This window comes from Prunus mume, linkage group LG4 (genome assembly GCF_029339155.1).
Source record: "Prunus mume cultivar Tortuosa linkage group LG4, ASM2933915v1, whole genome shotgun sequence".
NCBI classification, from domain to species: Eukaryota; Viridiplantae; Streptophyta; class Magnoliopsida; order Rosales; family Rosaceae; genus Prunus; species Prunus mume.
Window position 1 is genome coordinate 22,703,977 of NC_142701.1, and position 219,853 is coordinate 22,923,829.

General features: G+C 36.8%; 37 protein-coding genes, 3 long non-coding RNA genes, 2 other non-coding genes and 4 pseudogenes across 48 annotated transcripts in view; 24 read left to right on the forward strand and 22 right to left on the reverse strand.

Moving 5' to 3' along the window:
• Nucleotides 1-3,865, reverse strand: part of LOC103329380 (Polynucleotidyl transferase, ribonuclease H fold protein with HRDC domain-containing protein) — a 5,902-nt gene extending 2,037 nt beyond the window's left edge. The window contains exons 1-10 of one of the 2 annotated variants that reach the window (XM_016793574.2): nucleotides 3,540-3,865; nucleotides 3,190-3,437; nucleotides 3,012-3,110; nucleotides 2,773-2,856; nucleotides 2,583-2,669; nucleotides 2,235-2,355; nucleotides 1,555-1,739; nucleotides 1,028-1,066; nucleotides 237-739; nucleotides 1-155 (exon numbers count right to left, since the gene is read on the reverse strand). The exon at nucleotides 1-155 is cut by the window's left edge and continues 344 nt beyond it. In XM_016793574.2, coding sequence (XP_016649060.2) covers nucleotides 1-155; nucleotides 237-739; nucleotides 1,028-1,066; nucleotides 1,555-1,739; nucleotides 2,235-2,355; nucleotides 2,583-2,669; nucleotides 2,773-2,856; nucleotides 3,012-3,110; nucleotides 3,190-3,437; nucleotides 3,540-3,774 — 1,756 coding nt within the window. In that variant the 5' untranslated portion in view covers nucleotides 3,775-3,865. The remainder of the gene's footprint in view (nucleotides 156-236; nucleotides 740-1,027; nucleotides 1,067-1,554; nucleotides 1,740-2,234; nucleotides 2,356-2,582; nucleotides 2,670-2,772; nucleotides 2,857-3,011; nucleotides 3,111-3,189; nucleotides 3,438-3,539) is intronic. The other variant, XM_008231838.3, reaches the window with a different exon arrangement.
• Nucleotides 3,866-19,045: 15,180 nt separating this feature from the next.
• On the forward strand, nucleotides 19,046-23,279 carry LOC103329287 (putative beta-1,3-galactosyltransferase 2). Its single transcript, XM_008231734.3, has 11 exons — nucleotides 19,046-19,539; nucleotides 19,872-19,968; nucleotides 20,122-20,195; nucleotides 20,292-20,503; nucleotides 20,631-20,694; nucleotides 21,083-21,155; nucleotides 21,292-21,412; nucleotides 21,688-21,775; nucleotides 21,891-22,016; nucleotides 22,127-22,236; nucleotides 22,703-23,279. The coding sequence occupies exons 1-11, from the start codon at nucleotides 19,430-19,432 to the stop codon at nucleotides 22,849-22,851; spliced, it is 1,224 nt and encodes a 407-aa protein (XP_008229956.1). The 5' UTR covers nucleotides 19,046-19,429; the 3' UTR covers nucleotides 22,852-23,279.
• Nucleotides 23,280-27,484: 4,205 nt separating this feature from the next.
• Nucleotides 27,485-30,180, forward strand: LOC103329288 (autophagy-related protein 8C-like). The gene is made up of 6 exons (XM_089050982.1): nucleotides 27,485-27,558; nucleotides 28,366-28,412; nucleotides 29,157-29,212; nucleotides 29,291-29,343; nucleotides 29,685-29,803; nucleotides 29,906-30,180. The coding sequence occupies exons 1-6, from the start codon at nucleotides 27,512-27,514 to the stop codon at nucleotides 29,998-30,000; spliced, it is 417 nt and encodes a 138-aa protein (XP_088907108.1). The 5' UTR covers nucleotides 27,485-27,511; the 3' UTR covers nucleotides 30,001-30,180.
• Nucleotides 30,181-30,862: 682 nt separating this feature from the next.
• LOC103329354 (uncharacterized) lies at nucleotides 30,863-31,990 on the reverse strand. The gene is made up of 2 exons (XR_016126331.1): nucleotides 31,832-31,990; nucleotides 30,863-31,484 (listed from the first exon to the last, which is right to left on the reverse strand). It is a non-coding gene; the product is annotated as an uncharacterized LOC103329354 (long non-coding RNA).
• Nucleotides 31,991-32,154: 164 nt separating this feature from the next.
• Nucleotides 32,155-32,228, forward strand: TRNAN-GUU (transfer RNA asparagine (anticodon GUU)). The gene has a single exon. It is a non-coding gene; the product is annotated as a tRNA-Asn (tRNA).
• A 1,186-nt stretch (nucleotides 32,229-33,414) lies between these two features.
• LOC103329289 (2-alkenal reductase (NADP(+)-dependent)-like) lies at nucleotides 33,415-36,438 on the forward strand. The gene is made up of 6 exons (XM_008231736.2): nucleotides 33,415-33,685; nucleotides 33,777-33,960; nucleotides 34,273-34,439; nucleotides 35,373-35,455; nucleotides 35,549-35,675; nucleotides 35,940-36,438. Exons 1-6 carry the CDS (start codon nucleotides 33,461-33,463, stop codon nucleotides 36,189-36,191), a joined length of 1,038 nt encoding a protein of 345 aa, XP_008229958.2. The 5' UTR covers nucleotides 33,415-33,460; the 3' UTR covers nucleotides 36,192-36,438.
• A 611-nt stretch (nucleotides 36,439-37,049) lies between these two features.
• Nucleotides 37,050-37,485, reverse strand: LOC148918211 (2-alkenal reductase (NADP(+)-dependent)-like). The gene is made up of 2 exons (XM_089050511.1): nucleotides 37,249-37,485; nucleotides 37,050-37,175 (listed from the first exon to the last, which is right to left on the reverse strand). Exons 1-2 carry the CDS (start codon nucleotides 37,483-37,485, stop codon nucleotides 37,050-37,052), a joined length of 363 nt encoding a protein of 120 aa, XP_088906637.1.
• Nucleotides 37,486-37,678: 193 nt separating this feature from the next.
• LOC103329290 (2-alkenal reductase (NADP(+)-dependent)-like) lies at nucleotides 37,679-39,984 on the reverse strand. The gene is made up of 6 exons (XM_008231737.2): nucleotides 39,692-39,984; nucleotides 39,420-39,603; nucleotides 38,936-39,102; nucleotides 38,652-38,734; nucleotides 38,430-38,556; nucleotides 37,679-38,165 (listed from the first exon to the last, which is right to left on the reverse strand). The coding sequence occupies exons 1-6, from the start codon at nucleotides 39,914-39,916 to the stop codon at nucleotides 37,914-37,916; spliced, it is 1,038 nt and encodes a 345-aa protein (XP_008229959.2). The 5' UTR covers nucleotides 39,917-39,984; the 3' UTR covers nucleotides 37,679-37,913.
• Nucleotides 39,985-48,851: 8,867 nt separating this feature from the next.
• On the forward strand, nucleotides 48,852-50,000 carry LOC148918212 (NADPH-dependent oxidoreductase 2-alkenal reductase pseudogene; annotated as a pseudogene).
• Nucleotides 50,001-51,980: 1,980 nt separating this feature from the next.
• Nucleotides 51,981-55,182, reverse strand: MYB101 (myb domain protein 101). Its single transcript, XM_008231816.3, has 3 exons — nucleotides 54,416-55,182; nucleotides 52,886-53,834; nucleotides 51,981-52,620 (listed from the first exon to the last, which is right to left on the reverse strand). Exons 1-3 carry the CDS (start codon nucleotides 54,758-54,760, stop codon nucleotides 52,346-52,348), a joined length of 1,569 nt encoding a protein of 522 aa, XP_008230038.2. The 5' UTR covers nucleotides 54,761-55,182; the 3' UTR covers nucleotides 51,981-52,345.
• Nucleotides 55,183-58,758: 3,576 nt separating this feature from the next.
• On the reverse strand, nucleotides 58,759-60,602 carry ARASP (chloroplastic membrane metalloprotease). Its single transcript, XM_008231738.3, has one exon. The coding sequence runs from the start codon at nucleotides 60,407-60,409 to the stop codon at nucleotides 59,057-59,059; it is 1,353 nt and encodes a 450-aa protein (XP_008229960.2). The 5' UTR covers nucleotides 60,410-60,602; the 3' UTR covers nucleotides 58,759-59,056.
• A 3,725-nt stretch (nucleotides 60,603-64,327) lies between these two features.
• On the reverse strand, nucleotides 64,328-66,954 carry LOC148918213 (uncharacterized). Its single transcript, XR_016125814.1, has 2 exons — nucleotides 66,160-66,954; nucleotides 64,328-65,702 (listed from the first exon to the last, which is right to left on the reverse strand). It is a non-coding gene; the product is annotated as an uncharacterized LOC148918213 (long non-coding RNA).
• Nucleotides 66,955-72,991: 6,037 nt separating this feature from the next.
• On the forward strand, nucleotides 72,992-74,681 carry LOC103329292 (5'-adenylylsulfate reductase 2, chloroplastic-like). Its single transcript, XM_089049719.1, has 4 exons — nucleotides 72,992-73,134; nucleotides 73,690-74,183; nucleotides 74,277-74,321; nucleotides 74,378-74,681. Exons 2-4 carry the CDS (start codon nucleotides 73,728-73,730, stop codon nucleotides 74,528-74,530), a joined length of 654 nt encoding a protein of 217 aa, XP_088905845.1. The 5' UTR covers nucleotides 72,992-73,134; nucleotides 73,690-73,727; the 3' UTR covers nucleotides 74,531-74,681.
• Nucleotides 74,682-76,155: 1,474 nt separating this feature from the next.
• On the reverse strand, nucleotides 76,156-77,149 carry LOC103329293 (aquaporin SIP1-1 pseudogene; annotated as a pseudogene). The gene has a single exon (XR_016125900.1). The product of XR_016125900.1 is annotated as an aquaporin SIP1-1 pseudogene (transcript).
• Nucleotides 77,150-79,220: 2,071 nt separating this feature from the next.
• On the forward strand, nucleotides 79,221-82,835 carry LOC103329294 (L-ascorbate oxidase homolog). The gene is made up of 8 exons (XM_008231742.2): nucleotides 79,221-79,694; nucleotides 79,849-79,958; nucleotides 80,357-80,627; nucleotides 80,892-80,994; nucleotides 81,088-81,433; nucleotides 81,713-82,078; nucleotides 82,183-82,261; nucleotides 82,357-82,835. Exons 1-8 carry the CDS (start codon nucleotides 79,554-79,556, stop codon nucleotides 82,567-82,569), a joined length of 1,629 nt encoding a protein of 542 aa, XP_008229964.2. The 5' UTR covers nucleotides 79,221-79,553; the 3' UTR covers nucleotides 82,570-82,835.
• Nucleotides 82,836-83,952: 1,117 nt separating this feature from the next.
• LOC103329356 (uncharacterized) lies at nucleotides 83,953-85,220 on the forward strand (annotated as a pseudogene).
• Nucleotides 85,221-86,435: 1,215 nt separating this feature from the next.
• On the forward strand, nucleotides 86,436-92,992 carry LOC103329295 (Helicase protein with RING/U-box domain-containing protein). Its single transcript, XM_008231743.3, has 16 exons — nucleotides 86,436-86,695; nucleotides 86,926-87,030; nucleotides 87,348-88,399; nucleotides 88,723-88,845; nucleotides 88,937-89,010; nucleotides 89,280-89,343; nucleotides 89,450-89,596; nucleotides 89,679-89,764; nucleotides 90,151-90,220; nucleotides 90,358-90,483; nucleotides 91,013-91,252; nucleotides 91,827-91,931; nucleotides 92,042-92,194; nucleotides 92,321-92,409; nucleotides 92,495-92,575; nucleotides 92,672-92,992. Exons 3-16 carry the CDS (start codon nucleotides 87,692-87,694, stop codon nucleotides 92,742-92,744), a joined length of 2,139 nt encoding a protein of 712 aa, XP_008229965.2. The 5' UTR covers nucleotides 86,436-86,695; nucleotides 86,926-87,030; nucleotides 87,348-87,691; the 3' UTR covers nucleotides 92,745-92,992.
• Nucleotides 92,993-94,005: 1,013 nt separating this feature from the next.
• On the reverse strand, nucleotides 94,006-98,138 carry LOC103329297 (dihydrolipoyllysine-residue succinyltransferase component of 2-oxoglutarate dehydrogenase complex 1, mitochondrial-like). Its single transcript, XM_008231744.2, has 15 exons — nucleotides 97,908-98,138; nucleotides 97,513-97,574; nucleotides 97,272-97,349; nucleotides 97,026-97,086; nucleotides 96,895-96,919; nucleotides 96,659-96,729; nucleotides 96,464-96,538; nucleotides 96,204-96,259; nucleotides 96,041-96,085; nucleotides 95,638-95,910; nucleotides 95,431-95,525; nucleotides 95,170-95,260; nucleotides 94,905-95,015; nucleotides 94,589-94,783; nucleotides 94,006-94,475 (listed from the first exon to the last, which is right to left on the reverse strand). The coding sequence occupies exons 2-15, from the start codon at nucleotides 97,546-97,548 to the stop codon at nucleotides 94,284-94,286; spliced, it is 1,404 nt and encodes a 467-aa protein (XP_008229966.2). The 5' UTR covers nucleotides 97,549-97,574; nucleotides 97,908-98,138; the 3' UTR covers nucleotides 94,006-94,283.
• A 2,066-nt stretch (nucleotides 98,139-100,204) lies between these two features.
• Nucleotides 100,205-102,508, forward strand: LOC103329298 (uncharacterized). The gene is made up of 3 exons (XM_008231745.3): nucleotides 100,205-100,345; nucleotides 100,994-101,304; nucleotides 101,969-102,508. The coding sequence occupies exons 2-3, from the start codon at nucleotides 101,022-101,024 to the stop codon at nucleotides 102,349-102,351; spliced, it is 666 nt and encodes a 221-aa protein (XP_008229967.1). The 5' UTR covers nucleotides 100,205-100,345; nucleotides 100,994-101,021; the 3' UTR covers nucleotides 102,352-102,508.
• A 1,705-nt stretch (nucleotides 102,509-104,213) lies between these two features.
• On the forward strand, nucleotides 104,214-105,089 carry LOC103329357 (dirigent protein 22-like). The gene has a single exon (XM_008231818.3). The coding sequence runs from the start codon at nucleotides 104,359-104,361 to the stop codon at nucleotides 104,890-104,892; it is 534 nt and encodes a 177-aa protein (XP_008230040.1). The 5' UTR covers nucleotides 104,214-104,358; the 3' UTR covers nucleotides 104,893-105,089.
• A 2,957-nt stretch (nucleotides 105,090-108,046) lies between these two features.
• On the forward strand, nucleotides 108,047-108,681 carry LOC103329299 (dirigent protein 22-like). Its single transcript, XM_008231746.2, has one exon. The coding sequence runs from the start codon at nucleotides 108,099-108,101 to the stop codon at nucleotides 108,618-108,620; it is 522 nt and encodes a 173-aa protein (XP_008229968.2). The 5' UTR covers nucleotides 108,047-108,098; the 3' UTR covers nucleotides 108,621-108,681.
• Nucleotides 108,682-109,386: 705 nt separating this feature from the next.
• LOC148918214 (uncharacterized) lies at nucleotides 109,387-110,850 on the forward strand. The gene is made up of 2 exons (XR_016126416.1): nucleotides 109,387-109,527; nucleotides 110,208-110,850. It is a non-coding gene; the product is annotated as an uncharacterized LOC148918214 (long non-coding RNA).
• Nucleotides 110,851-110,858: 8 nt separating this feature from the next.
• LOC103329300 (uncharacterized) lies at nucleotides 110,859-112,342 on the forward strand. The gene is made up of 2 exons (XM_008231748.3): nucleotides 110,859-111,331; nucleotides 111,770-112,342. Exons 1-2 carry the CDS (start codon nucleotides 111,004-111,006, stop codon nucleotides 112,165-112,167), a joined length of 726 nt encoding a protein of 241 aa, XP_008229970.2. The 5' UTR covers nucleotides 110,859-111,003; the 3' UTR covers nucleotides 112,168-112,342.
• An 839-nt stretch (nucleotides 112,343-113,181) lies between these two features.
• LOC103329301 (dirigent protein 22-like) lies at nucleotides 113,182-113,781 on the forward strand. The gene has a single exon (XM_008231749.2). The coding sequence runs from the start codon at nucleotides 113,227-113,229 to the stop codon at nucleotides 113,779-113,781; it is 555 nt and encodes a 184-aa protein (XP_008229971.2). The 5' UTR covers nucleotides 113,182-113,226.
• A 453-nt stretch (nucleotides 113,782-114,234) lies between these two features.
• On the forward strand, nucleotides 114,235-114,780 carry LOC103329359 (dirigent protein 2-like). Its single transcript, XM_008231821.2, has one exon. The coding sequence runs from the start codon at nucleotides 114,235-114,237 to the stop codon at nucleotides 114,778-114,780; it is 546 nt and encodes a 181-aa protein (XP_008230043.2).
• A 2,540-nt stretch (nucleotides 114,781-117,320) lies between these two features.
• On the reverse strand, nucleotides 117,321-118,763 carry LOC103329302 (mitogen-activated protein kinase kinase kinase 18). The gene has a single exon (XM_008231750.3). It carries the CDS (start codon nucleotides 118,674-118,676, stop codon nucleotides 117,348-117,350), a length of 1,329 nt encoding a protein of 442 aa, XP_008229972.2. The 5' UTR covers nucleotides 118,677-118,763; the 3' UTR covers nucleotides 117,321-117,347.
• A 3,611-nt stretch (nucleotides 118,764-122,374) lies between these two features.
• Nucleotides 122,375-126,910, reverse strand: LOC103329303 (aspartic proteinase A1-like). Its single transcript, XM_008231751.3, has 14 exons — nucleotides 126,771-126,910; nucleotides 125,780-126,162; nucleotides 125,609-125,669; nucleotides 125,273-125,367; nucleotides 125,083-125,195; nucleotides 124,685-124,853; nucleotides 124,520-124,559; nucleotides 124,367-124,431; nucleotides 124,039-124,152; nucleotides 123,792-123,856; nucleotides 123,529-123,685; nucleotides 123,334-123,453; nucleotides 122,787-122,875; nucleotides 122,375-122,668 (listed from the first exon to the last, which is right to left on the reverse strand). The coding sequence occupies exons 2-14, from the start codon at nucleotides 126,152-126,154 to the stop codon at nucleotides 122,584-122,586; spliced, it is 1,548 nt and encodes a 515-aa protein (XP_008229973.1). The 5' UTR covers nucleotides 126,155-126,162; nucleotides 126,771-126,910; the 3' UTR covers nucleotides 122,375-122,583.
• A 4,363-nt stretch (nucleotides 126,911-131,273) lies between these two features.
• On the reverse strand, nucleotides 131,274-134,246 carry LOC103329304 (putative WRKY transcription factor 31). Its single transcript, XM_008231752.2, has 5 exons — nucleotides 133,588-134,246; nucleotides 133,318-133,416; nucleotides 132,635-133,195; nucleotides 132,424-132,537; nucleotides 131,274-132,279 (listed from the first exon to the last, which is right to left on the reverse strand). The coding sequence occupies exons 1-5, from the start codon at nucleotides 134,044-134,046 to the stop codon at nucleotides 131,563-131,565; spliced, it is 1,950 nt and encodes a 649-aa protein (XP_008229974.2). The 5' UTR covers nucleotides 134,047-134,246; the 3' UTR covers nucleotides 131,274-131,562.
• Nucleotides 134,247-141,276: 7,030 nt separating this feature from the next.
• On the reverse strand, nucleotides 141,277-144,087 carry LOC103329306 (alpha/beta-Hydrolases superfamily protein). Its single transcript, XM_008231755.3, has 5 exons — nucleotides 143,881-144,087; nucleotides 142,998-143,140; nucleotides 142,763-142,892; nucleotides 141,894-142,085; nucleotides 141,277-141,656 (listed from the first exon to the last, which is right to left on the reverse strand). Exons 1-5 carry the CDS (start codon nucleotides 143,935-143,937, stop codon nucleotides 141,447-141,449), a joined length of 732 nt encoding a protein of 243 aa, XP_008229977.2. The 5' UTR covers nucleotides 143,938-144,087; the 3' UTR covers nucleotides 141,277-141,446.
• A 119-nt stretch (nucleotides 144,088-144,206) lies between these two features.
• Nucleotides 144,207-146,052, forward strand: LOC103329305 (putative pentatricopeptide repeat-containing protein At1g10330). The gene is given in 4 exon segments (XM_008231753.2): nucleotides 144,207-144,661; nucleotides 144,663-144,902; nucleotides 144,904-145,237; nucleotides 145,240-146,052. Coding segments are annotated over 4 exon segments (1,428 nt in total). The 5' UTR covers nucleotides 144,207-144,211; the 3' UTR covers nucleotides 145,644-146,052.
• Nucleotides 146,053-146,441: 389 nt separating this feature from the next.
• Nucleotides 146,442-150,402, forward strand: LOC103329307 (cellulose synthase-like protein B4). The gene is made up of 9 exons (XM_008231757.3): nucleotides 146,442-146,749; nucleotides 146,856-147,189; nucleotides 147,348-147,473; nucleotides 147,777-147,893; nucleotides 148,085-148,297; nucleotides 148,417-148,531; nucleotides 148,650-148,810; nucleotides 149,054-149,404; nucleotides 149,646-150,402. The coding sequence occupies exons 1-9, from the start codon at nucleotides 146,493-146,495 to the stop codon at nucleotides 150,213-150,215; spliced, it is 2,244 nt and encodes a 747-aa protein (XP_008229979.2). The 5' UTR covers nucleotides 146,442-146,492; the 3' UTR covers nucleotides 150,216-150,402.
• A 1,731-nt stretch (nucleotides 150,403-152,133) lies between these two features.
• On the forward strand, nucleotides 152,134-156,390 carry LOC103329308 (cellulose synthase-like protein B4). Of its 2 annotated transcripts, XM_008231758.3 has the most exons (9): nucleotides 152,138-152,475; nucleotides 152,657-152,987; nucleotides 153,235-153,360; nucleotides 154,092-154,208; nucleotides 154,315-154,530; nucleotides 154,645-154,744; nucleotides 154,832-155,013; nucleotides 155,148-155,498; nucleotides 155,696-156,390. In XM_008231758.3, the coding sequence occupies exons 1-9, from the start codon at nucleotides 152,219-152,221 to the stop codon at nucleotides 156,239-156,241; spliced, it is 2,226 nt and encodes a 741-aa protein (XP_008229980.2). In that variant the 5' UTR covers nucleotides 152,138-152,218; the 3' UTR covers nucleotides 156,242-156,390. The 2 variants fall into 2 exon arrangements, with proteins under 2 accessions (XP_088906200.1, XP_008229980.2); XM_089050074.1 differs by having other exon boundaries at nucleotides 152,134-152,475; nucleotides 154,645-155,013.
• A 1,086-nt stretch (nucleotides 156,391-157,476) lies between these two features.
• On the forward strand, nucleotides 157,477-159,545 carry LOC107880930 (cellulose synthase-like protein H2; annotated as a pseudogene).
• Nucleotides 159,546-159,834: 289 nt separating this feature from the next.
• Nucleotides 159,835-163,689, forward strand: LOC103329309 (cellulose synthase-like protein H1). Its single transcript, XM_089050075.1, has 9 exons — nucleotides 159,835-160,130; nucleotides 160,220-160,544; nucleotides 160,690-160,815; nucleotides 160,910-161,029; nucleotides 161,188-161,400; nucleotides 161,676-161,781; nucleotides 161,885-162,066; nucleotides 162,372-162,722; nucleotides 162,936-163,689. The coding sequence occupies exons 1-9, from the start codon at nucleotides 159,871-159,873 to the stop codon at nucleotides 163,512-163,514; spliced, it is 2,262 nt and encodes a 753-aa protein (XP_088906201.1). The 5' UTR covers nucleotides 159,835-159,870; the 3' UTR covers nucleotides 163,515-163,689.
• A 1,862-nt stretch (nucleotides 163,690-165,551) lies between these two features.
• Nucleotides 165,552-170,185, forward strand: LOC103329310 (uncharacterized). Its single transcript, XM_008231761.3, has 9 exons — nucleotides 165,552-165,905; nucleotides 166,324-166,395; nucleotides 166,614-166,706; nucleotides 167,770-167,812; nucleotides 168,271-168,377; nucleotides 168,480-168,575; nucleotides 168,949-169,139; nucleotides 169,234-169,306; nucleotides 169,459-170,185. The coding sequence occupies exons 1-9, from the start codon at nucleotides 165,711-165,713 to the stop codon at nucleotides 169,594-169,596; spliced, it is 1,008 nt and encodes a 335-aa protein (XP_008229983.2). The 5' UTR covers nucleotides 165,552-165,710; the 3' UTR covers nucleotides 169,597-170,185.
• LOC148918215 (small nucleolar RNA U3) lies at nucleotides 169,947-170,160 on the forward strand. Its single transcript, XR_016126539.1, has one exon. It is a non-coding gene; the product is annotated as a small nucleolar RNA U3 (small nucleolar RNA).
• Nucleotides 170,186-170,272: 87 nt separating the features above from the next.
• On the reverse strand, nucleotides 170,273-173,115 carry LOC103329360 (uncharacterized). Its single transcript, XM_008231822.2, has 3 exons — nucleotides 172,596-173,115; nucleotides 170,842-171,947; nucleotides 170,273-170,655 (listed from the first exon to the last, which is right to left on the reverse strand). Exons 1-3 carry the CDS (start codon nucleotides 172,914-172,916, stop codon nucleotides 170,454-170,456), a joined length of 1,629 nt encoding a protein of 542 aa, XP_008230044.2. The 5' UTR covers nucleotides 172,917-173,115; the 3' UTR covers nucleotides 170,273-170,453.
• Nucleotides 173,116-174,058: 943 nt separating this feature from the next.
• Nucleotides 174,059-176,251, forward strand: LOC103329312 (uncharacterized). The gene is made up of 3 exons (XM_089049668.1): nucleotides 174,059-174,457; nucleotides 174,787-174,810; nucleotides 175,578-176,251. Exons 1-3 carry the CDS (start codon nucleotides 174,253-174,255, stop codon nucleotides 175,922-175,924), a joined length of 576 nt encoding a protein of 191 aa, XP_088905794.1. The 5' UTR covers nucleotides 174,059-174,252; the 3' UTR covers nucleotides 175,925-176,251.
• An 863-nt stretch (nucleotides 176,252-177,114) lies between these two features.
• Nucleotides 177,115-180,363, reverse strand: HPL1 (hydroperoxide lyase 1). Its single transcript, XM_008231765.2, has 3 exons — nucleotides 179,737-180,363; nucleotides 178,393-178,774; nucleotides 177,115-178,069 (listed from the first exon to the last, which is right to left on the reverse strand). The coding sequence occupies exons 1-3, from the start codon at nucleotides 180,187-180,189 to the stop codon at nucleotides 177,429-177,431; spliced, it is 1,476 nt and encodes a 491-aa protein (XP_008229987.2). The 5' UTR covers nucleotides 180,190-180,363; the 3' UTR covers nucleotides 177,115-177,428.
• An 844-nt stretch (nucleotides 180,364-181,207) lies between these two features.
• Nucleotides 181,208-185,954, reverse strand: EMB2795 (condensin complex subunit). The gene is made up of 13 exons (XM_008231767.2): nucleotides 185,507-185,954; nucleotides 185,175-185,276; nucleotides 184,810-184,927; nucleotides 184,532-184,605; nucleotides 184,397-184,454; nucleotides 184,105-184,305; nucleotides 183,701-183,987; nucleotides 183,432-183,576; nucleotides 183,091-183,335; nucleotides 182,954-182,984; nucleotides 182,672-182,811; nucleotides 182,193-182,303; nucleotides 181,208-181,497 (listed from the first exon to the last, which is right to left on the reverse strand). The coding sequence occupies exons 1-13, from the start codon at nucleotides 185,774-185,776 to the stop codon at nucleotides 181,309-181,311; spliced, it is 1,971 nt and encodes a 656-aa protein (XP_008229989.2). The 5' UTR covers nucleotides 185,777-185,954; the 3' UTR covers nucleotides 181,208-181,308.
• Nucleotides 185,955-186,332: 378 nt separating this feature from the next.
• Nucleotides 186,333-188,853, reverse strand: LOC103329361 (glycosyltransferase BC10-like). 2 transcript variants are annotated; one of them, XM_089050624.1, is made up of 10 exons: nucleotides 188,567-188,853; nucleotides 188,356-188,472; nucleotides 188,149-188,249; nucleotides 187,979-188,050; nucleotides 187,776-187,857; nucleotides 187,554-187,634; nucleotides 187,429-187,470; nucleotides 187,222-187,314; nucleotides 186,939-187,085; nucleotides 186,333-186,736 (listed from the first exon to the last, which is right to left on the reverse strand). In XM_089050624.1, the coding sequence occupies exons 1-10, from the start codon at nucleotides 188,831-188,833 to the stop codon at nucleotides 186,563-186,565; spliced, it is 1,176 nt and encodes a 391-aa protein (XP_088906750.1). In that variant the 5' UTR covers nucleotides 188,834-188,853; the 3' UTR covers nucleotides 186,333-186,562. The 2 variants fall into 2 exon arrangements, with proteins under 2 accessions (XP_088906750.1, XP_088906751.1); XM_089050625.1 differs by lacking the exon at nucleotides 186,333-186,736 and having other exon boundaries at nucleotides 186,945-187,132.
• Nucleotides 188,854-189,362: 509 nt separating this feature from the next.
• LOC103329316 (uncharacterized) lies at nucleotides 189,363-191,324 on the reverse strand. The gene is made up of 5 exons (XM_089050512.1): nucleotides 191,070-191,324; nucleotides 190,786-190,942; nucleotides 190,582-190,698; nucleotides 190,289-190,381; nucleotides 189,363-189,685 (listed from the first exon to the last, which is right to left on the reverse strand). The coding sequence occupies exons 1-5, from the start codon at nucleotides 191,195-191,197 to the stop codon at nucleotides 189,626-189,628; spliced, it is 555 nt and encodes a 184-aa protein (XP_088906638.1). The 5' UTR covers nucleotides 191,198-191,324; the 3' UTR covers nucleotides 189,363-189,625.
• Nucleotides 191,325-191,707: 383 nt separating this feature from the next.
• LOC103329317 (ERD (early-responsive to dehydration stress) family protein) lies at nucleotides 191,708-198,608 on the reverse strand. Of its 3 annotated transcripts, none has more exons than XM_016793643.2 (12): nucleotides 198,138-198,608; nucleotides 196,695-197,043; nucleotides 195,993-196,139; nucleotides 195,384-195,519; nucleotides 194,803-194,904; nucleotides 194,559-194,678; nucleotides 194,395-194,475; nucleotides 193,644-193,984; nucleotides 193,325-193,570; nucleotides 192,746-193,070; nucleotides 192,419-192,652; nucleotides 191,708-192,260 (listed from the first exon to the last, which is right to left on the reverse strand). In XM_016793643.2, exons 2-12 carry the CDS (start codon nucleotides 197,006-197,008, stop codon nucleotides 191,997-191,999), a joined length of 2,310 nt encoding a protein of 769 aa, XP_016649129.2. In that variant the 5' UTR covers nucleotides 197,009-197,043; nucleotides 198,138-198,608; the 3' UTR covers nucleotides 191,708-191,996. The 3 variants fall into 3 exon arrangements, with proteins under 3 accessions (XP_016649129.2, XP_088906729.1, XP_088906728.1); XM_089050603.1 differs by having other exon boundaries at nucleotides 195,993-196,144; nucleotides 198,138-198,233; XM_089050602.1 differs by lacking the exon at nucleotides 198,138-198,608 and adding an exon at nucleotides 198,005-198,122.
• A 725-nt stretch (nucleotides 198,609-199,333) lies between these two features.
• Nucleotides 199,334-202,264, reverse strand: LOC103329318 (Ubiquitin fusion degradation UFD1 family protein). Its single transcript, XM_008231770.2, has 3 exons — nucleotides 201,919-202,264; nucleotides 200,033-201,334; nucleotides 199,334-199,906 (listed from the first exon to the last, which is right to left on the reverse strand). Exons 1-3 carry the CDS (start codon nucleotides 202,099-202,101, stop codon nucleotides 199,679-199,681), a joined length of 1,713 nt encoding a protein of 570 aa, XP_008229992.1. The 5' UTR covers nucleotides 202,102-202,264; the 3' UTR covers nucleotides 199,334-199,678.
• A 1,803-nt stretch (nucleotides 202,265-204,067) lies between these two features.
• On the reverse strand, nucleotides 204,068-206,229 carry LOC103329362 (RNAse II-like 1). The gene is made up of 3 exons (XM_008231824.2): nucleotides 205,330-206,229; nucleotides 204,673-204,816; nucleotides 204,068-204,582 (listed from the first exon to the last, which is right to left on the reverse strand). Exons 1-3 carry the CDS (start codon nucleotides 205,918-205,920, stop codon nucleotides 204,244-204,246), a joined length of 1,074 nt encoding a protein of 357 aa, XP_008230046.2. The 5' UTR covers nucleotides 205,921-206,229; the 3' UTR covers nucleotides 204,068-204,243.
• Nucleotides 206,230-207,995: 1,766 nt separating this feature from the next.
• LOC103329320 (lysM domain receptor-like kinase 3) lies at nucleotides 207,996-213,919 on the reverse strand. The gene is made up of 12 exons (XM_008231773.3): nucleotides 213,134-213,919; nucleotides 211,763-211,796; nucleotides 211,643-211,647; nucleotides 211,380-211,532; nucleotides 210,822-211,012; nucleotides 210,167-210,256; nucleotides 209,801-209,894; nucleotides 209,559-209,710; nucleotides 209,385-209,476; nucleotides 208,661-208,799; nucleotides 208,435-208,533; nucleotides 207,996-208,342 (listed from the first exon to the last, which is right to left on the reverse strand). Exons 1-12 carry the CDS (start codon nucleotides 213,747-213,749, stop codon nucleotides 208,178-208,180), a joined length of 1,830 nt encoding a protein of 609 aa, XP_008229995.2. The 5' UTR covers nucleotides 213,750-213,919; the 3' UTR covers nucleotides 207,996-208,177.
• Nucleotides 213,920-219,853: the final 5,934 nt, after the last annotated feature.

Below are 219,853 nucleotides of genomic sequence, written 5' to 3' on the forward strand. Positions count from 1 at the left end.
AATGATTTCTTTCGCCGCAGCCAACACATATATTTTTCTTACTTTGAATGTAAAAATCATTGCCTTCATCTTCTGGACGGCCTTTGGGCTCAAAAAGAAGCATAATGGCAGGTGGATTTTCATCAACAAGTTTCGCCAAATCCCGACGAAGATACCTGTAAGATACAACATTGGTCATGCCAAATGCAATCCATTTTGTGGTAAAAACGTATTAATTAAGAGATATGATTGCCAACCATTCAAGCTTCCTGCGGTCACAGTAACAAAGCAACCGCCCATCATCTGCATAGATCCTGCAATTATGATAAACTGGAGCTTTGCAGGAAAATTTTTGAACAAACAGCTGCCGAGAAGTTTTTCGAGCAACTTTCTTTGAGTATCTGACCCCATTTTGTCTAGAAACTTGTGTCATTTTCAGATTACACTTAATCAGCAAAGCATAATTGAAGATAGACAGTGGACAACTCCCATTTGTACCCAGGCAGTTTTGAAGAATCAGGGGAAAGAAATCATCAGCGTTGCCAATTTTGTTCTGGAGCAGATGATAAAGATCATCCAAATGGCTGCAAACAACTGGGGATGGAGATGAGAGGCCTGAACTCAAACTTGAATCCACAACAGAATCAGCTTGAGCAATGGTAGCTAATATTTCTGTAGGGGTCATTGGAGCTGTATCTGCAAGGGCAACAATAGCTTGATCTGATATTACATATCTCAAGCTCTCATCATGTACACGAGCCTGGAAAGGAAGTAAATGGCATGTGATTGCTTAAGTATCCAGAAGGCGATCTCAGTACACTAAGGTGCAACATTACAAGATGAAAAACATGAAAATAAGAATGTATGTGTCTAAGTTTCATGAGATTCGAGAGTAGGTACTCTTTGTCCATACTGTAAGTTGTAATGTCAATAATGAAAAAATTAAACAAATAACTGGACAACAGAGTTAAACTCTATGCATCCATCTTTCGAAAAAAAAAATCTATGTATCCATTGTAGCCAAACTTTGGGAAAATGTAATACTAACCATTAAATCTCTCCATGCGCATAATTTGCTCACAGCACCCTGAAACCAAAATACAAACTTTTGCATAATTATACTTGGTTTAATAAGTAACTTTGTTCATTAGAAATGTTACAAGAACCGTACAAGAATCTAGAAAGAAAGGCCAGGAAAAAGAAATTCTAACAAGAGCTGGCCTCTCAATTCCACGACTGAATGCTTGACTACGGAAAAGCCCTACAGTTCCTCTCATCAGCCCAAATGCAGCAAAAATACCCAATAGGACCACCATCCACAAAGCTTTCTTGGGTCTCTTAACAAAACTACAGTCCCAGTTTAATAAAGGGGAACTCACTGAATCCAAAATACCCAACTCGCTCCCTCCTCCCCCCAGCTAAGGAAAAATAAAGAAAGAAAAAGCTCCCAAGCTATGAACAATGCAAAAATTGGTGGAAAGCAGATTCAAATGCATTTTTGCATTGATGTGATTTATTGATTATATGCAATACTTTCAACTGCTTGAAGTGTCAAGAACATCAAAAGAAGCATACCTGGATTTCACAAGAAACTGATGAAATTCCTCTTCGTCCGTTCAAATGGCGGCTAAAAATTGATGATGCAGCAGACTCTCCAGGAGAAGCTTCTATCTCTTTAGTGTACAGTTGCAAACACATCAAGTTTGAACGCCGACTAGCCTCGAGAACAAAATGGAATTTGTCATTGGAACAGGAGTTTTCTGATAGAGTGAGATATTTAGAATTTCAATGCAGTGATTATGAGAAAGGTGTAGGCATAGTTTGAAAAAGGTTATCAACTTGAAATCAGGGCTAAGCAAGAGTTACCATATAACACATGCACTGTGTTTTAGCTTAGTTCATGCTTCATAAAAGATTAATAGATAAGTATCATCACAAATGGTTAACTTCATCATGTCAGAAAACATTCAGAGGTGTGCAGACACACACATACAATGTCAAAAATTGGAATTTACCGGTTTTACTTAATATGAAAACTTTCATCATTTCATCTTATTCAGGTTATGAACTCTCTGGAAACAAAAAGGATCACAGGAGTGCAGACATGCACATACAATGCCGAAGACTGAAGACTGGCATTCACTGGTTCTGGATTTCAATGCTTATAGTATGTTCATGATTCACATGCCATAATCCTTTCATTTTTCATTAAATAAATGTCAAGAAGAAGCTATGACACAAGAAGGAAGGTGTACCATTATCCAGTATTTCCAGCTCAGCAATTAAACAGCGTGAAATATACAGTAAATAGTGTGCATCTGTTCGAGCATATTGCACCATTTCTGTTGACAAGGGTCGTTGCCTCCAGTCTTCGCGCTACAAATCAATATGAGAATGGATAAGAAGCAATATGACATCTCTTATGAGCACAGTAGCTACATCTCAAATCCTTAAAACAAGATTTTCAAAATCTATGTATAATTGTTGGTTAGAAGGAACGGTTACTACTAACTAAAGTCAAGTTAACCAATTAGTAGAAAATTATAAATTTAAAGAAAGAAGCAAGCAAAAGGATCAACAATAAGACAGCGTCATGGCCAAACCTGTAACAATTTGTTTGTGACTACTCCACAGTAAGATTCAAGTAAATAAGCCAATGATTTCTGTGGTTTTGACAACACTTCGCAAGCCTGCAGTGTATTAAAAAGAACATGAATTGAGTTTTATGTTTATATAATTGAGTTTACATGTCATCTAACACTGATCCAACATAATACAAAAATGACATCTGACCTTTGCGGTATCGAAGAGATTAACAACATAAATATGGAAATCCCTTTGTAGCCAGAGAACATCACTATCTGCCCCATGGAACACCTACGTACGTCACATAAAATACCCACACAAAAAGGCAATACAATTAAAACTCCACCATCTTAACGCTAATACATTACAAATACAATTCATTCATAGTGTTACCACTTGCACCCAAATCAGTAACACACACACAAAAAGCATAAATAAATAATTACCTTACAGATACTAGCATCCGCAAAAACTGGCCGAAGAAGGCTCATGCAATCACGCAGAGCAATCGTGTCCACCAAATAATCTTCTTTCTCAGTAGAAATCTAATCAAAGTATCACCAAAATTAGAAATGTACACACAACATATAGACATACATTCATTTGTCAAATGATTTAGCTTACCTGCACTAAAGCTGTGAAACCCAAAAAGGATCTTAAGCTATGCTGCTCAGTATCAACGCCAAAAACCTTCTCTTTACTCAAAACCTCAACGAGTTCCTTCAACTGCGACTCAGTCTCAACCCAAACGTACAACTCACTCAGTTTTTTCAAATCCACATTCTTCACCGTAATGCACTGAAGCTCAAGCCGAGGACTTTCAATCAAGGCAGTGACTTCCGCCTCGTAAGGATGCGAATTCAAAGTCTTATCTATCCACCCAAATTTCAAACTTCCATCAACATTTCCAAGAAAATCAAATTAACGAAAAAAATTCAACGAAAGCAAACAATTTTCTGAGTGTTACTTAATACCTTCTTGAGGGTCGTTGAGGAGGTTTAAATGCTTGAACGGAGAGTATGTATTATCAGCTAAAACACGCTTGAATCCGCACTGTGGCTTGGTGTGGTCGGCTCGTAAATAACACCGACTTTGGGGGCACTTCTGCTTTCGGCGTCTTCGTTCTCGAGCGAGGAAGAAGACTGAAAGAGCTGTCAAAGAAGCGAGGGCAACTACTAGTATCTTCAGCTGTTTGGCTTTCTTCTCCATTTCTGTGATTCTGTTTGTCTTTGCTGCTCGGCAGCTTCAGCCTTCTGCTTCTGTTTCGCTCGATCGAAGCGGAACAGAGGGAAGTCGACGGTTTGCTTTCGCCGCGGGCTTACGTGGCACATTCAAAGCAGCACACGGCAGACCGTTTTTTTCTTTCAGTAATACGACAACTCGTTTTTGTGCCTCAGGCTCAGGCGGGCCAATTGCATCCAATCCGACATTGGTACATTGGATTGGGCTGTAGTTTCCAATTAGGATCCGTTCTATGGCCACCCAAAAGTAATCTTTGGGCACCCAATTTCTATATATTTTTTTTCCTTTTTCTAAAATCCGATATATGCCATTGTATTCTCTGTCAATCTAGCATAAATAATTGACAGCTCTTATAATGAACTTTGATCCTTGAGTTGAGTGTTTATTAAAGAATTATAAGAGATTAGCTGAAATTGCTCCTATGATTTTATTTATTTATTATTATTTGTTCACGGGGCACAATCATAATCAAATATGTATAAGCCTTTGATGCAATGAAATATTTATCGAAAGCCTGCAACTCAATACAAGCGATAATTTGAACTACTATAAAATATTCTAACTTAAATGAAGGGGGGACGGCATAATACCCTAACCAACTAGCCTAACGACATCTACAACAATTACGTTAGTTAAAGGCTTTCAATTAGCCACACATAGTACTTCAGGGATATTGGAAGGGTTGTAACAACAATTTGGAAGGTGATGCTATTAACACATCATCAATCTCAGAAGCACATAAATTTACTGATCGCAAGTTATATCCAGATGTTAATTAATACAACAAGTCAAGACATAATGATGGGAGAAACTCATTAAGCAGCTGGTGAAAACTCTCAAACTCTCTATTGGACAGCAGTAAAATAGTTATAAATAGTAAAACCTCCTCTTCAGTCAGGAGAGCATGATTGCCAAATTCCAATTCAACTTGAGAACATGATCTGGGTTTGCCCAAAATGAGGCCTTTCCTCAAACAGAGGCCCAAGGCTTTGCTAGACTTGCGCTTGCGTCTCTTTTTCGGTGGTCCCTCTGTGAAGTTATATTACCAGAAGTTATAACTCAAACACTTGCAGAATTTGATATTCATTCGTTCATGTTCATGGCATGTGTTACTTTCACCTCAGTTTCTTCTTCTTCTCCTTTGGGACTTTGGTAATCCTCGCAATCTCTGAGTACAAAATAATATCAAAAATCATATAAAGTAACTAAGTATATTGAATTTATAGGGCAAGAAGAAAGTTATGTTCTTATAATAAGAAGAATGGAATAGTATAAACAATGAATGGGAATTGGATCAACCGTTGAGGTGCATGATTAAGAATTTTTCAATAGGACCCTCGTATTGAGTGAAACTTCCGGAGTGAAGCTGAAATCGATATAGAAATTGTACTTGTCCTTGAGGTCCACCACCACATCATAAACAGCTAGATGCAAGGTCTTGATAGAGCTTTCTCCTTTTTCATTGTCGTCGATTCGGAACGTGGTGATCCAAATAGGCTGACGAGATCGCCACCACGGCGGTCGATGGCAGTGCAGACAAGACAAAACTTCAAGTTCCCCAGATGAACCATACACTCTGAGAGCGTTTCAAAACGGTCGCCTATCATATAAACCCTTCTGCCGTTGTCCAAACCCCAAAGCAACTGCATTTTGCTTATAGAATACATACTAGAATCAAATGAGAACTGTTAGAATATTATAATATTTATATTTAATTTTTTAATAATTGAATAGAAATTAAATTGTGGGACCTGTGACTTTAAGTACATAACTTTTACGAATTGGTATGTATCAATTGGGAATAGTCATGTTCTTAACCGAGGATAAATAAAATATTATTTATTTTGTTTGTGAATAAAATAATAATACTTTATGTGAAAAGTTGTATTATTTCATAGAAATTGAAACATTGCACTTCTTGGCTTAAGTTGCATTATTTCATATGTGAAAAGTTGATTTTGTTTCATAGAAATTGAAATATTGCACTTCTTGGCTTAAGTTGCATTATTTCATAGTAATTGAAACATTGCACTTCTTGGTATATGATTGTAACATGAAAAGACACATTTGTTGATGTTTTTCAATCACATCTTTTCTTAACAGAGGCCTATAAATAGAGAAGATCCAACAACATTTCATTCATGCAATTGTCATCCAACAATAGTAGTTTTTAGAGCATTCATAGCATTACATTTTTAAAAATATAGTGAGTTAATAAGAGAGAATTCATACACAAGTTTGAGTTCGCTTTTCTTGGGGATTGTAGTATTACTTCAACAAGAAGTCGATCGTTGTATCATGGGAGACGTTTACTAAAGCAAATCCTAAAAGCACCTGTGAGGATGCAATTTCGTCTTAAGGAGATAGAACCAAGTTCTAGACTCAGATCATTTGTAAAGCATTCTTAACATTTACCTTGTCGTTATTTTCTTGTATTTATTTCGAATTTATATTGAAATTTTATTTTCGAAATTCTGTAAATATAACAATTATCTTTATATTTTTACCAACAAGAACTTCTTAATTAATAAGCCTCCCAAATTTGGAGGATAAGGCATAGATATTATTGCATACAACCACAGCCCTCCCCTCGAAACAAAAGGAATGATAATGATCAGATAACACAGGATGCCATTTACTCTGCTGGCTTTGTTCCTGGTGCAATTGTGTATTTTTCATATGATATACCAAAAGGTTAGCACATGCTTTTTGGTCTCGGAACTTAAAATGAAATATTCACAATGGAGACACTCTTCTCTATGATTATGGGGTTGCCCGTCTGTGGTGACGGCAGAGGAATCAGAACTTTTACCTGATAATTATTTCACTGATGTAATCATATGTATCTTTTGATTGTAAATAGCAATGGCTAATGTGAAATGTTTGATTATTGTAATGTCATGTCCAGCACATGATGCTTCAGATGCCAAGTCAGGTCCCTTCCTTCAGGAGATCATGTCTTTGAAAGGTTTGGAACTCCTAACTAAGCATGCAGAGCCTCTTGAGTCTGCACCAGAAACGATATACCAGAGGCATCACCTCCTGTTGTTCAAGAGAAGAAGCCTGCAGAGAGAAAACCTGTTAAGCCAAAGTGGCTGAAACTGTGACATGAATCACATGAGTTCTGTAAATTGATGAGCGCAACTTCCTATCTTTAAGATTGTGCTGATTCTGACCGTTATTTGATGGCTGCAACTTGCCGTCGGATATTTGTTAGGAGTTTAAAGAGATAACTTTTGCATATGGCAACACTTGTGCTTTGCTAAGGTGGTTCATATTTTGAACACTCTACACTTTACAAAATTTAATCAAGCGGGGTTTCGAGTCGTGTATAAGGTCATGTCGGAAATTGCCACCAAATAGAAAATAAATGTTTTCAACTAGGAATATCATTTAAAGAAATTTTTTATTATCTACTACTGGGGGTTTTTTAAAAAAATTTAACCTAAGTTAGGAAATTAAAAATCTTTAAATAAATAAAAAACACCCATACCCGCCTAGGCCGCCTAGGCAGATTTATTTTTTTATTTTTTTATTTTTTTTCTTCTGATGATTCAATCGCCTTTAATTTGTGGTGATACACTGGAATTCGCATAATTGTTTATAGTTGGTGCTCTTTCTTTATGCACCAAGCTCTCAGAGCTTCACACCAAAGCTCCTGAACATAGCTTTTGCCTACACGAAGAAAACTATCGAACCAGTGTTTGGCCGCAAGCTCCCGGAGATTTTTGATAATTTTGAAGAGAAACCAGCAACATCTGGAAGTATTGCTCAAGTGCATGGAGCTGGTCAACAGGTGAAGCCCATAGTAGTTGCCGTAAAGGTTAGGCATCCTGGTGTTTGTGAATCGATTAGTAGACATTTTGTTATAATCAATCTGGTAGCAAAAATTTCAAACTTCATTCCTGCTTTAAAGTGGTGGAGATCGGATAAGAGTGTACGGCAGTTTGCAGTTTTTATCATGTCTCAAGTTGATCTTGCAAGGGAAGCTGCCCATTTGTGCATCCTGCTCTTTTGGTGGAAACTTATGAACAAGGGGAATGTGTCGATGATCTTCAAGGACATGATCTCGGATTAAATCTGCGCTTGCTCACATTAGGACACACGCACTTTTGAAGATGCTCCTGGACCTGGTAACATATATATACCTTCTGATGTTGCTTGCAGTTCATGCTTATGTGGTCTGAATACATAACAAATCCAGAAAAAAAAAAAATGAAAGTAGGAAAAAGCTACTATCGTTTTAATATCTTATCCCTACATGGTTGATATATATATATATATATATATATATTTCTCTCTATTGTTCTATTTTCCACCATCTTCTCTCTAAAAATGGGCGAGTAATTCACCTTCAAAGGTTTTGCCCTGTTAGTTTGTTCCTTAATAAGTTGCAAGTTTGCTACTTGCCCTTTAACAGTTCTGGAGATCCGTTGCTCTTGATTTTATAAATTTAATATTTAATTTAATTGTCTCAGAAAAACAAATATGATAGTTTTTTGTATTATATAATAGGTTAGCAGAAATAGACAATAACTGATATCTTATACAAATCTGAGAGGCAATTTGCTCCAATTTATATTATCATCTTGGTGTGGTCATCAATAACTGATCTTATACAAATCTCATTACTGATTATGTTTTGCAGGGATGGCAGCGGAAATTTGATCCCGAGTACAATGGGATGCAAACACTGCTTCTCAAAGCTGACTGAGGGGCCAATGGCTCCATAAGAAGGTCTTGTCAGTGCTAATGCTATGATTACTCAACAATTTTGACAGTTATAAAATCCAAAATATACCAATCCCAAGAAGTGGAAATGAACATTTAGATCTTTATTCATTTAATTTTTTTTTTTTTGGAAATTGCAATACGGTGTGAAGGTTCAATCCTTCTGTATTTAGTTTGTTTTTATAAAAATTCACATGTAAAAACAGTAGAGAGAGGTAAAAGACAGAAATAAAGTGGAATTCTGTTCTTTTTTTGGTAACCTTGATGTTCCTGAATCTTCCAGTTCTCCTCTATTCTAGATGTGTTCATTTGTTCTAGATGCTTGCAAAGATAGGGTATATTATTTGTTTCTGTTTTAAATTTTCTTGTATTTGTTGTTAGGCTATGTTCCTTCGTAAGCAATATGTTGGCCCATTTTGCATCTTTTGGGTTTTGGAAAAATGTCAGTAATCTGGTTGCTTATCTTTAGGTTTTCTTGGGATGTAACAGGATCTATGGAGATTTAAATTTTCCTGATAACTGTGCTCCATTTACGTTTTGTAATTTGTTTAGGATATATTAGTTTACTTAATGTTTTTTTTTTGTTCTGTAACTTGTTTCAAACATTTTTCCACTTATGTTGTTTCAGATTTCCTGAAGGCTTGCTTTCGAGTGGGCAAGGTGTCTACATTGCGGAGTCAGTCGCTGCTAAGAACATGAAACAAGCGAAGGGCCGTTTTCGGAGGCATGTGAGTTATTGTTGCATCTGTACTTTTTCCACTGGAAATCTCTCTTAGTTTTTTACTTCATGAATTTCTTAGTAGCATTACAATCATTTTGATGTGCTAGATAAAGGAAGGACTGCAAAGGAGGAGGCACGTGAGTTACAACTTAGGGAGGAGGCATCCATACGTGAGAGGGTCCGAGAAATACAGAAAAATCTATCTTCCATACTAACAACTTGCGGAAATGTCCATTGCTAATCCTATTTTCGCACAGAGTCAGCTTCTTTCCATGATATGCTCTGAATATCTTTTTATCATTTTTGGATTGTTTGTCTTTCTCCAGCTTGTCATCTCTTCCTTCCATTTTTCTTATTTACTAATTATTCATTAAAACATAATCACTAATGAAAGTAATTGAATAAGGCTAAGATTATTTAATTACTAAAATAAAAATTTATTGACCTAAAGATACTAAGTTTATATTAAATTTAAAAAAAAAATTTCTACAGACGCAATTTCGTTGGCACAAATCTATAGCGGCGAATATTTCCCGGATTAAACTTCTCCCTACGAAATTATGTTGGCAAAGTTAACTTTTGTTGGGAGAAGTCTAATCCGGCAAATATTTTCCGGCATAGGACTGTGCCAACGAATAAAATTGTTGGAAGAGGATTCTATAGAGTATAGCCGAGCGGCTATACTTTTTAAATATAATAACAGTATAGCCGTTCGGCTATACAATCTAAATAGAATATTTTCCGTCTATACTATACTCTGTAAATAGCCGAGGGGCTATACCCATTAAATAGAATATTTTCGTAGTATAGCCGAACGGCTATACCGTTTAAATATAATATTTTCAAAGTATAGCCTGTCGGCTATACGCTTATACGTTTAATTATCAGTTATGTTTTAATTATTGTTTACTTAGTGAATAATTAGTGTTTAAATATTTTATTAAAGAAAAAAATTAAAAAATTAATTTCTATTTATTAAGTAATATGATTTATGAAGTTAATTAAAATATTTAATACTAATATTTCAATAAGTAAATAATAATTACTAATGAAAGTAAATAAATCATAGAAACACCAAAAGTTCAGCACAGACAATCAAACTATTTCAAGAGCACCCAACTGACCTGTTGGGGATCAGGATCATTAAGGGATTCTCGCCAGTGTGCCAACCACCCAGCCATTCTAGGGATTGTGAACAAAACCGGGAAGAACTCCGTCGGAAATCCCATTGCCCGGATTAATATGAAGTTAATACATATTTAATAGTTACAAGCTTGGAGTAGAAAACTTCACAATCTCACGTCTAAAGAAAAGTAATGAAAATTAACCCGGAGTAGAAATCAACATTTGGATAAAGCTTTTTCTTAACAAAATACTCATCAGACAGTGCAGCCTTTTCCAAAGCAACAGCTACCTGAAAATGACATAAGATAAATGCACTCAAACTCAATAATTGCATCAAATGATACTTGCAAACGACATAAGTGTAGACAGGCATAAAAGTTGCATCTGCTTCACATCAATAGTTTGTTTGGGAGTGGGGATCATTTCACATGGAGATCAGAAATCAGAGGCTCCCTTCCAACAATGGAAAACACTTCATCTGCCAATTTCCTTATGACCTTAGCTCTCGGATCATAGTTTTTGTACACACGATGCCCAAAACCTGACATCTTTCGCAGTAAGAACCGGAAACAAATGATAAATAATTGTTTCAATATGAAGCCTCTTCAGCAGTTGGTGAACTACTAGATATAATACAAAATACCTGTTCTTCATACCCCCTATGAACTCTGGAATGTTCTCAACAGTTCCAATCTCATTAAGCATCTTAAGCACAGCCTGCAATAATCCAGGCAGAAAAAATAAGAAACTGTAGTGGCAAAATATAACACAAGGGAAATAATGAATAGAAAAACTTAAGTATACATTTCAACTTAGAAGTAATTTTCCAGTGCTGTGCTTAAGGAACTTAAATTCTAATACTATTATGAATAAATAATATTTAAAGAGTATAGCCGCTCGGCTATACTATTGAATAAAAAACAAAAGGAAAAAAGGACCCTCCTAGTTGCGTTACTTTATACTAGTTTCAACATATCCAAATCATATACTGAAGAGAGGGAAATTCACAGTAAATCAATCTGATAGTTCAATTTTTTTTTTTAATGTTGAAATTTCACAATAAATTAATAGAGACTCGGGTCATGGCCTAATAGTACTGGATAATGCTCTAAACTACTCTTATCGATAAACAAAAACTCGGGGAAAAAAATCTAAAAGAAAAAAAGGATCCCAATGTATATATGAAGAGTATAACCACTTGACTATACTATTTTTTTTTATAAATATACTATTTGTAAACACTAATAAAATAGAGTATAGCCCGCACATTTATACTATTTTTTAAAAAGAAAATCAAGAAAATACAGGCTATACTAGCCATTAGGCGCTCACATGTCAAAATAAGTATTGTCGCGCGGCTGTACTATTTTTAGGAAACATTAATAAAACCGAGTATACACATAATCTTTTACATTGTGTTCTTCCTCATCTTCATCTTCATCTCCTACTTGCACATCAACGTCTACAAACTCATCCACATTAATTGACTCACTATATTTGTTCACATCATCATCAAAGACATCATCTGCAAAACCTTCAAAACCTTCCCCAAATTGATCCTCTACAAAACCTTCACCAAACTGGTCATCATTGAAAAACTCATCATTGCCCCCATAACTATATTACTTAATAAATAGTAGCTAATTTTTAAATTTTTTTTCTTTAATAAAATATTTAAACACTAATTTTTCACTATGTAAACAATAATTGAAACATAACTGATAATTAAAGCGAATACCAAATGGCTATACTTTTGAAATATTCCATTTATAGGATATAGCGCGGCTATAATGTGAAAATATTATATTTAAAAGGTATAGCCAGCGGCTATACTTACAAAATTTTCTATTTGCAAAGTATAGCCAAGCGGCTATACTGTTAAAAGTTTCTATTTAAAGTTTCTATTTTATAATTGTGCGGCTATACGTTTAAATATTCTATTTATAGAGTATAGCCGTACGGCTAGACGTTTATAATATTCTATTCAAAGAGTAGCCGTGCAGTGATACTCTTTAAATATAACAATATAACAATTAAAATAAAGTATCGAATGAACAGTGATCTGGACAGAATGATGGCTAAATAGCCGAATGTTGCAGTTACCTTGTTTTGGGACTTGTGCTCCTATATATAGACTTTGGGAGGGGTGCATTTGAGTGAAATTTCGATGTTGGAGTGTGAGCATTGCCTGAGGAGGCCCCACATGTCTTTGTGAGAAATCTCTAATAAAGTATGGTCTTTTGCCACGATTGGCATCCCATGGTGTTGAAGGCTAAAAACTTGCCGATAGTACTTGGTGGACGAGATAGATTGTTGGACTTATTGGGTATTTCTTGTGAGTCCTCGTTCCACGTGTCGTTCTCTGATTGGCTAGTCAGATATGGTACAAACAACCACAAACCTATAGACTTTCGAAATTATGTAACCAAAGTCAAACCCTAATCAGTTTCTTGGCAAAAAAGAAAGCAATTGAATCTCTAATAAATTGGAGCAATGGGGAGAAACAAAAAGCCAAAATGAGGGTGCTATGAGATCGCTACCAGCACAATTCTTCTACTTTGTATTTAGTACCTTTACTTGGCTACTTGGAATCTCTAAAGATGAAAGGCGGAGTAGATGTTAGGACCAGAAACGGGTTCAATATTCACGGCTGCGGTTTTTTCTTTTCTTTTTTGGTCGAAAACGGTTGCCGTAGTCTTATGGTTGTTTGTGTTCGTAGCATAAGTTTGCTTTGCTATTATTTTGAGGCCTCAACGTTATTGGGCCCAATAATCTACTTCTCCAAGAATAAATTTCATAGAACCCAAAACTAATTTATGGACACCCAATTCCCTTTTTTTTTTTTTTTTTTTTACCAAATCAATTTTTTATTTTTTATACAAATGATATGCGGGGTGTGGGGGGGTTATAATTATATATATTTCTGAATCTCTGGTTGGTTGAAGTGGCTCCTTCAATATTGCCACAACTTGTCAATCAATGCTATGAAATAACTTCTTTTTTAAAGAAAAAAAAAAAGAAAAAAAAGAATCATTGGGGAATAAAACAAAAATGATGTTCTTTTCAATTTGTGTTGTTATAAATATAAGTGGTTGAAAGACTTAAGACTCCATGAATTGATTCCATTGCTTGAAAACGACATTGAAATAAATGGCTTCGGCTGCCCAGAGTCCTGCTCTGCTCCCCGTTTACTCTTTCTATTCCCAAAAGCATATAAACAGACGAGAGCATAGAAGTAATTATTCGCACATATGATTTTTATTTATTTTCTCTGCTTTATTTTCACTTTGCTTTACAGATTGAAATTATAATGCCTAAAGATACCAAAACCAAAAGCTTGGGAGGAATTGAGTGCATGCAGAATGCAGATGGCTTGACATGAAGAGCACATGTTCGTATGGGCCTGCAGACGGAAAACAATGGCTGGAAGATGATGGGCCCACTCTAATATGGGGCATTGATGCTGCCACTTAAGGAGTCCTAGCGCCATGAATGTAGGACATGCTGACCTTCCTGGGCCTGCATGATGGAGATTGGAGAGGGAAAAAATGAAGTTGGAAGAGCTGGAGGGGCATTGAAAATTTGAAATGGAGACAGAGCAATGAAAGCACATCTACTAAGCTTGTGACATTTTTCTATTTGCGGGAAGGTGGAAACTTCTGGAACTAAAACGTTCTTGTAAGGAGTTATTTTCCCTTTTTCCTAGACAAATTACAGTGTTGATATTTGAAACTTAGAAAGTATGAGATAGAGTGAAATCTAAAATTCCGGTTGAGGAGTGTGTTTGAAACAGACAGTCATTCATGCATGCGTTGGACACTCTCGACTATTGATGCAAGTGTGTATGAGCGACCGTCAAATCCAAATCCGATTTGATTAAGCTTGAGTAGTCAGCTCTTTTAGGTGGTAAGCACAATCTGATTTTCTTCATTCCATGTAAAAAGTTAAGATTTGATTAAAAAGCCGTAGACAATGGCAATCATACTCTTATCATAAGCACCTTCAATGACAAATCTTGAAGAGACCAAAAAATAGAATATAAGCACCTTGAATAAAGTGCCTTCAAGTGTACTTAAAAAGAATTATCATAATGATACATAGAGATAGACCATAATAAAATAATCGGATCCTCCTCTCTCCCACTCTCCCTCTCCCTGCTTGCAAATTGGGAAAATGGCAGAAAGTATTTTCTTCATCATGGTACAGAATTACAGAAACACCCTTCGGATTTGGCTTTGGCTTTGGCTTTGGCTTCAGGATAAAGACTCCCCTCTGGTTCTGTTGGGTTGATAAATGGCCTGCACCAACCAATAGATTGAACAGATGATCTCGTGGGAATGGCAGCTTTGGGTTGCTTAGAGTAGGAGAGAGTAGGGAAAATGTAAGAAGTGGAGCTGTAAAGCGACAGGGACTCATTTTACAAGCAAAGAGGCCCCCAACCAATTCCACCGCACCTTTTTATTTTTCTTTCTTTTTTCTTTGCAGAGTTTTATTAGTAGGGTTTCAAGTGGGTTCATACTTGTATATGATTTCTTGGGTTCAATTAATTGTATGAATAGTTTCAAAATTATTAGAATATATATAATTGAAAATATAGCTAACGGGGTGTAGCTCAGTTATAAAGGTTCTTGACATGCATACCAGAGTGATCTCAACTTCGAACTTCCATAACACTTTAGTAGAGTTTCTATGAAAACATGCCCCTTCAGTTTAGACTATTGTTTGAATTAAAAAATAAAAATAAAAATGAGAATATAGATTAAATGTACAAGTTTACCAACCTAACACAATAACCTTTTTAATTTAGAATTCTAACTACTACATGTTCAATGAGCTGGAATTGGTAGCCTTTTTTTTTATTTTTTTATTTTTTATATATGATATATATTAGTGTCTGATGAATAGGTCCATATGTCGTACTAACCTCTCAATTCACCCCCTCCACACCCCCCGCCCCCAACCCCCCCTCTCTTTTTTCTCTTCTGTTTTTTCTTTCTTATATCTCTAAAGACAAAAAAGTTCATCCTGTCGGAACTATGGAAAGTGAAAACCAACCAAGGAAACGCAAAAAAGAAAAGGAAAATCTATTCAACAAGGTGATAAACAAGTCACTACTTTCCATTGGGACAGCTTCACACTTTTAAAAGTAGTTGAAAGATATAATTCAACAAATAACCCACATTTACTTTGAAGATCCACATAACTTTATCATATCTCACTTTCATACTAATACCAGAAAGAAATTTGAGAACCAAATAGGTTCATTATCACAACAATAATTTCTTTTATTTTTGTTGGGTCAAGAAAGTGATATATTCTTACTACTAGTCTCTATGCACACGCTTCCGTGTTTGCGATAGGTTTTTTTTAAATTTTTTTAAATTTATTTTAAAATTATAAAAGATAATGGGTAGTTATGTTCCATAAAAATAGGATCCATTATTTTATTTTATTTTTCATTTTAATTTTTTTTAATATAAAAAAGTGTAAATTTACTATATTATCCTCATTTAATTAATAATTTTAACTCTTAATATTTGCATTAACGAATGACATTTTTTGGTATTTTGAAAGTTTTACCATTCTCTGCCTTTTGTTTTATATATAGATTTCATGAGCGACCAAATTGATTCACGACACACATAAAATTAATTGAAAGCCATATAGGACCATATGAGTCTTCAATATATTTTTCTTTCTCTCTTCTTCATTAACAAACTGCAAATCCTCAAGTCACTCGGTAGCCTACCTCTTTCTGTTGTTAACTCTTATGATTTGGATCTTCGGACATGCATGTCCTTGTGAATCTAAATTTTGTTAATTAACTTATTTTTGCATAAAAAAACATAGAACTTTTCATTAACATGATTGATTCACTGTTTATGGAAGTAATATATGAGTATTTCTTGAACTTAACATCTGTATAAAACTTAATAATAAACCTAATTAATTATGAAACAAATATCCAACTCCAAGATCTGATGAGCTTCTTAATACGTCCAAACCGACCAATATCGAGACTTCCCACAAAATTGAATCTTAAATCTGAAATTTTTTTTCCATTAAAAAAAAAAGGCTCAAGATTCAAATTATTTTGTGGGGTAAATCCGAGATACATGTTTCCAAGAACCTTTATCCCAACACATTAAATTAAATTAAAACTCATCTAATTAATCTTCCTCCTCTCCTGAAACGCGAAGAGGATGTCCCTGCGGCTGAGGAGTCGTAAAATCTAACGCGGGAATAATCAATAATAACACGTGATGCGTGGGCCCTACCACCATGCAGACTTTGCAGTTTCCACGTGAGTCAGAACATTACATGTCACATGATTAATGGACAGGATGGATGGGGACCAAGGAAGCGAGAGCTTGCCACGTAACATGCTGCTAGATCTGTTCACGTGCACGTGGCTACTTTTCCCGTAAGTGAGTAGTGATGAGAGGTCCAGTGGCCAGCCTAACTCGGTGCTTGGGCTTCTCTTTTTGTATAAACCAGGTTTCTTATCACGTCATCAGCTCATTAGAGAGTTCTTATAAATGTTAATTAATTGTCTCTTTCCTCTCAATTTGAATTTTTTTAATAATTAATTAAAATTTAAACTACTGATACAGTCACAAATCTCCGTTCATGATTCATGAACCACTCTTTTATTTTATTTTATTTTGAGTGTCTCTCAGCCACTATATAATATTTTAATATAATATATTTAAAATTTACAATATATATTATTTTTATTTAATAATATATAAATAATACGTGTATAATAAGGGAAATTTGTCTTTATTATTGAAAATTTTGTAAAAAAACACGTGTATTAAAGTGAAGAATATGTATATACTTGTATAATACATGTATTGCATGTTTGATTTTTTAAAAACATGTATTTTATTGAGTCTTTCATATGTGTATGGAAAACGGAAATATTTTTAAAAAATACGTACCTGCATATTATACGGGAAAATGCAAACTAGGTTTAAACTTTAAACCTTTTTAATAGAATATTGATTAGAGACTTAATTTAACCAAAATCCTGGCTCACTGGCAAAAACATAATGAGCTTAGAAGTATATATGTTTGAGGCGCCATGGGCATTTCTTGTTGAAAACCACATGCATCGGGAGAGTTTGAAATTGTCCAATTCGGCGGATTAATTATAGGATATATGCAGATGGAGATGATGCTAAACCTAAACCATGGTATGAAAAATTAGAAAGTCAATATAAAACCTTAAACGGCAATCATTTGTGTTTGCACGATGAGTTGTTCACACATAGTGTACATATTTATGATCACCACAAATACTTGAGATCTAGATGTGGGTTTATTAACTACTAATAGTTATTTAACAAACACTTGCTCATTGATCCAATTGTTTTATACGTTGTATTGGTCGTATGTTTATTGTTTAAGTCAACTAACACTACGTGGTTTAAAAACGAAGTAGGACAACATGCATTTACAGAAAAATGTCAACGTGTACGCTCCTACAAGTATGTCAACTGAGCATCTACAATTGTGCTTCCTAATTTTCAGTTAAAATGTAGCTAAAAATACATAAAAGTTATTTTATGAGTTTTTTTATAAAATTTGAATTCCAATCATGAATTCCAATCATACTCCCTAATTTAGGGGGTCATAAATACTATAATTATTTTAAATTCAATGTGATTGATCCATCTCTATAAAACAAAATTGTTAATATTGATTAAAAGTTTAGACTATATGTATGTATAAAACAAATAGTCATTTCTCTCTCCTCAGATTTAGGAGCTCCTAGATGTCTCCTTATTTTAGGAGGTGGATAGGGAGTCTGGTTGAAGTTGTATTTTTTCCAATTCCTCTCTAAAATTTGTCTAATAAAGTAGTTTAAGTAGCCCACTGGATGTTCTTATGTCAAGAAATGCATGTATATGTATTCTGTAATGAATAGCTAAGACCTTCGCAGGAGCATAATCTATTTTCTAGTTAAATACATTATGATATGTTTTTCTATATTTTCGGCATTTAATTTTAATTATTTCTGCGTAGATTCATCCAATTTTGTTAGTGCACTTAGCTCTTTGTTATAGATCACTTGTAACTAATATTTTTTTATGTCAAATATGCATAACACATTGCGAATCAAAACCACAGTCTCATACATTATTTCATCCATATATTTAGTTATCTTGATTCATAATTGTTTTTAGTACAAACGATAGTTTAAACTAAAAGGGAAAGAAGAGTTTCGCACACACAAACTATCAAGGTGCCAATGAGGTTCAAACCCAAAATTACTAGTATGAAAGTCAATATCGTTTTTCACTAAGCTAGACCTCATCGACTCAATTCACGGTTTAATAACATACTATACACTCACTGTTTACCGTTTAATAGATGTACAAGTTTGTTGAGATAGTATCATCTAAATCAAAAGAAACCATTATATATGTACATGTCACAATGCGAAACGTGAACCTAATACCACATTTTTCCATGTGATTACACAGTGAGGAGAACATGCCCGCTGTCTACGTGGTCCTACTACCCAATATATATTAGGGAGAGGAATAAGAACTGAAAATAAATTGAGAGAGAAAGAAGAAATGCTCAAGGCTAGTATTGTCATTTCAGGAGCTGTTACGGTGCTCATTTATAAAGGAAGGTCTGACAAGTACCGTTTGGTAATTTAGATTTAAGTACCGGGCAGTTAGTGAGTCTCATCTCACTTCTGTTCAACGTCCCTTGCCTGCGAAGAAGAGTTTCTGGAGAGAGAGAGAGAGAGAGAGAGAGCAAAGCAAAGCAAAAGGATAAAGAAAGGAACAATACAAATGACAAGTTAAAAGAAAACACAGCACTCTGTTCTGATTCTCTTCCCCTATTCTACCTTAAATCTTGTACCTAAAGCTCACTTTCAAACCTGGTTCCTCTTCCATTTTCCAAGCACTTGGCCTTTGTCTGCTTCTGGGTTCTCTTCCATTTTGTCAATTAAGCCCATATTCTTCATGGGTTTTTCTTCAATAAGCTACTAGCTTTGGAAGTAGGAAGAGAATTGGGAGCAACATGTCTTGGAAAAGCAGAGGAGAGCCATCTCCTAGAAGTGTTATTTCAAAAAAATGGACCCTTTTGCTTTGTTTAGGCTGCTTCTGTGCTGGAATGCTCTTCACCAATAGGTATTCTCTCCAATTTTTAGTTTCACTTTGTACAAATTGTTGTTTGCCTTTTCTGTTATGAATTTGAGCAAGTTTCCTAAAGCGGTAACTCAATTAAGACTGTTTATTGGTACCTTTCTATTTTGAGATCTATGATCGAATAGTCGTTTTTGGTTTTGATGCTAGATTTAGATATGTTCTACTTAGCTGGGTGTTTCTGAATTTTCAGGCCTTATGTATTTCTGGTTATTTTCAGCAACTTCTTAGAAAATATTTTGCTTAACTTTGACGCTGAAACATGTAGTTGTTGAGATTTCGTAACATTTTAATGAAAATTTATATACCGGTTGCAGGATGTGGACTGTTCCTGAAAATAAAGGTATCACACGGAGAACAGCTATGGAGGAAGAACAATTAAAATTAGTTTCAGAGGGTTGCAACCCAAAAGCTGTAATTGTCTCATCTCTTACTTGATTTCATATCCTTGCGAGATTTTTTAACAAGCTGTTCTATCAGAAATTCTTTCTTTACCTATATTGGATTGTTATACCATGTTCCTCATCTAAAACTTTCTTTTGTGTCAATCTGATTTGGTACATTTAGTTACATCAGAAGGAGGTAAAGCGCGAAAATAAGGACATTTTTGGGGAGGTTTCTAAGACTCATAATGCTATACAGTAAGTTGTGCTCTCACACAAACACATGATATTTTGTAAGCTTTGGTTTCTAAGTATCCTAATTGGAAACTATTCTTGGATGTTATGTTGAATTAGGACATTAGATAAGACTATATCAAATTTAGAGATGGAATTAGCCGCAGCAAGGGCAACACAGGAGTCTATACGTAGCGGCTCTCCATTATCAGGAGACTCGAAGACCACTGATTCATCCCGGAAGAGAAGGTATTTAATGGTTGTTGGAATTAATACTGCTTTTAGCAGCCGTAAAAGAAGAGATTCGGTTCGTGCTACATGGATGCCACAAGGTAATTCATAAATCAATTTCCTAATTTCTTCATTGCTGTTCTGTAATGGATTTTAGCTATGCTATTCTGGCTGCTTGTTTATAGTTGTTGTCTGATTATTTTTGCTTCTGAAAAACATGAAATATAGGCGAGAAAAGAAAAAGGCTAGAGGAAGAGAAGGGTATCATCATTCGTTTCGTCATTGGTCATGGGTGAGTGTTTAATCTTTTTTCTTGCTAGTTAATGTTGGATAGGAAGACATTATGCCATTAATCTGCTAGGCTGCAAGACAGTAGAATACTTATTCATCAATGCATCGGTTCCCATTCAGTTGTAGCTGATGTAAGCCAAGAATTCCATGGTTCCCTGTTTACAATCTCATGCAATTCCGTAACATTGACACTCTATTTTCATGAAAAGTGTGAACTTTTTTTGAGTAAGTCCTTTCGAGATGTAATCATAAACCAAAATATCGTTGTATATATTAAAATAAATTTCGAGACTCCATAGTAGGTTCAACTTAATAACCATCACAAAAGTCCTAGGTCATGGATTTATTTGGATGGTATAATTTTACAAGCTTTTCCCCTCCTTGTCTAGTGCCACGTCTGGAGGTATTCTAGACAGAGCTGTAGAAGCAGAGGACAGAAAGCATGGAGATCTCCTGAGGCTGGTAATGCGTCTTAGTTAATCTTGTTCTTGTCCCCTTGTTTCCACATGTATGCTTACAGCTTATTTGAACATAAAATTTTCATTATTTTGACTCTGAAAGAATAGATTGTGACTTCCTATCTATGTCTCTTGCACAGGACCATGTTGAAGGGTACCTTGAATTGTCTGCCAAGACAAAGATATATTTTGCTACTGCTGTTGCTACGTGGGATGCAGATTTTTATGTCAAAGTTGATGATGATGTCCATGTAAATATAGGTAATTTAAAATTGTGCTGAACATGACAAATAGATTTTCTAAGGTACCTTTGTGCGCAATGACATAAAAACTAAAAGAAATAAGAAACATATGGATACAAGGTTTACGGAATTGGTAGTTTATGCAAAATGACTCTGTTCTTTTAAGTGTGAAAGATATTATCGGAGAGCCAACTTCGGCGTATCTAGTCTTGTTAGAGCAATTCATGAACTTTCATGTCTATATTATCTAATCGTCTATCTCATTAAACCCATCTGTTTTCAATTTGCTTGCAGCGACACTAGGAGAAACTCTAGTCAGACACCGAAAGAAACAGCGCCTGTACATTGGATGCATGAAATCTGGTCCTGTTCTAGCACAAAAGTAAGCCAGCACCTGTAATTAGTTTATTCATTTTCTTTTGTTTCCTCTGATGTTCAGATATTTGTTAAGAAAGTAATTGACTTCTGACTCCTTGACTGGCTATTTGGTGATACAGGGGAGTGAGATACCATGAACCAGAGTATTGGAAATTTGGTGAACCTGGAAACAAGTATTTCCGTCATGCTACAGGACAGCTATATGCCATTTCAAAGGATTTGGCTACGTATATATCAATAAACCAGTAAGCTTCAAGCTTTATGCACTGATAGATGTTGAAATACATGTATCCGTTTGAAAGATTTTCTTCTATCTTCTTGCACTTGTGATGCTAATTTTGTATGCATTTTTCAGGCATGTCCTACACAGGTACGCTAACGAGGATGTCTCTTTGGGAGCTTGGTTTATTGGACTTGATGTGCAGCATATTGACGATAGGAGACTGTGTTGTGGCACCCCACCTGGTAAGTCTTGTCTAATTCAAAATTATTATGTTGGTAACTTAGGAATGATTTGAAAAGAAAATGGTCTTGTTTGGGCGCAATAACTTGTCTTGCTGAAGAATACTGTTTCAGATATTGCACAAGCAGAGTGAATTCCACTTTAAGTAATATTCTTTATGACAGATTTATTTGACAAAAAAATCAAAATTAGATATAATATTAACTGCTCACTTTCCAGAGGGTAAAAAACAGGTCAAGTACGGTAATGTATGTAATTTACTATAATACTGTGGAGGTACTGGAACCATAATAATGGGACCAAGACTGTGTTACCCCTTAGTGGACCCCATGGTCGGTGGTGAGGTTTCAGATTCTTCATAAGCAGAATAAGTTCACAAAAATCAATAAATTTGGGTGTAAAAATAAGGTCACAAATTTGTTTCATTGTACAGTTATTTAAAGTTTTAGTTCAACTTGTTTGCTGCAGATTGTGAGTGGAAGGCCCAGGCGGGCAACATCTGTGTTGCTTCATTTGATTGGAGTTGCAGCGGGATTTGTAGGTCAGCTGAGAGAATCAAGGAAGTCCATCGACGGTGCGGGGAAGGTGAGAACGCTTTGTGGAGTGCTTCTTTCTAAGAGGAAGAGGCAGCTTGGAGCTCTTCCAACCTCAGGAAGATTTTTCAGCTTCAGTATAAAGGCGGGTGTGCTAGCTTTTTTTTTTTCTTCCAGTTTCTGTACTAAGTATAGAGAGTTACAATATCAAAATAGAGAGATTAGAGAGAGAGAGAGAGAGAGAGAGAGAGAGAGAGAGAGCCTTGCTATGTGGACCATCTTCCATTTTAATAGAGGATATTGGCCACTGAAGCAGCCAAAATAGGGCCCCATACAAAATTCTTTGAGGCTTGAAGAGCCAACTTGTAAGTTACAGTTCTATGGCATCAAATGCACAATAAATGCATATCTTTGTGGGAGCTGTTTCTGCCTTTCTTGTACAATCTTGTTTCCTCTGTATGAAATTAAGAATTTGAATTATATGATATGATGAACATATTATTTTGAATTCATCTCTTTCCCAGTTTTCTTGTGACTCATCTGACAGTCTGGCTCCACCGCTCTTGTTTTGAGTTTGTAACTCCTGTTGTCAGTCAAACATTCAAATAAAACCAACAGGACACATCAAGGACTAATCTGACATTTTCCTTTTCTTTTCCAGTATGAAAAAGAATCTTAAGAAGTAACTGGGCGTAATTAACTTGTAAGTTGCTGCATGGATGAAACTTTGAAATGTTGCTTTCATGCTACTTTGAATCTTTGATATGCTCAAATTGATAGTTCCAAGTTATCTCTTTATAAAGACTAAAGAGATAAGATCAAACTTTCCTTGGATGCTAATTAAGAAAAGTCAGAGAAAAATGAAAATTACTTCATTTACATTATGAGATATGAGAATATTTGCCACGATTTTACAGTATGGGAACTCTCAGCTGTATCTTCCACCAAAAAAAAGAAAAAAAAAGGTACAACTCCATTAGCTTCATTAGATAGAAAATCCTTAGGACATTGTCCAAAATACAGAGAGTTTTTATCGGGACATTTTAACCCAAAAGGAAAAGCATAGAAACTTCACCACAGCAGGTTGTGCCTTTCTTTTACTTCTTCGGATGCAGAATAATATGAGTTGCAGTAATCTCAATATCTAGAAGTAGCACACAAGATCATTTTGATAAACCTTAGATATGAACATGAGAGGAGAAGGCCATTATGAAGAAAACAGCAAATGATTCAAAGTACCTAAACTTGTGTGGTTAAAGGTATGTGAGAAAACTCAACAAAATTTGTCTACATGCAATAAAGTGGTCAAAAGTTTGCTGTTAAAACCAGCAATCAGACGTCTAAAAATTACTGCAGGCCAGTGAGTGAGAGAAACTTTACCAAACAAAATGCAATAACCAGAAATGAAAATTCTAGGCTAGAAATGAGAAAGTGTATATATACCTTGAAATCCTGCATGATGGGGGCAGCAAGGTAGAATAATAAAGGAACAGTGGCACGTGATATTGGCACGGCTCAATCAAAAAGCAGAGCTCAAGCACTTAGAGCACTGCTTTCTTATTGAACCGGACCAATATCCCGTTAAACCGATCCATCTCTTACCTCTTTGGCTTCCTTGTATCTTTTCAGAAACTATGCTACAAAACAAACAAACCCTTTTCATCTTTACACAAACAAAGCAAAAGACAGAGAGAAAAAATAAAATGTTGTAAGCAGAAGTGAAATGAAGTCTATGGTTTTGGAAGGAAACAGAAGAAACGATCACTTCCAAACCATATCAAGCTTAGATTATATGCCATAAATCAAACAAAGTGTAGCAACAAGGTTCAATTGGATGGCAAAAAAAGAACAAAAAGCAAATATCTTTTCACAAAATAAGCTACAAAACAAACCCTTTTCGTTTTTATCCTAACAAAACAAAATACGGAGAGAAAAAGAAAAGACTGCAAGCAGAAATGAAATGAAATACATGGTTTGGAAGGAACAGAGCAAATGGTCACTTCCAAACCGTATCAGGCTAGATTATATATCACAAACAAAACTATCGAAGTAGACTCCAACAAGGTTTATTTGGGTTATCAAAAACAAATAAATGAGGGAAAAAAAGGAGAGAAAGAAGGCAATTTGGAAATGGGCATGGGGTGGTGGAGAACAACATGAACGTATTAATAATGCAGAGCAGCAGAGAGAGAGAGAGGTGAACGTCTCTTTAAGAAGGTAATGCCCAACAAAGAGAGATGGCTTGGCCACTAGTGGTGTGGTAGCATTGAAGAAGTTGCATTAAAATTTCCAACCACCTCACAACAAAGGAAGTTGAGAATATTAATTTAAAACCAGGTACAAGAATCGGGAAAAAAAAAAGTTCACGGACACAAATCTGGGGCTTTAAATGTGTGCATTTATGGATGATGGGGTAGGGGAAGAGAGATGTTCGTTCTGTTCAATCCGCATTTATGTTATGTTTTATCAAACGGAGAGAACCTTTGTTTTGTTTTGGAGCTTTTGGTTTGGTTTGGTTATGTGTTGTACCTTTTACCATTACATCTCCCATCCCATGAACCTCTCTATCTATTAGCAACACTTCGTAGGTAATAGGTTGTGTGATTCAATTCAAACTCTTTCCCTACAAATGCATATTTTTTTAGTGTTTTCAAATGTTATTTGCCTGCAATTCTTTAGGAAAAAGGTATCTCTCTCCCTCTCCCTCTCCCTCTCCCTCTCTGCAATGCAATGTGTGCATTAATGAACTTTGTAGGCCAAACAAGGCAGAGCTGCCTAGACGCCTACTAGTCCTATACATGTAAACGTGCCATACGTTTTGTTTAGCTGCAGACCTAATTCTAATTGTCAAATTGCCATCATTTGATCAAGGACTCTATTTCTATGGGCTTTGTAGTGAGACCCCAAAATTGTATAGGTGAGAGGTCAGAGATGGGAAAAAGTTGTCCACAATGTGGAAAGATTTATGGGCAACTTTGCAAGGAAAGGACTTGCCAAAAGATTGATGAAGATGAGTTGCCCCTGTCAACTTTTTAAGATCCAGAAGCGCCACCCCAAAAAAATAAAATAATAACAAATAAATATTGAGTGTAGACAAATTAGACAAAGTAATGATTTCTCTGACCTTGAAACTTCTTAATTAGCTTCGGGTTTGTTGCAATTTGCAAACGAGGATGAACAACATGAGTTGCAAACAAGGATTTCTTTTGAAAACAAACCTTATAAAAAGAAGCTGATTTTAATTAAAAATTAAAGGTGAAAAGATCAACATACCCTTTTAAGTAACTTTTGTAAATTCAATTCTATAACAATGTCTTTTGCGATCCACTTCTGCGATTCCGAAACCAGTCTACCACAAATTGTTTGCATACCAGTATGCATCTCAATCTCAGATGTCCATCCATCACTGCTTCTGTCTATGTTATGAAGATTTCTTGAGGCAGGGGGAGTTATATTTTGCATGTTTTATGTAACGAGTTGGTGACGTTTGGAGAGTGGATGACGTTGTGGAGTACTCTAGATGAGTATATGGGATTTGATAAGATACGATGGAGGTTTTGTTGTGATGCAGTTGAGAGATATCACCAATTCCATCTCAACGTGTTATTATATACTACATTCTATCTTAACGTGTTGGTATATGCCACATTCTATCTTAACATTCTCCATCTTAACGTGTTATTTCACACCACATTCCATCTTAACGTGTCATTACATACTGCATTCCACCTTAACGTGTCAGTATATATACCAAATCCTATCTTAACGTGTCTATATATATAACATTTCATCTTAACGTGTCATTACATACCGCATTCCACCTTAACGTGTCAGTATATATACCAAATCCTATCTTAACGTGTCTATATATATAACATTCCATCTTAACATGTATGTATATACCACATTCAATATTAACGTGTCACTTCACATCACATCCCCATCTTAATGTGTCATTAACTCCATGTTTGTACTTGACATAATAATAAGTTGGCTTTTTTAATTTTATTACATTTGATGACTGAGATTCAACTAATATTAAAATCTTAGTTAAATTTCATTCAAAATCGATGAAACGATTGACATAGTGATGAAGTTGGGTAGGTTGTCGATATATATACCACATCATAACTTAACGTGTCTATATATATACCACATCCTATCAAGTCAAGATGTGTCGATTGTGATGAGTTATGTTGCGGAATACCTAAGATTTTAATATTGAGATAGTGATGATACGATTGACAAACCTACCCAACTCCATCTTGACCTGTCATTGCAAATCCCATTCCACATCTACACCTATCATATATAATAAGTGGGTCTCCTTTAATGATCACAATTAACTCTCGATCCAATCTCAAATTTGCATGAATTTTGCATTGATAATTAATTAATTAATTTTAAGCATATTTGGTATGCTTCCCTCTAACGAGTTCATGCCATTTGAGTGTCAATGACGTTGTGGAGTATTCAAAATGAGTAGATGGGATTTGTTATGATGTGATCGAACATTAATACAAGAGTGAGATATATCATGTCATTTTAAAATTGAGATTGTGATGAGATGTATCATTGTGCATCACATTTCCTATCTATTCTTGACATAATAGATCATGTCTTTTATATATACCATGAGGGTTGGATGAGAATTGGTAAAGATGTCCTAGATTTTGTATAGATTTTATTTCTTGTAATGGGGCTATGCCATTTGAAGTGCGGAACAAGTTCTCGTGGAGTATATATGAGCTTTCATAAGATGCGGCCGATTACTGATCCAATTGTAATCAGGTACTGGACCTCAATGAGTCAGTTACTCACCATATCTGTATTGGCCCAATAGTTTCCCCTTTTCTTTTCTAGAAAAATCATTAAAATTCTTTTTTTCCTAGGACAATTTTCAAATATGTGAAGTTTTTCTAAAACGAAAGGGAGACGTTGGAAAAATCCAAAGGAGAGAGAAATTTTGTAAAAGAAGCCAAAATGGACAAATTTGCTCTTTATTTAGTTTTGAATTTTAAAAGAAAATCTAAATTTACTAAAATGCGGGAACGAATAATACTACCAAATAAATATGTGAAGTTGATTGAATGAATGATCACGTGTAGTATGTGAACTGGAGTAACATAGATATTAATACATATTATGCATACATGAGTTATGTGACTTGATTATATGTTATTTTGTCAGTGTTGTTCCTTTGCAACTGTTTTAAGTTGTTACTCTACGAGTGTTCGTTCCTTTGCAACTGTTTATAAGTCATGTTATTCTGTTACCAACAGTGTGTTGATTCATCTCATGTATATATATAGTAATACTATTTTTAACTCTTTCGTAACATTCTGATAAAACTAAAAAGTAATAAATAGAAAAAACTTACTGTTCTGTTCGTTGAAAGAAGATTATAAAAAAAAAAAAAAAAATCTTTGGTTTATAGTTATTGCACACGCTTTAGGTTGGGAGGCTTGCTCACCCATTGATCTCTCTCCAATTTGGTAACCAATAAATTTCAATTGATTATTAAATTTTTTATTTAATTGATCTCACCACTTATTAAAACCCTACTGCTCTTGTTCGTCGATATTTTGGGGATTGCAGAATCGTTCCCATGGCCAAAAGCGCGTTCAAGATGGAGCACCCTCTCGGTTCGTTTTCTATTTTAGAAGAAATTTTTCAAAAGAATTTCGTTCTATTATTTCGTTTTTCCTTTAGTTTCAGAATTGTTGTTGATGATTAGGGGCCCTATATTTGTAACATTGTGCTTCTGTGGAAATTCTGCCTAAATCACCCGAAAGTTTTTATCTTTCAATCCCTAATTTCTTGTGGTTGCAGGATAACTTAAATAATAAATTAGGTATAGAATTGTAGTGTTGAATTTTGTAGTGTTCGTATGAAGCTCTTGAAACCTGCAAGGCAAAATCCAAGTACCCTGGAATTTTCTATTTTCCCATCTGGGTTTTAATCGCAGCAGTTGATTTTTGTTCTTGAGCCTATTACGTTTGTTATATGCTTTGGCTGCCCATGAATATAAATAAATATAGGAAAGAGTTACAAGTTCTATGTAGAAATACATGGTCACTGAATTTTGGTGTATATGATTTGGTAGCTGAGAAATTGTCGAAAAAGCGAAATTAAACCGTCACAAGTTCTATTTAGAAATTGTTGATTATTATGTCTTATCATGCTTAGTCTTTTCTTTTGAATGTTGTTCTTTAAGGTATATGTAGTTTTACATAGTAATTAGGGAAAGAACCGTTGTATTGCCAATCGAGTAGATTGTTTATTTATGGTCAAGTTCCATTTCTTAAATACTTATTTAACTTCTTTTAAGAAACAATTATCTCTTAATCCGTATTGAAGTTTAAAGTTCGTCTCTTCGTACATGCCAGAAAGGAGACAAGCAGAAGCTGCTCGCATAAGAGAGAAGTATCCTGACAGAATTCCAGTATGATTGTTATTTGTTGTCATTGCAGTTGTGTGTGTTTCTCTTCTATTTTGGTCTGTAACTCATTGACTGCTGCAGGTGGTCGTGGAAAGGGCTGAGAAGAGTGACGTGCCAGAAATTGACAAGAAAAAGTGAGTCATTTCTTATTCATGTCGTATACATTTTAACAACAGCTTTCTTCTTTGCTTCTATCTGTGACATCTCTGGAGTCTGGATATCGTAGACATAGCGCTAATTTTGTCTGTTACATTGATGTTTTTGCGCTCTAATTAGTCCAAGTGATCATTTGCCATGTCCACCCTTCGTGGGTTCTTGTAGTCATAACTGTGTAGTAACTACAAGCTATTTAAAGTTTGAAGTATGAATTTGAAAATGGTTGCGGATCTATAGGGTCCTGTGTTACTCCCAGATGTTTTGAATTTTTGGCATAACAAGTAATAAAATTATTTGTTCCGGGTTTGCTTGAATGCAGATACCTGGTGCCTGCTGATCTGACTGTTGGCCAGTTCGTGTATGTGGTTCGGAAAAGGATCAAGCTCGGTCCTGAGAAGGCTATTTTCATTTTTGTTAAGAATATTTTACCACCCACAGGTGAGATAAAATCCTCTATTGTGGTTTTTTTTCTTCTTTTCCAATACTGATATATGATATTTTAAGACAGTATAATCAGGTAACTTTGTTGTTTTGTTGCAGCGGCTATGCTGTCTGCAATTTACGAGGAAAATAAGGATGAAGACGGTTTCCTTTACATGACCTACAGCGGGGAGAACACATTTGGGACATTCTGAAAACTCAGAACAATAAAACAAGTTCAAGGAGTTGTAAATTATCTTTCTGTCCAGTAGTTTGATGATGCACTTGCTGAGACATGTTCTTGGTTTTGGATTGATGACCCTTTATGTTCTGTAAGTAGATGACAATGTGTGCGTTTTTGTGTGTTCGTAATTAGATCCCCAATTCACTCGTAAGCTTTTTTTCTTTTCTTTGCAAAACTTGCCATCCAATTTAACTCTTCAACAAAAATGAAAATGAAATTTAGTTTGAAGAAAATAAAATTACTGCCCTAATTCTTCGTGAGGCTGCCCTTTTATGATCATTAATTCACTGTCCCCTGTTCCTTTCTTAATCTTGGGACAAATTCCCATTGAACGATAAAGATATTGTTTCTACCTTCACTAAAACCTGAAATTCACATCTAATCACCACCTTTTTATGTGCTTTTGATTATGCACCTGAGTTCGAATCCCCTTTCCGTAGTTTAGAATAGATTAAAGTAACTTTGAATCTCCCTTCCATGGTTTAGAATAGATTAAAGTAACTTGACTCTTTTGTAACATTGGGAATAAAAGCAGTATTGTGTTTATATGGATATTAGAGACATTCACATTAAAATTCGTAATTCAATAATTGAAAATCAAGGGATTAAATTGATTAGGGGAATAGTTGATTTCATACTCATTCATTCTCGTCCATATTTTCACTTTTCTGATTTATGATTGATAAAAATAGTAACAAATCAAATTTGGAAGTTTGTTTATGAGTATACATGTGAATCGTGAGATGTTGTGGAAAACAAGGCATTAGGAGTTATGAGTAAATCAAAATCGAGTGACGAATTTGTGTCCAAATTATAAAACATAGATGCAATGCTAAACTAACAATGACAGTTGAATTCGAATCAATTGAAATGTTAATGTAAACCAAGCTTGAATCAAACTTTCAATGAAAACGAGTTTCATCCATCTAATAATCATTATTTTTGGCAAAAAGGAAAACAAATTACTGCACTTGGAACCAGCTACACCCCACGCTCTTCATCAGCTTGTAAAGATGGACATATATATTAGGTCACTTGGAGACATTGTCATTGTGGTGGCACTTATCTTTGACCCAATTGATTTTACCCTTGATCTTTGCCTTGGCCTTCTCAGCACCCACCTTGGCTTTTCCAAGTCCTAATGCTGCTGCTGATGCTGCTGCTACTACACTTTTCACATGCTTCTTGCTATTGCTGCTTCTCCTCCCTTCTTCTTTCTCTCCCTCTCCCGCAGGCTGCTCTTCATTCTGTTCTGCTTCCTCTTCTGCAGCCTGCTCATCATTCTGTTCTTGTTCGGGTTCAGGTTCATGATAGGGTTCTGGTTCCTGATATTGTTGTGGTTCCTGATATGGTTCATACTCTTGATGGTATTCATATTGTTGTTCCGGAGCCGGTTCGTGATGGGCAATAGTTTCTTCAGCCCAGGTGGCAAGTTCATCAAAGAATTCCATAGTCCTTGCAATTTTTGTTAGTTGAGAGAAATCTCAGTTTAGACGTGTGAAAGTCAATGTGGTCACCACAACATTCGAAATTTTGTACATATAATCAGAAACTAAACTTCTATACAACATGTCATGTATGATGTATAGTACCAAATATGACAACTAGTTTTCTTTGACAGGAAAATAGGGATGGATTTGAAACATACAGAACTCCAAACAAGTATACCAGTTTTGACAGCATATAGGCCTCTATCTATCTGTCTATCTATCTATTTATGCTGCAACCCTCATCTTTTGGTTGCAATGGAGAAAACCCACAAAACACAACCACATACAGAGAGAGAGAGAGAGTGACAGTACCTTGATGATGTGAGAACAAAAGCGCAGAGAAGTTGTGTGACTTGTCAGGACTGGCAATGGCCCTTAAGCTACGAGTAATTGGTGTTGCTCACTCATATTTTCATACCTTTTATATACAGCAAGAAAGCTCGACTTGTTTCTGAGAAATTACGTTGCAGATTTTTGGGGATTATGGCACACATGTTAATTTTAATTAATTGATTCATATCTTCATATTAATTGTGGTGACACTTATGGTAAATTTTTTGAAAACGCTTCTATAACAGAGCTCGCTTTCTTTGGGTTTACCTTATAATTGATTTGAACAGTGATGTGAACAAGAAGCTGGAATAGCTCAGTTGGCTAGAGCGTGTGGCTGTTAACCACAAGGTCGGAGGTTCGAGCCCTCCTTCTAGCGCTTCTTATTTTTTTCGATTCATTTCTTTTTCGATCTTTGTTTGTTATGAGAAGAATTTTGATTCCTCCAGTTTGAAGTTTATTAAGCATCTTTTCTTAGGTCTTCTCCAACTTATGAGGGGCTAAATTCAAATTTTCCCCTTCCAAAAAGTAACTATTTGGAGTTTTGCTCGGACTCAAATAATTTTTTCTTCCAACCCTCTGGATTCAAATTTTAAGTCCGCAACTTTATTAAATTATTTAAAAATGTTTAAGTCTATTTTTTTTTAATGGATAACTTTTCTTCATTTAATCTTTTTAAATAACATCATAATTTAATTTTTTGAACAAATTGACCTTTAAAATTTGAAATTCCATAAATTTAATTTTATTTCAAAAGTAAACACACAACATATAAAAAAAAACACAACATAAATGAAACACAGCCAGCATGTTGGCCCAATCGATACTATTTGATTTTTTTTTTTTCCAAAAAGGAGACAGCCAAAGCCCAACGGCTCTCTCACCTAGTACCGACACGTGGCCCATGCCACAAACAAGCCCATCAAACCATGTAAGTAGCTCGGATCCCACCATTTTTCAGAAGCACATGGACTCTGCCACCTCAGCATGGGGTCCAGTGAATAGTATTGGGTTCATGTAATACTTTGACCCATATTTGGGTCCAAATTTGAGTTTTTCCAAATTTTGGATCCTTCATTTTCTTGAGTTGGGAGAGGTTTGAGGGGATATTTTGGATTTGAGTCTAAAGGTTGGAGATGGCCTTACGTCCAGAATACTAAAACAGAGTAAAAAGTTTCCCACATTCAAAACTTTAAAAAATTCAACCTCCCTCTTCCCTTTTAGCTCCATTTAATTTGTATTTCATCCGTACATAAAGGTAATGACAAACATTACCTACCACAGACCTATCTTGGCAATGCCAATGCATATACACCACAGAAGGTGATTCTGTACATTAAATTTAATTCGTTTCCACCTAATCGACATGTCTCTTCGACCAAAAAAAAAACAGACATGTCTCACTGTATATGATATATATTCAACTTCCAGGACTCTAGTGTATATAGTAAAATACGAGACGGGAAAAAAACAAATAAAATTATTCGAAAAAATATGTGTACATGTGTAACACACACACTAATAATATATATGAAAGGAAGAGGCCGGCAGGCATTTGTAAGACAAACACAACACAGTCCAGTACAGAGAGAGAGAGAGAGAGAGAGAGAGATGGCAGTAGTTGAAATCAGAGAATGGTACTTGGCCTCTTATGCACCTGAAGGTGTTCCAACTTCGGATCATCTCAAGCTCCGGACTGTCACGTTCTCACCGGATTCGATCCCCGAACGACATGTCGTTCTTGAGACCCTCTTCATCTCCGTAGAACCCTATTTGCGCAGCAGGATCACTGGCCGAGAAGACGGGCTATACGCTCCTCAGTTCAACCTTAATGAGGTTCAGTTCATATCACATATTTTACAAACACATACATACTTTCAACATTGATGTCAAAATTACATCTCAGGACTATAATCTATATGTGTAGGTACTTTCAACATTTGGAGTCGGAAGGGTAATTCGGTCAAAAGACAGTGACTATGTTGAAGGAGACATAGTGGTCAGCCCCTTCACACCCTTTGCTGAATATGGCGTGGTGCCATCCCACTTGTTAACAAGAAAGGTTGATCCAAACGATGGGATTCCATTGCCTGAATATATCAGTCTGCTAGGCAATTCTCTTTCTTTATCTCTGTTTCCTTTTTCTTTTTTCCTGTTTTCTGAGAAATACTTCCCAACCTACATTGCATTGCTCCGTTTTTTCTATCTCTCTCCTCATTTGAAGTGACATCAAGAGAGAGATTGGAAGAAAAGCGACAATGCAACGGGATTAGGTAAGTTTTTCTCCTCTTTTTTTATTATTATCTCCAATTCAAACCCCATTAATTGATTTTACTTAAATTAATTGATTCAGCAAAGACCAAATTAATTATGACGTGATTATATGTAAATTTGTGGTTAATGATGGTGTGTGTATACTATAGGGGTACCTGGGTTTGCAGCATGGGTAGGAATTGAGGTGATAGCAGACCCAAAACCAGGGTCGAATGTGTTCATATCAGCTGCAGCTGGGGCTGTTGGAATGTATGCAGGACAGTTGGCCAAGCGTAGGGGATGCAGGGTCATTGGAAGCACCGGATCAGATGAGAAAGTAAGTGTTTAGATTCCCCAGCAAACACGAAAATATATACTTTATTGATATTTTTCAGTCCTACTATAAATCTTTGGGAGTTTCACTAAAACGTCCAAAATGGGAGCTGAAATTATAAAAAAAACCCAACACCCAAAACACTTTATAAACACACCCAAAACCCATTATTACACACACTCAAAACCCATTTATAAACGGGACATTTTGGAAAAAGCAAAAAGAGAGAGAAAAATTTTAAAAGAAGCAAAAATGGACAAAAATGCCTTTATTTATTTTTAGATTTCCTAAGGAATCCAATACATTTGCATGTCTTTGATTTGAAAGTTGAGTGGTTTTTTTGTCTTTTTTGAAAAAGCTTTGGCTTTTTCCAAAAATGAAATTTTTTTTATGTCTAAAACCTAAAAAACCTTTTATAAACACACCAAAAAAATATACAATTGTTGATTTTGGGGTTGATTTTGGGTGTATTTCTATGTTTAAATAATGTTTGAGTTTTTTTTTTTATAAATACATGTCTAGGATTGGATTTATTTATAAATTTGTATAAATCTTTTCCTGCACCAATCATCAATGTTAAGAGGTTTAACTGAACAAAGTCTTTAACTAATCAAATGATAATGGAGAATTATTGACAACCTTTTTTGATCTTCTGACGCTTTATTCGGTTTTTCGCCATTTAACTAATCAAATGAAAGAGAAAGGTTGTAAAAAAGTCATTGCAGAACTCTCAATTATTAATTTGGTCACCTAACAATTAAACAGATGACTTGTGATGAATATAAAACAAATAAGAAAATATAAATTGACACCTCGTGATGAGGTCGCTTCCAAAGAGAGACATTGTTGGCCTTACAAAGAATCAAATCAAACTACAGTTTTATGGTACAATAATTTGTTGCTCTGATTGTTGATAATTTGTGGGTTCTTCATTAGGTGAGGCTCCTCAAGGAGGAATTCGGATACGATGACGCATTCAACTACCACACACAGACAGATTTTGATGCTGCTTTAAGCAAGTAATTATTGTTTGGCTAATAAATAAGTTAGCATTATATATGAGTTTGAGAAGCTAGCATGCATCATGGAATATTTGTTTGCAAATTATACAGCTACTTTCCCAATGGAATTGATGTGTACCTTGACAATGTTGGCGGTAAAATGCTTGAGGCAGTTCTCAACCATGTCAACAAGAATGCAAAGATCCCTCTTTGTGGCATGATATCTGACTACAATAAGGTAAATGGTATATACTACTATTTGTCTTCTTATCACTTATACATACACACGCAAAACCTTATTTAAGGGGCACTCTTGTAAGGCTCATCGTGCATTGTATTTTGATGATCAAAATCGTCTATTTTCTAAGTTTTCACATATTTATATAAGCATGACCTAAGTTCACATGCATAAAAAGACGCGTTGTATTGACAATTTTACATATCCACATATGTATTTGTCTGTTCCTCAAATGCTAATAAGCTCACATGTATTTTTGTGCAGGTTTGGACTGAGAGAGAGGGGGTGAGAAATCTGCTGAATTTGATCGGCAAGGAGGTGAATATGCAAGGGTTCATGGTGGGTTCATACTTGCATCGTTTTGGGGATTTTGCAAAGGAGATGGAGAGCCACCTAAAGCAAGGCAAGATTGGTTCTAAGCTCAAGATCTTCCATGGAATTGAAACATTCTTGGAGAGTTTAGGATCCCTCTTCACCAGCTCTAATGTTGGAAAAGTAATAGTCCAAGTCAAGTAAATAATATATAGGTAGGTTGAAGTGAATCTAATTATCTATGTCATGGGACTTCTATGCAATATGTTAAATGCTTCGTCAGAGCTCTCTTATTCAGACCTACCAGACCTAAATTTTCTTTTGAGTCATAATTAAGATGATTTCTTGTTGAGAGTGTTATGGTTCCATCAAATTGAAGTTTATTTAAAAATTTCTTATGAGTTATAAGAAGACATACGTTATGAATTAATAGAGAGCATTTATTCTCGTATTCAAAGCTAGATCTCAAATCTCTCCTCTTTTTTAGCCTCAATACTTGTACTAAAACTATAAGTAAGTTGTCTATCAAATTTTGTTCGACTAATTGACTCAGTCACTAAATTCTTATCGTACTGCCAAACTCAGTAAAAAGGTGATGCGAAGCTAGACATTTGAGAGAGATCAGACAATGGGTGGTGTGGGTGAAGAGATGAGAGTATTGGAAAGCAGAGAATGGTACATTGCGTCTTATGCACCTCAAGGTGTTCCAAATTCTGATCATCTCAAGATTCGTACTGCCAAACTCTCACTAGCTCTTAATTCGATCCCCGAATGGCATGCCGTTCTTGAGACCCTCTTCCTCTCCGTTGATCCATACTTACGCAGCAGAATGACTGGCCGAGAAGACGGCCTATACTTCCCCCAGTTCAACCTTAATGAGGTTCACATATTAACATATTTAAATTTAGTGATTTCTCCAATCTAGCTTATTCATTTCTATGCACCAAACGAGCTAGAATTTGGAATTGCGAAAAGAAACAGAGATAAATTAGGAGAGAAGTTTGCCTAACAAGCTGATATACTCAGGCGTTGAAATCCCATAATGTGGATCAATCTTTCTTACTATAGATTGGGATGATACCACGCAATATTCAGCCAAAGGTGTGGCAGGGCTGCTACTATGTCACCTTCACTGTAGTTGGTATTGTTTGACTTAATTACCCTTCCAACCCCAAATGCTATAATAACCTGTAATATCATGCAAAGACAATAACCATTTAATCTCAACAGTAATTTGATCTCAATGTTCAACACTGAATACGTGAACCTTGTAAAGGTTGAACTGGGGCAAGTATAGGCCATCTTCTAGGCCAGTCATTCTGCTGCGTAAGTATGGATCAACGGAGAGGAAGAGGGTCAAAAGAACGGCATGCCATTTGGGGATCGAATTAAGAGCTAGTGAGAGTTTGGCAGTACGAATCTTGAGATGATCAGAATTTGGAACACCTTGAGGTGCATAAGACGCGATGTACCATTCTTTGCTTTCCAATACTCTCATCTCTTCACCCACCCATTGTTTGATCTCTCTCAGATGTCTAGCTTCGCATCACCTTTTACTGAGTTTGGCAGTACGATAAGACTTGAGTGACTGAGTCAATTAGTCGAACAAAATTTGATAGACAACTTACTTATAGTTTTAGTACAAGTATTGAGGCTAAAAAAGAGGAGATTTGAGATCTGACTTTGAATATGAGAATAAATGCTCTCTACTAATTCGTAATGTATGTCGTCTTATAACTCATTAGAAATTTTTAAATAAACTTCAATTTGATGGAACCATAGCACTCTCAACAAGAAATCACCTTAATTATGACTGAAAAGAAAATTCAGGTATGGTAGGTCTGAATAAGAGAGCTCTGATGAAGCATTTAACATATTGCATAGAAGTCCCATGACATAGATTCACTTCAACCTACCTATATATTATTACTTGACTTGGACTATTACTTTTCCAACATTAGAGCTGGTGAAGAGGGATCCTAAGCTCTCCAAGAATGTTTCAATTCCATGGAAGATCTTGAGCTTAGAACCAATCTTGCCTTGCTTTAGGTGGCTCTCCATCTCCTTTGCAAAATCCCCAAAACGATGCAAGTATGAACCCACCATGAACCCTTGCATATTCACCTCCTTGCCGATCAAATTCAGCAGATTTCTCACCCCCTCTCTCTCAGTCCAAACCTGCACAAAAATACATGTGAGCTTATCAGCATTTGAGGAACAGACAAATACATATGTGGATATGTAAAATTGTCAATACAACACGTCTTTTTATGCATGTGAACTTAGGTCATGCTTATACAAATATGTGAAAACTTAGAAAATATACGATTATGATCATCAAAATACAATGCACGATGAGCCTTACAAGAGTGTCCCTTAAATAAGGTTTTGCGTGTGTATGTATAAGTGATAAGAAGACAAATAGTAGTATATACCATTTACCTTATTGTAGCCAGATATCATGCCACAAAGAGGGATCTTTGCATTCTTGTTGACATGGTTGAGAACTGCCTCAAGCATTTTACCGCCAACATTGTCAAGGTACACATCAATTCCATTGGGAAAGTAGCTGTATAATTTGCAAACAAATATTCCATGATGCATGCTAGCTTCTCAAACTCATATATAATGCTAACTTATTTATTAGCCAAACATAATAATTACTTGCTTAAAGCAACATCAAAATCTGTCTGTGTGTGGTAGTTGAATGCGTCATCGTATCCAAATTCCTCCTTGAGGAGCCTCACCTAATGAAGAACCCACAAATTATCAACAATCAGAGCAACAAATTATCATTTGATTAGTTAAAGACTGTGTAAATTAATGTTCAGTCATGGATCATAAACCTCTTAACATTGATGATTGGTGCAGGAAAAGATTTATAGTAGGACTAAAAAATATCAATAAAGTATATATTTTCTTGTTTGCTGGGGAACCTAAACACTTACTTTCTCATCTGATCCGGTGCTTCCAATGACCCTGCCTCCCCTAAGCTTGGCCAACTGTCCTGCATACATTCCAACAGCCCCAGCTGCAGCTGATATGAACACATTCGACCCTGGTTTTGGGTCTGCTATCACCTCAATTCCTACCCAAGCTGCAAATCCAGGTACCCCTATAATATACACACACCATCATTAACCACAAATTTACATATAATCCGTCATAATTAATTTGGTCTTTGCTGAATCAATTAATTTAAGTAAAATCAATTAATGGGATTTGAATTGGAGATAATAATAAATAAATAAAAAGAGGAGAAAAACTTACCTAATCCCGTTGCATTGTCGCTTTTCTTCTTATCTCTCTCTTGATGTCACTTCAAATGAGGAAAGAGATAGAAAGAATGGAGCAATGCAATGTAGGTTGGGAAGTATTTCTCAAAAAACAGGAAAAAAGAAAAAGGAAACAGAGATAAAGAAATAGAATTGCCTAGCAGACTGATATATTCAGGCAATGGAATCCCATCGTTTGGATCAACCTTTCTTGTTAACAAGTGGGATGTCACCACGCCATATTCAGCAAAGGGTGTGAAGGGGCTGATCACTATGTCTCCTTCAACATAGTCACTGTCTTTTGACCGAATTACCCTTCCGACTCCAAATGTTGAAAGTACCTACACATATAGATTATAGTCCTGAGATGTAATTTTGACATCAATGTTGAAAGTATGTATGTTGTAAAATATGTGATATGAACTGAACCTCATTAAGGTTGAACTGAGGAGCGTATAGCCCGTCTTCTCGGCCAGTGATCCTGCTGCGCAAATAGGGTTCTACGGAGATGAAGAGGGTCTCAAGAACGACATGTTGTTCGGGGATCGAATCCAGTGAGAGCTTGACAGTCCGGAGCTTGAGATGATCCGAAGTTGGAACACCTTCAGGTGCATAAGAGGCCAAGTACCATTCTCTGCTTTCAACTACTGCCATCTCTCTCTCTCTCTCTCTCTCTCTCTCTCTCTCACTGTGGACTGGACTGTGTTGTGTGTCTTAAAAATGCCTTCCGGCCTCTTCCTTTTATATATAGTGTATGTGTGTTATACATGTACATACACACAATAATTTTATAGTTTTATAGCCAATAATTTTATAGTTGCATTTTTTCCATATCGTATTTTACTATACACACTAAAGTCCTGGGAGTTGAATGTTTGATATATCATATACAGTGAGAGACTTGCCAATTAGTGGGGTACACAGTCACCTTTATGTACAAATGAAATGGAGCTAAAAGGTGATGGGTACAAGATTAATATTTTTCAGACCACAAAAAAAAAAAATACAAGATTAATATTTTTAGTAGTGGACACGGTTATGTGGAGTAATAATAGGTAAGAGAGAAACTACTTGTCCTTTGATCATTTTAGATAATGATGATGTTCCTAACTTGATACAAAATTAAGATAAAAGGTAGCTTTATATAATAGCCACTACCGAATTAACACACAACTAATACCAAACATAGTTAATCCAACTAATTCATGCCACATTATTATTTTAAGGGCTAATATCAAAACACACTTAAAGTTTGGGGGTTTAGGATTTAGGGGTCATTCTCTCAATATGAGTTCCTGAGTTTCAATTTCATTATTTTACACCTTATAATTTTCAAATTTGACCAATTTAAATTTTCCATTAAGTTAACCGTTTAATCAGACATTAAATGTTGACGTGTCTATTGTGGAACCCACTCACTAACCAACCTGTTCTTAATTTTTTTTATATATAAAATGATAAAATAACATAATTTTTTAAATAAAAAATAAACTCATACCTCATTTGAAGCCTCTCTAACTTCAATCTCACCATTCATGAATAAATACAAGATATTTTTTCACCAACATAAACGTATAAATCTCGTTAGAGTTGTAGGTACATCATGGTTTGGGAAAAAAGTCAAAATAGGGTTGTAGGAACATATGTGGGATGTAGTAAGCAATTTAAATTTTAAATTTTAAATTTTTTTGTCCTTAATTGTAATTATGTAAAGAGGTAAAATAGGTTATTCATATTTAAAATTAGTATAAGGTGCAAAAGCAAATAATGGGGTGCTAATAAAATCTCCTTAAAAAGAAACTTAAAAAAAACCCAACCTCTCCCGTCCAACAAACCCAGTGCCCCCTGTTCACCACCTCTCGTCCCACACCAACCCCAGCCCCAACCCTTCTTCTCTCTCTCTCTCTCTCTCTCTAGAGTCGGCTCGGTGGCGAAACACCAAAACCAGTTCTCTGGCTTCGGCTCGTGCCGATGACACCCCCTCCATCTCTTCGTCCCTCTCTCTCTCTCTCCGTCACACCTCATAATCCCTAATGCAAGACTTTATCATGTTTTCACATCAAGATATCTATAAGGATGAAGTGGGACTTAGCTTTTTCAGTGTGAATATTGAGCAGCACCGATTTAGCTTACTCTTTATATATGGATGCTATCTGTCAATTGACTTCTAGTTTCAAGCATAACATTTTATCATCACATCAATACCATGCAAGGGCGGAACCAGAAATTTTTCAACGGGTGGGCTAGCTAAAGTTATTAGCTTTAAAATTTAGTGATTATTTTTTTTTGGTACTTACAATTTCTATAGTCTTTCTAGAAATAAAAGTAAACATTAAATCATATAAACCAAGCTAGTTCATAGCTCCATAGACTAATTTTCAATAAGTTTTAACATAAACCAAATAGGGTTTAACACCATAGTGGATTGAACATCTAAGATTTTTTTACCTAGATTGATCTTAGGTTCTTTCATGCATTCATATTATAGATGAAAAGTTATTTTATGTAAAAATATTGACTAAGTATGAAAAATGGGTTTTCGAAATAATCATTTTCTTAAGATAATTTTTGGCGGCTTTTATTCCTTACACATCAAATAAGAAAACTTGATTTTATGGGATTTTAGTATGAAGTATATATTGACTTAATGAGCCATTATTTTTAGCCTAAATCGTATTTTGCACTAAAACCGATTTTTCATATTTTGATTTAGTGGGAATTTGATTTTCTAGTATTTTTATTTGAATCCAAATGAGGGATACTTCATTGTTTACATTGTAAACTTAAGTAAATGGAGTAATATAAAAATAAATAAAAGTAAAATGACAAAGACATTTACTTAAATGTTGAAAATGGAAATAAGGTAATCTGTACAGTCACTGACTGGGCTAATACTGAAAATAAGTTAAATATATATATAAGTTTTATATTTTTTTTTCTTAAAAAACCACACTGGACTACAATCCACTGTAGCCCTTAGTGTGGTTCCGCCCCTGATACCATGTATACTAATAATAATTCAGAACTCTTATAAAATGAATATCGATCAGACAAAAAAAAAAATCAACTGATAGGGATGGGGAGCTGGGAGGAGAAGGGGACAAAGAGAGGAAAGGGTGCCCGTCACTAGCCGACGCAAGAGAATTGGGTTGGGTTTTGGTGTTCACTGAGTCGATGCCATAGAGAGAGAGAGGGACATAAAGAAGGTTGGGACTGGGGTTGGTGTTGGGCTAGAAAGGGTGGTGAACAGTGTTAACTATGAGTTTAGTTAAGAAACTGTTAGTTAATCATGTGCAGCTCACGTGCTCTCTGTTAAGTTTGTTAGTGAGAGTTAGATGTATTTGTTGAAGTTTTTTTTTTTTTTTTTGTGTGTGTGTGTGTGTGTGTGTGTGGTTATATTAGGAGATGTAAGTACCGTACTAAAGCAGAGCTTCTGGTTATTCAATTTAGAAAATCAAAAATACATAATTACAAAGCTATATTCCTTTTTACATCCTCTCTTCCTTATTCTCTTGAAATCCCTAAACCTCGAACTCTTCTTCTTGTTCAGATGGTATCAGAGCCCTTCGTGGCTTGACACTTTCAATTTGCTTCCGATTTTCTGGTCTTTCTCTTCTCAGTGCGCTTCTCTCTCTGTCTATACTCTATATTGTCTTCTCTCTTTTTTTTTCTTTTTTTTTCTCTCTTCTGTGTCTTCCTCTATTTTATGGTCATCAATGACAATTTCTTCTTCTTCTTCGATCAAAATTGATGGTTTGTTTGGGATTATTACTCTTCGTCTCAAAGAAGATAACCCATTACATTGTCTCTTTTCTTCCTATCTCTCTCCTGATGTCACTTCAAATGAGGAGAGAGATAGAAAGAACAGAGCAATGCAACATTGGTAGGGAAGATGTTTGTACCAATTTTTGCCTAAAATGGAAGATAATGTCCTATGAACATAAAATGGCCAAAATATGGCTAAGTATGTTTTGCTGCAGTCAAATGGAGTGACCCGATTTGCATCTTCCAATCCTCAAATAAAGTTTCATCCATCATGAAACTTGTTCATTAGGATGTCTACTACAACATATCCAAAATTGGCATCATTTGGATAAATGTGGAATCCAGTGCTCAATTCTTTTGTCCAATGAACAGTGTCCGGGTAAAACATGTCCTGCCCGATTTGCATCTTCTAGTGCTCAAATCAAGTTTCTGTAACCCAAATATATTGCATATAAGAGAACACTACATTGTTCTATAGCCAGTGGAATGATCGAAAGAGCAACTTGACACACAACACTTCTCCTCAATATCGATTTCTGTATACTCTCTCACAGATGGGGTATGAGCTCTCTAGAGTGTAGGTGATTCGATTTGAGCATGGACTATGTCTTTATATGCATTAGTCGGAACTCCTTGCCCATCAAGGAGTCCTCAACCTCTCCTTATTGCATTAGAATTAGGAGTTCTAATCCACTATGAATTAGGAACCTTAGCAGTCTTGGACTCAAACTGAAACACTTCTCTCCAAGACTTATAAGTCCAGTTATAATCAAATTCCTAGTCTCCAGATCGGTTTGGAACTCTATGTTGATTAGCAGACCACTTGAGTAAGATTTAAGACATAAAAATCCTACATTCTCTCACTTAGTCAATAATAAACAAAACCATGTTTCGACTACTTTATAGCCATGGAAATCAATTAAATTGTATTCCTAAACAAGCTCTTGGTCAACTATGAAAACAAGCATCAGATCATTAAGGTGCCTTGAATATAAAACATCCAGGACCTTTATAATCACATATACCTATCTGCATAGCCACATAAAGCTTCCGTCAAGATTAGAACACAAGATGAACATGACTTTTCTTTATATACCAAAAAAAAAAAAAAAAGAGGTTTTATATGTCATTACCATATGTAGTTCACTTCTAATTGAGATTACAAGATCTCCCTTTCCAAAATAACTCTTTCATGAGTAATATCTAGTGTAGTTATTGAGGCTAGCTTGTCTACACTTGATACCAACTGAAATCACTTGTTTAAACAAAATTAAACACATAATCAAATAATAAGAAACTACACTTTAACTGGAACTCAAACAAGGTTTTTAAATAATAGAAATGTAAGCTACCAAATGAAGACTAGATTCTAAAACAGACTCCTACTAGTCCTCCCTATCAAAACTGGACACCAATCCCATGCTTCTAACATGTCCATGAAACACACCATTTGGCAGACCCTTAGTTAACGGATCAATAATCATGGAATGTGTACCAGTATGATCGAGCTTCACAAGACCATCCCTAACATTTTCTCTAATTGATAGATATTTAAACTTCAAATGTCTAGTGCATGATGATCTTTTGTTGCTTTTGGTGAAGAACATTGCAACACTATTATTATTCCAAATCTGAACTGGTCTTTCAATTGAGTCAACAACCCTCAAACTTGTGATAAGATTCTTGAGCCAAATAGCTGACTTGCAGCTTCATAACATGCAATGTATTCATACTACATAGTTGAGGTTGTAGTGTGTTTGCTTCACACTCTTCCACGAGACAGCTCCTCCTCAAAAAATGAATACATAACCAGAAGTAGACTTCAAAGAATCCACACATCCTCCCAAATCTGCATCTGCATAACCAACTAACTCCAGATTCTTGCCTATAAACCAAATTGTAACTTTTGGTTCTCTGTAAATATCTTAAAACTTTCTTTGCAGCCACCCAATGTGCTTGGCCTGGATTGGACTGAAATCTCCCCAAAACATTTACTGCAAAAGCTAAGTTTGGTCTAGTATAGACTTGAGCATACATCAAACTTCTTACAAGTGAGGCATAGGGCTTGTCAACCATTTCTAATTTTTCTTGTTCAGTTTTAGGTGATTGTTCCATACTCAGTTTGTCTCCTTTTGAGAAGGGCACATCTCTTCCTGCACAATTCTCCATATTAAATCTTCTCAACACCTTCTCTATGTAACCTTTTTGGGATAATCCAAGCAATCCTCTTTCCCTATCACGGCTGATTTCAATACCAAGTACATAAGAGGCTTCTCCAAGGTTTTTCATATCCAAAACTTTGGTATCATGTAGTAAAGTCAAATTTTTGCTTGCCAAGAGAATGTCATCCAAAAGTATGAGAAAAATAAAATTTCTCCCATTGGCTTTAATATATATACATTCATCCATAGGGCTTTCACTGAAACCATGAGACCTCACCACTTCATCAAATTTCAAATACCATTGTCTAGAACCTTGTCTCAATCCATAAATGGATTTCCTTAATTTGCAAACCTGATCTTCTCTCCGTTATTGAATGAAACCCTCAGGTTGCTACATGTAGATCTCTTCATAGAGGTCTCCATTCAAGAACGTAGTCTTTACATCCATTTGATAGAGGTAGAGATTGAAATGAACTACAAAAGCCATCATGACTCTAAAAGAGTCCTTTGTAGAGACTGGAGAAAATGTCTCATTGTAATCAACTCCTGCCTGCTGTGTGAATCCTTTTGCAACCAACCTAGCTTTGTATCTGTCAATGAGAACCTTAGAATCCCTTTTAGTTTTGTAAATCCATTTGCACCCTATAGGTCAACATCCGTGAGGCAGTTGAACCAATTCCTATAATTAATTAATCTACTCTCATAGATTAATTAATTACTCCTAAACCTATATATTATTATCACTTAACTACTTTTCCAATATTGCAGCTGGTGAATAGAGATCCTAAACTCTCCAAGAATTTATCAATTCCATGGAAGATTTTGAGCTTTTCTAGATTTTCTAATTCATACTTGGCCGAAGCGCCGATTCCAAACTTTGCATCACCTTCATATTTATTGGTTTGTCACGTTGATTACCAAAAATGCATGCGTTGCATCATTTTTTGTACTAAGATAATAAGTAATTTAATTGGTCATTCACAAAAGCAAACACAATTTGTTCGTCAATGCATCTCAAGCAATTTGATAGGAAACCAAGATGCCTATGGATAGTAATGCTTGGCCCATGAACTGACAAGTGAGCCCAAACTGGAGGCCCATAACATAGTAGCTTGGTTATGGACGATCAAACACTTCGGTACTTACTTTCTCATCTTATCCGGTGCTCCCTACCACCTGCAGCCTTTTAGATTGGCCAACTGCCCGCATACATGCCAACGCCCCTGCGGCTGAAATGAACACATTGGACCCTGCTTTTGGGTCGATATCACCTCAATTCCTACCCATGCTGCAAACCCAGGTACCCCTGCATTATACATATAAAATCATGTCAGAGTTGATTTTAAGTAAAATAACATATAAGCTCGTTTGGTGCTTATAATTGGCTTGGATTTGATCATATTTAAGGTACATTGAAAGAAGAAATGAAGAAATGTTGTCCAAGTTGAAGGTATCCTTAAGATGGATTACTAATATTCAAGAAAACTTATCCCATGCAATTCCCACAAAATGATAGGATTAAAAAGTAAAAAATACTTCACATCTACCTATATTTCCTCCTTCAACATATCTTAAATTTAGTAAATTATCCAATCTAATCCAATTCTAAACACCAAAATAGCTAGAATTTGGAATAGAGAGAAATTTGCCAAGCAAGCTGATATATTCAGGCGTTGAAATCCCAGAATTTGGATCAATCTTTCTTGCTATAGATTGAGATGATACCACACAATATTCCGCCAAAGGTGTGACAGGGCTGATCACTATGTCACCTTTGCTGTAGTTGGTATTGTTCGACTTAATTACCCTTCCAATCCCAAATGCTACAATAACCTGTAATATCATGCAAAAGCAATAACCATTTAATCTCAACAGTAATTTGATATCCTATCATTTTGTGGGAATTGCATGAGATAACTTTTCTTGGCTATTAGTAGTAATCCATCTTACGGTTACCTTCAACTTAGACAACATTTCTTCATTTCTTCTTTCAATATACCTTAAATATGATCAAATCCAAGCCAATTCTAAGCACCAAACGAGCTTATTTGTTATTTTACTTAAATTCAACTCTGACATGATTATATATGTATAATGTTGGGGTACTTGGGTTTGCAGCATGGGTGGGAATTGAGGTGATAGCATACCCAAAACCAGGGTCCAATGTGTTCATTTCATTGCATTTGGGGTGTTGGCATGTATGGGCGTTGGCCAAGCTAAAAGGCTGCAAGGTAATAGGAGCACCAGCTCGGATAAGAAAGTAAGGGCCGTCTGTAACGCGTTTTGGAGAATGTTTTCGAGAATGAAATCAAAAAACAAATTTGCATTTTCAGGAAATGAAAATGCGTCTGGTAGATAATTAGAAAACATTTTTAGAAAACAAAAACAATGAAAACGTGTTTGGTAGTACAATTGTTTTTCATGTGTATTTTTGCTAATTTCAATTCTATTTTTTTTTTTTAAATTCTGATATTTTTAGAGGCTAAAATTATTATAAACAATGAAAATATGTCTGGTAGTAAAAATTGAGAATAATATTATGTGAATTATTTTTCAAGGGTACTTTTGCTATAATTTCTGTTTTGAGAAAATATTTTTAAAAATGTATAATTTAACAAATGAAAAATTCTATTGTTTTTTAAAAGATAAAACTATCTTTATCTCCTTCCTTTTTTCCTTTTTCTTTTTCCTTTTCTTTCTTTCTTCCTCTTTCCTTCCCATATCGTTCCTTTTTCTTTCCTTCTTCCTCTTCTCTACTTTCTCTTTTCTTCCTTCCCTCTTTTTCACTTTCACTCCTCCTTCCTTCCATTACATGAATCCTATCAACCCACCTCTCCGGTTCCACTAATTAATGGTTGTGGTGGTTAGATTGGGTGGTGATGGTGGTTAAGCTAGGTATGTGGTGGCTGGTTTCTCTCATCTCTCCCTCTGCAACTCTCTCTCTCTCTCTCTCTCCCTTTCCCTTCTTCTCCCTCTTTTTGATTCTTTCTCTTCTTCTTCTTCCCCTTTTTTTTCTTTTCTTCTTCCTCTTTGTCTTTTTTTCTTAGTTGCAGATTTGTGTGATTATGAGTTTTTTTTTCCTTGAAATTTTAGGGCTAATTATGGTTGGAAGGAGGAGATTTGATTGTTTTTGATATAATTTGATTGGATTGTTTGCTCAAGTGACGGAGGAGAGTTGGCTTTGATCCGGAGAGACTGAAAACAAAAACGCCGAAAACGAAAACGACTTTTTGGCGTTTTCAACATTTATTCATACTTTCACTTTCATTCTTAGAAAACAATTTCAGCTTGTTTCTCAAAATAACTCACCGAACACGTTTTCACGTGAAAACAGAAAACAAAAACAGAAAATGGCCCTTGAAAATGATACCGAACGGCCCTAAGTACTTATAAATCCAAGTCATCACATGTACCAAAGTGTTTGATCGTCCACGACCAAGCTACTATGTTATAGGCCTCCAGTTTGGGCTCACTTGTCAGTTCATGGGCCAAACATAAGTATCTATGGGCATCTTGGTTTCCTATCAAATTGCTTGAGAAGATGCATTGACGAACAAATTGTGTTTGCTTTTGAGAATGACCAATTAAATTACTTATTATCTTGGTACAAAAAATGATGAAATGTATGCATTTTTGGTAATCAACGTGATAAACCAATAAATATGAAGGTGATGCAAAGTTTGGAATTCATCGGCCAAGTATGAATTAGAATCTAGAAAAGCTTGGCTGCATAATTCAATACCGCCGGACGTGAAAAATTATGCGAACGACAAAATATCAGTTGAGGTTGCGACAACATTTTGATCATGTATTGTTTTCATTGAAAATATTTCTATTAGGATTCACTTTTGGAGTCACTATGTTTTCATATGTATGCAAACATTTAAGTTTGGAGTTTCTTTAAACATTTACACTCCTATATTGTTTTTCAATTAGAAAGCTGAATATTTAATCACAAACTCCTTTAGATATTGGATAGAATGATGCATTCAATTGCAATCATGTAATCCTCCTTAACTTGCAATATATATATATATATATATATATATATATATATACTTGTTTAACTCTTACAGATTAACATTCTGTGTCAATTGTTGATAATTTATGGTTCTTAGGTAAGGCTCATAAAGGAGGAATTTGGATATGATGATGCATTCAACTATCACAAAGAGAGATTTTGATGCTGCTTTGAGCAAGTAATTACTGTATGATTTTGAGAATCATATCTAGGTATATAGGAGGACTCAAAAGTTTTTTCCTTTACAATTTACAGGTATTCCCAAATGGAATTGATGTATACCTTCACAATGTTGGCGGTAGATTGCTTGAGGCTGTTCTCAACCATGTCAACAAGCATGCAAAGATCCCTCTTTGTGGCATGATATCTGAGTTGAGTACAATAAGGTAAATGGTGTCATTTATTCATAATAAATTAATGATGATTGTGTAAGCATGACGGAAGTTGACATGCATAAAAAAACATATGTTACTGAATATTTTATATATGCATAATGTATGCATGTGCCTATGTTTGTCTGTTTTCTCAATTGCGAAGGTCATCAAATTTGTGCAGGTTTGGACTGAGAGAGGGGGTGAGGAATCTGCTGAATTTAGTCGGCAAGGAGGTGCATATGCAAGGGTTCATGCTGGGCTCATACATGGATCGTTTTGGGGATTTTGCAAAGGATATGGAGGGCCACCTAAAGCAAGGCAAGATTGGTTCTAAGCTCAAAATCTTCCATGGAATTGATAAATTCTTGGAGAGTTTAGAGGATCTCTATTCACCAGCTGCAACATTGGAAAAGTAGTAATCCAAGTTAAGTGATAATAATATATAGGTTTAGGAGTAATTAATTAATCTATGAGAGCAGATAAAAGAAGCCAGACTTGTAAGATGCATCATAGATTCATGCATAGGACAAGTAGAGATTATTTTAAGAAATTAGGCACACAAGGTTTGTAGGGGGAGGATTCAATGGCTAGAAACGGGGTCGTGTGGAAAATGCCTTACCTCTGTACATGAGCTACAAGGACAAGTATCAATGCCACCAATCTTTTGCTCATGCAATTTCTATGTCCCCAAAAATCCATCGGCACCTATCACAAATGTGCCAATGTTGTGTACATTAATTCATGCCTTACTTTCCATTCCCTCCTTTGACCCCAAAAAAAAAAATACCTTCCATTCCCTCAAGCCACTATTTTGCACCCTCAATCCCCGGCAAGTATATAACGCAGACCTCTCTATCTTAATTACGATGTTGTCGTGCTTAAATTAATGAGTTCGATGAGTCACAACTAAACTTTAGTGATAGAGTACTTATTTCAATCACGATAAGCTATAACTCAACCCTCCACTAAATGAATAGGAAAATGAAGAAAAAAAGAGTCAACTATGAAACGGACGCATATATCTTGGTACCTGGAACACTGAGCCTGCCCAGTGGTGAAGTATGTGTTTGTCCTTTTTGCAACTCAAGAGAGCAAGGACAAGATTTCGAACCAAAAAACTGAAAATGGTCAATTTAATTAATTACAATGTGTAACCGACACCAGATGTATTGGTAAAACATTGTTTACCATTTGGCAACTTTCTCATTTAAAAACTGGCTGATTTAAAGAGACCCACTGACCACTTTTCCTCCCCTCAGTACTCACCGACTGGTCTTGCAGACGGAAAAATGTTTTCTAGAATTTTAGTACAAATTCTGCAGAAATATATATTCATCATGAAGCAAGAAAAAGAAATTTGGATAGAACGAGAAAAATCTTTGCGTGCATTGTCACTCCTATGTTTCCTCGCATTTATCAGTACTTTTTTTATTACAAACATTTGTGAGGGAAGCGGGCGATGAATAGGGAAAGAGGGTATGCGTGAGCCCTTCCTTTTTCCCTTTGTTTTCTTTTTGCACTAAAATTATTAAAGACGTTTCACACAAATAACAATAGGCCAATCCAAGTTGGTCAATTTGCAGATTAATTTCTCATGGCACCGTGACAATGTGTGTGACAAAATTCCTCTGCCCCTTCTTAACTTTGGCAACAACGAAAAACAAGTTGAGATCAATGATGACACATTGTCACCACTGCCTCCCTGCCAAGCTCTCCCCAAGGCTGCAAAGCACAACTCTATATTTAGCTAATTTTCAGTGCTATATTTTTGGCGAGTTTCGTGATAAAGTGGTGCACTTGTCACTTGGATTTATTATATTTATTAAATCTGCCCTTAAATTTTGGCATGGTGTGTGCAAGAAAACTACTGGGAAAATTAGATTTTTGTGTGAACAAGGAACTGTCACAAATGAATGAAAATTCGTCATGAAAACGTGATTGTCATATTTCTTATATATGCCAAGGGCCGCAAAACCTTTTGGTGACGACATACTATTTGGCCAAAACTCAAAAAGTTTCTTTTTCTGTGTACAAGTTGGGATACAAGTTACAACTTATCCATTGGGAAAATGGGTGTGATCTCATCATTTCAAAGTAGCCAAAAGAGGTGCAAGTGTTCTTATGGCTCGTTTGGGAATGATTCTAAATAGGCAAAAATTACTTTTGGAGATAAACATCTCCCACGTGCTTCTTTTAAGTGATTCTCTATAAAATCACTTAAAACTATTTAAAGAATCATATAGAGAAACTTCTCTATAGAAGTGATTATTGGTGCATCCATAATCATTTCCAAACGAGCCCTAAGTTTTGTATTCACAAATTACTTCAACCCATAGATACTTATTAAGAAAGGAAAACTAACACATAAATATAAAAATTAAGATAACAAGAATCCATGAAACTAAAACTGAGTTCTACATTGATGATATATACAACAGATGCATGACATAAAACAAGTTTTTTTTGGGAGTTTTTGGGCTTACTCGACTTCAACATGAACACTGAACTAAAATAGAAGAGAAGGTTCATTAACCCTAAGACTTTTCAGTCTTCCTTTCTGCTAGAAAAGCTAGCCCTAATGAAACCTCTAGCTAACTAAAAAGATAAAACCCACATGATCCACATCCACTAGCTAGTAAAACTCTCTAGCATTAGTTAACCATATGCACACTAAGCTCTAGTCTTCATCAGTACTCATATGGACACTCACTATCCCTAGTATGTTTTAAGCAAATGTTCTTCCAGCTGGGAGCTTCAACGCTTAACATATGCCAGGCATGTTGTTCCAGTAGCAGGCTCCTAAGGTGCGCTGGACTTCTGGTGATGCTGCCGTGGTCTTCACCGACGTCAATGTCAACGGGGCATTTTGCCGAGTGTCTAGACCCACATTCTCACTTGCTGATGATCCGCTGTTGGACATGCATTCAGCCAGGTACCACGACGTCTCAGATACTGCTGGCACTGTAGAGGAGAAGTTGAGCAAGCTCAGCAAGTCATCGTCCATCTCATCTAGTGGATCCTCTCTTTGTTTCATGTCTGTGGATCATCAAAATCCCAAGTCATATATAGTAATATTTCTACCAAATGACATCGAAATTGTAGATGGAGCTTCAACATTCACTAAATGAGCTCACTTATAAGTCAGATATCAACATGCGTGTAACGCTCTGCCGTCAGATTGTCCGGCAATATAAAATACTTGTGTTGTCGATCGTTAATTTAAACTATTTATGAAATTGACTCTTGCATGAATTAATTAAAGTAAAACACAAGAGGCATGCAAGAGCTTGAAATATCTTACCAATTGATGACGGGGACGAGCTATCATCCATCTGGTTTTCAGCACTATTATCACCGCTATTCTTCAAAGTTGATTCGACCTGCACTGTGTCATCCTCCTCCTCCTCATTAGACTCTTCCTCCACCACCACCACACCTTTCTCTTTTCCAGACACCCCAGAACTGTCCTCACTCTTCAACCTCTTATTCGAAATGTTATGAGCCTCGGCCAACACATCATCCAAGAGACCACTATTGCCTTGAGATGGCACAGGTGCAATTTCATAGCGATCATCTTCATTGGTATTGCCAGAAGCCCCCATTGGAGCCTCGTCGCCATGAATACTTGGCGGTGTTTGGTTCGAAGGGAGCTCTGCATTGGACCCCGCAACCAAACCCGCAGTTGAGTCATAAGAAGGAGGCCCCATGATGATCGAGCTGAGGCTAAGATTGTTGTAGCCACCAAACCCTCCATGAGAATTGTACTGATGGTGAAGCGGTGGAGGAGTAGCAGATGAGGACCCAAAAGGGTTTGGGTTTGGGATGTTATGGCTCTGGTTGAAGAGAGCTGAAGAAGATGAGGACCCAAAAGGCATAGCGAAGCCACCGCCATTGCCATTGAATTGGGTGATGGGGTTGGAAAAGAGAGAAGCAGCATTGCGGTGGTAATTGTTGGTGTGGTTGTTGTGATGATCTGAGGAGGAGGAGAAGGTGGTGATGTGGTCATAAAGAGAAAGCTGGGCGGGGCTATAAGTGCTGGGCTTTCGAAGCTGGGAGTTGGAGAGGAGGGATGAGAATGAAGAAGCAGAGGAGGAGGAAGGAGAAGAGTGTCTCATTTGGTGGTGGTGGAAAGCAGCAGCTGCTGCTTCTGGCTGGAGGTCGTGAGGGTAAACTGGTAAACCGGCCCTCTGGCGTCGCTTTATTCTGGTGTTCCAGTAGTTCTTTATTTCATTGTCAGTCCTTCCGGGTAACTGATGATCAAAATCATCCAAAAGAAAGAAAAAAATGAAACAGACATACATGAGTATCAACAAAAGAAAGAAAGAGAAGGTCAAATAAATAAAAGAAAAAAGAAAAAGAAAAATAGCATAATTAAATATGTAGGTCCAAACGAAAATTAAGGGAAGGGGGGGTTGGGGAATCTGGTCAGAAAATGAGATCAGCGTCAGATAAAATAAGAACAATGGGATTCTTTATTAATCGAAAGAAAATTGAAAAAAAGGTATGAGCTAGCAAAACTTTTTACAAATTTATTGACGGAAAAAAAAAGAAAAGATTTTTGCAATTTCATAATCATATGAGTATGTAAAAAATAATGAAAGCCATGTAAATTGATCGAGACAGATAGTCCAAGAAGACCAAGAAAGAGGAAATGAAAGCAACTGCGGTCACAATCAGAATCAAAATGGCAGAGAAAAATCACATAAAAAGGTATAGTCCAAGGGACAAGGAAAAAGAAGAAGGAAAAAAATATTCCACAAAGAATAGATAGAACACAAACACACAGGTGAGAAGAAAAAAAAAAAAACCAAGAGAATGGAACAAAATTCACCTGAGAAGCCATGCGAGCCCACTTGTTGCCGAATTTAGCGTGAAGTTCGATGATGAGGCGCTCTTCGTCGGGGGAAAGCGAGCCTTTCTTCAGATTAGGCCTCAAATGGTTGGCCCACCTGAGCCTGCAGCTCTTGCCGCACCTTGCCAGACCTGAATTCTTCTGCACCGCGTTCCAGTTTCCCTCGCCGTGCTTCTTCACGTACTCCATCAAGATCCCGTCCTCCGCCGCCGTCCACGGGCCCTTCTTCAGGCCCCGCTGCTGGTGGTTGTGGTGGGACCCGCCTCTCTGAGCTGCCGCCTCCGCCTCATGAACTCCGTCCACTCCGCTGCTGTTGAGCATCATGATGATTTTAGGCCTATATAGCTATAGCTAGCTACCTACCTATATAAATATATATAGATATGTAGCTACCACCTATGTTTCTTGTCTGAATTCTTTGTTGAGTTTGTGTTTTGTTAACTCGTTTTCTTTGTTCGATGGGGTGTTTGGTTTGTGCTTTGAGAAATTGGATCAAAGAGAGGGAGAGAGAGAGGGAGATATGGAGGTTTGGAAGAGTTTCTCTCTCCTCTCCCAAGGTGTAAGAGAGAAATGCAAGAAAGAGAGGAGAGAATTAGAGAGAGAGAAAAAAAGAGACAGATACAAGAAACCAGCTCTAGACCTTGTCTCTATTCTAGCTTTGTTTGTTTTAGACAAGGGATTTCAGAGAGAGAGAGAGAGAGAGAGAGAGAGAGAGGGTCTCTAAAGTTTGGGGGCTTTGGGGTGAGAGTGAGAGGGGGGGTGGATTGAGGAGGGGGGGATTTATTTAGAGGTGCGAGCTTCCATTTCGGTCCGGGTTGCATGCTAAGTGGTACGTCCATGGACGCGTTTTCTATGTCCACCCTTCATTGCTATTACACCACACTCTTCCTCTCTTTCACTTCTAGAACACCATTTTAGACATTCCCTCACTTTCTTTTTATCAATTTTTGCAAGTTCAATTCATTGTATGAATTAATTATTTCTCTTGTTTTTCTTCCCAGGTCAATCTACAAAGGTACATATTAAGAAAAACAATTGACATTGTGTTATATACTATAAACATATTTGGACCATATTGAGTATTGACGGACCACGTTACTGACCGCAAATCTCTCAAAGGTATGGAATTTATGTGGGGTCCATCGAGAATTGATAACGAAGGAATTTCTCACCTTTTAAGGTTAAAACAACACGAGGAATGGATAGCCGAATGACTTTCCAAGCATTCTTATCCAATCAACTTTGAAAGTTATTACCAGGACGGCGTCAGTTGTGGACCCGTCAAATTATTATTACTTGTCGTACATTATTATGGAAAATGATTCTTTTCTTACTTATTATGGCAAAGCGTCTGCCTCGAGGTTCTCGGTTCATTCCTCGAGAAATTCGCTTTAAAAATTTAAATTTTTTTAAAATAAATTGAAAATAAAGATATCACTCATGTTTAGTTCAAAATTCTTTTACAACTATTTTCACTTCTTTAAAAAAAAAAAATTGTAAAAGAACATAATTTCACAACCAGTAAGCAGGAGAAGTAATGTGCTCTTGATGAAGTTTTTTATTCTTAAGTGTTTGTAAATATGATACAAATAGTTTTATTCATTAAATCTACTAGCCAAGTTTATTTGACTCACATCATTTCTCAAGAGAGTGATATGCCACTGATTGCTTAGGCTTAATAATGGAAGTTATTTATTACATTGGAAGGGATTAGCACACACTTAACTTAAATTTGCCCTCCTAACTCATTTCATCAATAAAAGGATATGCATTTTTAACTTATATCTATCAATAATTAATGCCTTTCCTTTAAATTGTATATGCATTTTGACTGTATCCATGATAGTTGAACTTCATGTTTGTAGACGTTTCTCAGTCCTCTCCGTAATTCTTCTTCCATACAAAGCTGAGTAGCTTAATTGCTCAATTAGGTCAACCACAATCATATAATTCTTCGAATTTCGCCCGAAATTAAAGATTAAGGAAATATAAACCTAGCTATACTTATGTTTAGTTGTGGTTATCGACTTCTCAAGTATGAAACTTTTTCTTCTTTCGTTGATGTTCACATTGGTGCAGATGATTTTGGCTTCTTGCTATTCAATAAATGTATTTCCTCTCAAATCCAGATTCATATATTGACCGTAATTATTTTAGTTTTACTAGATTTATTTAAATGACTTGCTCATACATAACATTAATAACATTGCTACACATAGAAGTTTGAATGAGTTGCGAGTTGTATAAGTGCAGCTGAAATTTGAGCATCTACAATCATCATCTCTATTTTTTAGTTAAAATTTAGCTAAAAATGCACAAAAGCTATTTTTGGAGCACTCTAGAAAAAAATAGGTAAGCATTAAGGTATCATTAAATTATAGGATGCCACTAAGAATCCATTATCTCTCATCGGATTTAGGAGCTCCTAGCGGTCTCCCTATTTTAGGAGCTGGATAGGGAGCATGGTTGGAGGTGGGTTTTCTCACCTCCTCCCTAAATTTTATCTAAATAGGTATTTTAGAGAGTCCATTATGAATGCTCTCGGTTAAAATTATAAAATGAGTAATGCTACACTTACTACATTATTATCCCACATTTCTATACCACATGATGTGGCATGTCCATATCATATGTCATATCAATTAAATGAATGAAGTGTATTTTAATAAATAAAATTAGAAAAACAGAAACTAGTATGTTACATGATGTGGTATGTACACATCAGCCGTCATATCATGTGGTATAAAAAATGTGGTAAGACTAGTATTATTCTTATAAAATAATGCAAGTAAATATTTAATAGAATTTCTGCAATAATATTCTTTATTGTTTAAACTATTGCCCTCTTAATTATAACAAAACTTGTGCGGAGAATTTCGAAATAAAAAAAATATATCCCATCGATTTTCTTGTTTTGGTTACCCGGATTTGAGCTGAGAATTTCAATCATCACTTTACTCATCTCATCAAACTCATCATTTGATTAAAGAATTGAATTCAATCAATATTTAACTAGATTTATATCGGTACTTATTGTTATACATAAAATTCACTTTACTACATCTACTAGTTTGCAATATTCAAACTTTAATTGGATTGAGAAAACGGAATATTGGACCGGTAGGGTGTTAGTTGGATTGGCTTAGGGCTTTATTGTGCTCCCAAATGGTCATAAGTTCAAGCTCTCATCGTACCTCTGTGTATGTGAGTTCCCCAAGCAAAAAAGAAGGAGAAAAAAAGGTATATTGGTCTCTCTCTCAGCATAAGAACTAAGAAGGCTTGGTTTTCTAATTTAAAAGTCAATTTTTGCATTCGATTTTCTTTTATTTTTGTTGGATCATTTGACCATAAAACCCAATCATACATAAATAAGGACATCACCACATCAATGTCATGCACTGTAGCCCAATAGGGATCTGAGAACTGAATGAACTTCCCTGCTGTATGTTTCATCCAGAGGACTTTAACACATGACCTAAGATAAAAGGTTAGGACCGAACTTCTGACTTCCGAAAACCAAAACCAAAACCAAAACCAAAACCGAAAAACAAAGGCGAAAGCAAAGATATTTTCACACATCTAGAGTCTCATGCATTCTGCATTATGACTTACAGCATATCAAGCTTCACCAATTTTGCAACACTAACTTCAAGATCCAAATGCCAACATGGTACCAGAATACAGTAGGATCTCCATTGGTGCCTTTTGCATTTCAATGAGGAAAAATGAATTTTTAAAGTCAGTGCTTATAGACACTCAGATAAAGTCTGATCTGAAAATACAACTATTGGTCTGTACAAAATCTCAATACCAGGACATTTCGCATTTCTTTCTAATCACTGTGTTGAAAACAGAAAATTTTACTATATTGATTTCTCCAAAAGAGGAGAAACCTCATCCACAGATCCCAGCCTCAAGCCATGTCCATTGTATTGTGAATTACAGTTGCAAGTCACTTTTAAAAGAATTCTATGACTCTCCTTCCTTCCTAGAAACATTTGAAAAGCTAAGTCTCCATAAAGGTCTCGAATCCATCAAACCTTAATCACATAAACCTCCAATGGACCTAAACATTAAACTAATGTTTGGATTTCATCCATAATCTCTAGTTTCAATAAGCACAGGACAGTAGCCCTAGCCCTCGCAAAAGAATGGAGAATCATTCATGATCTGGACTGATTTGCTTCAGTGTATTTCATTTCATACACAAAGAGCAATTTCCTAAAACTCAGAACACTTTTTCTACTGAATTACAGCGTTCAAACACATCAGTGATAACTCCTCTGTATAACATATAAATTTGCTGATACATTACCACAGGATTTGAGTATAACAGTTATATTCATGGACTTTCATATGTCAATGTTGCCAACAGGATTAATAAAAAATTATGATTTACAGAAGACAATAAAGAACCACATTTTGTGAAACAACTTGAAAAAGGAAGGCACCAAAAGTACCTCCAACGTATTGTCGTGGATCGAAGCAAACCATATATGTCAAGCGTCCCCAAATTTCTTGTTTTGTTTCCCCTCTAAGACATGAGATGATCCAACGCCAGCTTCACAGGGCTTTCCCAAAACCCAAGTTGCATTCAAATTTCTGAGATTTTGTAAACACTTACAACATGTCCTTGATAAAATCAAGATTAAGTGTGTCCCGAACAATAAGGAATAATCCTACAAAAATAACAACCGTTATCCCTGATGACATAATCCCCTGCTCCACTTCTAGAGGAAGCTTTCTCCCACCCCTAGCAGCCTCTATGAGGATGAAAGCCAAGGTACCTCCATCTAAAGCAGGTAGAGGGAGAAGGTTAATTATTGCAAGGTTAAGATTAAGCAAGGCTGCAAACTGATAGAGTCCATCGACATTCGACCTTGCAACTTCTGCACCAACAGCGATAATGGCAACTGGACCTGCAACTTTACCAGCTGTCTGAGAGAAGTTGAGAAAAGTCTGTTTTAAGCTATCCAAAACATTAGATGACAAGCCCCAAAACTCTCTCCCAGTATAATTAAAAGCATCCGGAATACTTTTGGGTTTTACTTTTGTGAACCTGACATTTGGTGACAATTGTACTCCAATTTTGCCTGTTCCATCATAATTCTCATCAGGGATGATCCCAATTTCAAAGTCCTGTTGTCCCCTCTCAACCTTAAGAACCACATTTCTTTTGGCATTCTGCTTAATTACATCAACAATCTCTGAAACACCATTAGGCCCTCCTTTTGGTAATTCAATTCCATTAACCTCAAGGATCACATCCCCCGGAAGCAACCCGTCTCGGGAAGCTGCTGAGAAGGGTCGAACCTCGGGCACAAGCACCCCTGGATAGGCCTCTTGTACAGGCAAACCAACTGACAAGACTTGAGTAAAGATTATAACGTATGCAAAAATGATATTGGCAACTACACCAGCTGAAACCACTATAGCTCTATCCAATATTGGCCTATTCTTAAGCAAATTTTTATCATCAACTGGAATATCACTGTCTGGATCATTATCGGGAAATCCCACAAATCCACCTAGAGGAAAAGCTCTAAGAGAATACTCTACATTGTTTGCATTGAATTTAACTAAAATTGGACCAAAACCAACAGCAAATTTACTCACATGGATGCCTTGAAGATAAGCAGCAAGGAAGTGACCACTCTCATGAACAACAATTATGGCCGTTAACACAGCAGCTGCCTCCAACACAGACTGGGCACTCTCAAAGTTGCCATAATCAAACCCGGGAATTGCACAAGACGTGAACTCGAACCTTCTTCCATGTGGGTACCTACCCTTTTGAAAGAAAAACGGTTCCTTGCATTGAAAACCAAGGTCTGATGAAGAAAACGAACAGCATACGGTGGAAGACAGAGATTTTGGGAGGTGGGTTTTGGGTTTTGATGGAAACTCAGAGATGGGTGACTTAGAATTGGTTAAGTTGATGAAAGACAAAGAAGAAGAGAGGCTAATGACCATGGTTTCTTGGTGTTTTTCTGATAGAGGGTATTAAGAAGGTGAGGCTTAGTTTTGTGATAGAAGAGGAGAAATTGGATTGGATAATGTTCATAGTTTCATGCCCTTTTTGGGGTTTGTGGAGGGGAACTCAAGTGGCGACTCACTTGTCTTGCTTTCCCTCTTATTTTTCAGCATTCGGGTGTGCCTTTTTTATTTTTATTTTTATTTTTTTTTTTTGGGGGATGTGGCCTTTGTTTCGACCAAAGATAAAAAAACACATGCTCTTTTGTGGAACGTTTGATCTACAGAAACAAGAGTCCTACTTGTCTCTGGGTCATCCGGTCGCGGTGGTAGGCTTCACCGGCGTCGGTAAATTCTGATCCAATGTGATCAAACACACGTGGGATTGGCTTGCTTGGGTTGTTCAGTTCAGGGAAATCCTAAAGGGTTTCAAGATAGATAAACTCTTTGACTTTTCTTATTAGGGGACAAATAAATCCTTGACACGTAGTGAGATGGATCATCCATCCATCCAGACAACTGCCACCTGTACTAACTGAAAGTTCTTTGCTTTATTTTATTTTTTATATATCTGAATAGTATTATAATATAAAACACTGGGCTTTGCGAATGTCCAGTTGTGTTTTAAATCAGCCGTACTGGCCTCTTTGGATTCCCTTAGCCTTACTTGGCCCACTTGAAGTTGGCTAGTAGTACAGTTCCAAAATTTCACATTAACTGTTCGTGAGTTGGCTATGGTGATGAGAAGGAATATGAGTTCTTGGATACTCTTTCCATACAAGCCAATGTTGTAGGGACAAGTTCTACACATAGGCTCGTATCAGTTGGTATTAGAACATAGTTTTCATTATGTAACTAGGTTAATTAGACTCCACGAAAGAGTGACTTATAAGTTGAATTAACGTCGGTATTTAGTAGGTGAATGAAAGCCACCTCAAATGAAGGAAAGAACTACCATTAGACTAATGTTGTGGAGTGTTAGGATTCAATATTTCACACTAGAACCATAGCCTATGTTGGGAAGATATTGAGATTTTGGGCATCCTTTCCTCACAACACCGTTTTTGCAAGGGCAATAAGTTCTACTTATTTAGGGAACAAGTTGTTGGTGATTACTTGAAAATGAAAACGGTTCTTTTGCTAAGAAATGAATAATTGTTCTAAATGTTTCTATAAATTCTTGTTCCCGTTATTGAACTATTTACATCTATATGCATTAGGATCCCGATTATATTATAATGCACGTAAAAGCACACATACATGTGTTAAAACTACATATAATCTTCAATTAACTATCTAGTGAAAACATCAATTAGTACTAATATGTTGACCAATTAGAAGGAAACGATTTCCCTCAAATCATATACAAATCTAGCAAAATATTAAAAGTAAAGGATCTTTTGTTTGGAATGAACAAGATGGCTCCAACAAAAGGTTTGCTTGCAAAAGTTAGCTTTTCGAAAGGAAGAAACGACTGTTGGTGTTTAGAAATGGTACTTTGAACCTTGTTAAACAAATTACTTGAAAAGAGTTTGAAGGGAAATGGAAAATAAAAAGGTTAAAAAAAGTGAAAGCTGGGCATGATTTTTGCCCAAATCCAAACATATCTGCTGAGTGGGTCTCAGATTTTGATTTTGTTAGGAGGCAAGACAAATGGAGCAGGGAAAAGTGGGATTCAATCAAATCATCAAAAATTCAAAATGGGCCATGGGTCCTTGTCAACAGCCACATAAATGATAAATCTAACAGCTATGGCCTGCATCTCCTTGACCCACCCACCACCTGCCCACACAACATTGAACGTTCACAAAGACCCCTCTTCTACCACCCAATGATGCAATTGATGATGCTTCTGTGACATTAATGCATGGCCCCTTTAATGTGATAAGTTTTATTATTTAGTCAGTGAAATCTATTTTATAAAAAAAAAAAAAAAATTACAAGTACAAGCGATAGTCTAAATTATAGGGGAGGGAGATCTCTCTCACACACTATTACGGTGTTATACCACTAGCTAGTATACAAGTCAAGGACACTTTCTACCGAAGTAGACTCCATTGATTTTTGTAAAGTTTTTAAATACATGTAAAGGGTTCACATTCACACCCTATTGTTTTATTTGGAGATAAGTTTGAAGTCATATATTAAGATATTATACATACACACTGGGGGTGTATTCAATTTAGATTTTATAGAAGTCTATACAATTCTGAGTGTATTCAATTATGACTTTTTAAACTTCATTCAAATTTGGATGTATTTAATCACGACTTTAAAAGGCTTTATAAAAGTTTGAATGTATTAAAAAACTCATTGATTTTAAAGGAACGTGGATTTCGTTTGATTATAGACTAATTTTAGGCCATTAAAAATCTTTGATTCTCCCCAAAGATTTTGATAGATATATTATTTTTATTCTTAAGATATGATTTCACCACTTCTACTACCACCATATTATCATGGCTATCACTACCGTCGCAACCACCACCACCACCACCGTAGTCATTGTCGTCACCGCCACCACCATCGACATCGCCGCTAGCCCCAACATCACCACCACCATTGCCACATTTACCACCACCCACTGACGCCCTTACTACCGCCCCACCACCACCCCCACCGTCACCACCACCACCACACCATTGCCAGCATCATCACCATCACTGCCACTATCGCCGCCGCCACTCCCACCACCACCTTTACCACCTCACTCTCATCGCCACCTTTACCACCTCACTCCCACCGCCACCACCACTACCACCAGCACCTCCTCCACCACTACCTCCCCACAATCACCCACAAACCACCATTGCCATCACCACTACCATCACCCCTAAACATTTTGTTTTTTGAGTGCTATAAACTCCATTAAAATCAATAATAAAACTCTAACAAACTCAGTTAAAATCTATATACGAATTCAGTCCGAATCTATGTGAAGTTTGTAGAATTTAGTTAAACTCAATTAAATTCAATTAAACTCCATCAACTTTGTAAGCCATGTATCCTCTTTGTATATTGTATAGCTTAGACTTGGATAAAGGTCAGGATTTATACCAGATCTTCGAGTTGAGGTGCTCTCTAGAAGATACCTGCACACTTTGAACAACAATCAGAACATGAGCGAATTAGGGTTTTCCCTAGTTGAACTTCCTCCAATGGTTAAGTCAAAAGTGGTTTGGAGATAGAGAAAATGGATGTAGGGTTTGCAAGGTGAGAATATTTATTACCTTTGTCCAGAGGTAGGTGAAGGGTATTTATAAGGGAGAATGAGAGATAAAGATACTTAAGGATGAGATATTTATCTTCCTTTCCCCTGGTAGGACTAGACCATATTAAATGACTTGTTCTGATCACCATACTATCTATCAGGGATTGTGTGACAAAGTGACATGTGGCTTTGGATAGGAGGTACATTAAATGATTCATCTCCATCACCAGCCTGTTTACTCGAGGATCAATGGGTAAGGCGACACCTGGCCTTGGATGGGAAGTACATTAACTGATCCATCCCAATTTCTACCATCACAATTTCTAGGATGCTTACCAAATGGGTGGAGTGATTGACCTAATAGGAGTCTGGTCATGCCTGTGGATCATTAATGCACCTCTGATCACACACGGCAATACAGTGGTCGGTAAGGTGCTTTAGTGTCCGAGCACTGGTTCGCCCCTTGTTCCGTCAAACTTTGGCTGGGAGGCCTTATACCAACACCTAGGGCATCACATCTAATTGGGTCGATAGAAGGGTAACCAAGCCATGGAATGGCCACATGGTGTTCTGTAATAGGCTCGGATCATAGTGATAGTATGACCCATTAACAAACTTTATAATTCTTTTAAAATCATTTAAAATCTAAATTGATACACCCTCCAACAAGTTTTACTATATAGCAAATTATAAACACACATAACAAATAGAACAACAAAATATTATTCCTTCCATTAAACATGAGCATCGAAAACATTTAATTACATGTATAAAGCTAAGAGTATGTACATACCCTCTTTCTTTTTCTAATTACAATGTCTTGAAGTAAAGATGAAAAACATAGAAAATTACTTGTATCACGAGTAAATTAATCTGATATACAATGGGATGTATACCCTTATTTCTATAACACTCATTCGTAACTATATAAAATGTGGGATAGAAATAAAAAGATATTCACCCATTATAAATAAGTTTTGGTTCTAAATTAACCACATGTTAACTTGTAAAAGAATCTACATGTTTTTACGCATGCGAGACACCTTGTGACAGGACCCATTTATTCCTAGACCAGCAGTTGGAGAAACTTGCTAGCTGGGGGTAGGCTAGGTAATGGACAGAGATGATGGAAATATTAAATGCGAAGTAAACTAACAGAAAGCAAAGGGTCGTAGGCCCCCGCCCCTACTCACATTGCAGTTATGGTTCCCGCGCTACCAGCTCGCTTCTCGATCTGAAGCTAGCCTTTGGACCATATCCAATTAAAACCAGATTCCTTCATTGACAGTCTTGCATGTCTGTTCTCTCTCTCTCTCTCTCTCTCTCCCTCCAAGTCTCTTTCGTTTTTAATGTTTTCTGTGTTTTCATCTGTTAACATTTCAAATCATTTCTGTAGTCAATGGTAATAGCAAAAGTTGGGTACAAATTTCCTATGCTGGTCCTGCATATATATATATAACCAAGCATAAGGATGATGCCTATTTGAGTTGACTAGATGATCATATATATGCAGTTTCATGTGGCGTCACACTCACAACCTAATGATGATATTAATAATTAATTAAAACATTATCAGAGCATGCAGTTGGTTTTCAAATTAAACAATTGGATTTTTTTTATTATTAGAAGGTTAACATATACAAAAGCTATTTAGAAATCTCGTTGTGTTAAAAGTTAATATGAACGTGCTTTTTTGTTTTGTTTTGTTATCTATTTTTCCAGTTTTAAATAGTTTGGAAGGATCTTTCAATTTCCTAGAGATAATTGAATATACAATTATAGTGGGAAAGGAAAGGAAAGGAGGGGATGGCCGACCTGAGAGCATCTGCCCTTAATTTTCTACCTACTCTCTTCAATGACAATCACCTGCATCGTCATGCTTTTCTCACCTTGACAATTGCCAAATAATAATCTCTCTCTCTCTCTCTCTCTCTCTCTCTCTGAATTAGCCTGGACTAAAACCCTAGCAGGGAGGAGCTGAGGTTACATCTGTAGGAGGACTATAATTTCTATTCCTAATTTTGATTCATTTTCTTGGCCCTTGGTTGATAGAAAAGACTTCCAAGTGTAAAGATTCCCCACCTGAAAAAAACTAGTCAAAATTAAGGGGACAGACTTGTGACTAAAACAAGATAATGTTGCAGCTATATATATATATATATATATATATATCAACAAGAAGAACATTCTTTGTCTTCTTACCCAAAATCTCAAATTCTCCAAAATTGGATGAAGGGTTTTCTCTATATATGTATATGGATCTAAATTCTAATAGGAAGCATGCATGCATGTATCTTAAATCCAGATATAAATATACATATATATATATATATGTATATATATATAGTATTTTCACTATATATGCAAATTATTGAAGAAATAGTAATAACTACAAAAAAAAAAAAAAAAAAAAAAGGAGAACTTTAATAATTCAAAGGTTGTAATAAAACCCAGAGAGGGCAGAAAAAGAAGAAGGGAGACATAAGAAAAAAGATTGACAGAAGTGGGGGGGATGGATGATCGATCAAGAACCACATACCATGAAATGAAGGATGAAAATATGGAGAGAGATGCAAAAGGAGATATTGACGCGGCTCAATCAGAATCACATGGCTAAGGTCTCCATATATTAACCATGCCTTCAAATTGAGGCGCGCCAATACCTTCATTATGTATATATTCACATCTTTCTCCATCAACCTTTGCAACAACAACCTTTCTGTACATGAGTGTGTGCCTCTTCTTTCTTCCTCACAACAGGTGCTCAAAAACTCATCTGCAGCTCTGTTGCTCTCTCTCTCTCTCTCTCTCAAAAGATGCTTTTATAGACAAAACCAAACCCAACCCAACCCATTTGATGCATTTCTTCTGATGATTTGACTTCTTAGCTAGCTTTTGGCAACCGCCCTACATCATCTGCTGCCTAAAGGGAAGCAAAAGCCGAGGGTCATCAAAACCACCAGTTGAAAAGTTGAAACAGTTTTTGTGTTTATGTACGTAGGCCAATTAACTCTTTGGAAATATACACACACACACACATATATATAGAAAGAGAGAGAGAGAGAGAGAGATTAATTTCTGGTTATCCCTTAAGCCACCAGGGCCTCCACGTAGGTCAATTCATTGGTGTCAGGTAGAGCTAGTTTGAAACTTTGAAGTTTCTCCTTCTGTCATTGACTCCCATTTTCTAATTTTGTCCAATTAATTTGCAGCACAATGTATCGGATTAATTAATCACCCTAATCCAAATTAAGCTGAAAAGCACCCTCAGAGATCATCTAAAATCATGTATACAACTAGAAGGCATTCACAATATTACAAATTAGTTTAATGAAAGGAGATTATAATTATGATTACCGACTACTCAACTTTTCCCATGACTTGGCTCCCACATACCCAATTAAGTCCTAAAGCTAAATCCAACTCTCCAAGTATGTATGTGAGGCTTTCTGAGGGTAGGTGAGTAGGTATAACTCCATGATTTATTATGCAAAAGGTTGTCTGAGAACAAATGATTCTCTGCACTTTGACTCATTGTAAGCCCAACTGGTTAGCTAGACGGACAGCTGCATGATCAATACATATATACCTAGGTATATGTGCAGTATTAAAGGAAATGAATTTGAAGAGAAATGGAGCCGTATCAAATTTTGACCACTTGGAACTTCATGAGCTTCAATTGCAACAAATAATTTGGTGCAGAAAAAGACCAAGTAAATCTAAGAAATTAAAACAGAGTCAAGTCAACTTTGGATATATATATATATATATATATAAGAGGTTATATGTTGTTATTTTGCAGCCCTCAAACCAAGCCGGCTTCTCTCCCAATCTAATTTTGCAGAAATGGGGTTTAACCTAGGGAAAAAGGGCATTAACTTGCAAATTACAGCTGCCTCACCTTTGGCAATTGGCATTGCAGACCGTAATAATTCAGGTATAATTAATCAATTATATAGGCACCACGCAACTGCCCCAACATAATTCATAAACTAGTTACTTTATATAAGTAGTACTTACTTATGCTCTTCTGTATGGCTTAGATTCTCTGTACTTGCTCTGTTTGGGTTTTACCAGCAACAAATACTTTAATTTTGCTTGAGTTCTTCTTGTGCAAGTAATTTTCTGTATGTCTTGGAAGTGGGAGTGAAAGTGACAGTGAGTCTGCAATGACCACATAATGGCTGGGTGAGGCTGATGACCTCTGGATTAGTGGGCTTCATATTTTAGCTGGCATGGCATCACACTGAGCTCTGTTGGGTCCAATGTCACAGCTGTCACTGTAGTCCAGCTTCAAGGCCTCAACTTTCTTGGCATCTCAGTGTTTGTGCAAATAATCTCACGGGAGAATATTCGCTTCTAGATCCTTCAACCTTCGATCTTCCTTCTCTCTCTTCCTCGATTCCTGTAAAACAGATTGGAGTAAATAGACCACACCCGGGGTGTTGGCCCTCCGATGCTAAGTTAGTAGTGTTTGTAGGAAAACAATAGCTAAGCAGTGTTTATGTAGGTGTGTGGTGGCCGGAGCCGTGTGGAGAAAATATGGAGAGTAGAGAGAGAGAAAGAGTTTCGGGTATTTTTCTCGGGTATAAGGAGTAGGTTTTTATGTACCTTGAATAATAAATGAAGTCATCTATTTATAGGAGCCTCGGGGCTAGGGTTTCGTAGAGAATATGTTGAGTTTATTCTCTACCCAAATTCGTAGGGATCGAGTCGGACTGAGATAATATCTGATTTAATGATATTATCTCTTTTTATGGAGATAATATCTGAATTAAATGATATTATCTCTTTTTATGAAGATAATATATGAGATAATGACATTATCTTCTCTTTATTAGGATAATATCTTAATTAATGATATTATCGTATTACATAAAGATAATATCATTTAATTAAAATATTTATCCTAATTAATTAATTGGCCAGATAAACTGGTTCAATTAATTAATTAAAAGAGATAATCTTCTTTTCCACGTGACGTGCTGTGATTGGAGATGAAAATATCTGCTCCCACACTCAGTATATAGTAAAACGTACAGTACCTAATCTGTCTTGTCAGACACATAAATTCCCCTGCTTTCCAAAACACCTTCCAACATTTGAGTGAAACATTTGGTTTCAGATGGTTCTGGCATTCGCAAAACATCAAAGTTTGTAACTTTCTAAAGGATGTCGAGTGAGCGGGTACTGTTTCTCAATTGGGTCTGGAAGATTTGCGGTCTGGGCCATCTGGGTTGGCTTTGAATCGGGTGGATTGTTTGGAGAAAGTGAACAAATGGGTTTGTTTTAATGGGCTCCTGGGCTCACCGGTTCTCTGGAGAATAAGGTCTGTGGAGAGGACAAGAAGCCTTCCATGCCAGCCAATGACCTGCAGGTAGAATTTTATAGTGAAGGCGTTATCTAAGGCCCTTAGATGAGGCCTATCTCTTAACCGTTCTGAATTGCAGAGGTTGCAAATCAGATGGAGGACAATGTTTCCAAGACATTGCATATGGATTTGAGCTGTTTCCCAAGTGGGTTTTCTTCTTGCAACATGTTTACACTTCTTTGTTAACTTTATAATCATACCATGGATTTTATATAGATATGAGCTTCTTTAATCAGCTTGTTTTGTGTGAGTGTGGAAATTCAGTATTGTATTTTACCTATTGTGTGCCTTGTTTGAGTTATTTCTCAAAACCTTCCTCTAATTTGACAAGTTTCACGATTGCAGGACCGTTTAACTGCATCTGATTTGTCTGCTACTCCTCATGATGGTTCAAAGTTCAGGATATCATTCAAGGTGTGATTGTGCCTTCCAGATAAAATAAAATAAAATAAAAGATCAATGGAATTGCTGCTGTCAAAACTTGGTTGTATTAGTAGTGATGCAGGGGATACCAGGTGCATTCACTGAGGAAGAATGCTGCAATCAAGGCCTACCGTAACTGCGAAACTGCGAAATTGTTCCATGTGATGAGTTTGAAGATGCTTTTTATGGAACTAGGATGCAATGTAGACATACAGTCAGTTTCTATAATTGTTTTATGCAATTCAGAGAACTGCTAATGAGTGATTCCAACTTTTTTGCTACTCCATGGCTTATACAGGATGACTCTGATAACATTTCGTCTCCTGGTACTTGCAAGAGATCCAATTATTCCAAGAACCAATAACCTCTTCTTCTTTTTTTATCGAAAGCAAATGAACTTCATTCAAATCAGATAAACATCTTGACAATCAGCCAGAATTACCTCTCAAACCCTTAGAATGATCAAACTTTGTTTAAAACTATAATTTAAGTATTTGTTAAGATAAACTTAACAATAAGAAAAGTAAGAAAAGTTTTGTTTTAAGATAAATGGATAGTATGGGACAGCAGCAGCATCACTCAAGGACTCAGAGATCTGGGCTTCTGCACAGAATCTTAGGGGGTACTTTTCTGGAGGCCTTGTTTATACACAACGAGGCACGCATGGCCTGCATATTATATTGATCAGTCACATTTTTTCCACGTGGATATTCAACTGAAATAATACAAAATAAGAAATAAGAAATCAGTGTGCTGAAACTTTTCCTTTGTACAAATCAACACAATTAATTAAAAAGTATTAAAAAGCTATAATAAAAAAGTAAGTAAGTTAAAATTAGGTCGCTTTTTTAAATAAATTTTTTAAAACAAAATTAAAAAAAGAAAAAAGAAAAAGAAGAGGTGGAGGAAGGTTTTTTTTTTTTTAATTACAAAAAAAGGTGACAGGAGTGTTCATCTCTCCGAGGGCACAGATTAGGGAAAAACTCCCTAAGAGTTCGTTACACATGCAGAGTATCGAATCGGGACCTCATTGAGGAGCCCGATTACATTCGCCCAATATGTGTGGCCTAACACGTTTAATTTTCCACTAGACCAAACCCATTTGGGTGGAGGAAGGTTATTTTTCAAAACTAAGAATGTCACATAAAAAAATAAAATGGCAAGAAGTGACGGAATAATGGTGTCTTCATCTTGGTAGATTCTCTTGAACTATAAAAAAAGCAAAAAGAAGGAAAAGTCTCTAGTGCCTTTTGCTTTTGCTGTTGGGTGCCAATGCCATAATTGATGATGCCGCTTTTCACAAAACCACACGCGATGGCCAATTGGGCTGCTTCACCTGGCCTTCACAGCTTAAGTCATCATTATTAAGATTCTCTTTCCACCTTGACTGTGTTATTTCATTATTATTTTATCTGTATTATTATGGGTGCTATTTGACTGTGTTACTTCTTTTTCATCATATTTCTCTTGAATCAAATTTAACAAAAAGCCTTTTTGAGTCACGTGGCTTTTCTTTACATCCATCCATTGTGTTGTTCATGTAATTAAGTGATTTTAATTAATAGCGAGTTGTCATGTCTCACCGAAAACTCTCTTTTAAAAACGAATGTGTAATTGGGTTCAATTTAGAAAGATAGGGAGCTAAGAATCCAAATTTTTCTAATAAAACTTCATTGTATCGCCTATGTCACTATGTGTCCTTTGTGTTCTTTCTGGCCTGGTAACTTCGCTGAAAGGGAGGAATTATCAAACAGTCAAAAGCAGCCGACGCCTCGTTGAATAGATTTTCAAGTTTGCGGGATCTATGAACAAGAAGCATGCTGGTTTTTGGGTCAAGCAAGCTTGAAAAGAATTTAAAATGTAAAGAAAAAGCAAAAATCCAACAAAAAGTTGAGAGAACAGAGAGAAGTATGAGGGCTGTTCAAAATCCATTCACAATAATTGAGGCAACCTTACATACACAATACAATACCAGGTGTCAATTTGGTTTCATAGGACTTCCTCAGTTTAAATTTGGGAGATTCATTATTATATACAATATAAGGGCTTAAATTATAAAAAAATTTTATATGAAATAGAACTTTAGAAACACACTCAAAGCTCATTCACAATATAAATAATAGGCTTTTAACTCTTTCTAAATTACAAAATTTATTGATTTCTTAAAACAAGCTCAACCCTAAAACTTCATAAAAAAACCCCAAAACACTCAATAGGTATCAAAATAATTTAATAATTAAAATTAAATTCAATAGAGTCAGTTGTCATTTTTTGAGTTTTTTATTGTTTTATTTATAAAAATTAAATAGTGTAGGATTCATCTATATCATTAGTGATAAATAGATGTATAATTAAATATCTCTTTAAATTATTGTTTGTCACTTTACTGAGGGGACCCCACGACCCACAAACATCCATACTATTTCTAACCCTAAATTAGATTCTGTGATGTGGTCTTGTCCCTTTCTTGAAAATAATGTTATGCTCAATTAAACAAATTTCATCCTATTCGAATAGAGACTATACTTCTGGGCAGATACAGTCCATCCCTTTCCAAACTTTCAAAATCGTCACAGAAAAAAACCAAAACAAAACAAAATATTCAACAATTTGTTAGGTTATTTGTACTGCTCACTTTTATAAAATAGGACCCATATGACTCCCTTTGAATTTTACATTTTAAAGGTTATGATGATGGGAATGAAATCATTATATTCCTCGTGTTTTAGTGTCATTTATATGGGTTTGTTTGGAAATGAATTTATAAGAAGTACATTTTTATGATTTATAATTACTTTAAATAATCTTTAAGTATAAGGAAGAGAATATTATATGCACTTGAGATCTTGTGTTCGATAATACCGATCCAATATGTAATAATCTTTTTTAGTATTTAAAACAAGAGACAATATAACATTACGAGACATGCATGGTTGGGATTATCAACGTGTCCATAAATATTCCTTCTACTTAAGGCTCCATTTGGTTTATGGGAAATGAGGTTTGAGGATGGAAAATCAATTGTTTTCCCATGTTGGTAAGTTCAGATATGGGAAATCGTTGTCTTGCACATGGGAAAGTATGGGAGAAAGTGAAGCCCTCCTTCCCCTTGAGTTTTGTTTTCCTCCTCATGAAAAAGTTTGGGAAAATGAGTCAACATTAAATACACTTTTTTCATGACCATATTGTCCTTATTAACAGTTTAGAATTACAATATAGCATTAAATGCATTCTTTTTTTATTTATTAGATTTCATATGGGTATAATTGAAAAATTAAATAAACTTCATTTTACATTCTTATACAAACCAAACATATGAAAGGAAATAAAGTCGTATTTCTCGGTTACTTTCACAGGATTACCAAACATGGAAAATGACATGGGAAATAATTTTCCCTCAAATCCGTTCCGTAAACCAAACAGAATCTCAAGTGTAAAGTAGCAAAGAGTCTCCACTGAAGAAGGCCAGGTTCAATGAACCTGAAAACGTTACCTACTTTCTTTTTTGGTGCTGATTATTATTTAAACCTTGTTCATGGTCGGATTACACGTCACAAACTGTTACTTTGCCCATGCTCTTCATATGCGAGAGGGTTTTAGAGCACTGTTCATGATCATGGCCTCGGCTGAAGCTTCTCGTTCTGGAACTGTTACTTTGCCTTATGCTCTTTATAACTCCCTCGCCGTCTTCATCTTCAACCTCTTTCCTTGAGCTCCATGGTACGTACGGACTGTTAATTTAATATTTTAATTTCCTTTCTCTTTCATTTGGTTTTCTTGCTGCAGATATAAATATTCATGCCAGTGGATTTTCTTGTTGGGTTTTGTCTTTAAGTGCACATTCCATCTGGGTTTTGTTGTTTTCTCTTGTGTTTTATGTGATCTCACATTCGGATTGCGCCAATGGAAGAGAAGATCTGTGTACGTGTTAGCCTATCAGTGGAATGTTACTTTGAAGATCTGTCTTAATAATGTTTATTTATTTACTCATTTTTTAGTTATAAAATGGAGTGTAAGTGGATAAAATTGGAGTGGGGAAATCACCTCTCTTATTTATTTATTTATTTATTTATATATTTATATATTAGAAGCCAACTAGTTCTGGTTTTAATAAACTGCAATATTTTGTTCCTTTGTTGTCATTTATTTTACATTTTGAGTTGTTTATTATGCCATGTTTTTTAAACATTGCCAAGAGGTAATTTGTAGAAATATTTGTCACAATGTGATCAGCAGTTTGATTGCAAATATATATACGCATCTTGTTTTGTTCAGTGGAGCTGAGGATGTCACTTTGATTGAGTTTGAACAAAATGGTTTCCCTGTCCGAGATCTCGTACCCGAATTCTGGTAGCCTTCTATTGGATGAGGACTTGAATGTAGCTTCATTTCAAGGCTTGGATGGGGCAATTGGCAGCCTAGTGATCATGGAATGGAACCGAAAAGCAAACATAGGTAGCCAAGAAATGCACCAATATTTGAACTTCCTTCAAGTAGTTCAAGCCATGGATGTGCCTGCAGTTAGCTTGCATTATTGTTCTGGGGAACTTCTCTCGACTGCAACATTCAAGCCATGCAATATTATGCTCCTCTTGTTCTGTCAGCGTGAATGGGAAGGGCGGTGGCAGCGGAGGTGGTGGTGGAGGTGGTGGTTGGAGGAGGTAATTAAGGTCAAGGAGGGTGGGCTAAAAACAGGATATGTCAAGTTGGAGAACCCATGTGCACCATGGTTTGTTGTGCGCTTTAATATTTGGTGCCACATTTGCCAGGTAAGATAGTTCTTGGCCAAATAATATCATATGTAGTACTTGGATCTCATGGATTAATCAAATATTTGGTTTTTCATTTTGATAATAAAATAGGCTTTGGCTGAAGGACAGAAGGCAGGCACTTCTGATGATGAGCACATGCGAAGCAAAAGTTGCAGCTTGGATTCTATTCTCAGCAGCTTTTCGTCGAACACCACACCTGCATACCCATCAAACATTCTTCCGAAAGGGCCCACACCGATAATGATCTGTACTTGATGGCTTCTGTTGATGTCCTCTATGATGATGATGAAGATCATGATCAAAGTCCCATGGATCTTCTGGTGTGGAACACAAGGATCTCTTAAAGAGTTACTATGTTCCACTGAAGAGTTCCCCTTTGCAACTTCAAGTCTTTGGCGATCATGTGTGTTTTGTTAATGCACCTGATCACACAGTCTGCCCCTAATTTGCCTGAAATATCAGGAGCAAATGTGGTGGCAGTCTTGTATATTTCCTATCATGTTTATGGCTTTTGTGAGCAAGATTGATCAGTTTGATTTCATGCTTTAATAATTTGCATAATATATTTGTCTACTTTTTAAATTCCAATGTTTAAGTCAGACAGCTTTCCTTTTGAGTTCTGAAAATCCTGCAGTTTGTACTCATAAATATTCTATCTATCTCAGTATATTGCTTCCACTAATCTCTTATTTGCAACATTCGAAATATATTTAGAGTGTTGATGATGATCTGGGAGTTTGATTCAAGGGTTTAACAGGGGATTTATGGTAGCTACTAGCATCACTAAACCCTTCTCACTCTGGGCGTGGCACTGGATTTTGAATTGATTAATGATGCTTCTTACACAAAAATGATTCACTACAAAACGATTTTTTTTTTTAGTGAATGTGTCACAATGAATTACTCTTATTTTTATTTATATTTATTTTTTGTAAAGACGAAGAAACAAATTCACCCTCGGGAGAAACTAGCGATGATTAATTTCTATATCTCGTTATCGTGGAATTCGTCATCAAGATGGATCGCCCTTACGCGAGCAACGAACTCATACTAGGGGTTTAACAGGTGTTTAGCATCACTAAACCCTCCTCACTCTGGGCGTGGCATTGGATTTTGAATTGATTAATTATGCTTCTTGCACAAAAATTTCAGGACCAGATTCATATTCTGGCCAACTTGCCCATAAACGAATATTGAACCATATTCTGGCCAACTTGCCCACCATGTAAACGAATATTGAACCATATTCTGGCAAGCTACCCCAAAAGAAAACCATCACAACAAGGGCTTCTGTAGAGAAATAGCACAAAACAAGGAAAAACTAAGTCCAAAACAACAAGTCCATTGCTTGTTCTGATTCTGCACTTTGACCTTGCTTAGGAGTCTTTTCTTTTTCTTATACAAGCAACATTTGGGAGGAGGGAATCGGAGACATCATGTACACAGGTGAATGCTTTTAACCGTTTAAGCTGCATAGAGGGGGGCTTGTTCAATGACGGTAAAGCAGGCAGAAGCTTATAAATCCGTGTTTGTATGTTCAACAAGTCCATTGCTTGTTCTGATTCTGAACTTTGACCTTGCTTAGGCCTTGAAAAAGTATCATTTTTCGCGGCGTAGACTAACACAAGAAAAAGACTTACACAAGCAAAATTTGGGAGAAGGGAATTAGAGACTTTATGTATATGGGTGAATACTTTTAACCGTTTGAGCTACATATGGAGGAGGGGGCGTGTTCGATGACGGTCAAGCAGGCAGAAGCTTATAAATCCGTGTTTGTATTGGCGATTTCTACTCAAGCAAGCCTTGGGCCTCTGTTTGAAGAGAGGCCTCATTTTGGGCAAACACTTTTAGCTCACATGGATGGAAAGAGAAAGGAAGCCAGATCACTTCTTCCTAAAGAAAACCCAGAACAAATTCATGCGGCTGCTTTAGATAGTGATAAAGCTGAAAGAAGACAATTAGCACTACATTGTTCCTAGAAAGTTCATTTTATTTTCTTTGCTTCCAAACAAAAGGCAAATGGTTTAAGATTTCTGCAGTGCTTAATTAGCAATATTGAAGCTGAGTCTTAAACTTCACCAATGAGAATCATTCATACACAAAGCTATCTATCTGCTATTGAATCTTAATTAGGCTTTCTTTTCCTTTGCTATTGGTGGGGGAAGCAAAGTCTTGAAAACCGAACCAGCCAAAGTTGCTCCTATGAAGGCGCCAATCCAATAAACCAAGAACAGCTCCCAAGTGTTGTGCCAATTATTCACATAAGCCCAGGCAAAAGCATTTGCTGGGTTCATGGAAGGCCCTGTGTACCCACCACCTGCAACAACCAATCCCACTGTAGCAATTGAAAGCAGCCATATCTTCAGTATTGGATTTCTAGGACCTCTGAGAATAATCACAAGCAGAGAAAAGCAGAGAACAAAAGTCAACAGCCCCTCAGCTATGACACCAGTGTACAAATCCACTTTCAAGAAAGGCCCTTTAAGCATATGCTTGTACTGCTTTGGCATCACCTGCAGAATTGCCTTGGCACCTCCTACTCCACCGGCCGCCTGAGCCGGGAACCGGACAGCCATGGAGACAAGAGATGTGCCGGGGGTGAGGCCTGCAGCGTAGAAACTTGCAGTGGTGGAGGGGTTGAAGCTGGCACCACCCAAAACCTTGCCTATCAAGCTGAAAGCTAGGACCAGAGTTGTGGCAACTATGGTGGTGATGAAGAGGCCTAGCAAAGACCTAGCTTGAATGCCAAGAAACGAGGCGATGATGACTGTGAAAACCCCCATACTTGGTGCGCTGAAAACCCACAGGGAAGTCAGAACTGCATCTCCTAGAGCTGCCTTGATCACCCCCATCTTATCTTCTTCTTTTGCTTTCTCTGCCTCACCTCTCCTAACTACACATGTAAAACCAGAGTTTTAGCTTAATGATCCCAACGGCCTTAGGTGCTGTTTGGTCTACTTTTTTTGGGGAATATATAAATGCGGTGTGGCCTACCAATGTTGGAGAACAACATGTAAGCTAAAATCCTAGAAACAAACAGACCACATACATAGGTAGATGGCACCTTTTGGCATCAGAAAACCATTTCCACCAATTATTCTTCCCCCACTTGCTACCTACCCAAAAAAGGCGAAGAACACGAGCTAAACGTAACATTTTTTTAGTAGTTAATGATTTGGATGACATACCTGCGTTCGTGTTCGGTAATTATGTAATTACTGTAATGCCATTTGCTTCAAGTCTTACTCATGAAAAATATAAAATTAAATCTTGTGTCTTTGAGGACTATAAAGGTTGTGAAAAATGTGTAATGCTTAACACTAAGGTCTCCATTATTAGTGACATTATAATGTAAAATTGTTTGTATGTCTTTTTGGCATACAAGCGATAATTTAAACTACAATAGGAGGGTTTCTCACACACACTATTACGGTGTCATGAGAGTTCGAACTTTAAACCACTAATCTGCAAGTCAATACTATTTTTTATTGAGCTAGACTTCGTTGGCATGCATGTCAAGATTTGGGTAAGAAAGAAATAAAAAAAACAAATGGATTTCTATTGATTCCTTACACGCAGTCATTTCAAATGTAATAAATTAAGTTTATTTCAAATACATTCAAACTAATATAATTTTTATTTTTATGTTAAATTTAGCTTTCTTGTCAAATTCAAAATTTTCTTTCAAATCCGTCCATCAAGACGGAATCTAATACTTTTCTCTTCATCATTATAATCACGTGATTATGATTGCTTATAACATATTTTCATAATCAAACACTCTTGATTACCTCAGTAGAATAGGATGTCGTTGTCGTTTTCCCAAAAGCGTTAAGAGTTGCGTAGTCGTAGACTCATGTGCAATTTCGTCGCCACGTTGAGCTCGGATGTATTCTACCAAACCCTCTTTATTAGCTTGGGCTTGTATATATTTCTTCCTCTACATAACTGCTTGGCCCGAAAACCCAAAACTAGAGAGAGGATAATTGAAAGCCCACCATCCCTAGTTATGAACTGCCTTTTTTTTTTGGGCGTGACCATAAATTGGTGTTATCAACCTACACATGATATAACATATAAATTTTAATACGTCACGAGTTATTTATTGATCATATATCTTAAAATATAAATTTATTGTTCGTCCACGTTATAATACGCAGATCTATAACACCATGTAACTATGTTACGGTGGCACCGGACAATCTTTCATTGACTGCTTTAGGTGGAGCTGGGTCGCAAAAGAGTGGCACTTGGTAGTCCCATCCCATCCCAATAGATGCCATCATGCCAATGACAGAAGAAAACGTGAAACTAATAATTGCCAATTCTTTTGTACTATAAGATCAATTATGATATCTGGATTTTGTGGGGGAGAAGGATCATCAAGATTCAGGAAGAGAAACCTCTGTAAAATTACGATTGATTCTCATCCAGCACTAATGAATCTTGGTATTCATATTCTGAGGTTTAAGCTTAACCCTTTGCTTCAATGACGTATCATTACCTTTGTCGGTGGGTTTTTTTAAAAGAAAAAACCAAAAACTAAGATATGGAAGGACTTAAGTAAATAAAATAATAAGATGAACCCAGCTGCTTGTTATAAATGTATGGAAGCAAAGTCTTCCATAGTCAGTAGGATTTGCTATCCATTTTTAATGCACATCAAAACCTAATCTCCTTGTTTAGCTCTGAATTCATTATCTCAAGTCAAAAGGAGCAACCAATCACTAATTTTATTGTCTGCCAATCACAGACAAAGGCATTAATCTAACATGAAACCATCACTACTTCAATCAAGATCTCCTTTTTGACTGCAACTGGACATGTTACTCATGCAGTGCAGATGAGCCTAAACTGAGAGAAAACAAACAAACACAGTAAATTTTATCTCTTTTTACTCCAATCATCTGCTTAAACAGTAAGCAATAAACCAAGCAAATGGCTTTTTTCTGCAGCTCATTCGTTTTTACCATTAAATAAATAAAATATTTTATTTTTATGCCACAAAATTGGGGACTTGGATTGGATTTCTTCACTTGACCCTAGGTACGTGGTGTGGACTGATCAGTGACAGTCAGAACTTATTTCTCTGCTTACAGACAGCTCATAGACACTCACTCAAGACTATTGGCCTACTACAAATAAAGAAGCAAATCTTCAAAGGAGATCCAGCAGAAAAGCACTTCTACTTAATCCTCTAAAAAGCATTCAAAGAAAAAGGAGAACAGAACAAATAGAAAAAGCAGAAGAAGTGAGGAGCTTTCCAGAGGGAAAGATAAAGACTGAATCTTTATCTTCTGGGAGGCTTTTATTTTGCACTTCAGCCCCATTTCTCCATTGTTTGCTCTCAAAGATCCAGAGAGGAACATGGGATTGTACACAAGTGTGTGTTGTGTCATATTGGTTGCTCTGCTTACTGTGACCTGCACTAGTGGGGAAGATCCTTACAGGTTCTACAACTGGAATGTCACCTATGGTGATATCTATCCCCTTGGGCTGAAACAAAGGGTACGTTTATCATTTCTCTCTCTCTCTCTCTCTCTCAGACACATAAACAAGCACTTCTTTTGTTTGTTCAGTTTCTCTGTTCTGGGCAGTTTTGTTGTTGATGAAAAATTGCAATGGCCGGTTGCTAAAAATGAGTTTTCAAACAAAAATGCAGGGGATATTGATAAATGGGCAATTTCCAGGGCCGCAGATCGAATCAGTCACCAATGATAACCTCATTATCAACGTTTTCAATAGCTTGGACGAACCTTTTCTCCTCTCTTGGTTAGTAATTCCTCTGTTCTTAAAAAAATAATAATAAGTTTTGTACTTGTAATTTTGGACTGCAACACTAATACTTAGAAATGAGATTCAATCATTACTGGGAAGTGATATTATCTTTTTTAACAGTTGTTATTACAAAAGCACCTATTTGAATAAGCACACGTTTTAGTCACTTTGTTCAAGTGGCAAAAAGTGAAAATCTTGAAAAATGATTGGTCTGTTCAAAATTGTACTGTAAAAAACTAAAATGAAAAAAAAATGGGTTTTCTCCTGTTGACTTTCTAATGGATGGATTGATAAGCAGAGGCCAAAGTAACCCTTTTATTAGCAGAATGCCATCACCAAGTTTATTGCCCTAGCAGTTAGACTAACCATCAAGTCCTGCAATTCTTGTTTAGGAATGGTGTGCAGCAGAGAAGGAACTCATGGCAGGATGGGGTCTTTGGCACAAATTGCCCCATTCCACCTGGACAGAACTTCACTTATGTTCTCCAAGTCAAAGATCAGATTGGCAGTTACTTCTACTTTCCTTCCCTTGGCTTCCACAAGGCTGCAGGAGGGTTTGGTGGCATCAAAATTGCAAGCCGCTCGGTTATCCCAGTACCTTTCCCTCCTCCTGCTGGAGACTTCACCATATTGGCCGGAGATTGGTTCAGTAAAAATCACACTGTAAGTAGCATGCTTAAAGACTATGCCAATTATCACACACCTACACACACACACACACACACACACACACACACACATTTGTTTTAATGTGCCAGAAAACTAGAGATGATTTATGAGTTAACAATTAGTATGTGCAGTTGTTCACTGAGAGGTCTAAAAATCTGATCACTCTAGCACTACTCAAGATTTATAATCGTTGTCAAATTCATAGCAGATGGCATGTGATATGAGTTCATTTTGATGGGATTGTTTTGAATCCTACAGGATTTGAAAGCAATTTTAGATAGTGGGAACAATCTTCCCCTCTCTGACGGGCTCCTTATCAATGGCCGTGGATCAAACGGATTCACATTTACAGTTGATCAAGGTAATTAATCAATTCAACAAGTGTTGTGAGCACCATTTCTGCGTGGTCATGGAATTGATGTAACTTGTTTCATGTGTCATACTTGCTTGGCAGGCAAGACTTACAGGTTGAGGATATCGAATGTGGGGCTTACGACTTCTATCAATTTCAGAATCCAGGGGCACAAGATGTTGCTGGTTGAGGTGGAAGGCACCCACAGCCTTCAGAACACTTATAGTTCCCTTGACATTCATTTGGGGCAGTCTTACTCTGTATTAGTTACAGCTGATCAACCAGCACAAGATTACTACATTGTTGTCTCTACGCGTTTCACTTCACAAGTGCTCAGCACAACCTCCATTCTTCACTACAGTAACTCAGCAGGAAGCGTTTCTGGTCCTCCCCCTGGTGGCCCAACAACTCAGATTGACTGGTCTCTTGAACAAGCCCGATCTCTCAGGTGCTTATTATTATCATTATTTTCTGTTCGTAAGCGGATGCGTTATACATGGTAGTGCCAGTTTTCATTGTTGACATAGATTCTGCTATATAGATAATCGTTTGGTGAGTGTCTATTGAGATGGCATACAAAATGATCATGTTGTTTGCACTAACATTTTCTTTTAAGAAATCATATCATTGAACATGATATGCACAAAAAGATGAACTATTTCAATATACTAGGCCTATTATACACCACTTCTCATATTATTTTGAATGAATGACATGTTAAAACCAGGCGGAATTTGACAGCAAGTGGTCCAAGACCTAACCCCCAAGGCTCATATCATTACGGATTGATCAACACCACACGTACAATCAGGCTAACAAGTTCTGCTCCAATTATTGATGGCAAGCAGAGATATGCTGTGAATAGCGTGTCCTTCATCCAACCCGACACACCACTTAAACTTGCCGACTACTTCAAGATCTCAGGGGTGTTCTCCATTGGAAGCATCCAAGACAACCCCACTGGAGGCGGTGCTTATCTTCAGACTTCTGTCATGAATGCTGATTTCCGAGGCTTCGCTGAACTAGTGTTCGAGAATCCTGAGGACACTGTGCAGTCATGGCACATTGATGGCCATAGTTTCTTTGTTGTGGGGTAAGTTCTCTGCCTCAGAAATTCAGACATTTTTCAACTGTTATGCAATTTGAGAAATTCAATAAGAACATATATCTTAACCATGGTAATTCTGATATGGGCAGGATGGATGGTGGACAGTGGGAACCTGCAAGCAGATTAAGATACAATTTGAGGGACACGATTTCTCGTTGCACCGTTCAGGTACATCGATAAATGCAGCTCCTTAAAAACTATATGTGACTTACAATTATGTTCTCGTGATTGTTTTTTAACATGGATGCCATTTCTTATCACAGGTGTATCCCAACTCATGGACTGCAATTTACATGCCATTGGACAATGTGGGGATGTGGAATGTGAGGTCCGAGAACTGGGCTCGCCAGTACTTAGGCCAGCAATTCTATCTTCGCGTCTACTCACCTGCAAATTCATGGAGGGATGAATATCCAATCCCAAGGAATGCTCTTCTTTGCGGTCGAGCATTAGGTCGTCAAACGCGGCCTCTATAAGCAAAACCAGAATCTTTGAAAGGTAAAACTGTGACCAAAGGCTGTCAGGGTCATTATATGTGAACTAGGAAAGGAGAGGATATATCTGCAAATTAAAGATGTAGTCAGGGCTTAACTCAAGCCATTTTCACGAGTGTGTGTTTGCTTCTCTTCTGTGTGATCCAAATCAAACTCATTGGATATAATTTGTATGGGTTTTGTATTCTTTGTTCACATTATTCTTAACAAAAAAAAAAAAAAAAGAAGCCCAACTCTGTTCCTATGAATATTTCCCCCGATTGTGTAACACGGCACGTTGTGATATTACTGGTAACAACAGTTCCATGGTTGCTGTCATGTCTTTTTAATATTGACAGAAGCAAAATGTCTTGCTATAGTTTCAAGCCAGAAGATTGAAAATAGAAGCTAATCTGAGAAGATGACACAAGGACATGCGACTTTAATGGATTTCAAGCAAATACTCAACTCAAAATCAATTGATAATAGATGAAATCACTCCGACCCAAAATCAATCAACAATGAATGGATACACTTTTTTTTTTTTTATTAAGCCGAAGAATGGATACACTTTCAGTGCCATGCGCTTTCCGACCCTACTTGTTCCCGAGAACTTAACTTGCTCTGCATGAACATTCATCTGAGTGTCGGAGATATACGGGGATAGAGAGAGAGATGATGAGATATCGGCCAGGCAGATCCACTTGTGCTTGCAAATTGCAAAGTGGAAGGTGGGTAATTTAATTTGGTTAAGAGTAATATTTATGGTCGAGCGTCGGTAGGGTTGACCAACTTCAATGTGCATGGCATGGAGAAGCCTCACATAACTGGTTAGGTCTATGTTTGGGCTCTGCTCTTTAAACTTTAAAGCATGCATACGGTGGAAGAAATATATAAATCAAATGTGAAAAGCCGAATAAGGGTCTAACCTAGTAGAAAATAATCTTGATTTGCATATTAATATTCTCATGTTTAAATCTTATGATACTTTGACATTATATGTGTGAGAAAATTCTCTCCCTCTTTTTAACTTTGACAACAACAAAAAAGTGATCAGATCGACCACACAGCCTTTTGGAGAAAGGGACCTTTTAAGATTAGCTCAAAGGTTTATAAATTATAGCCAGTCGAGTTTACTCATGCAATTGGGACTTGGATTCTCATGCTTTTAATTAAATTCATGTCATAATGAGAAGCTAAAAGAACTGTACATAAGTCAAACGGTCAACGCAAGCTGAACTTGATCTATATATCCAATCCAAGTCAGGTTTTGACTGAGTTGACTTCCTCCATTTGCCATTTAATTGTCCCCCAAATCTCCCAACGGTTCCAACGCGTGACATGAACATGCACCCATTAAAAGCTGTTCAGTAGTACTGTATTATTGGTTAGTGAGTGAAGCCTATAAAAGGATCGCCTTTTCAACAATGAAGAACACAACCTCAGCAATCTGAGAATTTAGTGAAGCCTTTTTTTTTAACGAAGCCATGGGCATCGCTCCAAAATGGCTTTTTTTGAGTCTTGTTGTCCTGTACATTGTCCTCCAGTTGAGTGCAATCAGCACTCTAGGTGATGACAAAGTTGACAAAACTAGATTTCGGGGTGATGATGATGATTGTCCATGGGGCCGGCGATCATGCGGTGGTCGGTTTGGTCGAGGGCCTCGTGGTAATGGCGGTAGGGGTGGCGGCATTGGCGGAGGAAGAGGTTTCGGTGGTGGCGGAGGTCATGGCGGAGGAAGAGGGGCTGGGGGTGGTCTAGGTGGTGGAGCAGGAGGGGGTGTTGGTGGAGGCGGTGGCTTTGGTGGTGGCGGAGGAGGTGGACTTGGAGGTGGTTCGGGTCATGGTGGAGGCTTTGGAGCTGGAGGAGGTGTAGGAGGTGGTGCTGGAGGTGGGGGTGGTCTTGGTGGTGGAGGAGGTTCTGGTGGTGGCGGAGGAGGTGGTGTTGGAGGTGGGTCAGGTCATGGTGGAGGTTTTGGAGCTGGAGGAGGTGTAGGTGGTGGAGCTGGAGGGGTTTGGGTGGTGGTGGTGGCGGTGGAGCTGGTGGAGGAGGTGGTGGTGGAGTTGGTGGTGGTTCAGGGCATGGTGGAGGTTTTGGAGCTGGAGGTGGTGTAGGTGGTGGCGTTGGAGGAGGTGGTGGTCTTGGAGGTGGCGGTGGTGGTGGTTCAGGAGGAGGAGGTGGTCTTGGTGGAGGCTCAGGGCACGGAGGTGGGTTTGGTGCTGGTGGTGGTGTAGGAGGTGGAGCTGGCGGAGGTGTTGGTGGTGGAGGAGGTGCAGGAGGAGGTGCTGGTGGCGGAGTTGGTGGAGGTTCAGGCCATGGAGGCGGATTTGGTGCAGGTGGTGGTGTAGGAGGTGGAGCTGGCGGAGGGATTGGAGGTGGAGGAGGTGCAGGAGGAGGAGGTGGTGGCGGTCACGGTGGAGGATTCGGAATTGGAATTGGGATTGGCGTTGGAGTGGGAGCTGGCGCGGGTAGCGGCCAAGGGTCTGGAAGTGGGTCTGGTGGAGGTGGTGGAAATTAAAACCATTTAACTTATAAGTAGCTTCTGCCTGGTGCATGGCTGAACTAAATATTATATGAGTTCTCAGATTGTAATTTCTGAAGATTGTAAGTCCAATTTTTATAAGCTACGCAATTAAGCTAATTTTCCCAGAAAACTATGGAATTAAGGGCGCATTGAGGTTCCTTAAGATGGTTTTGTTTTGAGTATTGAAATTCATTTCACATGTTAAACACAAAATACATGTTTTCAACATCCAAATTATCACTTTCATCCCCTTAACTCAACTCAACTGGTGAACAGGTCATAGTGGCCCCATGACATGCGAAATCCAGGGGACTAGTTACAAATCTCAAGCTTATTTCTTTCTCCACACCTATCACTCTGATTTTTTTTTGGATGGGAATTTAAAGCCCATCTACCCCTCTTTTTCGAACAGAAATAATGTGGCTACCACATGCTGGTTTTGTACTAGTCATATGTTCATACTAACCTCCATACTGTACCACATGCAATCATGACTGTGCCTTTCATCCATGGCCAAACCATCCTTTTTGTATACAATTTTTTTATTTATTGTATTCATCAATAAGGCCACCAACTTGTAGTACAAGTGTAACAACTTGAAGAAGTCAATGTTTCTTTTAATATTGTTTATACAAGTGATGCTTGGAGAGAGAGAATTTGAACACTAGACCTTAAGTGCATATGTAACTGCTCTAAATTACTTGAACAACAAACCTTTTTGCGAATAAAATGTTAGTTATAAGAAATGCGGGACAATTTAATGCTACATTCAAATTGGGAAAACAAGACAACACAATTAAGGAAGGTAACCTTTTTTATTTATTGAGTCATAAGAAAGGTAACTTTGGAAGTCAAAAATACAATCAAGGGATGAATTGAAGGAATTAACCAAACAAGACAATAAAAGTCAAATAAACCCTTAATGAGCATGAAGAGTGTTGAGGAAGATAGTTTGAAGACATTTAATAAACAAGAGCAATGAATATATTCCCAAATGAAGATGCTACATAATCCAATTTCAAGATATATTTTTCTTGCTGCACAATTTTTTAAAATTAATAATAATAAATAAATAAACAGAAGCCAAAGACACATTTACCCCCTCAAAGGAAGATTAGGCATAGAATAATTTCTCGGAGTTTTCTTTTTTTAATTTTCTCTTTTCTCTTCTCTCTTAAGCAACAAATAATTCCAAGAAACGAAGGCGTTTTCTCGTGTTTCAATAAAAACGCTTTGCCTGTCGAGTACCTGATGGAGTTCCTGCCGTCGATTCGAAGATAAAATCACATGGGTCCCACAAATCGACCGTCAGAAATAAAGACGCGTACGGTGCTGCCAAAGACGTAGCACACGTTTCGCAGTCCAGAGGCGACGCCAACGTGGATTCCCGCTGCTTCATCACTCTCCTATATAATAAGAGGCACTTTCCCGCCGCTCCCTTCTAGAGAGAGAGAGAGAGAGAGAGAGAGAAAGAGAGGCTTTGTCTTCGACTCGTATATCCTCACTCAATTAAACCTCGAAACTCGTGATCGCAAAACCCTAACTCGCTCTGCACCACCAATGGAGCTTCGTTCTCGCAAGAGAGTCGCCGGCCTTCTACCGATGGTAAAGCTTCACACTCGATTACCTTTTCCCTGTGTTGTTTCGTTTAGGATTTGTCATGTTTGGTTACTGAGAAAGTGTATAGGTACAGTGGGAAAATTATTTGAATTTTCTTCCTGGGGATTGAGAGGGATATGAATTTTGTTACAGATTGTTGTCTATCTATTCACGAGCATGATGCTATAACTTAAATACAACTGTCCATATTGGTTTGGCGTTTATTCTGAAAGCAGGAAATGAGAAACATCAGGAAGAGGAAGATATAATCCAGGGCACCGAAAGCTCTGATGAAGATACTTATTTACCGTCTGCGTCTTCTGCTTCTGATAGCGAAGAAGGTAAAATTAATCTTTCGTAACTACTAGAAATGCATCAGAAGTTTCGAAAAGGATTTACTTGAATTTGATTTTGGGGGTCTGAGGGATTTAGATTTTTGTTCTGTTTTCTATGACTACTTCTTTGGGTGAATAATTTTCCCAAATGTTATTTCCTTTAGCAGAATAGTACTTTTATTCTGGTTTTGCCCCCTCCCACACTTCTTTATTTTGATATTTTCCTTTGAAATGAGCAATGTCCGTTTAATGGAAGGCTGGAGTCTGTCTTCTTGCTGGCTTACATGTTTTACTGACATACATTGATATATTGATGCACGTAGGTGAAGAGCATCGATATAATGTTGACTTAAATGATAAACCAAGTGTTATAACCCCTATACCCAAAAATGGGAAGGTGGGGCGAAAGAAGGTCAGAGGAGAACCAATTTACGAAGAGAAAGCACACAAATTGACTCAGCAACCAGTCGAAATTGACTATTTTGGGTTGCACAAGAAAAAAAAGAAAAAGAGTTCTAAAGATAGGGAGGCAAAGCAGCGCTTGAAGTGGAATATCTGGGAAGAGGAGCATGATAAATGGATTGATGACAATGTAACTGAGGATTTTGATCTGGAAAATCAGAATAATGTGATAAGTGAAGTTTCTGAGGCACCATCTGATCTAATTATGCCTTTACTAAGGTACCAAAAGGAATGGTTGGCCTGGGCCCTCAAACAAGAAGAGTCTGAAACTAGAGGAGGAATCCTCGCAGATGAGATGGGAATGGGCAAGACTATACAAGCGATTGCTCTTGTCCTTGCTAGACGTGAAATTAATTGGACATTTAATGAACCAGGTTCCTCCACAAGCTTTCCTGGAATCAAAGGCACCCTCGTAGTCTGTCCTGTGGTTGCCGTGAGCCAATGGGTAAATGAGATAGAGAGGTTTACTTCAAAAGGAAGCACAAAGGTTCTGGTTTATCATGGGGCCAATAGAGAGAAGAGTTCTAAACAGTTCTCGGAATATGATTTTGTCATTACTACATACTCCATTGTTGAGGCCGATTACAGGAAGAACGTGATGCCTCCCAAACAGAAATGCCATTATTGCGGAAAGTTGTTTCATGAGAAGAGACTGTCCGTTCACTTGAAATATTTTTGTGGGCCTCATGCATTTAGAACTGAGAAGCAGTCTAAGCAACAAAGGAAAAAGCATCTACAATCAATACCACAGAAGACATTTGAGCCTGTTAAAGACAAGAAGCATGGAGGTTCCAGGAAGAGATCAAAGCTGCACAAGGATAATGATATGGATTCAGAAGATGTTGGACAAGGCTTCAGCAGAGCAAAGTCGGTTTTGCATGCTGTGAAGTGGAACCGCATTATTTTGGATGAGGTGCGTTGACTTAATTTAGTTGTAATAGGGTATTGGTGAAAAAATTGTTGCTATGATTATCTTGAAATAAAGAAATAACAATCAGTATCTTTCAGCTAATTATAGGTGAAAGTTGCTTTCACTAAAATTTATATTAATATCCTTTTTTTTTTTCTGATCTAGCTTGATTTATGTTCTGTGTTTTTCTTAGATCCTTTTTTGTTCAATTTATTGTCAGGAAGCCCTTTTTTTTTTTCTTTTTTTTTTCCAGCACTGATACTGTTCTTTACTTATTTACAGTGTTCTTTTGAAACAAATGTCTCTAACTTGTTGTTCAAACGTAGGCGCATTATATAAAATCTAGGCGTTGTAATACTGCAAGAGCTGTTCTTGCCTTAGAGTCTTCATACAAATGGGCTCTAAGTGGCACACCCCTTCAGAACCGTGTTGGAGAACTGTATTCTTTGGTAAGGTGTACTTTATTTTAGATATATTGACTATATAGTCAGGCTTTTTTCTGGCCATCTAGCTTATATATTTGCAATTGCATTTGCACAGGTGCGGTTCTTGCAATTAGTCCCCTACTCGTATTACTTGTGCAAAGACTGTGATTGCATAACTCTTGATCATAGGTATGATCTAAAGAATACATGTAGTTATAACTTGTGTTCCTACATTGTTGGATACATTTTTCCTTGTTAGGCATATATGACAAGGGACTTCTGTCAATAATTAGTGCTGGATCCTTGTAAATAAACAATTAACTTCTAGCTCTTGTCACTTATTTTATCCTTTTTCCCATTCCTCATAACCATTAAGTTTTTATTTGAGTTATTTTCTGTCTTAAGTGCTTAAATATTTCTACTGTAATACATATTACATACTTGTGACCCTGATGCAGTTCCTCAACACAATGTTCAAATTGCCCTCATAATTCAGTCAGACATTTTTGTTGGTGGAATAAAGTGAGTTTGCAATTTGTTATTCTTTTCTCTTGTTATTTCCTTATATGTTGATTTATTTACAGAAATAATTGTGCTTACTTGTGTTGTAACCCTTGAACCTTTCAAGTATGTGGCGACGCCAATACAGTTATATGGAAATCAATTCCGAGGAAAAAGGGCGATGCTATTGCTAAAACAGAAAATTTTAAAGAACATAGTCCTGCGACGAACTAAAAGGGGCAGGGCTGCTGATCTTGCTCTTCCTCCTAGAATTGTAAGTCTTGTTTCAACATGGCAATGTCTGCATTTCTGAAGTCTAGATTTCTTATGTTCCTTTTCCATTCTGCTGCCTATAGGTTTCATTGAGGAGGGACACCTTGGATATCAAAGAACAAGATTATTACGAGTCACTATATAATGATAGTCAGGCACTATTTAACACGTATGTCACCCTTTTTCTTCCTCTGCTTTCCTTCCCCATTTGATAAAATGAGATTTCTGCTTTAGTAATCATTTTGAACTTGCATGCGAATTGCAACTTGCAATTTTAAAGTGGTGACTAATTTTTTATCCTCCATGTTGTAAATATTTTTAGCTCCTCTCTTATTGTTTTTGGAATTCCTCATGTTTAAATATGTTCAATTTTCATGTCCTTGGAAATTCTAATTATGGTGACAACTTGTTTGTTGAATTGAACTGTGTTCTACTACTATGGCCTGTACGACGTCTCAGGACAATGCTTTGCCTATGTTGGCGTGCTAATATCCATTTATAGTTGTTGGATTTGCTACTGATTGCATTGGTGTATGATATGTTTCTTCCTTACAGATATGTCAATGATGGAACTGTGATGAACAATTATGCTCACATATTTGATCTTCTCACACGCTTGCGGCAGGTGTGTAATTATTGAATGTAAAGTATGCTTTCTCAGTTACAAACTTAACTCTGTCTCCTTCTGTTACATTTTTTTTTTACAGTTCTTTTTGGCCCATTAGTGCTGTACATGTCTCATTCTTGTTTTACTCTCTACAGTCTGTTGATCATCCTTACCTTGTGGTGTATTCTGCAACTGCTGCACTGAGAAACGAAGGCAGGGTTAATAATGATATCAATGAGCAAGTATGTGGCATTTGTCATGAACCAGCAGAAGATGCAGTGGTTAGTTGATCTTTTCTTCAAGACTAATGAATGGCTTTGTCTTGCTAAATTGCTTTTTCTTTCTTTCTTTTTGTTGTGCTTTGGACATTTTCGTGATTATAGGATATGTCAATCTGGTCACCATTCTTGTAGATTTGTCAGAATGTGTTTTTGCTCTTAGTGTCTATGTTCTGGATTTTTTACTTTTGCAGTGCTCCTAAGAGGAGAGTTTTCTTCATTTATTGTTAAATTGATTTTTGTATTACCTACAACTGCTAGGTATTAGGGAAATAAATAATCCAAAGTCTGTATTGTCCTAGATTTCAAGAGTTTAAATGCTTGATTAAGTGGGATAACAGCAAAACATACTTTTGATCTGAAATAGGGGATATGATACTTTAGTTTAATTCCTTGAATAAAGTTATTTATTATTTGTTACTTTTTGCTTTCAGTGGCCAGTTAAATGCTTAGTAGTGAGTATCCTGCGTGTATTTTAAATTCTTCTGCTTTGTTATTGATTTCCTTCTAAAAGTTTCTTTTGATGTTCCAGGTTACTGCTTGTCAACATGCCTTTTGCAAGGCTTGCTTGATTGATTTTTCTGCTTCTTTGGGACAAGGCTCATGCCCTACATGCCCTACATGCTCAAAAGTACTTACTGTTGATTTAATTACAAACCTAGGTGCTGCTAATCCGACTACCAAAACTACCATTAAGGGGTTTAGATCCTCAAGCATTATGAACAGAATTCAGCTTGACAACTTTCAGACTAGTACAAAAATTGAGGCTTTGGTACGTCATTTGATTCACATCATATATCACCATTTTCTTATTTTTCAATCATTGCTATGCTGGTGATAAGGCCACTGAAATAGGAATTATATGTGACCATGGGGTGCATCAATGCTGTTAGGGCCCTTATTGAGAGGTTGTTCCTGAGGCCTGCGAGGGTTTTACATGACTCATGTCTCAGGTTGGTCCGTGAGGATCCTCCTGTCTACTGATGATTATTTTGGTGGTATACTATGAATTTTGGGTCTGGCCGGTGGTGACTATTGTTGTGTCCACTAAGTCGCTTGTCAAGTCATGTGTTGGCAATTCACTGTTCTTTCCTATGCTAGTTCGCACATTTTTCACTTAGCCAAAAAATATGGAATCATTGGTTTACCATTTTTGTGCCATTGCTTTCAGCGTTTGTAGTATTGTTTGGGTTACTGGCTAAAAGAACAATAGAGTATAGATAATTCCCAGAGGCATCCTATTTATTTACTTTACACAAGCACACACACATATCCTAGTGTGCACATTATCTTTCTCAACTTGCTTATATGCTTTCTTCACTGCTGACTGCATTATATTGCTCTAGAGGGAAGAAATCAGATGCATGGTTGAAAAGGATGGCTCTGCAAAAGGTATTGTTTTCAGCCAGTTCACGGCATTCTTGGATCTCATTAACTACTCCTTGCAAAAGGTAAAACTATTATCATATATTTCCAGTATTTTCTTATTCTTCAATCTTGCATCAGTTTTCTGTTTGTGCTGTAAGAAAGTATTGGTACTAATTTCAAGAAACCGTTGCAGTCTGGTATCAAGTGTGTCCAGTTAGTTGGAAGCATGACAATGTCCGCAAGGGATAATGCTATAAAGACATTTACCGAGGATCCAGATTGCAGGATTTTCTTAATGAGCTTGAAGGCCGGAGGTGTTGCTCTTAATCTTACAGTTGCATCACATGTGAGTAATGTCTTCTTTCACGGTTTTTACATTCGGCTGTCATGTGTGATTTATTGGGAATTAAGCTAGACACATAAGAGGATCAAGTGATTCAAAGACATCACTGAAAGTTATGTTTTAAACTAGGTATTTTTGATGGACCCGTGGTGGAACCCGGCTGTTGAGCAGCAAGCGCAAGATAGAATCCACCGAATAGGCCAGTACAAACCCATCAGGTGCACATTTTACGGATGCAGTGTTCATAAAACCTGGGTTTCTCCCTTTCTTTTAAGAGGTTTAATATTTTCATCTACGTGACAGAATTGTGAGATTTGTAATCGAGAACACAATTGAGGAGAGGATTCTAAAGCTACAGGAGAAAAAGGAACTAGTGTTCGAGGGGTAAGCCTGATTTGTGCCTTTGTTTCTTCTTCTTTTGGATTGTCTAAGTTTACTGGTTTTACAAATAGTGTGATCTGTCTTCTGTGCCTTCTGTAGTACTATCGGTGGTTCTTCAGATGCCCTCGGAAAGCTGACGGAGGCTGACTTGAAATTCCTCTTTGTCACTTAAGCCGATGTACAATTAACTTGTAATTAATTGGAATAGAAATGTAACAGTTTTGGAAGAACTGATTTCGGAGTTTTAGCTATTATACATAGACCTGTCAATGGATCGGTTTTGATCCAAATCCGATCCGATCCGAATCTGGTGTAATTAATAGGAAATGAATTGGATTTCTCAATCCGATAATTCAATTACAATATGAATTCGGTATTTCAATTATAAATGGATCCGGATATGGATTATAGTTGATTTAATGCAACTTCATATGAAGTATAATTTAGTTTTTCTATGCTTTATTTATATTAATATTTTAGGGTGTTGATTTTTCCACTCCTAAGGAAATGTAAGTAAGACAAAAAGAGTAGGAACATACAATTTTCAACGAAGAGTGTAAATTGACAAAAAAAAAGAAAAAGAATCAGCTTGCATATTTTGTGTGAATGAGTAATTTTAATTTTATATGCACTGATTTTACTTAATGCTAATTTTTATGATAAAATATCAAAATTTGATATAAAAAAGAGATAAATCAAAATTTGATATAAAAAAGAGATAAATACCATAAAAGAAGGGAGGTGATTTTCCCACTCCTATTTTCTCCACTTAAACTCCCTTTTGTTTTTTAGTACTTTTTAATCAATTTTTGTTATTTCTTGTTCTCTCTTTCATATTCTACCCTTACCTTACAATTCCCTTTAATAAGAAAATATAGCATTATTTGGTTTTCGAAGTGTAAACATGTTAGCCCAAAAAATTTATTAACTATTAACTACAACAAAGATAAATAGTACTCACATACGTGGTAAAAAACACAAAGAATTTGGCTTACAAATACTTACATTTCTATCCATTTCTAAAATTTAATTTTGTTTTAGTTTTATTTTCTGTTAACTTTTCTTAATTTTAGTTATGAAAACCTTAATGTAGAGTAAAGGTATAATTAGAAAGAGAAAGAACAAAAAAGAACAATATTAATTAGAAAGTAAAAGGGAGTGTAAGTGGAGAAAAAAGAAGTGAGAAAATCAGCTCCCTAAAAGAATTTAGACTACTAATGAAATTTTGATATTTTGTACATCTCAAAATAAATCCAATCCAAATCCGCTTCCTAACATATATGAATTGATAGATGCAATCCGATAATCCAAATACGACATGAATTCGATAATCTAATTATACATAGATTCGAATTTAAGTTGAGGCATATCTGATCCGAATCCATTTACAGGTCTAATTATACATCAGTAAAATACGGACATACACCCTTGGGTTAATAAATGAACTTTTTATTAAAATCCCAGTCAACGAAGCCAAAGTAACTAACTGTGGCGCAAGAGAAATTATATTTTTGGATCATCGATCACCCTGTCCTGTAAAGTATTTCCAACTCTCCAATAATTAAAAAAACATGGGCAAACACACTTTGCCAACCTTATCGGCTTCGGAATGAACAGACACGGTGGATATATTGCGTTCTACCTTTAGTTCAAAAGGTGGATATATTGCGTTCTACATTTAGTTCAAAAACAGGATTCACCGGTCGCTCCTTTACACATCAAGGAGGAGTCTGCGAGGGTCTTCCACGACATCTTTTATACGGCGCAAGAAAAGAACAGCCTCTCTTCCATCAATGAGACGGTGATCGTATGTCAATGCAACGTACATCATTGGCCTTGGTACGACATTACCCCCAACGACCATGGGACGGTTCACTATTGAGTGCATACCCAAAATTGCCGACTGCGAAAGGAATAAGTAAATAAATAAATTATCTTGGCTGTAAGGTTCCGCTACGAAGGAAACTTGCCCTAAAAAAAAGAAAGAGAAAAAGAAAAGAAAGAGTAGGGCAATACCTGTGGAGGGTTGATGATTGGTGTGCTCAACAGGCTTCCATATACACCACCATTTGATATTGTGAATGTGCCTCCAGCCATTTCATCAATTGATATGGAACCATCAGCTGCCTTCTTAGCCAGAGTATTGATCTCCTTCTCTATCTCAGCAAAGTTCATACCACCTGCATTGCGGACAACTGGAACAACAAGGCCCTGGAATTAAAGAAATTTGACTGTGGTTAGTTCCCATGTGGTTATGCAATTCGTCTTGCCAAACAATGAATGGCAGAAAATTATCAACTGCAGTCTGTTAAAAAACAGAATACTAGCATACCTTTGGTGTCCCAACAGCAATGCTGATATCAATGTAATCTCTGTATATGATATCATCCCCATCAATGACAGCATTGACAATGGGTAAGTGCTCAAGTGCACTGACAGCAGCCTAAAACAAATTGGTAGAAAAGTTATGAATGAGACACGTGCACAGAAGGCTTAGTAATAAAAGATTTCCAATAATTTAATAGCACTTTGCACTTCTATTTTCATTTGGCAATTAATGACATTACTTTACACAACAACATGCTAAAGCAACATACTTTCACAAAGCCGGACATAAATCCCAATTTCACACCATGTTTTTCAACAAAAGCGTCTTTGTAGTCTGAACGGAGCTTCATCAAATTAGTCCTGCATTATACAGAATGTCAGTCGGCCAACAATGAGAGCAATTACATAATATTGTTATTTTATTAAAAAAAAAAAAAAAAAAACTCAACAGATGAGGGAGGGCTAACTCTGGCCACTTTGAAAGTAATGATACAGGGGGTAGCCACTATGGTTGAGGTATTTGAACTTACATGTCAACCTCGTTAAATGTGGTTAACAAAGCAAATGTATTCTGAGAATCTTTCAAGCGTGTTGCCACCCGCTTCCTAAGTCTTGTCATAGGAACCTATAGACGAGAAGACAAGTTTATACTTATTTAAATTCCTTTCTCATCCGATGAAGTTTAAAATTTAAAAAAAAAAACGTTTTCTTAGATAAACAAGGAAGTCTAAACTTACTCGTCTTTCCCTGTCCTTAGGAGGAAGCTGCGGTTCTGAAGCAACACGTTTAGGTGATGGTGGTGGAGAAGGTGCTCTAGGTTTGGGTTGTGCTGTTGTCCCCTTGACAGGGACAGGTTCTGCTTTGGGAACTTTCTTTTCTGCACTTTCCTTCTCTTTAGGAGGTTCTGGCTGAGCATCAGACGGGGCAACTTGTTCTATACCTTCACCTGATTTTGAAATGATTGCAATCTTGACGCCTGGCTCAACAGTCTCACCTTCCCTAGCCACAAACTACTAACAAGTACATGTTCAAGGTAAAAATTAAAGATCAGTATACTAAAACCAGAACAACTGATTGTAAGTAGTGATTATAGTGATAATCTTTCAAGGAATTTATAATGTGATGTTGCTAAAGTATTACCTTTTGAATGACACCAGCTTGAGGACTAACTACATCAATTGTCACCTAGTGGTAAATGAGAAATATACATATAAGTCAATACATCGATTTAGTGAAAACCCTTCTCAGTACTTAAGAATTTCTCTATTTACAAACAGGAAAAAAATTTGTTTTGAAAAACTACCTTATCAGTTTCAATTTGGGCTATAGGCTCGTCAATTGCAACTTTGTCACCGGGTTCTGCACAAGTATCATAAGCATGAGTCTCCAAGGAATTCAAATTATGTATACAGTATAATACACACACACACAAAGGTTCTCCACCTAAGGTATCATCAGAATGAGTCTCAAAAGTCGCTTCATGTGTATTAAATACACAGATAGAGATGAAAGAAAAAAGAACTCATGGGGTTAAAGTATCACAACACAGCTCCAGTAACATACTCTTTAGGAATGTTGCCAAAGTGCCATCGGTAATAGATTCACCCATGAAAGGAACAACAGCTTCTACCAAGTCTCCTGCATAATTTAACAGTTAAAAGTTAAAACATGTCTTATATATATAATATGGACTATACAGAACCAAAAAGCACGTAAAATGTTAAGACCATTAGATGATAATGGACAGTATCTATATACCACTGTCTGAGGAAAATGATCTATTTCTCAATCGGATAAAAGATTCTGTTTGATATAGTGAAGTAGCTTCCCTGCAACAAATAAATAATAGAACATCATTAGAAAAACAAAACTCAGAACAAAAATTGCACATGTAATTTGGTTCAGGCTAGGGCCAAAATTCTGATTCTCAATCTAGATTAAGGAAGTCAACTGCAGGAAGAGGGGGGAGTAAATTTAATATTAAAATAAAGAACCTGCTTGTCTTTGAAACATGATCGCCTGCAGAGTAGGAATTTGAACAAATCAATAACACCACCCCAAAGAAAAAATGAAAAGAAACACACAGGTAAAAGGAGCCCCAAAAACACAGGAATTTTACTCATACCTAAAAGAATGTGGTAGCTTGAGCTCTGAACACACTCAAATCCTTTCCCAATAAACAAAGCCTGTTGTAGGTTAAAAGCTATTAGGTGATTCTCCAAAAAAACTACATACGAATACTAATGTACAACGAAAATTTTCTACAAAATCAAGGAAATATGGTTATATGCAATGCCATCATTCAAATACCTTATCCCATTTTTATTTACAAAAATGAAAAAGAGCAACAGAAGCTCATTTTATTAAGTACCTCTTTTGGTACAGTCCGATAACAGCTCTGTGTGGACGCTCCATGCCTAACCTTCCACGCTTGTCCCAACACCTGAGACTGTGCATTGAAACATGCATAATCAAATACCAAACTAGAACATAACCTTCAAGTATTGAAACACAGAACAAAGAAAAAAGTGAAACTAGAACTACACAAAGCAAGCACATTTGGAGCAAAATATAGCAATTGATGGCAAAATGACGACAGTTCGATTGCATACCGAAGCTACTTTACGGCGAATAGTCCCCCAAATCATTGTTCTTCAATTCTTCAGAACCCGACCTGAAAGATTCCAATTTTTGACAAATCAGCACCAGGTAACTGAAATCGCAACTGTATTTCAATAAAATAAAATAAATGCTTGGATTAAGCTATGAGACTAAATCTTTGAGCAGGTAAATAATGGGTTGAAATGGAAGACTGAGATTGAGATTGAAATTCAACGATGTCATATGAACACGATCATCTAAACCTAAAAATCCAAACTTTTTGGAAGAATTATAACAAATTCATCGACATATTTGAAGAAAAGAAATGACATAAATAATACTCCGTCCAAAATCATACATCTTTTTTCATCTATATACAATGATTGAGGAGAAGAGTAACTGTTACCTGGTAGCTGAGAGCGAAGTAGGGATCCAAATGCTAAAAATACAGAGACAAAAAAGAAGAAGAAGAAGAAGAAGAATGGAGAGGAAGGAAAGTAAAAATTCCAAACGGAGAATGGTATGCGCTTCTAGCGGCTTTCACGCCGACCATCTAACGTGCGTTTCCATCCTTCTATTTTTCCTTTTTCTTTTTCTTTTTCTTTGGCTTATGCTTAACAACAATAAAATAAAATCCACTAATAAAATGTTACTATACTATTTGCTACTGACAGTAACACCACTATTCTTCTTGTTTATATATATATATATATATATATATTTATATAAGTTATAGTTTAAATGATTCTAAATTATAGGATTGAAGGGTTTACTAGTTGGCCTAACCCACTTGGTAAGGCTCGTTCAAAATTGCTTCTCTTGAAAGTACTTATGCTCATATCATATGCAATTATAGCAAAAGAATTTTTATTATAACAATGTTGAAATTTTTATATGAAATTCAAGTGCATCTTGAAAAAGTACTTAGGAATGGTTATTGAAAAAGCACATATTACAGGTGCTTCTCTAAAAATTGCTTCTATAACTTATAAACACTTCTAAATTTTTTTATCAAACGCTATAAGAAGAGTTTTTTCATATCAGAAATTGTTTTTATCTCTTCCATAAACACTCCCAAACATACTCTTAATCTTTATAAGATTTAATCCTTTATGTCCAAAAAATTTATCACTCATGAATTTAAAATATTTTAATAAATAAATAAACTTTTGAGTTAGTGGATGAATGGTAGCATAATAGGTCTAACCTATATTCAGATTTTATATAAAGAGAAATCCATATTCTTTTTATTCAAGGGAAGGGAAGGGAAGGCAAAAGTTGAACTTATGCTATGAATGTAGAATGTAGATGTTGAAGCCCTCACATATAATTTATACTAGCCCTTGGCACATGCTCATCCTTATGTGCCAATTAGTTTTATTTTTTATTTTTTATTTTATTTTTAGAATTAAGAAAAGATAACATTGGTAATTATGTTTCATAAAAGTAAGAACTATTATCTAATTTTGTTTTTTATTTTAATGGTTTTAATATGGAAAAAAGTGAATTTATCCATGTTAACATGGGTAGTTATCCTCATTTAATTAATAATTTCAATTATTAATGCTTGAATTAACCAATGCTATTTTTTAGTATTTGAATATTTCATCATTCTCTGCCTTTTGCTTTATCTATATTTATCTATATACTAGGTCACACATGTGCCAATTGATTTTCTTTTTTTCTTTTTATTTTATTTTTAAAATTAAGAAAAGATATAATGGGTAATTATATTCCATAAAAGTAGGCATTTTAACCTATTATATGATATTATTTTTAATATTAAAAAATGTGAATATACCATATTATCCTTATTTAATTAATAATTTCAACTTTTAATGTTTACATTCAAAATACCAGAAAATATCATTGGTTAATGCAAACATTAAGAATTGAAATGATTAATTAAATGAGGATAATATGGTAAATTCATATTTTTTTTAATATTTAAAAAAATTAAAATTAAAAACAAAATCAGATAATAGGTCATACTTTTATGGAATATAATTACCCATGATATTTTTTCTTAATTTTTAAAATAAAAAAAAAAGAAAAAAAGAAAACCAATTGGCATATGCGCCAAGGGGCTAGGATATATAGATAGATAATAAGGAAATATATTGTTAAAAAAAACAAATATACAAACAAATATTATGTATTTTAATAATAATAATAATAAAAAAGCTTATCATGCTTCGTATGGAAAATTTACAATAAAAATGTTAAGTATACAACCAACCAGCTAAAAATGGTATTAAGAAGTATTTCTCTTCATGATTTCTCAAATTTGAAGCTCACTCTCAAAATAAATTTTCAATTCAGAATTCAAGTACTATTATCTAAAAAGAAAACCTAGCTTTATTTATTTGGGAGATTTTATATTAAGGATTGGTGACATACTTCTAATTTTGGTCGTTAGATTGCATTCATTAAATGTGTTGGTAGTCTTGTAAATGCAATTCAACGGCTAAAATTAAAAGTATGTAATCAATCTTTAATTTAAATACTTATTGAAAAATATCCCTTATTTATTATGAACAATATACCTAGATTTTAAAAGAAAAAAGAAAACGAACATCGCCTATATTTTGAACCAAACAAAAAATAAAGGTTCATTGAATTGAATTGAACCAAACACCGCCACCTGTTCATTTCTTGATTGGGGCGGTTCATTTTCTTCTTTAAATGTCATTTGTTCTCTCTCTCTCTCTCTCTCTCTCTCCACTCTAGCTGCCCTTCAAGAAGACCTAGACTCCACCCCTGCTAACACTCTCACACCCACTCTCAACTGCACTGCCTCTTTGTTTCACATTTTCTCTCCCAAAGTTTGGGCTTCACTTCTTGGTAAGGGTTAGCAATTTTTATTTTATTTTATAAATGTTTCATATGTTGCTTTCCTTGATCTTGATTTATGATCTGTGATGTTTGATTGTGTTTTTCTTGATATTTGAATCCATTTATTTTGTTTAATTTTCTTTCTTGATCCATGCTGTTGTGTAAATTTTCTATTTTGATTTCATTTAAGTGATTATTTAGAAAAATTTATCCAAAGAGTTGAGAAACGCAACGTTCTTTGCTCGTATTTCGTGAAATTCTCTCTATATATAGCTCTCTGTTTCTATGCTTGAGTTGAAATCTGAAGACCGAAGGGTAAGATGCGATAAATTCATGTTATCAAAACCACAAATTTATGCAAAATGGTAGATCTTTCGGAATGACGTCATCTAGTTTGCAATCTGTTTATATTGAGATGCTTCAACTTTTGTACTAATATATTATGATATTTGGAAACAAACTTAATGAGTTGGTTCAATGCTTCGGTATTGTTATTTTTATTGAACAGAGTGCTTATCTAAGTTACCTTCTGTTCTCATTCTTACTCCTTGTTCGTATTATTACATTCGTGGCTTACTGATAACAAGCACTAAAGCACCTCAATCTGTTCAATGAAACAAACAGATTTTTTTACTAAAAGTACCTCAATTTGTTCAGTGTTTCAGCTCTAGAGTTTGGAGTGAAGATGTTGCAGCTGCTATACGGAGTCATTTTCGGGGAAATGTTCCTGATTTTGACCTTGTTGTTTAAGAGCCCTCTGAGGAAGCTAGTGATCCTGGCCTTGGATAAGATGAAGCGAGGGAAGGGCCCAGTGATGGTGAAGACAGTCGCTGGGACTGTATTTGTTGTTCTCCTGGCTGGCGTCTACACTCTGGTTGACATCAAGAACCGAACCATTGAGTCTGGTATGCTCAACCCTACGGACGAGGTTCTCATGTCCGTGAAAATGCTTGAAATTTCTCTCATGGGTATTTTTCTTAAACTTTTAAGATTAGTTTTCAAAAACTGGAATCTGGCTTATATATTGCGAATCTAGGTTTTCATCTTCTTCTTCTTCTGTTTTTTAGTTATTGGAATCAGGTGTACTTGTTATGAGTTCTTTAACTGTTAAGTGTATATCATGTGACGAGTTGGTGCTCTCTTGATGGTTGAGCTCGTATTTCATGAAACTGGGAAGAAATGGATTGATTATTCATATGCAGAGTTCATAGCTAGCATATGAAGCATCTGATCTGCTTTGCCCTTAGTGTTTGACTTTCATCAGCTTGAGCATGAAACATATTGGTTCAACCAGTTATGAAGTTGAGTTGGCTCTCAAACAGCAGAAGTTTTGGTTGCTTGTTTGCCAATATTGTTCAACATTATAGATTTGCTTCTTCTAACTTTATGAACTGTCTTCCCCTCCTTTTTGTTAGGCAAACTTTTGGTTATCTGACGCAATGGCTATTAAGATATCTTAATGGCCCCCACATCAGATTACCAAAGTTTTTGCTCATGTTATTTATAATCTGAGTGATTTCTGTTTAGGGTAATGGTATATTAGCTATCATACTGCTCATTGTATTTTATTTTATTATTTGTTTGATAGCCATTCATATCCTTCAAAACTGACTTCAATCTTATCAAATGCAGGGTTTTTTCTGTTTCTTTCACTGATGTTAGATAGATTGCACCATTACATAAGAGAACTTCGATTCCTCAGGAAGGCCATGGATGCTGCAAAAAAACAAAGCCAAAGTATTCAAGAGGAGAAAAATGGAAGTTCAGAGCAACTTAAGACCTTGGCACAAGAGAATGACACATTGAGGACAAAGATCAAGAATCTGGAATCTGAATATGAGACAAAAGCAAAGAAAGCAAAGGCGGCGGGAAGTGAGGTGGAGGCACTAAGAAAGCAATCTGAAGGACTCCTTATGGAATATGACCGCTTGCTGGCAGACAACCAAAACCTCCGGAGCCAGTTAACATCGATTGAGCAAAGCACATCCCACTCTGATGACAAAAAGAACACATAAGGGAGTGGTTACTTGGTAAAAATTCAGTTATCTTTGTCAATATCTAGCTCTATGAGGGTACTTTAGTTCTTGGATTGAAACTGAAAAGAATATGACTGCAGTTATGAAATGGGACCAATACTTATATATAGTGAAATGATGCAAGAATTTTGTTAAATTTTTGGTTCTCTTAGATAAAGATTGCCTTGTGATATGCGTTTTAAATAGGCGACATGCTATTATCATCCGCATAATCTTCCAGGTGGGTGACTGGATGGGGCAGAGCATAAACTCAAACTATATTTTCAGAACTCAACCTGTGAAACCGCTGAAGTAGGCGGATTCTATGGGCAAAATCCCAAAGTCCAGACCCACTGGCTGTATTGAAACCAACCCGGTAACTTCCCAAACCAATATGCAGTTACTTTTATTTTTCAGACTGTCTCCAGAAGCCTTGCCCTACATTATCTTTTTACAAATTTATAAATAAACCCAATCCTAGACATGTATTTATAAAAAAACTCAAGAACTATTTAAACATAGAAACACACCCAAAATCAACCCCAAAGTCAACAATTATATATTTTTTGGGTGTGTTTATAAATGAGTTTTGAGTGTGTGTAATGATGAGTTTTGGGTGTGTTTATAAAGTGTTTTGGGTATTAGGTTTTTTTATAATTTCAGCTCCCATTTTGGGTGTTTTAGTGAGACTCCCTTATCTTTTTGCCTCCGACATTTTTACAGACTTTCATCCCTCATTGTAGCGAGAAAAACTTGCATACACCTGGGTATATATAATATACCTCTCTCTTCCTCGGTATACACTCTCCGGGACAGCTTAAGTATTCCCCCATCCTAGCAGTCTGACTCGCTGAAGTGAGTTTCTGTCATGTTAGCTATTACTGCTAGCTAGACTCAAGGCCAGTTTGGCTACTGTGCTTCGCTGTCAGATTTGCAAACTTTTTCTTACAGTAATTTTTAACAATAAGTGATTTTATTATAGTTTACTAAACTGGTTGGGTTTCCTTTTTTTAAAAAAAAAAATCACTTATCACCCCAAATAAGCAATACCAAACGGGCACTGGGGGGTGGTGTTGGTGTGTATTCAATTGGGATTTTAAGTTCACTTCACCTGATTAATTTATGGGCCCTTAATTTATACATGCTTGCGTTGAATGAACAATGCATCCATGACTGACTACCTGTTAAATTATGCACTGTTGAACTTGAAAGTTGACTATGATGCAAGTGGGATTCATGATTCAAAAGTCAGGTAGGCGAAACTTACTTTAAAAACTCGACGGTACGAGTGAATTTCATTCATAAAAATAAAAAGATACACCTAGTAGGGGAGGACGTAATGAGCTTTACTCTCAAATATGCATCTCTATACAAATAAAAGCTTAACCAAAAAAAACTAAAAAAACAAATTAATGCAATGCAATACAAAACTAAACTATATATTTAAATCTAAAACTAAATTAAACTATTAAAAAACTTAAGATGCATATATTTATTTTAGGAAAAAGCCAATTGAAGAAGATAATTAAAGATGAGAGAAGAAGAATACTTGTTGTGCTAAGAGAGAATGTCTAGACTCAAGAAGAAGCTGCAAAGGAAAATGATTTGGGACTATCAGGAACTGGCTGCTTACTTATATTGCTTTTTTTTTTTTTTTAAGGTTTGACTGGGCCATATAACATATGTTTTTTTTTTTTTAATCAGGCATGAGTTCACACCATCAAATTGGTTGGGTAGGAATAACTTTGCTTACACATAGGTTCTTTTTTTTTCGGTGAAAAAATTTGGGGTTGGCAGCTGCCTACCCTGCCCTTACTGTAGGACAGCCATATGGGACTCAATTTGTCAATTAATCAGGCACCTACTTTTATCTTTTTGATCACATTATAACACATTATAAATAGAAGCCATAACCCCGACTGAGAAACTCACAAAGCAGTTCATCTTACAAGCTCTTCATCTCCCTAGCCTACTTCTTGGTTGCCCAACTAGCTGCCATATCCACCAATGACATTAAACTTCATACCAAAGCTACTTTTAGTTCTGGCATTTGCTGCTTTTTCAGCCGGAGCTAGAAGAAGTGAGCTCGAACTCAAAGAAACCCATCTGTCCTTGTTCTTCCATGACATAGCCGCCGGTTCAAATTTCACACTAATTCCAGTTGCCGGTATCGCGGGCAAGCTCTGGACCTTCGATCAGTTTGGAACAGCTTTTGTGACAGACGATCCTCTAACCGAGACCCCTGATCGAAACGCACCCATAGTTGGGAGAGGCCAAGGCATTTATGTGACGTCAGGGCTGGATGGACGTAACACCCATGTCTTGATATCCATTGTGTTCACCAACAAGAAGTACAATGGCAGCACACTGGAGATACAAGGAACCAGCAAGCAGTTCGAGAAAGTCAGAGAGGTTTCAGTGGTGTCCGGTACCGGACAGTTTCGGTTCGCCAGGGGATACGCGACGTTCGAGACGTATCTTTGGGATCCGGCAACTTTCTACTCCGTGGAGAGGTGCAACGTTACAGTGCAACACTACTAGAAGATGATGTTTGTTTGTAGGTTTAGAAAATGGGGTAAATAATCAACAGATATGGAGCTGTTCATGTTTGTATGGATGCTCTGGTGGTGATTTATAATTTGCAGATTGTAGGTCTCTGACTCTTTGTTTACCTGTAATCCCCCACATGAATTTGGATTCGAATAAAATTGCTTGAACTTGTGTTTTTTCCTGTCAAATGAGAAGGATATCATAGAGAGGGTGACGATTTTGACACTGACAGTGACATCTAGTTCCTCGTTTCCAATCCTTACGTGTTTTTGGTGAGGGTTAATAAGTCGAATAAACTAGTCGGTTCAAACCCTAGTTTGAAACTACTCGAGTCTTAAAAAAAATAAGTTTGGTCGTTTCGTTTACAAGAGAAAAATAGTTTGGTCAAATTAGTGTTACTTGAGAAAACCTGAAAAAATAGAGGCAGCCCTAAAGTTGTCTTTGAACTGTAGCATCAAGTAAGTACAAGGGGAGTAGTGCCAAAAGTTATAACTGCTGGTCTACACCGGAACTCAGCCACCGTTGACCGCAGCCAAGGCTTTTTCTTTGACAGCTAGGCTAGACGGTCGCAACATATCTGTGAAAGCAAAAATTACTCATCAAGATATTATTCATTAGCATCTTAAACTTGGAGAAGTGACAATCAAGAGACATGTTTTCCTATCATCTGTCCATCATCACAAACATGTACAAACTCAATATTTGAAAATAAGGTGGACTAGATTTACTTTACACATAAACCTATTGAAAGATAGAAAACTCTACGGTACAAGTGAATTTCATTGATAAGAAGTTCCAAATTTCTAATTAAAAAAAATTAAACTTATGTAAAACATAGAAAAATTGAAGTATGAATTTTAAGGTCAATTATAGCAATTACACATAAACTTCTCCTTAAATGAGAAAATTGAAAGTTTAATCCATTACAAAAGAAGAAGAAAAAATTTGAACCATTTTAGTGCATCCAGCCATTCAAGCCAACTTGGAAAATAAAATTGAAAAGAAGGTATTCAAGCCAAGGTAATGGATTTTCTGAGGGAATGAAATGGGTGTTTTCTGAAAAAGGGTATGTGTCACATGTGTGAGGTTAGTTTATGTTTTTCTTTCTATCAGACGTGTGGGGTTAGTTAACTAAAGAAAAAAATATGAGATTTTCTGTGGGTGGGATGGGGGTGGTGTGTGTCCGTGTGGGTTGTAAAAAATAAAGTCATCTAGGCTACCTATTAACTTTGGTTGGCTATAAAAAATCGAGTCACCTAGTACGTAGGACCATCCCTGATCACACATAAATGAAATCATGGGATTAGTGGGACTTGATGGCCAAGGCCTACCAAGGCAAACATGTCCTATGCTCAGATCAAGGGCTAGCATGTTCATGCCATATCGCAAAGCCCACATGATCACCCACATGGAACATGGAGCCCAAAACTCGAAGGGAAAAATCAGGTAACAATACTATTCTAACTCTCCTGCAATTATCTTAAACTCCTACGAACTCGAGCAAGTGTTTTCTTGCAGGTACCCTCTTCCTCCCTTATTGATAGCAATCAAAACGGTGTTCGACTTCTCAACATTAACTACAAGATTACTTGTTGGATGACCCGAAATTTTCCGCTCCAATAGTGGCCTTATCGATTGTGTGCACTAACAACAAGTGCAATTGCAGCACACTTGAGCTACAAGGAAACAGTAAGAGTTGGAGCCAGTTAGAGAGGGTTGCAGTGGTATCAGGTACTGAGAAATTTGCTACGCTTGAGAAGTATTTCTTAGACAATCCAATTGGCTACTCAGTTGTAGAATGGAACGTCACAGTGCAACATTATATTAGAAGATCATGTCTATGATCCTTGGTTGGAAAGATATGGCAAAATTAATAAATGATTAGTTGCAGTTCTTGTTCTTGTAATTTGCTGGTCAACCTTTGAGATACCAATATAGGGGCATAATTTAATTGATGCATTTTTGTGTCACTTGCTTGTGAGTTGGGAAGTATTCAAACTAGATGTATGCATTTGTCCAGCCTCGTAATTTATAGTTTTAGCAGGATGTGTAAACTGCAGTATGTGTGACTGTCATCAAATTTAGTTAGTCAAATTCCAACGTTGATATGCTCACCAAATATGAGACAGAATGCTCGATGTGGTAGCATCGACTTTTGTAACGACAAAGACTAATAAGCCTGTCAGTCCATATAGTTGTCCCTGCACCAGTAGAAGATTCAGCAGCATAGACTCCATTTTAGTTCATTAGTCATGTCCTGCCCATTATATATAGTTTCTTTTTATTTTGTTGACCAAAACATTCCTTTATTGCAACCCCCTTTGATTTCAGGGATTTTTCCCTGGAACCAACTCCTTTGGCTAATAAATCGGGCGACTTTTCAACAATTTTATGATGACTTTTGATTCTCCTCAGTTCTTTTGGACTGGCTTTTAAAATCCTTTATGTTAATGAGGTAGAGTTGCTAAATCTAGATGGATCTTTCACATTGAGTGTTGTGAGATCATGTGAGATACTGGAGGTGTTGTGGCCTTCGTTGCCCAAGTGGATGTTGAGCGGTAAGGCCCTTTCACTTTTGGTGCTTATGGTTGCTTGTTCATGCAGAATCAATTGTTCTCATGGTCTCTCTGGAGCACTGATGCTGTAAGGAGTCTTCTTGATCCTCTATCTGTCAACTCTGAGTGAGCAGAGCTTGAATTTGTAATAGTTATTACTCAAAATGTCTTGTTGTATTTATTTTTCCTAATTTATTGTATGCAAGAACCTCCATTTGGGATGTGTTCTTCTTTGTATTTACCCTTTTATTAATGAAATTTTGCTTGTTCTAAAAAAACAAAAAAAAAACCACCACACAATCCACACACACTACAAAGTCAATAGAGTGCAAGAGTTATATGTAGTCATAAACATATTATAAGCCCAAAAGGAAACATAATCTGAGAGGAGATTAAAGATTCTATACGGCACATGACTTAATTATGTTGATATCCAGTACAAACCTCAAAGCTAAAACTTGTAATTATGGTTTTAGTGCTCCATAGTCCATATGCATGGTTGACTAAGAATCAATTATTTCTCTGTGTTCATATTATAAATGGAAACCAATACCCTCTCTCAAAATCACAACCCTATCCCAAAAGCACCTTATCTTCCAATAGCCTAGTTCTTGGTTTCAGAAGCTTCTTGTTTATCTAGCAATGGCATCAAACTTCATACCAAACCTCAGCGACTTCTCCTTTTCACTACTATTGGTTCTAGCCATGGCGCCATTTTTAGGCCAATCCAGTGAGCTCAAAGAAACCCAATTGGTCTTGTACTTCCAAGACAATGTCTCTGCTGGTCCAAATGCCACAAGCTTACCAGTTGCAGGTATTGCAGGCAAGCTTTGGACCTTCACTCAATTTGGGGCAACCGCAGGCCCGGAACCAAACTCCGCCTCCATAGGCTGGGCCCAAGGCATAACTGTGGCAGGAGCCCTGAATGGACGCAATGCCCTTGTCTTGGCGTCACTTGTGTTCACAAACCAGGAGTACAATGGCAGCACACTAGAGCTACAAGGAAACAGCAAGCAATTTGATCAAGTTAGAGAGGTGGCAGTAGTATCTGGTACCGGAAAGTTTCGATTCGCTAGGGGATACGCTACGTTTGAAACATATTTGGTGGACCCTGCCACTTCCTACTCCGTCGAGCGATGCAACGTCACGGTGCAACATTACTAGAATATCAAAGTTTAAATAATATACAAATTTATAAATAATAAGCATGTTTTCCATTGTACGATGGCCTAATATTTATCAATAAAATACCCTAATTTTGTTGTGTACCAAAAAAATTGTACAATGTCTAAATGGCGGGTCCAAACATCCAAAAAGATATTCATGTTAATTGAAAATATGACAAGAGGTTATAAGTTAAGTGCATAAAAACAGTTAGCCTTGTATGCGAGATACTTTTTTTTGAATTCTCTTGCACTAATATGGCTGACATAAAAAGGAAAAAAGTTATTTACACTAACATACCCAGAGTTTTCAAGTGCTTTCACAAACTTCCCGAAATTTCAAAAATTACACGAACAATTTATGAAGTTTCAAATTGTTTTCACAAAATCACTTCATTGGAATTTTGTGAAAAAATGGAAAACCGCAAGAGGGTAAATAACTCAAAAAAAAAAAAAAAAAGTTAATTGAAAATACCAAGATATACAGAGTACCGAAACGAACCACCAAACGGCCCAAACGGGCGCCAACACACCACAGAGTCGGTGCGATTTAAATCTTTCCTAAATTGAATTTCGTATTTCTTTGTTTGGGTCGTCCTTTTAATTCTAGGGTTTTGGCCGTTTGGCGCTAAAAGTTAAAGGGATGTTCCAGCTGCTGCTTTGCGCGGCGATCTTGGTCGAAATAGCGCTGATTCTAGCGCTGCTGTTGGAGATCAAACTGGCGGAGCCGGTGATGATAGCGGTAGATCGCTTGAAACGAGGGAAGGGCCCACTCGTTGTGAGGATCATCGCTGGTTCGGGGTTGCTTGTGCTAGTGGCCAGGGTCTATGGTACGATCAACATCATCAAGCGAACCACCATGCTCAATCCGAGTGTTCTCATGAACATGCTCCAGATTTCTCTTACCGGTAACTTATTTTTCCTTTTTAATTAATTTTTTTTTTAAAAGATTAAATTTTCAGAAATTGATGATATGAAGCTTAGGAAATCAAATTATAGGGAAAGTCAAGAAATTGAAGCAGGCTCTCTAGTATTCTATAGAGAAATTGATAGCAGGATTTAGCTTAGGAAACATGATAGGGAACCCATTTCACTTGGAATGGGATTCTGTACGTGTAACTCTCTTAGCCTCTGACTAGAGCTGGGATTTGGGGCATTCGCAGAGGAGAGAGAAGGAAGAGAGAAATGAGAGAGAGAAGATATTTACAAAATTTCCCTTGAAAGGGGTATGTGCACATCGAATGTCAAAGTTTAACAGAAAAGTGGACAGTGCATTTCAATTTTTCCAAAGTTCAAAGGGGTATTGAGAGTATTTTATTTCCTTTCCAGGGACAAAGTGCAGCGTGCACTATAATTCAGAGGAATTTCTTCTAGTTTTATGAACTTTTCTCTCTCTCCTTCTCTAGGAAAAATGCCGTCTTGTGTGTGGGGCGATAAGATATCCTTCTGCATTTTCTATTTACAATCTTAGTTTGTTTTGTGCTTGTGTGCTATTGGTAATGGTATATCACAATGTATGCTTTCTTAATTTGATTGATTGTTTGCTTAGTTTGTTCCTTCAAATTGATTTCCACGTTATCGAATGCAGGATTCTTGCTGTTTCTTTCAGTTATTTTGGATAGATTGCATCATTACACGAGAGAAGTTTCTTTACTCAGGACTGAAATGGAGGCTGCACAAAGAGAGAACCAAACTTTTCAAGAGGAGGAAAACGGAAGAGCCATGGAGCTTAAGATCTTGGGACAAGAGATTGCTAAATTGAGAACAAACATCATGAATACGGAAACTGAATATGAGACGAAAGCAAAGGGGGCAAAGCTGGAAAAAACCAAGGCATATGCCTTGAGAAAGCAATATGAAGGACTCCTTGCGGAAATTGATCGCGTGCAGGAAGACAACCAAATTCTTCGAAGCCAGCTAGAATGGGTGGATCTAAGCTATGATGACAAAACGAAACACGCAAGGAAGCGATTACATTAGCAAATTTTATTCATACGCATATGCGAGGGCTTTTTAGATGTGGGATTGAGGCAGAGAAAAGAAGATAAGTGCACCCATGTGTATATAAAGTGCAGGAATTGACGCAAGGAATTTGTGTAGTTTCGAATTCTTTTAGTTCTGCTAATGTGAAGATTGCTCAAAGCATTGAACCCATTTCAAAATGTTACATGTGGAACCCCCTTATCACAAAGCTAAAATGAAATATGAGTTATCAAAAGGTTTTTTCTTTCTTTTTTGTTGAAGGGTAAAATTGCGATTTTGGGAAAATTCATAAAAGTCCTCTGCTTCTATAAAAACACGCAGATTCTCAATTTCGGTCTCCGACCTCTGGATCTCTCTTGCCCGAGATTTTAGATTTTGGGTGTAAGCGTGAAGGCAAAAGGATGGTGCAGCTGCTTTTGATTTTGGGGCAGGGGTTGGTTTATCTGCTCTACGCACTGATTTTCAGCGAAATGGTGCTGATTATGACGTTGCTGTTTGATACTCCTGTGACGAAAACAGCGATCTCGGAGTTGGATAGTTTGAAGCTAAACCAAGGAAAGGGTCTATTGCTTGTGAAGATTGTCACTGGAACTCTGTTTCTGGTTGTAATGGCTAACTTCTACAGTCTCCTCCGCATGAATATGAAGAACCGAACCAACGAGGGCAGTGGGCTAAACCCAACAGAGGAGGTTCTCAAGTCCATGAACATACTCCAAATTTCTCTAATTGGTAATTTTTCCTTTCGAATTTTACTGGGTCTCTTGTGAAATTCTGGATTTTGTTATTGTTCTTTTGAAGTTTCGATTTTGGTTCTGCTAATTTGGAATATTCAATCAAATGTTAATCAGTTTTTGACTGGGGACATTTGACAAACACCTTCTGATCATATGCAAGCTCTGTGTTTACTCAGCATGAGTTTGGTATTGTGCTACGTTATTAATCATCTACTTCTAGTTTTATGGAAGTCTCTGCCTCCTTTTTGCTAGACAAAACCTTTGGCCATCTCAGCTTTATAGATAAGTTTGTGCTTGTATGGTATTGGTCTATGTCACAATGCATTTTGCGTACAGTATATATGTGAATTTTGTTCTCTAATTTTTCTTAAATAACCATTTGTGAATTTTGTTTCCCTCAAAAAATTGATTTTCAACCTTGTTCAAAATGCAGGGATTGTGCTGTTTCTTGTACTGATGATAGATAGCTTGCACCATTACATAAAAGGACTTCCTTCACTCGTGATGGCCATGGAGGCTGCAAAAACACAAAACCAAAGTTTTCGAAAGGAGAAAACCGGAAGTGTACAGAAGCTTAACACCATGGTACAAGAGAAGGATACATTGAGGACAAAGCTCAAGTATCTGGAATCTGAATGCGAGAGCGAAGCAAACGAGGCAAACAAGGCAAGAGCCGAGGCAGAGGCCCTAAGACAGGAATCTGAAGGATTCTTAAAAGAATATGATCGATTGCTCGCGGACAACCAAAATTTTCGGAACCAGTCGAAATTGGTTGAACAGAGATTCACCAAGCAAAGCACATCACACCCTAATGACAAAAAGAACTTGTAAGGGAGTTGTTAGTTTTTTTTTTCTTCGTAACTTTTTGTATATACCTCTTTCAGGATGCTATAGTAGGCAGAGAAGAAAATGAGTCCACTTGTGCAATTGGACCAATATTTGTACGTAAAGGTACCCAAATGATGCAACAATTGAGTTGATAGAATTTGGGTTCTCTTAGTAGAAACATTGCTCTTTGTTCACATGACAAATACAAACCATAACCATAACTCAATGAACTTCACAATTCACAAAGCAATTTCAAAAGCTCCTATGTGTACATGGAACATTTGCATTTCTACATTGATACATTTTTTTAAAGAACTTACCTATTGAGAAAGGGGTGATAATATACTAAACTCACACACGCTACACTCGAACTCTTGTCTGGTGGAGCAATAACTCCAAACCACTACACTAGTGGGATTAGGTCTTTTGCTACATTGTTACTTATTTGTTTGTGCTTTTTTGGTAAATACATGTCATCTTTTCATTGATTTTGCCAATCCGACAATTCAAAGGAAAAAATAAATTCATGTTTGACATATTTTCATTAATTAACTATTTAATATTTTGTTTTTGTTTTAACAATAATAAGAACTTGAAAATAATTATTTAATTGGATTAGTAGTTTGCGTAAGTAGAAAAAGTTTTCTAAATAAGTAAACTAATCAAAGTATTTTATCAAGTCGAATTCGATTAACTCTAACCCTTAATCTTTGAGATCTATGATGGTCTCAGCTTTACCAATGAAATACTCAAAAGAATAAAACAGAGGAATCTAATCTCAGCAAATTATCTTGGATTGAATAATCAGAACAACCTCACATGAAACACCCATCATCACTTTATAACGTTCTCATTAACCAAACCCAGATAACAACATGAATCTTGTGTTCAAATTCAATCGTTGTTTTACTGTAACGTCGGTTTTCCAGCGGAAAATTGACAACTTTAACCGTCTCCTTCTCCTTCATAAATGAAGACCATTGCATGAACCAACCCAGTTGCACAAAGAAAATTTAATTCACTCAATTCTTTCTGCTTGCTCAATTTTGTTGTTCTTCACTCATGGCATTGAATCCATTTTCAAGACCCACCAAACTCATGTCCTTTTCATCAATATTGCTTCTACTAGCCATGCTCATGCCTCTGGCCAAGCCTCAAAGTCCTAGAGAAACCACCATAGTGTTATACTTGCAAGACTTGGCATCTGGGCCAGATGCCACTGTTGTCCCAATCACTGGCATCCAGGGCAAGCCTCAATCTTTCACCTCGTTTGGCACCATTTTTGCCGTTGACGATGTCATCACAGAAACCCCGGATAAAGTGTCGGCCCAAATCGGTCGAGCTCAAGGCATCCTAGTGGCCTCATCCTTGTCTGGCTCCAATGTGCACGTTTCAATGTCACTTGCATTCACCAATGTGGAGTACAACGGTAGCAGCCTTGAGATACAAGGCATCAGCCGCCAGTTTGAGAGGTATAAAGAGGTCTCAGTGGTTTCAGGCACTGGATCATTCAGATATGCAAGGGGATATGCTACTCTTGAGACAGTTTTCTATGACAATAAGACCTTCTACTCGATCATTCGATGCACCGTTAGGTTGCTTCCAAACAGTCAATAGTCACTTTGAGAAATGATTGTATTTTAGCTCTGAGCATGCAAGAAATTGATGAACATCTTTTATTGGTGTCTCATAGAAATAATATTGGACCTTCCTTTTTAGCCAAAGCAGAACTCAGTCTTCTTCTTCTTCTAGTCTCTTTGATTGAGCACATCCTACAATTGGCCCCAACAAAATCCATCTTGGAACTAATTTATTTTGGTCTTTACACAAATATATCTATGTTAGGGTCTGTTGCAGGCGTGGTGCATTATTGCTTAAACAATTCTCAACTAGAAAGGAAGTAGCAAGGAAGTAAAACAGAAGCTAAATGGTTGATATAGCATCAATGATTTCTCCTTTTTCATAATATAAATTGAAAACCACAACTCAACATCACAAAGCAATTTCAAAAGCTAGCTTCTTTTCTTCTTAAACTGTTTTCCTGGTTGCTCAGTTAGCTCCCATCAACCAATGGCGTTGGCCTTCATACCAAATCTCAATGCTCTATCCACAATGTTGTTAATGTTTCTAGCCGTGACTACATCTTTGGTCCTAGCCAGTCATGAGGTCAAAGAAACCCAACTTTCCTTCTACTTTCAAGACATCTTTGCCGGTCCGAATGCCACAGACATACCATTTGCACGTATTTCAGGCAAGGCTTGGACCTTCACTCAATTTGCCACACTTTATGCCATTGATGACCCTGTAGCGGAAGGCTCACACCCAAACTCAGCATCCGTTGGCCGGGTACAAGGCACGTCTATGACATCAGCATTGGATGGACTTAATGCTCATGTCTTGTTCTCCATTGTGTTCACAAACAAGAAGTACAATGGTAGCACTCTACAGATACAAGGGATTGATAAGCAATTCGAGCCAGTTAGAGAATTATCAGTGGTTTCAGGTACTGGAAAATTTCGATTTGTTAGAGGATATATTACTTTCGAAACGATTTCCGTGGACATTCCAAACTCATACGCAGTTATACGATGCAACGTTACGGTGAAACACTACTAGAACAACATGCTCCTCTTTGTATCAGAAACCCTTTGAGGCTTGAGATATATGCTGCTGGGCCATCTGTGTTCAGTTATCTGCAAAGCCTACCAATAAAGTACTCATAAGAATAAAAACAGAGTAGTTTAATTTCAACAATTATCTTGTATAAATGTTTTACTAGTTTTCTAGCAGAAAATTAATTGAGAACTTTAAAACCTTCTCTTTTTGCTGCTCAATTTTGTTGCTCTCCACTAATGGCATTGAACCCATTTTCAAGACCCATGTGTATTATACATCAATGTTGCCCGTAAGTAGCGGCGGACCCATGAATTTTTCAGCAGAGGGGCAATTTTTAAAAGCTAAGAGCTCAAAAAAAAAAAAAAAGAAAAGAAGAAGATAATTAAACATCCTTATAATTTAAACAATACTAATGTTATTCATAATTAATTAAAATAATAACATTACAATTAACCTACAATTGTTGCGACGAGCTTTCATATCATGAAAACGTCGCATTATATTTGCATTATTAATATAATTAACCTACAATTATTGTGACTTGCGATCGTTTTGGACTACCGAATTATTTAAGGGAGGATGTGAAGTAGGCAGATTATTTGAAGGTTGATTTGAATTAGCTGGATTATTTAAAGGAGGGTTGGAACTAGCTGGATTATTTGAGGGAGGATTTGAACTACTCGAATTATTTGAAGGAGGATTTAAACTCTTTCTTTGAAATTACCGTTCCATTACGGTACAATTAAAACAAAATAAGGGTTTTATATATATTACTATGACTAATTGACTATAATTTATCAATTAAAAAATAAACAAATCAATATCAAATTATCAATTAAATAAATAAATAAAAATTAATTATACATTGAATAGCGTGTCTAGTAGCCTCTTCCTTCTCAAGTTTGCTACTGATCTTACTAATAGCTAAATAAGAAAAAAGATAAATTTATTAAAAAAACAATAAACAAAATTGGCATTTGCTCAAAAAAAATAAAATGCATTTGACTTACTTTGGATTGGCGTACTCAAGAAGAAGAAAAAACGAAGGATTCTTGTGATGCATACACAATTGAATAAATTGGTCCTTTATATAGAGAATTCCAATCCCAATTAAGTAAGGAATAATATAAATTAAAAAGCCCAATGGAATGGCCAGCAGCACAGGAGTTTCCTTATATTTTTAAAGCCTCTTTAAAGCCTGGTCCAAAATGACGTTGTTTTGGCCATGATGTGTTAAAAAAAAACCAAGCGCGCATGATGCAACTCTCCCAGCCCATGTGGTTGGGGCATTTCGTCGAACAGGGTATGTGCATCTCATTTCGAAGCAGAGGTGCAATTCCAGCTGTGGTAATAGACTTTTTGACCGGAGGTGTAGGTGCACCTCTATGCGCATGCACAAGTCCGCCATTGCCTGTAACCTATAGCCATGCTCATACCTCTAGCCAGACAGAAAAATTTATTTGTAACGGATATAACACTATTTTGTTATTTCCAATCAATAATACAATGACATGTGAAAAAATTATGTTTCATTGCGTCAATAGCCAGGGATAACAAAAGTGCCCCGTTGAATAAAAGTCTTTCTCGTAAGCTCAAAGTCAAAAAAAATAGTAGACTTTCCTTTTGGCCCAAATAGAACCCACTCTACTTTTACAATTGGCCCAAACAAATCCATCTTGGACTTCTTGCTTGGAAGTGGCAATGAGGTAATGCAAGTGATGGGGATGTTTAATAATTTATTTGCAAATTTTTATAATCAGAAACTTTAAAGCATTAACAAATGGATAGTAGATTAGTATTGAATTCGAAAGTTCTGGTGCCTTCAGACTCTTTCTCTGGCCACATAGAAAACTTTAGGCCACTTCCACTTGGAAGAACTCAATCCACCCAAATATTTGTTATGTGTTATGCGAATCTTAATAGTATAAACGATCGATGTTGTTCCATGTTCTTTGAAGGAGAGTATTGTCAATAATATTTATTCCAACACAGAGAACAGAAATCTGGTTCGAGTTGTAAATGTTGGGTTCTTGCTTACCAAAACCGACTTAACTAGGAAATCTATTCTTCTGACAGTTGCTTCAACAGTAAAAAATGACTTGAAATCTCAGTTTCCTAGCCACTTGCATTTGAGGAACTACACCCAATTTAAGCAGCAGTTGGCGGAATGGAATTAAAAACACCAATGTTTGGCACCCTTCTTTACCTACCAAACAAAGAAACTAAGCAGAAAGGATTATGGGTTTTTATCTTTGATACCAAGAATTATGCCTTCACTATGTCATGACTCTTGGGAATTAAACCAAACTAACGCTAATAGGATCTAACCTAGTGGAAAATGATTTTGACTTGTAAACCAATGATTTCAGGTTCGAATCTAAATGACACTTTCGCGGTATGTGTAAGGGAACTCCCATTCTATTTCTAAATTTGGCAAATAAATAAAAAACACAAACAAAAACTGACCCACCAAACACATATGGGGCCTACTAGCAATTGAGAGGGCTCACCATCCACTTTATAACAGTAAAACAAAATAATAGAGGAAAATATGGAATTTATGATTACTAAAAACTTGATATTGAAGGAAATAACAGACTGTCTCTGTCTCTCTCAAAAATCAAATTGCTCAAACCTACACTCCTGTTATTCATGTTTTTTTTGCAGGCCCCTAAAATATCCAAATTAATTCTACAGCTATTATTGCTATCTAAGAAATTTAACTCCTCCTCCTCCTCACTACCTACAGCTTCAGGGCTTTCCAGTTGTTGTACATCACGATTAACTAAAACCCTTGCCAACCCACCGAACACATCAACATCATCTTCAGCCTCAGCATCATTGGCAATACCAATACTGTTGCTTTCCTCACAATCATTCCCTCTAACTGTGATCCAAGTCTCATCCAAAGCCCACCTGGGATTCCCTGAAGACAAGGACAACCGTCTGATCCTGTGATCAGAGGAGGAATTTTCAAAACTTGGGAACTGAACAAGATTGCCCAAAGTTTCTGATTCTTCTAAAGAGTTCCATATGCCTTGATCAAGAATACTTGTTGGAGAAAATGAAGTGGATTCTTGAGCCTGCTTTGCACTAGAAGTAATTATAAGTTCTTCCTTTTCCTCAAGAAATGAATGCTTTAGAAGTTGACTAGCCGTCCAACGCTCTGTTGGGTCCCTCCTCAAACACTTTCCCAAAAATTCCTTTGCTTGATCTGAGAGGAAGCTTGGAATCTCAGGCAGTTCACCAGAGTACGCAATTTGATAAAGAACACTTACTGGGTTAGCTGCATTAGGCCATGGCACTGATCCCCCAGTAGCCATTTCAATAATTGTGCACCCAAGAGCCCATACATCACAAGGAAACCCCTGCTCTTCCCCACGCGCCACCTCCGGCGCCATAAACATTGGTGTGCCGCCAATTGGCACCGCCACTTCCCCCGCCGGATTAGCCCACCTGGCACATCCAAAATCAGCAATTTTTGGACCATCGTCACCAACCAAGATGTTCCTGCCTTTGATGTCACAATGTACCAACCCATGTGAATGCAAGTACTCTAGCCCTTTCACAATGTCCCTTGTGTAATCTCTGATCAGTGACTCGTCAATTTGGCCTCCGTGGTTGCTAATTTCGTCGATGATCGTGCCGCGGGGCATGTACTCCATGAAGAGATTGTACATGAGCTTGTTGCTCTCACTAGTCATGTCATGCCCCATGTAGCTTACTATATGTGGACTGCTCAAAGCAGAGAGAATTTTCTGCTCCCTTTGCAAGAACTCGGACTGGGACATTTCGGCTGACTTGACGGCGAACAAGTCGCCGGAGAAGCAGGAGGTGGCTAGGGAGACGGTGGCTGATGAGCCATGGCCAATGGTGTGGCCTCTAGTCCAGTCCATTTGGTGATGAGCTAAGAATAGAATGTAGAAAACCTTTTTGTGTTGGTTAAGATGCCTATTGTGCCTCTGCCTTTATATATGGACTTCCTCACTTGCAAAATATAATAAGTGGGATAATTTAATTGGTTGGTTGGGTCTCTCTCTTTCTCTCTCCATCTACAACCAGAAGGGTTGACAATTCCTTTAAAACTAGTCGACCACGTGTCAAAATTCGGGCGGGGTTGACGGCGGTGGCCTCCTATACGGCTGTGATTTGGCAAAATGGCCCGTTGGCACGTGTCAAGGATTGAGGTTTAAGAGCGTGCAAACTGGTTTTGGTTTGGTGCAACCGTGCAAGTGATGGGGAGGGGTTGGGTTGGATGGATGGATAAAAATCCTAAATGGGATGCTCTAATTTGTAAGGACGTGGGGAGTTTGGAAATTAAAATTGGCAACTTATGGGTGAGGTGTTAGGGGGTGCGTTGAACCACCAAAACGGGGTTGATTTCTAGTATCACTTTCAATTTGGGTTTTGGTATATTGGTTGAATTCAAGCATGTGCTATTGGATAAAAATATCTGGTTGGTCAAGATTTCAAGTCTTTTTTTTGTTGAGAAAAGTACAAGTTTCTGGGTATTTACCAAAAGTAAAAGAAGAAAAAGGGGGTTAAGCTAATACTTGTTTTTTTCTTTTTGTCTGTGGGCTTTGACCAATTTACACTACACCATGCAACTTTATATATATATATATAAAAAATGATTTTGGGACCCTAGCTATATGATCAGTGGGAAGCTTTGCCATGAGGATGTTGATAGTTTTTGTTTTTTTTTTTCTGGTTAGGAATCAGCACCTAATATATCTTTTTGTCAATTTAAGCCATTGTTTTTTATTGACCAAAATTGATATTGCTTCACCACCATCTTTTGCTGAAAATTTGTGACTTGACTAGTCACAAACACATCCAAAATTCAAAGAATGTGCTTTACTTGAGCTCATTATAACTGTATGGCCAAACAATCCCTCCCCCCTTGATTCAGGTAAAAACAATGTCTCCTGATTCCATGTATTTGTCTTCATTGATTGAATGATGGCAAAAATTTGGCAAATACTTTGGATAAGTATTGACCAGCATAGTATCAAGCTAGAACTAGTATATTGTTGACGAATTTCGAAAACTTAAACGAGTACGGATGAACCATGTATATTAGGCTATTAGATTTTTTAACTTACTCCTAAAATATATTTTATCATGCACAATATGCAACCTATTAGAAAGTTTATTCGTTTGTTAATAAGAGGATTTGTGTCTCCTAAGTAAAGCAATCATCATTGATGATGCCGTCTTGGACGTGGCCCGTGGGCACTCCACTAAAATAATCACCCCCCAAATTTTCATGTCTAGATTGTATACAAAGGAAAAACGATTATCCACTATGTATGGTATGCAACAAACACACCTCAAAAGAAAACTACCATGATGAGTGTAAATATAATTAATCTACCATGCTAATCTTAAAAGGGTCATAATCTTATACCAAAAAGTGTCATTAATTGCATTGGAACCATGAAATTAAACACTAAAAAAAATATTTTTTTATTTGATGAATTCATGTGCTACGTTTTGTTGCTTGAAGCCTCATATTGTTGATGTGGTCTTTTAGATGTTTAATTTAGAAAATATTAAACTTCCTTCTCCAACTTCCTCATAATTAATAGCGCACAACATATGGTAGATAAGCTTTTGATGAACCAATAAAAGCTAAAAAGGGTGTGGTGGTTTGGAACTTTGCAAGAGAGTTAAAGAGAGGAATCAATTCAAAGAGGCAAAAAGGCACAAAAACAAATGGTAGGGGTTGTGACCGATTCCAATTGACCAAACAATACCACAGCAAATCGGCAGGTGGGGTTAGTTGTTGTTGGGTTATATAACTTATAAAAGTAAAATGCCAACAACAACCCTAATCAAGAATCTCCCAATGGCTGTCTCACTCAAAAGATTTATTTTTTTGGATAATATTACTATCTCGGGTGCTATAATATGGATGGATAACGAGTTTATATTCATAATATAATATTAATGAATACGAAACATATTATAACATAAGTGAGTTGTTAACATCACATGATAATGTTAAAGTCATATCGAAAAATTTCTCGCCTCACTGAGACACTCATACGCTTACCCACCCCACCATCTAATTTCTGTCAAACTTGTTCAGTTAATTGTTGGACCAAAGTGAGGGCAAAGGTAAACCAACGCTTTTCTCAAATCCCATGCGTGGCTTGTAAGATTCACACAATGCACATATAATATGATATTCTTGTTCATTTTTCATAAGCAATTCATTACTTACGAAACTGGGGCTAAACAAAAGAACCATAGGAAAGTGAACACGTTGGTGTGGAGGCACGTTTTAAATGTGTGCGCTTGTGGAAGTGACAAGGTTTACGTGCGTTTGGATGCCATTGAAATTGAAAAAAAGAGTTGGTGTGGTCCTTGGAACACTGTTGATAGGGTGGCTTCTTTTCATTTATGCCTGGCCTTCCCCTTCCGGCAGAGGATAAGGAAATTGCAGTATGCTTTTTGTTGTAAATTTAATGATATAGCTGTGTGAGCCTGCCATCAATTTGCTAGCTTTTGCTAATAATAAAACATTTGTACTGAATGTGAAGATGAATGCACGCCTTTGGTCCTACCTTGATTTTTTATTATTATACCATTATTGCCCTATAATGTAAAGATGAATGCTTGAGTTGGTATATTTTGGGGGAAAGAAAATTGCTTTTAATTTCTAAAGTTCCCAGCCCACTTATCTTAGCTAATTTTCAACGCAAAGCATTGAGATGAGCTGAAGTAAGGACTAACTGAGAGGTAAGAAGCAACAAGAGAGCTAGTCATGCAAATGGCATGGAGACATTTTGTGCTGAGTGTAATGATACACCAACATAAGTTCCCTAATTTCGGAATTTCATATTAAAATGATGAGTTGTGAGAGTGTTTTATTTGTTCATACACAAATCATTTAAATTTATCTAACAATTACCCCTGCATCCGAGGTCATGTGTTCAAATCCCTCTCCTCTAATATCGCTTATAACAAAGAAAACTTGGGAGTTTTGGTTTGTTTTTTTCTGGTTGCTTTCAGGATTTGAGTTTTAGATTGTTGTTTAGTTTTTGCGTAGTTGGAAAAATAAATGAGTGTTGCTTTGGTTTAGCATGATAGGGTTGTTAGCCGGCATTTCAATGAGTAGAGATGGATGGATTTTGCTTGCTTGGACGTGCCGTTATAGAAACTCTCTCTCTCTCTCTCTCTCTCTCTCTCTCTCTCTCTCTCTCTCTCTGTGGTGGCCATTTACAGATAGAAGAATCATAAAGAGCGCGGCAACACGTAACAAGTTTGTTTATGTGTCACTTTTTAATTTGTTAGTTAGAGACTTTGAGAGCTAAAAGTGCTTTCAATAGTGTGACTCTTTCTGCTTCAACCACGTACATGACGAAATCCACAACGAAAACGAAATTACATCTTTTATCGCTTCTAGAACATTATAAACATTATAGGTGTGATTTGTGAGCTCAAAGTTCAAACCAATGATATCAGTTTCTCGCAGAAATGATTTGTAGCGGCCACCTGTCCACAAGATTGTTGGTGGCTATGTCAGCTTGAAGTCATTGTGACACTCTTTTAAATTTGTGCCAAGAGAATTTAGGTATGGCAAATATACGTCAACTTCAAGCCCATGTATATAGAAACCAAGTTTTCTTGTGCAGATACAAACAATCTTGCCTTGATTTATTCACGGATACAAGATTGTAAAGGTTCATTATGTCCATGGTCCATCACATAAACAAGTTCTATTGTCACAACTCTTTTTCTGATGTCGGCAGAGATTATTTACATAAGCAGGGGAAACAGAAAATATATATAGAACTAAGCTGCTTCTGCAAATCCAACTGACGAGTTCCCATAGTCAAACACGGTGTGATACCGACCCATGAAAATATCCCCCAAAATCCTGCATCAGATTTTCACCATTTTTAGCAATCCAATGTAAACTGTTTGTGTGCGCCATTGCTGAAAAGAATGTACAAGTTCAAAAGATGCTATAAGCAATTATGGGAAGAGTTAAATACCAGAGTGGTCCTCGAGGAGGAGCAACATCTAAAGCGATAAACCCACTGATGCATTGAGCTGCAACTCCTTCCCCGACTTTGAGAACATACTGATCCAACAAACCAATGTTCAGAAGAATAAACAATATATGTGGGGTGATAAATAATACATAAAATGAACAATTAAATATTGGATAAAAGGAAAGAAAACTACTTTTATCAACAGTGGCAATAATGCCTACTAGAAATATAATTATCTAGATGTGAGAGAGAGAGAGAGAGAGAGAGAGAGTAGAACAACTTGCAGCTAATCTGGCTCTAACTAAATGCACTGCATAGTAATAAATGCTAAGATGTACTACAAACCAGTTTCATGCAGAGAACTGGTCATGAAAACTCGAAGTTGATAAGTCTTTCTTAAGTATATTAACGCTGTTCCATGAGTTCTTTCTTAAGTTGGAGATCTTTATTCACAATTGGGCATGTGAATACAATTGAGAAGTAGCCTACTCATGTACTCAGATGAAAGATGAAATGATTTAGGGTTTTAATGCCATGACGACCATACCTGCTCTGGAGCAAGGTCAAATACTTTACCACCAATGGTAAATGATACACTGGGTAAGGAGGATAGAGCGCCACACTGAACTACTGATTCTCCACTGGGACTGGGAAGTCGTTCACAGAGCTGCAAGTGAAAATTCCAGCATGAGCTTGCTGCAAGGAACGTTTCACAGACACATGAAAAGGAAGTTTAATTTACCTCATTGACATAATTCAAGATCTGATCCTCTGTCTCATTTAGCCTTAGCCGATTCTGCATCCATACCACTGCCATCTCACAAGCAGCACATGCAGCATCATGCACGCCGTCAGATGTCATTTCTAGTTTCTCATTCACCATACTTTCAATGCCCATACTGCAAAGATGTTAACACATTTAAATCAAAATGATCTAAGAAACTCATTATTACCACTATCCTTTCTAAAAAAACCTTTAAGAAAATAGATTGATCTGCATCTGACCTCACACCATGAGTTCCATCAAAAGTGCAGAAACCAATTTGGGAGCAAATTTTTTTGGGTTGTGCCTAGAAAACATGCCAGTAAAAGTAAAAAATCAATTCACTGCAGGGAGTTTTCCGGCAAATTGAATCAAAGAGAAAAGTACCAATATAAATATTGTCTTCATATATCATTAAAATGATGGAAGAACAGTAAACTTTAATTAAAATGCACTGGAAAAAAAAAAAAAAAACAAAAATATGTATACCTGAGCTAGCAACATTTCTATTATAGTTTTCCCATATTGTTCAACCACTGTCTTACATTCTTGGCTTACAACACCAGAGGCTCCAATGGCATGATTGATTTGAGTGATAACAGTCTGAAAAAGTGAGATTAGACAATAATATTAATTAGAAGTTGCTAAAACTATCAAATAAACCCTGATAGCAGATCACAGTGATGGGGGCTTTTTATATTCAACAGATATGCCTTGGATAGCATGATATGTGTATGTCTTGTCCAGCGCTTCTTGATATATTGATAACTGGATACAAAGAAATACAAATATGGAAATGGTTGGCTAGAATACATACCGTTGGCCCAGCCAATAGGGAGGTTCCTGAATCGGCAATTGCTGAACAGCCACTAGCACAGAATCCTGGAAAGTGACATGATAATCTTTCAATACCATAACAAACAAATTATAGAAAGTATCTACTGTCTCAACATAGGAATGTTATCATTACCAGATGATTCGCCACCAATTAAGACATCACCCATATCAAACTACAAATAAGAGAAACCAAAAAGAAGAATGAAACCCGAAAAAAAAAAAAAAAAATCAATCAATATCAACTATCAACTATCAAGTAGAAAATCTGCAAAAGATGGTAATATCTTGGATTGCCAACCTGCCAATAGCCTTTCTGAGTCACAGGAACATATGTATGCTCACCCTTGTAATGATTAGAATCAACCCCACCAAATACAATCTCACCCCCTTCTTCCCCTTCAGTATTGCGATTTAACCAAAATGAGAAAACTGGTTCTGTAACAAGACCTTGATTGACCAAATTATACCTGTTATAATGGTCAATGTAATGTCAAACAGATTAGCATTGAGGACTTACAACTTACAAGTGGGGGAATGGAAGTATAATGATAATCACAGCTGACACAATTTGGAGTGTTTTAAAAAACATTTAGCCCATTAATATGGAAGAAAGAAACTAGTACATTATTATGATATTAAGTGTACAAATTGAATCGAGTAATTAGTATACTTAAGAACTAAGTGGCATTGACATACCAGACAGGAACAGCATTTCCAACTGAGATCTCTTGAAATCCAAGTCCAAGTATACCATCAAACTTAGCTGCGACGAATGTGATGCCAGGCTCTTTGGTTGCCTCAATAAAGTCCTAATAACCAGTAGTCATAGTAAGGGTAAAGTCCACAACACTGAAATTCACCAAATCTAGGTTCTGTCAAAACTTACCTGATCCTTAACAACAAGATTGCCAACAGTGACATGGTCCTGGCTGAAGAAGCCTGCAATTGCACCGGTCCCATACTGGATTGCCGCAGATTTTCCTACATTGGAAAATGGAAACACACAGTTTTGACATTTAGTTTATACATTGTTCTTTAAAGAATGTCAGTGCTTTCCCCTTTCCATGAAGTTTAAAACAGTATCACTTAATGCTATGGTTAGCCCTGTATTGTGGAACATTTGGGACACCTTGATCAAGAATCAAGGGTTTGCTCATCCCAACCTAGGGCAGTCATAACTTATCAGGATGTGAATGCCTTGAACCAGTGAATAGGAACATACCGTTCTTTGTGTATGTACTTGATTGGCTAGACTTATACTTGGAGTGAAAAAAGCAAGCAACCTGCAACCAAATTCGGAAAGATACGAATTTTTAAGATAACTTCATTTGAATTAATAGTTTTGATATAAAAATAACTCAAAACAATGAAGGAAAAGACTTCATAAGCTTACCGAGAAATAACACTTGGCTGAGGGCACCCAAAGATTAGAACTTCCAGTGTCAAATATCACAGTGAACTTCTGAGCAGGACTTCCAATGCCAATCTCACCAAAATACTGAGCATCCATATAGTTCTTTAGTGCAACAATATCAGTGTCCTCAGAATCCCCAAGATTACCACGCAGATGATACTTCCTAATAGGACCTCCCGGTGTTTCTTCTTGCTCAATAGTATTACTTCTTCTATTCATATGACATTTTTGATCTATTTTCATCTTTTTCAGTCCAATTCTGACCAACCCATCATTTGTTGTGGAAAACACCACATGAGACAGAAGCAGAAAGAGAAAGGGAGTGACCAAACTGGCTCCAAATTTGGTACCCATTTTGAGAACTGCAAAACAAAGTGTGCAAACTTGTCGCTCAAAGATCACTCTTAGAAAGTACTGAAAAAGCTTTGACAAAACATACTAACACGGTCTATGTGTTTGGTTACTGAGAAACTACCAGGAATGCAAACAATTACATAATGGCAATTAAAATTTCGTTTCTTTTGACCTTTTAGTAATATTTTCTCAGGAACCAAACGGAGCTTAACAACCCTAGGGGTACTCAGCCAGCAATAAAGGTGTAAACTTTATAGTTTAAACGATCACAATCTAAAGCATGTACTGAAAAAGCTTTGACAAAACATACTAACACGGTCTATGTGTTTGGTTACTGAGAAACTACCAGGAAAACAAACAATTACATAATGGCAATTAAAATTTCGTTTCTTTTGACCTTTTAGTAATATTTTCTCAGGAACCAAACGGAGCTTAACAACCCTAGGGGTACTCAGCCAGCAATAAAGGTGTAAACTTTATAGTTTAAACGATCACAATCTAAAGCATGTACAAAAATAACCGATTCAAAAAGCATCTGGGTGAGAATCAAATTATCAGGAACTTAATGTTGAAACAGAAAATCAATTCTGAAAATAAAAATATATATATTACTTACATTTCTGAGTACGACTACGAACTATGAAGTAGCAGGTGAAAACTGAAAGAATGAGGAAACTCAAGTCAGACGATTTAAAAGAAGAGAGGCAAGTTCGTTTGCTTTGCGGAGTAGATTAGTTCATGTTACTAACCAGCGATGCAACCAAAGCAGCGTTATCGAACGGGTCGAAATTGGTTGCAATTGTTGTGGGTCCAAGATTTGCTTATGTGTCGTAGCATAATTGGTTGTCTGTAATTTGACAGTTAACTAGTCGAACCAGCCGAAAATTAGAGTTATTCTTTGCTCAACTACCAGTCTTGTTTTGAAACTTTAGATAGTGGCGCCTTTATGGGAGTCACAGTCACAAGGTTAAGGCCCATAAACAGGCCCAAAATAATCGTTCATCCTGGTGGAGTTTGATGAGCTTACACTTTTGGGTGGGCCATTTTGAATTAGAGCCTTTTAGTTTTGGGGCTGGCTTTGTAAAATGTTAGTATTCATCAAGTACGTTCCCAACTCAGGGAGCTTTTATAATGAGGAGTTAAAGTGAGGAGGTTATTTGAGGAGACCGATCCGACCGTCAAAACATTTAAAATATTTAAGTCTCATGATTTCTTTACATTTGTTGATGGTGAGATTTGACCTCCTCAAATAACCTCCTCACTTTAAGCCCTCATTATAGCCTTTCCGCCCAACTCAAATCTGGACCCTTTTAGCTAACTCAAGTTTTATCTTAACTCTCTTCGATAACAAAGAAAATCTCTAAGACTCACCCTACAATTGTGCACAAGTCTTAAGATGAATATCATATACATGAAATCATCTATAAGCCACACTTATCAAGTACATTCGCCTATATTTACACTCATGTAAAATGTCCGTGCTCATTTTATAACAGAGTTACAAAGGGTACGACGAGGGGTCAATCAATGTTGTACAAATAGCAACCTAAAAATTAAGCAACTATATGCGCGTTTTAACTCGCAAGTGCACAAGATCAAACAAATAGTATAGAAAGCAAATACGAGATCATTCCCACGATGATTGGATTAATATGTGTTTAAAATTAATTTCCTAGAACTACTAACTAAATGGCACTAAGAATGCAAGAGTGAAAGAAAACCCTAAAAAAAACTTATTTCAAAACCTTAAGATTTCTAATCAAAGTTAAGCAATACACAAAGGCACTCGGTGTTGACAAGGTGTTCAAAAGGATGATTTTAAGATGATTTTGAAAACTAAAAATTTCAAAACGAAATATTAAAAATAGCATTTGATTAAAAATATAATTTGATTGAGGTTAAAAAAACAATGAGAAAACTAGTTAGGGATTCAATGTTCACCACTAATCTTCTTCCTTAAGCAAACGACATGCACAATGCTACAAAACATATTTTAGATGCTCATGTTTGTCAACCTAAAGGCAAGATATCTACTCTTTAAATTATTAATTTTCCTAAGCAACAAGTTAGACATGGGTATCTACGCTAACTTTTCTCATTCTTAAAGTGTTTAGCATGATATCTACTAAGTTGCACTTTAAGAAAGCATAACACAATGGGAATTGACAAATGCACAACTCCTAGAACATCGTATCTATTCTAGTTATTCATGATGATTAATTTCAAGAACTTGTAACTAGTTCTTTTGTTACTCTCATAGGCACAAAACTCGGTCATCTAAATTTACCTACATAACAAACTCAATACACAACATGTGTATGGTGATCAAGCATAACATCACGCATGTAAAGAGTAAAATATAATATGAAATTAATCAATTAAGCATCACAAAAGTAATTTACAGCAAATCCATATCGAAATCCTTAAAGAAACATGATTAGGGCTTCAATCGAGTCCTAACTAAAGTAATTATGTTAGTATGAAAATTGTATTGTCATTTCCTAGACTCTAGCATAGGTTAGGAATTAGTGTGTGAATATATTTTACTGGAAGGTTTGGCGCAACACATTCAATCTCGGATTTTTGAATTATGACTTGATCGATATGAGAAACTTGATTTTAGGTAAATCATGACATAATCATACATTCATTATAGGATTATTAGTTGGAGTTATTTTCACTCAAGCACTTTTATGTCAGTCCTATTTTTAATAAGATTAGATTTTATCTATTGAGATTACTCTCCTAGTTGGACTCTATTTTGATTTAAGTTAAAATATTATCTTTTCCTATTATGACTTGCATGTTGAAATAAGCTCCTACTTGATTGGTCTAATTAATTTGTTTAGGTAGATATTGTTTCTCCCTTAAAAGATTGGTTATAGTGGAAGTCATTTAGGTTTCCTCACTTCTTGCATTAGTTGACGACTTCACTTAGAATCCAAAGTGATTAACAATCTAATATTCATGATAGGATATGATTGGTGTGTTCCTGTGCTTATCTTTGACTAGGAAGAACCAGCTTTGTATAAAAGATGTGCGTTTCTTTTCATACAGGTGGCTTTCGACATATTTGTTTTTGAGCATATAAAATTCCTATGAAAGCTTCTGTGCATATATTTGAGATAAATCATCAAGTGTTCCACGTTTACTTGGTGATTTATCCAACACTTTAATCATTCATATTGCATTCATTTGCATTGTTTGGTGACTCATACAGTTGAGGACACCAAGACCGTGGTGGCAGTTCTCCTCCGGAGAGCTTGAAGCAATCGTGACAGATTGCATTCAACATAAGGAGTGTTGAAGATCATCCAGTGATGAAGTTGAGTTTCGAAGAAGTCGGTAAACATTATCTAAAATGTGTCTAGGATAAGTGTGTGAGTACTTCTTGTAATCATCGTTCTATAGTGGATTTGAGTTGGACCTGAGAAGTCCCGTGGATTTTCCCCAGATGTGGGGTTTTACCACATAAAATAATTCTATGCGTATTTCTTTATTTTACGTTCAGCACGTTTCAAAATTGATAAGCCATATCAATCCTACTACCGAAGTTTATTTTTTGTTTATTGATTATAATCTTAAATTGGCCTATTCACCCCCTCTAAGCTTTTTTAGTCATCCTACAGGTATTTTTAACTTAGTTACCCATAATTTAAATGGACAGCAAGCACATACAAAACAGAAAATAAAAAGAGGAAGAAGATAACTCTTTGATGATGTGTTGGTTAGCCAGAGTGATTGGATGACACCTTGACGTTCCTTCTTGCTTCCTAAGCCTTTCAAATCTTGGAACCTTGAAGGATGGAGGAGAATGGGATGATGTGGCTGCCCTCTTCTTCTCCTTTCTTGTTTCTATTTTTTTTACTCAAAAATCAGCTCCCCTTTAACACAGAAGCTGCCTTTTCTTTTCTTCCCAAAAAAGTTTTGTTGCTCCTTGTATTCTCCACGTTTCTGAAACCCTACATATTTTTTATTATGACATATAAACCCCTGGGAAATAGGAATATTCCTCATTGGCCTAATTGATGTGATTTGGGCTTCAAAACTTGGACTTCATAAAAGATAGCAGGTTCCCGCGCAGACCGAACTACCTGTACTAAAACCACCATAACTTCCTCTAGAAAAATGATATTCATGAACCGTAAAATTCCCCAAAAAATATACATCCGTAGCTTTCCAAGCATATGTGGCTCAGCTTCTGGTTCTTCCTGAGTCAGCACAGTATAATCCGTGAACTTGACTGATCTGCATAGGCGTTTCAAACTCAACTTTCTCTTTTTAGCTCATTTTCCACCATTCGTTTGTGATTACCTAAAAAAGTAATAAAAGAACGTAAAACCTATATGAAAGAGTAAAACAAAGGTGTAAAAATGGAGAAATATCATAGATAAATGTCGAATTTATGAGCACATCAAGCAACCCCATTAACTTTTTCTCATCTTTCGCTAATCTTCATCTTAATGCAATAATGACGTTAAGATGTTTGATAAAATGTTTATGAGTGATTTTAAAAGTAAATGAAAATATCAAAATTGTGGAACACGTCGATTTGATGATTGTAAGATGAGAAGCCTTTTCTAACTTTGTTGCTGCCAAAAGGGTACTTATCTCAACTCTCATCTCAAACATTCTATCAACTTTCATCTTAATCTTCCACAACTCACATACAGTACTTCATCCGCCACACCCACAATCAAACAATTCAAATCAAAGCCATTGGTGCAATGCAAAAAGAATATAACCAAGAGAATGGGGACAGGAAATCGGGTAAAGTCCAAATGAATCCCAAAAGAAAAGAGTGGAGCAAAAACCGAAAAGTCTCTTTCTCCCTTTACTCTCTCTTTACGTGTCAAACTAATCTCCAGTCTTTTGAATAACTCCGAGACGGTTTTGTTGACTCCTTCCCTTGACTGCCAGTTGATACACATAACTCCAAGAAAAAACCAAATCCCATTATCCTCCTTCCCCACATTGTCATTTTGCTTTATCTTTTCCTTTGTTCTTTTCTTTTCCTTGTAACTTTTTGTTTGATGCATTGGAAAAACATGTAACATTGACATTAAAAAAAACCAAAAGAGGAGATGGATGACAAAACACCAACCCCTCCATTTCCGGATGCATCCAAAAAAGGAAAACCAATTTGCATTCTTTCCTCTTCCTTTCTTTGTTTTCTTCAATTTAATGGGACTTTGTACTGACATACAATTTGAACATATTGACGATGTTATTCGAATGACAAAGAATATAAAAATCTATGTTTAATTAATCCCTCTCCACCCAAAAAAAGAAAGAAGAAGAAAAAAAAACATGTATATTCTCACTTTGTTTTCTCCCAGCCCATATAAAGAAAAAGAAAAATCCTAAAAAGGACAACTAAAAAAGAAAAGAAGAAGAAGAAGCTTGCTTTAGTTGGCTGGAAAACTTGAATTGCTAAGTTTATTGTTGTTGCTGGTGGCGTTGCCGTTGCCATTGCCATTGTTGTTGTTTGAGTTGGTTGCGGGGTTGGTGCCGTTGTTACTATTGTTGTTTGGATGAGCATTGCCAATAATGGAGGTGATGGCTGCTGCCAGGGCTGCAGTGAAGTTTGGATCAGCTGCAATGGCGGCAGTGGCTGCAGTGACAGTGTCAGCCAATGAGTTCTGCTGCTGCCCTTGGTGCCCTGGTTGCTGTTGGTGACCCAGTTGGGCACCCTCCATGTCTTGTGACATTTGCAGGCCAGAGAATTTTGACTGGTTATAGAGTGCTTGACCAAAAATCTGAGGCAGCAATGAGACGGGTCCATTGGTGAAATTCTGAGATGGGTTTGGGAATGGGATGTTGAATTGGCCTGGTGGCCTTTGGAGCTGTAAAGGGTTTGGTGATTGTGTTAAGTCCAATGTAACAGTAGGGAATGGTGCTGAGGCTGAGATGGTGGCCATGCTAGAGGAGCATGGGAGGATTGTCCTGGTGAGGAAGTTTGAGTCCATTAGGCCATCTGCACTCGGCATGGACCCCGAGAGTAGCATTCGTGCCGCGGATGAAGTAGTTGATGCCATTGCCATGGCTGCTGGAGGCAATGGGTGGTTGTGATTGCCTTCATATGTAGTAATTAGGATTGTCCTATCTTCTGCACATCTTTGTACCTGTTTGATCATAGTAGCAATTAAAATTAGTACAAAGATCGAAGATTAACATGTTGTGAATCATAACCGAAAATGGAAACAATCTGACAAAATAACATGTCGCATATCTAATAAGAGAATGTTACCCTAAGCAAGCGAGCTTACTTGTTTACGAACTGGGCAACCAGCAGCCATGGTGCATCGATAATAAGCTCGAGGACACGGGTTTCCCTTTGCCATCTTTTGTCCATACTTTCGCCATTGACATCCATCAGTGATCTATAAACCCAACAAAATTTATCAAATTAGCAAACATGTTGGTACAAAATCTGATGCGTCATATATATAAAACTCCAACATAGTCCAAAACACATACCATAGGTGCCTCTGATCGAGCTCTGACCGAAACTCTTGCCTTCCTCATGGTAGCCTCAGTTTGATCAACCTCTTTGGGAGAATTGAGCCTTGGAACTTTGTTAGGGGCCCAACTCTGTGATGGCTGATCTGGGCTCTCCTCTCTCCCAATCCCTCTTCCAAATTCCTTCTTCTCCTGATCATCACTATGCCCAGCAACCTTCACATTCTCTCCAAGCGATCCAGACCGTTCGCGGCTTCTTTCTTCAGATGAAGACTGTGAAGGCTCATCAGCGTCAGCATTATTGGCAGCCAACCCGAGATCCATAAACTGCCTAGGGACCACTACTGGCGATCCATTGCCATTAATGAGCTTCTTTTCTTCCACCACCATTTTGTTGTTCCCATCAAACACTCCATGGCCTTCAGCAGCGCTACTGTTCTGCTCAGCCTTCTGGCTTTGCATCAAAGTCAGCAAATGCACCTGAAGAGCGTTGTAATTGGTAGTCACCTGATTAAGCATGCCTCTCAAACGTTGATTCTCCGCGTTCATTCGCTCAAGCTCAGCTTGAAGAACAGCCAGCTGAGAAAACAAAAAGTGATACCAACATATATTAAATATAGCAAATTAGCAATAACCCAAGAATCAGGTCCAAAATTCAGCACAAATTAAATAAATGCAAAAGCTAAATTTTGTATCTGTACCTCACTTTTAGCTCTTTTATCTTCTATGTTCGACGAAATGCCATCATCCACCACTGATTGGTCACTGCTAGTGTTTGTAAGGAGAAGATTCAAGCCAGTCTATAAACACATAAACAAAAACTAAAAACAATAAGAAAATGATGATGACTGTTTGTCGAAAAAGGTTCCGACTTCATTAAAATCTCATGTACGACAGTTGTTGAATTAAGAACGCCGAGAAATCAATAATAACAATGAAGATGAAGCAAAATGGTGAAAAGGGTCGCTTACATTTACGTTGAATTCCATATCCGTCGGGCCATGTAAGTCCATTTTATCAGCAGGGTCGGCGGAGGCAGACTTGTCTTGATCAACATGGCTCTTGTTATCGGCGAAGAAGTCCCTCTCGTCGATGACTTTACGTTTTTCATTGGAGGGTGGTTCAGGAGAGTGCTGATGGTGGTGATGATGATGTTGATTATCAACATCGTCATGGGTGCAGTTGAGGTTGACTGAGAATTGCAGAGTTGGAGGAGGAAGAGGAGGGGGAGGAGGAGACCTCGGGTGAATTGTGGAGGCGTCCATGTCCATGTTGAGTGAGGAGTGATGAAGCTGCTGCTGCTGCTTCTTGGTCCTGCAGGGTTGATGGTGGTTATATTGGTCTTGTTGAAAGGAGTTGAGGACTATGGGATTGTGGAGAGAGAACCCAAATGGATCTGAATCAATGGAGAGTCCACTTCCCTTGGCCATAAAAACCCAAGAAAACTGTGGAGAGAGAAGAGAAGAGAGAGAGTGTGTGTGTGTGTGTGTGTGTGCGTAGGTGGAAGTGTGTGTGTGAGCGGAGGGGGAGAAAGAGAGTGCAATGGACTCGGCAATAAAAGGGGGGCTTGGACTAGAGAAGAAGACCCAATACCAAATTTTGATCAGCAAGAGAGTAGCAGCAACAACTGGTGACTGGTGGTGGTGTTGTGTTCTCTGTTGAATATTAGGTTTGGGATTGTTGGATTTGGATTGGAGAGAAATGAGGGGGAGGGAGGAGGTTGTGAAAATGATAAGATAGGGATGAAGAGGATGATCAAATTGGAAGGTAAAAATAAAAATAAAGGAAGGGGAATTAATGCTCTTGGTAGCTACTTGGGATATTGCTTTAAATATCACATGAGGGATGACTAAATACACTTTATATATATGGTCACATGAGTAAAGCCTAGGTCATTAACAAGGATCTGACTTTTGGGTTCATCTTCATGGAAATTTTTTTATTTTTAAAGAATATGGAAAGTTTATTAGTAATAATAAAACTTTGAGCGTATTTACAAATTACACAACTAAAAGTCTTGGTGATTTTCGAAGAAGGTCATCATCTTTCAAAATTTCACGTCGCGACCCAGACTTTTAAAATATTATCGATTTCAACATTTCGTTTGTTTGACGGTACGTTCTTTTGTTAATTATTTACATGGGAAGCGTGGGCCCACTTCTACAAGACAATAAAACTAATTTTGAAGAAAAAAATTCACTGTCTAATTTTGATCTAAGATAGTGATTTGGGGTTATATCTTATTAAGGGTTAGGTTGCTTTATAAGGTGAGCTTTGTGTAACACCAAAACTGTATGGAGAAAGAATTTTTTCCAAAAATGCTCTTGACGAATAAACGTACTATCAGACAAGATGAATGTTGGAATTGATAATATTGTAAAACTTTAGGTAACAATATGAAAAGATTGAAAGATGGTGACTCTTTTTGAACTATTGGGTTTCAAATTCAAATCTAAATATGATGGAAATCAAGATTTTAGTTAACTAAATGCAATATCTTTTCTAAGAAGATAGGTTTGACCTCCATTTTGTACACAATAGAAGAAGAAGAAAGTGGAAAAAAAATTATACCCACCTAAACTCTTGTCTTGATTGAATTATTTATTTTATTTTGGAATGGAAAATTTCAAATGAACTTAAAAATAAATCAGTGATTGGGATGTGTCCATCGTCTTCATACGCCTAGAGCTTTTCTTAATCTCAATGGTGGTAATATTACTTAAATCACAGACTCGCAGTGTAGCAGTGTGAGGAAGCACAGATTTATGAGGGAGGAGGCAGTTAGCTGTGCCCCACATCATGTGGGTCCAACGCGCAAGGGCAGTCGTTCGATCTGGGTCTGATGTCGAGATAGATTGACGCGTTCGCGGCTCCCGATTGGCCCGGCGTCTTTCGCTCGTGGAAAGTCTAGTTTGAGTCAACGGTTCTTAATATGAACCTGGGGCGGGTCCCATATGGAGGTTGCCGATTGGCTTCTTTGGGGGGGAGGGGCCCACTAGGACTTAGGACACGTACCACCGTATGGTTGTATTCGGACCGAGGCTGACGGGTTGACCCCGTCCACTGGAATGGACCCAATCTTGTGTTTTATTATATATAGATACCAGATCCAGGAATAAAATGCTAAAGAAGAAAACAAAAATGATAATTAATATAAATACTAAAATTGAAATAATGGTCCATCCATCAGTCGTGCCCCTTGACTATGCTTTTTATCTTTAGTTATTTTTCCCTTATTAAAAGAGACAATGATATAATGGTTTTATGTGGTGCAAATCATGGGCGTCGCTTTAAAATTTGAAATCAAACGAGTGAAGATTATTGCAAAAGATTTCTTGCATGTCAAATACGCAAGTGTATGTTTGGCTTCTTGTATTAGACCGTCTAGTGTCTACACACGCATGTGCAATTCTTTGATAATTTTTTAGAGCTACCGTCATTACGTCACGTAGTGAGACTAATTCACACATTAAAATATAAATGAACGATATTCTTGATTGGTAAGTTATGAATCTAATGTATGTTACTAAGAAAATAAATAAGCGTGTCACAAGTGACACCGCGTGACGGTGTAATTATTATCTTGAAAATCACTCCAGTATTTAATAAAGGAAAATTAATATAACTGTATTAAATAAATAATAAAAATGAAGGCAAAGGTATCTCTTTCATGGTAGTTTTTATAAGAAAAGGAAAGCTACAATTATGGGTTAAGAGATAGATGATGATAGTAAAAGTAGTCTAAAAATAGAGGATCCAAGGAACCTATTGGAAGCAAAGTTAAAGAAGTGTAGTAGTAGGTAGAAAAATGGATAGATTTTTCCAGAAATTAGGGTTCTACTGGTATACAACAAAATTTAATTTGCCTTTTTTTGTTTCTTGTTAATTTTCTACTATTTGATAACAAACTAGACCAGGTTTGATACTAATCATGTTTAACTAACCCAAATCGATGATGGTGATTTTTTTTGTTCCCATTAATTTTGCCTTTTCTCTAGCATGATCACGATTCAAGCACATACATTGGCTTTCCAATTGTAGTCAATGAAAGGGGCCGCATTATTTGAAAGGGCAAATATAAAGTCGTCAAAAAAGAGCAAATGGGTCGTCTTCTTTCTTTTTCCTCTACCAGCTGCAATCCTCTTCATTTATTCAACTCTGCCTACTTGGACGTGAGTCATGTGACCTGCAAGCAATATAATGAAATCAAAGGTAGCTTTCTATAATTTCCTCAACTCAAAAGGAAACCGTGTCCTGTGCGCAGAACCAAATTGGAAACCAGACTCCTTTCGAATAAAGTTCCTTCCACATGTAGTAATTAAATTTGCATATGAATATTATTCTTTTCGTGCATACTTTTTGTGCAAGCTAAGGCAAAGGATGTGGGAAAGGACTGTGCAATATTTATTTAGTTTGAAAAATATAATAGAAAGGTGGCGGCATTAATATTATATGTGGTTCAAAAGGATGATTAAAAAAACAGTTGTATTTTTTTGCAAGGCATATTTCAGGAATAAAACGTGATTCAATTAATCGAGTCCTTTTTGTCACTCGGAAGTTGAAATAGTATATATCTCTATTTATTTCATGTTCAATTTATAGTTCATTTTGCAGTTCATAAGTCACTACTAGTGAATAGTTTTGATTATAAGAATAATTATGTAACATCTCGCATCGATCAACGGAGAAGGGGTGATGTGTCTTATATGTACATACCCGCTCCATCTAGCACGAGGCCTTTTGGGAGACTGGCTTGAGTCATGAGAACTCCGAAGTTAAGCGAGTTGGGGTTAAAGCAATCCAGGATGGGTGACTCACTGGGAAGTTGCTCTTGAGTTCCCAGAAACAAAACAATTAGGACAAAGAAGGAGACTCAAAGCAGACAATATCGTGCTACGGCGGAGCCAATTCAAGAATATGACAAATTATGTCATAGTCGGTCGTTCACACACATCACTCATATGCATCAACGGCTCACTATGCGTTGGACTCGTCTGGTATTTTCTTATGTAAGTTTGAAAAGAGTTGAGCTCATTGGTTTTTTGTTTATGGTCAAATGAGCTCATTGATTATGTTATGGAGCCTATTTTCTTTTCTTGTATACAATAAATGATTGACTACAATTTAGCTGGCAATAGGGAAAAACGTGAATGCTTATGAGTGGGGACAGATATGGGCAACAATTATGGAATTGAAGAAAACAAAGCAAGTGTGGAGGGCAATATCGGCCTACTACAGGCTGCTAGGGTTCTCAAAAGTTCATGCAATTGCTTTTATTAATGTCTCGTGTACATTTTTTGCCTTTGGGTTCAAAAGCGCAACTTCAGAATCGCTTTTTGAATAATTACTTCATGAACTGGTTTAGTTTAGTGCTAGGCTACTTTTGCTGTTATATGGTCGGTTAAACATATATTTGAAATCTCATGCATGCATATAGTGGATTAATCTTATAAACGACAATTGTTGAATACTACAATATTCAATTCTCAAACTTAGTGTAATTTCTAAAATTGTTTTCGAGTATTGTTGGTTTAACAACATATTATCTCTTATAACCACTCCGCAAACCCATTTAAATTACTCAAAAGATCAATACACCAACAAAGTTAGCGGAGTTAGCTCAAGATTAATTAACTAATTGGGTAGATTAATTAACTAGTTGGGTCTTTTTAAACGGCAAACTTAGGTAAGACAAAGTACTAAGTAATTGAGTGACGAATTGCTTTATAAACCCAAACCTACTTCATTTGAAGTTTTACATACATTTATAAACACATTTATTTGGCAAACGATACGATTATTTCAGTGATTGCGGCTCATTCTTGTTGTCTTGTACTTCAAGCAAAACTACCACTCCAAGAATTAGATTAATTAATTAATTAAATTATACACACAAAAAAAAACGTTTTGATAAAGATTTATATGACTGCCGACGTATGGTTTGTTCAAAATTAGCAGCCTCTAAAAGGTGTTGCTCAATTAAATTATTTGAGAAATTCTCAATAAAATAGGACTATATATATGTCAAAATGTGTGTGTTGGATCATAAATTTATTAATTAAGGAACATAATTTTATTATTTCAAGATCATAAATTATTGGGTTAGCTGGGCTGCCGGAGAAGACTTAGACCGATGATGAGGTTATGCGTGCATCTATCACTCTTTACAGAGATTTGACAAACCTGATAATGGTGCAGCGTGGATACTCCAAAATCAAAGATCATGTATTAAAATTAAATTAAACAAATATGAAATAATTATTTCATTTTCTTAAATATGATTAAAATAAATATTCATAATGGAGCTAGGTAAGCACTGCGGACCATAGAACCTAGAACTGTATATTAAAGTGATGGATATTTTCACACAGCTAGCAGATTTAATTTGATATTAATATCATGTTGCAAATGAGGGACAAACGTGTATGTATTTATGCCACAAAGTTATTTTTTTTTAATAGAAATTTCGGGATTGCATTTATAATTCAGCTGAAAAAGTCTTTAGCCACAAATGGACATTACAATAACGGAGCTCTAACATCAAAATTAAGATAATATGGGGCTCCTCCACTAATGATCACGCATAATTGAATAAACTTTGGCATAGTCATCCCAACTAAGAATGCAAACTCATAACAAAAAAAATAGATAAAACTTGAAAAAATCAAACCATAACAATAGTTATTAAGGCGCCGCTTTCATATTTTTCAAAACTTATTCCAAATGTGCAAATGGGAGTCTAGCCCAATGAAAAAAGATATTGACTTGTAAATCAGTGATCTCAAGTTCAAATCTCATAACACTGTAATAGTCTATTCCAAATGTAATTAAATTATCATGATAATTTAATCAATTTATTTAATTAATGTAGATAGTCAACAATGGTATAATATATGATATATCCATCAGTTTGGTCAAAGTTCCAACTTCAAATAAATGTCTCTCAAGATTCAAAGCCAATTTGATGACCAATGAAACAAGCAAAAAAAATGGATAAAAAAAAGCTGAAGAGAAGAAACAGAAAGTCAGTTCCCAAAGCATTATTGCTTCTTTTTGTATGTATATATACTATATATATATATATATATATATATATATATCTCTGCTGCTCTGTGACAGTGCATTTCTCATTAGAGTCAGTAGTTTTATATGAAAGAAGGCAAAACCCATAAGTTATTGTCAACCTAACAACAAACTTTGCCCCCAACCCCCCTTCCCCCTTTTTTTCCTCAACTTTGCCCTTTTAAATTGATGAGCTTTATGTGTACTCTGCGCAAAAACAAGCAAACCCCATGAATGGCTGGGTTTTTAGACTTTGATCCGTCCTTGACGAAGTGTCCAAAAAGTTAGGATATACAGAAAGATTTGTATCTTTAGTTTTAATTTGATGTTGAAAGGACGAGAAGAAGAAGAAAGAAATTAGATTGAACTTTAAAGTCATAGCCACAAGGTATGACCATAAATCCAACTAATTTTGTTAATAATATTGGAGAAAACAAGAGCTCACGGTACTCGGCTAGTCAAAATTAAACAAAAGGAAAATGTTCTAGATATGGTCCATGCCATGCCATAAAAAAAAGTCTTCATCTGCTCAATAATTTTGTCTTGCTTAAGCAACTGGACCACCGCCGTACCAGATTCACATTATACATTATAATTTTTTTTTAGAGATTTAATGTCCAAGCACTTGACGTCTAGAGATTCAAACTCCAAAATTGAACCCGTGAATGGGGCAAGCTAGGAATGCAAATGGAAGAGAAGAAGGGGGTGATTGTAGGGTTTCTTTTCTTTTTATCATGGGCGGAGATCTTTGAATTTTTGACATTTTCTAATATTGAGAAGAGAAGAAATACAATCAGGCCGGAAATTAGTTGATCAGTGAAGTTGGAAGTTGGTATGCAAAATGGAAGAAGTCAAGGCTCCATTGAAATGAGGCTAGAAATGGGTTGATTTCTCTGTGCATTTTAAGGTGCATATTTATTGGCCATAGGCCATAAGCTGAAGGTGATGTATCAGACAAAGAGGTGAGAAACCTCGCCAAATTTTCTTGTCATTTCTTTTTCAAGCATTCAAATGGAATTGACGTGAGAAACACGTGCGAAGGCCATTATTTTCCCTCTCTCTACAACTCATTTCCAATTGGTCATCTCAAATTCCAAGTTGCAAGGAAATTAAATTGAAAGGATGTGGTCCATTTCATTATGATTTGAATTTGCGAGAGGCCAAACCCAACTCAAAAGTTGGCATGCAGTACAACTGTACAAGGCTGGTTAAGATGTCCGGTTCTCCATAATTCAACATTCAACATTTTTCCTCGACTTGCTCACATCACATGCATTCTTTCTAAACCTAATTTAATCCACCCATGCGCACCCCCTTTCACATACAATCTATTCATTTTATAAAATAAAAATAAAAAATAAAAAGGCGATAGAAGTTTATTAGATCAAATGGACAAAAAGAGTACAGAGGAAAAAGACTATAAAGGTAACCATCCCAATAGCAATACGGTGGACAATCTATTCATTTCTATATATGTTTATTGAGGCATATTTAGAGATATTTAGACATAATTGACACAGAAAATCATCTGATGAGCATATCAGACTATTGAGGAAACCAGAAATCACCAAAATGTAAGTAGACATGGCGCATCCAAATTTCAAATATAAGGAGAAGATATATATATTAGACAAGAAGTTAAATATTAATTGCTAGTCAAACCAGGAAGTTGTCAAGTCTGGATAGGATATATCCTACTAGAGATAAGAGATAGTAGCAACCAGTAAGTAGAGCATATGTTGGATATATAAAACTAGACTAGTAAAACTTAAGCAGACAGATAACGAGTCATCCACGACTCGAAGCGAGACCAAGCCAGCTGAACTGCAGCTTCATCCTCATCAGGCAGGCCCATGTTCTTCCTCCTCTTCACACCTTCTTGAGATCTATTCATGAAGGCATGCCCATTGCCTGGATAAATGTGCACCTCATACAGGATTCCTGATGCTTTCAGCTTTTCTTCCAAAGACTTGGCAGCCTGAAAATCAAAATCCAATTTCAGCATGAGTAATTTTTTTTCATAAATTTGAAGGCTAAGGTCTAACAAGGATCCAATGGGGGTTCCAGAACATGAATGGGCCTAGAATTTTGCTACGTCAATTATACACAATCATAAGGCGTCAACAACTCAGTCCAGAAAAAGAAATTCAGAAAAAAATAAAGAAAGGTAACAAAAATAATCAAGACTGAAAGATAGAAAAAGAAAAATCAATACCCCCACATCTGAGAAGCCAACATAATTATCAAGCTCTCCAAAATGAGCCTGAACAGGAGCCTTAGCTTTGGCAGGGTCTGCAAGCTCTGATGACGGTACTCCGTAAAATGCAACAACAGCATCAACCTCAGGGACCAAAACAGAACTTGCAATTGAGAGAGCACCCCCCAAGCAAAATCCAGTAACACCAACCTATTTTGATTAAACAATTGGTTAATTTTGCAAATGATTTTACTTTCTAAACTTCTTCATATCATAACTGATTGATATAACCATAATTTTTAGTGATGCGAACTTCGAAGGAGGACTGGTTATCAGAACACAGCAGAATCTTACTATATTTTGTGGATCATGACATTTCAAAGCAGTTTCTAGTCATGCATTACATTGGTTATTCTCATCCTGAATATTTATAGAACTTAATAGAGAAAAAGAAAGATCAACTTCAAATTTTAGCACTGACTTACCTATCTGTTCAATATGACATAACAATCATCCAACTGTTCTGTGGCGATTTTTGTTGTATGATAAAGTTAGGCATCACAAGGCTTAAGATTGAATGTCTCAAAGAGATCATAAAAATATGGACAAACATATCAGAAGGAATAAGGCATCATTGGTGATTAAGATATAACTAAGCTTAGATATGTAATGTACTTTTTGCTGTTAGTTAGCTGGTTGGCAGTGTCCTGTTTAAAGTTTATTTATATTAGTCAACACCTTGTTTCGTGTATTTCCCTGGTTTTTTTTTTCATATTTCCATAACATATATACACCATAAGACAAACCAGACCTCCAGACCAGCCCCAAATTATAGCTACTTAAGACAATTATTATATAATTAAAGCAAGAAGTAAACTGCGTCACACCTTCTTTGAACCATTTGCTTTCAGCCAATTAGCAGAAGCTTGGATATCCTTTACAGCACCTTGCCAATCAAGACCATCCATCAAATGTTGTGCTTCTGCAACATCCAAACCAACCTTTCCCCGATACAAGCTAGAAAAATTAAGCAAGAAGATACTTAGCATTCAAATGCAACAAGTAATTAAATAAGCATACACATAATACTAATAGATATTAAAGTAAGCTTAATGAATTTACTCTGGGATAAGTGCTTTGAAACCAGAAGCCAGTTGAGAAATTTTCATAGCATGGTTCTTGATTTCAAAATCCACACCCCACCACTCTTGAAGTACAACAATCCCAGGAGCATCTTCTTTTCCAACAACATATGCATCAAATGCCTGGTCAATTAGATAAAAGAAGAAGAACAATCAGAAACAAGTTTTAGTGGCGGCTAGTAACCACAAAAACGTATTATCACGAACAATTCAATTAAAAAGTTCAGTTATTTGCAACGAAAGAATGAAATGGTTTCTAAATACAATCTGTCAAGACAATCCACTTCATAGTTGCAGTTCAGCAGTATGACTTAGTGTGCTTGAATGTGTCAATAGAATCAAAACTGAGAGACATAAGTGAAATCTAAGAACAAAGTTGGAGAGCATGAAGAGAAGGTAGCCGTGGATGTTACCCATTTGCCAACATCACCAACAAACCATAGATATGATAATGAACGCACAAGCCTCAAAAGAGTTGATGCACAACTTTCCGAGAGGCCACAACATGGGCAATTTTTTAAAATTTATTTTATAATCAATCCAGGCCCGATCATATTAGAAAAAACTAAAGTATGATTCTTTAAAATAAAATAAACAATTCCACCACAATCACATTAATTTCATAAATGGAAATAGTTCCAATTCACTCGAACATAGAAATCTAACAAAACGACACAAACCCCATCTCATTTCCTGCCTAATACATTCAAAAACATCAAATTCCCTTTTACCATCAGTCAAAATTGTCAAAAGAAAAAATCATACAGCCTCTATTGAAAGAAAAAAGAAACCCAATACCAGAATTTCGAAAAAAAGAAAGAAAAGAAAAGCAAAAGACTAAATGGGGCAGAAGCAAGACTCACAGTATCACCTCTGTGGATTTGGATTTTCTTGAATGGGGCAGCAGCAGAGTCGGCCATAGAGCGGACTGAGAAGCGAGAGAGAGTCCGTACGAGTGAGAAAGGAGCGGCGGTGGAGGTTGGAAGAGCTTTGGAGAAGGTTCTGGAAGCTGATGATGATCTCAGATTAAGAGCAGCCCGATGCCAACATTCTCCACTGAAATTTCACCCAACAAAAACGAAACAGCTGTAATTATTATAGAGACGAAGAAATGCCACCACGACGTCGTTTTGTACATTTGGGTTGCTTTTTGACACAGATGTAAAAGTATCATGCAACACACGAATTGGTCTTATGCCACGTTTGTCATCTCCCGAGTGTTTACTGCAACTCCTCCAACGCTTCCTCAAACACCCAAACCAAATCAACCAAATCCATTCCCGCCTTATCTCCCACGGTCATCTCCTCCACAGCCCAAACCCTAGGTCAGCTTCAAAATGGATGACGACCCTCCTTTACAACACTTTGATCAGAGCCCATCTCGGTTTCAGCCAAGCCCACAAGCCTTTCCTCCTCTTCACCCACATGCTTGCCCACCAAGCCCCGCCCAACAGCCACACCTTCCCTCCGCTTATCAAAGCCGCCTCTGCCTCCTCCTCCCCCAATTTGGGCGCGCCCCTTCATACCCAAGTTGTGAAACGGGGCGTTATGCATGACCCATTTATACAAACCTCGCTTGTTAGCTTCTATGCACAGTTTGGTATTTTGTGTGATGCTCGCAAGGTGTTTGAGGAAATTGCTGAACCCGTGTGTTGTATCGTACAATGCGATGATTGATGGGTTTGGGAAGAATGGGGATATGGGTTCGGCTGTTTCGCTCTTTCAAAGCATGCCCAAGAAGGACGTGGTTTCGTGGACAAGTGTTATTAATGGGTTCGGGAGAAATGGGAGTTTCAGTGAGGGGATTCAGTTTTTTAAGATGATGATGCATGAGGATTTGATGGGTTGTTTTGTAAAGCCAAATGAAGCTACTTATGTTACTGTTGCTTTCTTCATGTGCTAATTTGGATGGGTGGGGATCTCTTTATTGGGGAAAGCAAATACATGGGTATGTTATTAGAAAAGAGATTGAATTGACTGCATTTCTGGGGACTGCATTGATAGATCTTTATGGGAAGATGGGTTACGTGAGCAGTGCCGCAAATGTTTTCAAGAAGATGGTAGTCACAGAAGTTTGTACTTGGAATGCAATGATTTCAGCTCTGTCTTTGAATGGTAAGGTGCGGGAGGCTTTGGACCTGTTTGAAAAAATGAAGAGAGAAAGGTTGCAGCCTACTGCAGTTACATTTGTCGCAGTTCTTACAGCTTGTGGTCGTGGAAGCTGGTGAATTTTGGTCTGGAGTTGTTTAGATCAATGTCCAATGACTTTGGGGTTGAACCGATAATGGAACACTACGGGTGTGTGGTTGACCTCCTGGGCAGAGCAGGCCTATTTTTGGAGGCAACTGAGCTTATCAAGAGCATGCCTTTTGAGCCTGATGCTTCTGTATTGGGGGCTCTTTTGGGTTCTTGTAATATTCATGGGACCGCCGGGCTGGGAAATGAAGTTGGGCAGAAACTGCTTGAGTTGCAGCCACAACATTGTGGACGATACGTGGTTTTGTCAAGCATTAATGCTGGGACAGAGAGATGGGATCGTGCTGCTGCTGTGAGGCAAGCAATGGTGCATGCTGGAATTCGGAAAATTCCCGCCTACAGTGTCATTGATGTAAATTGGAATTCATAGCTACATAGCATAATCTTTATGATTTAGAAGTACACAAGAGTATACTTGGAATTTACATGAACTGGCTGATAAGAGGAGTTTTCATCCACACAATCCCCACAGAAAAGACATCCACTTTCAAGATTTCGTTTTATTTGTATTAGAAGTGTGAGAAATCAGTCATCTTCTGCAGTTGCCCAAAAGTTCAAAGGTAATTAAAATAAAAATTAGAATCAAATGGTCAAATGGTCCAAATGGTCCAAAAGGAGAGTGAAATTATATTTCGTTTTTCTGCTTCTTTCCTTTTCGTGATGGGTTTGTTTCATTTGGACTCTTAAGTCGTATGGTGGTCATCCACCCAAATAATTGGATACCATTGTTCTCTAGAATGATATATATGGCAACCTTGCCGTGTATCTTTCTGTTTGGATTCATGTGATCACGGAACATATTTGAAGCATGCCTCAAGAATATGCAAATGGTTAATTGCCAAAACGAATTTGTAGCCGGCACACCACATGCTATGGCAATGTGATATTGTTCAATCATAACTTGAAACATGTCACACAATTCAACATTTTGTTTATTTTTTCCTTTGGAAGAAAGGAAGGGAGAGACCAAAATGAAATTACTACGTGTTTGAGTTGGATTCTCACATTCTAATATAAACTCAAATTCTAATATAAACCAAAAGCTCCCGGTTTTTCATACAATATGTAATAGAAAATAGTCCTATGCCACGTGTACTCAAAAAACCAAGCAAACATGCAAAGCCAACTAGACCACACTATAAGTATATGTACGTGGCTACATATAAACACTGAGCTAGCTAGGCGGCCAAAACACCCTCACTTTCTTCTCATCTTTGCAATGGCTAACCCAAACTCTCTCCCTCTACATGAAAGATTCGAGCACAAAAACACTTTGCACAAAGTCATGGAGTTTATAATCCTCTTCCTCCTCCTCTCACTCCTTGTTTATCGTCTCCTCTCTTTCAACAACAATGGTTTCACTTGGCTTATTGCATTTCTATGTGAGCTCTCCTTTACCTTCAACTGGATCATCACCATCAGCAACAAATGGAATATTGTTGAATACAAAACATACCCAGACCGCCTCTTACAACGGTATGTAACACCGACCATGTATGCACATCCCTTTTTTTTTAGTGTCCATTTATTAGTTCAATAATTTCTTCACTTTGATGTTTAATCATGTGCTTTTAATGATTAGGGTGGCTGAGCATGAACTTCCCCCAGTGGACATGTTTGTGACCACAGCAGACCCAGAGCTGGAACCACCTATTATTACCATAAACACTGTGCTTTCTCTGTTGGCTTTGGATTACCCAGCAGACAAACTAGCTTGCTATGTGTCTGATGATGGTTGTTCCCCTCTCACCTTCTACTCGCTTGTGGAAGCATCAAAGTTTGCCAAGCTATGGGTTCCATTTTGCAAGAAGTACGATGTTCAAGTTAGAGCTCCTTTTAGATACTTCTCCAATAATAATACCATGTTTACTGGAAATAAATCAAACGAATTCAAGCGAGAATGGAAAACACTGAAGGTGGTTAATTATACTCCTTTAGCCAAATTTGATCATACTTATGTTGTCAGAAAAAGAAAAAAAAAACATCTTATATTGTCAGACTGTCTAACACGAGAACACAAATTTCCACCAGATGATGACAAATGAACTTGTTTGTCTTCATGTGTAATTTGCAGGATGAGTATGAGCAGCTTAGCCGCAAAGTTGAGTATGCGGTGGGCAAATCTATTCCATTTGATCTTAGCGGAGACTTTGCAGTTTTCTCAGATATAGAGGGCAATAATCATCCAACAATCATCAAGGTATACAGCTAAGAATTGCTGGATTGTCTGCTCCTTTTGCCTCTGTATATATGGTGGCTTTTCTCAAATGCAACTTTACAGAGACAGACACACACACAAATATCTTGGTTTTGTTGTCCTGAAATTTAACACAATTAGAGTCAGCTTAGTATAGTTTTGGTTTTGGTATTATTTTTTCGGCTAATAGGGTTTGGAGAGGTAGAGGAAACAGTAAGGAAGAGAAGCTAGACAGAAAAAAACAAGTCATTATTCACTTTATTAATCGATGACTGATTAGATTTTTTTTTTCCAATTGTTCTGAAGGTTGTATGGGAGAACAAGGTAGGTGCTTCAAATGGACTGCCACATTTGGTTTATATATCCAGAGAAAAGCGGCCAAAGCATCCACATCATTCCAAAGCCGGGGCCATGAATGTTTTGGTATAATCAATTTCATATATAGAAACCAAAATGTCAATATGCACATCAAATATTTATCGATAACATGTCAATATGTTTTGTTAGTGATAATGATTTCGAGACATCATCGTCTTATAAGTAATATATTCCATCTGTTTTGAGTAATCTTAACGAAATTAATTAATTTTTGATCAATTATACATGTTGTGTAGACTAGAGTGTCAGGGTTGATGAGAAATGCTCCCTTCATGCTGAACGTAGACTGTGACATGTTGGTCAACAACCCAAACATGATGTTTCATGCAATGTGCATGTTGCTGGGATCCAAGAACGAAACGGAAAATGCATTTGTTCAATTCCCACAAACCTTCTACGACGGACTCAAGGATGACCCGTTTGGCAATCAGATGACAGTTTTGTGGAAGGTGCATCTCATGCAAATTTAATTCATATCAAAAAGTATATGACGGTCCATAAATCAAAATTTATGAAGAGTATGATTTACATTGGGGAACTAATCAATATATTTGTTACTATATGGTAGTATGCCGGGCGTGGAATATCAGGAATTCAAGGCCCTTTTTATTTAGGAACAGGATGTGTTCATAGACGAAAAGTTATCTATGGTCTCTCTCCAAATGATGTCAAGATGACTAATGGTAAATCAAATCCCTCCCTCCATCCCCAGATGTCTCTTAATTTTGTTTTGTTAGTAAGAGTATAAGCTCGACGAATGCATGATCCTAATTTTTTAAGTTTTCTTGCGAGGAAAACTAGATTTGCTTAAAACTTTTGGAAATTCAAAAGAATTCACCAAATCAGTAGATGATGCTTTGCAAGGAAAGACAGAATATCCGGACATGCTTTCAAAATCCATGGAGGCTGCACACCAAGTTGGAGATTGTGGGTACGAGTATGGCACCAATTGGGGTAAAAAGGTATGTCTGCTTATATTTTTGTCATATTAGTTGGGATTTAAAAAGTCAAAATAAGTAAGAGATTTGTAACTCAAGTGATTAAAAGCAATTATCTGTACACTTAAGATCCTGCTTCGAATACCCCTCCCGATCTCGAGTGTGTTTTTAAGAGTTTCCCTAAGGTTAAGTGACAGTGTGTTTTCAAAGTTGCAAGTTCCTTTTTCTATTTTGTCTATGTTTTTGTTGATCTCTTTTCTTGTGTAGGTGGGGTGGATGTATGGATCAACAACAGAAGATATCCTCACCGGGCTTTCAATCCATAAGAGAGGTTGGAGATCTATTATTTGTTCACCAGACCCACCAGCTTTTCAAGGGTGTGCTCCAACTGGTGGGCCTGCTTCCATGACCCAACAGAAGAGGTGGGCCACAGGCCTGCTTGAAATCCTGCTCAGTAAAAATTGTCCCGTATTTCATACTATATTTGCAAACCTCAAATTTAGGATGTTCTTAGCGTACTTCTGGGTCTTTTCTTGGGCCCTACGCTCTGTTCCTGAGCTATGCTATGCTGCGCTGCCAGCTTACAGTATCATCACCAACACACATTTCTTGCCCAAGGTGAGAGCACACCCACATCCTTGGACTTTAGGGTTGATGCAAGTTAAGTATATGCTACATACTACATAGATCATCAAGTTTGTTCATCAAATAACTGAAATATGAGCCCACTTTGTGAATCAAGTAAAACGTTACTATCTGCGTTGTCACATTATTCGGGTACAAATTTACAAGATGTTAGTGTTATACTATTATTTTTAACACAGCTATTCTTTCTAACTGCTCCAAATGTGCAATGCAGGGCCAGGAACCAACCTACTATATACCAATAGCTCTGTTTGTGCTTTACCATGTGTACACTTTATCGGAGTATCTTCAAACCGGTCTATCAATCCCGGCATGGTGGAACAACCAAAGAATGGGAAGAATAACCCCAATGAGTGCTTGGTTATTTGGAGTTATTGGTGTCATACGCAAACTCTGCAAACTCTCAGGCAGATCAGAGACAGTGTTTGAAGTCACAAGAAAAGACCAATCTACTTCAACTGATGAAGGAACTGAAGCAGGCACATTCACATTTGACAAGTCCCCAATTTTTGTGCCTCCCACTACAATTTTGCTGGTGCAGTTAACAGCCCTGGCTACTGCTTTGTTTGGGCTGCAACCACCAGCTCATGATGGGCTCGGGTCAGGCCCGTTAGAGGTTGTGTGCAGTGTGTGGTTGGTGCTGTGCCTGTGGCCATTTTTGAAAGGGCTGTTTGGTGCTGGGAAATATGGGATTCCCTTATCCACCATACTCAAGTCTGCTGGTTTCACATTACTGTTCTACACTTTGTGCACAAATATGTGGCTACCATCTCATCCTTTCTAAGCCCTCTTTGAACCCCAAATTTTGCTAGGGTTTTTTAAAATCTCATTGTGTAAGTGAAGGGAAATGACACAGTTGAAGATGTTAATCGAAGTCACTGAGAGTGGTGTGGGCACTGAGAATCTCTGAGTTGAAAGAGAAACCAGTTGGAGATGGTGCTGTTTATTGGAAGTGTGTTAGATGTTCCTAATTGCTGCTCGGTTCATGATTCTTCCAGAAGTGTTTTTGGTGCACCAATTCTATGGTCCATCATGACACTCTTCCATCACATTTTCTGATGACAAAAAACGTGATAAATAAATTTAGGACACGAACAATAATGTCATTCTAAAAATACTCGGCTTATAAAATGGCAATACAAATTACCTGTATAGCATATTCAGTACGTTATATAATTGGATCAAAATGTAAGAGCACTTCCAGAAGGCTGTTGCCCGAGCAGGAGGGGCCCCAAGCCCCAGGCAGAGGTTCCAGCTCGCAAATGCCGTTCGGGCAACTGGTGGGCTCCAGAAGCCTGAGCAGGCACGAAGACAAGAATAATATGAGCTGTTGCCTGGGTTTGTTGACATCAGCAACGAAAAAAATTTGAAAAAATAGAAGAAAAAAAACTAAGAATTTCATAATTCTTTTTAATAAATACTTAGTCAAATTCTTCAATTTTCACACTAAAACTCTATACAAATTCTTTTCATCATATCTCATGTGAATAGTAGTTCTTTCTTAGGTCGTGTGATAGGTGAAAACACAACAAAGTCTTTTACAATGACTATTACTATTCACATGAATAATAATAGCCCTTACCCTTACATATCTCACACGCTACAATCATATACCAATAATTTCTTCATACCAATAATGTAATGATACGTACAGTTAGGCATTTGCAGAGCTCAAATCAAGTACGCTCTCTTCTTTCAAATGAAATAACATCATGACGTCAGGACTGACGTCGGGCTCTCCCTCTGGTCTGCTACACACTTTTATTATATAGTCTGAAATTAAAAAAAAGTAAATTTAAGTTTTAAAACAAAGAGAGTGGGAGTGGCAGAACAAAAATCTTATTGGATTTGCATAAAACTGTTGATCGCATTCGAAGGCTCCAACTCCATCTCTGCATTTCGCAGCAAAAGTTGAAAATGGAAGACAGATAATATTTATCTGTTAGTAAATTTATAATTTTATATATCTCATCTCCCCAATATCTGTATATATCTTCCCTTGTGATCAATCACTGCCATTCTCATCAGTCTCTATCTATTTTTCATGTCAGAAGTCAGAACATGAACACTGAGAATCCAGCCAACCTCACAGGTTGGCTAGAGTTATCCCAAGATGGGTAAAGACAAATTAATTAAGTAGATAATTAGGTAAAGGGCATGCTTAATTTCTCAGTTTATCGGGCCATTATCAGTCATCTTATTTATCTCTTGTTGCTCAGATGGATAAATATGGAAAGCATTCCTTTATTTATTTTTTTCATGGAAGGTCCATTTCAGACTTTAAATTAGGACATTGGTAGTGGTTATATATCTTTATCATTTTTTTAGGGCAATGATTTCTCCACTCCTATTTTATCCACTTACACTCCTTTTTTAGTTATAAAAAAAGAGTGTAAGTGGATAAAATAGGAGAAAAAGGAGTGGGGAAATCACCACTCTTTAGGCTGGCGCAGAGCCTCGTACTCAGAGTCAGCATATGCAGTCATCCATCATGACTTGAGAGAAAAGAGAAGGAAAAGACATGGCATCAAATTAATTAGTAATTATAAATCCTTTCTTCTGCAATTCTTATTTTATGATTGTTTTATGGGGAAGAAGTAGCAAAATGAAACTTTTCACCACATTAGAATATAATCAGGTGTTGAGACTGATTATATACATGTTTAGAATAAACAAGCAAGCACAAATTAGACCTACTGCACGACTATAAATACTCACCAGCAAAATAAGCGTTGAGGCTGCAGAAAACTCAAACACCCTCACCTCACTGCATTAGGTTACATTCCAATGGCCAACTCAAACTCTTCCCCTCTCTATGAAAGGTTGGAGCACAAAAACACCATGCACAAAGTCATGGAGTTTATAATCTTGTTCCTCCTCCTTTCACTCCTCGTTTATCGTCTCCTCTCTTTTAGCAACCATGGTTTTGCTTGGCTCGTTGCATTCCTGTGTGAGCTCTGGTTTACACTCTACTGGGTAATCACCATCAGCAACAAATGGAGTTTTGTGGAATATAAAACATACCCCGACCGTCTCTTACAACGGTAATACCATTTCACATCTCATTTTGTGGTTCAGATTCACAGTTTGACTGAGAACATAAACATCTTAAGTTGTGATCAGCCAATCTTGTAACATATATCTTATGTTATCAGACAGTCTAATAAAACAACATTTTTCGTAACTTGGATATCATAACTTTTGTTTTGTGTTATATATGTGTAGGGTGGCTGAGCATGAGCTTCCCCCAGTGGACATGTTTGTGACCACAGCAGACTCAGAGCTGGAACCACCTATCATTACCATAAACACTGTGCTTTCTCTGTTGGCTGTGGATTACCCAACAGACAAACTAGCTTGCTATGTGTCGGATGATGGTTGTTCCCCTCTCACCTTCTACTCGCTTGTGGAAGCATCAAAGTTTGCCAAGCTTTGGGTTCCATTTTGCAAAAAGTACAATGTTCAAGTTAGAGCTCCTTTCAGATACTTCAATAATGCTGCCATACCTTCCAGTAAGAACGCAGGGGAATTCAAGCAAGAATGGAAAACGATGAAGGTGATAGTGCAGTCTTTTATTTTTTATTTTGAAAAATATACCAAATATTTTGTTAAAAATATTCAAGTGCAAATGTTTGCAATGTAGACTGTAGCGCGTTTCAAACCCTCAGCAGCATTATGTACACAGTAGTTTTGAACATCCAATATCGAGGGTTTGAACATTTCTACATTGCAAACATATATATATAAACCGGTCTAATAGTGTAATCTGTGATGACAAATGTTCTTGTTTTCTTGTTTTGTAGGATGAATATATGCAGCTTAACCGCAAAATTGAGGATGCTGTTGGCAAATCTATTCCATTTGATCTTAGCGAAGACTTTTCACTTTTCTCAAATATAGAACGCAATAATCATCCAACAATATTTAAGGTAAGCACTGTAAACACTGACTCGTACAGACAGATTCGCAGTCTCAATTATTCACTTCTCAGCCTCTCTTAAAGTTGTCTTCTCAAACCTACCTTTTTAGTTGGAAGAAAGATTTCAATGAAACGGGATAATATTGTTTGACTGGTTATTTCAATGTGAATAGATTTCAATGAAACGGGATAAGATTTCAATGTGAATGTCCTAGAGCCAAAAAACCTGACCTGACCCCAGCCCATACAGTACGGTTTTGTCCTAGAGCAAAAAGACTTACATGAACCAATTTGACTGGTTATTTTTACTCTCCACCAAAAACAAGCATTAATTATAATTAGCCCATGAAAAATAATTAACAAATTAAGCACTCCACTTTTGGGGTGGAGTGCTTTCTGTCCATGATGTTTAAGAGATTGTTTTTTATCTTCATTTTCTTGAAATCCCGGTCATTGTAGGAATATGGGTCTTCCTCATTTGTAATTTCATGTGAACTGGGATTCAAGATGTATATTTGTTCTCACCGTCTTGTAATACTTGTGCATAGTTGGTTATGATTTTACAGTTTATGCATTGCAAGAACCTCGATATAGGGCTGAATTCTTACTGATGAATTCTGAGTTTTTCCCTTAATTTCAATTGGATCTCCACTGTTTCGCAAAAAAATTAAAAAATTAAGCGCTCTAAAACCAGCTTAATTAGAAGCTCATTAGCTAGATTTTTTAAATTTATTTTTGAAGGTGGTGCTGGACAAGGAGGAAGGTCATTCAAATGGACTGCCCCATTTGGTCTATATATCCAGAGAAAAGCGGCCAAAACATCCACATCATTCCAAAGCCGGGGCCATGAATGTTTTGGTATGAATTATTTCATATATTTCTCATCATCTTAATTAATTAATTAATTAATTATATTTTAACTAATTAATTGTTTATATATATATATATATATATGTTGGTGCAGACCAGAGTGTCTGGGTTAATGACAAATGCCCCCTTCATGCTGAACGTAGACTGTGACATGTTTGCAAACAACCCAAGCGTTGTTCTTCATGCAATGTGCATACTGCTTGGATCCAATGAGAACCAAAATGAAATTGCATTTGCTCAATTTCCACAAATCTTCTATGACGGGCTCAAGGACGACCCTTTTGGAAATCAGATGGCAGTCATTTGGAAGGTACAGCTTAAAGCAAAATGCTAATTAGTTTAGTATCTTAATCACTAATTAATTACTGGTTAATTCTAATGATTTACTAACGATGAACTACCTTTTTTTTTCTTTTTTTTATAGTACATGGGGCATGGGATTCAAGGAATCCAGGGAATATTTTATGCTGGAACAGGATGTTTTCACAGAAGACAAGTCATCTATGGTCTGTCCCCTAATAATGGTAACCAAATCAAATATCCAATCCTTCTTCCATTCCATGTGTGTGTGTGTGTGTATATATATCTCTTAGGTTGTTTATTTGTGGCAGGAAAATTAGGCAACCAAGAATTACTTAAAACCTTTGGAAATTCAAAGGAACTCACCAAATCAGCTGCTGATGCTTTGAGAGGGGAGACAAAATGTCCAAGCATGCTTTTGAAATCTATTGAGGCTGCTGCATACCAAGTTGCAAGTTGTGAATACGAATATGGCACCAATTGGGGTAGAAAGGTATGCCGGTGTGAAATTCGGATTCTCTGCTCATATTTTTTTCACTTTTAAATACCAACTAGCTTTTAATCTAATGAAATTTAAAACACAATGAGTCCAAAATGTTTTTTTTGTTTTTGTTTTTTTCTGTGTAGGTGGGGTGGATGTATGGATCAACAACTGAAGATATCCTCACTGGGCTTTCAATCCACAACAGAGGTTGGAAATCTATATTTTGTACACCAGACCAACCTGCCTTTCTGGGTTGCACCCCAACAGGTGGGCCTGCTTCCATGACCCAACAGAAAAGGTGGGCCACAGGCCTGCTTGAAGTGCTGCTCAGTAAAAATTGCCCCATATTTGGTACTGTATTTGCTCACCTCCAATTTAGGCAGTGCTTGGCCTACCTCTGGATATTTACGTGGGGCCTACGGTCACTTCCTGAGACATGCTATGCTGCTCTACCAGCTTATAGCATCATTACCAACACACATATCTTCCCCAAGGTGAGCATGAATTATGAATTCATAGAAAATCAATAAAATTTGATGAGGGTAAAAAAAATATAGGTTCTCAATCCCTCTACATAAACAAACTTTTTTCCTAAGTATAATATATTTGAGTTTACGTATCTCGTAATCTCATATATTTTATGTCATGTGTGATAGTTGAGATAATCAATAGCTCTTGAAAATTGATGCAGGACCAAGAATTGGCTTACTTTATACCAATAACTCTATTTGTCACGACCAATATGTACAATATATCACAGTATATTCAAAGCGGTCTATCAATCCGAGCATGGTGGAACAACCAAAAAATGGGAAGAATAACCACAATGAGTGCTTGGTTATTTGGAGTTTTTGGTATCGTCCTCAAACTCTCAGGCATATCAGAGACAGTGTTTGAAGTAACAAAAAAGGACCAATCTTCTTCAACTGAGAAAGGCACTGAAGAAGAAGAAGCAAGCAGATTCACCTTTGACAAGTCCCCAATGTTTGTGCCTCCCACTGCCGTTTTGCTGCTGCACTTAACCGCCTTGGCTTCTGCTCTGTTTGGGCTGCAGCCACCAGCTCATGATGGGGTCGGGTCAGGCCGATTAGAGGTTGCAGGCAGTGTGTGCTTGGTGCTCTGCCTCTGGCCATTTTTGAAAGGGTTGTTTGGTTCTGGGAAATATGGAATTCCCTTGTCCACCATTTTTAAGTCTGCTGGGCTCACACTCATGTTCTGCACCTTGTGCAGAAGTTAATTTTGCAAAGGGTACAATATGTTTTTCAACTTTATGCATTTGGACTAAAACTGGCAAGCATAAGTATAACGAGATCTGATTGTAAAACTGGCAAGCGTGTTCTGCATTTGATAACATCGATCTAAGTCATACAATTTCCTAGAGAAAAACTAAATCAGAAACATAAACAAAAGGGCCTACAATCTTATGCTATTTTTTTAAAATGGCATTATCATGTGTTAGGTCATCGTGAGCCTCAAAAACTCAAGCTGCTAGAGAATGAGTTGATAACGTGTATCAAGCTTGCACCATGCACGTGAAGAGGTAAACCAATAGGAGGAGAGAGACAAACATATAGGTGTAGCCCCATCATACATCTTGCAAGCCAACAAAGAAATAGGGAACATAAATTGAGCTGAGAGTCACTCATAAATTGAACTGAGGTTAGACAACTTCTAACCTCGAAAAACTTGAGCAGTGAGAGAGTGGCCCAACAATGGATATCAAACTTAGATGGTAAACTTGCACCAAGCACGTGTATATGCAATATGTCAATTGGGCTGCAGCTAGCCTTGATCTGTTTGAAGGTGCTGATACCTGATGTGATACCGTATGTCTATATATACTCACTCAGTTGGCACTGGCCACCATAGACTGAAAATCTCATCCGCACCACCTCTATCTGTCTCCAAATACCTAATTCTCAATCTCTTCCTCTATGTTAAAAAAAACCCCTTAAAATTAGCACACTACAAGAGCCCAGGAAATTGCAATTTTGTTCCTCTTCATCTGTCTCCTTGTTTATCGTCTCCTCTCCCTCACTGACCATGGTTTTGTCTGGCTTCTTGCCTTCCTGTGTGAGTCTTGGTTTGCCTTCAATTGGGTTCTCACCCTCAACACCCAATGGACCACTGTTGAATACAAAACTTACCCTCAAAACCTCCTGCAACAGTATGTCACTTATATCTTTTTATACTTGTACATATATATATATATATATATATATACAGAAATTCTCCTATGCGGACATCCGGAAGTTATTATCGTGCAGAGCCATGTATTTTGTATTACCTCTCTGCTTTTGTATGTTTACTGATAGCATCCGCACGATAATAACGTGCGGACATCCAGATAAGAGAATGGACAAAAATGAAGATAGAATTTGGCCTTATGCCTCCTGCAACAGTATGTCACTTATATCTTTTTATACTTGTACATATATTATATAGTGCTAATCCAATTGGGTTTCTACAAGAATGGACAAAAATGAAGGTAAAATTTGGCCTTATGCCTGTTTAAATTTGTATATATCCGAATTTAGTGAGCATCAGACAAAAGGTTCAAGATATCTGGCTAAGCTATCCTCATGCTCGTGGTACAATCTTTGTATGTCATCTTGGATTTTGTAGGAAGAGTATCAAAAGCTCTGCCAAAAAATTGAAGTTGCTGTCCAAAATTTGTCAACCCTTGATTTTTCTGCTCTCTCTCTCTCTCTCTCTCTCTGTTTGAGAGATTGTCTTTTCAATCACTAATTTGGATCAATTTTGCACAGGTAATATGGGAGAACAAAGAAAGGCTTTCTAATGCCAGTGCCAGATTTAGTTTATGTAGCCAGGGAGAAGCGTCCAAATCATTCACACCATTACAAAGCTGGCGCCATGAATGCTTTGGTGAGAATTTCCTTTCAGCCAAATAATACCATAGTATTTCATGTTGAATAAATTCTAGCAATAAGTTTATCAGAAATACCCTGATTTTACCAAGTGACCAACTTTTGAGTTTTATTATGTATAGACCAGGGTCTCTGGGGTGATGACAAATGCTCCATTTATGCCAACCAAACTGGACAAGCTGGGAGACAAGACTTGCTTGAACAAGCTAACAGCAACGTAATGTTAGCTTAAAAAACCTTAAATAAACCTTTTGTGCTCTCGTGACTGATGAAAATGAAAAAGATTTGTAGGGTTTACAGTCACACCGACAGACTCAAGATTTTGAGCATGTGAGTTTGGTGGACTGTGGTGGTCCAAAGACTTTGTCCATGATGGGACATAGTTGGATTATGAGACATTAATTGAGTTATGTGGGGGCAAAAGAGTACTAACATTGGTGGACCTAAGACTTTGTCCATGAGGGAGCATAATTGCATTATGTGAGTTTAATTGAGTTGTGTGGGGGCAAAGATTACTAACTAACAAGTTACTCATTAGTTGTATAAAATGAATCTAGACTATAATATTAGTAAGTAAATACATTTGTTACTATATGACTGTCACACCGAAACATTACTCGCCAAAATGGAATTTGAAGTAATTTTGACGTAGTTGGGCTGACTCATTTCAGGTAGGTTGGGTTTATGGGTCAGTCACAGAAGATACCCTAACTGGGATGAAGATCCATGCAAGAGGCTGGAAGTCTATCTTATGATTGCCAGACCCACCAGGCTTTATGGGCTCTGCACCCTCATCTTCTCATGTTATGTTGACCCAAAGGAAGAGATGGGTCACAGGCCTCCTAGAAATTTTGTTCAGCAAAAATAGTCCCGTCTTTGCTGCCCTCTAGGCTAAGTTGGAGTTTAGGCAGTGCTTGCCCTACACGACGGTGCTAATTCGGAGCCTAAATTCCGTTCCTGATCTATGCTATACTATACTGCTAGCCTACTGTATCATTACCAACTCACATTTCTTGCCCAATGTAAAACTAAGTCATCTAGTTTATGTCATTTCAATTTGGTCAAATTATGAAGTAGTAATATACCATTTTATGACACAAATCCGTACAATAATACTAGTGTCACAAAATATGTTGACAATCATTGTTGAAAAATCAATCAAATACTATCACATTATTTTGTGAATAAAATTTGGCCTCTCGTATTCAAGTTCGGATGCTATTTTTCATGTAGATTGAAGAACCGGCTCTCATAATCTTTGTTGCCGTGTTTCTAATGAAGATTTTGTACACCCTACGTTTTTACCTGGGATTTGGCCTATCAGTCAAGCTATGGTGGAAACATATGAGAATGGCAATGGGGCCATGCGGGGAAATACCCTGTGTAACTGCATTGCTACTTGGAGTTGTAACCGTGGTGTTCAAGCTTTTGGGTATATCTGAGGTGGCATTTGAAGTCACACAAAAGGAACAATATTACTATTCAAGTGATGACCAAGAAGATGATGTCAATGCTGGTAGGTTCACTTTTGATGAGTCTCCAATATTTGTGCCGGCCACAACCCTCTTGTTTCTGCACTTCACAGCCCTGGGCATCGGCTTGTTTGGCATGCAACCACCGTCTAAGTCATATAATTTCCTACATAAAAACTAAATAAAAAAGGCTACAATCTTTTGTTATTTTTGTTCATGGTATCATGTGTTAGGACATCGTTGGTGTCAAACAACGATTAATCTTAAAAAACCTAAGCGGTTATAGAGGGAGCCAACAATGTACATCAAACTTAGATGGTAAACTTACCCCAAGCACATATATGTCGACTAGCCTTCATCTGTTTGTCAAAAGTTTTATTAATGTTGAACTGATAACAATGATTGATGCTGACGCCTGTCTGATATCATATGTGTCTATATACCCACTCAGTTGGCACTGGCCGCCTTAGACTGAAAATCTCATCCACCCCTCTATCTGTTTCGAAATGGCTAATTCTCAATCTCTTCCTCTATGTGAAAAAACACCCCTTCAAATTAACACACTACAGAGAGCCCAGGAAATTGCAATTTTGTTCCTCTTCATCTGTCTCCTTGTTTATCGTCTCCTCACCCTCACTGACCATGGTTTTGTCTGGCTTCTTGCCTTCCTGTGTGAGTCTTGGTTTACCTTCAATTGGGTTCTCACCCTCATCATCCAATGGACCCCTGTTGAATACAAAACTTACCCTCAAAACCTCTTGCAACAGTATGTCACTTCTCAATTATATATATTGATCTCTTGACCAAATTGATAACATGTTTGATTAATTAATGTTAATAAATATGCTTAATTAGGGTGCCAGAGCTTCCTGCAGTGGACATGTTTGTGACAACAGCAGATGCAGAGCTAGAGCCGCCCATCATCACAGTGAACACAGTGCTCTCTCTTCTTGCTGTAGATTATCCATCTCACAAGCTAGCTTGCTATGTTTCTGATGATGGCTGCTCACCTCTCACCCTCTACTCTCTCACTGAAGCCTCTAAATTTGCTCAGTTTTGGGTACCCTTTTGCAAAAAGTATAATATTCAAGTTAGAGCTCCATTCAGATACTTCTCTGGCAATTCCAAATTGCCAAGTGATAATCCAATCGAGTTTCTACAAGAATGGACAAAAATGAAGGTAGAATTTGGCCTTATGCCTGTTTAAATTTGTATATATCCGAACATAGTAAGCACCAAACAGAAGACAAAAGGTTCAAGATATCTGGCTAAGCCATCCTCATGCTCATGGTACAAATCTTTGTATGTCATCTTGGATTTTGTAGGATGAGTATCAAAAGCTCTGCCAAAAAATTGAAGTTGCTGTCCAAAATTTGGCAACCCTTGATTTTTCTGGAGACTATGTGGATTTTGCTGACATGGACAAAAGAAACCATCCCACCATAATCAAGGTGCTCTCTCTCTCTGTCTCTCTCTGTCTCTCTGTCTCTCTCTGTGTTCGAAGGATTGTCTTTTCAATCACTAAAATGGATAAAGTTTGCACAGGTAATATGGGAGAACAAAGAAAGACTTTCAAATAATGGGGTGCCACATTTAGTTTATGTAGCCAGGGAGAAGCGTTCAGATCAATCAAATCACCACAAAGCTGGCGCCATGAATGTTTTGGTGAGAATTTCCTTTCAGCCAAAGAAAACCAAAGTATTTCGCTTTTTAAATGTTTTAAATACACGTTGCATAAATTCTATTCTAGTAATTGCAACATAATTTTATCAGAAATACCCTGATTTTCCAAGTGACCAATTTTTGAGTTTTATTATGTATAGACCAGGGTCTCTGGTGTGATGACAAATGCTCCATTTATGTTGAACGTCGACTGCGATATGTATGCCAACAATTCAAAGATCGTTCTGTATGCGGTGTGCCTATTGCTTGGCTTCAAGCATGAAAAAGAAGGTGCATTTGTTCAGTACCCACAAATGTACTACGACACTTTGAAAGATGATCCATTTGGAAACCAACTCGTTCTCGCTCTAAAAGTGCGTATATTTACAATCACACTCGCACATTATTATATGTTTTAATTATTTGCTAAATAGGATTTCATTTATGAGTCGGATTTCACTTATGTGTCGGTTTTAACAGGACCACATTGTAGCGCTAGAATTTATACTTGTATTGATGTTGGCTTTTGTTTGAATGAAAGTCTTTCTTTGATAAAAACAAAAAATATTTTTGGATCGTTTGACCTAGACATGCATCATTGATTTAGTTAGGGACCTACCGTAATTGACTTTTGGGCTATCTTTTGTAGACATCTTGGCCAGGGTTCGCTGGGATGCAAGGACCTGTCTATGCAGGGACCGGATGTTTTCAAAGACGTAAAGTCATCTACGGCTTTTCCTTGATAGATAGAGAAGGTACCTAAAATTCCTTATAAGTAGACTCATTAATCAAAGATATAGCTTTAATTATGTGGAGTAGTTTCATATCTATACTTTGATTAATTTTCTAACTTCCAAGGAAATCTGAGGGATGTGGCATTGGATCAAGAACGGTTTGGAAATTCCACGGAGTTAATCAAATCTGCAACTCATACTTTATCAGAGAAAATTGATCATCCTCATGACCTTTCCGGTGCTGTTGAGGCAGCCAACCAAGTTGCTGGTTCTTCGTACGAGCACAATACATTGTGGGGGACAAAGGTTTGAGCAATTAAATATGTTTTCTGTTCTTATTATTATTATTGTTTTAATTTAACTATATGACTCTTGATTAGTTTAAGGGCTCGTTTGGAATTGATTATGGAGATGTCAATAATCCTCTCACTAGAATCACTTAAAATCACTAAAAGTGATTATATGGATAAGTATGTGGGAGGTACTTCTCCTCAAAAATGATTTTATGGAGAAGCATGTGACCAGAATCACTCATAAACGAGTCCTAAGTGGTTCTCTCTCTCTCTCTCTCTCTGAAGTAATTTTTACATAGTTGGGCTCATCCATTTCAGGTAGGCTGGGTTTATGGGTCAGTCACAGAAGATATCCTAACTGGGATGAAGATCCATGCAAGGGGCTGGAAGTCCATCTTATGCATGCCAGACCCACCAGGCTTTATGGGCTCTGCACCCTCATCTTCTCATGTTATGTTGACCCAAAGGAAGAGATGGGTCGCAGGCCTCCTAGAAATTTTGTTCAGCAAAAATAGTCCCATCTTTGCTACCCTCTATGCTAAGTTGGAGTTTAGGCAGTGCTTGGCCTACACGACCGTGCTAATTTGGGGCCTAAAATCCATTCCTGATCTATGCTATACTATACTGCCAGCGTACTGTATCATTACCAACTCACGTTTCTTGCCCAAGGTAAAACTAAGTCATCTATTCATGTCATTTTAATTTTGTCAAATTATGAAGTACTAATATACTAATTTATAATAACACAAATCCGTACAATAATGCTGACGTCACAAAATACGTTCACAATCATTGTTGAAAAATCAATCAAATACTATCACCTCATTTTGTGAATAAAAATTGGTATCTCATTTTCAAGTTCGAATTCTATTTTTTATGTAGGTCAAAGAACCGGCTCTCATAATCTTTGTTGCCGTGTTTCTAATGAAGATTTTGTACACCCTACGTTTTTACCTGGGATTTGGCCTATCAATCAAGCAATGGTGGAACCATGTGAGAATGGGGCCATCGGGGAAAATACCCTATCTAACTGCATCGCTATTTGGAGTTGTAACCGTGGTATTCAAGCTTTTGGGTATATCTGAGGTGGCATTTGAAGTCACACAAAAGGACCAATATTCCTCTTCAAGTGATGACCAAAAAGATGATGCCAATGCTGGTAGGTTCACTTTTGATGAGTCTCCAATATATGTGCCGGCCACAACCCTCTTGTTTGTGCACTTCACAGCCCTAGCCATGGGCTTGTTTGGGATGCAACCACGAGCTCATGGTGCGGATGGGGCGGGGCTAGGTGAGATGATGTGCTGTGTTTGGGTGGTGCTATGTTTTTGGCCATTTCTCAAAGGGTTGTTTGGGAAGGGCAAATATGGAATTCCAATGCCTACTATATTCAAATCAGCTGCCTTGGCCTTGCTTTTCATGCACTTCTGTGGAAGGATCCCTCTGCCACTGCGCCGCTGATGGACTATAGTTCCTCTTGGTTGGGCTATATGATAAAATTTCCATGTTGTTATTGTTTTTCCTAATTGTATTTTGTTTGAATAAGGAAAATACTTTCCTCCTTATCCTGTAAATAGCAGCTTCTACATTACTATCAATAGGAGTATGACGTGTGTGAATAAGTTTTTTTTTATTTTTTATAATGTTTTTGATGAATTATTTTTGTATATTTGTCAAATTGTGATTCGTAAGAAGAAGAAGTATCTCCTTAGAGGGAAGGAGGTAAGCAGTAACTTTTGAATAATTATGAAGATTAACATGAACAATAGAATTGACATCAACCCTTTTCCTTAATTATTCACTATTTCTATGATGTTTTCAGATTTTGTTAAATTTAAGTTATTTTGTATCATTCAAATATTATATACAAAATTTAAGTTATTTTGTATAATCCAAACAGCTTATTGGGTTTATTAAATGTTTGGTTTAGCCTAGTTTGCATGGCAGCATATGGAACTAGGGCAATTAACCTAACTAATGTACTATTTTCTTTCATCCTTTTCTTGTCAGCTTATGTAATAAATAAGTAGTGTTGCTAGACAAACTCTAAAATTGACTAAATACATCATATAATCTAAGTACATCTTAATATTTAAATCAAAATATAAACACCCTATTTAATTACTAAAAATACCCCTATACCCTATCAAATAACACCAAACCCAATGCCTCCTCCGCAGCTGGAGACGATTTTGTTGAAGATGTTACAGCCATTGTAAGTTGTTTTAGATTTGTTTTCCAATCTCTAGTTATTACTGGATGAATTTAAAATTAACCTACTAGAAATTCTACATTGCTCATATTCATAGTCATCTAAATCTGCTTTAGGTCCCATTACTCTTCCTTCTTCCTCCAGAACCAAATAATAAATAGAAAAACAAATAAAAAAGAAACCAAGAGAATGTTCTATGTTTGACTCAACTTTCATCCAATAAATTATTTATTTATATGAATCATCCACAACCCTTAAAGAACCCAACATGGAGCATGTATCCGCTAGATTGTTATCTCAACGATTCTGTATCAAACAAATAATTCCATGGCATTTCTTACATTTGATTAGGGTTGAATATAGGGAATAGTGTACTTATTAAAATAATTTGTCAATATAATGCATTTTATATTAAAGTAAATTAGTAATTCAATAAATAGTTTGTTAATAGGGTGTACAATTAATTTTAAAGTTTGTTTAACACCAGTGATCGTTTGGCACTGGGGCTATAAGTGATTATTTTGAAAATTTTGAAAGCCCAACATGTTTGGTAAAAGATTTCACAACAAATTCGACTGAGTTTAATGAAACTTTAATTATTTTTACAGCACAACAACACCAAACTGGCCCTAAATAAATGTTCAGATTTTACTTATAAATAATAATCTACTCTTGTACAAGGCAAATTCATTATTCATATAGTGAAGTTCTTTTTTGTAGTTATAATATTTGGGAAACGAGAATTATAGAAACTTCCATTATGCCTTAATTAACCAATAAAATGGTTACTATAATACAAAACTACGACTATCCACACATGTTATAAAAAAACCTTAAACCCTAAAAGAGCTGTAAAATAACAATACGCATTTATGACTAATTCCAACCAAAATTGACTAAATACAACAAAAATTAAGAATTTTGACTCCCACTAATTACAATTAGATTCTAGATTACGGACGAGAGACCAATGAATGACACATGTAAATGTGCTGCATCATAATTAAGTAGCATTCAAGCTATGAGATTTAAGGAATTCTCTTTCAATCCAACGCGCTTTCTCACCCACAGTTAAGAAAACTCAGGAAAAACATTGGGGCCCCATGTATTTTACGAGTGAAAGTCCAGCGGAGTATGCAAGTCGCACACAATAAATATTCTGAAAATTACCGAATTTAAATTAAATTTTTTTTAAAAAAACCTATATCCAAAAACAAGGAAAGAAAGTAAAATAAATACCAAAAGGCCTACTTTTGCCAGGCTATAAAAACTCAATAAGAGGCCTTCTTGAAGGAGTCCAAGTCCCAACCAAACGCCTCCATACCAATCCTCTCACTCTCCTCCCTCACTACGCACACTAGACAAGAAAATGGAGATCTGAAGAGACCAAGGCATTTTCGTCTCTTTTATTGTTTGGCATTGTTAATTCATTTCTCCAATAATTAATGGCTATCATCACTGAGTCTTTGCTCGGCGATCAATCATCATCACCGCCACATGAAGCTACATCGGGTCAAAACAACTCAGAGTCGACCCGGCCTAATGATGCTGACCCGTTCAAAAAGGTGAATGTGGAGCAGTGGATTATTGAGCTTCGCGATAGACGTACCCGAGAAAACGCACTGCAACGCCTCTCTAAGGTGATCATGATCATTATATACATTATCATTTTCTTATCTAATTTCATATGCATATATTTCTTGGTATACTTTTGTATATGATTCATGTCGCTCAAAACGATTTCACAGTGTTAGCTCTATAATTTTTCAAGATAAAAAATGTATTTGCATGTCATGTTCCCTAGTCTATATCTGCCACGTGCTTTGTACGAGCAAATCTCTGTGGTTAGTTTAGTCACATATGCATACATGAGATTAGTCAAGTTAGTTAGAGGGATGTGCTCCGACTCTTTCAATCCCCTTTCTTGTAGTTTAGAATATTACTTGTATAAAAAATGAAAAAATAAAAGTTTAGCCACATGCATATATATTACTGGGTACTTTTTTTGTTTCTCTTTATTTGAATTTTTATTAATTGTTTGTGTTCCTCAATATACAGATCAGGGAAATTCGTGAGGACTTGGCTCCATTGCTGTGGCATTCCTTTGGCACCACATATACATTGTTAAAGGTATGGCGCGTAACTTGGAATCTTTTTTTGTATCGGTGAAACGGAGTGGGATTAACCCCTAAACGCAGAAAAATTAAACGACAGATAACTTGGATAATTGAGTTAGCTATATAAGATTTTGTTCCCTATATATATATATTATGATGTTTCTCATTGCAAATTTCTTAATTTTCGAGATTGATATTCATGATGATTTATTTATATTCTCATGATTTTAGGAAATACTTGAGGTGTACCCAATGGTCACATCTCCACATCTTCTTACCCAGGAGGCATCAAATCGAGCATGCAACACACTCTCTCTATATCAGGTTATATCTACCTACCTATATGTACTCGCTCTATCATTTTTGTTTTCTCTTTAATTCTCATGTCAGTCTCTTCATACTTTAATTCAAGAGAACTTTTGATCACATACATTTTAGGAATTAATGATAATGATGGTTTTTATGAATTCTTTATTCTTGTAAGAGCATTTCCAGCAATACAACTGTAGGCGTTTCCAGCAACAAAATGGAGCCCGGGCAAGAGGTGGGGGCCAGCAGCCTGGGCTGGCCCGAGGTGGGGTTCGGCCTGCATGCTTGCCTGCGGGTTGAGATGATGTCATGATGACTTCCTTTGTTCCCAATAAAAAAAAGAAAAAAATCGAAAAAAATGTAAAAAAAATACTGAAATTGTTTTCTATAAATAACAACCAATACTCTTCACTTTTAACACCAACAACCAATATTTTTGTAATAAAAAATACCAAAAAATTATCTATACCTTATTTCCATTTTCAACATTTAAGTAAATGTCTTTGTCCTTTTACTTTTATTTATTTTTATATTACTCCATTTACTTAAGTTTACAATGTAAATAAGGAAGTACCCCCCATTTGGATTCAAATAAAAATACTAGAAAATCAAATTCCCACCAAATCAAAATATGAAAAATCGGTTTTAGTGCAAAATACGATTTAGGCTAAAAATGATGGCTCATTAAGTCAATATATATTTCATATTAAAATCCCATAAAATCAAGTTTTCTTATTTGATGTGTTAAAAGCCGCCAAAAATTTTCTTGAGAAAATGATTATTTGAAAAATCATTTTTCATACTTAGTCAATATTGCACCTCCGCTAAAAATCTTTGATTTTTCATAGGTAGGAACCCAAAAATCTTATCCGAAAATGTTATCCAAATTAATTGTTTAAGTAAACAAAGTTGTGAAAAAAACAAAAAAAATGAATAGTATTTGCCATGGTTTTTAAGGAGGTGACTATTCTTTATTCTTGCTCTAATGAATTATTACCTACGAAAGTAAGCTTAAATTGTCATGTTGCTTTTGTACGAGTAAATGGCATTTAATATGTTTATTATTTTGTTTTTACAGTGCGTAGCTGCTCATCCAGAGACAAGAAATCTATTTGTCAAAGGTAAGTTTGTTAAAATAATGGGCTCGTTTAGTTCCTACAATTGGAATGGATTGGATAAGTCACTAAATTTAAGGTATGTTGAAGGAGGAAATGAAAGTAGAGGTGAATAATTTTTCATTTTTGGGGGATTCAAACGGATATAAGTTATAAAATGTTATTATCCTATTATTTACTGGGTATTAGATGAGACAAGTTTTTTCATGAATAATCCATCTTCTACGCCTTCAAATTGGTCAAAAAATATTTTGTTTCTTAGTCAAAACATGCTTTAAATATAGCGAGTTATCCTATCAAACCAGTACTAGACACCAGACGAGCCCCAGGTATGAGGACTTAATTTACTTTTGGGACGTATCTTACTAGAAGAGGGCTTCCTATAAAGTAACAAGAGGAAGTTATAGTTTGAGTTTTGCAGTCATGCAATGCATATAATTGAATTGTATGCATGCTGTGTGCAGCCAACATTCCAATGTATATCTACCCTTTCCTCGGCACTAAGAGCAAGGAAAAACCTTATGAATATCTGAGGCTGTCCAGCTTGGGTGTTATTGGTGCCCTTGTGAAGGTATATGTGTGAAATTATGTTTATTTCTATTTTTGAACAATTTAATCTTTTTTAACTTAATGAAATAATGATAATTTGGACCCCCTTTTCCTCCTTGTTCAGGATAATGATGAAGACATCATCACTTTCCTTCTCCAAACTCAAGTGTTCTGCTACTGCATCCGCTGCATTGAAGTCGGCACTATACTGTCAAGAACTGTAAGTAACAAGGAAGTTTATACATATAATTGTTCCAAAACTCATGGCTGTAATATGGGAATTTCTGTATGGTAATTTATGTAGCAATTGTCACTTGAATTTAGTAAATTGGAAACAAAACACACAGATAACAGGAATTTTCTGCCTGGAATAGGGAAATCACATTTTTTTATACAAGTGATACTAGGGGATAAATCAAACCTAGGACCTCGGATGATGTAGGATCAAATGCTTTTAACCACTTGAGATACAAGTCCCTCGCTTTTTTTTGAATTTTTAAAAGGGAAATCACAAGTTGAATTGCACCCTTTTTGTATCTCTGTCTCCTTGTTTGATCATAAGGCTTAAGATTGATGTGCCTTTGAATGTACAGGTGGCCACATTCATAATTGAAAGAATTCTGATCAGTGATCAGGGAATGAAGTACTGCATCACTTTCGCGGATAGATTCTATGTCATCACTCAAGTTCTTAGCAGGATGCTCGATAAGCTTCCCGAAGAACCCTCCCACCGGCTGCTCAAGCTCATCATTCACTGCTTTCTCAGGCTCTCAGATGGTCTAACGTTAGTAATTAAGTTATTCTTAAGGGTCCAGAGATATTGGCATTACTTTCATTTGTTTGATTATAAGCAACTTTGGTGTTTGAAATTTTCACAGCGGGGACGTTGACAGCTTAAGCCTATGTCTCCCTAGGAGCTTGAGGGATTCTAGAGTCATTAACCTCGTCTCTGTAAGTTCTTGACATACTTTGAACACTTCTATAATGGTGGATTAATTAAACCCGGTTCATAATTTTTTTTTCCCCATTGCCGAGAGGTATTTAAGATATCTGAGTTTCAATCAAAACCCCAGGATTCATACTGAGACACTTCTATTTTCCAGGAAGACCCAGTAGCCATGTCGTATCTGAAGCGCCTGTATTGCAACGTTGCAGCAGGGAGGAAGCCTAATGGAGCAGCTGGGAAGCAGCCTAATGGAGGATCAGGTGCCGAGTCCAATGGTCGCGTGGCTAAAGGCTGAATGGCAAACCATGGCATCCATCCATGATGATCAGGCACCACCACCACAGAAGAAATACCATCCACACAGAATGAAGAATATAGTCGTACTTTCTTTCTCGTTGTAATTCTCGTGTATCAAGTTTTAGACTAAATGCAACTGTAGACTGTTAGTTTTTAATGTTAATTGCTTTGTTTCTGAATGCTTTTAGCATGAATTAGAATCAGTGTTTGATTTTAAGAAAGGTGCAATGGGATTTAGTCATTGTCTTTGTGAATCACATGTATGCAGGGATAAGCGCAACATTGTCCCACATCGCCGCTGGACAGAGATAAGTGCTGTTCATAATGCTCACTCGTGCTTGATAGTGCACGACCTTACTTGGACAGGATCTGTTCTATAGGTTGTACATCTGTATCCTTGATTACTAAGGAGACAGGAACCAAAGTCTGGTGGATGAACCATGACCGTTGTGATCAGAGCGTGATTAGCAGCTTCGTGGTCTCCGATCATTGTGGCAGTAGATGATCGTTCTCGGCCGCTGATCAAGCTGGCTGGGGTGGTCACATGGTTGTCTGACAGACACCCCCCAAAACCCCAAATCACTTTTTTTCTTCCATACTTATTCTATAAATTCACTTTCTTCCTCAACAAAATTGCTATGGCAAATTAGTATTTTGAACCATAAAAAATATAATTGAGGGGTAAGTGGGCATTCAACCAATTCTCATTTCTTTCTAATCTGGCTTACCATTTCTACATAAGATTATAAAACAAAAAATAATAAATACAAAATTGTGAATAAATGGAACAAATAGATCTAGAATACAGAATGAACAGCAAACATTGCATTGATAGAAACTCAAACAAATTGGGTCTCAATCTTGGGAATGCGAATCTAATTCATCTCGCTTGGGAGGAATTGAAAGACTGCTTTCAAGCATAAAAGAGAGATCATGCATCTGTGACATTATTCTCTCCGCATCTTCAGATTTTGACCCTGCTCTTGCACCAGAAACATCTCCACCCTCCTCAACATCTTCAGATTTTTTTTCAACTTTTGTGCTCAGATCAGCCAAACTAAACATGCAACAGAAAATATGGTTAAGTTAGGTTGTTCAAAGTACGGATCAAAGCCTTTTCCATCAAGTTTCATGTACTACATTCACAAATGCAAACATTAAACATTCAAATAAGTTTCACGGTAGTTCAAACCAGGATTCTGAAGCTATAATAACAACCAAATAGGTAGGCTCAAGCACGCACCTGTCCAAAACAGAAGAGTCTGCCTGCTTCATATCCACTACAGTTGAACCATTGGAACTGTTAAATGCTCCTGCTGAGAAATCCGGTTGCGATATGCTACCAAAATTCAAGTCCCCGGAGTTGCTAGCTGTGCCGAACAAATCCACTACAGAAGTCTGGTCAACAGGTGTCGTCTGATTAATACTTTGTTTTAAAGAACTATCAGCAAGATTTGGTGCACTATTTGAGCTCGCAAAATCATTCCAAGCATCAAATGAATCCTCATCCTCATCAGTAGTCTTATTATCAGGGGCCTTGTTGCTAGTGGTCTGTAATTGATTGTCTTGAACAAAATCAACATCAGCAGGAAAAGAGTTATTCACATTCTCAGTTATACCCTTCACCTCAGCAAGAGTTTCAAACTGTTCAGGACCTCCAGCAAACCCAGAGTTGGAAACACCCAATAGATCATCTTGAAACCAGTCAGTAGTCAAGGGTGCAGACCCAGTCATACTATGGTTTGATTTTTCATCAGTTGAGTCTACTGCAGATCTGAATACTGTGTCTATGTGGGCTGAAAGATCCACTGTGGAACCCACAAAGGGGTCAATTACTTTTGATTCTTGGGGAATGTTTTCAGAAGCTTGATGAAGGTTTTCAGAGGCATGAGGAAGAGTTTCAGAAGCATGAGGAAGGGTTTCAGAAGCAGCAGACTGAAAATTTGCCGCCCAACCAGAAAAGGAATCACCACTCTCTCCTTCAGTAGACTGCACAACTGTCTCGAAAGGCTGTACATTCTCAAACAAACTAAGAGTTTCACGAACTTCGAAAGCATTAATTTCTTCACCGGAAGTCTGTGTGCTAGACTCAAACAGCTGCTCGTCAGAAATATTAGCTGCAGCATCTCTTTTTCCTTCAGAAAAAAAGTTGTCGAGATTGACTCCAGCCAAATCTGGTAAGCTTTTGGGCTGAGTAGGTGTCTTATTTGAGAAATCAGTCTCAACTTTCTCTGGCTTAGAGGTCCATTTTATTTCAAGATTCAAAAGATCAGACAGACTTAAATCATCCTTCCGTGCAGTCTGTCCTCTGTTGAACTCATCTGCTCCAGTGGGTAATTCTACTATCTCCTGCATACCAAAGTCTCAAACTTCACTAAGTCTTCTCTATTTAAAGTATACAGCCTACGTTGATGACAGAACAATACTCCTCATATTTAGCAAACAAAACTATAATTTCTGACATATGTGATATGAGTTCAGAATAAATGGACAAAAATCTGTGGCACCTAAGAAAGTTCTGAGTGTGATCTGTTCATAATCTTTAGTGCCAAGTAGACTGTGATACAAAAATCATATACAACGTACTATCCTAAATTTCTGCATAATCCCAAAATTGGCTACAAGCTTTTAGTTTTTTTATACACTACATGATAACACAAATAGCTTCAAATAGGAAATGTGAAATCAACTTCATCACTCCGCCGGGCTTCTAAAAAGAGCTCGTAAAACAAATTAGTAAACGAAAACATTCAAAGCTTCAATCTTTTTCATCATCTAGAAGCGAGATAATATAATTTCTTAAATTTCCTGTTTTTTTTTTCCTTCTAATTTTCCCTGAAATAAAAATAACTTCATTCCAGAAAAGCAATTAGGGAATCTAAATTTCATTTCTTTCTCGTTTTCCCTTCAACCAAACACAACAAGAACCCCTTTTTTTCTCTCTTAACCTCAATTTTCTCATCAACCAAACAAAACATACAAAATTAAGTCGCATACCGATCCATCCAAGCTCAGGGACTTGAGCAACCACCGGTAGCCAAAAGTGTCGCGAAAATTGATGGGGTCAGGAGGGAGGTCCTTGTAATGTTCTCTGCCACAGAAGACGCAAATAACTGACTGAACGCCCCTCAGCAATCTGCCCTTGCAATGCTTGCACCGTAGATACGGCGGGGATGGATCCAAATCCGCTATGGTTTCTTCGACGGATGGTAGATTTGGCAACGGCATGTCGTCTGGGTCATACGACGACATCTTCGCTTCTCTCCGAAGCGAGATCTGCACCTCCTTTATCATATCCGTCGGGATTTCCATCGCCATTTTCAGGCTTGCTGGTCTCTCCCTCTCTCTGTCTCTGGGTTTGGGATAGGGCGGTGGTTCAGTGACTGAGGGGGCACAGAGTTACTAGATCGCATAGTATTACTTCCCACCAGTTTCTGTTGAATTCTCTCTCTGTTCACTCGGGATACGGATAATTCTGAAAATTAAAAAATAAATAAAATTTAAATTCAGCTCTGTATTCTTATTTTGCTTTTTTTGATATTAACCTCTGCGCACATGCTTTCATATCTGCGAGAAAGGTTTTTTTTTCAATTATATTTTTTTTATAAATAAAATTTTTTTAATTTTTTTTATGAATTTTAAATTTTAAATTATTTTAGAATTAAAAAATATAATTGGTAGTTGTATTCTATAAAAATAAGATCCATTATCAGATTTTTTTTTAATTTAAATTTTTTTAAATATGAAAAAGTATGAATTTATGAATTTACCATATTATTCTCATTTAATTACTGTTTTCTATCTTTGGATTTATATATATAGGTAAGTGATATTCCGTCAAAGTTTTTTTTCACACACACTACAAGATTTCATAAGATTCGAACTTGAGACTTTGATATGCAAATCAAAATCTTTTTTATTTTTCTTTTTAAATATACGAAATTGCATCTATAATCCACCTACAAAGAGTCAATATAACTTTAAAATGCTACATCAACAACAGCATCTAAAAAAAAGTCTTTCTACGAAGGGCCAATATAAATATGTGTTAACATGCTTTATTAAACTAAAATAGAGACTATAAACTCGTAACAAACTTAAATTAGTTTATTATAACTTATTTCAAACTAAAAGGCTAAAAAATTATTAAAACAACATTACTTTTGTGTGAAACAAATGTATATTTTAACTAATCAAGTCAAATAACTCAACATTAACTTATGTTACACTGGTTAAAAAATAACAAAAATAATTAACAAATCAAATAATAATAAAGGTTGAAAATGTCTGAATTAATTTTTACCAAAAAAAATATGTAAGAGTAAATTATTAGTGATAACACAAAACCAAAAAATGAATTTGACTATTAACACAAAATAATAAACTGGGAAATGAAAATGGAAATGGACCAACTGGCAAAAGTGTTTCACTCTCAAATTAATAAAAAAAAGGATAAAAACACGGTCACAGTCTCACAGGCTTTCGCAGATGTAAAGAAGCCATCTTTGATCTTCACAAGTCCCAACTAAAACTATACGGCAGTCGGGCCGTGAAAAACCGTTAAGAATCGACGTTGCCTGCTCCAAAGCTCTGGACTTTCGATTCGATTTCACAAGCTGAGGAAGAACCCAGATTGAGAGAGAGAGAGAGAGAGATGGCGATGAGTCCGGCAGTGTTGAAGGCGGGGCTGGTGATAGTTGGGGTCTGCATAGCCGGGTACATAGTGGGCCCACCTCTCTACTGGCACTTCATGGAGGGTTTAGCTGCCGTCTCCCACTCTTCATCTTCTTCTTCCTTATCTTCTTGCCCTCCTTGCACCTGTGATTGCTCTTCTCAGCCTCTCCTCTCCATCCCCATTGGTAATTTGCTCTTGTTTGTTCTTCTTTCACTTGCCCATGATCCATTTTGGCTAGATCTGATTGGATCCCTTTTATTTTTACGTTTTTTATTTTGTTGAGTTTAGCACATTTTGTACTGATTTGATGCCAATGAGCTCAAAATCCCATTTGGGTTCACTGATTCATTCCATTATTTTTCATATCTAAAGTTGGTAGCTTTTATTGGTTGTGATCAATTTGGGATTTTTTTAATCAATTGCGTTACTTCATTCAGCTGATTTTACTTTATTATTAGTTGATTGTCATCACTATCAGATGTGTACTCAGCTTGCTTTGTTCTTGTTCTGCAGGACTCAGCAACATTTCATTTGCAGGTTAGTCTCTTCACCGCAAATTAACTTGTTCTGCATGTATGATGTTCTAGATTGATTGCTTTGTGATATAACTGACTACTTAGTATCTTCTCCTTGCCATAAAGCAAGTAATTGTCCCCTGTTTATGTTAGATAATTCATTTTCCCTGAGGTGTTACCTTTTAAGGACTGATATTGTAGCAAGTATCATTCAATCCAGTATCATTGTCGCGAAGTTTTCACTTTCAGATCCCACTCTCCAATAGACAAATTTTTCTGGAAGAAATGTGAAGTCTTGCAGTATTGCAAACTTTCCTGCTCACTTTTATTTTCTCAAATTCTGTCTCAACATCATCTAGATGATTCTGTAGAATGTGTGTGGTTTCTCCACACTACACGTTTTACTGTTGAGACTGCATCAAGAGCTCCCAGCCTAGTAGATTTCGTTCATTGGACCATAACTGAATTCTGGCCTTTTCTTTTTCCTGTGCCCTATCTCTTTTTGTCAATCTTAACTCGCTCTTTAAAATTGCTGATTTTACTTGAAGGATGGATTTGCGTCTTTGATGCTTATCCGTTTCATTCTTATTTTGGTTGAACGATCATCTAAATAATTCAAATACTTATTACCTTGAATTATGGAGGTTAAGTTGCATCTCAAATTACAAGGTTGTGGTTTTCAAAAGTTTGGTTTTTAGAATTTAGGTAGGGCTGCACGAAGGTTTCAGATTTCATTCAATCCTTAGAAGCTTCCACTGTGTATTTATGTCTTTGGCACATATTATGCAGATTGTGCAAAGCATGATCCAGAGGTGAGTGAGGACACCGAGAAAAATTTTGTGGATCTTTTGACTGAAGAGTTGAAGCTTCGGGAAGCTGAAGCTTTAGAAAATCAACAACGAGCTGATATGGCTCTGCTGGAGGCTAAGAAGATTGCATCCCAGTATCAGAAGGAAGCAGACAAGTGCAATTCAGGGATGGAAACATGTGAAGAAGCAAGGGAGAAAGCTGAAGCAACATTAGAGGCACAGAGGAAACTGACAGCAACATGGGAGCTTAGGGCTCGTCAAAGAGGATGGAAAGAAGGGGTTACAAAGTCTAATACTCAGACGCAAGGAAACGTTCAGACTGTGTAGAAACCCTTTGTGGCAATTATGGAACAGCCAAAGGCTAATCTTCTTCAACATGGTACTTCCTCTCTTGGTTAGTGATAAACTCTTATTAGGACACTTTCAACTTAAATGGGGCATGATATGCAATCAATTATATTTACCAGGCTGAATTATTTGTATTTACAGTTAAAAGTATAGAGAACATAGTTGTTATCTAGCATTTCAAAAGCAATGAATGTTGTCAAGAACCCTGATCATCTCAATTCTCCACCCAATTATAGTTGAATGTTCCACACGTAAGACTGAAAGCAGGAATTCTTCATTAAATATCAGTATGGATGGTTGTCTAAATCCTGGCTTCATTGTTTAAGGAATGTTGAATTCTTTTTGTATTTGGTCTAAAAATCTCCATAGATCTGATAAGAGGTGGTGGAGGCTGCTAGCTGCTATTGATCCAAACTAACAATATTGGGCATGAGTGGTGGGAAAACATGTAGGAAAGCTTCACTTCTTGAGAGGATTCTAAGTACACTTACATAGGCTGAAATTATTGTTTTGGCATATACAAAACTGGGCTGTCCCAATACCTAGGCTGGCCAGCCATCCATGATGTCCTTGAGTTAATTAGGGAAGCAAAGCCCAGCTTGTGGGCAAGTGGGACTTATGCTAGTCCAAAGACCAGCAACAGGTGAGATGGGATTCAATATGGGAAGAAACCTTTTCTTCTTTTTTTTCTTTTTTTTTTGGGGGTTGCAAGGAAGAACTCTTAAACTAGAGAAGTGGAAAGATTATCAAACCACTACGCGTTACTTTTTCAGTTTAGTGGTACTGCGCTTCTTAGAAGCAATTTCAAGTTCGAATTGTTCCTCCTTTCCTTGATAAAAAATGAAAAGTTGTCACACCGAGACTGTAGTATACAATGCAACTTCTCAATCCTTAGAATGTGATAGTTTTGCTAATCATGTTCTGTGAGTGAAAAGTTGCATACAAAGATTGCAAGTATACAAAAATTTCTTATGAAAAAGCTACAAGATCCATAGACAATATATTGCGAAAAATGAGGGGCAAGATCATGTTGGCCATCCTAATAATCTTGGTTTGGGAGGAACCTAATCATTCAATGCTTTTAAAGCTCATCCAACAGTGTATACTACCTATGTACCTAGCACATAGGTGTACGAAAGGAAATTTTGCTATCAAGAGGGCATGAATGCTTTTTGAAAGGAATGTGAACTCATTCGTGTCAATTTGTCAAATCATACCAAACAGAGCCAAAGAAGTTCAAGTGGAGTGGGGCTACCCTTGATCCACCCCACCACAATAAAGTATAAACCCTTCTTCACATTCTGCTCACTTTTATTTAATTAATCTGGGCACACCCAACTTGTCCTCTTCCCTCAAGTATCTGTCCGCTTTAATCGACTACAAACCCTAAACGACACCAAATTTACAAAAACAGCCAAAAATACATTATTTCATCATCCATCACATCCCCATTTCAGCGACGGTGATCACTCACATTGCTCTCTTACTTGGCCTTTTCAAGGGCTGTGATTGAAGTTGCGGTCCCAGTGATTGAATCATATCTTTGAAACACATAAGCAACAAACAAGCAAGCCGTGAGGATCACAGTGTCCCTTCCAGGACACTGTTTGTTGTACTGGCTTGGTGAGCCGGTCTGCGGTCCATTGGACCAGTACAAGTAGTTCAGTAACTCCTTATTTTTCAAGAACCGGTCCGGTTGAAAAGTCTCTGGTTCATCAAAAACTTTCTCATCCCTCATCACCTGCGGTTGATACCCACAAAGCAACTCACCCTTCTTGATGTCAAAAACCGAGTCATGTGAACTCAGTTGAAAGTCCTTCCTGGCCCGGGCGTATTGGAGAGGAACCGGCGGGTTGCACCGGAGTGTTTCATATACTACAGACTGAACCAGTGGCAAATTTTTAACTGAGTCGAAAGTCAAAGTTGAACCGGCCTTTTCTCTGACTTCTTTGACTATTTTGTCTTGCAAGCCGGTGGTGTCACTAGCTATTGTGCTTATTAACGTTGGTAGAAAGACAGAGAACCCACCAAACGCGTTGAAACCAAGCACAAACAGAAGGTTGTGAATTACTTCTTCTTGGCTCAGTCCAAACTCGGTTTCACCTCTCTTCACTACTTCTTTACCTGTAAACAATTCCATAATTTGTGTTCATGCACATGTACAAGCTTAAACTTGTTGAGGAATGTCATTTGTACCGGATTTATCGACCACGTTATAGAACATATCTCTAATAGCCTATATTATATCTGTGTAAGATGTACGGTAATATTCTCTTGTCAAACTTATGTCAGCAGATAAATGTTTATGTTAAATCTGGACAATATATTCACATAATAATCAACTCGATTGGTGGTCCATAAACAATATGTCAAGAGAACGTTTCCCTAAAGATGTAATCTACAATATGCTACTAAATGTAAGTAGAAACAGTTTGTTGGTAACATACCTTGTTCCTTAACAAATTGGTAAAGCTTGTTGTAGTCTCCACTCACAAGAAAAGATGGGTATGCAAAAGAATGGAGGAGAATCTCCTCCAGAGGCTGAAGCAAACCAATCTTGACAGTGGGGAGGAGCTGGAGGGCGAGCCACCGGTCGAGCATGGCGTAACCGGACTCAGCTATCTTGGGTGAGCTTGCTGTGTCAGCACCAACTACGCATTTCGTGAGGAAATTGAAAATGAATTTCTGGAGTGGGATCAAGTAGCTGGCACTCCCATCCTTGGACACTTCTGCTTCTATTGTGTCAAACATGGTGGAGAGGTTAGCAGTGAGCTCAGGCACCCAAACCTTGGAGCTTCTTTTCAAGATGTCCATGGCAAAGTTCTTGATCTGTGAAGAAGATATTAAGATTGTAATTAGCTTAACAAGAAATAAGCATATAACAACAAGATGATACTTTAATCACCATGGTAACTTTAGATGAAAAGGTAGTAGTTCATTTTATACATATAAAAAAAAGAGAGTACTGAGAAATAGCAGAAAAACTTGTATGAAACAGGAATTGCACTGTTTTGCTATCCTCAACAAATCACATGCTGTCACGTGAAAAGTTATCACGTGTGGCATGCCGTGATTGGCCGAAGATAACAAAAAAGTGCACTCCTATTTCACACAAGTGTTTTAAACGGAGAGAGACCATTGACCAAACCCGTGGAAAATTAATCCCAATTTACTGAGCAATCTGTTAATCTCAGTCCACTCAAAATTTAAGATTATCTATCTCACATTCAACTGGACGTTAGGACCACCAACAATTGTTGTAATGGTCCCAGGAGTAGGGGTCCTGTAGAACTCACAATTTTCTTGGTACAAATTTTGGATTAGCTTGACTCACAGCCTAAACATATGCCAAAAGATAAACCAGTGTGTTGACACATTTGGACCATTTTGGGACTTTTCAGCAACCTCATTCTCCAGGAAAACATATCCAACAAGTCTCTCATCCATTACTCTGATGAAAGAATCTACTTCTGGTTCAGCAACAGACATAAACAAGCCACAGTATCTTCAATTGCTCGACACAATTGTTCTCTTCTTCTTAAAATATGGCAATTAATAAACCGGTAAACCAACGGACCAGTAAATGAACCCGAATCTATAAGTGCGATCGAGTAATGTTTCTTGCCAGATTTTATGTTGTTAGATAAATGCTTATGTCGTTAGATATAATAATATAAAATATTTGTGTTGCTAGACACTATATTTGGGAAAGAACATTTCCGGATCTGAACATTTTCAAAAACAAAAACAAAAACAAAAAAGTATCCACATGAGTTCATGTAAGAGCATACCTTAGCGTGTTGTGGTTCAGTGGTATCAAGGTAAGCACAGGTCCTCAAGCCCCCTGTAAAGTTAACACTGGGCATGAAGTCACCAACAAGAGTATTCTTCTTCTCGACCAAGTCCATGTCGAAGAGGTACGAGAAGGACTTGCAGTCCAGAACAGCCACAACGTTGGGGTTGACGTTGAGAAACAGAGGAAAGCTCGGAGGGACATTTGTACGGAACACAGTGCTCTTGTACTTGTCAGTGCGTTTTTTGAAGAAGGTTTCAGGGCCTTGGAACCAGAAGTAGTCCAGGCGGTCAGAGATGGGCCCCAGAAGCGGCCAGCCGTAGGTTCCGGGGATCGTACTGACCGGAAGTGATACTGGCGGTGAAGAGAGCGGTGGTGATGATGGTGGTGAGGGTGCTGAGGATGAGGATGATGATGGGATGCCAGGCGTCATGCTCATCATGAAAGACATGGGTTTTTTTATATAAATTTTTAATTTTGTTTTGGGTTTTGAGATTTTGAGATTTTGTGTTGTGAAGTGGAGAGATGTTTGTGGTTTTGCTACAGCTGTAGTTGTGAGGTTAAAGGTAAGAGCTTTAGTTATAAATGCTCTGTAGTCTTTCTCGGCTACTTTTGACACACAAAAAACGTGAAAAATTCATCTGAAAATCTGTATCCCCAAAAAAGGGACAAATAAAAGATGTTTGTCGCTTTAAAAAAAACCTCACATATGTATGGTTCAGGTATATTAATAACTTCGCATTTTTTATAACGATTGAAATACGAGTTTTAAGTTTCTTTTTTATGTTCAGGAACAGGGACATGGATATTTCAATCTAAACACGAAGAAAGGAAATTTGAAATCGGAATGCAGAGTGAGGAGCACATTCATTCTAACGAAGTTGGCTAAGCCACATGTCTACAGAGTTGATTAAGGCCACAATGATTATCTGTCTCTTGCAAACTTAAAACTCTAAATAATTAGCACATGATATGCGTCCAACGCAAAAATAAATGAGCAGCATGCAACTCGTTGAGAATCTTGCCACAAACAAATGCATCACAGCTCATTGAAGTCATTGTTTATTTATCTTGTAATTGAATGAGAAGATTTTATTGTGATCAGGATTGATTGTGATCAGGATAGGGCTGTGTGTGCCCATGTCCTACCTTTCTGAACGAAACGTGGGGTTTGTTTCAATTGATATTTTCGGTGGTACTTTTCAAGGGCCACATTTGCCTGCCTTGTCATTTGATTGAATTTTTTTAAAATTTTTTTTTTTTTTTTTTTTTGGGAGGAGTCATTTGATTGATTGAGTAAATAGTCTACGGTTTTGTTATTTTTGAATAATATTTCTTGCTTTTGATTAAAAAATAACATTGCTTTTAATGGGACACATTATATTTTTAGTTTGATTTGCTGAAGACCAAGAAATTAAAATCCAATATCAACTTCATCCTTGTCATCAAGACCAATTTAAAATAAAATATTGAAAGGAACAGCAGGATATTATTATAAATAAATATGAGTTGTAAAGTACACGTTTAAACACACTTTTCATTCATTTCCTTTTCAATCATAAACAGAGAGCTAAGGAAGGCGTATGCTGAGATCATCCAAATTGGTGTTGCCAAGGATGCTCAAGCCATGCTCATTGGCTAAATGTAAAAGGCATATGAAACACAGATGAGGGGAGATTTCATTGATAGTTCCAGCAGCTCTGCAGTCACTTGGGAAGCTGGCCAAGATTTGCTTGAAGGATGCCAGTTGTTCTTGACCCTTTCCAAAATCAGAAATATCAACAATCAGAATTTACCTTCTCAAAATAATATATATCATAAATGAAACAGTTGGATGGTAAACATAAATTTTCTGGCTTTCCCTTTTGTAAAACAAATGAAGGACGGCAACTAAAGAAGACATGTGGAGTAATAGCAGTTCCTATTCCTAAATATGGTTCAGTGTTGATCTTCTGTTCTGTTAATATAATTGTATCCAATACAAGACTAGAAAAACTTTTATGAAACTGGAATAGTATTGCTTTGTTATTTTCGGTCAATCAAGCTATACAAGTGAAAAAGTTATCACACATAGTATAGCTTAATTGATTAGGAATAGCAAAACAATGTTATCCTCATTGCATACAAATGTTTCTCATGCAAGACATAGGCACTTATGCATTTCTGTTGGCCGATCACATCAAAGGCCATTACTGGTAACCAGTACGTTCCAACAGACAGATTGATTGCCAGCATGAATATAAAAAGGAAAATAGTCTTCAATCAATTGGAATAATACATCAATAATCGATAGCTCGTAATAGTATAGAAATAAAATCCAGAATCAAGCTTTCATATGTCTTCTAACTTTTTTTTATGTAAAAACTCATTCCATATGCTATATACTATATATCCTAAGGAAAACTGCACAAAAAATTATACGCAGAAAGAAATGAAAAAGAAAACTTAGCGCACCTGTGTCGACATGTGAACAGATTCTTGTACATGGCCCCAAAGGGTTTCTTTCAGAACCTGGACATCAACTTGTTTGGAAGTCTTGTCATAGTGGACTTCAATTTTGTTTACCTGTATTGTTTAGATGTAGGAAGAAAGCATGAGCAAAAACTACAGATTTGTTTTAATGAGCTTTGAATTACAGACTAAAACTATTCCCAAGATTGCAGCCCTTATCATCTCCATGATGAATATCTATAAAACTAGACATAATCGAATTATAAACTTGTAAAATACTTGGAAGACAAAGGGAGAAATAAAATACAAAGTTCTTCCTACTTCATAAAATAAAAAATAAGAAACCTTGTAAAATACTTGAGATGAAATCAGGTTTGTAAACCATAACTCTCCAAGTCATAGGCTAACTAACACTCCTCTCAGACTTGTGGGCAACTGCAAGGGGTCTCAAATTATATCAAGCTGAAAAGTTAGAAACCAACCTGGCGAGGCTGAGAAACAAGTGTGCTAAAGTCCTCCACATCACTATGGCTAATTCCGTCATCATATTGGCCACCAAATACATTACCATCATCGTAGAATGGCGATTGCCCATAATCATCAGACTGTTGCCTCGATTCATCTAATGTCACAACAAGTACTCTATATATTAATTGCACATTTCATCATTAATAAAAATTAAAAATTTTAAAAAGGATCCAGAAAAAATGTTAATTATTGGTTATCCCTATTTATTACCAACCAACGAGAAAGAACTTTCTTACCTGAGGACTTCTTGCCTCTCCTTCCAAGGAACTGCAGCACAAAAAAGAAAAGAAAAGAAAAGCATTTCATGAAAAAGAAAGAGCGTACACCATTTCGATGGAAATACATATATAGTATGATTGTTGCAACACATTACCTTTACATTAGGTATCAGAAATAGCTTGATAAGATCCTCTGGTTGATAGTGGCAATCCTCAGGAAGCTTTGTATTACAGGGTGCTCTATTTGCTGGCAGCAGTAAGGATTTCGGATTTTTTGGAGGAGCAAAAATATCTGGCATTTCTTCTTCCAAGGCTTTCGTGAAATCAAGATCAGGCTGTACTTTTTTCCTGTGTCGTTTAACCGCTACTGGTTGTTCTCCAGAAGGATCAATCTCGGAAACTGAAAAAACATATTGTTGCACTATGTTACCATACTACTGGAGCACAAGAAATACACATACACATACTGGTTGATGATATAACCACTGAACCAGACCTTTAGTTTTTTGATACTTCCAATGATCAGGACCTGCCCATGCATTTTGTTTTGAAGTTAATCCAAGACTTAAGAACAAATACTCGTCAACGTCCTTAAGTCTCTCCTCGCTATCACGCTCATCGAAAGCACCCGGTTCATTTTCCTACAAATTTAAGAGATTATCAGGGAATAAAGTGATTCTTCACTCATACACACAACTAGAGAGAAAACAACTGAACAAATATATACAATCAAGACCAATTATAGGGATAGTTTGTTCAAAAAACCTCGTCATAACTAGGAAAAGTTGAATTTTCACAGTTAAGGCCCTCCTCTACTATGCTTGTTTGGTCATCATGTTCATAATCCCAGTTCCCAAAGTTCTCAGGTACATCACCATCAAATTCAACTTCATTATTATGGGCTGCGTCTACTTGTTCTGCTGATTCCTGAGAACAGGAATATATATCTGCTGGCCTTCTGTTATCTTCATCAAATCGATTGACTATATTCCTGAGAGTTGGTGAAATTTCATCTTTCATTCGCATGTTCAATACCATTTGTTCAACATACTCTATAACAAGAAAACGTGACTGTTATTAAAACTGAATATTCTCATTTGAAAAAAAAAAAATTTATGGGAAGACAAGAGTTACCAAGAAAACAATACATTACCAAAAATGCAACTCACCACTAGCAAAAGAAAGATCGATGGTATCTGATTTATCATGTTGATTATCGCATGACATGCACTTCGCTGGTACTTCCGACGAGTCAAAGAGAACTCTGCATCTACCAAATACTCCAAGATTATTCATTAAAAGACCCCTAGCCCCACCTTCATCAAATTGTGCAGATGTCTGATGATAGAGTGGATCAACTGCAAATGCAACTGAAAAATACAGACAAATTAATATTACAAATTTGACCTCGTATTTCACACTTTAAAACTATTTATACGGATAGCAAGGATGTGTGCTCACCATCAAACTTTTTTACATTTAGAGCCTCAAAAGACGACTCCAGCGTTGATAAAGGTGACTGCATTTATGGATTTACGTCAGTACTTGGCATACAGAGTTTATTAAATCATTCGAGTGAGCCAGAGAACTATCAACCTTTTTCTCCATCTCTTTCTTGGAATGCGCCACATCTTGTCCATTGTCAACAGCGGCATCATCCGGACTAGTATCTAACATTGCAACACAGCATCAAGAGAACTATACAACTTTACAAATTGACAGTTAAATTTCAAACTATAGATGAGCTGATTAAAGATAACTATATAACATAGTAATCAGTCCTACAAACCGTTAACAATTAAATTGTTCCAGCCAAGAATTTCAAGTAAAAGACTTGAACAAGAAACGAAAGAACAAAATATAGTGAACCAAACCTTGTTCGTCTTCTTGGCCTGCTCTATTCATTCCACCAAGGACCTTATATGCCTCAGAGTGTACTGAATCCACCCTTAATGAGTAAATTTTGACTCCAGCTTCAAGAGTGCAGCTTGCCTGCACAGGTAGAAAAGTGATACAAACTTAATTGAACACAGCATATTCCATTGAAAGAATGAACTTCGGGCCACACTTCAAAAACAAAAAAAAATTACCAAATTTCTGTCTTGATAGATTTCAAGTTCCAAAACTAATCCGAAATATCCACAAACGACGAACAATACTTAAAAACAAACCCTTTATATATATATATATATATATATATATATATATATATATCATACCATCAAAAGGCACAGCTTACCTTTTGAAAATTCGTCTCAGCGTCATTTTCCTCTTCAACCTTAATAATTTCCGTCAAATGGTCTATCAGATTGAGCTCCCATGTGTTCTTTTGATTAATTTTCTGCACCCAATAGATAAAACTCAAAATCTAATACAGTACAAAGGGTTATCAAAATTCAACCACAGAAGACCCTTTTGTTTCAATCATCATTAAGTCTTAAAAAATGAAATACTTCAAAATTCACACTCATATTGACAAACAGATTGCTATAAACTTCTAACTTTTTGTTAAATCAAATTCATTTCAAAACTTTGAATGCTAAACTAACAGAGAGAGAGACAAGTGCTGACATTTTCGCTAGCCAGTTTGATGCAATTCTGGAACAGCTCGAGAATCTGCTCCTTGCCGAGGCAGGGATCAGTATCCGCATCCAGTGGCGGTAAATTGAGCGCAATGGACTTTCTGCGAATCGCGGCTGCTCGTGCCGCACGTGCTTGTGCACGCTCGAGGTGGTCGTCGTTGGAGCCGAGGAAGAAGGGGCTGGTTGGAGACTGGAGGCGAGCGGCCATCGGGAGCCTCTGCTTCTGGGCCGTTGGGTTAGGGCTTAGGGTATCGGCCATTGTAATCGAAAAATTGAATTGGGGAAAGTATGAGAATGGGAGAGTTGAGATGGGAACTGATGGGACGACGAGGTTTTCCCTCCACTTTGTGTTTGAAATTTTTGTGGGGTTTTGACGTTAGAGATTTGTTATGGTGCTTATCATACATACAATACTACGACCATCCATTTTGTGCATCAATCTTTGTTTCCTGAATATTACCCAACAAAAACAAAAAAGTAAAATTTTTTTAATAAAAAAAATCACTTTGCAAAAACTATTAATTTACACATTTTTCCAACATTTTATCGTGGATGTTACAATAATAAAATTAGACGGTTCTCATACGCGATGCATGTGCAATGTGATGACTGTTTATTAGTCCTAAAAGTAAAATTGTGTAAAACTTTCATTTCTTTACATTTTGCTCTAACTACTTCAGTAGCTGAAGGTTTTAAGTGATGAGAGAGCTTCATCTAGTAGCCAAAAGGGTTCTTTAAAGGAATTTTAGGTGAGCAACTACAACCTTTTTTTATGTGTTTTGCTTTGTACAATTGCATTCTGGCCACTACTTGATGGTTTTATTGAATCTAGTAGCCAAAACTGACTTTTGGTTTTCTACTATTCAAAATCAAAATAAAGGAATTTCAAATGGGAAAAGTAGTGAGCAACTACAACCTTTTAAATAGTTAATGTGTTTTGCTTTGTACAATTGCATTCTATTGGCCACTACTTGTGATGCAAGAGTTGTGTCCATCTCTTTTTCCTTTCATAGAGGCCTCCTTATATCTGGTATTGCAGTAACGGTCACATGTTTGGTATTGCAGTAACATCATAAGGACCAATCAAACCTTCTCTCAGAATGCGCATGGCAGCTCCGACAGTGAATTTTCTTGCAAACAAGTAACATGAAGCGATTTTGGATCCGGTATGGCAGAACTCGGTGTGTTGTTCGTACTCATAGTATGCATGGTCGATATCCTGTAAAAAACAAATATGATCAAAAAGTAAAAACAAGCAGACTGATATATCTTAGGCCACATGAAGTTTGGTTTTTGGATCCAATCCACAGAAGGAAAACAAGATAGCCTAGGCCATTTAAATTGATCAAGTTATGTATGCAACGCAAGCAGGACAAGTTTTATAGACTTTGTTTCTTATGTGGGACATAAGAACTACTCACCTTAATTTCTCTCATCTTCCAAGGGCTTGCATCTGCATAATCAAACGTTATAGGATGCCAAGACCTTCTTTTCCTTAGTATCGTTGTCTGATTCCATGATGTGTAGGTTAATGTTCTTCGTTCAAGTTCGTCCTCAAGTCCACTTATCTTATCACAACACACAAATGCAGAATTTGAATGAAATTCCCTATGAACTTTCCAAAACAAAGCACATCTTAAAAGATTATTACTATAGAAAACATTTGTTTATTAATATAGGAAAGAACAGAAAGCATCTGCTTACTATAAGTAGTGTCTGCACGTAATGTTCATCTGGGATACAATTCCGATACTTCAGAACTGTCTGCATTAAAAACTTGAAATCGAAATCATGTTCCTGTGGACAAGAACGAGCACATCACATGTATTTATATACTCTTTGAAGGCCAGGGGCAAACCCTTTTTTCTTCCTTCTTTTTCATGTAAAGTTTAAAAGACAGTATTTCCTTACAAGAAGTTGCCTCCTCAAACTCAGGTCTATGGGTGGCCGCCGCTGAAAATTGAGCAACATTTCAAGATGTCAAAAGAAACTTTCAGGCAGATGGAAATGGGACCAGATAAAGCCTCCCTGTATACCTTACAGAATTTCCTGAAGACGGGGAAAACCGTATGGTCGTCCACAACAATTTCTGCATGTCTTCTAACCAAAGTTATCCACTGAGAATGAGATCAACATGACGTTACATCAATAGGAGGAATCAATATCTTGAAAAAGAAAAGAAAAGAAAGGCAGAATTGTGTTCAGTTGAACTATTTATTCCATCTCAATGCAGCAAATATACATGGAAGATATAAAACCTGGGATCCTTTTCGCCATCTCTCCTCAGGTATAGTAGGTGACATCTTCGGATCATAACGAAATCCTTTAACATCAATGAAGCTATAATGCAGAGACTACAAAAAGTTCAGCTTCACTGTTTCTTCCATATGTGTAGGAAACACAAAAATTTAACCAGCACTTCTAAAAAACATTCATTCTGGTTATTGCTGATATCAAATACCTGTCCACAAAGCTTCTTGGAGAAGACATTACATAGTTGTAAATGTAACTGAAGTTGTACAGAGGCACACAGCTGCAGAATGAAGAAATAGACACAAAAAGTGCAAATTAGTTTGTTTTTGATACAGTTGGAAGAGGTCACTTGCATATATAAGAGGTGACGAGACCTACCTATCTGAGAGGAGGACAAATATTTGATTGGCTGGATCATACAGAGCTTCTTCAAGTAGTAAGCGCTCTGCTTCTATCATACTTGATTCTCCCCATACTACCTGCAGCATAATTGCCAGTCAATCTTACTAAGAAACGAAGCAAGCGGAACCAAGTAAAATATGAACAAATTGAAGCTGTTCTTGTTCAAAGAAGCTAAAAGAACACCTGAATGCTGTTGTTCAGCTGTCGACCGTAAAAGAAAGCAGACCTTGTGGTTGATTCATCAAATGCAAAACCAGGCTCTGAATGAATATAAATCGAGAACTTTGCCACATCCCCATTCTGCAAAGCTCACAACAAAGCATATCAAAACCTCTCTCCATGTTATGGTTCTGTTCACAACCGATTTCACTTTTATTTTGGCTAGCAAGCAAACCTTGAAGAAGGTGTCCCAGAGAAAATCAAGAGGAAGATCCTGACGAACGAGGAAGAGGAAGGCAACTTTCGGAGGGCCTTTAAACTGATCTTCATGAATGAAAGCATGAGACCTCCGAGACTTGAAGAATGATGGTGGGAGTTTGGACTGAGAATGGAGCACTCTAAGAAAAGCCAATAGACATAGAAAGATACTGACAATGATGATGAGACCTGAAACCAACCTCAAAAGTTGGCGCATGGGTGATGAAGCTCTCTTCTTTGTCATGGTTAGTTTTGTTCTCACTATTTCTTTGCAAGTGCCTCTGTGTATATGAGAGAGAGAGAGAGAGAGAGAGAGAGAGAGAGAGTTGAAGGAACCGTTTTCAACTTCGATGTTTGAAGGTGCTTGTGGATTGAAGAGTTAATTAATAAGGAAAGCTGAAACTGCACTTTGCATTTCTGTTTCTCCAAGTCTGTTATTTGTTAAGAACCCAGTGACAATGAAACACGTCCCCTCCTCATTTAAGAACCATTTTTCAATCTTAAAGCCTCTTCTTTTTATTTTATTATTTCTTTCTTTGATTTAGTTTTTGGCAAACTCTAGCAGCATGAATTAGGCTTAAATAACCAAATTAATATCCGTTACAATTATCATAATCAGAAACTCAGCAACTGTACAGACTTGAAGATGCACTTCTGGCTTTATTCTTGTAGCTTAAAAATCATATTAAAGCCGAGTAATCATGTCAGCAAATTACAGAAAAACTGACAGTGTGCGCGAGTAAAAAGAAGAATACAATCTAGAACATCGAGAGTTTCACAAAGGGTTGTCTTTTATTAAGTGAAGGTAACTTCTGTATACACAGCAACAATGTTCAAATCCATCAAAAAAATAGTCCCCCACCCCAGCATCTAGGTGGAGGCCCCTATTCTGTAAACACCTTTACATGCTTTCAACAATTAGGAACTCATCCTACATCAGCTCTTTCGCTGCCCTTGCCCATGCCAAAACTACGGCCTCTAGTCAACGGCTAATCAGTATGAAGCTCAAAGAATCAGGTATCGGTCATAAGATATCTTATTTGCTGTTACTCATTAGATATGCCACTATGCATCCCAACACGGCACCAGCAACAACCTGATGCCAAACCAAATAAAAAATGTCACTGATACTTGAAGATTAAGATTATGAATATCTTACTCAAAAAGTTCCCCTTCAACAAAGCTATAATAATGGTTACCGTACAAGATAACTAAGTTACAATGCATGTATGTCTAAACCTGTATTTCTCTGAAGCTGAACCTTGTAATTACTTCATGATGATAACAATGAAGTGGTCGATCCATAATAACAATGGTCGATGAATAACATTCTAGCTTTGTCCAGTGGAGCCAGCATGACAGAGTAAGAGTATTGCATTTGCTAACTATACAAGCAAACAAGAAGCATCACCGGCCAGCTACTTTGCAACAAAATGTCACTGGTTAATGAACATGTTCACACGATTTACTACTCTGGCTAGGAAATGAATTATGGGGACAAAGAAAATTTCCTTTTCTAGTTTAATTAGCTAAGGACCATCTGCAGAATGGGATTACTAATTGCCCTGCTTCACGGCAACCACAATGAGCTTAAAATCAAAACATGAATATTAAGACAACATAATTTTCTAATAACATGGTGAGCTAATTTTCCGATTTACTCAAGTGATGTGCAGCAAGCAAGAGTAGTGCAACAAACCTGCAAGGGAGTATGTCCAAGTGAATCGCGCAGAGGTCTAACACTGGACAAAGGATGCTCCGGAGGAAGCTCGTACACAATTTGGTTCAGCAACTGCAACACCCATCAATGTGATAAATTAATCATATCAAAAAACACACACGATAATCTTCTCTTACCAAACACCCAATATGTTGTCAAATTTCAAACTAGATCATCTAAAATTGAAATTCTATCAACATAACATGTACACAAAAACAGATTCCCATTTCTATATAAAACAAGCTCATAATTTTAAACATCTAAGCTCATACAAGGGATGATCGGTTACCTCGGCTTGAAAATACAACATGTAAATACACGGTATCGTTTTGACTAAACATATATGAAGGGAAAAAAAAAAGTCTCACTCCGGAGGCATCATACATCACCTGGAAAATACAATATGTAAATACACGGTATCGTTTTGACTAAACATGATATGAAGGGGAAAAAAAAAGGTAAATTTTTCTACATACAATGCATGCTAAGACCAGAGCAATGGCGAAAGCGGGTCCTCCGACGCCATCTTGAAGGCCAATGGCGACCGCCAGAGCCGTCACTGTGGCCGAATGCGACGACGGCATTCCGCCGGAATCGAGCATTCGCTTCGAATCCCATCTCCTTTCTTTGTACCTGAAGCAGCAACCCAAACACTCAATTTTCACGCCCTTTTGACTCTAAAATTTCAAATTTATTTTTCAAAATGAAAAGTTCAGCTGCGGAAAAAATTGAAATTGGAGGAATGAGAAACTGTACGGACCAGGAGGTGAAGAGCTTGAGGAACTGAGCGAGAGCGCAGGCGAGGAACGCAGCGATGAGAGGGAGGTTCGACGGGATCGTTGCAGTCATCGACGGTGAAGACGACGTCGTCGCATCCGCGGCCGTCATCACCTCGTCCGTTTTTCACTTCCAATTAATTAATTGCTGTTCTCTTTAGACTTAAAGACTGTAGAACCAGGAAAGGAGAGAGAGAAGGGAGGAGTATGAGTCGCCTGGGCCCACCAGCTGAGTTCAACGCACCAATCATAGATGAGTTGGAATGGAATTGTCTGTTTTGATTTTTACCTTCCTTGAAATATTAAAATATGCACCACCCAATTGAGAAAGGAGTAGGGCGCACACGTGGGCCTATGTCATCTTGTCGTATCGTATTTGGTATATCATTTTGTATACCACCCGTTTAATAAAAGGTGGAATTTATATACAAATGTGACCACCTCACTGTACAGAATTTTGCACACAAGGTCATATACAAATGTGCCTAACCATTGTTTTTGTTTTTTCAAACAAGAAAAAAAAAAAAAAATTGGGCTCAAAATGCGGTGGATTTGGTAAGAAGCAAGAAATAAAGTAATTTGGAATTTGGGTTTCTCTAAGGAAGAAGCAAAGTTATTTGCATGACCAAGAAATTCTACTCAACATGCAAGAGGACAAAGTGTAAAAGTACAAGGACCTATTAAGAAATTGTTCTCCTATAATAAGAACAAGAAAACAAATCTCCTAATTGCAGCAACTACAAAATCTTCCAAGAATCATATACCTATTTGTTTTGCTCCACACAGTGAAACATCTTATAGCACTTTCTCTCTCTCTACAATTCCTTTTTCCATTTACAATGCCCTTGAACTTCAGAAATGTCAACCTCCTAAGCCAAAAATGTACAGAAAACGAAGAGTAGTACAGACTCTTAAGGCCGGAGCATCTTCTGAGTGTCATCGGGTAGGGATGATGATGAAGAACCACTATATTTGCTGGGCAATGGTGTATTCCTTCGAGACTGGCGTTTCGTTGGCACAACTGGGGGCTCCTTCTCGCATTCTTCGGCGCCTGCTTCATTCTCACTGTCATCTTCACCCTTGAAAACTGGGTGGATGTATGCATTTTGAAGGAAGCTTTTCAAGTTCAGATTTGGCTCTGTTGCACGTTCTAATGTATCTTTCATCATTGCTTCCTGCAATTCACCGTAGAAAAACATCAGCATTAGCATAATACAAACTCAAATGCCTTAAAAGAAAACTGAATTAAACGAATTCATCAGAACACAGCAGATGTTTAAGCACCAGAAACCAATACGAAGAACCGGGTCTCCCAATAGCGAATCTAACAAACCTGTAATGGATATCTGATGAAGGCAGGTTCGTAACAGCCTTTGCAAAATCTATGGAACCATATGGTCAACACTGGGAGTGTGATAAGCAGTGGCGTTGACTGAGCAGCTTCTTTAGTGCTTAACAACCCCATCAGTAGCAGTTGTGAGATGATAAGTGCCGTTATGATGCGCCCATGGACATCAGGCCAGAATGCTGCAGCGCTTTCGTACTCTTGATTATAGACATTTATAATCTAGAAATATTGGAAAACAACTTCATTATAATTTAGCAGAATTACTAAGGGATTGCATAAATGAATTCTTATTATTTGACCAACAAAACTTACCTGATGACGATAAACAACATATGCCAGGCCAAAGAATACTATTATGAATGGAAGTAGGATTGGCGACACCACAGCATAAACAAGGCCAAGTAAGAAATAGAGTTGTATTTGAGGTTCACCGGTGTTGAAACCAAGGGTTCCTGGATCCATGGCGTCTTCCCTATCCTTTTCAGTCTTCACCAAGAAGAAATTTTTCAAGTGATAAATAATCAAAGGTTTCAACCTTAGAATCTCCCCAGCAACTCCGGCCCACCCATCGACCATTATATAAGTTATAAAGAAAGTTGCCTTCATTGGAATTGAAACACCAATTGTCTTTGGGATCCTGCACAAAGAGCCAATTAATCATATATCAGAACTTTTTGTATCAAAGCAGCAATCTCAACATCGGATACAGAGCAGATGAAGGTTTTATTCATTGTAGACCCAATAAGCTGGATCAATATGTCAAAAATTGTATAGCTTCTTATAGGACTTTGTATTGTATGAAAAGAAAAAAAAGCTTTCTTATATTATAAGTAAGTATCCCTCATAGTACATCAAACTAAAATAAGTAAAGATGCAGATACAAGAACATACTCATTAGCAGATTGGTGGATGAATTTATCTAGTTGTTGAAACGCAGTTCCAGTGATTATGCTCCCAAGAAATACGTTGACAAATTGGAAAATATAATATCTAGTAGCCGATCTCCTCTCTAGAGCTGATATGCTATTAAATCCTTCAAATTTGGACATTATCATCAAAATAGTAGGAAGGAATATGAGAAAAATCTTCAAAGCAATTCCAGGTAGGAAACCTTGGATAAATGATTTTATAAATTTCCTGCGTGACAAACAGGATGCTGTTAGTGCATGCTGATGGTAGGAAAAGTAATTAAGTGTTGAGCAATACTTACACTTCAATAACGGGCTTTAGAAAGGGGACTGCTTTCTCAATACCCTCAATGTTTGCAAGGGATTGTACAAATGCAATGGGTATCATAAAAAAGAAGGTGAGGAAGAAGAAAGCAACGGCAACTACAAGCCTCCTGATTGTCAATGAAACATAGGGGATTGCCAGGTTATCCCAACAAATATCACGGGGTTCCGGAGCCCACTCAGTCAACCATAGAGTTGGGTTTCTGGATTGTTGAGTTTGTGCACAAACAGCAGCATTCCATCGAGTTCTGAAGGACACAAATGCTGCTGGCATGATAGATTTAGGGTTGCTTGTAATCGTATCTCTCTCTGAAGATATCTGTCAAAAGTAAATTTGAGAAAGAAAGAACGTGAGTAATCACATGCTTCAGTAAATTCACAATTCAACCCCCGCATTCCACTAAAAATGCTAGAAGCAAGCACTATGTGGGCTGAAAAGCCTCTCTAGTCTGATATTTGTGCAATAAAATGGTTTTTAAAATAATTGATCTATTAAAGAAATGGCTTTAAAGTACAAGGGAATATGCTAGAGGAACAAAATTACAATCGAAAATCTAATAAAAAAGCCTCCGAAGAAGACCAAAGGAATAACCGAAGTATGCACAATGACAGAAAGAACAATAAGTAGCAAATCAGGAGTTGAGCTCACTCCGGAGCTTTCCTTGTCTTCAGTACAACATAGAGCAAGTGAGGTGCAATCATTTTCAAAATAGTTTAAGTGCTACTTACTTCTTTTAATAGCCTCTCAATCTCAGATGTATAGAAATCAATAGCATCCACCCGATTACCCCAAAGACCAAGAAATCCAGTCTGCTCACAAGACATTGTTAATGGACATGAGAAATAGCATGATGAAAAGAAAAGGAAAGGAAAGAAAAAGAAGAATGCATTACCTTCTTAGATGGTCTTTTGGATGGATTTCTAGACAATTTAAGTTGATAGTAGTCAAGCCAATTCTGTAACTTCTTCTTCTCATTGACTAATTTAGAAAGTTTGTTTGCATTGTAAACAACCTGCATGCAAATACAAAAAATTAAAAACAAAACCAGAAACATGGAAGAAGAGAAGGTTGTGTAAGTGGCTAGTGTAATGTAAGTATAGTATTTATGGATGTAAGGGAAAGCAATAGGATCAAACCTGATGAGTGAGATAGTGGTCTGGATGGTTGACCAGAAAAAAATGTTCCACAAGCTGACTAACTGTTTCATCAGGATCTGGTGGCACGTTTCTAACCAGTACCTACCAAATTTATATATTTCACAACATTTAAGATCAAGAAAAGTAAAAAGAAATGTTTAAAGCACACCAATTTGATAGAATTCCCACTCAAAATAGTCTAACTGGATAGTACATAGCAGTAAGGATGTATATCATGTAGTGATGACATGGGTAGACAAAAGTAAAGATCATAGTCTGTACAAATACAGAGGAAATGTTGGTCTAAATTGATGAGTAAAAAGGGAAAACAAGACTTTTGTATGCAAATATACCAAATACTTAACTCCTGGTAATATCAACTCATAATTTATGTCTTGAAACTGCATAAAGAAATTAAGTTCAAGTAGAAACTTACATGATAAGACTGACTTCAAGTTCAATTTAACATATAAATTTAACCCCTTGACCCCAGCCCGCCCTGGTAGGTCCTCAATATTAGGCTTCAATGTCAATTTATTTATCATATAAGTAAGCTTAAGAATACATCAAGTTGATCTTACTGTGAACTGATCAGCGCGCCTCTGGTCTGATGCAAGAAAATGCAACCTCATTGATGCAACCTTCTCATACTCCCTTTTCAATACATAGCATGTCCACAATGTAAAAGCATAAGCCATTACTAAATGAGTCCAAAATCTGCATCAAAAGTTAAATAATCATCAGAAGGTGAAATCCTTGGATTTTAAACATGTTTCCGTGCACAGTAACATCTGAGTCCCAAGTCTGCATCAAATGTAAATAATCATCTGAAGTTGGATTTTCATACTCAATTCATGAAAATGTACACAGATCAATATTTTAATAATTATTTTACATAGTTTCTTTGTATAATCCATTTCTGAAATTCAGGGGAAAAACAATAATTCCTTTGGGAGAGCTTCATTATTTTTATCTTATTTTGATTGGCAGAAACTAGGCAGGTTCACATTAATATTTGCATATTAGTTTAAAAGCTAATTCTTCTCAATCAAGACAAACTAAGAAGTTCATAACTAAAAGTTGAACACACACATACACTTCCTGAGCACACTTGAGGAAAAAATAGCGAAACTTATAAATAAATAAAAAGTTGTGCAATATTAGAGATTAGTGAAGAATGTATTGCATACCTACTTGATCCAACAGGAACGTTTGAAATAGAGAGCTCATCTATGTTGCTGAAAACTACATTTGAATTCTTTAGGGTGCTATTGGTCCAATTGACCGGGACCATGACTGCAAATGCTATGAATGCGATGGGAACAAATATTTTTAGCCTGCACTTTAATGGGCCAAAATCTCACAATCAGTCAAAGAAGACAAACATTGAAAATCAGAGCCAGAAAGAAGAGATAATATATACAGCCAATGCAGAAGAAAACAATTTATGCAAAGACAGATATGGGTTGACAAGATACTTGAAACACTTGCCATATGCTATTCAAATTATCTGTACTGATTTAGGATATAACGGGACATGGTAATTAGAAAAATGTAAAACAACTATCAGTTTCAAAATTTAATATTGATATCATATGAGTTCTCCATTTAGAGATCTGAACAACCTTAACCTGTCTGTAGTATATAGTATACTTTGTATTCAAGTCCTTCAAATTATTGGAAGTTGCACACACATCATATATATAGCAGCTAATTAGTTACAGAATATAATTTTTACATAACATTCTTATATACCTGCATCTTTATTCTCATCAAAGTATATAATTGCATTAAAAAAGAAAAGAAAAAGAAAACTGTAATTAAGAGTCCAACCCTTAAAGTAAATATAGCTGCTAATGAACTGAAGCAAAAGATGATCTACCAAAGCATACCCTATCAAGTAAATCCTCAAGTAAGCAGCAGAGTCCAACCCTGCATGGTCAATTAGCTCAGGTTCTGGCATTTGTAATGCAGCAGGCATCCAATTCAGGAATCTGACATATGACCTGAAGTCCAGATTCACAAACTTGCTTACAAGTGCTCCTCCACTCGATGGACTGCTCCTTAACCCTTTAATATACCATTTCGGAAAGTAGACCCTATCATTGACGGGTTGAATACGAAGTATGGCAAATGCCACAAAGAAAGCACATGCAGTGAGAATATTGATAGCTGCTGCAACTGCTATATCATTCAATGTAGCCATATCTCACTTCAAAGAAATATATGTGAATGATCCTTCTGTAATATGGAGAAAAAAAGAGGGTAAGCTTTAATATTCTCAATTAAATAAGATAAAATAGAAAGAGACATAGGGATACTGGTTTGCACACAGCCTCGTTCTAATAGTACTAAGAGAAGAGAAGAAGAGAGCCTTGGAGTCAGCAAAATCCTCTATTGCAGAGTAAAAGGAAAGAAGGGTCTAAATTAAAAACTTGGACTTCTCTTTGGACGTCAGTGGTTCACTGAAAAAGAACGTCTCCTTTATGAGAATACCAGTCCCTCAAAACAAATAAGGGAAGGACTCGCCTTTGTGGTTAGGCCTCTATTTTTATTTGTACGGAAACCTTGTGGTTTTAAGGTATAGAAAAAGGCAAGATTGTAATTTCATAAATATTATGGTTAGCACGTATGAAATTTTAAAAAATAAATGAAAATACATGCCCCGCCGAAAGAACAAGAAGACATGGGGTTCCATGTAGCCGAAAGAACAAGAAGACATGGGGTTCCATGTAAATAGGCCTAAACAAGGGAACTGATCTGAACTTGACCCGATAAAGCAACCAGAAGCAAAGGTGATCCCTGTAGTGCATGCCTTTCAAAGCAAGCTTTTTCGCATCATCTCAAAATAAAAACGCAGAATTAAGTTTCTAAACAATTTCCAATATCTCAGATACTAAAAGTGATAATTTTGTAAACAATATTGCAGCATTAAAACGAATACATAAAAAACAACAACAATCAGCAGATTCTGTTGAATAACTTTCAATTCCTTTGCATTGGGACTTAGAAAAAAGAACACAAATTTGTCATAAAAAAAACAGAGATCGGACTGAAAAAAAGAGTGATAATTGATCAAGTGAACGATCCAAAACTTAGATATCCGTCAGAAAATCATAAACGGAAGAGTGCATTTTCTCGTTCTGTTATCTCATTTCTCAGTAAACAAACAAACAACAAAATTCAAAGATTTTACACTTACAGAAAACCAAATCAAGTAAAGAAAAAAGTCACAATCTTTTGAAGTCTGTACGTATTGGATCCTTCCCCTCCGAACTTTCTCGGCAACCAAACACGCATTAAGCTTTAAGATTCAGAAGCACAAGCAGTCTTACCTCTATTACGCCGGACGAACTGAATTCACTCCTTCTCTCCTTGGCAAGCCAAACACAACAACCTCAAGTCCTCATCAGGACCAAAACGCAGCGTCTGAGTTCAACCGGAAAGCACGAAAAGCAATATAAAAAGGCTCTCCAGACAAAGCAGGGGCCTTGAAAGTCGCAGGCCAGTGAAGACAGTGGCCGGTGCTAAAATGCGCCTGCTGTCTAGAGAAAGCGACGGAAAATGTTGGTTAAAAGACGCGAGTCGCTGTCAGTCGGCTAGGGAAACGAATCAAACGAAGCAACGTTAGTGATGACGATGTTACTAACAGTCGCTTCGGTTATGGTTTTCGATTTAATGGATAATTAAAATATGTAATTTTGGAATTAATGAGGAAATTAAAAGTTGAATCTGTGTTAGAAACGGAAAAGAGAAGGAGAGTTTTGTTGTAATCGCTGGGGGCCAATGGGATTTTGGTTGTCGGTATGTGGGAAGGTGAATCGAGTGTCTCTTTATGTTGGCAGCCGAAAAGGTAGGGGCCCCGTCCGTATATTTCAAACGGCTACTTATTTCTCTGCTTTCTGACCGTTGGGATGTGGACACGGGGGCCATGAATGGGATCTGAGTTCTAAAGCGAAGCACTAATATTGGACTTATTTGCTCTTGCTAGGTTTACTGGCATGAAAAGGAAAGAAGAAGAAAACAGTGTCCAAAAGTAGGAAGGAAAGAAGGAAGAAAAGTAGGTTCTTTGTTTGAAGGTATTTCTTTCTTTTCATGGCTCTTCCAAGGATATGTTACTATTTCAAGGCTCTTCCAAAGAAGGTAGAGAGTTGTAGCACTGCACTCAAATACAACTCACATTGAGAACGTGGGACCTCTAGGTGTAAAGCTTGGCACTCCCACAATTTAAGGACTATGAACTTCAATTGTAAAGTTGTATTTCTAGTGGCATTCATTTTGCATTGTCAACTTCCGCATTTCAACGTGTTTAATACTAGCCGCGCAAAAAAATAAAAAAAATAAAAAAAAAATTAGTGTGACAGTAATGTGGTATGCTGATTGTGAGCATTGATATATTGAATTGGTAGCTTGTAGGTTAAAAAATTACTCATGCTTGTATGGATATTGTTGACTTGTACTTGAAACATTAGCTTGTAGGTGAAACGTATTGGTAAAGTTATGTAAACAGGAACATGGGGGCACGTTAATGTAAAGTTAACAGCATTGTCGCATTAGCCAACATGTCACGATTCACAACCTTTATTAACGCAAATGATACACTCACAGTGAATGGCAGACATCTTTCTCATTAAATAAATTTTTTTTTTCTCAATTCTTTGCTTCATTCTATGTCCAACATAAACATTAGATCCATTTTCATATGCATAAAAGATACAGTTGAATAATCATATAATACAATCAGATCTTGGCTCTCCTTCCTTTTATTCCTTTATCTCAGGTCAATACATAGCAGCAATTATATTTTACAAGGGCACAATTCAAACACACAAGCAGGCTTTGACAATGCAGGGAAACTGGGAACTCATGCCTGGCTTTAATTCTTCTGATGCACAGCAACCCGATGGATGTCCATGTCCTTCAACATGACAGAACGCCCACATGAATCACACGGGGCAGTTCTCGACCCGCATGCACTCTCGTGCTCAGACAATCCTCTCAATCTGTCCCGCACATCTAAAGCAGAACTTCCAGCGTGAACCATGTCCCCACAGAACCGACACGCAATAAGGCGCAGGGGGCAAACTGAGGCTTGGTGTTGCACCTGCAAACATGGAGAGAAAATTTCAGCCTTTTCAAGTTCATAGCCTAATGATTCGATTTAAAATTTTACTAAAGAAATGAAAATGTAATGATGCAGAAAGGAAAGGGGCAGAAAAATATAGCCTACCATCTCTTCCTTCTCAAGCACAATTCCACAGGGGCAGTGAAGCGGCTCATGGAAAACTGTCATGTGCTTTTCCATTTCTCCCTGGTGAAAAGCTTGCCCACATTTCTGACAATGCACATGATTCTTGGCCTCCTCAACCCTAAGAACAACTCCACAACCAGCGTGCTGACAAACAACATTATGCCTGCTACAATAGGCTTCATGAAGTCCTATAGTCCGACTGGGTATATAACGTTTACAATTCTTACACTCTACAGTATCCATCTCCATTGATGACGAGGAAGACACAGCCTGCTGACCTACCTTCCGATTACTGTCATCTTGAACATTCACAGATACTTGGTACTTAGTTGTTCCCTTAAAACCATAAATACCAACACTGTAAGTTCCTGCTTCCAAGCTCTTATCTTTAGAGCTAAGGATCAATACCTTCGAACCAATGTCATGAGATGACCATTCATGCTGGTGCCTTGTTGGGAATATGAGAGGATGCTTGGAAATATAAATATCAGTATCCCCAGAATTTGGCTCTGCGTCTATTCTCACCTCAACTTTCGCATCTACCGAAGCAATTTTCTCCCAAGTATTATTATCTATTGAGAACTTGTAATACGTGTAGTTCCCTTCATCAACCATTCCAGATTCTGATGTTCCAAATGTAAGTGGTTTTAGGACATTCTCATGAGTCTTTTCTGAAGCTGTATCAGCACCAACTATGTCAACTTCAATATCTGTTTCTAGAACAGATACACTTGAGGAGGGTTTTAATTCAAGGACCTGTAACTTATATACCAGCTCCCCATAGTTGACTATAAATATATCATCTTCAGAAAGGGTTGCATGCTGACGAAGGCTTGTTTCAAGGATGGCCTTGTGATTGGGCAAGTCTGAAAAACCTGCCCGAAGAGGTTGAAGTTTTGCATAAGTCCCTTTAGACAGCCAGACATAGCGAACTTCTATCAGAGGAATACTTGGTGTCTCTGCTGGAAATAAATTCTGCCATACATGAGGAGGGAGGCCAACAAAACCCTCCTCTGCAGTGAACTCCAAAACACCTGAATGGGTGCTCCTACCCTTCTCCTTATCAGCATCAATCATTTCTGAAGAAGCCTCTTGATGAACTGACGACAATTTAAAGTATAAAGGTCCCTGATCAAAAGCACCTTGTTCTTGCAATTCATTGAAGCAGGAAGATGGCAGCTTGATCTTATCTCCACTACCCTGAAAAGGTACTGCTTCCAATACACGGTAAAACATGATTCCTCGTCCGACCAGTAGACTTTCTTGCATTTGTTCATCAACCTGAGGAAATAGGCGTTAGGAAATAGGCATTTCTTGCAACTAATCAACTGAAAGAACTTGAACTTTCCCTTAAATTGATTGCATATCACATTAAGTCCCAAAGGTTGGCAAGCCCAAATTACCAAGATAAAGCAAGGTTTTTTTATATTTTTCATGAAAGTATATATTAAGGGGAGCATGTCAATATCGATATGGAGACTAAAATATAAATTTACTATGCGATACAAATTTGGGTAAGTTTAGGCCATACCTAGGAATAAATCAATAATCATTGTGATTTTCCCAGGCACATTGTAAGCATAGCTATTCAATTCCAATGACATTGATTGCCAAGGCATTATATGTTTGAAAGTTTCCAGGGATTAATGAAAAAAAAAAGGACTTTCTATGAATAAAGTTATAAACTTTCAAAGAGCTACGCAGTTTTCTATGAATAAAGTCATCAACTTTCAAAGAACTGAGCAATCTCAGATACTCTTTCCAATCATTGAAACAATCAAACATATAAAACAAGCTTAAGATCAAGCAAATACCAATTCAACAATCAAAGTGATCGGAAGAATAATGGGGTTTTAGAAACGAACCTTAAGCTGGGCTTGGGCGGCATCGAAGAGGCGTCTGGATCTCTCAGCATCAATGGCTTCTCTTTGCTTCTTAGCTTCTTCTTTACCCTTTCTCTCCCTTTCCAATTTCTTCCTCGCCGTCTCTTTCCTCTCCTTCTGCTCCTTGTCCAGCTTCTCTCTCGCTCTCCTCAGCTCAAAATCCATCTCTCTCTCTCTCTCTTTGCTTTTCTGGTTTGTGTGGCTTTGCTCGTATTCGGAAGGTTTTTGTTCTCAAAAATCAGAGTCCCAGTTCGTGTTGGTTAAGAAGAACACACAGAATAGGAAAAGAAATTGGTTTTCCTCTTATGTTGGAATTGTGTATTTTGTTGGTTCCACGAATTTTCTTTCACATGGATTTATTCCAGAAGGATCTGGGCCCTTCCTTTTGGAAGGCCATTTGACTACTTCATGGGCCACCAAGCCCAAAGCATAATATTTATATATATAAAAAAACCCAAAACCAATTTCAATTGCTCTTATGTTCTTTTATTTTACTTTTTATTTTAGGCTTTTTCAGGTGGTGATGGTAAGGTTCGTTTAGGCTCGTGGGTTATTTTAGGTTTTTTGTTATGTTAGGTTTGTAGGTTTTATTTGAGCTTATGATTAATTGTGATTAGAGAAAATTAATTTCAATTTCTGATTTTCATCACTGCATTTACAATTGTTAGCAAATCAAGACAAATGTTTCAATTTCGTAAGTTTCATTAATTTAAAAATATTAAATATTAAATTAAATATAATTACTCTAAACCCTTGAAAAAAACACAAACGCTCGCGACAGAGAACAACCCCAATCTCCTTGGCGTCATCTGCACAAGTCCAAGGTTCATGAGAATTGGGGGTTTCGAATTTGTTTACTAAAATATACAAAGATTTAGGATTTTCAACTCTGATTTTGGTGAAAAATCGATTGATTCTGAGGTTTTCAATTTATATATTGGTGAGGGATCAAGAGAAGATGGCATGGAGACGAAGAGAACTTGGTAGACGAAGAGAACTTGTTGTAATAGTGTAGTTAAGTTTATGTCAAATAGGTCTTGAAACATTTTGGACAGAAACTTGTCATGTCTTTGGTTGTATTAATGCTACTTTATTTTGTTAGGCTTAGATGAAGCCACATAGTCACTCTTATATGTGTGGCGTTCCTAGTTTTGGCTGTGTGATATAATCAGCCTTGACTTCTCATATAGCAAGTGTGCTCAAGAAGCTAGAGAGAACAAATTTTCTCCCATATCACATTTCTGGATTTTCTAGCTTGAGATTGATCTCACAGATCACATGAAGATATCTCAAAATCCAACAACTCCAACAATCAAGCCTACAAGAATTTAGGCTGTGTTTGGTACGCATCACTAGACTGAATTGACTTAAATAACACTAAAAACCCATATTTAGTAAGAAAGGGGGGACTAACTTAAACGAGATTATATAGTCCATCAATGAAAAAGACATTTCACTCTATCCTTTTAACATAGCGACATTGAAAAGTGGTTCGCAAAATAGCGAACTCGCTAAATAGAACATGCAAGTCCGAACTACACCAATTTCTTCTTCTTCTTCACCTAGAACTGGATTTTCTGGATTTGTGTTTTCAGTAAACCATATTGACAACAAAAACCATACCTAATTAAACACCCATCACCACCCAACTCACTGCATAACCCAGAAACTTGACGTCTCCACCTCCCCTGCACAACCACAACATCCCCTGCACAACTGACTATGAGCAATCCAATAGAACCCCATCATCATCATAATCATCCCCATCTTGTTCGTTTTGTTGATGTGGGCCAGAATCTAATGGCCTTAATTAGGGGCAAAGTGGGGTGATAGGGAGGAGAAGAGGCATGATTGTGTGTGTGGAAAGCATGGCTTGAGCTGTGTGGTTTGGGGAGGTAGGCAAATGGTTTTGAGGAGGATCCTAGGTGGTGAGGTGACGGGGAGGGGAAGAGGAGAAGATATTTGTGGTTTTCTCAAATATTTTATTATTTTATAATTAATTAATTAATTAAGCTTAAATTTTATTTATTAATTGTTTATTTCTACCATGATGTTATTTTCTAGTTATTTTTAATAGAATTCCATTATTGTTTCAATTATTTTTTTAGAACATAAATTAACAAAAATACACTTAAAAATAACTTACATATTATTATTTTAAAAAATATATCAGTTCTAAAAATGTAAGAATCCTTAATTAAATTTAAATATTACAATATTTATTTTTTAATCCGACGCATCACAAAATGTAGGTCGGTACTTAATTCAACTTAATCCAAATGAAGACAGTTCCAAGACAATTGGAGGCTACACATTAAGATTTTTCATTTCAGGTAGTTCCTCAGATTGACAATTTGCCTCTTGGTCTTGGTCTTGGGCATTTTCTTTTTCCTCACCTAATACTTTCCAAATGTTGTCCAATGCATCTTTTGCTGCTCTGTTTTGTGCAACTTCCTTTTTAAGGCTGTAAGTACCTCTTCCAACAATCTCATTGTTTATGAAAACCTCAACCGTGTGGCTTTCCTCCCACAAATCTACAAACCGAAGTTTTAGATTGTTCTTTTGGCATATTTCATAAAGCTGTGTAACAGGATGCGTCTTTATGGTCCCCGGATTTATTATCGGCTCCAACAAATCCTTAAACGCCTAGTTTTTTGAAAAAAAAGACAAACATTCTGGTGAGAATGGTTTAACAACAAACATTTGAAACAAATATGAGGACATGAGAATGCAGACCTCCCACACAGTGTCAATTGAGTTACAGTCCATGAAAACTGCTCCTATTGTTGATTCAACAATGTCTGCAAGGTTCTTTGGAGCATCTATGAGACCATTGGAATGCAGTGGATAATGCGAAATCGCTCGGGTGAATTCTCGAATCTGAAAAATTTCAACACAACTGTTGATGATAACAAATCCAAAATTTTGAAGTTTTGTTCCTTTGAAAGAAAACAATTAGGTTCACATCAAACAATGTGCAGGGTTGGCAATAGCCATCAAATTAACAAGCACAAAATTTCAAAGTATCTAGCAAATTCTAGAACCCAAAAACATATAGATACATATAAGATTGTGGCTTGTGGTTTTTTGAGACTCCCATGCCTTAAAGTCATGCCGTATAAGCCAACATAATGCAGATTAAGACAAGAAACCTAATCGTTGAAGATATTAAATATACTAATCACGGCAATTAAATTGACTAAACAAACACATCATAATCCAAATGAATATTGTCAACAACTAAATGTAATCTAATTCAACTTTCCTGATTGATACCTACAAATGCACCATTAGCACTTATCAAAATTGACGTTGATTATCATCAAAATCCATGCCCAATAGAAAATATAATATCAAATAGTTTTATGCTTTTACTGCCCTATCATCACTTACTTGTTCTTCAAGCAAGGGTTTCTTGTGCCGCAGGTAGCGGTGCAACCCGTGTTTGATAGCCACACGTGCAAGCTTCTCGGTATCAACATTGGCCGCCCGGAGCCGGGTCAGCCTGCCGGGTGGCAAGTCCGGGTACAAATTGTATTGTTCTCTGCTGAACAACAAATTGAGCACAGCGTCCCCAACGTACTCCAAACGCTCATAAGAAGAGGCAGAGCGCTCTGTGGACAGAAAAGAAGAATGTGTAAAAGCTTCTTTTAACAAAACCTTGTTGTTGAAGCTATAGCCTATGATCTTCTCCACTTCTTCAAGATTTGGCTGAGCCTCCTCATCAGTCAACGTCGTTGACTTTTCAGCCTCTGAAGACAAGACTTCGCTCATATGAAGTGTTTGATATTCTTCTGATTGTGCTCCCATGGCTGGCATGAACAACGGGTCATGAGAGGAGATATATATACAGATTAGATTATGAAGCGTGGAGATTTGCTGCAAAGCACTTGGTTTATATACATAAATGGTCGGCACGCCTTTGTTTTTGTGATATAATTTGGAATTAATTAACAAAATTTGGCAATTAGATTTGGAATACATTAATACTAGGATTAGGAGGCTGGGAGCTAACAAGGAAATATCATAGGCGGCTTTGGCAATATATGTCGGTTATTGGTGATAAAGATATGCGGCCGCTTGTTTGCTTCTGATTTTTGGAAAGTATTGATGTGAGAATAAGATGGAAGAAGAAAAAGGGTTTTGCTGGACGGCAGAAGAGGAAACTGAATTTTGACTCATTTGGTTACAATGGATTATCTTCTCACAAAGGAGATATCGATTACTTAAGGATATCCAACGTCTTAAAAGTTGTGATTTCTCTTTAAGGGAAAAACGTTTCTCTATCGATGTTGTTATCTCGTTTTCTTAAAGTCATCTCGTAAGTTGAAATAAATTCCAGTGCTTAGTTACGTTAGTTATATTTATATATAATCGGCACATACACTATTTTTTTATTCTCCTTCCATATACAAATGTGTGATCGCATGAAGTTTGTTGCTGAAGCGGTTAACATTATTTATTCCTCTAAATATCGCTTGTATAAAATAAAAACATTACATGAGACCTACATTTATGATAGGAGGGAGAAGACAATCTTGAATTATGAAAATCATTTTTGTCTTAACTAATAGTATCTTAGATAACATGATTCTCGAATATAATGCCTCCCTTAGTGTATGAGACTTTATTTTTGGAGTAGGTGAATCGCATTAATTGTTTTTGGTCACCAAACCTTGAATTATGACATTATCACAAGCTGGAATTTGTATATTGCCAAGTTGCCAAGCTGGGATATTTTTCTTTTCTTCTCCAAATGGATTTGGGATTTAGGATCTTAGATTTTTGTCTGGTTTTGGATACCATGCCAGCAAGTCAGCTTACCAATTCTAGTAGAGCACATCACGGTTGGAAATTAAATGGCTAAATCATACAAAATGGCCCTGAACTATATTCATTGGTCACCGGGAAAGAGTTTGAGCAGTGAAAGTATACAGAAGGGGCATCTAGAATGGCCATTTGGCTAAGGCCATGGGTCAAAAAATCAAAGTGCAGTCTTGTATGGCTCAAGAAATAGATTGAATAAAGAAAACGAAGAATCTAGAAATGACATCACATACTTTTCAAACTCTCTAGTCAAGTCATAACCATCATGATTCATGTTGCTTCTAGTAAATAAAAGATTTCGATAATGAAAATCAATCATCTTTTGCTCTCAACTTTTGCATCGAGCATCATTAATAGTTTCTTTAATAACTTTGAAATGCTAAAATAGGGGAGTCACATCATCAAAAATCTCTTCAACAGCCTTGTCAAACTCAGTCAATTAAAAGTGCAACATATTTCTCTCTTTTTAGGACATTTTTAAAAAAATTTATTTTGAAAATATTAAAAACTTATATAAATAAATAGACATTTTTCACATGTTTTCATATTTTTTATTCTTTTTCATAACATTACATTAATTGAATTGAAAAATCTGTTCTGGCATAAATTATCAAAGTAACAAATAAACCTTTTCAAATTACCCCGTAGGACAACAAACTATAATTTGAAGATTAGTTTACTACAATCATTGGAGAAAACCAATCGCCAATCACTAACCCAGTCCCAATCAAATCATTATCGGAGGCTTAGCATTTCAAGATGCACAGACATTTTCTTCGAACCCCCAAAAAAGAAGAGGGAATCAAACCCTGAAGAACCAAGCTTTGGGAGGCAGGGCTGCCTCTAAACTGTTCGATCCCTTTCTTTTTTGACATGTTGGGGCCTGCGTGTCCTTGTGGTTTTTGTTTGTAGTTGTACTCTTTTCGCATCCAAAGAAAAAAAAAAAAACACCTGAAGAACAGCAATTAACAAGTAGAAGACTTCCCACCATCTGATGGCTTTCATATTTTTCTTTTGCACGCAAACCATTTTCACAAGGAAAACCTGTAAATCCATATGCTCTGTTTTTCTTTTTGGTTTTATTACCACCATAATACGCTTCCTTTTTTGGAATTAATGCAAAGAATTCATGTTTTCGCATGAGAATGGACAGATTTGTATATGAAAAAATAAGATGGTTTTCTTCTTGCTCTTGCCACTTGCACTAAAAACTTAACTTCCCGAGGGCAAGATTTGAAGGAACTTTTATCTCTTCATTTGATACATTAAGTGACATATATACAATTTACAAAAGAATCCCACGATGCTCAATTACATATGCATGTACAATGTCTATGATATCTCATATTCGGTGTGTTCACAACAAAAGAAACTTCCTAATCCTAAACACAAGCAACATTGCACTTCTAGATTTCTACCTTCCCGACATCAGATTGACCAGAGCTTGATTTTCATAGAAGGATCCAACATCCCAATCCTCAGTTGAGGATGAGAGCGTCATCAACGCAACCACGATAGATCGCATACTTGGACGCAGGTCTCTATTCTCATGCGTGCATGCTTTGGCAAGTTGGGCCATCTGTACCAGAAAATCACCATAAGTCATTTTCACACTGATATCTAGAGATAAATTATAATGTTTTTTTTTCCCCTTCTGAGAAATTATTTCACCTTGCGAACTGAGTCAAGTGGATAGTTGTCTCCAAGACGAGGGTCAACCAATTTCCGGAGGTCTTCTTTAGGATCGGGTTGATTAAGAACCTCCTCAAACTGTAAAAAGTAAAATTACAATAAAAATATGCTCATGTGCTTCGTGCAATGCCAGATAGAAACCCAGCATAAACTTGGTAAGAGCTAGATTGAATTATTTAAGTAAAGAGATGGCAAGAAAACTAACCAAACCAACAAGGCCTCTTGATTCAGAGCCAGAACTATCTACCCTCACAACAGCTTCCTTGGCGGAGATCAATTCGTAAATGACAACTCCAAATGCATAAACATCTACTTTGGGAGAAACTTCGCCATACTGAGCGTATCTGTACGCAAAAATATTAGGAGTTAACCCACATTTGCAGAGACTGTAGCATACTTAAATTTGCCTTTTTCCCCCATCTTAGAAGGAATTTATTGCATCAACATACAGCCCAACATCAGACACGAAACACATCAAAATACCGACTTTCAAGGGAAACAAATTGGGCTGGAAGAACAGAACCATTCTCGCTATTCCAGCAGGATTCTATATTCCCAGATATAAATGAATATCTCAGCACCTAAAGACCTCTTGCATCTCTGACAGAAGCTGGAGGGGCAAACTAAAGACCTCTAATGACATTTGACAAAGTAGCAATCAGCCACTCTGGATATTTATCTTACAATTACATATGTCCACTAAAGAGTGCACAATCTTCAGGCCCCTTCAGCCATCGGCTTACAGGTCAGGGGATGATGGCAGGAAAAAAAAAAAAGGACAATCAGAATAGCCACTCATTGAGCTTACGATAGGTCATTCCAGCAGATTTGGTCCCCCCAAATTTCAACAAAGGCAATCTGTTCAGGATAAAAATTTGCTAGAGATGTAGCAGATAAAAAGTTAAAAGAACATAGAAAAAATATCTCACTCTGGCGGCATATATCCAAATGTTCCCACAAGACGTGTGGGGAGTGATGCACTTCCAACCTCAGTCAGTTTAGTTAATCCAAAATCTGCAACCTGCAATAAAAGAGAAATTTCATTGCAACAATGTGAACAAGCTTTCAAAAGTTCATAGTGGAAATATAGGCACTAAAGTAACCTTGGCATGGAAATTCTTGTCTATCAGTATATTGGCTGATTTTATATCCCGGTGGATATAAACAGGAACAGTATGCTCATGAATGTATTCAAGACCTCTTGCTGAATCTAGGGCAATCTGCACTCTATTAGACCACGGTAGCGGGTCCCTCCCTGGAAAAAAAAATTAAACGGTATTATTACCATTGTCCTGCATACAGAAGCACTAAGAAGCACTTAAATCCCCATCATGCACAGCCTAACCTGAACCACGTAGATGTTGGCTTAAGTTTCCGTTCTCAATGTATTCATAGACTAGGAAAAGAGAGCCCTCAACGCAATAACCAATCAAGCGCACCTGCATTTATTGTCTAGAAGATTAGAGATAATCACACATCTTCGAGATCCATTATGCAACGGCTACAAGTACTGTAGTACTAGTATAACCTCACAACTAGATTAAATGGACAACTAACTAAAAATTCTTCTCAGAGAACATTAAATTTATTCATAATAGTATTTCTATAAATGCAAAATCAGAGTTAAGTATAAGTATAAGTTCATAATTCTTCATAATTCTTCTGCAAGATTCATGTACATTGTCATTGTTTGGAAAGATAAGTTCATTACCAGATTCAAATGATGTACACGAGTCAAAACATTTAATTCGGCAAGAAATTCTTTTGATGCTTGCATATCCATCTTCTTGATTGCAGCTTTCTGCAAAGAGAGAGTTATAGGGATTGGACTTCTAGGAGAAGAAATAAACAATTACAGCTAATGCTCGCACATTAGCTCATAAATAGTACTAGCGAATTAGCAAAGTAAAATAGATGCTAATGTGCATTAAGGCACAGTTTCACAACTCCCTGGATCAGGAAATTGGAGTAGGAATGTTGTAAAGGGCAACACTTTCATCTTTAATCTAAGCAAATGAAAAAACATTGTCTGACACTTTGAGCTAGTTTTCACTCATTTGATAAATCTCTCTTCCAACTTACGTGTTCAATTCCCTTCGACTAGAAAATTCAGAGCAAAGTAGATTATAGTCACAGGAAAGTAGTTTTATGTATTCAGCTATGTCCTTTATGAAGTAGCTCTCAAAAACATGCTAGTTATTTGATTATCTATCAAAACTTTCACTTTCTTCAACCTAAAAGAATTACATAATGGTCCTAGTCCCCATAAGATTTCCATCCAACTAAAGGATAAAAACACCATGAAACTTGAGAAAATTTTCTTTTACAGTCCACTATGATACTTTAGAATATTAAGGGAAACAAACCTCGCCTCTCAGCTCTGCATAGTAAACGGCTCCGAAACCTCCTTGTCCAATCTTATTAGCCAGACTGAAGTTATCAGTAGCCCTGGAAAGTTCTTCGTATGAGAACTCCACTGATTTGTCCACGGAAATGCCTGTTGGGCCTCGACCAGCACCATTTGATTCTTCAGGCTTGTCTGTGATAATCCCAAGGGCTAGACCAAGAAGCAAAAATCAATGAAGTCATGTCAAATATCCATTTGGTGCCAAAACCATGGAGTGTATGAGGGCAAGAACTAGTAAAATAAAATAAGTTATATGCAATTACATGCACAAAAATGATGCTAGACAAAGAAAAGTTTCCAGTTTGTTTAACAAAAATGAACCACTAATAAGACTAAATGAATGCCAAATGAGAAGGATGACATCATAAATTATGGGGCTTAGTCAGCTACTCTAACTGGTGTTTCTGCAAAGAGTCAGAGTTAAAAGATACTTGATCAATCCAAAAAGATATTTGAAGAACTCTTCCATTCACAAGTATCTACAAATTAAGGTACAAGGAGAGGAGTAGGTATATACAAAGCCCATTCTGAGAAGACTGATCATCAGATCCGGCTAAGAGCAATCTTGCATCCACCTTTTTCTTTCGGTAATAATATGCACCACCACCCAATATCAGCGCTCCAACAATTACTGCCACAATTATGCCAGCAATGGCTACACCTGCTAGTCCTGCTTATACAAAAGAAAAATATGAGATCCAGGTAGCATTGAGTTTCTAACCAAACCCTCTCACATTTTCATATGAACATGAAACCAATTTTTGGAGAAGATCATAACACCTGGGCTGCAAAATGGACAGAAAGAAATAAAACTCAGAAATCTTAACAATTTTCGGGAGACAGAGAGGAAAACAAGATGTAATAATAATTCAGTTAACATGTTGAAATAGTTGAAGTTACCCTGACTTCAGAGGCCGATAGCTTCCGTTTTCATCTGCAAGATAAAAAAGAAACAAGAACTTGATATTTTAGCCCTCTACAAAACTATATTGAAATTGGAGTAATGCTTCATAGTTCCCCAAAAACTTGATATCCAATTAACTATTCATATTGATTACATATGGGCCACCCTGAAACAACTCAATGTTTTCACTAGCATTTTGACACATGCATCAATGAATCATGGACAATGGATTAATAATACAAAGAGCATGATAATTAAGCTAAAAACCTTATCATTAACAATTATCTTACAACAAGACAGTTATTGTTTTATTGTTCTCTTGACCAGTTCAAAATATCAGCCAAGATGCCCACCCAGTCCATAGCCACAGGAAAGGCATTACATCACCTAGCAATTTACGAAACATTATTGACAGAGGGAAACAAACTTACGAATAACAATTTAGGATGTTTCTTTGACATTACAAAGAACTGATTATCTGGTCTGTACCTGTAACCTGAAAAACTCTGTAAAAATCACACTCTCTTTCTCAAGTCCACCCCAAATTTTTTCCTGTTGGATTTCAATAAAGGAGACTCTTCTAATCAATTCAATTGTATGCAACCTTTCCTTCTGATGGCATCATTCTACTGCACTCATTAACGTTGTTATATGAATCAAGGCATCCTAATTTAGTAATAAAATTCAAACACACGCATTCCTAAAGCTTCTACCAAATTTTATAACACGATATTCAATTTTTAAACAACCAAATGCCTTTCATTTTAACAACTTCGGAAATTCAGTTAGATACTTCATGTGTCTGCATCAAAACACAAAAAAGCTCGATACATTAGTTCCAATTAGGGCATCCTATTAAAATTCTTAGAATTATAAAACATTTCTTTTTCAATTTTTAATTTTTTTTTTTAGTTCTTTAAAAATGGGTTCAAAAAATGAAAAATCTCTATTTGACAGGGCTTCTTCCTATACCTATGAATTTCGTTGGACCCAGAAATGATACATTGGAAGAATCTTTTGTGTCTTCCAATATCAATAGGTTGATTGTTTCGCTCCTATATCTTCCAAAAGCACCCATAACCCCATAGCATGTTGCCGACGGAAGCAGAACCCCGTATTTCTTCTAGAGAATCTCCTAATTGTTCCTAGTTATATCGCGAATAGCTTTGTATTGGCTAAATTCGCAAGTTGGGGATAAGCGGACTCGAACCGCTGACATCCGCCACAGGATAGAAAAAGTTGCATTTGTGATAAATTCATACCAATCCACAATGGTTTCTATTTTTATGTAAAAGGTTTATAGACGAACTTAAGAATTTGGATAGTACATCCAAATCCATTCCTTCATCGAGAACAAAAACTCGTACCTTTGCCCGGAATATACACGAGACCACTCCCTTGGCTAAAATTCACACCAGGGTTGTACCTCTGCAGCAAAGTCTGATCCAGTTGCTCAGCCTGCGCAATCGAAGCCAAAGTGTCCCCTGGCCGAAGTGGGTACGTGATAAACAGACCATAGTCCTTAGAAACCGCTTTATTCCCACATGAACAATTCACAGACACATTTAACTTGGCATTCGTATTGGGTATATTAGTTGGAGGATAGCTATTGAACCATGTCATGGCCTCCACCGTCGTCAGATTCGCATAGTAAGTCTGCGCAACCTTCTCGTACGTGTCCCCGGAAACGACATCGTACTCGAACATATGGCCAAGAAATTTTCCATTTACGCATTCACATTTGAAAGGAATATTGATCTTTGTACCAGCTATAACACTGTCTGTGTTGGGCACCGTGCCTTTGTTGTAGTTAACGATTGTCATTGCGTCCGTCTCCATTAAATCACTGATTAATGTGAGATTGGAGCCCGACCATACGAAGTAATTAGCTAAAGCCAAACCGCAGCTTTTGCTACACTGGGATTTCACTGTAAAACAAAGCGAGAGGAGCACCAAGAACCCCAACCCAATTCGAAATCTCATCTGGTCGATCCAAAAATAAAAACCCAAGTCACAGAAAACCAAATTCGAGAACTGGGTTTCTGGTTTCAGACGAAAAAGAACAGGAACAGAGAGAAAGATGAATGCTTTGGGGGGGTTTTGGACCGTTGACTGATACTTGGATTATTTTTCTGTGTCTATGATGATGCCTTGCTGGGCTTTTAGTACTTTTGATTGGATTAGCAGCTGGGAATGATTAGGCATATTTTTTTGTAAATAAATTAATAATTAGTGTTTCGTTGTCGTACTTAGCGTCTGTGACCGCCTAACAGTAAAAAAGAAAACCTGCCCGCGGTTTTGAGTTGATTGCTTCTGGAGAGAGTGACTCAGTCAGTGAAGGTAGGGGGGGAACAGTCTCCACCGAGTTTACTGCGACGGCTGTCCAATAGGAGCTTCCTACGACATTCTGGGCCTTGTCGTTTACTAAAGAATCCTCAATAACATTGTCGCACAATTCTAGATCTTTCAGTTTTCATTTCAAGGTTAACTTTTTATATTATTAGATTTCAAAAACCGGCCATGTTTTTCCCTTTACCATATAAAACATTCACTCACTCGTCGAAAGTGCGTAGAAGCTAGGTAAGTGGTGAATCTATGAATTTAAACTATTTGATTAATTGGATTCTTATTTATACGTGTGTACAGTATATTTTGTATATGTCGATTACATTACATATAATATTCCTCTTATAGTAAGGTCATTTTGTAGGTTATGACAGTTTTTTGTTTCTATTTTTATACGAGTGATACTGGGGAAACGGAAATCGAATTTATAAATGCTCTTAATTATTTGAACTAAGCTAATCAAATTTAGTCATATCAACCCTTTTCGCTATTGAAAAAGTTGAAGTCTTTCATAGAAAGAAACAGTTAGTTAATCTAAGATGCCAATGAATATTCAAAATTATCAATCTATCCACCAAAGTTAATACATCTTTTGATGACTCCCTCGACATATCTAAAGCATTCATGTGACTTGTTTGCATCAATCAATTACTAAATAAAGATGAAACAAATTGTTGAAGTTGATACTAAGGTTTTTAGAAGTATGATTTTTTGCTTAAATTTAATTAGGGTTGAATATGACGAGTGAAGTGTACTTATTAAAATTATATTTGTTTCAAAATACAATATATTTTTTTGTTCATTTAACAGCACTTTAAAATAACTACATTATACAACTTTCAGCCACAAATTGTATTTAAATATACATAGTTAAATTGCGTACGCAACTCAAATACCGAAATGGGTCCTAAGAGTGACCTTTGGTTAAAGTTTTGAGCACCTTATTTGTTGGGGTTTATGCCGTATTGTCAAACTTGAGAGGCGCTCTGTGGCTGGAGGTCAATTTTAGGAGCCCACCGGTGAAGACTAGGCTTCAAACTTAATAATAATTTGTGGCAAAACTAGACCCGCAACCAGGTGGTGAGACAGGTGTACCAGAAAAGGTCCAGCCTACCAATCAACTCCGCCTGCACAATTTGTTCATTTGCTACCAATCTTCAAGTAACAAATTTGGTATTTACCAAGTAATAATGCACATAAATATTACACTACATAAAAAAAAGATAATATTATTTTAAAAAATGTTTGAGAGTTTTTCTAAACGTGCTAGAAATTACAGTTTGTCACACTGTTATTGACTGGAATGTAAAGGTCCGTACTTACAGTTTTTGGTAAGTGAAATACCAGCGGAACAGTTAGATTTCCTCTCTACTGGATATATTATGGTCTTTCTTATGGAAAGACCGTTGGTAGTTGAACTAGTTGTACAGCAGCAGTGTAGTCCAATTTGGCTCGGCTCGGCTCAAGTGAGCCAAACGCAAATAGCCTTTCCAAGACCGGCGTTGACCGTTGACCGTTGACCCATACTGATAAATTGATAACGAAACGAAACGAAAATTAGAATTTCAATCAAGTCAAATAGGCCGCTCATTTGTTATGTCCAAAGGGACTGCTTATGGGCCCGGATCGGAAAAGCAACATGGGCTCGGCGTCTCGGACCCAATAGTGAGTTTGAAAATTTGGTGGATTTTTTCCCACCAAATTCAAATTGTGCCTCAATGAGATTTCTTATTTTTTCTTCTTTTGTCTGTCTGTATGATACTTTCTCAATGAAACTTGCATTTGACTCATTATTTCCATGCAAACTGATTCGAAGAGAAATTATTGAATATATATAATCGATGCGTTATGATGCAATGGGTTGGATCAATACTAGAACCGAATATAACATATTGAGAATATCTCACATCGAATAATGGAAGCGCTCGTTCTAATATGATATCATAATAAATTATCCATGTAGCAGCAGCTCGGAAAGTTATTCTTTCACTTAAGATATGCTAGCACCCATTGAGAAACTATGAAATAGATGTTGGTAATGCAGTGGCTAGTAGTGTCTGCCATTATATGAAAATAAGATTGACCTTATTTTATATATGGGAACTAAGGGCCCATTCGGTAATGTTTTTAGATCATGTTTTCTGTTTTTCACAAATACATGTTTGGTGCATTGTTTTCGTTTTCCCTCACAAAATGTTTTTTGAAAACAAGTCTGACTTTGTGAACAAAAGTTAAAAATGAAAAAAAGTTGTTTTCAATGATTTCGTTTTCAGTGTTTTCTGAAGACACAAGAATGCATCCCATCAACAACTCTAGCTCTCTCTTGACAACTAATAAACCTACCAACATGAACAACACCCATCTTCTCCAATCCAAAATAACACAAATATGCAAACTAAGAAAAAAAAAATACAGACGAAGAAGAAAAGAAAAGAAAAACAGAGACAGGAAGAAGAACCACCGCATACCCAGCTCAACCAGCATCATCACCCAATCAAACCACCACAACCATTAATTAGTAGAGAGAGAGAGAGAGAGAGAGAGAGAGAGAGAGAGATGGGTGGGTGTATGAGATTCATGTCATGGAAGAAAGGAGGAGTGGGTACAGCCTAGGAAGGAAATGAAGAAGAAAAGGGGAAGAAAAAGAGAAACTGACTTGCGAAGGGAAAGAAGAAAAAGAGGAGGAAAAAGAGAAAAAGAGAAAAAGAAAGAAAAAAGAAAGGAGATAAGATAGTTTTTGTGCATTAATTTTTTTCATTGTTTATAATAATTTTAGCCTCTAAAAATATCATAATTAAAAAAAAATTAGAACTGAAATTAGCAATACACCTGAAAAACAATTGTACTATCAGACACGTTTTCATTGTTTTTGTTTTCTAAATATGTTTCTAATTAATCTACCAGACACATTTTCATTTCCTGAAAATGCAAATTTGTTTTTTTGTTTTCATTCTCTGAAAATACTCTCAGAAAACATTCTTTGAAAACGTTACTAGACGGGCCCTAAATGTTTTACCCTTTCTCACCATTTTTATGAAACGAAAAATTCCCTGGATCCAGCTAGTGTCCTAAACCTATAGTAGAGGATTTGTAAACTGGTTGACTACTAATTAACAAACCCTCAACCTGAGCTATATTATTATTATAAGAGCCATTCCATGAGAAGCCCAAGTCTTGGGCTTGGGAGGGGCATTGCTTGAAAATCCAGTTCTAGCGAGGAGCCCAAGCCTTAGTGGGAGTGGGTCATTGCGATTTTAAATTTTTTTACCATTAGCGCGTAAAAATTTAAACTCGCATGCACGTCGACCCTACGCAAGCTCCAATGGGTAGAAGACAGTGTCAATGCACAGGCGCTCGATCTACTTCTCCTCCTCCAATCCAATGGTGACCTTTTTTTGGCAATAAAATTACGAAAAAAAAATGAGCTTTTTAAAAAAAATATCAAAAAATTCTGATTTTTTTCTTTTATAAATACCTATCAATACCCTTCACTTTCAACACCAATCCTCATACATTTTCTTCTACTTCTACTATTGTTCACTCTTTACTCAACATTTTCCTCTCTTTCAAATTGTATTTTTATTTCTTATCTTTATGGCTTCTTCTATTGAAACCGGAGGGGCGTGGAGCACCATGGAAGATGTTTCCTTGTCTGAGGCTTGGCTCCAAGTTTGTCATTGTCCCATGTCAGGCAATGAGATGAAATTTTTTCATATGTGGAAAAAAATTCATGCCGAATTTTGTGAAAAAATTCCGGGGTTGACTCGTACGGAAATGGCATTGTCTAGTAGCTGGAAAATTCTCAATAAATAGTTGGCAAAATAGAGAGATGTCTTGGCAAAAGCGATGGACGGCCATAGAAGCGGGGAAAATCTTAGTAACGAGGTAAGTATTTTGTAATTTTCATTTTATTAAGTTTAATGTCCTAATATATATATATATATTAATGTTTATTGCATTTTCAATATTTTGTTAATATTTCTTGTATTTTTAATATTTTGTTAATATTTCTTGCATTTTCAATATTTTGTTAAGCTATGGTGTGAGAACTATAAGCTGAGCATCTGGTTTTATAGAAAATTTTGGCTAGATAGAGATGCCACGTGGCTTGATTTGATTGGATTAAAATCTTATTTGAAATTTGAAATTCATCCGAAATTTGAAATTTGAAATTTATCTTAAATTTGAATTTTGAAATTCATCCAAAATTTGAACCCAAATTTATCTGAATTTTGAAATTTGAAATTCATCCGAAATTTGAACCCAAAAATCTTATCCGGAAATTTTATCAGATTATGAATAGTCTTGACACGTAGGACCCGAAAATATTATCCAAATTAATTATTGAGGTAAAAAAAGCTGTGAAAAAAACAAAAAAATGAATAGTAATTGCCCTTTGTCATAGCAACGGATAGAAACACACAATACTATTTGCAAAGTGTTTCTATTCAAGTGAATAGTTGCTGCCCTAGCTCCTCCTTGTCATGTCAAATGGCAAATTGGTAGAGTTGCTCTAAGGGAGGGACAAAGTCACTCAAGTGAATTTGACTTTGAGACAAAATTAGTAAAAGATGCCTTTATAGTCTCTTGGATTTGATGCCAGACCCAACCTTATTACACAACAACATCTCAACTTTTTCCATATTTTCTCAGTGCTAAATTTGATGCCACAACACCCCCATAAAAACCTCACTTAAAATAACATATAAACACTACATTTCCTTTTGTTCTTCCTATTTTCGGTCAAGAAATTCCTTTTGTTCTGTGCTGATGCAACCAAACCCTAATTACATATATTGTTGAGTTTGAAGGCCACAAACATGTGTCAGTGCCATATATATATATAAGAAGGGGTTAATTACATAAAAGTACTTAATCTTTGAAAGTCGTTTCAAATGTGTGATTTCTGCTGAAATAATGTGCAATTTGCAACTTCTTTGCTGAAATGTGTGATCCATATGTCAGCCTAAGGATCACATATTTCCACAAAAGCTACTTCGTTTTGCTGAATTTTCTTCCCTAGACTTTTTGACACTTGAAGATCAACTCGATATTTATATTCATCATATGAGTACAAGGAGCAATTTTTCTTAATTGCAAAATATTAGTAGCCTTGCAAGAAAAATGGTGGAGAACATGTTGCATAGAATATTTAATTATATGTCTATTTGCTTGTGACATTAGCCTTAACTTTACTGGTTGCAACTGCTTCAATGAAGAGAGCATTTTCTGTTATGAATATTGTGAAATGTCTACTTCGCAATCGAATGGGAGATCAATGGTTGAGTCATAGCTTACTTGTTTATATTGAGAAAGATTTGTTTGTTTGTATTGATAATAAAACTATAATGCTACGTTTTCAGAATATGAAAACTATTGTGGACAATTGTAGTTTGTAATGTGGTTTTTTCTATTAATTATAAATTATAATATTATCATTTCATTTTTATGGGTCTATTTTGTATAAACTTTTACACATTGACCCCCGAAAGGAAATTCCTATATCCGCCACCGATCCCATGTTATTTTGTCTTAGAGGCAATTATAAATGCTCTTGACATTTCATATTTTAAGGAAGAGAGTTAAGAACATGACAAGTAGACAACATGCATTGCTTACCTGTTGGGGTGGGCTCAATTCAGTTCAGTCCGATTTTCCCCTTGAATTAGAACTGAAATCGAAACTCACACACGGTCTGATGTTGTTCCGTTTTTATAGTGTCTAGAATTCTCACTAAGAGC

Coding starts and splice junctions, on each gene's coding strand:
- LOC103329320 (XM_008231773.3), bottom strand. CDS start 213,749: ATGAGATTTCGAATTGGGTTGGGGTTCTTGGTGCTCCTCTCGCTTTGT. Junction 209,895..210,166: donor GTGTACATCATTTGAATCTG/GTAATGAACTTA, acceptor CAATAAATGCAG/GTGCGCTTGATTGGTTATTG. Junction 208,534..208,660: donor CAAGAGGCCTTGTTGGTTTG/GTTAGTTTTCTT, acceptor TACTTTTTACAG/TTTGAGGAGGTTCTTAATCA.
- LOC103329292 (XM_089049719.1), top strand. CDS start 73,728: ATGGTTTCCCTGTCCGAGATCTCGTACCCGAATTCTGGTAGCCTTCTA. Junction 74,184..74,276: donor TTTGGTGCCACATTTGCCAG/GTAAGATAGTTC, acceptor ATAATAAAATAG/GCTTTGGCTGAAGGACAGAA. Junction 74,322..74,377: donor GCACTTCTGATGATGAGCAC/ATGCGAAGCAAA, acceptor TTCGTCGAACAC/CACACCTGCATACCCATCAA.
- LOC103329310 (XM_008231761.3), top strand. CDS start 165,711: ATGGCTATCATCACTGAGTCTTTGCTCGGCGATCAATCATCATCACCG. Junction 166,396..166,613: donor CCACATATACATTGTTAAAG/GTATGGCGCGTA, acceptor TCATGATTTTAG/GAAATACTTGAGGTGTACCC. Junction 167,813..168,270: donor AAGAAATCTATTTGTCAAAG/GTAAGTTTGTTA, acceptor TGCTGTGTGCAG/CCAACATTCCAATGTATATC.
- LOC103329302 (XM_008231750.3), bottom strand. CDS start 118,676: ATGGACTGGACTAGAGGCCACACCATTGGCCATGGCTCATCAGCCACC.
- LOC103329362 (XM_008231824.2), bottom strand. CDS start 205,920: ATGTATTCCAAATCTAATTGCCAAATTTTGTTAATTAATTCCAAATTA. Junction 204,817..205,329: donor AACCCTTGCTTGAAGAACAA/GTAAGTGATGAT, acceptor GAAATTTTTCAG/ATTCGAGAATTCACCCGAGC. Junction 204,583..204,672: donor CAATTGACACTGTGTGGGAG/GTCTGCATTCTC, acceptor TCAAAAAACTAG/GCGTTTAAGGATTTGTTGGA.
- LOC103329317 (XM_016793643.2), bottom strand. CDS start 197,008: ATGGCTACATTGAATGATATAGCAGTTGCAGCAGCTATCAATATTCTC. Junction 194,905..195,383: donor GGCGCGCTGATCAGTTCACA/GTAAGATCAACT, acceptor TAAATTTGGTAG/GTACTGGTTAGAAACGTGCC. Junction 194,476..194,558: donor CCAAAAGACCATCTAAGAAG/GTAATGCATTCT, acceptor TCTTGTGAGCAG/ACTGGATTTCTTGGTCTTTG.
- LOC103329298 (XM_008231745.3), top strand. CDS start 101,022: ATGTTGCAGCTGCTATACGGAGTCATTTTCGGGGAAATGTTCCTGATT. Junction 101,305..101,968: donor GCTTGAAATTTCTCTCATGG/GTATTTTTCTTA, acceptor TATCAAATGCAG/GGTTTTTTCTGTTTCTTTCA.
- LOC103329288 (XM_089050982.1), top strand. CDS start 27,512: ATGAGCTTTCATAAGATGCGGCCGATTACTGATCCAATTGTAATCAG. Junction 27,559..28,365: donor ACTGATCCAATTGTAATCAG/GTACTGGACCTC, acceptor TGGGGATTGCAG/AATCGTTCCCATGGCCAAAA. Junction 29,213..29,290: donor AGTATCCTGACAGAATTCCA/GTATGATTGTTA, acceptor TGACTGCTGCAG/GTGGTCGTGGAAAGGGCTGA.
- LOC103329309 (XM_089050075.1), top strand. CDS start 159,871: ATGGCTAATTCTCAATCTCTTCCTCTATGTGAAAAAACACCCCTTCAA. Junction 160,545..160,689: donor AAGAATGGACAAAAATGAAG/GTAGAATTTGGC, acceptor TGGATTTTGTAG/GATGAGTATCAAAAGCTCTG. Junction 161,401..161,675: donor AACTCGTTCTCGCTCTAAAA/GTGCGTATATTT, acceptor TATCTTTTGTAG/ACATCTTGGCCAGGGTTCGC.
- LOC103329306 (XM_008231755.3), bottom strand. CDS start 143,937: ATGGCCGACTCTGCTGCTGCCCCATTCAAGAAAATCCAAATCCACAGA. Junction 143,141..143,880: donor AAATCCACAGAGGTGATACT/GTGAGTCTTGCT, acceptor CTAATTGACCAG/GCATTTGATGCATATGTTGT. Junction 142,893..142,997: donor TTCAAAGCACTTATCCCAGA/GTAAATTCATTA, acceptor TAATTTTTCTAG/CTTGTATCGGGGAAAGGTTG.
- LOC103329297 (XM_008231744.2), bottom strand. CDS start 97,548: ATGATTTGGGGGACTATTCGCCGTAAAGTAGCTTCG. Junction 96,920..97,025: donor AAGCTACCACATTCTTTTAG/GTATGAGTAAAA, acceptor CCTACTCTGCAG/GCGATCATGTTTCAAAGACA. Junction 94,784..94,904: donor TTGCTGTTGGGACACCAAAG/GTATGCTAGTAT, acceptor CTTTAATTCCAG/GGCCTTGTTGTTCCAGTTGT.
- LOC103329294 (XM_008231742.2), top strand. CDS start 79,554: ATGGGATTGTACACAAGTGTGTGTTGTGTCATATTGGTTGCTCTGCTT. Junction 80,628..80,891: donor GGTTCAGTAAAAATCACACT/GTAAGTAGCATG, acceptor TGAATCCTACAG/GATTTGAAAGCAATTTTAGA. Junction 82,262..82,356: donor TTTCTCGTTGCACCGTTCAG/GTACATCGATAA, acceptor TTCTTATCACAG/GTGTATCCCAACTCATGGAC.
- LOC103329307 (XM_008231757.3), top strand. CDS start 146,493: ATGGCTAACCCAAACTCTCTCCCTCTACATGAAAGATTCGAGCACAAA. Junction 148,298..148,416: donor AGATGACAGTTTTGTGGAAG/GTGCATCTCATG, acceptor ACTATATGGTAG/TATGCCGGGCGTGGAATATC. Junction 148,811..149,053: donor GCACCAATTGGGGTAAAAAG/GTATGTCTGCTT, acceptor TTTCTTGTGTAG/GTGGGGTGGATGTATGGATC.
- LOC103329304 (XM_008231752.2), bottom strand. CDS start 134,046: ATGGCCAAGGGAAGTGGACTCTCCATTGATTCAGATCCATTTGGGTTC. Junction 132,538..132,634: donor CTCGATCAGAGGCACCTATG/GTATGTGTTTTG, acceptor TTGGGTTTATAG/ATCACTGATGGATGTCAATG. Junction 132,280..132,423: donor GTTGCCCAGTTCGTAAACAA/GTAAGCTCGCTT, acceptor ATGATCAAACAG/GTACAAAGATGTGCAGAAGA.
- LOC103329303 (XM_008231751.3), bottom strand. CDS start 126,154: ATGGGTACCAAATTTGGAGCCAGTTTGGTCACTCCCTTTCTCTTTCTG. Junction 125,670..125,779: donor CAGCCAAGTGTTATTTCTCG/GTAAGCTTATGA, acceptor ATTTGGTTGCAG/GTTGCTTGCTTTTTTCACTC. Junction 123,454..123,528: donor TCTTGAATTATGTCAATGAG/GTAAATTAAACT, acceptor TTTCACTTGCAG/CTCTGTGAACGACTTCCCAG.
- LOC103329301 (XM_008231749.2), top strand. CDS start 113,227: ATGGCATTGAATCCATTTTCAAGACCCACCAAACTCATGTCCTTTTCA.
- LOC103329290 (XM_008231737.2), bottom strand. CDS start 39,916: ATGGCAGTAGTTGAAAGCAGAGAATGGTACTTGGCCTCTTATGCACCT. Junction 39,604..39,691: donor CTCAGTTCAACCTTAATGAG/GTTCAGTTCATA, acceptor CTATATGTGTAG/GTACTTTCAACATTTGGAGT. Junction 39,103..39,419: donor TGAATATATCAGTCTGCTAG/GCAATTCTATTT, acceptor TGTATATTATAG/GGGTACCTGGATTTGCAGCT.
- LOC148918211 (XM_089050511.1), bottom strand. CDS start 37,485: ATGAGAGTATTGGAAAGCAAAGAATGGTACATCGCGTCTTATGCACCT. Junction 37,176..37,248: donor TCAACCTTTACAAGGTTCAC/GTATTCAGTGTT, acceptor ATGATATTACAG/GTTATTATAGCATTTGGGGT.
- LOC103329316 (XM_089050512.1), bottom strand. CDS start 191,197: ATGACGGCCGCGGATGCGACGACGTCGTCTTCACCGTCGATGACTGCA. Junction 190,699..190,785: donor CTCTGGTCTTAGCATGCATT/GTATGTAGAAAA, acceptor TGTATTTTCCAG/GTGATGTATGATGCCTCCGG. Junction 190,382..190,581: donor GAGGTAACCGATCATCCCTT/GTATGAGCTTAG, acceptor TGGGTGTTGCAG/TTGCTGAACCAAATTGTGTA.
- MYB101 (XM_008231816.3), bottom strand. CDS start 54,760: ATGATGCTCAACAGCAGCGGAGTGGACGGAGTTCATGAGGCGGAGGCG. Junction 53,835..54,415: donor GGGCTCGCATGGCTTCTCAG/GTGAATTTTGTT, acceptor TTTGATCATCAG/TTACCCGGAAGGACTGACAA. Junction 52,621..52,885: donor CTCGTCCCCGTCATCAATTG/GTAAGATATTTC, acceptor GATGATCCACAG/ACATGAAACAAAGAGAGGAT.
- ARASP (XM_008231738.3), bottom strand. CDS start 60,409: ATGGTCATTAGCCTCTCTTCTTCTTTGTCTTTCATCAACTTAACCAAT.
- LOC103329359 (XM_008231821.2), top strand. CDS start 114,235: ATGGCGTTGGCCTTCATACCAAATCTCAATGCTCTATCCACAATGTTG.
- LOC103329360 (XM_008231822.2), bottom strand. CDS start 172,916: ATGGCGATGGAAATCCCGACGGATATGATAAAGGAGGTGCAGATCTCG. Junction 171,948..172,595: donor CCCTGAGCTTGGATGGATCG/GTATGCGACTTA, acceptor TTTGGTATGCAG/GAGATAGTAGAATTACCCAC. Junction 170,656..170,841: donor GACTCTTCTGTTTTGGACAG/GTGCGTGCTTGA, acceptor TTGCATGTTTAG/TTTGGCTGATCTGAGCACAA.
- LOC103329318 (XM_008231770.2), bottom strand. CDS start 202,101: ATGGATTTTGAGCTGAGGAGAGCGAGAGAGAAGCTGGACAAGGAGCAG. Junction 201,335..201,918: donor CCGCCCAAGCCCAGCTTAAG/GTTCGTTTCTAA, acceptor CTATTTCCTCAG/GTTGATGAACAAATGCAAGA. Junction 199,907..200,032: donor TGCTTGAGAAGGAAGAGATG/GTAGGCTATATT, acceptor CCATGTTTGCAG/GTGCAACACCAAGCCTCAGT.
- LOC103329289 (XM_008231736.2), top strand. CDS start 33,461: ATGGCAGTAGTTGAAATCAGAGAATGGTACTTGGCCTCTTATGCACCT. Junction 35,456..35,548: donor TTTGATGCTGCTTTAAGCAA/GTAATTATTGTT, acceptor CAAATTATACAG/CTACTTTCCCAATGGAATTG. Junction 35,676..35,939: donor TGATATCTGACTACAATAAG/GTAAATGGTATA, acceptor ATTTTTGTGCAG/GTTTGGACTGAGAGAGAGGG.
- LOC103329295 (XM_008231743.3), top strand. CDS start 87,692: ATGCCTTTACTAAGGTACCAAAAGGAATGGTTGGCCTGGGCCCTCAAA. Junction 89,597..89,678: donor TTGCTCTTCCTCCTAGAATT/GTAAGTCTTGTT, acceptor TGCTGCCTATAG/GTTTCATTGAGGAGGGACAC. Junction 92,576..92,671: donor AAGGAACTAGTGTTCGAGGG/GTAAGCCTGATT, acceptor TGCCTTCTGTAG/TACTATCGGTGGTTCTTCAG.
- LOC103329299 (XM_008231746.2), top strand. CDS start 108,099: ATGGCATCAAACTTCATACCAAACCTCAGCGACTTCTCCTTTTCACTA.
- LOC103329361 (XM_089050624.1), bottom strand. CDS start 188,833: ATGACAAAGAAGAGAGCTTCATCACCCATGCGCCAACTTTTGAGGTTG. Junction 188,250..188,355: donor AGCTGAACAACAGCATTCAG/GTGTTCTTTTAG, acceptor ATTATGCTGCAG/GTAGTATGGGGAGAATCAAG. Junction 187,086..187,221: donor ACGTGCAGACACTACTTATA/GTAAGCAGATGC, acceptor TGTTGTGATAAG/ATAAGTGGACTTGAGGACGA.
- LOC103329300 (XM_008231748.3), top strand. CDS start 111,004: ATGGTGCAGCTGCTTTTGATTTTGGGGCAGGGGTTGGTTTATCTGCTC. Junction 111,332..111,769: donor ACTCCAAATTTCTCTAATTG/GTAATTTTTCCT, acceptor TTCAAAATGCAG/GGATTGTGCTGTTTCTTGTA.
- LOC103329312 (XM_089049668.1), top strand. CDS start 174,253: ATGGCGATGAGTCCGGCAGTGTTGAAGGCGGGGCTGGTGATAGTTGGG. Junction 174,458..174,786: donor TCTCCTCTCCATCCCCATTG/GTAATTTGCTCT, acceptor CTTGTTCTGCAG/GACTCAGCAACATTTCATTT. Junction 174,811..175,577: donor CAGCAACATTTCATTTGCAG/GTTAGTCTCTTC, acceptor CATATTATGCAG/ATTGTGCAAAGCATGATCCA.
- LOC103329287 (XM_008231734.3), top strand. CDS start 19,430: ATGTCTTGGAAAAGCAGAGGAGAGCCATCTCCTAGAAGTGTTATTTCA. Junction 20,196..20,291: donor AAGACTCATAATGCTATACA/GTAAGTTGTGCT, acceptor ATGTTGAATTAG/GACATTAGATAAGACTATAT. Junction 21,156..21,291: donor ATGGAGATCTCCTGAGGCTG/GTAATGCGTCTT, acceptor TCTCTTGCACAG/GACCATGTTGAAGGGTACCT.
- HPL1 (XM_008231765.2), bottom strand. CDS start 180,189: ATGTCTTTCATGATGAGCATGACGCCTGGCATCCCATCATCATCCTCA. Junction 178,775..179,736: donor CTGAACCACAACACGCTAAG/GTATGCTCTTAC, acceptor TCTTCTTCACAG/ATCAAGAACTTTGCCATGGA. Junction 178,070..178,392: donor CCAATTTGTTAAGGAACAAG/GTATGTTACCAA, acceptor AATTGTTTACAG/GTAAAGAAGTAGTGAAGAGA.
- LOC103329308 (XM_089050074.1), top strand. CDS start 152,219: ATGGCCAACTCAAACTCTTCCCCTCTCTATGAAAGGTTGGAGCACAAA. Junction 153,361..154,091: donor ATCATCCAACAATATTTAAG/GTAAGCACTGTA, acceptor TTATTTTTGAAG/GTGGTGCTGGACAAGGAGGA. Junction 154,209..154,314: donor CCGGGGCCATGAATGTTTTG/GTATGAATTATT, acceptor ATGTTGGTGCAG/ACCAGAGTGTCTGGGTTAAT.
- EMB2795 (XM_008231767.2), bottom strand. CDS start 185,776: ATGGCCGATACCCTAAGCCCTAACCCAACGGCCCAGAAGCAGAGGCTC. Junction 183,988..184,104: donor CGATCTTTCTTTTGCTAGTG/GTGAGTTGCATT, acceptor TTCTTGTTATAG/AGTATGTTGAACAAATGGTA. Junction 182,304..182,671: donor TTGTTTCTCAGCCTCGCCAG/GTTGGTTTCTAA, acceptor TAAACAATACAG/GTAAACAAAATTGAAGTCCA.
- LOC103329357 (XM_008231818.3), top strand. CDS start 104,359: ATGACATTAAACTTCATACCAAAGCTACTTTTAGTTCTGGCATTTGCT.